The sequence below is a fragment of the Leuciscus leuciscus genome, assembly GCF_965113295.1.
Source record: "Leuciscus leuciscus genome assembly, chromosome: 8".
Taxonomy (NCBI): domain Eukaryota; kingdom Metazoa; phylum Chordata; class Actinopteri; order Cypriniformes; family Leuciscidae; genus Leuciscus; species Leuciscus leuciscus.
The window spans coordinates 8,897,402-9,171,381 of NC_138732.1; the positions used below are offsets into that span (position 1 = coordinate 8,897,402).

General features: G+C 37.2%; 12 protein-coding genes and 1 long non-coding RNA gene across 24 annotated transcripts; 6 read left to right on the top strand and 7 right to left on the bottom strand.

Annotated features, from left to right (window-relative positions):
• Positions 1–54,979: 54,979 nt before the first annotated feature.
• Positions 54,980–105,515, bottom strand: pcgf3 (polycomb group ring finger 3). The gene is made up of 10 exons (XM_082177610.1): positions 105,399–105,515; positions 82,351–82,450; positions 80,112–80,229; positions 77,546–77,642; positions 72,404–72,459; positions 71,657–71,767; positions 67,593–67,681; positions 63,419–63,556; positions 61,234–61,314; positions 54,980–60,756 (listed from the first exon to the last, which is right to left on the bottom strand). Exons 2-10 carry the CDS (start codon positions 82,363–82,365, stop codon positions 60,709–60,711), a joined length of 753 nt encoding a protein of 250 aa, XP_082033736.1. The 5' UTR covers positions 82,366–82,450; positions 105,399–105,515; the 3' UTR covers positions 54,980–60,708.
• A 1,105-nt stretch (positions 105,516–106,620) lies between these two features.
• On the top strand, positions 106,621–115,877 carry slc49a3 (solute carrier family 49 member 3). The gene is made up of 10 exons (XM_082177582.1): positions 106,621–107,036; positions 109,292–109,450; positions 110,629–110,845; positions 110,934–111,010; positions 111,099–111,236; positions 111,421–111,537; positions 113,073–113,225; positions 113,300–113,457; positions 113,711–113,823; positions 114,237–115,877. Exons 1-10 carry the CDS (start codon positions 106,875–106,877, stop codon positions 114,401–114,403), a joined length of 1,461 nt encoding a protein of 486 aa, XP_082033708.1. The 5' UTR covers positions 106,621–106,874; the 3' UTR covers positions 114,404–115,877.
• Positions 115,563–130,818, bottom strand: ncbp1 (nuclear cap binding protein subunit 1). Of its 2 annotated transcripts, none has more exons than XM_082177559.1 (23): positions 130,598–130,818; positions 129,560–129,651; positions 129,348–129,448; positions 129,085–129,241; positions 128,900–129,007; positions 128,704–128,825; positions 125,388–125,457; positions 124,045–124,260; positions 123,197–123,294; positions 123,007–123,070; positions 122,792–122,902; positions 122,564–122,628; positions 121,632–121,694; positions 121,435–121,509; positions 121,224–121,327; positions 120,875–120,997; positions 118,959–119,061; positions 118,677–118,770; positions 118,483–118,586; positions 118,291–118,408; positions 116,622–116,765; positions 116,230–116,343; positions 115,563–116,129 (listed from the first exon to the last, which is right to left on the bottom strand). In XM_082177559.1, exons 1-23 carry the CDS (start codon positions 130,629–130,631, stop codon positions 116,016–116,018), a joined length of 2,394 nt encoding a protein of 797 aa, XP_082033685.1. In that variant the 5' UTR covers positions 130,632–130,818; the 3' UTR covers positions 115,563–116,015. The 2 variants fall into 2 exon arrangements, with proteins under 2 accessions (XP_082033685.1, XP_082033684.1); XM_082177558.1 differs by having other exon boundaries at positions 116,622–116,768.
• A 752-nt stretch (positions 130,819–131,570) lies between these two features.
• On the top strand, positions 131,571–135,598 carry tstd2 (thiosulfate sulfurtransferase like domain containing 2). Of its 2 annotated transcripts, none has more exons than XM_082178118.1 (9): positions 131,571–131,937; positions 132,366–132,655; positions 132,739–132,847; positions 132,930–133,052; positions 133,409–133,514; positions 134,035–134,150; positions 134,222–134,380; positions 134,463–134,601; positions 135,065–135,598. In XM_082178118.1, exons 1-9 carry the CDS (start codon positions 131,824–131,826, stop codon positions 135,295–135,297), a joined length of 1,389 nt encoding a protein of 462 aa, XP_082034244.1. In that variant the 5' UTR covers positions 131,571–131,823; the 3' UTR covers positions 135,298–135,598. The 2 variants fall into 2 exon arrangements, with proteins under 2 accessions (XP_082034244.1, XP_082034245.1); XM_082178119.1 differs by having other exon boundaries at positions 131,805–131,937; positions 132,494–132,655.
• On the bottom strand, positions 134,618–135,058 carry LOC309504835. The gene is made up of 2 exons (XR_014208191.1): positions 134,824–135,058; positions 134,618–134,789 (listed from the first exon to the last, which is right to left on the bottom strand). It is a non-coding gene; the product is annotated as an uncharacterized lncRNA (long non-coding RNA).
• Positions 135,397–137,334, bottom strand: atp6v0e1 (ATPase H+ transporting V0 subunit e1). Of its 3 annotated transcripts, none has more exons than XM_082178123.1 (4): positions 137,106–137,334; positions 136,628–136,675; positions 136,044–136,165; positions 135,397–135,731 (listed from the first exon to the last, which is right to left on the bottom strand). In XM_082178123.1, the coding sequence occupies exons 1-3, from the start codon at positions 137,207–137,209 to the stop codon at positions 136,072–136,074; spliced, it is 246 nt and encodes an 81-aa protein (XP_082034249.1). In that variant the 5' UTR covers positions 137,210–137,334; the 3' UTR covers positions 135,397–135,731; positions 136,044–136,071. The 3 variants fall into 3 exon arrangements, with proteins under 3 accessions (XP_082034249.1, XP_082034250.1, XP_082034248.1); XM_082178124.1 differs by having other exon boundaries at positions 135,397–135,771; XM_082178122.1 differs by having other exon boundaries at positions 135,397–135,762; positions 137,106–137,333.
• Positions 137,335–138,196: 862 nt separating this feature from the next.
• On the bottom strand, positions 138,197–142,249 carry rpl26 (ribosomal protein L26). 2 transcript variants are annotated; one of them, XM_082178121.1, is made up of 4 exons: positions 142,120–142,249; positions 141,255–141,430; positions 140,994–141,134; positions 138,197–138,365 (listed from the first exon to the last, which is right to left on the bottom strand). In XM_082178121.1, exons 2-4 carry the CDS (start codon positions 141,420–141,422, stop codon positions 138,237–138,239), a joined length of 438 nt encoding a protein of 145 aa, XP_082034247.1. In that variant the 5' UTR covers positions 141,423–141,430; positions 142,120–142,249; the 3' UTR covers positions 138,197–138,236. The 2 variants fall into 2 exon arrangements, with proteins under 2 accessions (XP_082034247.1, XP_082034246.1); XM_082178120.1 differs by having other exon boundaries at positions 141,255–141,427; positions 142,120–142,226.
• Positions 142,250–144,684: 2,435 nt separating this feature from the next.
• Positions 144,685–147,409, top strand: LOC309504639 (interleukin-17B-like). 2 transcript variants are annotated; one of them, XM_082177826.1, is made up of 3 exons: positions 144,685–144,775; positions 144,875–145,194; positions 146,574–147,409. In XM_082177826.1, exons 1-3 carry the CDS (start codon positions 144,752–144,754, stop codon positions 146,824–146,826), a joined length of 597 nt encoding a protein of 198 aa, XP_082033952.1. In that variant the 5' UTR covers positions 144,685–144,751; the 3' UTR covers positions 146,827–147,409. The 2 variants fall into 2 exon arrangements, with proteins under 2 accessions (XP_082033952.1, XP_082033951.1); XM_082177825.1 differs by having other exon boundaries at positions 144,739–144,775; positions 144,860–145,194.
• Positions 147,410–149,722: 2,313 nt separating this feature from the next.
• Positions 149,723–210,554, top strand: ppp2r2ba (protein phosphatase 2, regulatory subunit B, beta a). Of its 3 annotated transcripts, XM_082177586.1 has the most exons (10): positions 149,723–149,767; positions 149,872–149,943; positions 198,990–199,087; positions 201,017–201,182; positions 201,636–201,748; positions 204,984–205,161; positions 205,373–205,537; positions 207,871–208,040; positions 208,611–208,702; positions 208,854–210,554. In XM_082177586.1, exons 1-10 carry the CDS (start codon positions 149,761–149,763, stop codon positions 209,131–209,133), a joined length of 1,341 nt encoding a protein of 446 aa, XP_082033712.1. In that variant the 5' UTR covers positions 149,723–149,760; the 3' UTR covers positions 209,134–210,554. The 3 variants fall into 3 exon arrangements, with proteins under 3 accessions (XP_082033712.1, XP_082033711.1, XP_082033713.1); XM_082177585.1 differs by lacking the exons at positions 149,723–149,767; positions 149,872–149,943 and adding an exon at positions 152,204–152,627; XM_082177587.1 differs by lacking the exons at positions 149,723–149,767; positions 149,872–149,943 and adding an exon at positions 183,209–183,867.
• Positions 210,555–212,146: 1,592 nt separating this feature from the next.
• On the top strand, positions 212,147–214,155 carry gpr151 (G protein-coupled receptor 151). Its single transcript, XM_082177599.1, has one exon. The coding sequence runs from the start codon at positions 212,394–212,396 to the stop codon at positions 213,660–213,662; it is 1,269 nt and encodes a 422-aa protein (XP_082033725.1). The 5' UTR covers positions 212,147–212,393; the 3' UTR covers positions 213,663–214,155.
• Positions 214,156–214,291: 136 nt separating this feature from the next.
• On the bottom strand, positions 214,292–237,018 carry tcerg1a (transcription elongation regulator 1a (CA150)). 3 transcript variants are annotated; one of them, XM_082177540.1, is made up of 21 exons: positions 236,952–237,018; positions 236,346–236,547; positions 236,066–236,221; positions 234,987–235,272; positions 229,607–229,843; positions 227,538–227,600; positions 226,734–226,931; positions 225,873–225,982; positions 225,706–225,794; positions 225,349–225,509; positions 224,920–224,998; positions 224,284–224,419; positions 221,244–221,333; positions 221,015–221,133; positions 220,015–220,165; positions 219,044–219,208; positions 218,587–218,769; positions 218,151–218,330; positions 217,967–218,050; positions 217,699–217,799; positions 214,292–215,377 (listed from the first exon to the last, which is right to left on the bottom strand). In XM_082177540.1, the coding sequence occupies exons 1-21, from the start codon at positions 236,996–236,998 to the stop codon at positions 215,176–215,178; spliced, it is 3,039 nt and encodes a 1,012-aa protein (XP_082033666.1). In that variant the 5' UTR covers positions 236,999–237,018; the 3' UTR covers positions 214,292–215,175. The 3 variants fall into 3 exon arrangements, with proteins under 3 accessions (XP_082033666.1, XP_082033667.1, XP_082033668.1); XM_082177541.1 differs by lacking the exon at positions 236,952–237,018 and adding an exon at positions 236,643–236,933; XM_082177542.1 differs by lacking the exon at positions 227,538–227,600.
• Positions 237,019–237,519: 501 nt separating this feature from the next.
• Positions 237,520–240,718, top strand: exosc3 (exosome component 3). The gene is made up of 4 exons (XM_082177444.1): positions 237,520–237,805; positions 238,221–238,370; positions 238,467–238,618; positions 239,230–240,718. The coding sequence occupies exons 1-4, from the start codon at positions 237,572–237,574 to the stop codon at positions 239,435–239,437; spliced, it is 744 nt and encodes a 247-aa protein (XP_082033570.1). The 5' UTR covers positions 237,520–237,571; the 3' UTR covers positions 239,438–240,718.
• A 9,222-nt stretch (positions 240,719–249,940) lies between these two features.
• Positions 249,941–271,311, bottom strand: b4galt1l (DP-Gal:betaGlcNAc beta 1,4- galactosyltransferase, polypeptide 1, like). 2 transcript variants are annotated; one of them, XM_082177600.1, is made up of 8 exons: positions 270,336–271,311; positions 268,110–268,345; positions 263,799–263,839; positions 263,591–263,678; positions 261,470–261,657; positions 254,431–254,553; positions 251,956–252,060; positions 249,941–251,770 (listed from the first exon to the last, which is right to left on the bottom strand). In XM_082177600.1, the coding sequence occupies exons 1-8, from the start codon at positions 270,622–270,624 to the stop codon at positions 251,641–251,643; spliced, it is 1,200 nt and encodes a 399-aa protein (XP_082033726.1). In that variant the 5' UTR covers positions 270,625–271,311; the 3' UTR covers positions 249,941–251,640. The 2 variants fall into 2 exon arrangements, with proteins under 2 accessions (XP_082033726.1, XP_082033727.1); XM_082177601.1 differs by lacking the exons at positions 263,591–263,678; positions 263,799–263,839 and having other exon boundaries at positions 270,336–271,307.
• Between the last annotated feature and the right edge of the window lie 2,669 nt (positions 271,312–273,980).

Below are 273,980 nucleotides of genomic sequence, written 5' to 3' on the forward strand. Positions count from 1 at the left end.
ATATTATCTGAACCACATAAATTATATAAAGTTGATTTGATAAAAGAAGAAAATCTTGTGATAAAGTAAATAATGTTTGTTTATAGTGAATATGTGAGCATGTTACAGGCACAGGGATTTCTAATACGAGGCTTATGGTTATGAACGCAGTTTAATCAAGAGACTTTGAGAGAGATGAAGGCAATCTTCCACATAGGGCTGAGAGATGTGGCTCATGCGAGTTTGAGACAACAGCGAGATAAATCGTAATGCACGGCTCTGGAAACTGTCGGCGTGGAGCTGAAGAATAACTGGATGGTAATAGGGGAGGAATTAATCTCTTTTACCTGCAATAGATTTTCCAAGAAACCAATTCAGCTCCACATTTGAGCCTGCCTTGTGGAAACAAGACCATAAGGCTGAAATGGAGTCAGTACAATGCAGCAAAATAGAGCAGAGAAAATCATTACTGAGGAACTGGCTGTTGGGGAAAAAAATACACTCAGCTACTAGATTGTTTACTCTTTAACTCCACTGTAGATCAAGTTTCCATTTCAGGAGGCATCTGTTGTTTTCTTCCATGCCAGTTGGGTCAAAAGCTAGCTGGCTGCAATAAACTGCTTTTAGCTTAGAGAGTGAGCCGCTCTGTTTTTAAAAGAGGGTAAAATACCAAGTTCAAATGGGACTCTGGGTTTTGACGGGTTCAGTTTTAGATAGCGTCCCCTGACAGTTGAGATCCGAGTGCTTTGATGTGCCAGAACTGTCAACTCTGACGCTCATCTAAAGACTTTTAACTGAAGTCCAACCAATTCAAGTCAGCCATCAAAGCCGCTGTCTGTTTGGGAGAAGCCCAAGAGTGCTAAAGAGTAGCCTTGGGAAGGACTAAATCAATGGCATAAAGCTGTGCTATAATCGTTAAGACACATCCTGAGAGTCTAAGCGAATAACTGGAATAAAATTCCATGACCTCTTGCATTAAAATTTTTAGTATGAGGTCATCCAAATATTTTGGTGCCAATTGAAGTAACCTTAACCTGACTTTACATTCATCACTTTAAAAATGTAATACTTGTTGGCAATGTTAAAATGCTTCCATTTGTCTGTATAAGGCTGAACTACGTGAAATCTGTTAAGAACATTTGTCATAATTTTCCTGACAATTAAGTATATTACTGTCATGTTATTGATTTATTTATAGTGAGTATAATTTAACTATACTATCACTCATAAAAATATTAGCTATGCAATCTCCCATAATGCAACACTGTGATCTGTAGAACCAACCAATCCCATCAATCCACCCATGTGTATCCAACTTAGTTTTGCAACACCGAAGTAAGTTATTTTCTGTTAATGTGAGAGACTTCCGGTGTGTTTATGATTATAATAAAAAATGTAAATAATATGATAACAAACACCAAAATATACATGTAAATGGTAAATATAAAATCAACCCAAATAGTATGGTAAATGATCCACCAGGTAAAACACAAAAATGAGTTTTATTCAGTAAATATGACTGAATTGAGTTAACAATCACAATTTATCAGTCACTCTACTGCTGACACATTTATTCAATTCAGTGCATGAGTACTGCAATTTATGAATATTATAAATGTGCTTTGTTCCTCTCATGTGTGTTGGACTCAAACAAGCGATTAAATGAACCAGCACAGGGGGTTGGTTTTTGATGAAAATGCACATTCTGCGGCAACTGCTAAACAGACTTCAAAAAGCACTTCACTGTGTTCTAACAGGGAAGAAATTACATTCAGAACACAATAATTAAGAGCAGCCAATAGCATTTATTATATTCTGTTCTCCCTTGATTCAAGTGCTGCAAGGCCAAGTCTTCAACTGTGATTCTATTTACAATGCACAAAATAAAAAATTATAATAAAAAAAGTGAAGGAAAAGGAGTGTAACAGGGCTGAAACCTCCCTCAGGTAAACAATGAGAATCTCCCCCATCACAGCTGCAGACGCACACCTGCGTGACGCCTTTCATTGGTTCCTTTCATTTGACAGTGACTCTGTGTGTGTGTGTCTGTGTGTGCGTGCGTGCGTGCGTGTTAAGAGAGAGAGTAGTAGGGTGAGAGAGTAGAAAATGGAGAAGAGTGAGAAAAAGAGGAATGCGGCTCTTGCTTCACTAGTTTCACAGAATGACTTGCACTAACCGTAATGTGTTCCTCACTGATATGTTCCCACTCAGGTTAGCAATAATTCACCCCCTCGTACTTAAACCTTCATTCAGAACCCCATTTTGTTGGATCACACATCATATCTGTAACCTCCTTGACTTCATACTTTTAGTAGTTGCTATGAAATGTTTTCTCTTTGAACAAATACGCAAATATATTTGCCGTACTGTCAGGCTGTGATGAATGGTGTTTATGAAATCAATAGGACCCCATTTACCTTCCTAAAGCACATTCCTGGCCTTAATGTGCACAATGTATTAATGCATGCTATTCCAACACTGTAAAAAAAAATTACATCCCCAAGTCAAAAATTTCTAGTGACTCATAACATCAAAATTTTTCAATTAGTCTGACGTATTATTTCTCATTGAGCCAATGTTAACAGACTATTGCAACAAGAATTGCACTTGGGCCAATTAAAAAATTTAGATGAGACCAGTCACTAGAAAATTTTTACTTGGAGAGGTTAGACATTTTTTACAGTGAAGGGGGAAAACTGAAAAACACTTATTGAAACATTTTAAATGACTGTTGTAAGTAATTCCTTTCTAATCTAGAATCTTGCCAAATCTTAAATGCCGGTAAATTCTACCCTTCAAAAAAATGTTTTTAATGAATTCAGTAAAGATGCATTAAACTGTGACAGTAAAATGTTTACAATATTAAGCAGAAAGGATGAAATCCATGCGCTCTATAACGACTGCATATGTATAGGATGCATAGATCTGTAAAAACTGAAGGAAAACATAGCACATGCAAAGCAGACATTTAACAATATTAACTGTTTTCAACATTGATAAGAAATGTTTCTTGAGCAGCAAATCAACATATTAGAATTATTTATAAAGGATCATGTGACACTGAAGACTGGAGTAATGATGCTGAAAATTCAGCTTTGATCACAAACACATTTTAAAATATATTAAAATAGAAAAGTTATTTAAAATGTAATAATGTTTCATTATATTACTGTTTTTACTGTATTTTTGGTCGACTTTTATCAAAAACTTAGAATAGTAGTGTAAATGTAATGAGGGTGCATATTTAAAGATTACATATGAAAGGTCTCTTGAGTTTTTTTAAGCTGTAAAAATAGAAGACGATGACATGGAATTCCCAATACATATACTCTAACCATGTGTTCAGGAACTGGACAAGGAGGGGGAAGTCAAAACTAATTAAACAAGAGCCCCTGGTGTCATAGCACAGAGGTCAGTGAGTCTGGATAGGTGGTTCTGCATGATCCAGTGGGACAGAACTCATCCAGATAACAGCTGCATCTGAAGAGGACACACACTCGTCTCCTATAGGGTTCGTGATGAGGAAATCAGCAGCTGCCAGTGATCAACATGATCAAAGTGGAGCATTCTGTAAATTATTCATGCGGCTTTGAGCTGCTGAGTGTGTGTTTTTAAAGTTAGATCCTGGCTGGACTGTTTTAAACAGTCTGTGAACTTCTGCTAGTATGTAAATGATGCATTTGCTTGTTATTAATAGTTTAATGATGCTAAAATCGTTCGATGTTTTGTGCTTTTCGGTTTTAAAAGGCGAGTCTCAAATTGTCCTGTATCTGAGCCTCTACTGTGAGTAAATAACCAAAGTCAAGCCTTTTCTTACAATGCCTGAAACTATAGTGACGGTGACTAAGGTAAATGTCAAAGATGCTGACATCCACAACACCGTAAATTCTTATCATAACTGACATGACATTATTTAATAAACGAGTCTAATCGAGGTGCAAGAAAATCCGTCAAATCTTAATTAACCATGTAGAGTGAAGTGTTTGAGTCGTGCCGAGAACACGAAACTGTGACTGGATCTAACACCTCTGGATGACATGATCGCTCTGTCCGGAGAGTTCCAGGATCCACACATGAAAAACACAAGCACGTGCGACAGACGTCGACGCTGTGGTTGCATTCACACAGCACAGGTTAACTGGACTCAACAATTCATTTATGCCAAAGCCTTCACATTTGTGTTGGAGGAAGATACAAACTTCAAATTTACTCAAATACAATTAAAACACTTGATTTTAAGTCATTTCACTCATGAAAGATGGCTGATGTGATTCTTGCTGTTGCATTCTGAATTATCTCTGCATTGAAGAGAGATGTTTGCATTTACAGGAAATGCCTCTAAATGAAATTCAAGGGAGAATATAAGAGCCGATAGGGAAAAAAAGTGCGTGCTAGTTCAAGAGATTGTCACGCTGAGAGCTTCAGCACAGAAAAGCCTGCTGAGATCCTCTGTGGTTCAGTGTTTGTATCTCTCTCCAGCTGACACCGCCCAACATTGTGTGGGTGGCAGCCTATCCCAGGATGCATTGCAGTAACAGGGTTTCACGCTCCAAGGTTTAACGCTGTTAAAAGTTTTACTTTTTAGAGTCATAGATAGTTTGCGTTTGTGATCCCTGTCATATGTTTATCTTTGTTTCATAACAACAGCAACTAGCAAGGAAAAAACCTAGCAGAGCTGCAATATAGAGAGTGACAGCGAGGATTCTTTGAAAAGCTGAAGTTTAAAGAGAAAGAAAACTGGCCCTCAAGTGTCAGAACTTGTTTCTACATATCAGTTTGCTTTAGCAAAATAAGACAAGGGCTTGCATTTTTTTCATGAGTCAAAGAAAAATCATCCAGGATTCATCCTTCATAAGAATGTAAATGGAATACTGAAAATCCTGATGAATCACACCTTTTTTCAAGATTTGCGCATTTCAATTAATAGTAAAATTCCATGAAATTTAATTGAATAATCCTTGCATATTAATCATATTATGAATTAAGAATTTTAAATGAGTAAAAAAAAAAACCTATAGAGATTAATAAAACATTTTGTATAAATCTTAAACTTACATATTTTCATTTTCTTTTCTTTTTTATGAATATGAACCACATAAACTAAATGTGACCCTGGATCACAAAACCAGTCATAAGTCGCACGGGTATATTTGTGGCAATAGCCAACAATACATTGTATGGGTCAAAATTATAGATTTTTCTTTTATGCCAAAAATCATTAGGATATTAAGTAAAGATCATGTTCCATGAAGATATTTTGTAAATTTCTTACTGTAAATATATAAAACATTTACTTTTGTGAGTGAATGCAGCACAATCACTAACATAAATGGACAACTTTAAAGGAGATTTTCTCAATGTTTCGATTTTTTCGCACCCTCAGATTCCAGATTGTTAAATAATTGTATCTCTGCCAAATATTGTCCTATCCTAACAAACCATACAGCAATGGAAAGCTTATTTATTCAGCTTTCATGTGATGTATAAATCTCAATATAAAATGTTTTACCCATGTGACTGGTTTTGTGGACCAGGATCACAAATGGTCCATTCCCTTGTTCCATTAAGATTTACACAAAATGTTTTATTAAGCTCTATTTTTTCACTATTTTTTTCACTCAAAATATGAATAATATGTAAGGATTATTCAGTTCAATTTGATGGAATTTTACTATTAATTGAAATGCGTAAATATTGAAAAGGCTTCCAATTTTTTGAGTGTAACAAAGAAAAATCACAAATGACATGTTTTTAATATCTCACTTATTTCGCCTAGACAGCAAGGAGATTTAATTGAGTCTTTTTCATGCATCACAACAAACAAAATCATCTTGAATTCAGTCTGTGTAAGTATGTAAATGCATTTAGTGAAAATCCTAAGAGATGAAATCTCTATAGTATTTTAATTGTTTCTCCAAAACAGCAATGAGATTAAACAGAGATCAAATGGAGTTTTTCGCTTACGCCTCATAATCCTAAGATGTTTCTCCTGAGAAAAAAGACCCAAGCAATTTTACATACTGTGTGTATGTTTTGTATGAAATATTCTCAGTGTCTGAAACTGTGTTCGATTGGCCAAGATACCATCTGCAATGAAAAGTCAGAGGTCTCAATGTTAATTCAAACATTTCTTATCAAAAGTTAACACAATCAAATGATCTGAGCTGCTATCCACGTTCATTTCATAGCTCTATGCTCTTACAATTATACAATTATATAATTTGATTATATTTTTAGAAGGAATTCTTAGAAAAACACCTGGCAAAGTTACGTAAATGAAATATCTGAGAACTTCTGAGATATGAAAGAGTCTAAGTTTCGCTGGGACAATGTGCTGGGTGCAGAACTTGCTCACTCGTTCATGTTGCTCTGGCCAAATATGTTCCTTTCTTGTGTCTGACAACATGGTAAATTGAAAGTGAAGGGACATTTAAAGTTGTAGTCACAGCCGTGAATCACGCAAGGCCAGTGTCCATGTGTGCTGCTGTTGACCTTTCACTGACTTCCCTGCTTTCACACGCACACAGACACAGATGCAAACATAAAGAGAAAAGCGTAGGGTTTCGCATGTTAAAACCGATCAGTTCAACAAGGCATATGTGATATATCAGACTGATCTAGATTAGCATTTCTTACACTCTCACTTTCCTGCAAAAGTAGATGGGAAATAGAGATTTCCACAATGGGATCAAACTATCTATAGCTGTCTAGATGTCTTTGCCAGAGGCGTCATGGAACTGCACTAAACCGTACACACACTGTGTGTGCAGCAAACACACTGTCCCTTATCAGTTTACACTAGCTGCCAGTGGAATACTAATGCACTCTTACTGCAGTCCTGCATGTGATGCATACAGAAACAGAGCTTTCATTCGCTTGCTGTACATCCAGGTCACAAAATCACAGAGAAAGAGAGAGAGATAGTTGAACGTAATGGAAGGAAAAGAGAGAATAAAAGTAGAATCTGCATTGAATGCATTTTAGTCATGTTATGTTTAAATAAGTTTCATGGGTAAGAAATATGTTAGGTAATGCAGGGTCCAAAAATGGGATGGCATAAACGCATGGAAAAAAATAAATATATGTGTGTGTGTGTGTGTGTGTGTGTGTGAGTGTGTGTGAGAGTGTGTGTGTGTGTGTGTGTGTGTGTGTGTGTGTGTGTGTGTGTGTGTGTGTGTGTGTGTGTGTGTGTGTGTGAGAGAGTGTGTGTGTGTGTGTGTGTGTGTGTGTGTGTGTGTGTGTGTGTGTGTGTGTGTGTGTGTGTGTGTGTGTGTGTGTGTGTGTGTGTGTGTGTGTGTGTGTGTGTGTGTGTGTGTGTGTGTGTGTGTGTGTGTGTGTGTGTGTGTATGTGTGTGTGTGGTTTTTCCCCTGTGTTTATGCTGTTTCCTGAGTATTTGATATTAAAGCCTGTGTTCTTGAAGTATTCCTCATCGTGATAGTTTCTATTTACGTGACATTTACAGTCGTGCTCAGAATTAATCATACCCCTGGTAAATATGATCAAAAATGGCTAAAAATAAATAAATCTGCATCGTTTATCCTTTTGATCTCTCATTAAAAAAATTGGCAAAAATCTAACCTTTCATTTAAGTAAAATAATTGAAAGTGGGGGGAAATCACATTATGAAATAAATGTTTTTCTCCAAAACACGTTGGCCACAATTATTGATAACCCTAGAATTTTTTATGAATAAAATATCTCTGAAGTATATTCCCATTAATATTTACCTTTTTTTAGCACACCAGGGTGACTAGGAACATGAAATTGTCCAGCTATGACTTCTTGTTTCACAGGAGTTTAACCCTCTGAGGTCGGCTATCGCGCCGGCGCGATAGGCTCGTTTTTCAGATCAGTGCAAAAGAGATTCAAAATACTCTGTTGATTTTGATCTTACATGCTTATGTTGTACATCAATAAAACAGTTAAATGTCTTCTTTTATTTGTGTACACTCATAATAAAAACAAAATGTTGTGTTTTTCGTAAAACAAAGAAAATAAACATGATGCGCGTTCTGCCGTCTCTCTCAATGTGAAACTCATTCTGAAACGCGACAGAAAATGACCTGTAACTCTCTCTCTCTCTCTCTCTCTCTCTATACATACACATTACATTTTAGTAGTCAGAATTTGAGGGAAATGTACTTAATTATAATGGTGCTAAAATAAACTTCATTTTCTAAAGCAAATATACTTTTATTTTGGGGTGGTATGACATGTTCTTGACAGATTTCTTTGACAGGTGCATCTCTTAAAGTTACTCTTTTATGTATAATTGTGTATTGAGCAGAACATCCCAAGACCTGTCAGCCCCAAAAGGCAAATAATTCATCATTAATCTTCCTTTAACACCTGTTGCATAAAATACAGCCCTCGAAATGAGTGACGCCTGTCTACAACAGCAAATACTTTCTAAAAATCCAGCCAGTCCAATCATCCAAATACCATCATTTGGCTTCCATGCCCTCAGTTTGACTCGCACTGACACTGCGTGGGCCAATAATGTTCTTATCATTTGCAGTCAGTATTGGACCATGGGCCTCATCCTCTGTCTGCAGCCTTTGAATAATAGACATCTGTCAGACATTTATCACACTCACAACCTTCAGAGCGTCTCCGCATCGACAGACTGACAGGTCTGACACCAGCCACGGATTCCACACATCACTGCGGTGCTTGAAAAAAACACTTTCCAACAGTTTACATACAAAAATAGGAACATGCATGCAGCGTCGCAACAGAATTATGTTGGTGGTATAGTGAAACGTGAGGCTCTGTTGGGTGTGCACCTCAGGGAGCGTGTGCCAGATGTTTACTGAGGGGACTGAACCAATTAGGGTGTCACACAAGATTGTTCATCTTGTCATGGTACTAAGATGGTCTTTTTCTTTTAGGTTTCTACCACCTGCTGTGATCATTAAGAGAAATAATACACCATGAATGCAATGCCAGTTGTTCCAGAGTGTTTCAAGGTTTTCTGATGTTTTAAAGCCATCCGAAGAAGCCATCCTTATTATATTTCTCATATATTTCTATAATTCTAATTCACTTTAATGCATTATTTAAGTATATATATAATAATATAATATATAAAGGCATATAGACGTCCCGCCGAAATGGGCGTGGTCTAGGCCTATAAATATCGCTCGCAGGCAGCTATTATCTGGTTTTTCATCATCGAAGCAACCAGAGCGTGTGCATGCACGGCAAGATACGCAGTACTCGTTCCCTCTTCTAGAGAGAACCGAGGTTACGTTAGTAACCGAGTACGTTCTCTTACGAGAGGTCTCTCGTACTGCGTAAGATATCTTACGCTAGGGGACCCAATGCAAAACGCCGTGCGTGCTGAGATCTGACACCAAAGACCCAAGGGCGAAAGCCCGGGGTACATATAGTGCACAATCACTCAGGGAACTCACAGCTTTGTAAATTGACCTGCTTGCATCTTGAAAGAGAATTTTAATCTTGAAAGAGCTCTTTCATCACTCATACATCATGTTAAACCCACATTAGCACAGCAGTGAAGTCACTGTGATTCTAGCAGAAATATAATATTCCAAGTATTATGTAAAACATTCATTCAAAATAATAAAAAAAATAGGTGTGTAACGATACCCTCATGTCGCGATTCGATACATATCACGACACTGAACTCACGATGCGATATTATTGCGATACTCCAAGGTAAAAGGTTAACAGAAAATGCTAAATTTGATATTACATTGTGTGTAAATGAATAGGCTTGGACTTGGTGCTGGTAACTCCATGCACAGGACATTAGTGACATCAAAAATACAAATATTCATGATTCTGAAGCTGAAAACGAATTCATGATTCTGAAGCAAATATGCTTGCACTCTTTCACTGACTAGATATATTTAAAATAAATGTATAGGCCACTTTTTACTGGTAACATAAGATATTTGGCATTATTAGGACCCACAAATATCCCCCCATTGCATTATTATACATTATATTCAACATTACTGTATATACATGTATAGTAGTTTAATGTAGTACTGACCCTAAAACTCTGTAAACTTAATTTTTTTCACACACAGTAATTTTCATTTTGGATGAACTACACAATACATACTGTCACTATCCAGGATACATGCTGTTGAATTTTTGTATTGCGATATATTGTGACACGCTATGTTGTTACACCCCTATTAAAAACTATTCAAAAATCACAAAGGTATCCCCTAAAACTGCATGAAATTTGTGAGGAAATAACATGACGCGTCTCAAAATGTAGTGAACTGACTCGATTCACTCAACACCTGATTCGCTATTGTCCACATAAACAGCATATAAACTCAAATGAAACACATACCCCCAGATTCACAGACAAGGCTTGAGCTAGTCCCAGACTAAAATGCATGTTTGAGCTGTTTTAACTGAAAATAATTTGCACGGGTATATCTTTAAGTATGTCAGTGCCATTGTTTGGTCTCATGATGCTCACCAGTCTTTTTTTTTTCTAAGGCACATTTATAAAAGCTACTTAAATGCCCTATTTGAACTAAGACCTAATACTGGCTTAATCTAAGCCCTGTCTGTGAAACCAGGCCTCAAAGTAACAAATTTGAGACACTCCTCGTCAGCAGTGACGTTGTTAACAGTCAATTACATGTGCTCACCTCAAATGAACTACACAAACGACACAATGTGGCTGAGTCAATACACATATACATATTTAATTATATATAACGATTTCGTAAAGATAATTAGTAGGCTACTCAAATTTGATGATTCCCTCAGTCGTGGCCTCCATCTTAGATTAGTTTTTCAAAGATTGCCTTTCTATTAAGGACATAGTGAATACAATGTTGCCTAATATTTTTAACATTATCAATTATCTTGATGAAAAACAGCATAATTTCATGTTCTTCATAGAGACTGACTTCAGAGTGGGAATGCATCTATGATACCCCCCAAAAAATATCTAGATAAACAACTCACTAGGTCTTGAGATGCATGAGTCCCTGTGCAATATTGACATTTGAAATGGATTGTGGGCTCATATCCGGACTTGCTCCATTCCGGCAGACACCAATGACATTTGGCCTGTCCTCCTCCTCCTCATGGGAATGGCCCTGTCAGCCATTTGCAGATCTGGAGAAGCATCCGTCTATGAAATAAATCTCTCTCCCCCTGAACGATATGAAGTTATCAGCTGATACATCTTTGTCTAAAAATATTAGACACCAGGCATGTCTACTGTTGTCTTTCTGTCACTGCTGGCAAAGAGTTGTGCATCCAGCATAATATCAGGTGTTGGATTTGATTTATATGCCTGACAATTTCCTGCATGATGTGTACTTGGACAGCAAGGTTATGACCATATGATCTATTCACAGCTAAGTCACATTTGTTTTGTTCTGCAGGTCAGTGGCATTGCATCCAACACAACCGAACACATATTGAGTTCATGTCAGTATAAGCAGATAAAGGGTCCAAGGCAGAATCATTACACTGATTGGTGCACATTATTAGAGGCAAACGCATCGATATAACTGAGAGTGCAAAGACACTCCTAATTAAAGGGATAGTTCACAATTTTTTTTTCATTTTCAGATAAACACAAAGATTTTTAGGAAAATATTTAAAATGGTCCATAAAATACAAGAGAATGTGTGCCGTTCGGTTGACGCTTGAAAAATAAAACACAGGTATCGTGACGGCAATCCATACAACCCCGGTGGATTAATCAATGTCTTCTGAAACGATATACTGTACACTGAAAAAAACAATAAGTAAAATTTACTTCATTTTTCTTTGGCAAGTTTTTGCACGAATATTTTTTGAGTACATTTCACAGGCATTTTTTAAAGTAAATTTCACATATGGAATTAAGTAAACTCTACTTAACTAAGTTAAGTGAAAATAACAAAGAAAATAAGTAATTTTAACTTGGCTAGTAAAAGGTTGAGTAATATCTATTTAGCTGAAGTTTCCTTTGCAATACATTTCACTCAAATGATATAACATTGAATTAAACCACACTTTTAAAGTATATGCTTTACTTAGAAATATCTAAGTCATTACTACAAGAGATATTGTGTGAGACACCATATCTACAGATCAGAGGTTGCTTTTCATGTGAACGCAGAGAACTCAGTACTTGGTAGACAATACACAATGACGGTAACATTTGATGGATCGTTTTGGTGTTTGAATGTGTCATTTTGAGTAGAAAATGAACTCCAAATGTCACAAAATGGCAAGTTACTATAATCCTAACAACAATAGCAATGTTAAAACAGTGTAAATACAGCGGGAAAACAGTGAAATATCAACCTCATTAATTATTCAAGGCCCAGTGCATTATAGTTTTACTTAATTTTATAACGTTGATATATACGCTTTCATTTCTACATGCTTGAATTGAGTACTAAAATAGAATTTACTTTTTTATTTTTTATTCTTGCCTGAACTAACTTTTTCAGGAAAATTACATTGTTTTTTTCTGTAGTATTTACTTCACTACAAAATCATTTTTATCAGTGTAGGTGTGTGTAAGAAAAACACTGCTTCCAGTCTACTGTCATACAAGCGTTTATGGCACTTCACACACCAGCTTCACAAAGCACTTACCTCATGCGTCACAACGTCCCTTTCATTAACGTTTCAATAACAGTCATTTTTCTGTGAACTATACCTTTAAGGCTTGAAGTAAAAAAACAAAATTGAGTGATCTTAAAAGGATTCTGCAAAAAAATCATTATTCTTAGCATGTAGATAGACAGAAAGAATGATTGATTGATTGGATGGATGGATGGATGGATGGATGGATGGATGGATGGATGGATGGATGGATGGATGGATGGATGGATGGATGGATGGATGGATGGATGGATGGATGGATGGATGGATGGATGGATGGATGGATGGATGGATGGATGGATGGATGGATGGATGGATGGATGGATGGATGGATGGATGGATGGATGGATGGATGGATGGATGGATGGATGGATGGATGGATGGATGGATGGATGGATGGATGGATGGATGGATGGATGGATGGATGGATGGATGGATGGATGGATGGATGGATGGATGGATGGATGGATGGATGGATGGATGGATGGATGGATGGATGGATGGATGGATGGATGGATGGATGGATGGATGGATGAGACAGTGTAGGAAATTGTTTGCCATGGGCAACTGTCATTTGTATACCTTACACAAACATATATGACTCTGTGATTGACCAATCAGAATCAAGTATTCCAGAGGACAGATAAATAAATTTTAATAGCTGCAGTCCCACAGTGTGAATTGTTTGTGCTGAAATTCAAGCTGAGCCAAAGTGAGACAAACAGCTTTGAGGGTGGATTTCTCACATTATCTCTCAAGTAAACAAATATCTGTCAAGGTTTCCCAGGGAAACTATTATTCTCCATTGTCCAACAATGCCAAAGACATCAAATCGCTGTCCTCAGGCTTACATCTATATAAGGAACTAAGGTATTGTGGCATCCAATTGAATTTCTTTTCCAGATTTCAAAAGGTTTGAGAGAACACAGGAAAGTACTAGCCTACTGAGTGTGATCACGCTCTATCACACTTCTGAAGACACATCAAACTCCAGACCGAACAGAACCTCTCATTTTGTAAACGCAAAAAAAAGCGTCCTTGTTTATGTGGGTAGACGAGGAAGCAGCAGAGTAAACACGTCGCAAATGGATGGTGATCACCGCTGGATGCTCGTGGTTGGTCGCTGATTGCTTTCCTTCTCACGCTCCTGAATCAAAATGTCAGCCAGCGTGAGCAGGAGCCCATGCTGTGTGTAATGATAATTAGGACAGCTCTGTTCTGTCTCTGTAACCAAACACCATGAACCAGAAGGCTTCTGCCATAAAGTTACACTGGAAAAAAAAATCTGGAACAAAACATCTAAACATGCTTAAAACAAGATTAATTCACTTGAGAATTATGGAAGATACTAAAACTTGTCTTGAAAGATTTTAATTTTTTTATTTAAATTTAATTCCTACTCCAGTGGGTTTTTTTTTCTTCTTCTTCTTCTTCTTGTTTTAAGCATAAACCAGTTAAATGCTAGATGTATGTTTAAAACAACAAAACCAACAGGGCCATTTCATTTAAGCGACTTTGCCTCAGATATTTCTCCTAAAATTCTTTAGGAAAAAATAAGCATTAAATAAATAAATGTTAACATATCAATCAAAACTTTGTGTTATGCCCACAAAGGCTGCATTTATTTGATCAGAAATGAAGTATCAGTCATTTTGTGAAATATAACTACAATTCAAAATAACTATTTTCTATTTTAATATATTTTAAAATGTAATATATATTCCTGTGATAGCAAAGCTGTTTTCCGCCCTTTATTGTCACATGATCGATTCTTCAGAAATCATTTCAATATGCTCAAGAAACATTTCGGTAACACTTTATTTTACAGTGTACTTGTTACATGTGTTACATGTACTTACCGTAGTAATAACAGTAAATTATGCATAATTACATGCAACTAACCCTCAGCCAAACCCTAATCCTTCCCTAACCCTATAGTAAGTACATGAAGTTGCTTAATATTACACTTTATTTTAAGGTGGCATTGTTACAGTGTAATTATATATGTAAGTACTGAGTAATATTAAGCAACTACATGTACTTACTATAGGGTTAGGGAAGGATTAGGATTTGGCTGAGGGTTAGTTGCATGTAATTATGCCTAATTTACTGTTAATACTACAGTAAGTACATGTTACATATGTAACAAGGACACTATAAAATAAAGTGTTACCAAATAAAGTCTAACCAACATTTCTTATGTTGAAAACAGTTGTGCAGCTAAATATATTTTCTGAAAATATTAAATGTTTTTTTTTTTTTTGCAATGCAAAAGTCTAAACTGACAATAAGCCATCGTACAGTACAATGCTCATATAATAAGTGTATATATAAAATGTATGATGACTTGGATCCAATTATTGGATCTGGTTTTGGAACAATTTGATTCAGAATAAACCTAATTACCATGCAGCATTCCAATGTCAAATATACTTATTGAATTAAAAAGGTCAGATTGGCCTGTAGTTGCCATTTCCCAAGCCTCACACACAGTCCAGAATCCCTGAACATCATGCAAACAAGCCTTTCCGATGTGCCTGAATCCTGGACGATAAACATAATATCGTATCAAGTGTGAGCGTGAAAGGTTTCCTCCAACAGCATCACTGCCGCTATTACAGCCCTGAATCCTGTGGGTGTGGGCCGAATGTTCTCGCACGGTGCAAACCAATTCCCTGCGTCCACAAGGTCACTGAACAAGACCAGCTGACATCTCTGTGTAGTCTTCCCAACAGGGGATCACACTTGGTCAGAGACATCATTTCATAGCGCAGCATGACTGACTTGGAAGAAACCTGCAAGGAATCCAAAGCAGCAGAAAAGCTGAAGTATGTCTGATGTGTACAATGGCGTCTTATCTACCACAGCCTCCGAGATGCTTTGAGCATCACGTGGCAAAGCAAAGCCGTCTACAGTTTATTCAGCCGTCCATCCATCTATCAGCCGGTCTGAGTTTAAAAAAAAACACCACCTCTAATCAGTTTTAAGATGTTATGCAAGACATAAAGCTTGCAGACTTTAAGTTTGTCTGCAGAAAGTGTTGGTTTACATGGTGAGTCACAAAACCATTTTCACAAGTACTCACTGAGCATATTCACAAATGTGATGCTGGGGAAATGAGAAAATTAGGCCTTACAAAGCGAATGTAATGACTTTGCTAGTGTCAATATAATCTGCAAGAACAACATCCATTGTGTTATGCAATTCATGTCAAATTCATCTTCGACGTTAGTTCGAGGAGGAGGGGAAAACAACTATTTAATTTACTTCAAAATGAGCAGAGATTAAAAGTAAGATGTTTATTCCATTTGTAACAGAGATCAAGAAGGGCGTCTATGGAGGCCATCAGTGTAGAGGTCACTATTAGCTTTTGTCTAGCATTTTCTTATACAAGAACTTCACAAACTATGTCGTTTATGTCACCTAAAAACGCTTAATTCTATAAGCATAGAAGAATGGTTCATAAAAAAATAAAATCATTTACTCACCCTCATGTCATTCCGACAGGACACCCATTTCCACCTCAGAGTAAAAAATATAAGGTAAATGTGAGCAAAAGTTTTAAATAAGAAATAGTCACATTGTGAGGAATATAGTCAATTATATTTTATTTTCTCTTTTTTGCCACAGAAACAGGCTTCTGTACAAAACTGATTTTCTTTTATGGATCACAATGTATTTTAAAAATAAAGTCCAAGATTATTTTCTTTTTTTATGTAAGACAAATGTACAGTGACTAGTGGCTGTCAATACAAATGCACCAAAATGTAAAATATTAAAAAAATATTTCTTCCATATTTTTAATATTAAAAGTCATAATTGTTGTAAAATCACTTTGAAGAAAGAAGCTTGTACAAGGACTTTTGGGGTCTGTTTTTGAGAAAAGTCTCTGGTCAAAGACAGTAAAATTGTGAAATATTATTACAATTTAAAATAGCTGTTTTATATTTAAATATATTAATGTAATTTATTCCTATGATGCAAAGCTGAATTTTCTGCATCATTACTCCAGTGTCACATGATCCTTCAGAAATCATTCTAATATAATCATTCTGATATCAATGTTGAAAACAGTTGTGCTGCTTAATAATATAGTTTGTGGAAACAAATATTTTTCATGATTTTTTGATGCATAGGAATAGGATGATTTTATGATACATTTTATGATTTATGTAAAACATAAATCACTTGTAACAATGTAAATGTCACCTTTGATCAATGTAATGCATCCTTGCTGAATAAAATAATTTATTTCAAAAGAAAAAATCTTACTGACCCCATGCTTTTGAACAGTAGTAGCCTATATAAAGAGCTGATATTTTGTCAAACAAAGGTCAATCTAAAAAGAAAAAATTTTCAGCCCATATTATCTAAAATGTATGGTTTGGTTTCAGCCAATAAATTCATTCTGGTGCATCACTAGCTGTCAAGCTCCAAAAAGAAACTCTGGAATATCACATTAAAACATGACATGTCACAACCAGGCTTGAGACATTGAGAATCAATGCCAATAATGTCATCAATGCAGAAAGAAAATACAGGTTTGTGACAACACCAATAATAGAATTTTCTCTTTTAGGTGAACTATCCTTTTTAAACTCAAGAAATTGCTCATTCTTTTGCTGCATGTTCTTTGCAATTTAATCCTTTGGTTGCTGCTGTACTTAACAGGACTCGGTGAGATGCTCCTCACTGTGCTCACACGATCATCCTCACAGTTCTCAATTCATTCCTTCAAATTAGTTCACAATTCAGACCTTCCAAGTTGTGCTCGCCATCTTTGGCCAGATAAAAGGCATCAGAGCCGTTAGAGAAGGAAGGAACATACTGATGAGTTACGATTGTATCCGTCTCCACTTGATACTGCTTGAGACAATCTACATAATGTTTTCGTGCAGCATTTTAAAATAGATTCTCCCAGGCAGAGAGAAAGAACCATTTCAGCGTGACGCAGCCATTCATTAAATTGACCTCTGTTTGAAGCCTTTCATGAAAATGGAAGTAGAATAGGCACACCTAACTTCAAATATATCAGGTCTGCGTGATAAAGACTTGGAAATGTATTCATAATCAAATCATTCACAGTAGGATGCACGTTAACTATAGACTCACTCCTTCCATTACTCCAGTTTCTCTCGTTTGGCATCTACAGTTTGTCATTCACCTGGTTCTGACCTGTTGGCAACTGATTTAAGATGCTGGGAATGATGTGAAGAGGGAAGAACTTCATAAACAAAAATGTCTTCCTTTCTGAATAATGATCAGCTCTGTGTTAACATGACACTAAACATCCTGGGGTGCGTTTCCCGAAAGCATCGTTAGCCAACTATGGTCGCAAGTTCCGTCGTTATCAGCATAGTTCAACGATTTGGTGTTTCCCGAAACCATCGTTCCAACGAACATTCGCAAACAGCATCGCAAACTTGTGTGGTTAAGCATAGTTTCTAGTTTGCATGAGATGTAGACTGAATAAATCCTTATCTTTAGCAAAATAAGCAAGCTGACATTCAGTACAACCCGTGGTATTTATTTAGAATACATACAAATGTAATTTACGTCTTTTAGTTTGTCAAGAGATTTAAAGCACCGTTTTTGAAGACTGCGCATGTGCGAACGTGCTCTACTATGTAAGAACGAGCCAAATATTGAGTCTGGTAATAAAGCAAAATAACAGAGAAAAATTAGAAATGGTCTTCAGATGCCATGTCTGTAACTTATATGACAAAATCTAGCGTTAATTCGATCTTAAACAGATTAATTAAAATAAGTTATTAGTCCACCACGTGCGAGACGTCATAAACCAACGTGGTTGAACGATACTTTGCGACATATGGTTTTGGGAAACAGTCGTGACTTATGGCGAGTGGATAATGCCTTTTCTAAGACTACCCTGAAGAAGGCGAAGGAGCAGTCTACCCTTCCGTCGCCGTCAGTCCGTGTCTATTTTTGAATGGGATTGATAGAGACGTCAGACGACAGACCGGCGGCGACGTCATGGCGGCGTCACGGTAGTAACGTATACCTTACGGCGACGTGGCGACGGCGTACGTGAGAAATGTATAAAAAATCATAACGTCTGAACCAGGCACGTCGCCTAATAAGACGCCTGATACACACGTCGTCCCTCAGTACGTCGCCTAATAAGACGCCTGATACACACGTCGTCCCAATATTATAATGTTATTTTTCCCATGTTGATAACGAAAAGTGAATATAGCATGAGTATTGGATTTGCAATAGGCTATATCGGGAGACATGATTTTTGTTTTGTTTTGCAGGAAGCCTTTCTTTAAAGTGAATTTTGTTTAATTATATTTTAATTTTAAGCAATTTGTCATCAACCAATTGCATGGATTTATTAAAAAAGAAGCGAATATTCCATAAACAGGCTCTAACTTGTTGGTCTTTCTACAGCAGTGTTTCAATAAATGGTCTATCTTTTCTAGACAGAAAAGTTACAAACAAAGTAATAAAAAATATTTTATGTGCAAAATCTATCCCTGCCTCCAATGGTCCCCCTTGTATGAAAATATTAATTGGAATAGAGCATGGAGTAACCCACATACATTTTTAATTACAAACAAAGTAAAAGAAATATCATTTAAAATTCTTTACCATTATAACCCCTGTAACAAGATTATCTCTAAATTTATACCGTAGACGAAAAATGCAGCTTTTGCTTTATGAAAACGGAAACGTTAGACCATTTAATTGCTCACATAGCTCTTCTCTGTGGAATGATATAGCCTACAATGTTTCATTAATGGACAACTTGGCTCAAACATAGTCATTTATCTAATTTTGATATCTTCTTTTACTTTTCTGACTCAAACTTCTCTGTACAATATATAGTCAACTTAATAATTTTGCTTGGAAAATTCTTTATTCATAAATCGAAGTTTATGAAAAACTACGGTGCGCATTGCTGCCACATAGGCTACATATTATTTTTTCCACTCAATTATGTCGAGATCTTTTGTCGTTTTAACGACATCTTTTTCTCGTAATAACAAGATCTTATGTCATTAAAACGTCATATTTTCTTGGACTTATAAGGACATGTGTAGTCATGTACAAAATATGTCTTTATCCACATAAAATTGATCATACGTTCAAAAAGCTGAAGAAATAGCAGCCCCCATCGGACATTCATGTTAAAAGATCACATTATGTACACACCTTATTAATAGCAGATGAACCCAGAATACGAACATTGTGTTTAATTGCATATTAGGCTAAACGTTTTCCTCCCATAGAAAACCATTATTATAAAGAAAAAGCTTAATGTCGCTTAATAGGCTACTTCAGTGATAAAGATCAAATGCTGTACACACCTTATTAATAAACCATAGGCCTACTATCCTACAGAAAAGCAGATGAGCCCAGAATATGAACGCAATGCATTTAATTATACGTTAAGCGTTTTCTGATAGAAACCCTTTATTATAAAGAAAATAAAGGTGGCTCTTAACGTGTCTTTCTATATGGGAGGATGGCATTGCGGTGCACAGCAAATCCTTTAAATGGTATTCAATGCAAAACAAAAATGAAAAATAAAAGTAGCCAATAAAATAAACAAATTATTGTGGCATTAATTAGCCCACAAACAATATTTATTTTAAAGACTAAACGAATTTGTTTAAAGAAAAACACCAGCGTTGGGCGTTTATCTGTATAGGCTAAGTGTTTCAGCCACCCTTTTCAAACTGGCGCAATAAAATGCAACAGAATTTGATTTGTTAAACATGAAGAGGACTTATCAGTCTGGCATGGCCATTCGCTCTAACGGTAACCTAGATAGGCTAAATGTTCGCTATTATTAAGCGCATATCCGAGTGTTTGTGCGGAGTGTGGAGCGCGCACTGCATGACACACATGGACGCGCCGGTGCCATCACTCGCATTTTCCTATCAACAGTGGAAACAACTTAAAATACTCCATCATTTCTGGTCATACAGAAAAGAATAATACATCAGTCACAACTACTTTTATTTGTGTAAACTCTCAACAACAAGAAAACGTTGTGCTTTTGTAAAATAAAAGAAAACGAACAGGGCGCGCTTTCATGATCTCTGTCAATTGGAGCGCGTCTCAAAAATGAACTGAAAAACAGTGTATAGACAAGCCTCACAGACATGAGAAATATAACTATCTATATAAAGTTTATAAATAAAAAAATGTCCACCAACGAAAAAAAATCCAATCGAAAGCAAATACGGTATAGGCTACCATCTGATTATGTGATCCTGTCCGTATGAAAGGCGCATCTCTAGAGGCTAAATTACAGCGAAGATGTAGATATGTTTGCAGGCAGCCTACACTGATTTAGAAAAGACTAATTCATTAATAAACAATTAAAATGCTTCATTATTTTTTTCATACACATTTATTATATCATTAGCCTACTTTTGCCGGTGCTTTGCGGCAAGTTTTATGCATGCGGAATAAAGGCTATAGCCATATATAGGCCTACACCCAGGGTTGAATATAAACGTGCGATTAGTCCTAATTGCTTAAATAAATGACTACTAGTCTAGAAAAAACCTTTAGTCTATGGCAACTATAGCCTACATTTAATATTTGACATTATTTAATTAGTAATTAGTATCCAGCTCTTTACATTAAATTAGTTGAGTTAGCATAAATAGTTAATGAACAAATAAAATAATAAAATAAAGTTTAAATTAAGATACTACCGGTTACCATATATTTCTATATAGCATTGCTTATTCCACCACACAAAGGACTGTTTATAAGGTGACAATCCGTTATACATGTGAAGATTGTATATGGCTGTATCTCGAAGATTTTTGTATTGTATCTTCTGTTATAAAGATGAAGATTGACATTTCGTTAATTAAACAAAATAACACAATGTTGTAAAAAATAAACAACTTAGGCTATGTTCTGTTAGATGTGTTTTTTTGTTTAATTATATTTCTAGGTAATGAAGATATAGCCTATTAACAAAAATAAATCTTAGGATATAATATATTATATAAAAAAAACCTTATAGGCCTATACGCCGGTTATATATATAAAATATATTTAAAAAAAGGGCCTCATTGATTCATTTTGCCTGATTGGGGGCTGCTACTATTGCTTAAGCTTTTTGAACGTATGTGTGATAAAGGCGCGATAGGCTGTCAATTTAATGTGGATAAAGGCATATTTTGTACATGACTACACATGTCCTTATAAAGGCAAAAAAAAAAAAAAAGATGTCGTTTTAACGACATCTCGTTATTACGAGAAAAATATGTCGTTTTAATATGCGTCATCGTAGTACTGCTCTTGATGTAAAGTGTAACAATTATCGTCAGCCCTCTTGCGCCCTCTGTTGGCATTTGTACATAATATACATATGTTCATTGTTTATATATGTCTTCATGTATTTTAATAGTGTTGTTAAATAAAATAAAATAATTAATTACTTTTAATAGCCTACTTTATTTGAACCAATTATATTCCCTCGTTTGTAATATGTATTTAAGTCATACTAAAGGCTATTGTTCACTTCATATCTATCTTTATGACCAAAAATAAAATAGTCGACACTGACAGCCTTTTGAACATTTGAACATGAACCTACATTGTTTTGCATTTTGTGACTAAAAGACTATTTCCCTGTCTTATATTTTTTCATTGTTGATTTATTGAAAATAATATTAAAATACTTTCTTGTCACCTTCTCCTGTAAAACAATATCGTGAATAGTTTCATATTGTGTATTTGCCCATTATGGTCAACTGTGTAAATTAAAATGATTACCACCTTCAAAAGTAAAAACTCAGAATGACACAATTACAATTAATGAATTTATCTGTTCAACTTTAAAGTTGTTGTTAATAATTGTGCAAAAAGTTGTGACTTTGATGGTGTATAATTTGCATAGTCCTCATATCCAGTAGAAAGTGAGTAAAAAAAAAAATATATATACTGTTCATAAACCATTCAGAGATGACATTAATGACATGCACAACTTTGTATACAATACAAAATTTGTATCAATGATATTTTCAATGTCATCAGAATACAAGAAAAGAATGATTGATTAGAAAGATAACAAAGGAAAGATAAGAAAAGCTAGGGAGAAAAATAGATATTATTTTATTGTGATGCGACGTCACAGGTTGGTGTCACGCGTCTGTGGTGCAACGTGCTGTGGTGCGACGTTGGAGTCACGCGTTGGTGTCAAGCGTCTGTGGTGCGGCGTACCCCTTCTGTCACGTAAAAGTACACGACTGTCGACTTCGGTAAGTTATCCGTGGCACTATCCACTCGCCATAGTGACTAACTAGTTGATTTCTCCAACGATGCATCGTACTATGGTAGTTAAGCAGCGAGCTATAGTTGTACGGGAAACGCACCCCTACTCTCTTTTGAGGGAAGCGATCAACACAGCTTCAGACCGCCATCTGGACCATTGGACACAGTTTGCACCCTTGTTAAATAATAAAGTTTCATGACAGCTGCAACTGAATCATAAAGTAAACTGCAGTTTCACAAGTCGCCCGCGTCTTGGAAAGAGAAGCAGAATAGGCTGTTTGAATGTATGTCAGTGTAATATAGTCTGTATTTTTAGCATGTTATTGGTTTCCCGCACCTGGTGTTCAGAAGTAGCGTGGCTACAAATAGTGAAGCTATTGAACTGGAAGAGAGTTGATTGCAATGCTATTTTTACACATAGATTTGCACTGACAATGTTTCAGCAGGTTGAGTGAGCGAGTTCTGTGCCTCGTATTGAACTATAGCGTTGTCTGATTCATGAATTAATCGGTTCTTTTTAATGAGTTTGTTAAAAATATCTGAATCTTTTAGAGCTGTTTTAGTGTCATTCAAAGAGTATCGACATACTTTAAAAGACAGAAAACAATAAAAGTAATTTTACTACAGTTAATATTTTTTTTAAAGGTTTCTTTACAATATTTTAGACTTCTTTGTACCCTTTCGGAGATGACATTGCGTACCTTACATTATCTGACTCACTTTCTTTCCTCTTTAACAGACACACACAACATTGTAAAGATGATTTTTTATTTATTTTTTTAAGTTGTAAATAAAACAGATTACTGGAGGATGTTTTACAAGAGAAAATGTCATGTTTAAATCAATGTTACTCGCCACTTCTTTGTAATTACAGCATTTTTATGAAATTTACAAGCAATATCTTAGAGAAAATTGTTTCAGTGTCAATCCTGCATCAAATAATTTTCAGTGTGCTGGCAATAAACCTATATAAGAACAAATTACAAGTTCTGTGTATAATATTTCATATGTACAAAATGCAGCATTGCTTACTTTTGGCATAAGCTTCTGTAAAAGTTGGTATCTTAGGGTTGGGTAAGTTTAGGCTAACTTAACCCTAGCTATATTTTTTGAGTAGTTTCCCCAACACAGTCTGTAATAACTTGAATAATAGAGTGTTTATGCTAACTCGGAGCATACGTCTCCCCATCTGTAACCCTCACACTGACATTCAATGGTGAGATTGAAGGTTAATTAATGTAAACCTCATGCAAAATAATGAGCATATGCAATAATCATCCCTTCTGTATTTAATAGGCTTGCTTTCTTGAATTCCCCGTGCATCGCACAAACAAATAACACTCTGCAACTAACCTCAAGAGGAAGTAAACACATTGAATACATTACCATTGTTCTCTTTTAATGGCAAATGAGACACTGCAGAAACATTTGCACACACACTTCAGAGAGAGTGCAGATGTGGGCCTCCCCACGGGCTGGGGTGTCAGGCCAAATTTAGAGCAATATGGCGCCTCTTATGTTGAGGAGCACCTGAGGTCTGTCCTCTGTCATTATAGTTGCTGGAAGGAAAGGCACTGCCGATGGAGTAGACATGTGGACACTTATACGTGGCCCCAAGGATTATTTGGACACTATTGAACAATAGTAATTTAAATTAATAATTAAGTGTAAAATATTTAGTTATTAAAAATTTTATAATTGCATTAAAGAAAATAAAGAAGCATAAAACTAATTGTTAGATATAAATATAAAAGAAGTTAGGTTTGAAGTGATAAAACTATATTTTTAGTCAAAAAGTGTTATATTTCTTTGAAATGAATGCCAGATGGTTTGACATTTTGTTAGTAAGGAATAATGTACATCTAGCCAGCTGTTATTGCAAAATAAACCCAGAGAGGGTGATCATGACCCCGACGTGGCCACTTGCCACATAAGTAAATAATTAGACGCAAAATATTTACGGAATACTGTACAAATATTTTCATGATTTATCATCACAACATTTTTTCTTTTGTCAAATCAACTTAGATAATTTATGTTGTTCAGATAATATATTATTTTGAGTTTCTGTTGATCAAACCAATCTCCTTCATTTTTTTTTTTTTTTAAAGGCAACCAGGTTACTTACTCCATAAAGCTATGCAGTGTTGTACAGACAGTCACTGGGCACCGTGAACAAACAGCAGCCACCTTTTACAGTTCCTCCTGAACCATAACAATGAGCTTATGCTGCATTCACACATGTCATAACCATAAACGTAACCAGACAGTGGCTGTGTTCGAAATCGCCCCTTATACCCCTATATATAGTGAATATACATTCACTATTCCCTGCATTAAAGGGTAACTCTCGCCAAATTGCAACCTAGGCTATTTTTGTTAATCTACCCGAGTCAAACATTCGTGTAATAGCATAATTAGAATGGAAACGGCACTTTTAAGATTGACGGTATTTTCGTTTTCGGTCAAAATGCCTTTTGAATGGGAGTGCATGGGGCACTACAATGATAGCATCAAAATCGCTATTTTTAAAACACTAAGAAGGCTCGACACAACATGAAACTGTGCTTGAAGTATCACCAGGGGCTCTACACATGAACTCGAGCATTGAGTGTACACAAAGTTTACTAAAAAGAAAGGTTTTGTACGAGTCAAGTCAAGTCAAGTCAAGTCAAGTTTATTTGTATAGCGCTTTTCACAATACAGATTGCATCAAAGCAGCTTCACAGTATTAAATTAAAATAATACAACAAAGTTTGTTTCAAGAGGAATTTATTGATTGATAAAATTAAATTAAATATCCCCAAAATATCCCCAACTGAGCAAGCCAAAGGCAACAGTGGCAAGGAACCGAAAAACTCCATCAAGTGACCTAATGGTGTCCTAAAACTCCATCAGGTGACCTAATGGAGAAAAAAAAAACTTGGGAGAACCCAGGCTCAGTCGGGGGCCAGTTCTCCTCTGGCATTTATGAGCTAGAGGCCGGATTGTAGTTTGAACTGTAGGATTATATGAATGCCTGGCTGAAGAGATGCGACTTTAATCTAGTTTTAAACTGGGAGAGCGAGTCTGAGCAACGAACAGTATCAGGAAGACTATTCCAGAGTTTTGGAGCCAAATGTGAAAATGCTCTCCCTCCTTTGGTGGTTCTGGATATCCTAGGTATGACCAAAAGCCTTGAATTTAGTGATCTTAAAGAGCGCGATGGATTATAGGGCGATAGAAGATCCGTTAAATAGACTGGAGCTAAGCCGTTTAGGGCTTTATAAGTCAGTAGCAATACCTTGTAATTAATACGGAACTTTATAGGTAACCAATGCAGTGATGATAAAATCGGTGTTATATGATCATATTTTCTTGATCTCGTAAGAACTCTAGCGGCGGCATTTTGGACTAACTGTAGCTTGTTTATTGAGGATGCAGGACAACCAGCTAATAAAGCATTACAGTAATCCAGTCTCGAGGTCATGAATGCATGAACTAACTTTTCTGCATCAGAAACTGATAGCATATTACGTAGCTTAGCAATGTTTCTAAGGTGGAAAAAGGCTGTTTTTGTAACATATGAAATATGATTTTCAAAAGACAGGTTGCAATCGAGTATAACACCCAGGTCTTTTACTGTAGAGGATAAAGTAACAGGACATCCTATGATGTTAAAGTTGTATTGTGCGAGGTTTTGTGGGCGGTTTTTTGAACCGATAAGTATTACCTCTGTCTTGTCTGGATTTAATAAAAGAAAATTACGCGTCATCCAATCTTTTATATCTTTAACACACTCTGTCAATTTGGAAAATGTAGCGTTTTCATCCGGCCGTGATGAAATATATATTTGAGTGTCATCAGCATAACAATGGAAACTAATTCCATGTTTCCTTATAATATTTCCAAGTGGCATCATATATATTGAAAATAACAGAGGGCCTAATACAGATCCCTGCGGCACTCCATAGTTTACTGGAGTTATGATCGATTTTTCTCCATTTAAACAGACAAAATGGTAGCGGTCAGATAGGTATGATTTGAACCAGCTTAGTGCTTGTCCTTGAACACCAGTATAATTTTGTAGTCGATCTAAGAGTATTGTGTGATCTATAGTATCGAACGCAGCACTAAGATCAAGTAAAACTAGTATTGAGATACAGCCTTGGTCAGAAGCTAAAAGTAAATCATTTGTGATTTTAACGAGCGCAGTTTCAGTGCTATGATGCGGTCTGAATCCAGACTGAAACTTTTCATAGATATCATTTTGTTGCAAGAAAGAGCCCAGTTGAGCGGACACCACTTTTTCTAATATTTTAGACATAAATGGAAGATTTGAAATGGGTCTATAATTTGCTAGATTATTATGATCTAATTGTGGTTTCTTAATGAGAGGTTTTATAACTGCCAGTTTAAATGGCACTTCTTTCAGTAGTTTAGTTGGTATAGGATCTAATAAACATGTTGTTGTTTTAGATGAAGTGATAAGTTTATTTAACTCTTTTTGTTCTATAGTTGTAAAGCACTGTAATTGTTCTTTCGGGGTGATAATTGAAGCTGAATTATAAGGCGCGATTGAAGATTGAACGTTTACAATTGTGGTTCTGATGCTTTCTATTTTCTCAGTGAAGAAGTTCATGAAATCATTACTACTGAACTGTAACGGGATATTTTGTTCGGGTGACGTCTGTTTATTTGTTAGTCTAGCCACGGTGTTAAATAGAAACCTTGGATTGTTTTGGTTGTTTTCTATTAGTTTGCGGAGGTGCTCAGCCCTGGCAGCTTTTAGGGCCTTTTTATAACGTGACATACTGTCTTTCCACGCGATTCTAAAGACCTCTAAATTAGTTTGTTTCCATTTACGCTCTAAAATACGGGTTTCTCTCTTTAAAACATGCGTAGTATTGTTATACCATGGTGCTTTATTTTTCTCTCTGACCTTTTTTAATTTAATAGGTGCAACCACATCCAATGTTCTAGAGAGAATGGTGCTCATAGTGCTAGTTAGTTCTTCTAGTTCATCTGTTTGTTTGGGTTCAGGCAGCAGCTGAGACAGATTACGACTCACTTTATCAGTTAGTGTTTCCGGTGGCTGGAATTTAGTCAGTCAAAAGTAGTCGATCTCCGAATGCAACGTAATGAACTGAGCTTTCCATCTTTACTCTCCTCATGTTAAGTTGCATTCGGAGATCGACTTCTTTTGACTAATATAGTTCACATGAAAGAGTGAATGAAAACGAGTGAGGGAATTTGGACACTGAGTGCGCCGGAAGGACTGCCACTTTTGCGTAGTTTGTGCTGTTTAAAAATCATTTGACACTTATCTACCTGGCAGCTCCTGTAGTAATGAAAACATTTATCTTGAATTCTGTGTACATTACAACCTTTAATTAAACAATTTAATAATCAATTAAAAGAGGAATTTATACCTGTATGATATTACGGTTTATTATATGTACATTATGGTTTAGAAAATGGATGAACGGATGATTCAGCGCCATCTTCTGGCAAGACACGGTAATTCATTCTGCGCGCGACTATCACAGTGCATTATGGGTATTCTCTAGCCGTTGAGTGTAAATCAATAGTACACTTACTATCGTGGTGCATTATGAGATGAAATGAGTGCACTCGATAACGTCAACTATAAGTTTCGGGCGCCACTACAAATGGCTGTCCCTTCAAATAGGGCCCTGTTTCAGTGTAAAGGGGACGATTTCGAACACAGACAATGACTGTGTGTGAGGTGTGTGCTTTTATGCCATTTATGCTGATTTCTGGTGCAGATTGTGAACGGGTGCAGACGGTTAGTATTCGGATGAGTGAGATTGCTGTGTGGCCGGGACATAGGAGCCTGGTGAAACCGTGACAATACTGAAGTTCTCTGGTTTAATTTTACTGTAAATAGTTGATGGCTGAGGCACAAGATGGCACCAGCTGCGTTTGAATGAAACATGAGAGAGAACACGTCCATCTGCGGTGTGATACGAGAGACATGAAAGATGTGCCCACCTAAAATACTTGGTTGAGCATCATTTATTCGGCATTGCTATGGACGACGATCATTACTGAAAAATTTACCTCGGAATGTCAAGACCGACCAATGTGTAATAATGCAAAGGAGCACATCCATTTTTAAGTGTGGCTTAAGTGTTTTAAGTGGTTAAGCATCCAAATACATTTTGGGGCCATTGCGTTCCATTAGCCACAATCTGAAAGCACTACAAAACCTTTCAGTGCAATGCTCCACGGCTACGCTGCATCCATGCCAATGCTTATAATCCAACGCAGAACTGAGAGCTGGCCATCTGGGTAGGATGTGCATCAGTAATTCAGATGGTGGGAGTTAGAATTAACATCAAAAAATCACAGATGCAATACAGTGAGCTGTGATAGTCTTGCAAAAATCTTGTTTAGAATATGAGATGCTGCTTCGTGCAGAGACAAACCTGCTGGATTCCTTTGCGACTTCATATGGAACATCTACAGGTCTGAAGCCTGCTGCACCACTGACCTCACATCACATTGAGTTCCTACTGTCAGGTATGGGTTCTCTTGTCCATTCGTCTGTAGTTAAGCAATGCTAACTTCTCATTAGAGGACAGTAAGCACACCTAACAGAACACAGACAGCATTATTTTAAGAGTGTTACAGATATAATTGCATATATACCAGGCACAGCTCTAGTGCGTGTGACATGTGCTAATGACTACTCAAGGAGGAACATCCAGGTGTATAACTGTAATTATGGTCTCTAATAATAAAACAAAAAGCATGCACCACAATTATCAAAGAACACTGTGTAGAACAACAGTATAGATGGGCAAAGGACGCCGGGTCACATACGTGAATTTGCACGTTTGGATGTGAAAGTTTGCTTCTAAAACTTTACTAGTAAATCTTGATGATGTTAATGATGTAGCTGAAATCTCATTTAGCAGACTTACTGAAAATGATCAACTACATTAAAATGTGTTTAAACTGTGGCTCATGGCTGATCATTAATCTTCATATTTATTGGACTGTATCTCCGAAGTACTCTGATAACTAGCAGTAATTCTTTATACTTGGAAATTTGTACAGAGGCAAGCTTGAAACAGTAAAAAAAAAAAAAAAAAACACCTCTCAGACACCTTAGCAACTGCATAGCAATGCTCTAGCAACCAACAATAAAATGAATATATGAAATAAAGAAATTTGTCTGGCTTATGATAAAAGAGTGGGAAAAAAAGAGCAACCACCCAAGACTATTTAGCAACTACATTGCAACATCCTAGCAACCATCCAGAACACTTTAGCACGGCCACTTAACAACCACCCAGAATACCCTAGCAACCACCTAACAACCTGTCTGAACACCCAAGCAACTGCATAGCAACACCATAGCAACAACAAAAACAGTGATAAAAGCAACAACATAGAACCCCTTTGCAACTACATACAACACCTTAGCAACCACCCAGAATACCCTAGCAACCACCTAACAACCTGCTAGCAATCAATCTGAACACCCCAGCAACTGAAAAGCAAAGCCCTAGCAACCACCCATTATTACTTTATTATTGTTATTATTTTTCAAATGTATTTCTATTACATTATTATCATACGATTCCAAATACAAAATCACTTTAGTATAAGAATTACTTATTTTATCCCATCAGCAAACAAATGATCAAATGATATGAAGATATACATATAGGCTATTGGTAGTAAAGTACATAATTGTATAATTTAGCTTTGAAACTCTAGCTACACTGTGGTTCCCAAGAGAGTTTGTTTGTGCCTTAAAGGAAGTTTATAAATAATTGTCTTTGTTTATCTGCACTACCCAGTGGCCTTTCTGCACAAAAGGCAATTTTGTGTACTGGACATTCCCTTACTTACCCTTTAACACTCCCTGAACATGGGGTGATATCAGTATTCAAGCTGCGCGCAGAACAGATTCCACTATATACAACGACTGGATTTTGCCAGTGTGGAAGTCTCGATGTGTGGCCTTCAAACAGCAGCAAGTGTGGTTTACTTGGGGGGGGATAAGCAGCCTTTATCCTTCAAAAAAACTAAAAAAGCAGCATGTAACCCCATGACAAAGACTGTAAACGAAAAGCAAAACACCCTAGCAATCAACCCTTGTTGTTTCTGCCTGGCCAACACTTGCCAAAAAACAAGATTATCATAAAACCGAATGATGCATCTTCTCAGGAGCAGGGATAATTTAGCAGGTGGGAGACAAACAAAAGGATACAGATTCTTTTATTTTAGTGAGACAAGCAATGTCAGCTCTTTCCACGAACAGAGAGCCGAGTTTAGTTACCACCTTGGATTTACAGGCGAATAAAAAATAATAATAAAAAAACTAGGGTAATACTGCACATTAAAATCTCTATAATACGTTGTAAGTTACCAAGACTCAATGAATGTTGCTGTTATATTGGAGGAACAACGGTGGGATAATTACATTTATTGTTTTTGCAAATGGACTAGTCTGCATTGCAACCTCTAAAATTGCACAGATTTTAATGAACAATTTAATCAGAATCGACATGAAATTGCTCAGAATCTTTCCACCGAGTTACTGTAATACATGAGCAGTGCTTTAACAGAGACATCAAACCTCACTGTGTGGGATCTAATGAGCACAGCTTGATTTGCTATTCCCACAGGAATCAAAACTATAACCTCAGAAAAGCAGATTATAAACTTTAAATTAAAGATAGATTGCTCGGTATTCATTAATTATTACATAATGATATAAAAAAAGCACCAAATGCATCTGTGATACAAATAAAGACAAGGACCTTAAATAGCTGTCCACAGTGCTCATATGGCAAGCAATTGAAATATAAAATATAAAAATGTTCATTTCCACAAAGTGATGTTTGTCAATGGAGACATGCAGTAAACCCAAACCGGTTCCTCTGGGATTCACTGATTCAGCTCAATTTGGCTCCTACAACAAAGTCTTTAATTAAATAATCACATTTTCTGAGTAGGAGCAACAGATATTGTAGGTGTTGCTTTAGTTTTTTTTTTCAGATTCATTTCTGTTTGTTTTTCCTGTGGACCTCAGATTAATAAAGCAACCGAAACGGGATTCTTAGTCCCAAAGCATTTGGATTCACCGAGCGCAAAGTAGAGCACAGTCCAATTCAGCAGCAGCTTTACATTGATGGTTTATATAAAAATACAATAAATACATACATACATAAATAATGCTCACCAAGGTTGCAATTAGTTGGTAAATAAGACAGTAAAACAATATTGCAAAATATTATTACTATTTAAAATATAAGTATTTTAAATTATATTTTCTATTGTAATATATTTTAAAATGTAATTTATTGTAAATATAAATTAATATATAAATATATAAATGTAACATGGTGTAACATGGTGGATATAATGAAAAACAAACAATTCCATTTTTAAATTCTACATGCATACACACTTAACAAGAAGTTCTGTTTCTGTGATATTTCTTGTTCATTATATCAGTAAGTCTTAGCGACCATCGCCATTTCTGTTCATTTCTATACTTTTTAAAAAGGTCAAAGGAATGAGGCATAAATGCTGTTTATAAGATCCATTAAAGATGTCATAAACTCTGATCTCCAACACGAACACATGCCATTAAACCAATCCTGATCATGTGGAAAAGAAATAGGAGAAAAAGAAAATGTGGATTCTTTTGAGTGGACTTCTGGGAAAGGATTTAAAGCTTTGCTTCAGGCTCACTCAGGCTGTACGGACAGCTGTGGGCTTTCAGGAGGGAAGCTGGTGGCTTTTGACTAAATTATGCAGATTTAAACTTCAGAATGCTTCAGGCTCAATAACATTACTGTGAGGCATCCAGGTGAGACAGGTGGGGGGGGTTCACACACATCAACGCCCTGATGAATAAAAAAATCCTGATGAACCCCATCTCTGCTTGTGAGTAACACAAATTCAGTTTCCTCTAATGCAACCACAACGACAAAGGGCTAATTTTCACTTTTGTTTCAGTTTGCATAAACAGACTTAATGGCAAGATATTGGTAGCCATTTAGTAACTGTAATGGCATCATGTGGAGTCAGTTATCTTCCATTAAAGGCTTGTAAACAAAAAGAATAAGGGCTCTGCCCACTTTAAAAGAGAAAAGTATTTGATTTCACACAGTGCACTTCACTGCATTCTTAGAAGATATAGAAATATAAAAATATTCATGTCTCCAGATCATACTTTGAGATTGTGCTACTTTGCAAAGCCACTTCAAATCATCATATCATTGTAAATAATTAACCTTAAAGGAACCGTATGTAAGATTGTGGCCAAAACTGGTACTGCAATCACTTTCAAATTACTGTAGAGCGGTGTATCCCCTCCCCCTCCCCCCCGACTCGAGGTTGCCAGATAGGCTGGCATTTTTTATCCGACACGTTTGTAGCTGCAGCTGTGGTAACTAGAGCAGATCTGGCAACCCGGATGCCGAAACACTACTGACTTCGTGATTGGTAGATAGGTGGAGGGTGGAGCATCAGGCCAAAACACAACATGACAACATCAACATCAGTTGAGGGCTGCAACTTCACTTTTAAATGACAATATCCTGGCCGGACTACTGTTGTCAGTGATATAAGTATTTGAAATGAACATGATTTCTTAATGTCTAGTGACATATCAGGGCCATTGTATGATTAATTGAAATACATTTCTTACATACAGTTCCTTTAATGCTGCTAAATGGAAACATGCTGATATTCTGTTGAAAAACCAACATTTATAAAATTACATTGAATTTACATATTTAAAATTGCATGCGCATTACATGCTAAACAGACTTAAGATCTGTTTCTGTGATCTACGAGGACTTCAGATGACGCAACTCTGAATCAACATGCATCAATGTTACATATATATCCTAATCATTTGTTAACAACATTTATTCGTTACTTCAATGAGCTCATTGTTTCTGACTTATATTAATACATTGTTTAAATTAATACATTGTTAGCTAACAGCGTGATTGATTGTATATCATAACTTGGACACACTCACATAACAGGTCACTCTAAATTGTAATGTAGATGCATGTATTTTCTGTAAAGCTGCTTTGAAACGATATGTATTGTGAAAAGCGCTAAACAAATAAATGTGAGATGAAATGCAATGATTTTTCTGATAAATTTTCTGGGTAGTAAGTTATGAGGACACCACACAGTTTCTGTTTTGAATTGAAGGAACTAAGTCAGAAGTATGAGCACTGCCTCTAAACCAGTCCTGATCCTCTGGTAAAAAAATAGGAGAAAAATAAAGGGTTTCAAACATCCGTTTTAAGATTCGAACAAAAAGAAGAATGATCTCTTTTATAAAAGTTAAAACTCATTGGATATTCACACATCAGCAGTGGGAGGTGGACAGGTGGTACAAATGTCACTCTCCAAAAATAATAAAAAAACTCCCCAATGCCAACTGTGCGGGACATAAAACTTGACAACAGCCTTATACTGTAGAATGTACTGTGAACAACACACATCCCGAGTGGGAACATGACAGAACTGACAGTGAATAATCACGACAGAAATAGCGCTGCCTTGGTTGGATTCGCCACAGGTCTTTTTATCAGCATCGTTGTGTATTAATAGGCTGAGAAACGGCCCCTGCTGTTACTAACGGGGAAACCAAAGAATGTACAAATCCATGACAACATGAAGATTGCTGAAGCCGTCCTACTAAGAGGACAAGTTCATTGTTGAGCTGTCTTAACTATTGCATCAAGTTCAACTCAAGAAAATGGGCTAGAAAATGGTTGTCCAACACATTACCTTCAAAGACCTTACAAACATTTCACATTTTGCACTGAAATTTAGGGGCTGGACACATTGGAAGCTAGTGCTTTAAGACTTGTATGCTACTTACTTTTGCCGGATGGGGGTAAAAGTACATTTTAAATGCATATATCGGAAACACAACAAGGTTTCATTTGTTAACATTAACTACATAGTAAACATCAACAATACTTATATAGGTAACATATTACAATAAGGTCCCATTCGATAAAATAAAGGGTTAGTTCACCCAAAAATGAAAATTCGGTCAGTAATTACTCACCCTCATGTTGTTCCAACCCCGTAAGACTTTCGTTCATCTTCGGAACACAAATTAAGATATTTTTTGATTAAATCTGAGAGCTGTCTCACTCCTCCATAGGCTTCTAAGACACTATAACTTGCTGGCCCAGAAAATGTATTAAAGACATCATTAATATAGTCCAAGTCACTCCAGTGGCTCAATCTGAAGTTTATAAAGCGATGAGAATACTTTTTGTGTGCAAAAAACAAACAAAAATAACGACTTTATTCCACTATTCATTTCCTTCTCTCTGGGCCTCGAGTTTTTTCACGTAGTGTAATAGCGTAGTGCTTCTGTGTTGTATGTCACACGCATGACACACATGACCAGCGTCGGCCAATAGTGAGCCTACGTGGTGACGTGCAACACAGACGCGCTGCGCTAAAACACTACGTGAACTCACTCGAGGCCCAGAGAGAAGGAAATTAATAGTGGAATAAAGTCGTTATTTTAGGGTTTTTTTGCACACAAAGAGTATTCTCGTCGCTTTATAAACTTCAGATTGAGCCACTGGAGTGACTTGGACTATATTAACGATGTCTTTAATGCATTTTCTGGGCCAGCAAGTTATAGTGTCTTAGAAGCCTATGGAGGAGTGAGACAGCTCTCAGATTTAACAAAAAATATCTTAATTTGTGTTCCGAAGATGAACGAAGGTCTTACGGGGTTGGAACAACATGAGGGGGAGTAATTACTGACCTAATTTTCATTTTTGGGTGAACTAACCCTTTAATGCATTAGCTAACATAGCAATGAGCAATATATTGCTCATATATGTTAGCTAATGCATCAACTTATGTTATCGAATGGGACATTATTGTGATATGTTACCCATATCTATCAAGTTGATTTTGGCAGCTTTTAAATGGTACACTGTATAGATTACTTTGAAAGTATGCACTAAAAGCCACAAAGAAAATGTTTTCGGTTGTTTTTATAGTTTTTCTTTCCTAGAAAGCAAATCCAAACTCTCTACATCAAAAATCATTATTACAGCCCTGGTGTGCGATGAGGCCGATCTCTGCTCCTGAAAACTGATACAGAAATCAATAAGATGTTTCTGTTGTGTAACCGCAGAGGTCAGTGGCTATTGCACAGGCTTCGTTAGCGGAACCAATCTCAGATAATATAAGCTTGATGTGAACAGCACTGGAAGAAAAACACTTGATGTTTACTGCAGGCTCCCTTAACTATGCAGTCCAGCCCGTCTGGAGGTCAGGAGGTCTGGTCTTGATTTGCAACCTTTATGGCTGTAAACCTGCAGCTCACTACCCATGATCCTCCCACCGTGGGGATTCATTAGTGGTCAGCGCGGATTAGAGGAGGTTTGTGGCTTCGTCAGCTGTGGTCGGAGAGATGGGCTTGATAAGGTTATTAGCTGAAGTCATGGTTCATTATGACTTGGGCTGTAACACCCACAGTCACGTAGGAAGCCCTGAGGAATATATGCAGAAATGATTAACCATTTCATTCAGCGTATTTCTAAAGCGTGCAATTTGTTTTTAAAGTTTCTTCATGCGAGATATTGAGCAAGACGTCTTAAGTAGTCGAGAACCCAATTCAAGCAAAATCTAATTTAATTATTTGTAATATCTGCCCTGAGCAAACTCTTTCCAGCATGTTTTAATGAAGTTCATCGACTGAGTTGGGTTGATTTGCATTTGATGTCCTATTTGTGTCGTTTGACACCTGTCGATGCCGCCTAATGAAGAACTGTTTACTGACAGATTTTCGAACTGCTAATGAGGGAAGCAACATTTGAGAAGGAAGCTGAAAAACGCTTTTTGTGGTTCATTTGAAGCTACTATGATAATTAAGATTGATTGATTAATGAGTATTTTAGCAGATGCGATTACAGCGCCTCGTTTTTTTCAGTGGGAGGTGAATTTCTATAACGCTTGAAATTCTCCAGCATTAAGAGGATATTTTTCTCGTATTTGTTAAGACTTACCACATCTCATTTTGTCTGCAATGTTCTCGCTCTGATCCAAACACCACCAGAGAATGAAGCCAAGCACAAACTGTTCTAAGAGAATACGCAATTGCATATTTGCATGTTCCTAAACATCTTTAAAAAATAACTCCAATGGAGGTTGTGAAAACAGATCAAATAATCTGCATGCATTTTGTATTCCGCCAGCAATGTTTTTCCGGTGAAAACACGGTTTGTGTTTTCAAGTTGTTGTAAGTCTCTATGTGCTCTTGTTCACTGATTTCTTGCGGCACTGTGTGCTTTTCGCAGGTGTGAATTTCGAATGAATATCTTTGCATATTTAAATGTGAATATTCAAATGTGACACATATTTACTGCTTTGAATATTTGGAACTCCTTGATAAGGATGATCTGGTGTACAAGACACCAACCATTTAAAGTGCATTTATGCCACAAAGAAGAAATATATTCACAAAATTAGTGTATGGAAACGATGGTCAGAATCCCTGTGCGATCAACCAAATTAAAGGGCTAACTAGCTTAGTAACTAGCATGCTTACAGTTAGTAGCTATAGCATGAACTCCCACCTATATTAATTTCACGCTTTATGCTTTTTACATTCACCATGTCTTTTCCGTAATGAGGTGAATGACAAATGTAGCATGTAAAACTATGTAATATGCAAAGCAAATAACGTTGCAAAACACAGAAAATTTCACATTCTGCTTAAAAAAAAAAAAAAAAAAAAAATAGCAGGCAGTATTCAGCGTGTACTTCACAGCATGCATTAGGCACATATCCTGAATACAGCTTTTGAGTAATGTTGCTTCATTTACAGTAGCTTCACGCAGTAAGATGTCATAGCACAGAAGTGCTAAATGTGTTAAATGAGGTAAAAATGTCATGACCAGCATGGCTGAACTAAATAATATTTGTTTATGCCATGACGGTTTGAGCTCAGATTAGTGTACCAGGGGGTTGACATCAGAAACCGAGAACGTCACCACAAATGTGTCACAAAACGCTTCCCTCGTTAACTCAATTTAATGAACTCATCTTCTGCGGTGTTCCATAACTGCTCTTTATTGTTGCTGTATCCGTATTGCTCATTGATTGCAAAGTCTAGATGTTATTAAAAAAAGACAATTATGGGAAAGAGCGATTATTAAAAAGATGATGAAACGGCAGCAATATTTCCCACATATTCTTTCATGCAGTACGGAATCATTTTAGAGGCTTTTATGTAATTATATTTAGAGTTCATTTTTACAAAAACTGTCAAGGAACGTCTATCTAATTGGACCCCAAAATTATAAATATCTTACAACATATTGTATTTTGAATAAAGAAAATTAAGCCATTTTGCAGTTTGAAATTTGCTCAATTGTCATACTGCAAAAATCCTAATGATTCTTTATACAAATATACTTTCCATTTTTGGAGGGTTTAAATAGGACATGGATTTCATTGTGAGATTCCTTGTATTGTATTGATGATCTTGTATTCCCATCCTAACTAGCCATTACCCCAACAGAATTCCCCTGATTCTGATGTGTGCACTGATGGTCCGACTCTTAACCGGTTTGTGATGCAAGTCAACACAAAGGGCTTAAGGTGGTCTGGTGTCTTTTGAAGTCGACCTCAGCGTGCGTCTCCACCCCTGCTCCTTCTCGTGCACGTGTCGCCTTTGATCCGCCTGACATCCATTGATGGAAATCCAAGGAGGTATTAGAGATGACACAGGAAACAGAATAGAGACAAACACATTAATACGTAATCGAGAAGAAAGCGCAGATGACGGGGCCATCTGGTCTGCGAGCAGCTGAGGGAGTGAGAGATGCTGAGAGAGAAGAAAGGAAAAGGTTCCTTCCCATCCTTGTGTCGTCAGCATTCCTTACGTCATGGATGTACAAACTGCCGCACGTATACCGACAAACATCATGACATGTTGTTATGTTTACCTGTGTGCTCATTTCAAATGGGTTTCGTGTATTATTTTAAGAAGCTGATATGCGTGATAGTAACCTGATGGTCCTGTTGCATGGGGAAACACCACTCACAATTTCTTCCGAAAGTGTAAAAATCTGGTTACCTCTTTGAACATCAATGATAATGGCATCCTCTTTAAAGAAACAATTTCATCGAATATAGGAGGCAGATTGTGAGAGGCTTCAGCAAAAGCTGCACTATAGTGAAAATAGGCTACACCTCCAAAGCTGTTCAATTTGAAAGGATCCTAAAAATAAATAGAACTCCAAGTACACTTGGAGATTGACACCAACACAGCTTAGGGGAGACAGAAGGGAAAGCAATAAAAAATAAATCAAATAAAAAGAAAAACCTAATATTGCCTTGTACTTGCTTGGCTGACACAAATGCCCCTTATTTCCCTGCAATAGCGACATGCAATAGTGATTCAAAGGTTGCGCTTTAAAAAAAAAAGAAAAAAAAGAAAAATTCAGCAGAATTAAAATGTTGCCTTAAACCAAAAAGTTGAACTTGCCACAGCACAAAAACTGCATTGCATAAAAATGTATCTAATTTCCCCCGCAAATTTATTAGTAATAACTCTCACAAAATCTCTAGGGATTTTATGTTTGTGCTGTGGAAAGAGGAGGTGGGAAGGAAAGGCAGATTGAGCTAAAGGTGTGTAGGTGGTTTCTGGAGGTGGAGTAATTCTGGGCTGTGGGATCTAAACATCCCACATGAAAATAAATTACAGAGCTTTAATTACAATGCTTCAATCCCAGATCAATTGGAGAGAGCTGCCAATAACTGGGCATGTGTTTCTCTGTTCTCCAGGCTTAGATCAGTTGGCGTGCGAGTGGGAATTCAGCTTCCCAAATACCGGGCCGTAGACCTTGTTTAGCTACAGGGATACACTATCAATTTAAAGTTACTAAAAAAACAACAACTCCCAAATTCGCAAGTATTTCATTAGAATAGCCATCTGTACAACAAACTTATATACACTTTGTATTGGTTTCCAGTGCCTGCAGCCTTGGACGTCTTGCATGTTCCTCCATCTCCGGAGTCATTAAACACATGGAATATGGCTCAGATGATTGGCTCAAAAAAGTATTCAGCAACCATTAGTATTAGTAGTTCCTAAACTGGCGTTCAATGGTTTGGGGTCTGCAAGATTAGTTTTGCTGAAAGAAATGAATACTTTTTATTCAGCAAATATGTATTGAATTGAGCAAAAGTGACAAACACATTTATAGTGTTACAAATTCTATCTCAAATACATTTCTATTTCAAGTAAATGCTGTTCAATTCGATTCATATTTATTTGTATAGCACATTTCAAAGCAGCTTTACAGAAAATGCATGCATCTACATTACAATTTAGAGTGATCTGTTATCAGAGGTGTCTGTGTCCAAGTTATGTATTTCAGAAATGTAAATATACAAATCACAGTAATGTATTAATTTAAGGCAGAAACAATGAGCTCATTGAAGCAATGTTGTTTTGAACTTTCTATTCATAAAAGAATCCAAGGTCAGACTTTAGTTCAGGGTCCAATTCTCACTATTAACTACGACTTTTGCCTCAAACTCAAAATTACTGCTTATTAATAGTAAGGTAGTTGTTAAGTTTAGGTATGGGTAGGATTAGGGATGTAGAATCTAGTCATGCAGAATAAGGCATTAATATGTGCTTTATAAGTACTAATAAACAGCCAATATCTTAGTATGCTAATAAGCAACCAGTTTATAGTGAGAATTGGACCCTAAACTAAAGTGTTACTGAATCCTGATAAAAAAGTATCATGGTTTCCACAAAAATCTTAAGCAGCAAAAACTGTATCTAATGATGATAAGATGATAATTATACAATGAGGATATGAAATGTTTCTTGAGCACCAAATCAGCATATTAGAACAATTTCTGAAGGATCATGTGACATACTGGAGTAATGATGCTGAAAATTCAGCTTTTCCATCTACAGGAATAGATTGCATTTTAAAATATATTAACAGAAAACAGTTATTTTTAATAGTAAAAAAAATTCACAATATTGCGTATTTTTAATGAAATAAATGCAGCCTTGGTGAGCATAAGAGACTTCTTTCAAAAACATTTAAAAATCGTAACGAGTCCAAACTTTTGATCGGTAGTGTATTATGTAGGAAACTTCAAAATATTTGAGCGATCATTGTTAGACTGCTGGACACTGAGCCACAAACGTAGCCATTTCCATTCCAACAGAGAGCCTTTCTAAATGATATCTCCTCAAGTCACAGATCTCACGGCCCCCTGAGAGAGATTCAAGCAATGTGGCCTATTGCTGCTAGTTTTAGGACCTATTTTCAAAGCCATTTATGTCCACATGGTGCCACTTCTGAATGAGAGGCTTCTCTAGCGGATACATACAGCCCTCAAGGCCATCGAAATTTTATTCAAAAAGCTATCTATATCTTTAGCAGACTACACACCAACAATTCATTTTAAGACTAAATGCAATGTACATACATGGCATCCATTACAAGCTTTTTACCATTTTAGTGTATCTTGAAACTCTCCTCACTTTAACAGCAATAAAAATCTCCAATCCGAAATATTACCCTGTACTTTCATACCATAAAGCTTTAGTTATTTGCTTCGAGGTCATAACAAACTGGGAAATGTTTTCTGTGATCTTGCAAAGCTGTTGATTATGGGAATGTTGGCAGAAATCAGTATTTCAAAAGCATACGCCTTTCTTTCTGGGGTCAGTCCAAGAGATGAAAGGCACGCGGCATCAGCATGCCGCTATAAAACCCCACAGCTTGTATACATAAAGTGCAGAAACTGGGCACGACCTCAAAGAACAGGTAAATGAGTCAGTGGAAAACTGAGAAGCAGAGAAGAAGGAAGTACGAAGGAGGTAGGAGCCCTTGTATTTGTGTGCAAGTGTTTACAAAAATTGGATGGAGAGAAAATTTCACAATGCAGATTCTCTGCAACACGCATTTTAAAACTGCAGACAAAACGGCTTGACTAAGAAACAGTAATAATAAAAAAAAGATCTTACATTTGATTGGTTATAGCTGGTCCAGTGCTGCTGTGAATGACGCAATCGCATTGTTATGGCAACGATGCAGTTATTGCTTCCCCTGACACATGATGTAAGAAGATTGCTATATAGAATACATCAACCATCAGGAAGATCTATAGAACTGACAATCTACACCCAATCACCTCTGACAGGTCCAAACATGCTAGATACACAGATGTTTTACAAAATGATACCGTATTTTTGTGGAAAATAAGTTGAACTATGTCACATTGGGGCAAAACTGCATTGTTAAGAAAAAAAAATTCATATTTTATCATTAAATTCTGAAATAATGTGAAATATCTGTAAACAAAAAGAAACATTTATAAACATTATAAATACTATAAACATTTAAATTCCCCACACAAATCCGTTAAATTCAATGGTATTCAAAACAGAATGGGAATGAAAAAATATAATAAGCATAAAACAAACAAAGCCTTTATTATAGTGGCATTTATTATAAACAACGTGTATTATAAATGTCAAGCCTAAATTCATTTATTTAAAGCGAACCTGCAACTACAAGCATGTGGGAAATGCAGTAAATAAACTTGGGCTCAAATACTGTACCTCTGACATTGAAATACCTTTCAATAATCCACAATAAAATAAACAATCAATCATTTTAAAAAGGGCTTTTAAATTTTTTCTGTATCTTAGGGCATGTTTAGAATACCAGCAAAAATCTGATTTTTTGCATATCCAGAAAGTTTATTTGAAAGTCTGGACAGCAAAAACAAACACAATGAAATCTGATTCAAAACACATATGGAGGTGATTTAAATTGTGATCACAATCAGATTTTAAAAGATGTGTCTGTACGCTCTCTGACTGCTTTTTGTGTCACTCTTGCCAAATGCGACACACATACACACACACAATGCGACACACACACACAAATACACAATGCGACACACAACGATATTGTCAAAAATGGCAGAAGTATTCATACGGTGTCCAAATGCTTGGTCCATATATTTTTGCATTTCCCTTTGCGACGGAGGAGTCCTGCACCGCAACTCGACAGGGCCCTTATATGGAGAGCGATATAATGCACCTCCATTTATCACAAACAAATCTTATTTGATTTCTTGCAACACACAAATCTTATTTGATCACTGTCAAATTAATAGTGCGGAGAATCTGTCTGTAAAGATCTGATTTGAGAAAAAAAATCCGATTGGCCTGCAGTCTGAACATAAAATAGCCTTAGAGCGCAAAACATTAAAGTGATTTAAATTTCAGCCTGTTGCTCACACAAGTCATGTGAAAAACATTTATAAAAATAAAAAAATTTTGTGAACTAAACCTTAAGTGCTATATATATATATATATATATGTCACTTAAAAGAAAGAAAAAAACTTGAACATGAAAAAACATGTGTGGAAAATGAATGGGAGAAAACAATGTTCAATATGACGATTATATAAAAGGAAGACCCGCCTTTCAGCTGAAATAGCCTTATGGCAAAGGCATTGTGCATTAGCTCAACCGACCTGAAAAATATAAGCTTGATTTGAGCTGGGATGAGGAAAATCTGTAGCAACTTTGTCAGATTTTATTAGTGATTTTTGGAAATTTCTGTGCTTCCCTATTCAAGTAGATATGAGCTGTAGTGGAATAGCTGGCTGGTGATATTACCATGATGGCTGCCAAGGGAACTGACTTGCTTCATTTCGTCTGAGTATGGAAGTAGTTCATCTTTGTGGATTAATCAAAATGTCCATGAAGTCTTTCCCAGAAAAATAACCTGATGGTAAATCAAGACCCAGCTGCAGCCTACCTCGATTTATTTTGCCGTAAAGCCTCTGTGCCTCAGCGCACGGCTTTAATAAACATGAACTCATGAAAGAGAACTGAGCACTTGGGCTCTTAATGAAATGTGTGCAAGTAACATCAAACAGAGGAGGAAAGCCCTTCCAATTCGAAGCGGGGGAGCAGACAACAGCCGCTGTGAGTTATTTTACTACGCTTCAGTGATGTGCGGGAACAATGGAAAGCAGTCAATGAAGACAAAGATTTTTCATCAAAATCAGAGTGCTGGACGGTCAGCGTATAGTTGATGTCATCTCAGCTGTGCTTGCAGGTTCCTCCTGTTCTCAATGCATTTTGCTCTGCTATAATTCACAGAAGTGGATTGAGAAAACACAAATCCTATAATGAGGTTAAAAACACTGTTTTAAAGCTGTGCATTTTAAACCCTTTTGGCTTTAATTAGTGGATTTGAGAATACTCTTAACCCTTAGGATTAAACTTTGGCACAAAACTTGTCACGCATCGTTTGTGCTACTGACATGAATTATACCTCAAACCATGCATTTTGTTTAGAAGAGCTGTGCTATTACTTTTCAAAGCAATCTCTGTGTGGCAATGATTAAACAGGCAAAAAAAAAAAAAACCTCTTAGACTTACATTGACGGGTGGATCTCAGCACTAGAATGTCAGGGATTTCACACTGGAACTAGCAACGCCCTATCAACCACTTACTAAAAAACACTAAGAGCACTTCAGCAACCACATAGCAACAGTCTGGCATCCACACAGAACATCCTAGCCTTGGAAAGCACAACCAGAAAAATAAATAAATGCAAAAATCATGTTGTCAGTCTCAAACACTGCATGCCATCCTAACTGAACAAAAATGCTCCTTAAGAGATGCAAGACTTAATGGAGGCCAGACTCTCTCGCTTCTAAAACCTTTTAAACGGTTGAAGATTTTGGAAGATAAATTTGCTGTTCTGTCAGTGTAAAGAGCACTGTGCATCCTCCATCTGTCAGTGATGCTGTACTCAGCATTCTATAATACACCACCCGAGTTTGGATATAAAAATGTGTGCGGTAAACATAATGAAATGTGCATACGCCGCTTAGAATGTCTGGAAGACAAATTTCTCAAAATATGCAGCACTCAGTCAAAGTTATACAGCTGGGGTGACATTACCCATAATGCAATGCATCAATTTGCATGCAGACCTCAGATTCTTCTTTTTGAAAGTAGTGATAATCTAGAGAACTGTAAGCGGTGAGACAACAATTATAACTTTAAAATTGACCAAACAGCAAATTGCACCACTATAACTTTGAATCATTTGTTTATATTGAATACTAAGTAGCATCCATTTTACAACAAGATGTCAGTATGCTAATGCAGCAAGCGTTTGTCTAATAAGCTTTGTTAAGCGGTCACACTGATTTATAATCTTCTCGAAACATCTGATATCATAATTACAGTTCCATGTTCCAGGCAGTTGAGTATGACATGTGCGAGGTGGGACGAGTCTGTGATCGCTCTGAGACCCTGGAGCAACTGTGCAACCTAATTATTCTAGGAAAGAGACGTTTCTGAAAGATCTCAGAGTTTCTGAAAGATCTCTCACGAGTGCCACTGTCTCTCTTTAAAGGATGTATCATGGAAAACAGGACTTTCCTTTCCTAAAAGATATTCAGCAAGGACGCATTCAATTAATCAAAATTGACAGAAAATGTATATATATAATATTACAAAAGACTACTTATGCACTATTCTATGCCGATTTGTAGTATATATAATGCGAGTAGTGTGTTCATACTGAATATTCCAAAAAGAAAAAGTGCACTTTAAATACCCGAATGATGCACTTAATTAACCGGAAAAAAAACAAAGTGTGGAATGTTGGACATTTCATGCACTCAATTGTAAATTTTTTATTTATTTCGTAGCGGAGGGGCTATCAGACTCTGGTGCTAAATGACAGAATAACCGTATAAAATTCATACACTACACGGTTGAGTACAAGTGTATAAGTGCATAGAATATAGTGTGTCATTGGAGGGTTTTTGGAAGCACGCTGCACTGCTAAGGCAAATACTACCCAAGTATTTGAAGATTAAACACACAAGCTCATTGGCTACTGATACAGCAGGAACCAATCAGCAGTGGCCTATATAGAGAATGATATGATTGCAAGCAGTTTGAGTTTAGGATCTATTAGCCTGAGCCATCTATATATATGTGTGTGTGTGTGTGTGTGTGTGTGTGTGTGTGTGTGTGTGTGTGTGTGTGTGTGTGTGTGTGTGTGTGTGTGTGTGTGTGTGTGTGTGTGTGTGTGTGTGTGTGTGTGTGTGTGTGTGTGTGTGTGTGTGTGTGTATACTGTGTATATACACACACATTTTAGCTTGTTAACCATCAGCACCGTTTTAATGATTGATTACTCCACCTGCATGTGTGACATCATTAACAGTCCTATAGGCTATTGTTTAACTAACGTGGTTCAAATGACAGAGGTGCGACCAGTTTCGGGAAACAGCCGTGACTAAAAATTACCACTATGATGGTGAGTTACGACATTGTAGGGGAAACACCCCCCTAAAATTGATCTATTTGCAGGGAAACACACACATAAAAAAAAAATGGCACAAAAAATAAATCAAGAACATTTTACATGGTCGATTACCTGTCAGTCAGATGGTCTCCTCCTGTCTAAGTGGACGGTTCTTGGCCAGAATAAGTTGCAATGTGCACCAGACTTATTGATGAGACTATAGAGAGAAAGTGGAAAATAGTCATGCAAAATTAAATGTTGACTTTTTGCAGCAAGAAACCTAGACTAACATTAGAAGTAGACTCCAGGAGAAGAAGAAAAAAATTAAATATTGCAAGAGACAGAGAGTTTTGCATATCCTAAAGAATATGTTTAATAGCGGCAAAGAAAAGAACAAATAACGGCAGGCACAAAGACTTCAGCGCAGACTGTTTCTAATCACTCAGGTCCAACCACTTGCATTATTATTAGAGTTTCCTGTGTTCATCACAGATAAGAGCTACATGTGTGAAGCTCAGAATGAGAGAGAGAAGATAACAGACAAAGAGAGACAGAGACAAGAGAAGGGCAACTGCGGAGTCAGCATAATGCATTCATGCCTGAGCGGGCGCTTTCAACCTGTCATAATAATTCACTCTCTCTACCGGGGCGTCCCAACGCCGGTGAACTGGATGAAGCGCCGGCGTCTCTCCAACATCTCCACCATCAATCAGAGGATGGCGAATGTGCTATAAATGGCAAGTGCTCTGCTGTTCCCTCCTGGAGATTGGAGGATGTCTGCTATGCTGTTCCTTCTATTTACGCCCTGGTTCCTCAACATGTTGTGAGAGCAGAGCTGCAGGATCACAGCAGAGAATCAAAGGGAAAATCCCACTAGGACGGACAGGGTTTGAGGGGGGATTATTGAAAAAGGAAAGTGAGTTAACCCTCTATTGCAACGTGTTGCGTTAGGTTAACAAATATATTTTGCCACATGATTCATATAAGATGACAACATTATGGTTGTTAATAGGATGGATGACTGTAAAAAAATATTAAAAAGCATTTTCTTGTTCACACTACATCTTCATTATAAAATCTTTTTTTCTCTGGGGAACTGCCCTCATACAAGACATTTTTATTGATTTTTCATGTGTCACAATTTTTTATTTGTTGCCTATAAGCATTGTGCAACAATGGAATAAATAGATATGCAACCACTGCAGTGAATATTACATCTATAAATATTAGCTATTATTATATTTACCTTTTAAACTATTTACCATTTGCGAAAAATAAAAAAATGTACATTTATTGTTAATCTCAGAGCCAATTCTATTAAATGCTATCACGTAGCCACTAGTGTAAAGTTGAATTGTCAAAATAATTTATTAGCATTGGTCTTTGCTGATTGTTATTTTATTTTTTTACATTTAAAGTATTCTGACTTCAGTACAATTGGCTCAAATTCATTACAAATCTTTAAATTAATAAATACCTGAAAAAAATCTTTAAACGTTGCTTTAATAATGCATACAAACAATAGAGCAGAGTTTCTCAACTTTGTCAGTGACCACCAGTGCTGATAAGTAACTGCATGTAATCTGGATTACGTAATCAGATTACTCAAATTATATACTTGCAATTAGATCAATTACATTTTAAAATACTAAAATTGTAAAAAAAAAAGATTAAAAAAAAAGATAAAGAAGTGATTACTTAATTTTCAAAATGTTATTAAAAAAACACAAAAAAACAGGAATCAACAGAAGATTAAATTGAACTAAACTTCACTATAATGTTAACCCACACGTTGACGAGAACCGAAAACTACAAACTGAAACACAGGAACTTAAATATCAGGAGCAAACAAAAGTATTGTGTTTTTATTTTGTAATAAAAAAAGAAAAGATTTCAATGTCATTATTGTGCAATGTTTTAAAGGTAAGAACAAGTCCAGTGTGCGTCTGTTTTTGGTTAGAAGCATCGCATCTACACTCTTATTCCAAACTTGGATCATTTTTTGGTCTCATTGCTAATTGTTACACTAAGTTCACCTTTGCATCTAGGTCACATTTTAGCACCAGACAATCTGCATATTTAAAATACGGGTCTATAATTTACAGCTATAAATATTCTGCTGAAATTTGTTAAAAATATAAAAGATACAGTACACAGAGAAATACAGATTTTTTTTTTCAGGTTGAGGATAGCAGGACTAAAAAAGCAGGAAGAGTGTGAAAAAAAAAGTTGAGGAAGAGTATGAATAATACCATGTGCATAGAATGTGGTGGCAAGATCTTTGCTGCACCAAATTTGCAGCAAAGAAGGTGTATTGAATGAATCCTCTCACTGCCACAGCTTTAGGGTTCACACTCAAAGGCAACAGGAAAGGAACCTATAAAGGAGACATATTTCTTGTCAAGGCTTCTTTCATAGAGAGGAGAGAAAGCCCATATTTTGAATCAGCACTCTATTGACTGTCATTTCGGAAGCATACAGAAGCAACAAAACAAGCTGAATGATATCATCTACAAAGGTCCTGGATTTATGTGAGAAATTCCACATCCAGCTGCAAATATATGAATGGATGCATGATGGATAAATACTGTCAGCACAGAGTCAGTTTCATCATGAAATCATTAAACCAGATTGTGATGTCGCAGTAGAAATGCTATTTGTCTTTGCTGCTGACTCTACCCGTGATTTACTCGAGAGAAAATAGGGCAGTTGGTTTTTAGAGCGATGATTTGATCAGAATCTTAGAAATGCCACAGGGTATAAAAAAAAAAACTATATTCTTTGTTGCTGTGGAAAATAGTGAAGCCTGGAAAATATCCTAAAGAAAGATCTGATGACCTGAATTTATAAATGGACATAATATGGTGCTTTGCAAGAGTTCCTGACATTGGCATTACATGAAATAAAGGTTCTGGTTGACAGAGAAATAGCCCGAAAACAGAGGTCTTCATCATCTCCGACAGAATTGAGGAAGGTGTTTTAGCAGAGGAACAGCTGCGGCAAATTGCTTTAAAACTAAAGGTGGGTCACCAGATGGGGTCACAAACGGAGAGATCAATAAAGAGTTGAGAAATCAATAGCAGCATACACAAGAACAGAGTGTTAGCGCTGATGTCTTCTCTAACCGAGGTCCCTCTTAAAAAGACTGGCCTGGAAAAGATTACAAACTTGAAAGTGAAAGGATTGGTATACTTCAGTATGAAACAGAATGAGTTCTGGGTCCCAAAAGGATTGATTCGTAAGAACAAAAGATTCAAGCCACTCTTGTCAGAGCTATTTGTCGATTGCAGTCAATGTTCAGTTGCGTCAATGATACAGAAATCAATATCATTGATTCTTAACCATGCCAATAAATTAAAGAGCTCCTTAAACATAATCAAAGACTTTTAAATGAAGCCTCAGGTCCTTTTTTCAAGGTTTTTATGGTAAATAGAAACATGCGTTTTCCAGAAAGTCGCCTCAAGGACAAACATTTCAGGATGACTAATGGCAGGCAGCTCTGATGTCAGCTGAGGTGGAGATCCCATCGGAAATCCATCCGCGGCGAGGAGACTGGTCAATGCTTGTCCGAGGCAGTCCTGAAAAAGTTTCCCGATGGGGCTTATCTATCCCGTGCCACGCGTGTCGCCGCATAAGGAGCTTTATAAAGCACAACAATGACTGCACACTTTATCAGCGGCCTTGGAAGTATTCTTCCCTTTTATTGTCTGAACATGCATTTTGGGAAAAAAATAGCACAGCTAAAAAGTATGCATTGTGAAAGATGACACAGAATCTGCAACAGTTATAAAAAAAAACACATATGATACAACATATGAGAAATATATTCCAAAATTATAATATGAAATTATTAAAATTATCTAATACAAATCTAAAGTAACTAAGAAAATAAATATAACACATAAATATAACATATTATAATATAATCATTTTCTAAACCGCTTCTACTAACATTACATTTCTTATATTACATTATTATAATATTATATTAATTTATAGATTTATAAGTTTTCTGTAATATAGGTACAAGTGGTTTGAAAGATTGATGATATATAATTAACATAATTCATCCATTTTCCAAACTGCTTCTAATATTATATTATATTATACATTACATTATATTATATATTACATTACATTATATTTTATGCATTTTCTATGTTCTATGAATTTTATAATATAACATTATGATATGTATGAGATATGCATGTATGAGATATGCATGTATGAGATATGCATGTATGAGATATGCATGAATGAGATATGCATGCATGAGATATGCATGCATGAGATATGCATGCATGAGATATGCATGTATGAGATATGCATGCATGAGATATGCATGCATGAGATATGCATGCATGAGATATGCATGTATGAGATATGCATGCATGAGATATGCATGCATGAGATATGCATGCATGAGATATGCATGTATGAGATATGCATGCATGAGATATGATGTATGAGATATGATGTATGAGATATGCATGTATGAGATATGCATGTATGAGATATGCATGTATGAGATATGATGTATGAGATATGCATGTATGAGATATGCATGCATGAGATATGCATGAATGAGATATGCATGCATGAGATATGCATGTATGAGATATGCATGTATGAGATATGCATGCATGAGATATGCATGCATGAGATATGCATGTATGAGATATGATGTATGAGATATGCATGAATGAGATATGCATGCATGAGATATGCATGAATGAGATATGCATGCATGAGATATGCATGTATGAGATATGCATGCATGAGATATGCATGTATGAGATATGATGTATGAGATATGCATGTATGAGATATGATGTATGAGATATGCATGTATGAGATATGCATGTATGAGATATGCATGTATGAGATATGCATGTATGAGATATGATGTATGAGATATGATGTATGAGATATGATGTATGAGATATGCATGTATGAGATATGCATGTATGAGATATGATGTATGAGATATGCATGTATGAGATATGCATGTATGAGATATGCATGTATGAGATATGCATGTATGAGATATGATGCATGAGATATGCATGTATGAGATATGCATGTATGAGATATGCATGTATGAGATATGATGCATGAGATATGCATGTATGAGATATGCATGTATGAGATATGCATGTGATATGTATGTAATATAATATAATTTCCAAACCACTTATTTAATAAATATCAACACGTCATGGTTAATTTACAGATAAAATGTGTTATAGCAAAAGGTTATTTGCGATGCACATGCAATTGATTTAAATTTTAATAAAATAAATACATAAAATATGAAATCTCTCTTGTTCTTATCGCTTGCATTCCAATGATTACACCTCCCATAATGCAGCGTGTAGTGTAGTGCAATGCATTGGTTAACACCTCAACTGTAAAAGCAGCACATTCCTTGACTTGTGGATCTCGCTTCAGGATTGTGGGAAATTAAAAATGTCCTCGGGAATTCTATAATTAAACACAAAGTAAATGCTATTTTTCTTCCCTGAACCTGTAAGATCAACAGAACTTATGCTGGAGTCTGGACACACATTTACAACATCTGCTAAAACACATTATGATAAGGTAGCACTACAGCAAGCATTAGTTGACTATAGCAAGCATCATTTCTGATGACACAGGTGCAATCTTAGGCCTAACGCCCAAGCAGAATGCATATTACTAGCAAGGAAGAGAAAATCTGACTGAACAAGTTGCTCATGGCAACCAGTTGAAGCAGAAGCCTAAAGAAACCTACTGAAGGGAAAAAACACATACTGAGCAAGAGATGCAACAGTCCATTGCTTTTAGTAAACACATCATGTTTATGCATAATATAGAATATACTGCACAATTACTCATGCAATCAACTGTTTAGCATCACAGCCAGGCTTATAATGGCTTATAAAAACTAAAAACAATGAAAAAAGTCACTTTAGCAAAGCAGAAGGATTTGTTTGAATTAAACAATAATGTGTATTACAAAAAGCTTGTGAAATTGAACACAAAATAAATGCTGTACTTCTGACCAATAAGAACTACCCATTCTATAATGATTGTGTCACTTTCTGTACTTACACACGATAAAAATGCAAAAGCAATGTTACCCTAGAGACTCCAAACAAGTTTCTCTTAGCTAATTGACAATCCAACCGAATTTAAAAAGGGTAATTTTACCCAAGCATTTTGGTTCACTTATTAGGCTATTTCTCATGGGCCTGATTACCCTTCGGCTTTGTCAAGGTTTTTTTTTTTTTTTTTTTTTTTGTAATTATGAGGAACTAAATTTCTCAACAAGGGGAACCCGAAGTGATTTACGCAGCCTTTAGCCATTTATTGCTACACCAGCCAAATTTCATTTGAGCACACAAAAGTCCATGCCAAGAATTATTAAACTAACTGAGACTCATTCTCACCCTAATTTGTTATTGAATATTCTATGCAAAAAGTTGAATTACTTCCAATTTCTCAGAACTCCAGCAAACAATGCACAGGCTTTAGCAGACCGATATATCATCATGCATACATAATCACTCTGACTTTAACAGGTGACTGGCTATCAAATTTCATTTCATAAATAACACATATTGAAGATTTAAAGTAGAAAGACTGAAATAGAATGTTCATCTAAAACACTACAATAATCATTGCTTTATTTACAACTTCAATTTTTTTTTACGCTGTACATCTTTCAAATGTACGTTTTCAAGTATAAATTAACATTAGTTGATATATTATGAACAAACATTAATAAACTATGAATATTTTTATAAATGAAACGTTGTAAAAATAGTTTATTATTTTTTTAGTTCATGATATGCATTAATAATATGAACTAACTGAAAGTGTTACCATGTCAACAACAATTTCAGCCATTTTCCATCGATTTCCTCTTTGAAGATATTTTAACAAGCTTTATCCCATTTCTTGAGCTTGCACCCTCAAACCAAAAAAGCCAAGCTCTGGCACTGTGATGACTGACAATTTAAAGTTAACATGACAACCTTCACAACCCATTTTACTTCTGTATCCTGATGCATTTCCAAGTGAAAATAAAAGAGATTACTGACATCCAAAGGAGCACGCCTAGAGAAAGCTACTATAATATAATGAAATTTGAGCAATTTACAGAACATGCTGACATTTTTTACTTTGGAATAATGTGGACTGACTAACAATAAGACCAGGAACATGTATCTTGTTGACTCTTTCTGAGTTTTGCGTAATATGTCACATTTTTTGCAATCACAGAAATCTAATGACAGATTTTGGTATTTAGGTATTAATGTACAGCAACTTGATGAAAGTGGGTCACTTTGCCTTGAATTCAAATAAAGCAAGATAAATGAGCAGCACCCTCCATTCCTGATACTTCATTAGATCGCGGCTTTTCAAACGGTCAGAAGTGAAATGAGAAGGAATGAGGACAGTCCAGGCTCATTACCTCCAAATCCTCGGTGCTCCTTTCTGTTCGTGCCGTGCATCTAAAGGCAGTGCGGTGGGTCTCGTTACAGTTTCTTTAACACGGCAAAGGGGCTTCGTTTCAACGAGTGTTCACTTGGAAATTTACAGGCAAAGAGAAAGGAAAAGACGTTATTTTTGGCACGCCTTTGGGATTTCTAAATGTTGTTTATACCCTTTGTTGCTTTCCTTCATTCATTCAGAACAGCTTTATATGCCTCAGAACCGAAGCCAAACCCACAGGATGTTGACCTGGAACCTGAATTCAAAATATGAAGGAATTTACTGGAATTTCAGAAGAGGAATTTCATTAGTTTTGTGACAAAACAAAAAGTTATATCATTCATTTGACTAATTATGCCAATCTTTTCCTTAATTTGTAGAGTATATATTTTTTTATCACAAGACTTCAGGATAAATTACAGCCTCCTATTAAATGACAGCTAATTTATTAGAAATAAGTATAAATATATATATACACACTCATGACATAAATCAATGCAAATTTCTGGCATTTCAAACATTAATCATTAATATACCATGTAATGTTTCTGGAAATATGTCATGTATGAATGGATTTTTTTTATTTTTTTTATTACACACCAAAAATTTAAACACACACTTAAAGGGATAGTTCAACCAAAAATACAAATTCTGTCATCATTTACTCACCCTCAAGTTGTTCCAAACCTGTATGAATTTCCTCTGCTGGACACAAAAGAAGATATTTTGAAGAATGTCGGAAACCAGACAGTTGATGGACCCTATTGACTCCCAAAAAAATACTATGGAAGTCAATGGAGCCCATTAACCATCATGGTGTCCGGCATTCTTCCCGAACTATCCCTTTAACAATAAATTCACAGCTGCAAGAAGTAGAATTAAAATACAAATTGCAATTCTGCATCCTGTCAACTCAATCTCAATTCAAATTCATGAATGTAACTGAAATTGAAAAGGTATTCTCAATTAAATTCTCCAAAGCTAACAACCCTGATATTCATAAGCATGAAAGAGATATAAGGGTAGACAAGTTCAAATGAATGAGAGAAACCGTAACACCCAGCTTTAAAATCTGTTATTTAAATTTAAAATTGGCAAACAGGTTCAGAGATGTCTGTCTTTTGCCATTTATACACAGTACAAAGGATGTTGACTTGCATGATACATGCCTGGGAATGTTAAGCTCCTTAAAGGGGACTTTGCATGTGATCAAATTCTAATTTAAAGTAGTCTGATCTTTGATGTTGGAAGCAGAAGACAGCAAAAGACACGCTTATTTTTAAGGCATTTATTCATGAAAACACACTTTCAAAATTTCAACAAAAGCTTCCATAAAATTGTAAGAAACTCCAGCCCAGTTTAAACAAAACTCCTTTGTGTGACTATGGAAACCATGTGCAATAAATAATCATTATGCCAGGAAAAAAAAAAATAAAGACAAGGGAAAAGACACCATTAAATGTCAATGTTTCACCACTAAAAGAAATTGTAATAGCTGTTACAAAAAGAAAAAGAAAACTGTGAGGAAAACAATGTGCGATGTATGGAACATTAGTGTGAATTGAGCCAAGCAGGCACCCGTAGAATCAGAGGGACGAGAACTGTATGGACTCTATCTGTGACCTGAGCACCTAACGAACAGATATAAATTGAATGAAGCTTCCAGAGCTGAAACCAAGAACCATCTGAGAGACATATATTGCACATTTTTTTCCTTGGAAACATAACGGTCGTTCCACACGACCCAATCCGAATGCTTTTTCCCCAGTCCGACCACGACCTTAAATTGAAATTACAGCTTGTTTTATACACAAAGCGCATACATGGATAAGACTATTATGCTGAATGACAGAGAAGGAAAAAGGGGTTATAATGCTTAAGTGATACTATGTTATCATGTTCGAGTCCTTATATCAAAGCATGTACAGATGAAGATACCGAACTCGACAAATCTTGATTTGCGGCAAATCTCGACACGTTTTATATTTCAGATCACTGCAGGACAAAACTCTTTACAGTATAAATAAATAACATTTAGCAGGGGGAAATAGTTCAGACAGAGGAGTGTGATAAATAGAAATGGCTCAGTTGAAGGTGCCACTGTGAAGGTTGGTTTCTTCAAATCTACAACAATCCAAATGCACAAACACACAGTGAAACCGGTTGCCCAACAGAACCCTAAGATGTTGCAATGCTTTTAACTGGCAGCACACACAACACACAGTGAAATATCTGGCATCCACTGGCCAATCGTTTCAGGCTCACAATCAATGCAACCCAAAACTGACCAATCAGAGTAGCCCCTTAATCAATCAAACCCTAGAAAAGCCGCCCGCTGAAAACCTATTAGGGCGGGATTGTGGTTTCTCTGTGTGTCGGCCTCATAGTCTGATTTTATAGACTTTCAGACATTAGCACAGAGTGCTCTTTAAACACACTGCTCTCGTGAGAATACAATCACGGCAGACGACTCAGAGGAAAGACAATCCTGACTCGAGAGAGAGAGTGACTGGACGGAAATGATATACAGAATGAGAAATAAACCCAAATGGTGCCCTTTAAGGGCCGCTGTAAGCTTTTCAAAAGACAATAAATAAGAAGTGCTTTCCAGCGCAGCTGAAATCTCGCATGTAGTACTTTTGATTGAAATGTTTTCTGTTGTTAAAATCTGAAAAGAGGTGAATCGTAAAAAAAAAAAAAAAAAAAAATGTACGGGTCAAATTTCACCCCAAAATCAAAAGTGAAAAAAAAAAATACAAAATTATATTTTACATACAGACAATTAACCCTATTCTCGGAGAACCATTATTATAACAATTAAGCCAAACTAGTGCCCAAATTAAAAGCACATTATCCTCCTATTGTCATTAAAGTAATGTGAAAAAATTATTACATCAATGCGAATTAAATGCGAATTATATATCTGTGTGTGTGTGTGTAGACTTCAAATGCAAAAAATCTCTAAGGCTGTCTGACATTTTTCTTTTAAATAAGCATTTTTATGTTTTTAATTGTACTCTTATCTGTGCCATTTTTGAAAATAAGGCATTTCAATAATTAAATAATAACCTTTGTCATTGCTATTAAAGTGAAATTACTGAACCTAAACGTAGCCTGATAAAAATGCTCATTTAAAAGAAAAATGTCAGATTGACTTATATAAATATATAATTTTTTCACATTACTGTAATGAGACAGACATTACGGTAATGAAAACAGGAGGAAAATATGCTTTACAGTAATTAAAAAAAGATCACAAAGGCCTTTATACAATCGCAAAATATAATTTCTTGGTTCTTTTTCTTCTTTTTTTTTGCATTTTGGGGTGAAATATATGACGCAAATACTATGTTACAGATAATATCCTGAGATTCACCCAAGGATCATCGTCTGACATCATTCCCACATCTCCAGATTTGTAGTTCAGTTCACGGAGCACCATTGTCACAGAGCCACACGCTGCCAAAAAGCCAGCAAACGGAAATGATAAGAAGACCGGCCTCCAGTCTTGGCAACTTCAGTCTGGACACAGTCCACAGCTTCTAACGCAGTAAAAGCAGGTCTCTAGTAAGCTTCTCACAGCCTGCCTGTCAAGTGAAGTAGCGCTGATGTCTCAATGCAAACCTGATAACATGGCCTTAGCATCGATCTATCCCAATACTGCGGAGTATAGCGGTTCCACACCTCTCATGCACAATAAAGCCCTGGGAGAGTGAAACTTTGTGGAGATTTAAACAATACTAGAGTGAAAAACCCTGTCTTCCAAGTTGCCTTTATCGCTTGTGTCAAAACATGAAGCAACCTCATAGAGATTTGTAATAAAGGTTTAACAATACAGACTAGCGCCAGAACAAGTTGCTATGTTCAGATCATGGGATGATCGAGCGAAGCTGTAGAAGTGATGTACGACAGGACTTTACTGTAAATGCCAGTGTTCTTTGAAACAAAAGATGACAAAGATGGTGTTAGTTTGCTATTTGAGACTGATTTCCTCTGACAGCAGTAAATGAAATTTCGTGAATACAACAAACAACTTCCCTCTAAAAACGGGCTGTAAAAACAAGTTTTACAAGACCCGAAAGCACCAACATGTCAAAAAAGAAAGAAAAGTACAGGTATTTTAAGACTCGCCCCTGGTCTGCACCATGTTTAGTTCGGTGTTATTTTTAAAAGGTACAAAACATTAGCACCATTTATTGGCTCAAATGGGAGAAACACCAGTGAACACCAGCCTTCACCATGGCAATGACCCCAAAAGAAAAGCCCTCCCAGCCTTAGACACACGCACCCAATGCTGGAGGAAAATGAAAATCAGAAACGCATTAAAAAATAACAGTAAAATGATGCATTTGTTGCTTTTTCACCAGTCTGTGAGGAATAAACCAGCAGTCTGTGTTTGGAACACTAGCCATTAAAATGTTTGCGTCAAATGGCTGATACATACAAGAACGCAATATTTAAATCATCATGACAGAATCCTCTTTATAAGAGCATATTGGTGATGCAAAAAAAAGTTTAAAAAAATGTGAAGCTGAAGACAATATGCATACTGAGATAATTCACATTACAAGACACTGCGAACAAAGACTCGCGGGCAGATGAACCATTGTTTCAATGCAAGACTTCAGTATTGAATATATAAAATATTAGTATTTGTGGAATTACTTAATGATGAGGTCCAGAAAGATTTGGTCAAGCTGGTTTGGCATTTACCCGTGTAAAAGTTGACCGCTGTAGTAGATGACGCACGTCTTTTTCGTTGATTCAAAGTAAAAACAGATTTTCGAAGTAAATGTTTGGATATAAAAAAGTCAATTTACTCTTTAAGAAATGTTTCAAATACATTTATGTTAGAAATCTGATAAGAGCCCTTTGATGTTTGATCAACTAGATGCACTTTGTTCGACCAACATCCACAATGGTACACAATTCGTCAAGGGCTTGCAACAAAAAAACAAAACAAAAAAACGATCGATTTTAACAATCAGACAATTTTCACTAACCGACAAATCATAAATATCGCTTAAACTCGGATTTCAATTTGCCATTTTCCTCTGTATTAAATCAGTTAAGGTCAAACGCTGTTCTTATTTTGCCATTTGTACAGCTTGCCATCCAGAATAGAGTGAAGTCAGGAGGGTATATGAAGCCTTTGGCACTAAGACAGCAATAAAACAAACAGCTGTACAATACATATGGACGGTTACTTGTGGGTTACATTCGTACTTCGGAGGATTGGAGAGGACTGAATGTTTCATCTTTTTAGTCTCAATCAAAAGGTGATGCATTGCATATATGACATTGACGCTGAGGGATTATATCACAGGACATACATGTACTATATGAGGGGCAGGTTGGCTATTTTTGAATTAAAGTTAAAGATATTAACATATTAAGGAGTCATCCTTACAAATCTTTAATGATTCTAGAGCTGCAAATTAGCATTTGGGAAGAAGATCAAATGATTAAAAACACCATTCCTGTCCTGAAATCGCTTTTAAATCACTGCTGCATTAAATTAGACATTTAAACGTCCTCCGAAATTTAAAGAGGACCAAAATATAAGCTTTTTGCATCACGAAAAGTCTGCACCGCTGAAAAGAGATGTACTGATGGTGAATCCATTGAAACCGGTCGAATTGCTTGGGTCATAATTTACCTCAAAATCAAGTGAAAAAATAAGGGGGGAAAAAAAACTAAATATATAGCTCTTGTTAAATAATCTTCATAATTATTATTGGAATTAATTTAGGAAATTATTAAAGAAAATATCGTGTTTTTATGACCATTAAAATGTTTTGCATCGTCACATTTTCTTCATAACAATTACACATGTTCTCTAAAACTACGCATTACTGTAATACCGTAATACAAAAAAAGTGATATATTATTTACATTTTATTTATACATCACAGATGTACAAATTTAAATGTAAATGAAAAAGAAAAAAAAAGGTGTATTACAGTAATGACTGAATTTGTGTGTGTGGGGGCGGGGGGTGGGGGGTGATTTGCATAATTGTCATGAAAATGAAGTCAAAATACAAAAGCAAAATCTTAATGGTCCCAAAACCAAGTTTCATTTTCTTTTTCCCCCATTTAATTTTGGGGTGAGAATATTTTGAGAGATTCACCCAATTCGGAATCTGGCTTGAATTCAGCTGAACATTTTAACGTCGTTTCCATGTTAGCCACATAAACGTAGGCCAAAATATAGCACTTTTGGAAAACCACTCTAAACAGTCTCTTATTTGTCTAGCCTTTAGTCTTTCACACATACCTTTCAATACATCTTTCATCCCTTCTCTCCATCAACAACTTTTATATACAATATTGGTAAATAGAACATAAATACTACACATAATTTTGCTTATTCACAATTCCACTCGTAGCGGCGCCGGAAAGTAAAGAAAGAAACCGCTCTGAGATAATACACTCATATAAACTGCTTTATATAAGTATAGAAAGGCTCTGCGCTCCCGAGAAGTGTTGGGTAAGACCTGAGAGAGAGCGGTCAGTTTGAAACGAACGCCTCCTCTCTTCTGGTTAGCAGTGTAAAAGTTGACACTTCCAAGGAGGACGGCAGACACCGAGCACCATCTTTTTGCCCATAATTGAGGTGGGAACAAAGTCCAATGGTACAAAAAATGTTAAACCTTTTCTTATGACCTTTTTTTTTGTCTTTTTTGTTTTGTTTTAATAGTGTAAACAGCGCACCAATAGGGTCTTGGTTCCACTTCTCTCATCTATACAAAAGTATAAATATATGCTTTCTCTCAATTTTTCACATATATAGGACATATAGCGGACAAACAGACAGAGAAAAGCGGTTGTTCCCGTAAGTCGCCAGTGTCGCAGTGGCTGTGCTGGTTTTGTTGTTTGCTGGCTCGTGTGTCTGTGTTGACGGGCGTTTGTTTGGTGTGGGCGTTGATGGTCTCTGCATATATAGCACGTAGCACAGTCCTCAGCCACTGGACCAAAACAACCAAGCGTTTTTGTCCAACTACAGCAGATCCATTTTGGGTCTGTAATGAAGGAGGAGGGGGGATTTCTGGAACGCACACAAAACACACATGCATTCGTGTGACTGAAAGTCATAGAGCCACTAGAACGGAAACAAAAGGCACAGAAAGTCAAGTGCTTCTATCGTTTTTGAAATGGCATTTCAGAGGAGGATTAGATATGCAATCTTTCAAAAAAATAAATAACTTGCTCTCTGCATCCAAATGTCAATTTCTGACTTGCTTTTGAACATTGTTTATGATGGATAAAAAAAAAACGAGACATATAATGATTGTAATAATACTATAAAAAAATGATATATATAAAATTACTTATGTATACTACTTATAATTATAATAAATATCAAATACTGGTCATGACGACACAAAAACAATTTCATATTTAATCTTCACATACTGTATATGATTATGAATTCATGCAAATTATCCATGCATGCATGCACGTGACATGCAAAGACGGCTAATCTAAAACAAGCATGCATGCACACAAATTTATCATTAATTACCTTAAATCTCCATCTTGTTACCACAACAAATTTCAAAGTATGATCCTTGCCCAAGATTTCTTCATTGCATAAGATGTCCAGCTAAAAATAAGCACACAAATGTAGCAAACAAAGTAAAAAAAATGTCACAGTATGTGGAAAAGTGTACACTTTCCATGATATCCATTACAGGACCATTACATATAATTACATATAATTACATTACATAAATATTTCAAAGTTCTACAAATGGATCAGGATGGTCAAATAATCTGCTGCCGGATGACTAGTTGGCCATTAGGGTTGGGAATAGAAAATCGATTCTAATTCTGGAATCAGATACTTGTTATAAAATTTAGATTCCGCTTATAAATATATTGGACTATATATATTGGATGATATCCGTGCATTCGCTCTTAAAGTGACAGCAGCCCAATAAATCTGCTGCAGTCTGGGTCATTAATGTTAATCAAAGAACAAAAGAAAAAGAAAAATCACTCACTTATCTTAATAACTATGTTATTTTACATTTGATTTCAATTTCTAAACTTTGTTCAGTTGTATTTATTTGTGCTATTCCTAATTTGCTTATTTGTTCTTATTGTATTGTTGACTGTATACTTGACTATTGACTGAATATACTATATATCTTTAATTACGTTTGAAATTTATATGAGTTAATCTCGTTTATTAGTTAGTTGTTCTCAGGCTGCTGATTTTTGTCCATGGTATTCAGCTGCAACAGAATGTTTTGCAAAAAGACAATAAATAAAACTAGGTATCGATAAGAATCTGAATCGATAAGCAGAATCAGAATCGCTAAAATTCAAACGATACCCAACACTAATGGCCATCCAGACCCATCCCTAGTATTTATCTTGATTATTTTTAAGCTTTAATATTTTTAGCAACTTAAAACATTTTAGCATGCTTACAAATTTAGTGTAAAAAGTAAAACGCTAAGTTTTGACTTTAAAATGATGCATTTCAGCAATAAAATTGTAATTGACCACCTTTTGGTAATTACTGTCGGACTCAAATGTTTCATGGCACGAGTGTCGTGGGTAATATGAAAGATAGTACAGCTACGTAGGACATCATTTGCCTGTTGCAACGCTCAAATATACAGTTTATCAGCCATTATACAAACATTTGACCACAGAATGTTGCAATCGACCAAACAGAATAACTATCCCAGAGAACCGCATAATCAATTGTGTACGAACGTCTCTTGGGACAGGTGGGATTTTATGGTGCTTTACAGAAGAGTGAGTGCTTTGTACTGTCAAAACATTCGTTCCACCTGTTATTCAAGCCGAAACAAAAGGACACAAAACCTGTAAGAGCAGCCATAACCGCCCAGAGGATTGTGTGTTCCACAGTTATAAGAGATGCCGCTCTCGCTGGAATAGCATGCAGTGAAACATCAGTGCCGGTGTCTGTGTGTTTTGGCTCGCTGTGAGTCGAACGAGAGCAGCACGACCACAGCAACACCTGCTGGAGGCCGTGAGCTCTTTGCACTATTCTCAGTTTAAAGTCGTCGTGAGTATCTGGGATCCGAACCAAAGATGTTCAGAGAGGTGGCGTGAAACAATGAAACTTTTGATGCTTATTAGAATTTAGTTCTTCAAAGGTTTTGCTTTCCTCTTGCACTTCAAAGTAGAGCTGTACACAAGCTGCTGCCATTTCAGAGTCATATTTTTTATCTGGCTCTGAGAAGTATTGTGCCACTGGCAGCTATAACTCTCGATACTCACGGAGAACAACAGGCATTTGGCAGTATTATTGCGGGAGAAAGTTTTTGACGGATGTGTGTGGTGGAAAAGCCCACACATTTCTCACACAAAGGAGGGAGAAAAAAAAAAAACGATGATTAAGTACCAATAATTAGTCAAGTTTTGTGTTAAATTGCACTATGAGATGTTGGCAGGCTGCGAGATACATGACAGAGAGCAAATGATATTACAGGCTATTATTTGTCTCTGAAAATATGAGGCACGTTGAAAGCTTTGTGGGAATCGTGACAGCGCGGAGGAGCTTTGAAATCCGCGTGATGACTCACGCATGAGCCATTGTCATTGGGAAACTGCGATGCCGGCCGGATTGGTGGCAAAGGTCTCTAACTAGTTAACTTCGGCCAAGGGAAAAGGCAGATAATGGGGTCCGTTTCGAGCCTATGGAGCTTCAGATATGGAGGATCACATACCTCATTGAAGGATGTCAGGTTGAGCTTCTTTGCGATGAACTTCTTGAGATGGAGAACGGTCGCCTGAGCCGAACAACGAATCCACTTCCGCTTGAGTCCTCTGAGCTTACTGCTGTTACACTCCAGACATATACTCACCTGAAGAGAAAAGACATTTAGACTTAGCACTGATAATCACATGGGAGATTTAGATAACTGCATTGTGTTAGAGACCAGAAAAACTAAACAAATAGCGAAGACAAGTAGCTTAACACATTTTGCAATGTTTGAATCCATTCAGTCTAGGCTACACGTCCTACATGTCAGATACCATGCAGGGCCTGACAAAATATTTGCATGTAAAAACATGATTTCAGGTACTAAACCTACTAAACTGGTGGAATGATCTTTCAATCTCCACTCGAGGCTCTCAAAATCTTGTCGTTGCTTTATTACACCTGTGCTGTGCCTATTTGCATAAAGTATGCTCAACATTATTGCAACGCCAATGATCGCTGTCGCTCATGTCACCTAAAACTCTCATTGAACATGATTTGTACACCCTGCATAACTGGAATACAGCTTTTGTATTATTTTTATCCAAAAATATAGAATATAGATTATATATATATATCCCCCTGACTTTTCCTAGCATATTTGTGACAACTTTGTGTCACTCTCAACATAATATGCAAGATGAGTCATTTTCAGTCTCTTGGTAAACAGCACCTGTCGCAACAACAAGACGACAATGTTTTTGTTCAGTGGTTTAATGCGAGGAATATTCTACACATGCATCCCTACATAGAGTTGATTTGAATCACTTTACATAACCATTTTAAAGTTTGGGGTAAATAATACTTTTAATTAATACTTTTATTCATTAAGGTCGCAATAATAAATTAAAAAACATAGCAACACACACAAATACTGACGCCACCAATACGATTCCAACAACAACAACAAAAAAGCAGATGCCAGCATGCCCTCCACCATCTTTCAAAACTGAGCCGAGGGTTGAGTCGCCAGTGGACTGCGGTCGCCTCGGGCAGAGTGAGGGCTTCAGAGAGTCAAGATGCATTAAGGATTTCATGCCTCTCTCTCTCTCTTCCCGTCCCCCTGTCCTTCTGCCGATAAGTGACTGAGCAGTGCAGAGTGGCACAGTGGCCCATTTGGACCAGGCCTCACCCAGAACAGACAGTAATGGAGAAGGATGAGGAGGGGCAGCTGCGCCTGGCGGCTAAACGCCAGTCCATTTCAAGGGCAAATGGTGCCGAGAGAGAAGGGCCACATTCTTTAAAAGAACAGCGGGCAGTAAATCGCAGACGTGCTCGGTTATAGGCAGGCGGTATGTGAGATGTAATCCAAACACGGGTGTACTAATAAACACAAGCTAGGAACTTCGCTATTAGCTGCATATGTGTGTGTGTGATTACTGGGTCATTACGGCACGGCCGGGGATGTTATGCTCACCGCAAACAGTCACACAAATGACTAATGGTGAACTCACTCAACCAATTAAACCACCGGATCCCAGAACAACCATAAGAGGGGCCTTTTATGTGCAGCAGCCGCCACCAAATAGCTTTCATTTCCTTGAGATGCCAAGAGATGTTGATTATTGTGATTTAAAATCTAATTCTACAAGGTTAGAGCTTCTGGTTTGTCTGGGGAATGTCTGCTGGCTTGTATCTATCACACACTCACTGTGTTGTTATTATAACCCCACATTCTGAGGTAATTTTAAAAAGGCTGTTTTCTACACTTTTGCCGCATTTTATTTTTTCACCCAGAAGTCTACTTATAATGCTAATCAAGGTGATTTCTTGCACCAAAATCAGCCAATTTAATTTCACATGACCATTTCCTTAGAACTAAACTGGCTCTTTGCAGTCTATTTTACTAGCAATTAGTGATCTCCGATATGTATATGAATCATTCTTAAGAATGGACTGAATAGGTCATAGTTGTTCTTCAGAGACTCACTAAACAGACTCTTTATGACAAGACAGACTCACAATGATCTTAATTAATGCGATGACCAAAAATAAGTACTTTTTCTGAACCAGTTCTTAACAAACTGCTCAAAAGACCCAATTCGCAGAAGTGACAACTTTCTTTTTTTTCATAATTGAAGACAATCCTGCCAGATAATTATGTTTCTAATGAATTAATTACACTTAAATAAAACAATAAAATTGTAAACCCTTCATCTAAGCCAGATGCAGGTTGAATTTTGAAGTCTGTCTATTAGCAGTGGAGTGAAATGTTCTGCAGGAATAGTAACGTAACTAAATAAATCTTTTTAGTGAATCGTTTGGTCTAGATGATTCTTTCATAAACTGGACTGAATTGGTCTTTGTGGTCTCAAGTAAACAATAGACTCACTAAACCAACTCTTTCAGCAAGTCTGACTCTCAGTGATCCAAATTAACAACACGCATAATGTGATCACAGTTATGTGAGGACCAAAATGAACCACTGAAAACCCATTTTTTGGAACGATGAGTCGGACTTGCCATCATTAAAGGCAATCCTATAAAGAACTGCAAACCAAAATTGTGTATGAAGCAAGATAAATATGCGTATAATAAAGCGGAGAAAAATAACAATTAAAATGGACCATTTTAATCTTTCATTTTTTTACCCAGAAATTCAGAAAGAAAAAATTTGCAGTAGAGTGAAATGTTCTGCACAAATGCTACTAAATATATCTAAACAAATCCCATTATTAATAAATCTCTTTAATTCCTTTGCATTTCACAGTTTATGTATTGGCTGGTTCTTTTTGGCTTCACTTCTCCTTGCAAGGTCACCCCGGACGGGTCTGACCAACAGAAGTGTTTCATAGCCATCCGAGCGTAACGGAACGAGTACTGCTGAAATTTTTATTTACATTTTACATTATATATGAGGGCAAAGTGCCTGTCTCAGCTTTACTACAGCAGACCGCATGTGCAGACAATCTCTCCTCGCACTTTTGCAAGACAACTGACTGATGACCACAGGACACAGTCTGAAATCTCCATCGATCTCTTCCTCCCACAAACAAAAACACAGGCACATTTATGCCATTTACACCCTAGCATACCTTGTTTTTCTTTGTGCTTTCTTCTCTATAAATCTCACTCACACATGCACACACTCTGCTAGAGGAATCTTATTTCACACTACGAGTTATTGCATTTTTAGACGGTATAAGCGGTATAAGCAGCATAAACATCAGACCGCCCAACACTCCGCTTGGTATCAGATCCTATATAAAGAAAATAATCTGTATTCCAAATGCAGTAGCAGTGTGTAGACATCAGCCGCACAACCTTCTGTTATTACATTATATCACAGTCTTTAATGAAACTACCAACCCTCTAAAACACTGAAACGGCTCTGCATAAGTATCTGAACATAGACTGGATATTTCAGATGGGAAGGGGCTGAGCATTTAGCATATTAACATTTACTTTTATAGTCCACTTTAGACATTCAACCAACTATAAGTAACTTTTGCAACTACGTGTCAACTACCAGTTATTAGAGTATTAGTAGACTGTCTGCTTAATATCTGCTAACACTATTTTGCTGACCCACAAAAGACATTCTAGTACTGACTGAAAGTAACTTTTTAAGTACGTCAACTAACCGTAACTATAACAGTCTACTAATGAGAGTTGGCATGTAGTTGAAAATTAATGAGTTAGTTGAGATGTGGAATGGAAAACTAGTACACTGTACTGAAGACAGCATCTTATTTTATTTTTGTAAATGCATTATGCAAAGAGAAACATTTTAAATACTATTATGCTGCACATGACCTCATTATGTGCATGTTTAGTTCAACAAGTTAATACAAAATAAATAATATAATATAAATGCAATGTCCCAAATCAGAAAAAGGATGTTAAAAGCTGATATAATTGGTTCATTCATCACTCTAAAAATGGAAACTGGTCACGTTGAGCACATTACATAATGGGATACGCTATTCTATGCTGGGTGCTCTATTGTAGACTGGGAAATATGTGTCATCCGTGTATTCAAAAGTACTGTACACGGCAGAAATAGACTAGTACAGTAGCATAATATTCTAAACATAGCCCTTTTCAGGGATTTGTTCATACTAACAAGGTCACACTAACATAGTGTGAAGCTCCCTTGTGGGAAATGAACAAGGTCAGATGGGTACGGGGAAACCTACCTGCTCATCACTGCGATGGTAGTCATTGTCCTCCTCTGCTTTCTCCTCTCCTGCTTCCTTATTGGCTGGATCCTCTGATTTCAGGTCACCTGGTGGAGTAAAATTGAACAAATTTAACACAAGACGGACCCTTGACAACCATAAAAAGATGACATTCTTTGTGCACATCCATCTCTCCACAATTTTGCTTTCAAAATACTGTAGAGCTGAAAGAACATACATTTCACTTAGCAAACAACAGCTTCAACTTTTAAAACGATCAATGTTTAATCATTATTTGTATTACGGTTCCGAGCATTTATAATTCATTGTTTCTCAGAGCTTGAATTATATCGAGTATTAGTTTGTGATTCTCGGAAGAGCTTCTTCATTACAATGAAGAAACATTCATCAAACGAGAAAAAGAAAAAACAATTATCTCAACCAGCTCCGCCACACATTCACAAGTCTACAAAACAAATCTGCACCTCATTAATGGAAACAGATTCATTTGTGATTCAACTTGCCCAAATAACACTTCACACACACCTCAGACAGCCAAACCGCTGTCCACTGATCAGGTCAGAAACTAGGGCTGCATCTCATTACAGATTTATACATGCCTAAAAATACCTTCCTTCATTAACAATGATGAGAGAGATCCAGTGTAACCAACACTACTGTTTAAGAGATTGGGGGTCAGCAAGATCGTTTTTGTTTTTAAGAAATTGATACTTTTTTTCAGCATGGAAGCATGAAATTGATCAAAAGTGACAGTAAAGACATAAAACAAATGCTGATCTTTCTATTCATCAAAGAATCTTGAAAAACATTATCATGTTTCCACCAACATATTAAGCAGCACAACTGTTTTCAACATTAATAATAAGAAGAAATGTTTCTTAGGCACCAGATCAGCATATTAGAATGATTTCTGAAGGATCATGTGACACTGAAGGCAATGATGCTGAAAATTCAGCTAGGAATAAATTACACTTTAATATTAAAACACTTATACTTCTGAATACTTTAGAACAGTAGTGTATATGAACAGCATCCGTGGCTGTCAATTCGTGAGCTTAGAATTATAAGGTTCTATCTCCACTTTTGGTCGAAATTGAGTTTTTGACATAATCTGATCCATTAGGTGTTTATTAATGCCTGTGTGGTGTTATTAAAAAAAAAATAATAATAATAATTGTTAGTAGTTATTAATAATTAATCAAATAAAAAGGTTCCATCCCACAAAAACATAAGCCGAGTTGGGATTATAAGGTTCTATCTCCAGTAGATTCAATATCCAATCAAAATCAAAAATCCAATCAAGCTGTGTGCTTGTATTATAAATATATAAATTGATTAAAATCAATGGTTATATACATTTATTCTTTGAAATGTGGGGTTTTATTTGTAAAAGTGGAGATAGAACCTTATAATTCCAAACAGAATCAGAGCTCTCAGAATTATAAGGTTCTATCTCCATTTGGGCCATCTTAAAAAATTCCATTTCCAAATGTGCCAGGATTTTGATATTCTATCCTCAAAGTACCTGTAGGGTGATGGTCTTGTTGAGCTATAATAGTAGATTATACTACATAACAGTTTTGCCAGCTGGGATGTAAAAACTTTGATGCTCAATATCTCAGAACTACCCTAAACGGAGATAGAACCTTATAATTCTAAGCTCACGAATTATCACAAAAATAAAACATCCTAAAGTCTTTAAAAATGAATTTAAAGGATTGCTGAGATTTAACAACATAAACATGAAGCTCATACTTGTGTGATCATTACTTGCAGTATCAAATTGTTGTTATTTGTCTTGTACATTTGCACCAAGTACCCATTTTTCATTTTAGACAAACTGAGAGTAAAAGATTTCTGTGATTGTAGACAGCAGGCCACAGGTGCCGTCAATATAGCTTAAGCTGTATTTAACACTGAATATTCTTCTTTTAAATCCTCAAAGCAACATTTTTGCTAAAGTCACCGAAACTGTCCAATGCAAGAGGGAATTAGATGCACATGACCAGTCTAGTCGAGCATGGTTGAGTCATTTCGACCGAACGACTGTCCACACACCCTCATGATTTTGTATGAGGGGCTGTTAAACATCACTATGACATTGTCATTGCATCACCAGGAATCTCAACTGCATTAATGGGAAAGAGATCTCCAGCATCTGGACGAAATGCAGTCTGGGTTCAGTCGTTCTTAAGCCTCGACTGTTACAGTGATGGCTTCTTCACAGGACACTCAGAATATCCTTTCCGATACTTAAAATGTTCCCTGGCTGGGAAAAAGTTCACGGAGGCTGAGCTAATCTGAGGCAAGCAGACTGTGACTTCCAGCGGAATAAGTTTTCGTTAGGGTGGTTAATAGACAGGGTGCCTCTGCAAAGCTGTCCGGGGATGAGGCGGACAAGCTAAGGTGGCAATTTGACCATGCTTTCCGGAAGGGTGACTTCTTTTTCAAGCTCAGCAACAGTCACAGGTTAATATCCACTGTTATGGGATTTGAGAAGGACCGTCAGGTACCCTACTGTGGCATGAGGAGGCTAATCATCCTTATAAAGGGTACATCTGTGACACTGAAAAAAGTATTTTTTGATGCTCATAAAAATCATAAATAAAGGCTGTCATGCTTATTTGTGGGCAGGTTATGTGGTAATGCGGTCAGTTACGTCATCGTTTTACCACGTGCCTCTCCTTTAGGTTCAGTTTGATGGTTTTGTGGTGCGCTTGAGGAGTTAAAATGAAGTACTGTTTAGAAAAACGGGTCTGCTAAACTAGCTGAGACAATGTGGAACAAGAGACCACTTGCATCTAAGCCTTATTTACTACAATGCATGAATCCAGCCATTACGGCTGCTGACTCAACATGCCTGAGGGCCAGTATTTGCACAGACTTTATCACTGCGCACAGACCTGAAAGATGAAAAGAACAAGATGCTGCCTGGGTTTAGATGATTGTGTTATATCAAACAAATGGTAAGGGCCTGTTTCCTACCAAATAAACTCAAATAATGTGCTTGTTTTGAGGCTAAGGAAGCTTCCAAACACTCTTCCTTTAATGCTGCTTTAGACCAATACAATAAAAGCAGAATACTTGGCAAATAAGAAATTATGTTTTGTGTTAAAAAAAAGGAAGCCTGTTTTATGACTCTTTTTTTTTTAGTTTTTTTGGTATTGTTACATTACAAATTAAAGCACATTTTCCCACCAATTTTCCATATTGTAATACAAAAAAAAATATTGACAGTAATGAATAAGTTATATAGAATATTGATATACTCTACGATTATCTTATGCTTATCAAGGCTGCATTTATCAGACAAAAAAACAAATGCAGTAACAGTAATATTGCAAAATATTATTACATTTTATTAATGTTTAAAATAACGTTTTGTATTTTAATATATTTTAAAATATAATTTATTCCTGTGCTGTCAAAGCTGAATTTTCAGCATCATTACTCCAGTCTTCAGTGTCACATGATCTTTCAGAAATCATTCTAATATGCTGATATTTTTCTGATTATTATCAATGTTGAAAACAGTTGTGCTGCTTCATATATTTGTGGAGATCATGATACATTTTTTTTCAGGATTCTCTGATAAAAGTTCAAAAGAACAGCTTTTATATGAAGTAGAAATCTTTTTTTAACATTATAAATGTCTTTACTGTCAATTTTGATGTGTTCTTGCTGAATATTCATCTTCTTAAAAAAATAAAAAAATAAATAAAAAAACCTTTGAATGGCAGTGTATCATTTACATTGACAAGCATATATCTGGGGTTTAACTGTCTATATATGTATGTTGAAAAAAAGATTGCATTTCAGAAATAAGAATAACCACTGAGGATTATTTAAAAAGAAAAAATCCAAATTAATACATCTGTAGGCATTACAGTAATGAAGAATCTGGGGGAAAATGTGCTTAACTACCATGTCATGCTGCAAAGATTCGTTACAGTCCTTCAGTATGATTCATTTTCTTTATACAAATTATGTTTTTTTTTTATGACATGAACATGTGAAAGGCACACTGTCCCACTTCCACTGTGATCCTAGATGGGACGTACCATTGCGCTGAGAGTCCAGGTGGGTTTTCAGGTTGCACAGTTCTCCTTTGATGTCTCCAGGCACTTCCATGCCTAACTTCTGATAGAATTCTCTCTGTTTCTTCATCTCCGCTGCACACAAGAAAGCAAATAGGATGAATTAAAGTCTGACTGTTAAATCTTACAACAGCATACATCATAAGCTGCTTCATAAAATATGCTTTGCATAAGAAAAAATTGATGTGATCAGAAGGTATTTTTGCTACCAGTTCGCATGGATCTTACGGATCTGTTCTAGACAGCATGAAACACGCTTAACTTCTATAGTGTCACGTATTTTTAAGAAAAACAGAAATGTGACCTTTGCTATACAGATACAAAATAACTTTTAGGGGTTAAAATTGCGTTTACATTTTACTAAAGATTATGCAATTTTTCTTTCCTCAGACTATTGCGTTGCGTTCTAATGAATTTTCAGCCTAAGTACATTTGATCAGAAGGTAAACTGGGTTTCATGTTGTCTTAAAGAGATAGTTCACCCCAAAATAAAAATTCTGTCATCATTACTATGGAAGTCAATGGGAACATTCTTCAAAATATCTTCTTTTGTGTTCAACAGAACAAAGAAACTAATACAGGTTTAGAACAACTTGAGGGTGAGTAAATGATGACAGAATTTTCATTTTTGGGTTGAACTATCCCTTTAAGGTGGGAAAGTATAAATTGTACCCTGATATCTATATTTCTAAAACAAAAAAGAACACAAACCTTCTTGCAGTCCTGGCACCAACTTATAGACAATATCTTGCATTGTTCGGTCATGGCTGAGGAAAAGGAGAAATGGTAATGAATATCATTTATTTAAACTGAAGGAAAAGTAAGAAATGCACAAAAAAGAACACCAATAACATTCCAATTAGCATTTGCATTTGGCAGGCATGTTTCCTCATAACTATGATCTTTAATTAGCATATAGTGTAGTTCTTCCTCGTGTCTCTATATTCTCCTGTGACTGGTGGGTCTCAGGGCTCGGAGGTAAACCTATTAAGCGTGTGTTGACATGTTCATCTCTGTGGCGCCTGTTGTACGGCAGTCCGCCTCCGAGAACATGTTTCCATGGTGCAAAACCCACGAGTGCCGGTTCCAAGAAGCCAACAGCCAAAACAAGCACACACTTCTGAGATTCACAGCTCTGGTTGTGTTGCTTATACTTTCTAGGACACTGTAAATTCACTCTGAAAAAAATCTAAAAAGATATCTTAAACTTTACAACCATTGCACTCCTTTTAAGTATAAATCGAGAAGGCTTTGAAGTGATTTAGAAAGAAATGTCATTACATAAAGTAATTTGTGTTCATTATGATATTTTCATATCAATTAAGCCCATTTAACCCAAATTCTCATTAAAGTAATTACTTTGAGTTTAAAGCAACACTAAGGAACTTTTCCTCTTCGGTCCCCCTACAGGTTGGAAGCAGAATTTCTCCATTACCGCTGTCGTAAATAATTTCGCTGACCGCAGTCTACCGTCGCACGCACGCTCGCTGTTTATCCAGCTTTGGAATCAACGATGTCCACAGACAAGGTAGAGTATGTTGCATGAGTTCATGAAAACATGATGTATTGCGACATCAGAAACGAAGAAAAACTAAATAATGACTATTGTAACGCTTGACGTAAAGCAAGTCAAATTTGTAGTTTTCTTATGTCTTAAGCGAATCCAGAAGTGCCTTTCACCCTGTTACGACTTGATGAACCACTGATACGATTTTGGAAACATTATTTTAAGGTAAAAAAATGTTACTTAGTGTTGCTTTAATAACATTATCTTTTATTTTATTTACAAGTCTGTAAGATTTTTTTATTGTTTTTGAAAGAAGTCTCTTTTGCTCACCAAAGCTGCATTTATTTGATGAAAAATACAGTAAAATTCGGAAATATTCTTTTTTGAAAATACATACAATCAAGTTTCTAAATACCCCACATCATTAGGCACATATCAAACCTCCAACAAATCATATTTCCCACCATAGTCATTTAACTAAAACCACAATTTGATTGTGTTAGTCCTTAAGATGTCAGAAGAAATGCAGTCATTTTTAATGACTTTAATGACAAGGTTGAGTGACGGGGTTGAAGACTGTAATAGTTTTAAAGGGAAACATTGCCTTAAATTTTATATTTTTAATTTATTCTCTCTCTCATATTGTGCCCTTCTTTCTGGGTCAACAAATCTGCATGCACAACAGTGTCTTTCTGCTGATGATGTGGCTGCCATTTCTGACATAGATAATTGTCCATGTTTAAAGGAGAACTTTTTGTAAATTTGGAGTGCTGTCAGTACAGAGAACAACGACAAAAATCGGTGTTGCCTACACCGTGTTATCCTCTTTTTAAAATTTGCACCCTGTTGACTTCAATGGGGCAAGTTTTAAACCTGCTTTTAGCCTCTTAACATCCTTGATGTGTCATTACAAGTGAATTTTCTTCCTGTTTTTTCTTCCTGTTTTCGGTCGAAGTCCACAGTAGTCGATTGTCGAGTTCACGCGCATAGGTTTAGTATCTATGATCTATGATGAACTTGACAATCGACTACTGTGGACTTCGACCGAAAACAGGAAGAAAATACAGGTATGTGCGCTGGCTGAATTAACTTCATTTTTATTCATATCTTTCACATCTACTGCAGTCAGATTCACCGCGTTCACTCTGAAGGAATCACTCACAATGGCTGGGCACTTGTAATGACACATCAAGGATGTTAAGAGGCTAAAAGCAGGTTTAAAACTTGCCCCATTGAAGTCAACAGGGTGCAAATTTTAAAAAGAGGATAACACGGTGTAGGCAACACCGATTTTTGTCGTTGTTCTCATACTGACAGCACTCCAAATTTACAAAAAAATTAGCTCAATGTTAAAATTGACCGGAGTTCTCCTTTAAGTGGACACATTCCATCAAATATTCTATTTATATTAAATTCTGAGTTGTCATGATTTTGGTATAGATTTACAGAAGATTTATCAATAGATTTCTATAGATTTATAGAAGTATAGATTTACTGAAACCATGGCTATTTTATATATTTTTTTATATAAAATTATTCATAAATGAAGTGAAAAAAAAAAAGGTTACAACCCCGAAACAATGAGAAATATACATATATGTGACAGGGTTGAGTGTGATGGGGTTGAGGTTTTTGTTCAAAATGGCCACTTGTCCTTATACTTATGGATACAAAATAAATCGTACTTTTATGCGATGGGGTTGAGTCGATAGTACCCTACCTGACCATAACATACCTCAAAAATATTAATAAAAAGTATGATAATATTTACCATCTGCACCACTGTTAAAGAGACCGTAATGATGTCAATACTGGAAAATGATGTAATTTGGCCAAATTTTCTTTATGCAATTTTTGGGGGGAGGGTTTCTTTATGCAAAGATTTTGGGGTTTCAGTTCAGTGAAAAAGGCCTTGTGGAAGTTCAGTTCCTCTTAATAGCACATAATGACTTCGATAAGTAGGAAACTGATCTTTAGATCTGCACTCGTGCTACACTGAGTACACAGGCCAGTTCTGTGTCAAGGTTCAGTTTGCTGTTAGCTGATCTGCTCCCTGTGGGCACGATGAGAGAGAAAGAGAAAGAAAGAGAAAGAAAGAAAGAGTTCAGGATAGTGAGGCAGCAGAGCACCTGTGTCCTTGGTGCACAGCCAGAGCCACCACCTGTTCCCAAATCCCAGCAGCCTGGCGGGGAAGCTAGAGGTCCAATTAGCCGCCAGCGAGCTTCCACAGAGGGGGCCGGAAGGCCTGGTGGTGAGGGGGTGACTGGCATTTAGCTAGCTGATCAACAAAAGCTCCGATTTGTGTGTGTGTGGGTGTATGTTTGCGCGAGTGCGAGAGAGACGAGGATCAATGAGCTGCCACTGTTAATACACACAAATCCAGTTTTCATTCACGATCAAACAGTGTGGCTCATAAATACCAGGGTGTTAAACTAAGGTCAGATTAATCATGCGGAGAGAGGGGAGAGCTGGTTTAATGGTGTAACTGACCCCGAACTCTTATATTGTCTCTTCCTTCTATTCCCCGCATGGCTTTCATCCACCAGCAAGGCTGGGGCGTCTCTTTTCCACCACATTCAGAAGGCAGCGAGGAAGCCCTGGGATCATGGTGAATATTTAATGTGTTTGGAAATTGTTTCTCATCAGCGCGCGACTGCAAGCAACTATGCAGCTAAATGACGAATTAAGAAAGAGCTGGCATCCGGCCCAGAGCACCAGCGAATCCATCAGACACAGAGGCACCGATGCTCAGGGGGCAGATGGACGACACACCCCAACAGTTTACACACATCTACACACCGAGCACATCTGTGTGTGTGTGTGTGTGTGTCTCAGCAGCAAGGCCTTTCCATATTGAAACAGGAAGTCTGAGTGGGAGATATGATTGCAAAAGGCTTGTTTGGTCAGTACACATGCATACAGACGACCTCAAAGCTAACAGACATGAGCTCAAAGTCACATATGATTCAAAAACTTGAACAAAATTTATATAAATTAAATTTTATGGAGAAAAACTATCCTAGTCCATCCAGTCAAAAATCAACTAGAAAAAAAATCTGATCACAAAGAAATAACTCTCCTCAACAAGCAGCTTTCAACGAACCATGAGCAAAAGTAAAACCATATCTATATATTTATGTTACCATACCATCTATGTTTAAAAGAACCTTATTATCAGCAAGGATGCATTAAAGATGTAGTCCGTAACTTGTGGCGCTCTAGCGTTTAATCAACAGAACTGCAAGCATCTTGCAGAAGAACATTGTAGCCGGAGCTACTTCTCTCTGTTTATGTCTATGAAGACCCAAACCAGTCTAAAATAGTCCCAATATAAACACTTATTATAGGTGTACCGTATTGATTCAGGATAAGACAAAAACACGGTTTTGAAAATGGATTCATGATGTACTCGCTTATTGTATAAATTCTGTAAATTTTGAACACAAAAAAAAGTTACAGACTGCAGCTTTAAATTGACTAAAAGTGACAGTAAATGTATTAAAAGTTATCAAATAAATACTGTTCTTGTGAGCTTTCTATTCATTAAAAAATCCAGAAAAAAAATTAGCATAGTTTCCACACAAAAATAATCAAGCAGCACACCTGTTTTTAATTTTGATAAGAAATGTTTCTTGAGCAGCAGATCAGCATATTAGAATGATTTCTGAAGGATCATGTGACACTGAAGACTGGAGTAATGATGCTGAAAATTCAGCTTTGCATCACAGAAATAATTTTTAAATATATTAAAATAGAAAACAATTACTTTAAATTGTAACAATATTATTGTTGTTACTGTATTTTAGCCTTGGTGAGCATAAGAGACTTAAAAATGCATACAATTATCTCCTTTTTATGCAGAGTTCCCTCAAGAGGTCACTTCCTTTTGAACCAGAAAAAAATGACCCAAAAAGGTCCAGAATTCTGCACTGCCGTGATAAACAAACACCCTGCAGTTGTAATCTTGACTTCCCATGTGCCAGCTCTACCCTGATTCACAGTCTGGATTTGTAGTAAACCTACTACCGGATGGTTTAGCTGTCTGTTCCAGAAGAGCGTAAAACTTTCAGGTCACATCGCCAGATGTTTTCTCTGGGATGTGTGCGCTGAAGAGGAACACTCCACCCTGGACATCAATAATTCAGCCTCCGACAGAGAGCTGGAGGGAGACACGCCGCCTTCAAATACCCATGTGGCTGTATGACACGCAGATAACACACGCATGCACACAACACCCAGCAGTCAAAGACAACGCTATTCACCGACGTGCCTTGATGGACCCCTACTGGCCTGCTCTGGGGTTTATATTGACTGAGACGTGTGTGTCTGCTGCGGTAAACTCTTACCCGATGTACTGCAGTGGATGGCTCTGGTGAATGACAATCCGACATGTGGGACAAGTGTTGTTCTCTTCTAGGTACTTCACCAAACAGCTCCTGCAGACTAAATATATATATAATATAAACAGTTAGTCGGTTCATTTTGTACATATCACATTATACATCATTATATTGATTTCCACAGACACGGGAATGTCACGCAGACTGAATTAAATAACATGAAGTAAAATGGCTCGGCACAAACCTAGAGGCAAAATATAAAACTGAAACGAACAGCATTTCTAGTTTTATGACTCAAACTACCAAATGCATAATTTTAAAGGCTCTTGATCAAATCTCCCATCACATGCTCAGAAACAAGCAATCTGTGGCACCATGACTCCCTCTAGTGTTCAATTCAATCACTGCTGTTTAAATGCTACAAAACTTGGCTGTAACCAGCTAGTGAGAGTTTGACATGCTAAACTTAATCTGAAAATAGAAATTCTGTCATCATGTACTTATCCTCGCAGTTTAAACCATATGAGTTTCACAAAAAGAGATTCTGAGTTAGGTGCTTTTTAATGCGGGCCACATGATTTGTTTACTGATAATCTTTGTCTGCATCCGAAATTGCATACTCTTTTGAGTAGGTACTTATATTTTTGAATAAGTAATTACTTCACGACCGCTAAAAAAGTATGTTATATATAGTATGAATGTAATCTGGACGTACTACTTTTGCTATGCTGTCATCGTGCCATTCACAAATCCTCTCCTGTGGCCTCATGGGAGAGTAAAGTGTCCATCATTTTCACACTTCAGAATCTCGCCAGAAGAAGAAGGTCATCCGTGTACTTTTTGCCTACTCTTTTATGAGTACTGTGAATTCGGACATAATTATTTTTTTAATATTCTGTTTTTCACCTAATATATAGTAGGGTAGTATGCGATTTCGGATGAAGTCTTCCTGTCCAGTTAGCTGTTAGTCACTGCATCACTGAGCCAGAGAGTTGAATCAGTCCTGATTCATTTGGACCGGTTTTGTGAACCAGATCATTCATCAGAAAAGATCTGACTCAAATAATGATTTGTATACAAATTAAACATCAGTAATTCTCACTTAAAAATGCCAAGGAGAGCTTTGATTATGCTGGGTACACACCAAAAGATTTTTTACATCTTATAAGATTTTCAAAATGTGACAGACCACAAACATGAGGACAAAGAGTCTCGACTGTGAACACAGGAAATCTCGCGAGACTTCAGAATAAGCATGGCGGATGATATGCAGGAAGAAATTGCGATTGTTTTTGGAATGATTTTCACAGAAAATTCACGTGAAAAAAACCATCGTAGATTGTACCCACCATTATATATAACCTTTTATACAGAAATATATTCATTCTTTATTGTCTTTATTTATTCTTTATTGGATTTATTGTCTCTTTAGAAAAAGTTATTTAATCCCTCTATAGAACCTCACTGAACCCTTAACACTCAGCTTCCTGCAAGTGTGTGTGTGTGTGAGAATGACCGTGATTGTGATTGTATAATGGTTTGTTTCACGTGATAATCTCCAGAATGTGCGCACGTTTGTCCTCGGAGTTCTCCCCACACATCAGGATTTCTGATCGTAAATAATAAACATGTTGAATATTTACGATTTGCGATCGAGGCGGCTCCGACGTTCTTCCGAGCAGGTTCGGACACTCTTAACACACCTCACAGCAAGGGAAAATCTGATAAAATAATCTGTTGAACCATCAAAATAATCGGGACATAGCTAGGATTGTTGGAAGGGAGGAAAAATCGGCCCAAAATCAGCCTTTTGGTGTGTACCCAGCATTAAACGTACATTTTGGTCTGTTCCCCTCTCAAAATGATCATATGGCTTAAGAAGACTTGGAATACAGTGCAATATAGTACAGTCATTTGGACCACTTTTATGCTACTTTTTATATTAGGGGGGGTTTTTTTGGTCCTTTTATTTTCTTTATATTGAATATTCAATGATATTCTTCAAAATTCACATGAAAATAAATGAGCACTTTAATATCTGTTAAAAATGTTGCTCTTAAAGGGATATTTCACCACTGGAAAGATGAATGTGCATTTAAAATGGGACATTTATGTAGCAGAAATGTGAAATTATTTTAGAAGTTGGTGCCTTCTAGACTGAGAAAAGCCAGAAAATTAATTTTTGGCTCATGTTTTGGCTCCCAGAATGCACTTGCTTCGCTGCCCTACTAGGCAACTAGATGACTCGAAACTGAAAAGACGGCGTTTTATCGTGAGATCCCCCTATGGGCGGGTTGAAAACATGCAGAACTAGCTCCTACTACTGGCTGTAGTCTCTCGCCTCTGGCCAAAAAGCCTCAGATGACGCAAAAATTACGATTTTTGCATCATCTGAGGTTTTTTTCCAGACACACAATACAGAAATCTCACGTCTCAGGGGGACATGAGTGAGGGAAGCACGGTCATTTGAAAATACTACCGGGTTTCTACTTATACAAAGCTTAATGCTAATCGGTGAAGTATCCTTTTAACTAAAATAAAGAGTAGATATTGGTGTGGAAATTACACTCACAGGTGTGTAAGCACTCAGTGACCGTGGTGGCGTCGATCAGGTACCCCTCACACAGACGACAGGTAATGTGGGCATTGATGTCCCACAGTTTAATCTTCCTGGTTAACATCTCGGGGTTCTGGATCAGAGAGAAATGGAGGACAAAGGGAGGTTAAAAACGTCACAAAACACAAAACCACAAGCTGTAGGATCAACATAATTTAACAAGTTTTTCATCAAAAGATCTGTATTAATTACTAATAAATATGGTCCAATGATTAGGGGTCAGGAGGGATATCTCATAGGTCACTAGGGTCAACCCTACACTCTTAAAAATAAAGCCTCCAATGTGGGTTTTGGGTTTTAGCTTTGCCATAGAAGAACCTTTCAGAAAACAATTCTTAAAAGAACCATACTTTCTTATTGTGAATAACATTTAAAAAATCCAAAAGATTCCACCTTTTGTGGAATGGAAAGGTCCCATGGATGTTAAAGGTTCCTCATGGAACCATCAATGCCAATAGAGAACCTTTATTTTTATGTGTGTATGAATGAATGAATGAATGAATGAATGAGGCATTAATATAGCACTTTCATATGTACTACTGTACACCCAAAGTGCTTTACAATCATATCAGGGGATCTCTCCTCAACCACCACCAGTGGTTTAATGTATATCCCAATTCATTAAACATTAGGTTGCCTCAATATTTTACATCAAAACAAATGTTAAAAACAAGTGTCATTTTCATGTTTTCAGAGAAAACTGTTTTTCGTTTGGCTAATTCCTAGTCGCCCGCCACTTTAAAGACAAATCATGTTGTTTGTTTTGGGACGTCCCATGTGAAGCAGCCAGACGACTCTATTGACCAGTGTTATCCACTGCAGCACAAACAGTGTCAGGACACATGCTGCTCATATTCAATACACATTAAAAAGATTATTCAACACACCAGCTGCCCACTGACAAGAAAATAATTAGATCTACGTTGCTTCAATATTTGTAATTCAGCTTTGAAGAACAATCTGTGTTGGAACACAGATAAAATAAAATAAAAAAGCAATTAGTACATCATAATCCACTTAAATTTAATGCTATGAATGATCAGAGATTGCCTGAAATTTCAAATGTAAGATATGAAGAAATGGCAAAGGAAGTACTTATTGCACAAACATCAACCCTAAAGAGTGATGATGAACCATGCACAACCATACAGGGAATTAAAAGCGGTATGTTGACTCTTTAGGCGGGTCTAAGCCTCACTGAACACATTTGCTGTTTGCCTTTTTTGCACTTTTTTTACAGTTTTAGAAATGCTGATAAGGAGCATTTCTAAAACTGTATATATTATATATTAATAATACATTTTTTATGTCTTTGAAATAATGTTCACTGAAACTCTGAATGCGTTCTGTACACTGGATCTGGTTGGAACTTAAGTAATTGCAGTGTAGAAAAGTGTGTAGAGATGAAAGAGAAGCACTACTAGCACTGCAATAAGGCCAAATGTGTTCAGTGAGGCATAACCACAGGTGTTTTATGTTATGGCACTTCCTCATAAAAGATGAATTCATAAATTCAGCCAGTAGCCATACTGCAATAACATAATCAGTGCAGTGTCAAATGAGGACAGAGAACTGCCACGGGCTGCAGTGAATATTACACTCTCACATTAGTGGGCTTCAATAAAAGTTGGAGCTTCAAAGCCATTCATTTATCCATGAGTCTAAATACATTATTCTGAGGGAGAAAAAAAAAATTGAAATCCAAAACTGAGCATTACACAAGGATCATTGGGCGTTGCTGTTTTGAAAACAGATCACACAAAAGTTTTTAGTAAATAAAATACTTTGCATAGACAAACTGTTACATGGTACGTCACATTTTTTATTTTTTTATTAAACAAGCACAAATGAGGTTTGTGAGCTCCAGCACAGGATTTATTTTATTAATTAGTAACGACTTCAATTTTCCGTCTGCTGAATTTCAGGCTTCACACAAACAATATTATCTTTGAATATAGCACACAGGTCATATGGATTACTTTCATGGGACCTTTTTGAAGCCTAGCAGTATGAATCACAATTTATCTTTCTGTTGCAGAAAACCAGAAGCTTGGACATTCTGCCAAACATCTCCTTTTATGAAAAAATAAGATATGAGATTGAAACAACAAAGGAAATGAGGGTGAACCAATTCAAATTGTTAAAATCAGATTAAACATTGTGCAGCAGAAAGGAAGTGATGCACTACACTCACCCCTATTGCCGCCATGTGTCTACTGCTGAGGGTCTGGCAGCCGGGCTTCTTCTGCGAGACACAGGGTGGTGTTAACTCTGCATCCTGTGCTCCACTTCAGCTGCAAAAAACACACAGGCATTCATTTATTTACACACATTTATACACAAAATGATTGCAAGGAAACAGACTATTTTCCCCCTTTGCCTTTCCAGAATGTTTTCAGTAAATAATATTTTCCGTTTTCAAGATTTCAAAATTGCAACTGGTATTGAGCTTTTTTTATTGGAGTTATTTACAGCTTTCTTATCAGCTCCAGAAAAAAAGGCAAACAGCTAATTTAAGACACACTATTTGTTGATTACAATCTTCAAACACCTTCAAACAATGTGCATAATTATATCACTGATAAATATGACTGATAAATTATATAGCGATAACCTGGAAAATTATATTATTATTATTACCACCACTATACAGTGCTATGCATAAGTTTAGACACCCATGCTAAAGTTGACTAAAAAGAGGAATAAAAAAAAATCATCTTTTGGAAATTGAACTTAATGCCTTAATTAAAAAAAATTGGAAAAATCCAACCTTTAAGGACACCAATTTTCTTTGTGAATGAATAATGTATCGTAAATAAATAAATGTTCTTCCTTAAAATACAGGGTGCATAAGTCTGGACACCCCTATGTTAAATTCCAATAGAGGCAGGCAGGTTTTTATTTTTAAAGGCCAGTTACTTCATGGATCCAGGATACTATGCATCCTGATAAAGTTCCCTTGGCCTTTGGAATTAAAATAGCCCCACATCATCACATAGCCTTCACCATACCTAGAGATTGGCATGGAGTACTTTCCATAAGATCATCTCTCAATGCAAATAAAACCAGCTATTAGGCTAACTGAAATAAAACCATGCCAATCTCTAGGTATGGTGAACCTCTCTAGGTCGGCAACCTTTTTGTCATAAAGTGCCATTTTTAAGTTTCCGAGTTCATCACTGTGCCACAACACACACATAGCCTATATATACACACACACACACACACTCATATAAATACACAAACATTTTACATTTTCATAATGGCTTACACAGAAATAGAACAGAAATTTAAATATTTCTCTTGAAATTTGTTTTAGATTTAGATAGACAATTTAATAGTATTTATAACTCCTAACTAGATATGCACCGATTACAATTTTCTAGGCCGATTCCGATTTCCGATTTTTCATTGAGTTTGACCTGCCGATACCGATTTTTTTAGCCGATTCCGATAAAAAATGTTCTAACCACTTTACAGCACACACAAATATTTATTTTCAATATATATATATTTTTTATTATAAAATACCATATCCTTTTACCCAAACTGAATAATAAAAACAAGTTTAAAGGGGTACATTTTATATAAATATTTTTGAGTCTTAATTTTCTTTTCTGACATAACCTAATCCAGTTGTTGTTTAAACACACTAGACATGCACATTCTGTGCATTTTGAGCACTTTTGTTTTTAATATTTATTTTGTCCATCAAAAGTGTGCTTTTACTTAAGCCCCTTTCACACAGCGCTTTGAACCCGGGAAATTGCCGGCAAATGACCAGAGTGCCTTCTGTACGATCGCAAACACGGGATTGATGCCGGGTTGGGGAACTACATTGCCGTGTTCAGTCCCGGAACGTGCGCTGTGTGAACAAAAGCCATAATAATGCCGTGTCGTAGTGATGACGCTGAAGCGCAGGATCGTCCGCGAGCTGTGAAACGGTACGTAATGCGCAAGTTTATGATTGAATCAGAGAAACAAATGCACAAGCGTGGTTTCTTGAGAGAGAGAGATTGCAGCTGATAAGCAAACTTAAGACGCTGCTGAGACATTTTAAGTTACATCGATGTCACGTGTCTTTACGGGATTTGTACGGCTTGTGTGTGAACCCTCTGATTCAGGAAAATCACTGGCAGTGTGAATGAACCAAAATCAAACGAACCCGGGTCAAATCTCGGGTCACTTTATCCGTGTATTTTCCGGAATCTCTGTGTGAAAGGGGCTTTAAATTGAGCGTGAGCAGCGCAGACAATAGACTCGGCGGTGAAACCCCCGCTTCACTCCTGTTTGGCGCTCACGCGCTGCTCCTGCTCCCGGTGTGAATGCACTCATTGATTAACATGCACGGCGAAAAAAATATGCGTGTAACGGCTGTATTTTACGAGGTTTCCTACCAGGGCCGGCCCTGACCAATTTGCTGCCCTAGGCAAGATTTTACCTGGCGCCCCATGCATCACAGCCCATTTCACCCCGTCATTGTGTTCATGATTTAGCATATATATATACACACACACACACACACACACACACACACACATTACAGCAGAACTGTTTCCAACACTCATAATAAATCATCATATTAGAATGATTTCTAAAGGATCATGTGATAGACCGGATGTCACATGTGACACTGAAGAATGGAGTAATGATGCTGAAAATTCAGCTTTGCATCACAGAAATAAATGATAATTTAAAGTATAATAAATTGAAAACAAATTATTTTAAATTGTAATAATATATCACAATATTAAAAAAAATTCTGTATTTTTGATCAAATAAATGCAGGCTTGATGAGCAGAAGAAACTTATTTCAAAAACATTAAAAATAGTAATGTTTCCAAACTTTTGGCCTGTACTGTATCCCCCAAAAACTGCACAACTGTAGAGTAAAACATTAATAAAAAAGTGATAATAAAAAATGCGTCTTAAAACTGACATGATCGTACAAAATCACAGTCTGGGGACTCAGAACTCAGAACAACTGCTAACATTAAGTTTAAGGTCAAAATAACTGCCATGAAATTATAGTATCTTACTCCTATGCAATAAATTGTTCATTCACTACATCTCTTTACCTCTGTCTTTATCCTCTTCTCTTCTTTTTGGCACTGTATCTATCGCAGACTATGCTCATTTATAATGTGTCATGTAAATTCGGCCTTCCGTCACAATCAGGAAACTTTCACCGTGTCTAGAACTGGCGCGAGCTGCCAGGCCCGTTTCTACCAGGTTTCTACGAGCTGTGTGTTAACAAGTCAGCAGTGCTGTCTAAATTGGATGCGGCGTCGGCAGTGTTGCCAGATTAGAAATGTCGAAGTATCGTACCAAAACCTCAAAATTATCGTTTTTTGAGAAAAATTATCGTACACGAACCAAACACATAAAATATAGCTATTTTCCAACAATTTTATTTTCCAAATAATTTTACAGCCAATTTAAACAAGCTGTGTAATACGCTCACACTAACTGGAGGAAGTCTGGCTACTTAACTTTTTTTTTGCCAAAGTGCAAAAGATATGCCGACAGTCCACATTTTGAACAAGACCATAATTAAACTATGAGACAGAGAGAAAAAAGTGCACAATTAACACTAGAAAGATTCAAATTCCGTCTCTAAGTCGCTGTCATCATCGGATGCCACATCCACTTGTGCTGTGTTGGCAGATGTTGTTGGTTGGGGAATCCTTTTACGGTACAGATTGGATGCCGTCATGGAACTGATCTAAACTGAACTGTCTTCTTCGGCAAAACTGTAGTGTAGTGTTGACGTGCGGTCGACACCGTGTGGTGTGTGTGTGTGTGTGTGTGTGTGTGTGTGCGTGCAGGCAGGCAAGCCTGCGAAATGATTCGGGGTCAGAGAGAGAAGCGGTAGGATGTGTGTTTGGACGAACGACTGAAAACTCTGAAATTATCGTACATTATGGGATTTTTTTCATTATTGATCGTACATCGTACAGAGGTCAAATTTATCGTACAAATACGATAATTATCGTACATCTGGCAACACTGGGCGTCGGGCAGCTACACAACAAATTACCAACAACTGATCGCGCGCGCGCTCTGTTTCTGACGCACTTCAAGCACTCGATGGGCGGGGGAAGATTGAAGAGCCGGAATTATTATTATTTTTTGCTTTATTTGGTAGTATTTCGAATTAACGGTTTTAAAATAGTAGCCTATTATAAAATAAAAAAAATGTAAAAAAAAAAATTCACTCGTTCACTCATTCTGGCGCCCCTATGGATGAGTGGCGCCCTTAGCATTTGCCTATACCGCGGGCCGGCCCTGTTTCCTACATGTGCGTTCCGTGTGCACGTGTGATGCTGATGTTGCGCGATGTTAATCATGGGGAGCCCGAGTGCATTTGACCGGCATAAAACTAGACTACTTTATTTGAATGAAATACATACACTTCTCTCGCATTTGCTTGTGTGCCAGCGATTAACCCTCCGCGTGCCAGTGTTGGCACGCGTGCCTTAGGTTGCCGACCCCTGCTCTAGACCAACCAGACATTGGTGGGCGGAGTTAGTGTAAATAGCCTCTGCCAACAAGGCGGGCTATTTGCACCTTTTGTAAATAGACACTCCGAATTGAAACAGTTTTACTTTTGTTGTGTGTGTGTGTGCGTGTGCGTGTGCGTGTGCGTGCGTGCGTGTGTGTGTGTGTGTGTGTGTGTGTGTGTGTGTGTGTGTGTGTGTGTGTGTGTGTGCGTGCGTGTGCGTGTGTGTGTGTGTGGTATGCATGTATAAATATGCAGGGAAACTGAAACACTGGCAAATATAGAGTTAGAGGTTTCACATCTATATATATATATATGTGGCCTGGTGGCCGATCTTCACTGATTTTACACTCCATCAGTAAGAGCAGACAATGAAGGCTGAATTAGCAGAGCAACAGCACACTGTACATAAAATACTGCAATCCACACAACATAATAGGAGACATATCAGAGTTCAAAAGAGGACAAATTGTTGGTGTGCGTCTCGCTGGCTCATCTGTGACCAGTTCAGCAAGTCCCTGTGGTGTATTGAGAGCTACGGCATCCAGAGTAATGTCGGCAAACCACCACGTAGGACGAACCACATCCAACAGGAGTGACTGGCGACGCAAGAGGAAGCTGTCTGAAAAAGATGTAACCCGGATTGTATCCAAAAAACATAAAACCACAGCTGCCCAACTCACTGCAGAATTAAATGCGCACCTCGACTTTCCTGTTTCCACCAAAACTGTTTGTCAGGAGCTCCACGGGGTCAATTTTCATGGTCGGGCTGCTATAGTCAAACCTTTGTCACTTGTGCCAATGCCAAATGTTGGTTACATTGGTGCCAGCAGTGCAAATCTTGGGCTATGGACAATGTGAAACATGTGTTGTTCTCTGATGAGTCCATCTTGACTGTCTTTCCCACATCCATGGGAGATGAGGTGAAATCTATCTATCAGTGATGGTCTGGGCTGCAATATCATGGCATTCCCTATTGTACCTGATGGGCGAGTCACTTCCATTTTACAACTGATTCATTTCAATCATTGTGTTTTAATTAGGATCATCAACTGCAAATAAATGATATGCCATGCATCACAAAGTCAGGCAAGCCTGTGAAATCCTGATTCTAACCTATTTAAATTTTCACAGATGACACTGCTGGTATGAGTATCTGACACAACAAGTAGTTGAGTTCTCGATATTGTCCCAGAAATTCCCTATCAGTGCGTCCTTAAAAGATCTGGATCTGTGATCTGGATTACAATTTGCTGTTACCTCTCTAGATGCCCACGCATACGTTTCGTGCTTGCCTACTTGAGTCCAGACAGAGAGACTCCCAGCAAGGGAGTTTCTGTCTGTTCACTAGCCTGTGAAATTACTTAAACCAGAAGACATGAATGTAGGTCATCTAAGGATATGAGTAAGTCTGTATCATCAGAATTACAGCAGATCCAACAGCTCAACATGCTAGAGTACAAGCTCCAAAAAACTTGGTTGGTTTGAAAGTCAACATGAAATCCAAGTAAATCCCAATTAGCCTACTTTCTTAATACATAATTTAATACTTAATAAAATTTACTGTGAATGATTCAATGCATGGTATTCAAAACAAAACAAACAATGTTTGTCTTCATAATCTTCACTCATTATGTAGAATAATAAAGTGCTCAGCCTCTGAAATGAGTAGGCTGCTTTCTTTTACAAAGGAGGAGAAGTTTCAACTAACAGCTGACAACGTTTTCAAGATTCAAGCAATTCCCGATGGATAAAATCAAGGCCTGGCCCACATTTCTTCAATGTATATCCCATTTCACTCAGAAATACATCACATAATGGAAGTAAAAAAAAATTGTGAATAACGTTTCATGTTGATCTGAGTAATTCTCTTTATAAACTTTCACAAAAATTTCATTTCACTCTAAAAAAATTCCAGTTTACAAACTAAACTTCCTGAACAAATCAACAACAATTCAATCTACCATTGCTGAGGGCGCCACTTAACTTTGTTGTGGTACTTTAGTGACATAAAAGAAAACAGATCTCTTTACTACACAGGAAACGGTGCCTATCTCAGCCTGCAGACTGGAGCCATGTGATTCTCAGTGGGTTTTAAAATAACATGACCAATATTTTGATTATTTCCACACAGAGCGTCCAAAATTTGAAGGATCAAATTGACATTGGTGCAAATTGAATCAGTTGTTAAGTTTGCGTTTGGAGCTTAATCATCATGCTAGGGGTTTGTACAGGAATTGAGGCATGACTGAACTATCACATCACCGCTGTACCACTTAGAGCAAAATCAAACTGAACATGCACACAACTGTACATTGTGCAAACACTTTGGATTTGAGACTTTGAACACAGATATAGCCTATGTTTTGATAGTACGCTCTATCATAGCATTTAATCAGCATTACTGTACACAGACAACAAAACCAAATATGTGCTGTTGTTATAAATGAGACATTCCAGAGAATTGGGACTGAGATACAAATATTTCACAGAAAAATGTCTAAGTTATTCAAAGCACTTTAAAGACACAAAACCGACCTTAAAACATGGACTCAGCCAAACAGCAATTGGTTTACAATCAGTGTGAATTTACACTATCAGTAGCCGCGTTTCCATTACCCTTAAAATTGCGCGAATTGTAAAAATACGCTCAATGGAAACGCGTCAATTTCGCAAAAACTCCCATTTATCGCAAAAAAGTTTTTACGCTCGCATGAGGGGGTTTTTCAGGCAATTCGAAAAAGAAATATTTCGCAAAACTGCAATGGAAACAGTTTTTGCGCATTTACAGTCACCTGACTTAGAAGGCGCGGTGTGTTTGGACAGAATACGAGACCGAGTTCTTTATTAAATTCATAAAAGACAAAAGAATGACAGAAATACTGGATTCTAAACCTCAAAGAAATGCCACAATCAAGACCTCGGAGCAGAAATGAGTGAGAAAACCCCCAAAAACACCTCATATGTGCCGCTCACAGTATAAGGGTCTTTCCTTGCCATTAATGCTTGGATAACACGCCTACGTTTCCTTCCATTAATAATAATAATAATAATGTCTAGTGCGGTACGTGGCTGTGATATAACGTTAGGTTATATAAACTTACCTACATCCATTGCCATGATTTATGGAATGACTTATCGCGAGAGGAAAAATTAGGTTTTAGTGGAATAACATCAGTTAATGGAAACGCCGTCATTTCGCAATCGTTTTTTGCCGATATGTACAAAAATAAAAAAAATACAAATCGCAAAAGTTTTGCGCAAATCTTTAATGGAAACGCGCCTTACACTAACATTAAGCAGTATAAATGCAACTACATAACTTATTAAATTAAAAAACAACAACAACAACTGTAGACTGTTAAATTAATTAGCCAGTATTTGGCCATTTTTTAAATTACTAGCGTTAGTCAATGGAAATTAAAAACTAACAAAAATATCCTTTTAACTTTAGGTAAAAAAATGGCAACTCGTGTACAGACGCTGCACAAGTCATCCACACAAAGACAAAACACCGCCAGGGCAACACACGACACTAAAATAATGCAATAAACATTAACTAAATAACAGAAAATGTCACACAAATCACTCTAATGTAATGTACATTACTGAAAACAAAATGTAGCCTATATAAAAATAAATCTTATGCAATGTGTGAGTGTCTTCTAGGAAAATCATTTCATTGTTCTTCACCAATAATTCATGTTTTTTTTTACTTAAAACAGTATTTACAGTAAAATTACTTATAAAGTAAAATTCAACTATTTACACGTTCACTATATATGGTATGGTAACTGGCAGTTGTATTTAGGCAATGTAGCATATTTAGTTTTTTTCCCCCTGTAAAAATTACAAACAAAATTATTTTCCTTTTTTTTTCTGATGAATACAAAAGTACAGACAAATTTCACACTTCTCTTTCCTGTACAAGAACATTGTGCAGGCTAAGTGGCTCTTTTTTTTTTTTTTTAGCTTGACAAACTTGGTCACTATAAGATATCATTGAGAAAAAGAAAAAAAGAAAAAAAAAAGTAGGCCTAGTGTTCTTTTTTTTTTTTTTTTTTTTTTTTTTTGCACAAAACTTGCTCCGCTTAACCTTTTAAAAAATAATAATATTCCTAATAGAGCTAAACTATTTCATATTAAAGCCAAATAAACCAGGCCTTTTAACCTCAGTTCAAGCTTTCCACGAGGGAAACCAAACATCCATGTTCGCCCAGTGGGATACGCTAACAGAAACTGCCTTGAGCGATGATCAAAACCCTAGCAAAGGGTCACAGCAAATGCCCTCACCAGACCCGGAAGAAAGGGCGTCTCATATGCCATAGGTGAATATGGTTTTCATAACAGGGTGTGTCAGACTTTTTCATAGAAAGTGTCTAGCATTAACACCTTTTGGCCAGTTTCTCACACATTTGATGTTACAAAGGATCCGCTGTTTTCCGTCAGCTCTATTGAAGTGCTCTGGTATATGGCCGGGCACACAGACGCTGCCAGCTGTATGAAGCGCTCTGTGAGGAGCTAATGAGGCGCCACAGTATGATAGACTTACTAAGCAGAGCAGTTTTGTCTCTGGAAAAATGGGTTTGTGTGTGACCCCAGCGCTTAAATGAACACGGACCGGCAATCAGACGAAAATAGTGGTTCACGCTTGTTACAAACAGTCTTTTATGGCCTGGTGCTAAAAAAAAAACACATCATCAATTGTGGAGTGTCGGGTCTGTTTGAGGAGCTGGGAGCGACTCTACGCCTACAGAGCTGGACTATAAGATCGCTGAACAATTGAGATTTACTGATGTCATTCAGCAACCTGATAATACCGCTTTTCAGAGTGCAAGAGCACCTGGCCTAATGAATTATTAAATGACAGATTCAATAAACCTTCACAAAAAAAAGTATAGTGGCGGGTACTGTGGAAAAGCAATGATATCAGATTGTAAATGATATGATAAGTGATTAAAAACATATATAGCCTACATTTGAATGGTAGTCCAAGGTACTTCCAAGAAAACCATGGTACCATGTCCAAAAAGTATGGTAATATAGGCTAGTACTTTTTTGTTATTAAAGGGATAGTTCACCCAAAAACTTTAATTAGCCCATGATTTACTCACTCTTACCCCTTTTCCACCAACAAGAACCGGGTGCTGGTTCAGAGCTAGAGCTATTGCCAGTTCGGAGTTGGTTCGACTGACGAGCTTACTAAGAACCGGTTTGCGTTTCCACCGGCCAGAGAGCCACAACAGAGCTATATCTTACGTCACTGCATACGTATCACGTTGCCCAGCAACGCTAGTACGGCAGCGCCAAACACAAACACACCAAACTTGTTCGAGATGCATCGGCTTCTCGCAGAACGATCAGCACATGAAATCAAAGCGATCAAAAAGCACAAGGAGTCGTATGATCTCCAAACACTCCCGCAGCTCTGATCGGTCCACGCTGCTCCGATGCATCTCGAACAAGGCATCAACAATAATAGACGTTGCGTTACTATGGATGCTCATGGGTTTGTGAAAATAAATCGGCATCCAAACACGGCGAATCCAACGCGTTCGTGCAGCTCGCCGTAACTTACATAGACGGATATTATAATCGAGCTGCTATTAGCTCGACTAGCTGCTATTTAAAAATGGCGGTCACAAGTTTCTCTTCAGTCTTGTTGGCCACGGTAACCCCGCCCCCAGCCTCTGATGCAAGCGGTTCTTTCTTGGCTCCGTTCTAGACCCTGCAATGATTTGGTGCTACTTAAGAACCAGTTTTACTGGTTCGGAGCTGGTGCTTTGGCGGTGGAAAAACAAAGAACCGATTTGAAACTAGGCTCTGGCTCCGAACCAGCACCAGTTCTGCCTTGGTGGAAAAGGGGTATCTTAAGCCATCCTAGGTGTATTTGCCTCTTCTTTCAGACGAATACAATCGGAGTTAGGCCTATATTAAAAAATATCCTGGCTCTTCCAAGCCTTATAATGCGAGTCAATGGGTATATTTTTTTGGAAGTCCATCAAAGTGCATCCATCCATGATAAAAGTGCTAAAAACAGCTCTTTGGGGTGGGGGGTGGGGGGTAATAAAGGCACTCTGAAGTGAAGCAATGCATTCGTGTAAGAAAAATATCCATATTTAAAACTTTATCAACTAAAATAACTAGCTTCCAGCAGACAGCCGTACCTAAATCGACCTACGCCAAAAGAGTAACACTTGACGATGTATGACGTAGGAGTAGCGTAAGCTTTGACACCTCAGTTCAAACAGGGCTAGGCAACTGCGTTCGCCATTACGTTGTGCGTAAAAAAAATATATACCCATTGACTCCCATTATGAGGCTTGGAAGAGCCAGGACATTTTTTTATATAAATCTGATTGTATTCGTCTGAAAGAAGTCTGTCATATACACCTAGGATGGCTTTAGGGTGAGTAAATCATGGGCTATCCCTTTAAAGCACAATCACAACAGTATTTTATGTAGTTCAAGTCCCTGATGTTAACTAGTACACATACCTTTTTTTTTTTTACATACTTACATTACAGCCACATTACAGAACAAATCACTCAAACATGTATGTATATGTACAGTGAGGAAAATAAGTATTTGAACACCCTGCTATTTTGCAAGTTCTCCCACTTGGAAATCATGGAGGGGTCTGAAATTGTCATCGTAGGTGCATGTCCACTGTGAGAGACATAATCTAAAAAGAAAAATCCAGAAAACACAATATATGATTTTTTAACTATTTATTTGTATGATACAGCTGCAGTATTTGAACACCTGTCTATCAGCTAGAATTCTGACCCTCAAAGACCTGTTAGTCTACCTTTAAAATGTCCACCTCCACTCCATTTATTATCCTAAATTAGATGCACCTGTTTGAGGTCGTTAGCTGCATAAAGACACCTGTCCACCCCATACAATCAGTAAGAATCCAACTACTAACATGGCCAAGACCAAAGAGCTGTCCAAAGACACTAGAGACAAAATTGTACACCTCCACAAGGCTGGAAAGGGCTACGGGGAAATTGCCAAGCAGCTTGGTGAAAAAAGGTCCACTGTTGGAGCAATCATTAGAAAATGGAAGAAGCTAAACATGACTGTCAATCTCCCTCGGACTGGGGCTCCATGCAAGATCTCACCTCGTGGGGTCTCAATGATTCTAAGAAAGGTGAGAAATCAGCCCAGAACTACACGGGAGGAGCTGGTCAATGACCTGAAAAGAGCTGGGACCACCGTTTCCAAGGTTACTGTTGGTAATACACTAAGACGTCATGGTTTGAAATCATGCATGGCACGGAAGGTTCCCTTGCTTAAACCAGCACATGTCAAGGCCTGTCTTAAGTTTGCCAATGACCATTTGGATGATCCAGAGGAGTCATGGGAGAAAGTCATGTGGTCAGATGAGACCAAAATAGAACTTTTTGGTCATAATTCCACTAAACGTGTTTGGAGGAAGAAGAATGATGAGTACCATCCCAAGAACACCATCCCTACTGTGAAGCATGGGGGTGGTAGCATCATGCTTTGGGGGTGTTTTTCTGCACTTGGGACAGGGCGACTGCACTGTATTAAGGAGAGGATGACCGGGGCCATGTATTGCAAGATTTTGGGGAACAACCTCCTTCCCTCAGTTAGAGCATTGAAGATGGGTCGAGGCTGGGTCTTCCAACATGACAATGACCCGAAGCACACAGCCAGGATAACCAAGGAGTGGCTCTGTAAGAAGCATATCAAGGTTCTGGCGTGGCCTAGCCAGTCTCCAGACCTAAACCCAATAGAGAATCTTTGGAGGGAGCTCAAACTCCGTGTTTCTCAGCGACAGCCCAGAAACCTGACTGATCTAGAGAAGATCTGTGTGGAGGAGTGGGCCAAAATCCCTCCTGCAGTGTGTGCAAACCTGGTGAAAAACTACAGGAAACGTTTGACCTCTGTAATTGCAAACAAAGGCTACTGTACCAAATATTAACATTGATCAGGTGTTCAAATACTTATTTGCAGCTGTATCATACAAATAAATAGTTTTTAAAAAATCATATATTGTGATTTCTGGATTTTTTTTTTTTTTGATTATGTCTCTCACAGTGGACATGCACCTACGATGACAATTTCAGACCCCTCCATGATTTCTAAGTGGGAGAACTTGCAAAATAGCAGGGTGTTCAAATACTTATTTTCCTCACTGTATATTAAAAACCCACAGCATTTTTAAGCAGCTGGGTGAAAGTCCAGCCAAAAATACTACCAAAAAAAAGTATTTTACAAAAACTGAACCTTGTTACTTCAATAACCAATAAGAAACAGCCCACGCCACCATTACTAGTTTAAATAGGCCTACTTGATAAGATTCAATGGTGTGAAAAGAAGGCTGCACCCTAACAGTCGACGACAAAAAGCTTATCCCAAACAAATTTGAATTAGTCAGTTAGAAAAAACCTACATAGGAATTGGAGAAGTCACGCAGTCCGACGGACACAGACAGATCGTTATCACGGCTAGTCCATGTCGGACAGGATATCCAAGAGTTCAACTTTCATTCAACGACATCAAACATGGCTTATCATTTGAAACATGCAAGTTGTAGCTGAACGTTAACCACTTTACATGGCCGCTTGCTCAAACGTTTATGTTAACCTCGATAAATGTGTGCTATAGTTAGGTGCATAATATAGGCCTACTGTATATTCCCTGGACTGCCCGCTGATCCAGGTGAGTGTGTGCACTAACTTGGATGGGTTAACTGCAGAGGACAAATTCAGAGTATGGGTTGCCATACTTGGCCTTCATGTAACTTCAGGTATGTTCAAGTGTTCATGTGGAGTATGGAAGATAAATTAGTACAGCGTTTACTGCATGACGTTTAACTTAGCGTGCATTTCTCTCTTGGCACATCCACTATGCTGAGATTTGAGTCAGCATCCTTCATCTTTACCATCGAAATTGACTGAGAAAACAGTAGTTCATCAATAAATTATAAAAATGTCCAGTCAGTTACAGCAAGCTTTAAGCAAGCATGCATGCGCTTATTTATTTGTTATCATTATTATGGTTTAATATTTCTCTGTAATGTAGAACAATGTTCAGCCCTGAAACTCAAACCATTTTCTGATGGTTTTCTTCCTTGGCAGACACTTTCTTACTAAAGTTCATCTACTACAGAAGAGTGACCTTTGCAATACTGACCCATATCACCCCCACCTAAAAATTAATCAGTTAATCAGACGAGAACGTATGACTTTATTAATAAAATCCCATATCTCTGAAATTCCAGTAGTTAACCTCATTAAAAAAACATCTAAATCACACTTGATCTGGGTTCATCGGCTTATTGCATGGAATCTTTTAACAAGGCATGCATTGTTGAGCTCTCTAAAAACCCTCGCCAGTTTTACAGGCTATAGGAGGACATTTTACATTGACTTGGAACTTGTTTATGTTCCAGAATGTGCAATCACACAAAGAGATTGTGTGTTTGAAGGTTGTCTAGTTGAGATAATATACGCAAGAAGCACCCAAGTAGCATGCATGCTGACTCTTGTGTAATTCAGAGACTGTATCCTGAAAGACTGACAACATCAGATCATATGAGGAACTTTGAGCCAATACTGATTCACTTCCCCATACAATACTTATAAGGATGAGCATTTGTAAACTCAGTGGTTGCCATTTAGGGTTCACTGTTGTTCAAAAAAAGTACTATGGAAGTAACGTGACATCTACAGTCATGGTCAGAATTATTGGCACCCTTGGTAAATATGAACAAAGAAGCCTATGAAAATAAATCTGCATTGTTAATCCCTTTGAACTTTTTTTTTTTTTTTTTTACTCTATACTTTCATTAAATTAAAATAAATGAAGGGGGGTATTTATGAAATAAATGTTTTTCTCCAATACACGTTGGCCACAATTGTTGGCACCCTTTTATTTTAAAACTTTTTGCAATCTCCTTTTGCCAAGATAATCCTATAATGCCTGGTGAGTTTGGAGAACACCTGACAAGAGATCAGAGACCTTTCCTCCATACAGAATCTCTCCGGATCCTTCAGATTCCCAGATCCATGTTGGTGCTTCTTCTCTTCAGTTCACCCCACTAATTTTATAGGCTTCAGGTCAGGGAACTGGGATGACCATGGCAGAAGCTTCATTTTGTGCTCAGTGACCCATTTTTATGTTGATTTTGATGTTTGTTTTGGATCGTTGTCCTGATGGAAGATCCAAACACGGCCCATTTTAAGATTTCTAGCAGAGGCCATCAGGTTTTGATTATTTTACCTGTTGGTATTTGATAGAATCCAAGATGCCATGTATCTGAACAAGATGTCCAGAACCTCCAGTAGAAAAAAATAGCATCCAGCAGTATATTTAAAAGTGGGCATGGGGTCCTTTTTATTCCTGTTTGCCCCAAACCCATCTGGTGGGTTTGCTGCCAAAAAACTCTTTTTTAGTTTAATCTGACAATAGAACCCAGTTCCATTTGAAGTACCAGTAGTGTCTGGCAACTGGAGTTTGCTTTTGGAAGAGAGCAGAGGATTTTATTCTTGAAACCCTCCCAAAGAAAATGTGGTGATGTAGGTGCTGTTTGATATTTTTGTTTTGAGGCTTTCTGACCCCAAGGCTCAACTAATTTCTGCAATTCTCCAGCTGTGATCCTTGGAGAGTCTTTGGCCACTCGAACTGTCCTCCTCGCTTTGCATTAAAACATTATAGACACAAGCCCTCTTCCAGGCAAATTTGTGACATCTTTAGTTGATTGGAATTGATTGGAAATGATTGCCTTGATGGTGGAAATGGGAATTTTCAATGCTTTAGCTGTTTTCTTACAGCTGCTTTCTATTTTGTAAAGCCCAACAATCTTTTGCTGCACATCATAACTATATTCTTTGGTTTTACTCATTCTGATGGATGATTAAGGGAATTTGACCTTTGTGTTTCCTCATATTTATACTCCTGTGAAACAAGAAGTCATGGCTGGACAATTCCATATTCTTAGTCACCTTGCTAAAAATGTAAATATGAATGGGAACATACTTCAGAGATATTTGACTCATAAGAATTTCAAGGGGTGCCGATAATTGTGGCCAACATGTTTTGGAGAAAAGCATTTATTTCATAATGTGATTTTCCCCCCACTTTCAATTGTTTTACTTCAATGAAAGACATTGATTAGACATTGAAAGACATTCGATTTTTTTATTTTTTTTTATGAACAAAACATCAAAAGGATAAACAATGCTGATATATTTTCACAGCCATCTTTGATCATATTTTATTGACATAAAAGCTGTCCCTACATCTTACATTTCAGTCCGTTCCTCACACAAAGATACCATATGGCTTCAGAAGATTTAGCACATATTTATGATGCTTTAATAGTGATTTTATGTCATTTTTGGAACTTGACAGCATCCATCCACTTGCAGCAGCAAATTCGGCCTATGCTCTCCTGTTGTGTTCCACAGAAAAAAAGAAAATGATGTGTTCGGAGCAATGCTAGGGGGTAAGTGAGTAAATTATGACAATTTTCATTTTTGGGTTAACTAAAAAAAGGAAAAAAAAAAGTTTTATTTTTAAAATTATGTGAATAAAATGTGTTAAAACTCCAACTCTCTCAAAGCTGCATACAGGAAACACCCCAAGATCTCACTTGACCCACATTTAGGGAAGTAGGACTAAAAGTGTATCAGCACAATTCATCCAATATGACCCTGAAAGCTTATGAAAAAGGAGTAAATACCACAGTACCAAAACAAAGGATCTTAAGACAACCAAATAAGCTTTAACTGACAGTTATCATCTAAAATTTACATAAAACATCCACAAAACCTGAAATAGTGATGGATACAACCGTAAAAAATAGTGACACTGGCCAGGGCTGCGTTTCCCAAAAGCATCGTAAGGCTAAGTAGATCATAGAACCATTGCCACCAATGGTCTCTACGATCAAGTTAGCATTGGTAGAGAATCATGTCAGTTTCAAAATCTTTTGAATGTCAAATTAAAATAACGTACCACACTAAACCCTAACATAAACCAACCGATAAGGTCAAGGATAAGGTTAGGCTAGATAAAAACCCAATCAACCATGCCATTAGCTTGCATAAGTCTTTTAGCTCTTTTATTGTGACTCGTGTTTCATGGGACACGTACCCGAACAAATGCAACACTGTACCAGGTAGGGATGGGACGATTACCGGTTTCACTATAAACCACGATAAAATGTACTGACGGTTAGTATTATCGTTTAAAATTTAATAATCATTAAAACCGTGTTTGATTATCGCGATTTTAATAACTCACTGTAAATCCTGTCCATCCAGCAACAGTCTGATGCAGGCACAGCGCGAAATGTTGTTGTTGTTGTTGTTGTTGTTGTTGTTGTTGTTGTTTCATTCGAGAAGGAATGGCGGAAGGCAGTGACCGTGCTCGGGAGATCTTTCAGCCTTTTAAGAGGACCAAATCTGAGGTGTGGTCACATTTTGCCATTTACAAAAGTTCTGAGTGAAACTTAATCGAGGATGGTCACTACAACAGGGGGGAAACACTTCAAACCTGCCGAGTCGTCTTGTGTGACCATCACCCACTGTTTATAGCGAACGCAAGGCCTCAACTTCACCTTACTTTGACCTCAACACCAAAACTACGTCTGGGAAATAATTGGGCCCAAAATGTTGTTTTGAGTTGAAATATTTTATCTCACTCACTTGAAATAAACGTGAAGCTTCCGCGAAGAAAAGTTTGCAGCACGTGGCCTTGAGCCAAAGACGAACGAACAAGTTCAAACAAGACTATTAAGAGTGACATTTAAGGGATAATAATGTATATCATTGTACACTTATTACACCAAATTTTTTTTTTTTTACCACAAAATTTACCACATATTGAATTGAGATTGTTTTAAATCTTACCTGTTTATAAATCCATTTTGTACAGCGTACAAAACAATCAGCGTATAAGTTGTATTTGAATGATACGAGAGAGCGCGTGCGCGTCCGTTGCGATACATGGATGTGCGCTGAGTGTGTTATGCGTTGCTATTGACGACGGTCATTATAAGGAAGGAAATGCCACAGAATATAAAATTGCTTAAAGTGCATAGAGCTGCTTGTTTTATTTGTTGTTGGTTGATTTTCATATATTGAACTGTTTTTAACTCGTTTTAACAAAACCGTGATAATATTGATAATCACGATAATTTTGGTCACTATAATCGTGATATAAAATTTTCATACCGTCCCATCCCTAGTACCAGGTGAGATACCAAGCAAGTTTACAGAACTTTACAGTACAGAAAAGCTGTACAGAGCTGGTTATGTGGCGCAAACATACCTTCTAATGTTCATTCATGTTTATTTAACTAATAGTAAAGAGGAAGAGATGATTGGTTCATGTGCGATCCGTGTTGCCGCTTCGATACAGCGTTCTGTCACACCACATTAAAGAACACCAAAGGGAATTTACTGTTTGAATTTCATAATAAAATTGACAGAATTTGAAAGCTGAGACTTTGTTTCACATCAACAGTGGCAGGGAACTTAGTTCAAGTTCACTTGTGCATTCGCGTAATTTTTCTGCAGATAATTTGTAATATTATGTTTATTTTGTATCTGATTAATCTCATATAGGATGCATTTCTTAATTAAATTAGTTAAATAACGCGCTAGCAAAGTGCTCCAGTTTACTGGTGTTCATTCAGCGCGCAGCTCAAACAGCGATACACGACTAATAATAACTATGATTGGGACTGTCATATTACATAACATGAGAACACTATTTCATTTAATCGTTGTGAATTCATTGGGTTTAGTTGTCGTTTTCAGCACGTTGTTCCAGGAAGAGCGTGCACATACTGACAAGCACGCATCAGGGGGCTCATTTCTAAAACTGTCGTAGGATCCTTACTAAAAGTGTACGTGCAGCCGAAAGCCAAAAATATTCAGACTTATAAAACCGTTCGTACGCCAGAACCTGCGCCAAATTCACTTTATAAATCCCAGTCAGCGGAAGATTGGGCGCACATGCGTCTCCACCTCGAAATAACCATATATGGAGCTAGTTTTACTATGCAGATCCTGATCTGCATATCATTTGCATATGATTATTCATCCACGTGATAACGTTTAACGGTACAAGACACATTACATTAATAAAAATCATGTAGTTGCCTATCCTTGCCTTGTTTTTGAATACATAAATCAAATAGTGTAAAATACATTTCAGAGAAAGTTTTTCTCAATCTTTTCCACTGGCCGAATTGTATTTTTTATTGATTTATATTTTTAATGGAAACAGATAGGCCTTGGGCATTATTTGCACCTTGCACACTAAACTATTTTCCCAGACAATCTGGTATTATTTATCATGATAAGCAATTATCTCTGTGGTTAAAACATTAAAACACAGCACCCACAGGAAAAGTGTTCAAAAACATCGCATCCACAACAAATATTTCTATTGATTGAATATAAAAAATGTTGTAACTTCTCAGTAATGATTTCATGTTTAAGTGTTTAACTCCATTAATTTGAATGGCACATTTAATCTAAATGTTTAGGCCTATATCAGAAGTAAAACATAGTTTAAATCATTATTTTATTTATTTAAACTGTTATTTGCATCAGTTTCACTAAACGGCCCAACGCGCTCGCTGGCGCGGACATTTAAGAAGGGATGGATATTTGCTTCAAGTGATAGGCTTGGTGAGTGAAATTATATTTGTATTATCTTTCTGTATATGTTTAATTTTCTTTAGATTTTCTGTCTAAAAGTGACCAAAAAGACATTTAACTCCAGCTCACCATCGGTGTCGCCAAACTGCTCCATCTCCAAAACGTTCGTACGCATGGGTCAGAGTTTGCGTGCAGATGCGCAAATTTTCCCATAAAGTTTTTTTTATAAATCACAACTTATGCGTCGCAAGTGGCGTACGCCTCTTTCAGGGCCTGTTTTGTGCGTACGCACCGGTTATAAAGGAGGCCCCTGAAGCGGTGTTGGTGACACGTTGTATTAGTAGTTATATTTGATTATTAAACAAGTCGTTTAATTAAATGATCAATCACATCGAAATATTTTACAATCCTACTAGCCCTTTATTTAGATTAAAGGGGTGGTTGATTATGATTTCACTTTTTTAACTTCAGTTAGTGTGTAATGTTGCTGTTTGAGCATAAACAACATCTGCAAAGTAACGACACTCAAAGTTCAAAGCAAAGGGAGATATTTATGTAGCTACACATAAGCTACATAAATTCATCAACTAACCATACAGAAATGTCCTGTTGCATTCTACATGTTGTCACTTCTTCTTGAGTCTCTCCATCTTTGTCCGACTCCAGTTTGAACATAAAAGGCTAAAAGTTTGAGGAATTTTCAATAAATGTCTGTGTGAGGAGGTAATTGAAGCTCCGCCCCCTGTGCTGGGAGCAGCAACTCATTTGGATTTAAAGGGACAGACACAAAAACGGTGCGTTTTTGCTCACCCTCAAAAAGTGACAATTTTAACATGCTATATGAAAATATCTGTGGGGTATTTTGAGCTAAAACTTCAAATACACACTCTGGGGACATCAAATACTTATTTCACATCTTGTGAAAAGGGCATTATTACACCCCTTTAAAAAGCCTTGGCATTCATTTGGGGAGGAACATAGCGTTTTGATCAGCATTTGCAGACCCTGTCATGCTGTTGGCCATATGCCACTGCAGCAAACGCATATCGCAGTATTAAGGCTAACGATTAATCGATTAACTGATCCTTATTTTTATTTAAACGACGATAGATCATGGGAATTTGTGAAAATGTACATCCCTATTAATTACTCACCCTCATACCGTTTCAAAGCAGTAAGACTTTCGTTCATCTATGGAACACAAATTAAGATCTTTTTGATGAAATCTGAGAGCTTTCTGTCCCTCCATTGACAGCTACTCAACTACCTCTTTGACGCTTCAAAAAGTTCATAAAGAGATCGTAAAACTAATCCATATGAATTGAGCAGTTTAGTCCAAAATGATCTGAAGAGACACGATCGCTTTATATGATGAACAGATTGAATTCACATCTAAACATTCATCGACTCACACATCAGTTGTGGTAAACCGAAGCTCAAGCATGTTTGCTTGATGCGTGAGAACCAATGAGGTTCATTCTCGTGTTACGCAGCACGTTTGAGCTTCTGCAAGAACCAATGAGGTTCATTCTCGTGTTACGCAGCACGTTTGAGCTTCTGCAAGAACCAATGAGGTTCATTCTCGTGTTACGCAGCACATTTGAGCTTCTGCAAGAACCAATGAGGTTCATTCTCGTGTTACGCAGCACGTTTGAGCTTCTGCAAGAACCAATGAGGTTCATTCTCATGTTTCGCAGCACGTTTGAGCTTCCACAAGAGGTTTGTTCTTGCATGTCAAGCAGGTTCGGTTGAGCTTCTGTTTATGTTTGCTAATCAATGTTTATATGTGAATAAAAGCCTAAATTAAATCTGTTTATCATATAAAGCGATCGTGTCTCTTCAGAAAATTGTGGACTAAGCCGCTCAATTCATATGGATTCGTTTTATAATCTCTTTATGAACTTTTTGAAGCATCAAAGTGTCAGTTTCATACCTGTCTTATGGAGGGACAAGAAAGCTCTCAGATTTCATTAAAAAGATCTTCATTTGTGTTCCGAAGATGAACAAAAGTCTTACAGGTTTGGAACTGTACAAGGGTGAGTAATTAATGACAGAAACATTTATTTTTGGGTGAACTAGCCTAACCCTTTAAGGAGTATGAAGCTGAACAGATGATTAAAGCAAATCTGAAGTTTGACAGATTTTAACAGTTTATGAAGTGAGAGCTGAATCAAGATCAAAGAAACCCAAAGTGAAATCACGCTCGAGTCAGTCACACACACAACCTGATTTAAGGCCTTCAATCCACTGAATCAAATCTACATAACTGTCACTGTAAACCAACACCTCACCCCATTCAAAATCAGTGTCAAATTTCAATGGCTCACTTTCTAAATTACGTTTGTTTAACGTGACATAACTTTACATCAGTGTGAATAACAGCCTACAGCCCTACACTGCTTAATGCCAGACCGCAGGATTGACCGGTTTTAGAACTTGCTTTTCTGGGTATACACTAAAAACATGGACAAACTGACAGGCATTTTTTTCACTGAAAACCATTCAACTGTTATTGGCACATAAACGAGGACTGCGCAATAGCCACAGGCCACATGTTTAAGCCAGTCCTACGAAAAAAAAAACATTTATTAAGTGCTTTAAACAACACGTGTCTCGTGATAAACTTCATCAGGCTATCACATACTTTTAACAAAAGAATCAGACAATTATAGGCATGACATTGACTAAGCGATTAATCATGCATTAGTAAAACGTCATCTGAATGTTTGACTCACTTTAGATCAGTGCGTGAATCTCACAAAACCAGTCATATTCTATCATATTTCAACCAAAAGTAGAAATGTTGTTTTTATAGCACTTTTCCTGTTAGCATGATTTTCATGAGCTTAACTGTCATTACAGCAATTCATTATTTTCTCCCCGTTTCAATGGTGACTCAAAAAACTGTTATACGATAATTAGATTTAGGAGGAAAATGAGGTTACTTATTGAAAATAATGTGACAACATTTAAAATCTTAATGGTCCTCACTGTCGACTTAAATATCTTTACGAAGATGTTATTTAACACTTTTTTGCTTTTCAGTTTGTGCTGAAATGCAGCCTCTTGACAGGTTTCATGAGATTCACTATATTAGAAAAGGCCGTATTATAAAAGGCCTCAAGGTTAACAGGATGACATGAAGGTGGTGTCATTAGATCAAATACACCAGAACACATTTTATATTTTAAGGAATATTAACACTCTAAACCAACACACTACATCTGGACAGAAGACAAAACATGCTACATTGGTCAACATGGTTATTAGATGCCAGAACACAGAATGGCGTTGAAATGTGGATCAATGTGGATGCCAACCAATGTCCAGACATGACAACTCCATATGTCCCTCATGTAAGAGTGGGGATCCCAGCGGGTATAAGGAGGACAGGTCGCCCCCACAACTTTGGAACAACAGAAAATTGTCTGTACTCCAATTTATACTGTAACTGTAACAACAATATCCTGTTTGTCGTCCCCCCAGCTATAATGTAGGGCATTCACAAAAGTGAATATATCAAAACATGAAGTATGACTTGTTGGTTGTTCCTGCTCCAGGAGTCTGGGGTGCAGGTTTGCACATGCTTCCCCAAAACCCTCTGGGCTTTAACTTTTTCTCTGGCCCAGATTTCATTTTAGCTTGCATGCAAACCTGTCAAAGCATCACAACCCCAACTTTCAACACACAGATAGGTAGATGATGATTATGATGATGGTCAATAAGCTCTCAAGAACATTCCAGGCAGGAGGAAGAGGAGAACTGACCAACACAAGAACTATAATCAGACACAGGAGTGAATGCTTATGAAACTCCAGCTACACTAAATTACACTTTTTTCCTTTCTTACAAAGATGACCCCGGTTAGGAGCTGCAGGGCCCGGTGTCGCCATACACACACACACACATTTACACACGCATACACACACATACAACACGACCGCACAGATAACAGCACGTATAGCCATGCAGAGCTGCCATCAAGCGGAAAAAAACACAGCGAGAATAAATGAAAACTCCACGTTTGTCGTCCGAAAGAAAGCTCGTGCAATGATCAGCGGGAATCGGTTCAAGTTTAAAGGAACAAACCTGTTTATGGCCAGAGCGGTCCGCTGGATATTGGGTTGAATCCGAGTTAAATCCACTATCAGTAAAACAAAGAGGCGAAAATGTCCGGCCACTGCCGAAACAGGCCGAAGCAGCGCACCGAAGAGTACTGCGCATGCGCTGACTTTAAGAACGGGAGGAGGGGTGGTTGAGAGACTAAAACCATTGGATTATACTTTCATTAATGTGTTTCATTCATTTGAAAAGTTACATGGATCTTAGTAAATTACATTGAGTGGTTATGCTTAAATTACGACTTTTAACATAAATTACATAATATAATAATATTATTATTAATTTAATTTAAATTAAATGAGTTGTTACTACAAATTAGTTAAGTCACTACAAATAATAGACTACAATAAAAAGCACATTCCAAGAGTATGGTACTCTTTTGTCTCTCACGACTTTGAAAAAAAAGAAGAAAAAAAAAGATTTTGAGACACAACCCCCTCAATAAATAAATAGCACATCAAATAGGCTTAAAAGATTTGGGCTTATCTCACGGTCCAAGGGAATAACTGTTTCCAACATTTAGTAAAATCATATACCGCAATGTCATTATAATGGTCTGTTCAATGTATATTGATTCTAGTAAAAACGTCTAATTACTAACTAATTATAATTACCAATAGGCCTAACAATATTTATCCCATTACAAAACATTCCTTAAATTTGCGACAAACTGGAAGGTCATTTAGATGCTTTAAATTATTTTCTCCATTCCATTTTCTCAATTAAAATAGTAAGAAAGAAAAAAACGAACAAACATTTTCCCTTTAATTTATTGCAAATATTAAGTTAATATTAAATAAACAAGTTTATCCATAACAAACCATGGTTACATTGTGGTTACTGTGGTTTAACTATAGCAACCATGTTTTTGTTTTTGTTTTGTTTTTGTAAAACCATTGTTAATTTTCTTAAGGGTTCCGTTTAAGAATAGGCCCACTAAACAAACACCTGGATCAATAAATCTTTGCATGATATGACACTGATGTAGCCTAAATGAATGTAGTGTTGGCGTATTTCTTACAATCAGATTGTTTTGGAAAAACATTTAAAAAAGCTTTCTTTTCCTGATGCTGTCCAAACTCCAGACAGATAATGGAGTTTCAGGAAAGAATCCGACCGGCGCTATGACAGTGAGTCACGGGTTGAAGGGAGTGGTGATGTGATTGTGGATTGGATGTTGTAATGTTGAAGCCGCCTAACAACTCTGAACTCTCATTCACCGGCTTATATGCGAAACCAAAACCATAACAATGTCTGAAGTAGACCTGCTCTTGAATTTAAAGAGTGCACTGCCTGGAAACGCTTGGAAATGAGATTGGTTAAGTTATTGATTTGTGTAGATTATCGACAGAATTGTTTTTGGACCCAAATGGACCCAGTTTGAAATTTGAAGAGTTTTGCAACTCACTTAATGTGATCTGGTTGAGGTTCGGGTTTGCCATCATGGATGACGGAAGCGCGGAGACTGAAGCGCTCATCGGGAGCTCGAGTGAAGATGTTCGGTCTCACCTGGACGGAAGAAGCGCTCCTGCCGAGTTCAAAGTTTACAAAAGGAGATGGTTCCTCTTATTTGTTCTCTGCCTGCTTAATTGTTCTAACGCAGTGGTAGGTAGGCCTATGTTATATAACCATTCATTTACAAAGTTAATGTCAAAACTGAAGTTTTAGTTAACCAAAGTGGTGCTAACTAAATATTTCCACACACGAAATGTTCTTAATGTTTCTGGTCCGTATACGATTCATGGGTGCACGTTGTTCCAAAAACTTTGTTTGTGGTCGTAATCTTTCATCAAAATGTTCTGCAAGTAGAAATATGCCAAAAGAATTGAATTGATTTCTGAAGATGGAATTGCTAAATCTGAATTACTCCGCCTCTACAACTTTCGTTTTTACTGACGTCACGAAACCCCTCATCCAGGGTTTGGGTTTCCCAATTGATTTACTTTAAACACTCAATGAAATTAACATTTAGGTTTTGTGGCCATTAGTTTATGTCTACACTAGCTTTAACCTAGTGTACTCATATTTAACAAAACTCAATTTATCTTTTTCTTCCTGTAAAATGACTAAAAACATTGATGACTCATCTTGAATTCCATACTTTTTTGTCCAATAAATGTTAATGTCCCTCCCCCTGATAACCACCAGCCTCTGACTTGCAATAGCAAGTAGCAAATCATGTTTCACAGCAGTGATGTAAACTAAACCATTGGCATTTTCTGTTAGGCTCTTATATGCAAAAACTGAGTCAGTTAATATGCATATCATATAAATTCAATTAATACATCTATTGATTTATTATACCTGTTGCCGCTCAACTCGCCCCATGTATCCAGTGTTGAAACGATTTAGGAAATGTTCACACACTCCACTAGGGGCTTCAGTCTACAGGGTCATAACAGGGTCTTCCTAATAGCCCAGCTGTAGTAGGACATGGATACGTCCCCCTGAGGCTATTATCTCTGGAGAGGGCGTGTGCCAGAAAGGGGCTTGTCAATCTTAATCACGCACCCGTGGCTCCAGTGGGACTTGTCATTTGCACGGACACCATTGTATATGTGTTAAAAGGCCAAGAGATCCAAAGCTGTTCGTCTGAAATACGAGAAATGTACATCGTGTCTTGGCACACTGTGTTAAAGCTTAGCAGATGGTGTAATTCTGGGTTTATTTAAAGATTACAATCTTGAGGAAATCTGATAACAGCCTAAAACCTGTGGATGTGGTTCAGAAGTGTAGTCCCGTGCATGTGTTAAGAAGGAATTTTAAAGTACAATCAGCAATGGCAGTTCATATTAGGAAAGCATCTTGTGTTACACAAAGGATTTCTACACTGACTGTGAAAAAAGCATCTATGCATTTGAATTAATGCGAAACAGCATCCCAGTAAGTTGTGCAGTGGTGCATGAAACGACTGTATTGTGTTTTGGGATCAGCTGACTGCCATCTGTCACGCTGCTGCATACATAGTATTCTTCATAGCAAACAAATAAAGGATTTTGTGTGCAACAGTGTAAATGAACAATCAAAAACACTGCAAATGGTCTCTGCACTGCAAATAGTGCTTTTCAAGGGTGTAAAGTACTTAAAGTCAACATGAAACGGAAGTTGCTATAGTCTTTTCTTCGCTATTCTGACTTCTATCTGAGTCAAGCGGCTTCTCGAACAAGAAAAATTGTAGGGCGGGACTTGATTTTGTCCATTTGGGAATTGATTGGATGTTTGTGGTTTGCTATTGCTATGATGTCGTGTGAGTGACAGGTTGTCCCGCCCTCACGCAAGTAAACACGTCATCAGAGAAGAGAAGAGATGTCGATGCAAGAGGGAGGGGGAGTTATTTTGATTAAAGATTACAAGGCACATGAAAAAAAATAATAATTGATGTGCACGGATAAATCATATATAATAAATACTGCAATATTCCATAAAAACAAGAACCGTCCATTTTCATTTCTTCATTACAACTCTAGTAGCATTAAAAGTGGATACTCGTGTTACTAAATTACATTCCTAAGGGCAGTCTACTTTTTTTATCCTTCAAATCCCATATTCTGAACTGAAGTGTAATTTCTCAGTATGATTTGAACCCCTGCTGCTCATTCACACTGTGTTTGTCATGTTTAGCTCATGTGAGGGCCCCTTCTGACCTGTGGTTTCTGGGTTTTTGCAGCTTCAGCAGTTAAATGTTGAACTGAGACTTTGTGTCATATGAGCAAGCTGTTCCAGTCTCATGCGTTTGATCAATTCGTGTCAAGACAGCAACAGAAATAAAGCATTGTCTTATATGTTGTATTGTTGTGAACTATGCATCTGTATAACTCGATGTGCAGCTAAACCTTTTGTTTTTATTGTGTTCCCCACAGTCGTGGCTGACCTTTGCACCCGTGGCCGACCAGACAGCACAGTATCTGCAAATCTCTCTCAACCTTGTCAACTGGCTGTCGCTAGTCTATGTAGTGGTTGCCATTTTTTTCAGTTTCATCACAACATGGGTACTGGACACACTGGGGCTGCGCTTCTCGGTATACAGAGCCATATTACTCTCTACCATAAGACAATAAAGAGAATATAGTTAAAGGGATAGTTCACCAAAAAATGAAAATTCTTTCATCATTTACTCACCCTCACGTTGTTCCAAACCTGCATGAATTTCTTTCTTCTGCTAAACACAAAATAATATATTTTGAAAAATGTCAGAAACCAGTTGAAGAGTTGATGGGGTTTTGGAACAACTTGAGGGTGAGTGAATGATGACAACATTTTAATTTTTTGGGTGAATATCCCTTTAAGTTTTGTTTACCATCTGTTATAGAACAAAAAGGACTAGTTTTTGCCATGCCATCATTAAAGTTATTGTTCCTACTGTGAAAGCCATAGTAAAGCAATAATGCATGTCTTTTTTTTTTTTTTGCAGTGTTGACTAATATCACAGTTAATTGTAAATATAATTGAAGTATCTGTGGTATTTTGTTTAGGCCACCATTGTAGTGTGACCCCATGCCATATTTAAAAAATGAAGGTTAAAGTGAAGGTCATATAGTTTGTAATAACTGATCATATAGTTTTCAGTGAAATTACAGTGAATTTGTCCAAAATCTTTCAGTTTTTTTAAACACATTCCTTTAAACTTACCGACGAAAACTATTGGTCCAGTCTGCGACCCACTTCCGACTTTTAAAAAATTCTCAAAAGTTAGTGTACTTGTCATTTTGTCAAGTTATGCAAAACTTCATTATGTAAAATAAAATATTTTAATAAAATATTATTTAATTGTGTTAACAAAAGATTCATCCATTTTAAACTATTTATTTATTTTAAACATTTATTATTATCAATTATTATAACATTTAAAACATAATTTCCACTAAAGTTATTAAACACAATACATAATTTGGGATGTGGTGGGAAAGAAACTGGTGAAAATGTTCATGACATATTAGAAAAATGACAGATTCTTCCTGTGGTGGAAAGTGAAAGTCACACAGAACACGTTTTCCATTCCACTGCACTTTTGTTTTTCAATGTAAACGAACTAGACTGACGTCTTTAACCATTGTGCTCACGTCTCGCGTCTTTTGCAGCGCCTCGCGCATGACACGGACGTATAAAAAACGTGTCTAGACTGACCTCGCATTTTTAACAGCAAAAGCGTGTCCTGTGTGAACAGGCCCTTATACTTTCTACCTATCTTCTGAAACAGCTAATCATGGGCTCCTGGCTCAACATGTTGGGCAGTGTCCTGCGTCTCGTCGGCGTGCTGAAATGCATCCCAGAGCGGGCCGTGTTCCCTATGGTCATGGGCGGCCAGACGCTGTGTGCCTTCGCCCAGCCGTTGATCATCTTTGCCCCCACCAAGCTGGCAGCTCTCTGGTTCCCTGATCACCAGAGGGCCACAGCTAACATGATGGCTTCTATGGGTAACCTATTCACCACACAGCTCATGTTTTACATGGTATTCATTTCTATGTATGTAGAATGCTAATATTCTTCTCTTTTGTTCTCCAGCAAATACTGTTGGGCTGCTCTTTGCGAATATCTTCTCTCCCATGATAATTAGTTACACCAATAATCTTGTTATGCTGGTAAGATCGCATAAGTCAGAACTTGGTCATAAATGAATTTCAATTCTTGTATGATCTCTAACAGTCCCGTCGTCTGTCTGGGTTGTAGCTCTTTATATATGCCATACCTGCCACCGTAGCCTGTTTCCTAGCAACAGTGGGGATCCGTGAACGCGTTCCCCCAACACCCCCCTCGGCCAGCGTGGTGACCTCCAGCTCTGAACCTTTTCTACAGGGGGTGAAACTGGTACTACACACACTTCTGAACAAACTGACATGGCATACAGATCTCACAACAACTCTTTACTGCTTGATTAATTAGCATTTTTCCAAAATGTATGAAACAGCCTCTGATTAAATGTGGCATTTAGTTTCCTTACATTTTGTACTGCTGTCTGAGATTCACTGTATTCTGTCACTTTTATTTCCAGCTACTGACGAACAAAGCATATATGGTCCTGCTGGTGTGTTTTGGTTCAGGAATAGGAATATTCACTTGCTTTTCCACCTTTCTGGAGCAGATACTTTGTGTTAAGGGCTACTCAAATGTAAGAACCCAACACGGCATTATTGCCAACACAAAAACCCACACGTTTACCTCAAACTCTAAAGCCAGCCTGTTCCATAATACTCTGAATGACTAAAATCAAATGTGTAAAAACATAAAAAAAACATAGGGTGCATGTCAGTCAGGGCACTGATCAGAGAGTTGGCCATTTTAGGAGCTGTCTCAATCGCGAAATCCTGAAAACATTCGCTCCCTGAAAAATCCCACAATGCACCGCAAAAACCAGGGAGCATTGACGCTCACTGTGTTCCCTTACAGGAAATGACGTCTCATCACTGGAGCTCAAAACATAAATCGCACCAGCCTAGTCAGTAAATATAATGACATGCCATAGAAGATTAAAAAAGACAAACCGTTTTATATGTCATCATAAACACGCATCGCTAGACAGGTAGTGAACACATCTAGTTAACATTTATAATTCATATTCGGCTTAAAGGGTTAGTTCACCCAAAAATGAAAATTCTGTCAGTAATTACTCACCCTCATGTTGTTCCAACCCCGTAAGACGTTCGTTCATCTTCGGAACACAAATTAAGATATTTTTGATGAAATCTGAGAGCTGGCTCACTGCTCCATAGGCTGCTAGGTGGCCCAAACTTGCTGGCCCAGAAAAGTGATTAAAGAGATCGTTAATATAGTCCAAGTGACTACAGTGGTTCAATCTTTAGTATATCAAGCGACGAGAATACTTTTTGTGCGCAAAAACAAACAAAAATAACGACTTTATTCCACTATTCATTTCCTTCTCTCTGGGCCTCTAGTTGGTTCGCGTAGTGTTTTTGCGCAGCGCCTCTGTGTTACACGTCACCACGTAGGCTCACTATTGGCCGACGCTTGTCATGTGTGTCATGCGTGATGACGTATAACACAGACGTGCAGCGCAAAAACACTACGAGGCCCAGAGAGAAGGAAATGAATAGTGGAATAAAGTCGTTATTTTGGTTTGTTTTTGCGTACAAAAAGTATTCTCGTCGCTTGATATACTAAAGATTGAACCACTGTAGTCACTTGGACTATAATAACGATCTCTTTAATAACTTTTCTGGGCCAGCAAGTTTGGGCCACCTAGCAGCCTATGGAGAGTGATCCAGCTCTCAGATTTCATCAAAAATATCTTAATTTGTGTTCCGAAGATGAACGAACGTCTTACGCGGTTGGAACAACATGAGGGTGAGTAATTACTGACAGAATTTTCATTTTTGGGTGAACTAACCCTTTAAATGTTGTAAGGATATGTAACAGATCAATGTGTTTACACAGCATAACAAATAAAATCAAAATTGCTGTACATAGTCAAATTGAGTAATCACTGTCCCAATGTGTAGTCTGGTGCCCAGATTCTTGTACACACGATATAATGATTCATGAGCTGATTGAGACGCACCCCTCATAATAAACATATACACAGCATAGATAGATGGATGGATGGATGGATGGATGGATTGATTAGTATTAGTAGTGTTAGCTTTGTCGAGTCAAATTAACTTTGTCTCTGCATTTTTAATGTGACAGGACTTTGCAGGACTGTGCGGTGCAGTTTCCATTGTTTTCGGTGTTCTGGGCGCCTTTCTCCTGGGCCTGTACGTGGACAAGACCAAGCATTTTACAGAAGTCACTAAAATAAACATGTGTTTGACATCTCTGGGCTGCTCTGTTTTTGCTGTGGTGAGTATAGCGAATGATCCCAGTGTTTTTAATGAGTGCTTGGCCTGAGATGTTGTCGTCCTGCTGTCCATCAGGTTTCCCAGTTAAGTGAGCAGAAGTTGATCATTGGTGCAGTATGTGCGTGGTTCGGTTTGTTCGGGTACTCTGTATATCCCATCGCCATGGAGCTCGGAGTTGAATGCTCATACCCTGTGGGTGAAGCCACATCCTCTGGATTGATCTTCGTATCTGGGTAACTTTTGTTTTGTTTTTTAAACCAATGCTGTGGCTAAACCCCTTCTCTTTAGCTCTTTATTATAGACTAAACCAATGCTGTGGCTAAACCTCTTCTTTTTAGCTCTTTATTATAGAGTAAACCAATGCTGTGACTAAACCTCTTCTCTTTACCTCTTTATTATAGACTAAACCAATGCTGTGGCTAAACCTCTTCTCTTTAGCTCTTTATTATTTACTAAACTGATGTGTTCAATGTGATGTTTGATCAGACAAATTCAGGCCGCCCTCTATATGCTGCTGCTTCAAGCTCTGGCCAAACCAATAGCAGATTCTTCATTATCCGTATGTGCAACTGGAGCGGATGCCAATTTGAGCTGGACAGGTGAGTGATGCACTTATTTGAAATGATAACACACTGTTTACTGAAAGATAGCATGCCGTGCTCAGTGTTCACTGTGAAGTATGCTGAAAAAGCATGGCAGTATTCCAATGGCGATTAGTTTCCTCCCTGTACCAAGTCATGACTCCCACAATCCTTTGCAACTCTAGTGTTGTTGGTTAGTGCACTATTTTCACTTCATCTTTCCAGATAAACCAAATGCACTGTGTGGGTACTAGGGAAAACATTTAAAATGGGAACATGTCCAAATTAATCCAGCCTTCCGGCTTTTCCTGGTCGCTTGATGCCTTGATGAGTTAATGATAGAGTTGGGCTGAGCTCCAGGCATTCATTTGTTTTTCTCTCTCTCTCTCTTTCTCCTATTTGCACACTCTCACACAAACACACATTGATAGTGCCAGTGCTGGTGATGGCAGGCCTGTGTGCTCTGGGCACCTGCTGCTTTGTTGTCTTTTTCCACACGGATTACCGGAGACTCCGCGCGGAAGCCACAGCCTCACCAAAGACAGTGACAGACCAGTCAACAGGAGGAGACACCTGGGCAAACAGCACTGATGCATAAAGAGACAGGCAGAGAAACCACAGATGAGTGTTTACGCACACTTTAAAAAGACTTTTACCTCGTTAACATTGAAAATATGTGTTTGTTTTACTCAAGAAGTGGTACCATCTTAATTTTACATAAAAACTTATACGCACAAAAACATTTCTGTTTCCATTAAAGAAACGGAATAGATAAAAGGTACGAACTTTAAACCAAGACCAAATCTTTTATGCAATTTTAATCTCTATGTATAAATGTTTTTATTGCATTAAAGGGTACAGAAAGATTTCTAACTGTTACACTTAAAGGCATTATTATTTTTACAATATAGCTATTTTATAAGGCAAGTTAGCAACTAAGGCTATTGGTTATTTTATGAGATTAGATGTGTATTTGAGTGCAATAAAATGTCCATAGGACTTATTTTTCTACCTTAAGAGCAGAAATAAAAGATTGCTGGGTACGAGTAACCATTCTGCGTATCGCTATGCTATCATTTAAACTATGGTATTGTTGCACATATTACAGATTTATGCAATACTCAATTTGTGTGGTCAAAAAGTTTTGTATGACTGCTAAACTGGATATTCACTGCAAGTTTTGTTTCTCAAATAACTCTATGGTGTTTCTCTTCTCACTCAAGTGAAGTAATATCCTTTTTAATCAATATTTCATGGTAAATTTGTTCATTTAGCAATTAGCCATGTAACAAGCGTGGTAATGTACAATAAGCTAAGGTGCCAAGGACCCATTCAAAGCACATACTGTGCATGATCTCTTACCAAATGTCTACCTATTTCTGCTAACTTGACCAAAGCATTTGATATTTTTTTGTTTATGTAATAAAATAAATTTTATACAATCCAGAATACTGTTTTTGGAAGAAAAAAAAGGCATTGTGCACTCAATGCACACCTCGCTCTGTCTATTATATTTTATCTTAATCGTATGAAGAGTTCACAAAACAATTGTTAATCATACCCAAAGAAAGCAAACGTCCATCCACAATGATGTTAAAAGTTTCATTTTCTGATTACAGTTAAGAACAATCAAACATCATTGATTTGCTTTTGTAAAATCCCAGTCACTATTTTCTAATCCACAATCTGATATGGTGAGATGCATGCAAGAACAAAAGACATAAGCAGTTCTGTTTTTTTGTTTGTATTTTTGTAAAAAAAAGAAAGAAAAGAAAAGAGGAAGACATTTCATCATCCAGGATATGGCGTTACATTGGCAAAAGACCTCAATCTTCTTTACAAAGGCAAACCTTCGATAATGCAGAATCACTTGTAACCCAACTCGACTTCCATTTTTCAATCAAAATGACATAAAACACATAAAAAAACAGCCGAGTAGTTTCATACCATGGTTGCTTGAGTAAAACAAAACTCGGTTTTCTAAACGCTGGGCTTTTTAAAAAGATCGACACTTACCACAGAGCAAATGACAATGGATTAAAAAAAAAAGAAACGACAAAAAAAAAAAAAAACACTACAGAAACATCAAGGGCCCCAAAATAAGTATGATATTTCCCAATATCACTACTAAAGCAAGCCATCTCCAATTATTCCAATGGATGTCACTAAACAGGCAGGTGTGACAGTCTGAAGTGATGCATTGTGGGATCTCAGAGCTGAAGAGCACAGAACTGCTGGTAAACAGCCAGGATGTGATGGTCGAGCTCAGCGGTGAACAGCAGGTTCTCCAGGGTGCCCATATACTGCTGGATGATCACATGATGCTGTGGGTGACAATGAAGATTGAAGGCAATTAATAAGGGCTGTTATATAAAAAATATAAAAAAATATATATAGATAAGCAAACAAATGGATCAGGACTACCATGAGAAAGATCTGCTGCAGTCTCTCGATGCAGTTCTTGTACCAGGTGGTGTTGATGTCTACGCCGCTCGTTTCACAGCGTACCAGGTGCTCTGTCAGTAACATAATGAAGCGCTGAAAGAGAGAGAGAGAGAGAGATAAAAACAGTTCTTTTGTCATCTCTTAGCTCCAGGCACATATCATAATGAACCACAAAAGGCAAACTAAGAGAGAAAGACATGAAAAGAATGTAACATGTATTCTCTCCTGACAAAAAAAAAAGAATAAGGTGTAAAAGGAGTTATTGTCATTACCAGGGATGCATCTTTTGCAGCTTTATCATTTTTTGAGAATGTAAAAAATTGTGTACCAACAAAAAAAGGTAAAACGGATGTGCATTGTCATGGGCGCACCTGGAAAATGACGAGGAAAAGGTTCTTCTGTTCGCTCTGGGCCGACTCGACTTTCTCCTGCAGCTTCTCGATCTGTTCCTCCAACTGACCCTCCTCATCCTCACTGTTCTGTTTCTCCATGTCCTCTTCATCGCCGCTATCCCGCTGCTACAGAAAACAAAAACCTCCTCAGATCTCAGGAACACACTTGGCTCCAGCGCTCTCTCAGTAGTTAGTGAACATCATTCAGTTCCAGGCTTCACGTTAGTGGAACAAAGCAGAGCTTTTTAAAGGACCCACACACACTCATATTGACTTGTTACAACCAAATATTCTAAACTGTTTGTTTGTTTATAGTTTAACGCCATGCCAGCTATCCTGGCTATATTCATGATGAGAAAGAGATTTTAAAAAAATCTTTATCTTTTGTAGATAAAACTTCTAAAACTAGATCTGGTCGGTCTTCATTAAAAATCTATTCATGAGAGTCAACTGAAAAAAAAATTCTAACAGAGTTCAATCTATCACAGTCCCATCAAACTATGCTTCAGTGATAATGGATTCTGGCACGAGGGACATAAAGGAGGATCACCCATTAACAGAAACAAATGAGTTAGTCTGGAGTGCCCTATTCCACAGCGTCTGTAGGTAATATGATCCCAGCGATTTTAAAAATGATTTTACACCAACCACAGGATTGATTTTGTAAAGTTTTTTTGTTATACACTGATCCCATTCAGCTGGCCATTTCTTGCAGAGATAAGTATCTTCTAAAATAAATGAACAAAAATATTTGAGAAATAATGGTGCAGAATCATTTTGTAAACATTTCCCTTAAAGGTACATTTATTATGCTGTTTCCCTCAAATTATTTATGAAGATATACTTCAATACAGTGTATACTTCAAAGACTTGAAGTACACTTCCTCTCCTCGATAAGCAAATAAATACAATAAAAATGAATATATTGGAGCAAAGAAAAAGAGATTTTGTAGTATTTTACTTTTAAAAATTTACATTTAAGAAATGTAGTAATGTAATTTCCAAAGGACTAACTTTGCTCTCTCAAATTATATACATACTTAGCTTTATTTATTTTTAAAATAATAAATAGAAATAAAATAACATACAGAAAAAAAACAAATGTATATAACACACACACAAATGAAAAAATATGTAAAATAAAAACAAAAGCACTGCCAACCAAAACCAAATTTTGAAATTGCATAGTGTGAGATTTGAAACCCATTTACTATCTATTAGAAATTTTAGTTAGTCTGACTGGAAGTAGTTTTGGGATAGTAGTGTCTGGGACTCTCGGTAGCATGTATAAAACAATAAAATAGACATATGTTGTCTCAGGGCCGTAAAGGATGCAGCACTGTGGCTTAACATTGTGACTAACATGACCAGAAGCCAAATTTCTAGTTGTCTGTCTTGTGTATTCTCATTTCTCACTAACAGTTACGCGCAGTTATTGTTGAATGAGAAAGTCTGTTGGCCTTAGGCCGACGGTATTAATACAGCAACCAATGTAGACATTTCGGATATTAACTGCCCTGCCCAAACAAATGATGCAACTTAAACCCTTAAAAAAAGTAACAGTGAGGACAGTCAGTCCTAAAGACCGGAATTACGAAGCCCATGTGCACACGTGACTTGGCAGTCAAAAGATGTGTTTTTCTTCTACCTTTTTGTTCTGTTGCTTCTCCAGCTTTTCTTTTGCCTCATCCAGCTCTTTCTGGATCTTCTGCACGTGCTTGTTCATCTTCCGGATGGTTGAATGAAGAATCTCCCACACATAAAACCTGCATAGGCCCAATGAAGGTAAATCAATTCCAGCTGCACATGTAAGTGTGTCTGAGTGTGCTCTGAGGTATACCTGGTGAAATCATGAGCCATTTCAGGAGAGAACACCCAGTTGGCCACGGCCGCACAGTCCACGATCTGGGTCCGAATAAACTTGTCCACCAACACTGAGATCATCTGAAAGAGTACATTCACGACATGAGCTTCCACATATGCCACGAATGACATGCAATAAGACAATAAAATATGAAGTCTGGATGATCCTACCAGTGGGTGGTTCTTCCAGAACTCGTACAGAACCCGGAGGATGTGCAGTTTCCCCTCATCACAATCTGTGAGGGCCTTCAGAACCTCATGAAACCTGTGAGAGGAAAGACATTTGCCCATCTTCATTTACGAGAAGAAAACACCTGAGCATTTTACAAGCTTTGATACATTCTCAATGATCTGTGCTTTTAGCAATTACAGGCGCCTTTTGTGAGCAGAAGGAGAGGGAACGCGGAGCCAGCCGCTGGCAGGCCTGTGTGGGGTTTGGCAGGAGTTACTCACTTGGCCAGGGCACTGAAGGAGTGACTGAAGGACTTTGCAGCCAAATGGAGCAGCGTCTGCAGGAACACTTCAATCTTTAGAGGGTTGAAGCCATCGCCCTCATCTGGACAGAGAGGAGAAGTGTGGTTAGATACAGAACACCACACATTTACATTTATTCACATAGGAGATACTTTTATTCAAAGAGACATTCAAAGGAGGAACATCAAGCAATTGTTCACAAAAGCCAGCAATACTCATAGCACACATTGCCAAGTTCGAAGTATAATGACATAATTCTTTCCTTTTATGACTAAAAGCACTTTCTAATAACCTAATAAAGTCTGAATGCTTTTTGAATCAATCTCTTATGCTCTCCAAAGCTGCATTTTTTTTATATATATATAAAATTGGTGCACAAGAAACATTTCTTATCATCAATGTTGATACTTAAGGATTCTTTGATGAATAGAAAGTTTAAAAGGAACAGCATTTGCTTGAAATTCCTAGTGCTTGGTGCACACTTCAAATACACTGTTTACAGGGCCAGACAGTCCAAATTATATTTATAGACCCATTTTATATATGACATTGTAGACATTGTAAATCAACTTGAGTGGTCTCAGTTATGGAACTACTAAAATAAATGTCATGCATTTTATTTGTACAATAAGCAGAATAATTGCATCAACAACAACAAAAAAGTAGAGATATGGTAAGAAAGCATGAAGCTCGCGGTGTCAGAATGCCAGTCCGTCAGTCGAGTCCAAATCAAGACGCAACGCGTTATGGCAAAAACACCTCAAATAGTCTGACGGCAGTCAAAAATTAAGTAAATAAATTACTTTCAAGTGATTCGTTACAAAAGTGTGCATCAGATATGCTGAACAAAAGCTCAAACGTGCGTGTGTGACATGCTAGAACAGACCACATTGGTTCTCGCACATCACACACGGGCTGTGTCCGAAATCGCCCCCTATACCCTTAAACTAGGCACTATTTGAGGGAACAGCCATTTATAGTGGTGTCTGAAACCATAGTGGACGTTATAGAGTGCACTCATTTAATCCCACAATGCAAAGCAAAAACGAGTGTACAACTGTTTTACGCTCGATGGCAAGAGAATACCCTAAATCAGGGTTTCTCAAACTCAGTCCTGGAGGGCCACTGTCCTGCACAGTTTAGCTCCAACCCTGATCAAACACACCTAGCTGTGAGTTTCTAGTGATCCTGAAGACATTGATTAGCTTGCTCAGGTGTGTTTGATCAGGGTTGGAGCTAAACTGTGCAGGACAGTGGCCCTCCAGGACCGAGTTTGAGAAACCCTGCGCCTAAATGCACTGTGAGGGTCGTGCCGAATTAATTCCTGAGTCTGACCAGAAGATGGCGCCCGCAACTGAATCATTCATCCATCTATTTTTCAAAACGCAGGTCCAATGTGTTCAAAAGCCCTTCCGGTGTACTCAGGGTCCGAATTCACTCACTTGTTTACATCAACTCCTTCAAGTGGACTATATTTGTGAAATAATGTAGGGAATAGTAAATGAGGGTATGGGGACGATTTCAAACACAGCAATGCACATTTCAGCTTCTTTTCCTTTTAATGGTCGTTGGCAAACCCACTTGAAGGTGCACACCGCCATCTACTGCACAACACCTGAGTGACAGCTGACAAAATAATGGATCGGGCTCAGGACAGTTGATACCGATCCTTGAGATTGGCTCGGGACATCCTTAATTTATTTAAAAGGAAATCTTACTGACCCCTCATCTGCCACAATAATGCATTATGTAAATACATCATAAATATATTGTTAATTAAGCACATCACATAAATAATTATATAACCTTTTAAAAATCAACTGATAGCCCTAATCTAATGATGTAAGAGTATGATTGGCAAAGTGACTTATGCACTAAACCAAAGAAAGACCCACCATCATCATCATCCTGGTTGGGATTAGGGACGTCTTTTAGAACAATAAGAATCTCCTCATTAGACGCCCGGTTTTTGATAGCGTTACCCACTGTAGTTGTCACAGCAAATCCTGGTAATGAGGCTATAAAAAATAAAATAAAATAAGAGTCACATTACACAGCAATATCACAACTGTACTATAATATTACATAATATAGCTGTTAAAATCATTGTAAAACTTGCTGGTTGTCACTGGTTGAGAATGTAAAATGAAAAAGATTGAAGATTTTGTTTCAGTGCAAACATGCACACACATAAATACAAATGTATGCATTAAATCACAGATGTGTTCATGCATCTGAACATACAGCTGTTCTCCTCTCCATATTTATAGAAGCACACAGGGTCAGCAGGGATCAGGACAGAGAAACTTGCAGGAACAATGTCCACTATCCTCTGATGGTATGACAACCTGCAGGTTTATAAACCAAGGCTCATTGTTAATAAACAGCACAACATGTAGCCGCTATTATAAAAAGCTGCAATGCAACTGAATAAAAATGTGTGTGTGAAATTTACCTCATACTCTTTTCCAAAACCTCTTTAACAAATTTGGGTTTGGGCTTTTCAAGGTCTTGAGTCAAGCAGTCAGCCCTGAAGAGATCATAGTTCAATGTTTCAATACAGTGTCTTATACACTGAGACAATGCACAGCTTGAACAAATATAAGAGAATCAGATCAATGTGATTCCCAGAAGTAAACAGCTCATCCTCACCAGTCATCCCAGCTCCATCTGAACTGGAAGTTACTTAAATGATGCGAGAACCAGTTGATGAGTCTGAAAAGCAGAATACGTTTCTCAAGTCAATCTGAGGGTGCTTTCACGCTGGCAGTTTAGTTTGAAACGGGGTACGGTTCACATGAAAAATTGATAATGTAAAAGCTGTTATGCGGACCTGGGAGCGCATCGAGGTACCGAAAAAGAGACTAGCTATAAGAGGTGGTCTGAGTTCGGTTGCAACGGAACTGTGACACGATTCATGTAAATGTGAAACAAACTGGGAGTGGACTCAAGTGCACACTTGTTCAGGAAGTAACGTAACCTGCGCGTGCCAGTATGTAAGGGATGACAGATCATTTACCTTGGATACAAGCAAGAATGAGCTACAGTGTAATTGTGCAGAATGAGTCCAATCCGAGGAGCAAATGAATGGTTCGCAATAAGCGGTCTCCTCAAAAGAGTCAGTTTGCAAGCAGCAGAAAGCCGCCTTCATGCAACACACATAGAGAAGATGCAAGAGTCGTTCACTCTGCTGTGCATATGACTAATTAAATTTTTTTTAAATGCAATACATTGACCCACGTTCTGTTTTCTATCATGCACATTTGTGATGACGCAAGAATTCGAAAGAATCAAGCGAGTGTGAAACCAGACCAACACTGCGGGGGACGCCAGAAACAACTCGGATAGCAGCAAACGTTCCCGTGTGATAGCCCCCTGAATGTTGCTAAAATTAATTTTTACTGTTATACATTTTTTTTTATGAGGATTATTTACATTCAAACGCTGTCATCATAATTTTACACTTAGGAAATTCAGCTGGATAACTTTACTTGCCTAGATTTATTGAGATATATTATTTAAACCAATGTAGTCAACAAATGTGAGCGGTTTAGCCATCTATTCAACCTCATTTTCGGACCCACCGGTCTATACAGGTTGTGTTCATTGTGTCCAGCCTCATGTACATCATTTCTGTGGCTTGAGCGAGCTGAATAACGGCAGGTTAAAGAAAACTACAAGAGCAGTGGACACTCATCCCGTGTTTACACAAGTCTAAACATGGGTCCTCCTGTCAGAGCTGAGGCGCAATATGTAAGAGGAATCAATTAATAGCACAAATTCACATGACTTTCAGTCAGTATGAAGGATACGACTTGTGGTAAAGAGCCCGGTTGTAGTTTGCAGAGCTCAATGAGTAACGCAGTGTACATGACATCAATGTGAGGAGGAGTAGGCAGCTGGAATAACTCGCCAAATATCACCTACAGAGAGATACAGATACAGCATTACACCAGAACAACAAATCCAAGACAAATATTTTGCCACATTATCAAATAAAAATGATCAGCATCACATTGCTTTTTACCTCCACAATATGGTAGTTAAGGGGTATCTTGTTTTTTCCAGGGTAGCTGAGCAATTGGGCAGCACTGTGAAAGAAAAAGAAAGAGAAAGAGAGAGAACAGTTGAAGGCCAAGTATGTAGACTAGGTTTCAAAGAAACAAAATCAATCAGCCCAGTATCTCTGATGCTATCAGCAAATGCAGATGACTGACCAGGTCTTCCTCTCCCTCCAGTGAGACTTGATGATGCAGTGCAGGTTCTCCTCAATCACAAAGCGCTCGACTGAATGACTTCCTGGCATCACTGGCCCCTGACAACAGATAGACAGACATTATAACACTTACACATACAACTAAACACAACAGCATCAACAAGAACATGAACGAAGTATAAACTTAAAATAATAATAACATAACTGTTTATACATTACCGTTAAACAGTTTGGGGTCAGTAAGATTTATATTTTAAAGAAATGACTTTTATTCAGCAAGGGCAATTAAATTAATCAGCAAAACATTTATAATGTTACAAAGGATTTCTATTTCAAATCAGTGTTGTTCTTTTGAACTTTTGATTCATCAAAGAACTAAACAAAAAACAATGTCTCATGGTTTCCACAAAAATAATAAGCAGGACAACTGTTTTCAACAGTAATAGCAACAAATGTTTCTTGTGCACCAAATTAGCATATTAGAATGATTTCTGAAAGATCATGTGACACTGCTGAAAATTCTGCGTAGCCATTACATTTTAAATATATTCCAATAGAAAAGAGGTTATTTAAAACATTAATATTTCAAATAATATTATATAGAAATATTACTGTTTTTTTACTATATTTTTCAAAAACGTTTTACATCTCAATTCCTAGAAACCCAAAATAATATTAACTAATAACATCATAGCCTAACAATCCCTATAACTTTCTCCTGAATCTTTTGTTTCACTTGGTAATGCATCAATATTATGGAAGTTAAATGAGCAGTTTCATGTTTTTAAGGTAAAAGGCCCTTTTTCCTTTGATGTTCAATTATAACTGAATGTAAAATCATTACTGTACCTCTGGGGCATCAGTGTAGTCAAACATGCGGAAGACAACGTGAGGCATGGGGTAGACAGCGTCGTCGGAGTGGGCTGGAGGTGTGAAAGGGGGCAGGTTGTGCTGCAGGGCTTCACACAGCACACTGTCGAATGCAATATAAGGCCGCAGAATGTGACGCTCCTGCCAGCGGTCCTTCTTCAGCTTCTGCACCTGGGCCCAGAGACAGTCCAAATACTACAGAGAGAGACACAAAGGACAGATAGAGCATCGGTTCTCAATTTGTGAGTTGCAGGTCAACTGCATATTAACTGTTAAAAGGGAAGAGAAAGCACTTTCCAAAACTTTTGTTTGGTGATGTTTTTATCAAGCTTTTTTGTCAAAGCTTTTAATCAAATTCTACGGTGCAAATTCATCTGTCACTTTGTAGAAGCTAGTCAAATTAGACAGAAGCCAACATCAACTTGGTTGCAGGATGTCCCGAACAAAACAAAATACAAATCAGACTACATTAAATACTGGTTATTAGTTTCTATTGTGTTGTGCCGTCACTTTCTGTCCAATGTCCTAAAGTAAAACCAGTTAAGAACAACTGTGACTGGCATTTTGTTAGTGCTTATAGTTAAAGTGGGGGGCCAGGGCTGCGTTCCAGTCCACTTTTAGACACGGCACACACTTGTGAACTTCCCCTCGGGGAATCCCTGCCGCCATTTTGAAGTGCATTCCACTTCATGAAGTGGATGAGGGAAGTTTACAAGGACCAACCCTCGTTCCCTCGATTTTGACCAAGGGAACAAGTCTACTTCATATGTACACTTCAGGCAGCTCCACATACCACAATGCAACACGATTGTGACGTCAACACATATTGAGTTTAATTTACCCCACCACAAACTCTTACCCTGAAAATCCAGAGTTCTCACGAGAGCACAAATTAAATTTGCGAGTCACTCTGGCGTTCATTAAATATGCCTTTGTATCCGAGCTGCACCAATCACATCGGGTTATCTGATATAGGCGGGCCCTGGATTTCCAAGCTAACAAACTCTATGATATATTTATTTTTATTTAGTTTTTAATTAAACAACTCAAACAGACCTAAATACATGTAGAACGCTGCATTAAACAATTTCATAAGGGAAAAAAATATATAATAAAATCAACCCCATAGTGGATTCCAAGTGATCAAGGGCTTAGCACGTTCCAATTCATGCTATTGCAAAGGTTCCGACAGTCCGACATTGCAACGCAAGCAATGATGTACATCCGAGTGAACGAGACGGAGGGAAGTGTTCGTGAGTGAAGGGCATGACAATTTTGGACTGGAACGCAGCCCTGGATGAAGCCTGTGGTCTGACTCTCACCTCTTCCTGTGGGTGGGGCTTTTCTGCGGTCCACACCTGCAGCATGGGAACATGAATCTTCTGACGCCGCCTGTAGCAAAACCCAGATCATGACATTTAAAAGCAGACTCCTTTGTACTCTACCAGGATAACCACATTTTAGCTGTCAAACCTCATAATAATTGACAAAAATTTTTTTTATCATTTTAAACAAACAAACAAAAAAAAGGTTACGGACTGCAGCTTTAAGCTACAAGTTAGTAGTTTTAAAAAGAACAGGATTTTTTTTAAGAAGTAAAACTATAAAACATCCCCATTCAGGTCATGGTTCATGTGTCTTTTTGTTGAGAAATGATTACAGATGATTTTTTTTAGAGAAAACATAAGAATAACTTATATTCTAATTAACATTTTAATACTTACTGGGCTGAAGCAACTTAGGTTTGCTTGATTATCCATACAGAATTATTAGAAAAATCATGTTAAAACATGGCTATCAAATATGAAACATCAGGCTGTTTAGGAACATTTCTTTGTAACAATCTCTCAATTATCATTACATTTGCTTTGCATTATTGTTTTGCTCCCACAATAAAACCTACAGAGCTTTGATCATAAAACTATTTAAATATCATATTACAGTTTTTTTCGATTGCTAAACGACAGTGGGCACAACTGGAGTCACATGTGCAAAACTCTAACTACAGTTCATGTGGACCAAACTCTAGTTCGTTTTTCATTGCTTGAACACAGTTTTCAAAACTCTACACACTTATCCCATGACTTTAACCACAACCTGCACAACACTGTGGATTTACAGCACTTTGTTCAAATGCTAACACACTGCTGTCAAAACTGTGAACCACACATTCAAAACAGAATAGATTTCAGCCTTGTGCCTTTCAAACACTGATGAGTGCAATCTCAGCTGAAAGGCTAAGCAGGGGTCTCGTTTTAGACTTGTTAGTGAACACACACACATTTTAGTACTTTTAGTTTCTACCTTTTTTTTTCTCATTACTGTAATTCCGTAAATTACTACAGACTATTGAAGCAAACTGCTAATTTTAATTTACCTTAAAGAATTATGTTCTAAAAATGTAAATAAATCATGTGAAAGAATGTCACTCTTTTCTTTGAAGAAAATATTACTTTGTATGAAGTCACTGAAATTGTTCAAACTGTAAAGATGAAAAGTTAGTATTTTCTGTATTGGTGTTTGATGCTAGTGTTTTTCCTCTCAGTGTGTTCTGAGTGACAGTGTGTGTTATCCCAGTGAGGGTTGTGTGTAGTGTTTTTCCTCTCAGTGTGTTCTGAGTGACAGTGTGTGTTATCTCAGTGAGGGTTGTGTATAGTGTTTGGCTGCACTGAGCCTGTTTTGAGCCATGTGTTAAGAGTTGTGTTGCTCTGAATGAGTTTTGCAGGTGATGTGAACTGTTTAGCTCAGGTGACTGTGGGTAGTGCAGACTGTAGTTAGAGTTTTGCACATGTAGCTCCAGTTGTGCTCATTGCCGTTTAGCAATCGGAAAAAACTGTAATATGACACATTGTGACTACTGATATTTATATGCATTTTATGCAAGTAGTCTGCTATACCGTTATGAATATCCTATAGTTTTGCATTAAAAGCTAATCAGAAGTTTTCTTCCGACTATGAGCAACATATATATATATATATATATATTAATTATTATTTATTTATTTATAATATAATATAATATAATATAATATAATATAATATAATATAATATATATATATATATTAGGGGTGACCCCGAATAGTCGAAGATTCGATGCTTCGATAGGAGGAGCCTGATTCGACTACCGATCTCACGGTCGAATCTTCGCAGAGGTGTTATGAAACGAGGATCATGCCACTTTGGCTATATGAGGGCGCTCAATGTCTGATTTCACATAGAACTAGCTTTTATGTAAATACGTTAACATTCAGCCTATTATGATAATGCTGTAGGCCTATATAAAAATGTGCAAAGAAAGAAGCTTTTAATAAATATTTTTTAACGTGCGTGAATAAATCCAAACACCCCGTGACAGATTTAAGTTTCACTTTCAATCCGTGACCGACAGAGGAGCGTCTTCGCGGCAAGGATTTAAATCTTTAACAATGTCTGGGATAAGAAAATCTAAAGTGTGGATGTACACGATTAGAAAGGATATTCTCCAAGGCTGGATTTAGCATCAGGAAAACCATGATCGCACTTCTGCCGGCCAACGTTAACATGTTTCACGCATAGACTGGGTTTCACGTTAGAATGTATTTTATCCGCGCGGCGCGCGCACAATTTGAAAAGACTCCAACGGACAGACAGAGTGAAAGACTGGATTTGTTCTCTCGATCAGGTATCAGGTACAAGTGATTTCAAAACTTTTCAGCCGGTTCTAATTTTATTTTTGGATGCTGTGAACATTTTTAGCTAAAAAGACTGCCTCTCCAGTTTAGCATTTATTGTTGTTTCTGCAGTTAAAAAGACAAAGTTGAAAATTCTGGCTACTATCGTTATTTTAATAATTTCTTTATTTTAATTTTATTTATTAATCTGTCAGGGTTATCTAATCTAACTATTTGTGGCTTGTGTTTTGTATATGTTCCCCTGCACTTTAGGCATTTTGCACACATTTGCTCCTCATCCTGTGACTTGATTCTGATTTATTTCGTTTTGTATTTTTATTTATTAGAAAGGTATATTCTGTTCTAATTTAATTTAGTAAATTAATTGTTTATTTTTTCGGTGCATCGATGTTGTGCTGTAGGCTGGCCTGCTTTAATTTAGCCGATTTAATTTGATTTGCATGTGAAATGCAAATCTGCAGTGTGGCCTTTCTGGAGTTATTTATGTTATTTCTTAGTTTTATTGATCAAAAATGTTTTTATACATTTTCTTCTATATCTTTGTGTGATTTTCTGTACATCACGGCTTTGAAACGTTAAAGCCCCGCCCCCAGCCCCACCCCCATACACATGATTCGACTATTAGTCGACTATAGGCAAGACATGACGATTCTGATTCGACTATGAAAATCCATAGTCGGGGACAGCCCTAATATATATATATATATATATATATACACACATATATATATTTTTTTAATATTAAATTTTTAATAAACTTCTATAACAAATAATAAAAAATAAAAAAAATTCATATGTCAGGCTTTACATGGTTAATATCATAGCCTTACATCAAATCCTGAAGTTCTACATTATTTCTCCATGAATATTACATCTCATGCCAACGATGCCATCTTTTCATGCATTTCCGTATACCGTTAATACATGTCAAATGGGAGAAATGATACAGCTGAAAGAGAAACCTACTTTAAATATCCCTCGATTTGGTTAAACAAGCGATCCATTTCCACATCCTTCTTCTCATACAGCTCCTTGCCAACCCAAGGCAGACTGGACAGCACAACATACACATACCAGTCAGATCGCACCTGTAAGGACACATCTGTTAGCCTCACGATTATCTATGAACATGATCTGCAAGGCAGCCGGAGGTCACGTTTACCTGTGGTATGTCTTCTTCCTGTGTGACACTGACAAAGTTCTCAAACATTGCAACCATGGAGGGAGCCGCGATGACGTGACAGTTCACCAGATCACTGAGAAAGCGCACCTGCAGAGCACATGGGAAATTAAACACCATCAAAAGTTGTGATTTTTGTATTATTATAAATGCTAAACACCACATACCAAGTAAAGAGCCTCAGTGTAAAGGTTTGCTTTTAGTGTCTCCTTGAGCTGTCGGATCATGGCCTCCACAAACTCTCCTCCAAAGTTGTAATTGCGAGCATTGAGAAGTCCAACCAGAGTCGTGTAAACCGTCAACTTCTCCGGCAAAAGCCTTGCACTATGCAAAACAAACAAAATGTGTTATACAACATCCACTGCATAGTGAGATTCACTTTTCAGGCAAAATGAAACTAAACTGCATATTTAAAGAGTATCTCGCTTACACAGCACATAAGATGCGCAGGATTTTGCTTTTATAATTAGGGAGATCCGCCTCCAGGACACCAGCAAGACCCTCCAAATTGCTTTCTAAGGAGGACGTACTCTGGAAACATACACACAATTTTTTATATTAATCAGTTGTCTTTTGTAAATTGTAATTAATGTAATTTAAACAGCACTTCTGCATAATAAACAAGGAGTTGTGAGTTGATACCTTCTCTCCCACACGACATATCAGCGACTCCAGGCGGTCTTCAATCTCAATGGGTTCAGACGTCCTCCTCCGTTTGTGAGGCTGGGAGCCGGCTGGAATGAAAAAGTTAAGAACATGAACATATTTTAGGTATTTATAAAAGTGACTATATTATCCTCCAACAAGGATTTAGGTAGATTTTGTAATTAAGTTAGAACTAACATTTATTTTCAATCAACAAAGGGAACACTGTTAACAGCCAAATATAGATAATCTAAAAAGAGCCACCTATTGTCCGATTGATTATTATTGGTCGGTTGATATTTCGGTCAATAAATGACTGGAAAAGTTGTGATAGTCTTTTCTTCCCTATTATGACGTATATATGTGATTTGCTATTGCTGTGATGTCATGTGAGTGACAGGTTGTCCCGCCCTCACACCAGTAATCGCATCATCAGAGAAGAGCAGTTATTTTGAATAAAGACTATGAGGGCACATGAATTATGATAATAATAAGTAAATTGTTTACATTTTGTAGTAAAGGTTTAGGGATGCCTTATTGCAATGAGGTTGTAGGTTAACATCTAAACATTTAATGCTTAATAAAAGTAATATAAAGTGCAATGACATGGTATTGAGAAGCATAAAGTATTATTATATACAAAAAAAAGTAACGTTACTGGAATAATGGAATTTCAAATAGAATTTGAATACAGAACCAATCCTAATAGATCCAATCCTACTATTGTCATTATGTTTTAAAGTAGATTTGCATATTATTATAATCAAGTTCAAAGAGCTTTGTTTATCTGAAAGCTTCCTATCTGCTTAAAAAGTAAGATGTAATTGGTTACTTTGGGCTTTTTTTAAATGCAAATGTACTTAATGCAAATAAACAGACTACAGAAGCCAAACACTGTACCCTTCGGCTGCCATATTATAGTGAGCAAGTATTATATTCGCATTCATAACAGTAAACAAACAAAAAACACAATATAAAAATTGCATAAACACACACATCTCTGTCAACGTGCATGCTAACACGCTAACCACTCACCATCACCCTCATCGCTGTGCCTTCGCCTGGACATTTCTCAAGTTTTAATATTTAGACTGTTGAAAGAGTATGAAAGAAACACAAAGAATACACTTTTTCAAAATGTTATATATCCACTGAATTGCGTTCAGTAAAGCCTGTAGCTTTGAATGATATCAGCCGTTAGCCACACTAGGAAAATAAAAGCGGTTTGATTTAAGGAAAACACATCCGGCCTAGCAGCTGCGTCACCGGAAACACGTGTATTGTTGCGACTCGTGATAAGAAGTCCGATTCATTTCCGCGAGTCGGTTCTTTCGAGCAGTTTGTTTTCATAGACTGTAAAAAAAATTGTTCGTTTCCAAACAATTCGAGAAAAACAATCTAGCTATTCCTTTACGCCATGATGTAAAGATCCCTTAACTTATTTTATAGGATTTCCTCCCCTGAACCTTTTGTTTGTTGTTTGTTTGTTTGTTTGTTTGTTGTTGTTGTTGTTGTTGTTTTTCGTTCATTTATTTATTTTTCTCTTTCATACTAAACTGGGCTGTTCTGTTGAGCTGCTTTACAGCAGAATTTGAACTGGTCTTATACGGTATCTTATATCTGATGAACTTTGCATCAATGATCCTTATTTTCCTCTTTATTAAGCTGCTTTGAAACAATCTGTATTATATGAAATGATATAAAAAAATAAAAGTGACGACTTTAGTTGATTCAGTTGGTTGTAGCTATATTTATCTGATAAAGACTAATTTAGAACCTAAATAGATAATTTGCATTCACAATAAAAAATATTATTATTATTATTTTAATTTTTAATCTATTATTATTTTTACATATTTTTTAAATAAGAGGAAAATCAATTAGAATTTGGGGGTTGATAAAGCTGGCATATAATCAAGAGATAAACATGAACAACTAAACAAAATAAATGATTCCATTAAAAGATCCGACTCAAAAGAACGATTCGTTCAAGAATCGGACACCGGTTGTTGGGACTCATTTTCTCCTCGCAGACGTGAATGCACGTTTAGTTTTCTTGTGTGTTCAGTTTTATTAACCTGTCAGTAGTATTTAAGCAATCGGTCCAGGGCTAACGACATAAATAGCACGAAAAGAGGTTGAAAATACTTTATATGAGACATTTTAGCATGACGTTTTGTTTTAAAAAATAACAGGACAGTAACTGTTAATGGTTGATTTTCTCTTATAAACAATCATTGGACGACAATATCACAATTATAATGGCAAATGTGCTTGTTGATTTGGATGTTGAGAGTCTTGCTCCAGAAGTCCACAAAGAAAACAAACCTGACTTTTCATCAACAAGGAAACTGTACTCTTATGTCAAGAAAAGGGTGAGTGTAGTGATTATTTTAAGTTATACTTATTAATATTATGACGATTGCCGTGTTTAAAGGGATAGTTCACCCAAAAATGAAAATTCTGTCATCATTTACTCACCCTCTTTACCTCTTTACTCACCCAGCTTTATCACCCTCAAGTTGTTCCAAACCTGTATGAATTTCTCTCTTCTTTTCAACACAAAAGAAGATATTTTTAAACATGTCGGCAATCAAACAGTTGATGGACCCCGTCGACTTCCATAGTATTTCTTTCATCAACTGTTTAATTATCCATGTTCTTCAAAATGTCTTCATTTGTGTTCAAAAGAATAAAGAAATTCATACAGGTTTGAAACAACTTAAGGGTGAGTAAACGATGACAGAATTTTTGAAAGAACTATCCCTTTAATATCGGTCCTTTTTTCCTCCGTTGTGTTTAGATGTTTGCAGCATTTGTGGCTTCCAAGAAATTTCCTCCAACCTGTGAAAACACCTCACCAACTCTTTGGCTCTGTTGTGGACAGTCATTCAAAGAGCCATCATCAATCCACAAACATGTTTCCAACAGCCATGCCAGTGAGATTCACCAGCTGACCACTGAGACGCTGGACGTGATGCTTCGGCAGGCTCACAGCGAGGACTCGATGGAAGAGCCCATTAATGATGAATCAACAGATATCTCATCCTGGATCCCTGATACAAGCCATGTTCAAGAGGATGACCTTATCAAGTAGGTGCATTGCATAATTCTGATATATTCTGCTCTGCTTATGTGAAGATTGATGGTTTTAATAGAGTTCATCTGTTCTATAGGGGTCCAGGTGAAGTTCTGCTGTATTACTGCTACTGCCGTTTAAATGATCCTCAGATGATTTGTCAGTGGCAGAAAGAGCTGTGTTCAAAATTTCACATGACAGGCAAGGTATATAACCTCGAGTCACTAATAAAATCCATACAAGACCTTTATTGCAATATGTGTTTCTCACATATGTGTCCTTCCACAGGTACGAGTAGCTACAGAGGGTATCAATGGTACAGTTGGTGGAACCAAAACCGCCACTAATCTTTACGTCAAGGCAATGCTGTCACATCCATCTTTCAAAATAATGCAAGTACATGATTTCAAGGTAAAGCAATACTAATGCTACTGTCCAGAATAACACTGATAAGGTGCACAAAAGAGACAAACTGAATTTAAACATTGCTCATAACCTGAGATCTGAGATTGTGGGGCTTCCACTATAAGATAATGTGGTTTAGAATAATGTGTCTTGCACAAGAGGTTATAAGTTCAAACCAGCGCAACTGGCAATTCCTTTTTAATTTTGTATCTGTTTTTCACTAGATATATAATGGTGACATTTTTGTTTGCTCTTTATTTCATTCAATAGAAGATATAGAGCATAATATACTTAGTTGAACAAACTTTAAATTTTATTAGGACCTCTAGTAAGTATGCACATCATTGACTTTTTTCCGGCAGAAAAGTGAAGGAGGTGCAGAGTGTTTTTCTGATCTGAAGGTTGGTGTTTACAAAGAAATTGTCCCTATGGGTGTAGATCCCGATATCATCTCCTACAGATTGGCTGGTAAGACTTACAACTGGCTTGATACAGTACATAGAACAGTTGTGTATTCAATGTGTCTTTCTTTAAAATATGCATAAATCTGTTATTCTGTTGTATTTATTCTGCCATTCATATGTTTGGAGTCCGTAAGATTTGTTTTTTAAAAGAAATGAATACTTTTATTCAGCGAGAATGCACGAAATTGATCAAAAGTGACCGTTGAGACATTTATAATGTTACAAAAGATTTCTATTTTAAGGAAATGCTGTTTTGAACACTGTCTATTCATCAAAAATGATCAAAGTCTCTACAAAAATATTAAAAAGCGAATCAAATCAGCATATTATAATGATTTCCGAAAGATCATGTGACTGAAGACTGGAGTGATGATGCTGAAAATTCAGCTTTGCATCACAGGAATAAATTACATTTTAACAGTTATTTTAAATTGTAATGCTATTTTACAGTATTACTGTTTTTACTGTATTACTAATCAAATAAATGCAGCTTTGTATTTATGCAAATGTTGTACTTCACAAAGGAATACACTTGGAACCAGAGGAATTTCACAAAGAAGTGAAGGCGTTTGTGGAGAATCAGTCCTCCATTAGTGATACAATCCTGCTGGACTGCAGAAACTTCTACGAGAGCAAAATTGTAAGTAGTTTAAAAGTCAATAATGTCAGCACTTTATGCACGTTACAGTTAATAGTTCAGTCTGTTCTCAGGGTCAGTTCGATATGTGTTTGGCCCCCGACATCCGGAAATTCAGCTACTTCCCAGACTACGTGGAAAAGAATTTGGATCTTTTTCGGGACAAAAAGGTCCTGATGTACTGTACAGGGGGCATCCGCTGTGAACGGGGCTCGGCCTATCTCAGATCAAAAGTGAGTCCGAATAGGGAGGAAAAAAGACTAAACATGCACATCCCTGTGATGGCATCCTCAATCATGCATGTTTTTTCTTCAGAACATATGCAAGGAGGTTTACCAGCTGAAGGGAGGCATTCACAAATACCTTGAGCAGTTCCCCGACGGCTTCTACCGCGGTAAACTCTTTGTGTTTGATGAACGTTATGCCATCGCATTCAATGAGGACATCATCTCAGGTGTGTACTTTTAAAAAAAAAGCATTGTATATCAAAAAATGCTGACGTGACCTCATATTCCTCCACTTTTCTTTAAAATAAAAAATTTGTCAAATTCTCTTGCCAAGGGGTCCTGCACAATATAAGCCCCAAAAATATGCATACTTTGAAAATCCATCAGTGTGTCTGTATTTTTGGGAGACTCAGTTCTAATATTTCTTAGATATTAGTGCAAATCGGGACACAGACAACACATTCATGACAGAGAGAATCAGACTTACAAACATGTAACTGTCCAAACGGATACGCTCCATCCTCTTTACTAACCTCACTTTAAAAAAACTGGCACTCTCAGTAAAAACTATATTTCTCCCTCGCTGTTTGATTGAAGAACATCAAAATAATCACAAATTCACAAGGTTTTCTTGTTGAAAATGGTTGTATATCGAGTGACAAACATAACATTCACTTCTCCTTTCCCCAGAGTGCCGATATTGCAGTTGCCCGTGGGATCAGTATCAGCTGTGCTCCACAGACTTCTGCTGTCAGCTGGTGCTGTCGTGTGCCACCTGTAGAGAGAGAGGGCTGACGGCCTGCTGTCCTGTATGCCAAGCCAAAGAGCAAAACCACAGTGACGTCTCCTCTGATGGGCTTCCTCGTCGAGAGGAGTGCGAATGCACAATGTCACGACCCAGAATCCCCAAAGATACATTATGACAAATCTCAGATGGCCTGTAACTGTGTGATTTTTTTTTTAAGGAATCTAATCATGCTTTTTTTAATAACTTGCTTTTAAAACTGGACGCAATGCAAATCTTCAATTTTTCTACATTCTTAATTTTATTTGACATACAAAAATCATACATATATAAATGGGACGGGTTAATTTGTCCAACAATAATCAGGTCATTCAACTCAAACTATACACAGACAGTTGATGTATATGTACACAAAAGACAAAAAACTAAAATATTTAATTGCATATTATTTCCTTGAACATGAGATCAGATAAATAAAATTAAAAAAACACCACAAACAGTCATATGGTAGTCATTCTTTGAGTAAGAGAACAGCATGTAAAGCTTCAAATCACAAGGAGTTTTCTTGATGGTGAGATGTCTCCGTTTTGGCAATGTACAAGTTTCCGGCATCTGCAAATGGTTAAACGGCAAAATATTTAACCTGTCCTAACTGAAAGAAAACAAGTTGATTAAAAGATTGAATTCCACATCTGGAGATAACGGCATAATGAGAGATTTATAAGCGGTAGTATAAGCATTTTTGACCAGGAACATGACAAGTATGACAAGGGAGTTTACAGAAATTACCAAAAAATAAACAAGTTTAGCATTTTTGGTGATAAAGAAAATCCTCTCTGGGGCAAAATGACTGGAACTGGAAGTGAGGGTTTATTCATTTACAAAATAAAAGATGTAAGTGCATTTTCAGGATGATCTGCTAACCTGCTTTTTGTAGAAGAACCATTGGACCCTACCCCCAGTGGTAGTAGAGGTACCAGATGGTATCGTTGCTCAGTACTGGTCCAAACAACGGATTCAGCTGTGATAGAATAGCAATCAGCCAGCTGAAATTAAACCAAAAGTACAAAGTGAACAATATGGAAAATACTGCCAAGAGAGACTGAATTTAGGAACAAATGTGGCAGCAAAAAAAGCAGTATGCACTGCCCCCTAGTGGCTGTTAGATAACAAACACTATCATATTTCTTCAAAATAATAAATAATTCACATCAAACATGCACAGTGCAGAGTTTATAAGCTTATTTAATACATCATACATTTGTAAAATACTATTTACACTTTATTTGTAAGTTTATTATATTATACTGGAGGAAACTGCACATTGGCCTGGATGTGTTGTATTTCTTTTCTAATCAATACTGGCATTGCCCGAAGGCTGTAATTGACTTTCCACTGAAACAGAACAGAAAAATCTTTATTTTATTACATTAAACAACAGCTACTATTCTCAAGTCTCTTTAGACATGTACGTTATAACAAAGACAATTTAAAGGTAATGTACTTACAAAAGGTAGCAACAGACTGCAGTTAGTACCAGCATCGTCACAATGACTCTAAAGAGCAAAATACAGATATAAACACTTGTTAAAAATACTGTGAATAAACTTAAATGTGTAAAATAGGTATCTTTTGAATCAGCCTCGTCACTTGGCACGGTCACATGATCCAGTCATACATATCTTAATGTGAAAAAAAAACTGAATTTGAATTGAATGTTCATTATTTGTACTAATACATTATTTGAATTGAATGTATTTCCTATTGCCATGCTAGTCAAATCACAAACTTTATTTTATTCTGACGCTCACTTGGTTTTCGTAAAGTAAAAACGAATAATGATCAACTGTATTGTTTACGAACATTTGTTTTTAGTTTGCCAGGTTTGTGACATTTCAAATATATCGCTAAATAGTTAGAGGTTAATACAGATGATGTACGTTAGTACAGAAAACTTTCGTTTAAGGTAATGCTAATGTTGCTCACCCTCGATTCGGTCCTTTAGGAATAAACCAGGGAATAACTCCACCAATAAGACCCCAAAACACAGTCATAACTGACATTGATATCGCAAACGATGTAGCCGCCATTATATCTATTTGTAGGTCGAGTTTATAGACTTATTTTCTATAAAATAAACTTCGTAGACTCCACAGCGCTCGCGCACTCCACTGCTGTGTGGACGTCGATGGTCATGTGACTCGTCGGGCCCTGAAGAGAACAGGCGTGTGACTGATGATGTCTCACCTCTTCCTCTGCACTCGATCACACTAAATATATACATCCTTCTTTTGATACTAGATGTTTTGGTGATACACAATGTGCGTTTTGTAGGATATGTGCACTGCATATATTTAATTAACTCTAGTCACGCCACACGAAACCTTTAACCGGTGTGAATTATTTAAAATGTCATCCTCTGACTTGTTGCATTGTTAAAACCAATTAGTGCAGCTCTGTGAAACAGGCTTATTATACTTAACCAATACTTTAAAAACATTTCGTTAACTTTACTTGAAATAAAATAAACGTTAACTGAAATAAAATATATAACTCATATATCACTCCTTTTCATATAGTTTTACTTGCACTAAAATAATTCAAACTGAACTTAATACAAACAAAATAGCTCAAATGTTAGTGGACAAATTAAAACAAAATTGATTTCTACCCAAATAGTTACTATAAAGACTTCCAAGACAATTCAATGCCTGGAAATTAACATTTTAAAATTCCCATATATTTCCAGGTTTTAAACAGCAATGGGAACCCCATTTATTACATATTATACACCTTCTGCTGGCCATGACAAAAAGACAGTGACAAAACCCATCAGTTAAACAAGTGGTCAAACAGGAAGTAGAAGTAGTTCCCTGTGTCTTGCCTATCTGTGAAGCAGTTCCCTACTTTAGTCTAATTTTTGTTAAGAAACCAGCTATTGCTCAAACTGTGATTTTCTGTTATGTTATTTTAAAAGAAAACACCAGGTCGAGCTTAAATCCAAATTATTTCACTTCAAGTTCAATTTATCCCAAAGCCAACACTCTTTTAATATAAAAGACAAAAGCACAGAAATGCCAGGTTTTACAGTCTTTTATTGTTAGCAAAAAAATCATTTCACTCCTGCATTTTCTCGATGGTTTCCTCCTTGTATTTGCCCTTCTCCTTAATGTCCTGTCGGGACTTGGCCTTGCGCTCAAGAATCTTCTTGCGATCCTTGTCAAGCTTTAGCCTGGTGATCACCACCTGAAGAACAAAAAGATTGATTCATTTTGTGAACATTTCCATCAACATAAAACAGCACGAAATATCCCAAAGTTTATGCAATTGATCATAAATTAATGCATACGTTAGTTTTGACCAAAAAAACCCCCCAGCATTTAATTGTTCTTCTTGAGGATAACTGTTGCATTTCCTTTTTGATAATGCAGTTAATACAGGAGACAATTTGCTATCTGAGAGAAAGGATTTATATCTATGGATTAAGGTAATTCAGTGATGACAAGATGGGCTTTTATTAAAACTTGACAGTCTATGCTGTAGAATAGGTTTATTTTATTTTATTTGGTAATACTTGACTATAGACAACAGAAAAAGTGATGTGGCATATTTTTCCAAAAAGGTAGGAAAAATGCAACAGCCATAATGCACTGGACATTATACGACTATCTATGAGTGAGCAGGGATAGAAAAATGCAAAAAGCCCTGGAGCCATCAAAATAACCTTTGATAAGAATAAAATGTGGAATTAAACAGAAAGAGTACACAATGTTTATTACATATATTACTTGCATTGTAACAATACAAAGCTGGTTGAAAATCAGCAGTAACCCTTTAGGTAACTAGTTCTACTACTACAAGTAAATGAAATGTGATCCTGTAAGCTTTTGCATTGGCAGATTGGTGACAACTCAAGCAGAACAATCAGATGTTTCATTTCTCATAAACAAGTAATGACCCCCTGATGACATGCATAATTTGGACATTGAAATATCTAATAGAGCACTGGTTAAAACATCAGTCAGTAGCTCTATGAAATAGTCTGTAGGTGCGTTTCCATTACAGATTTGCACAAAACTTGTGCGATTTTTTCTAAAATGGACAAATTATTGCGAAATGACGGCGTTTCCATTAATCGAGGTTATGCAACTAAAGCGTAATTTTTTCCTCTCGCGATAAGTCATTCCTAAAATCATGGTGGCAGATGTTGGTAGGTTTACGTATATCCCAGCCACTGCACTGGCCATTATTATTTATCGAAGGAGACGTATGTATGTTATCCGAGCATTAATGGTAAGGAAAGACACTTATACTTGGGAGTGGCTGGTGTTTCTCCCTCATTTCTGCTTAGAGGTCTTGATTGTGGCATTTCTTTGAGGTTTAGAATCCAGTATTCCTGTAATTCTTTTGTCTTTTATAAATTTAATAAAGAACTCGGTCTCGTATTCTGTCCAAACATAACTTGTCATCTACGTCAGGTGACCTGTAAATGCGCAAAAACTGATTCCATTGCAGTTTAGAGAAATCTTTCTTATCCCAATTGCCTGAAAATCCACCTCATGCGAGCATAAAAACTTTTTTGCGATAAATGGGAGTTTTTGCGAAATTGACGTTTCCATTGGGCGTATTTTCAAGACGCCATTTGTGCAATTTGAAGGGTAATGGAAACGCAGCTAGTGTCTGTTCATTAATACTGGAAAGATGTCAGAAATGTGTAGTCAATTTATGAGTGACAATTGTTACTCAAATTCACCAGAACACAGCTTGTTTTGATGCAATAAAACTAGTTCCAGACTTCATCTGTGATTGGGTTAAATTGCTGAATACACATTTTAGCATGCTGTTTATGTAATGCAGATTAATAATCTGTAAGTTTACTGCAATTTTTTTTGTTTTATCACTAACCACATGTATCAAATGCAGTTATTATTGATGATATATATACATAAATATTTTAGATTCAATATTTTTATAGATTAGTGGCATTGGCTGATAACCAGATTGCCCAATTGCATAAAGGGGGTCAAATTTACATTTGCTTGATGAAATTCAGTCATTTCAATTGAAATCATATATTGCTCATTTTCAAGTTGGTCACGTCAATTCGCCGCGTTGTCCAATAGAAAGCTGTTTGGTTTGAAAGTGACTTGTGTATGAGCAGCGGTTCATGCATCACAACACTGACAATAGAGCATTTTGGCAAAATTTTGCCAGACTATTGTTTGACACTCGCTTGCCTAATGCCTGCTACAGAATGTGCGATTTCACCAATCCTATAAGATCATTACAAATCACACTGTACGGCATGAATAAATTCGGCCAATAAATAATAAACTTGGGTACCACATGTATGTAGACTTTACGAATATGAAACCCTTTGAATCGTAGGATACGACGTAAGTTAGTATAGAAGAATAAGATATCACCAGCATGCTCTAGTGGAAAACAAATAGAGCAAGATGAATTAAACAAACTTTTTGAATTAAATTGCACTTTAGAAATTGTACTTTTTATGTGTGCTAAAAAAAAAACAAAAAAAAAACAGGTGACTATGGACACGGTCGTGGCTATGGAAAAGAGGCCAACTTGGCATGCCAATTTTGGAGCTTGAGGTGAGTTAAGTTTTAACGCCATGTCGCACTGATCAATACGACATTTAAAGTTGTATTTTTATTGGCTAATCAGTAGACGTAGGTCGTAGCAGCAAACACACTGAGATCATCATGCTAAATTTATGACAAAAAAAATGAAACCTTATTATGAAACCAAATTTCATTTAGAATATATCTGCCATCCTGCCCTTTGGATATAGGACAACCACTAGCATGACACTTGTGTCTTGCATGTAAACAATTCTCTGGATATAATACACACCTTGCTGGGGTGGATGCCAACATGGACTGTGGTGCCGTTGGCCTTCTCACGCTGCACACGCTCGATGTAAATGACGTACTTCTTTCTGTAGACCTGGACAACTTTGCCAATCTGCTGGCCTTTGTAGTGTCCCCGGACAACCTGGTGATGAGGGGAAATAAAGCAAGGGACGTTACGGTAACATACTTAGAAACAAAATGACATTTCAATACGTGAGACTGCATTTATATATCAGGCAGAAAAACCGAATAACGTCCTCACCTGGACCTCGTCGTCCTTGCGGATGGGCATGGATCTTACGTTGTACTTCTGGCGAAGCTCTTTGGACAGAGGAGAGGACATGATCTTCCTGCGGATGTGAGAGGGGGCATTGAAGTGCCTCTTGCGGTTCTTGCGCCGGGAGGATGTCACAAATTTATTGAGCTTCATGATGGCTGGTAATGGAAGAAGACAATTAAAATTAAACTTCAATTATAAATAGCATCTGCTAAATGAATAAATGTAAACTTATACATACAATTTATGTGATAAATAAGCCACATTCAAGACAGATTTTAAGATAAACAGCATTTGTTTCAAGAATGAAACTGACTGTATAGCATTACTATCACGATTTGGGTTTGTTTAATTCAGCTTAGCACATCTCTCAATGAACAAATCAGACATTCTAACACAAAACACTGCACTCGAAGCTTGTGAATTCATGTCTTGATAACACACGGTGTATTTTCAACAGCTCGTGCTATTGCTATACTGTTATTTCAACTTGACATGACACCAAGCATACACACATCCCTAAATTTCATATTTATATTGTGCTTCGAGTTTTTAAACGCGACACGATTAAAACAGCCTATAACACGCATAAAAGGAAAGCATAGCCGTGTGTTTTGGGCAAAGTTAAGGTAACGTTATTCACACGGGATAACAGTGCTCCTAGAGTAGCAACTGGCTGAACTTTAGAGGCTAAATCATCCATAATGTTGTACTGCGAGTGTAAAATATCACGGATAACTTCAACATACTGATATTGTGTAGCGATAATGTGTGTTTTAAACTTTGAGGACATAAAATCCACGAGGATGGCAAAGGATGTTTGAGAAATGCTTTAGCAATCTTGGCTTACCCTGCCGACTTGTCTCTATGGCCGCCGGAAAAGAGACTCTAGAACTACTTCCGCCAGAATTAGTTGTAGCGCAAACCTCGCGAGATCATCATGGATAGAATGGGATTTCAAAGTAACTACCTGGTTTTTTTTATTTTTTTATGGCAGGGTCACAAACAACACAGACAAATGAATATCCATTAACTAGGCTAGGCCTTCATTAGAAAGAAAAAAACATCAGAGATAAAAGTATACAATATGATGACAGCGCTTTACAGATAAAAGTGGACGCGTTCGCGTTTATCTCTTGGGTGTTGACTCGATTTTTACGGAATAAATCTGATTTACAAATTTAATAAAAAATAAATATATAAAATTAAAACTCTTAAAATTGATGCAGTTTAAATTAACAGTCAGTTACTAGTACTTTTAATTAAATATTTTCAAAGATATTTTGCCAAACAAAAGTGCAAATTCTTAGAGCTCAGATCATCATGGTCATATAAAAGTATGATTGTCCTCCTGAAAAGTCCAGTTTAAGCTGGTAGCTGTGTTTTGGAACATGGTAGCTGGTTTATTTCGTTCAAGCTGGATATTAGCTGGTCCAAGGTTGTCATAAGCTGCATGACCAACCAAAGTGTCTCAAAACCAGCTTGATGTTGCTGATTCAAGACGCTCTACTAGCTAGAAACCAGCTACCATATTCCACAAACACAACTTAAACTGGACTTTCCAGCAGTTAATTACCAATCTTGTATAAGATGCTGTGCCAGGCACCAAGTTATTGCTCTTAAACATAAACATTTGCCCCTTGTCATTTTTATAAGTGTCTTAGCAAAGTAACACATTTTTACAGACTCGTTCCAAATCCATTCTGATATCTTAAAATCTTTGAATTCCCATATTCACAGAACCAAGATAAAAATCTGCAAACAGCAAACATATCAATATTTCTATGTTATATAATTATATTTATCATAGATAAACAGCCAGCGTTCAAATGTAAAACATCACAATTTCTTGTAGTGAAATTGTGTCACAGGTGCTTTAACTTAAACAAAAAAAATCCATGCCAGGGACTTCTTTTGTCAAAAGGTTATACAGAAGAAGAAAAGAAGGCAAATCTGAGTCACTTCATTTTCTTAGAATAATATAATCGTCAGTGAATTTGAAAAACAGTTTTTATTCAACACAATATTAAGCACTTGTTTTGATTTTTATCCAACAAACCTTTAAAAATAGCAAAACATAGTTTGCCACAAGTGTTCTCTTTGAAACTCCAGGTCTAACACTGCCCTGACATGTCATAAGAGCAGGTGTTCTTTTACACCACTCAATAGAACCCATTGTGAAAATGAATATAGCATTGAATGAGCCAGATCAGGGGAAAACATGGATTGACCAAATCTGTGTCTGCAGACAGTTTCTTTAGGCACTGGTTTGGTTCCCAGAATGAGTCTAAGGCTCATAAAGCTCTGTCTGGTCGTTTGTTTTCTCTGGGCTTTAGGATTTAAGAATAAAAAGGGTCTTTGAGTGCACACGATTGAATAGACACACGTGAAAACAACAAAGGTACAAAGGTTACAGTGTTCTGTAAAATTGGCCAAAATTCTATTGAAAACTCATGCACCTGTAAATTTGTAATAATACACTCTTTTAATTGATTAACTAATGATAGGATCTATCTATCTATCTATCTATCTATCTATCTATCTATCTATCTATCTTTCTATAGTTGTATCATCTGTCAATCATTCTATCTATAATTGTATCTAGCTATCGTTTTATCTATCTATCTATCTATCTATCTATCTATCTATCTATCTATCCGTCTGTCTATCTGTCTACTATCTATCTATCTATCTATCTATCTATCTATCTATCTATCTATCTATCTATCTTTCTATCTATCTATCTATCTATCCATCTATCTATCATTCTATCTATCATCTATCTGTCTATCTATCTATCATCTGTCTATCTATATCATCTATCTGTCTATCTATCTATCTGTCTATCTATCCATCTATCTGTCTGTCTGTCTGTCTATCTATCTATCATCTATCTATCTATCTTTCCATCTATCTATCTATCATCTATCTATCTATCTATCTATCTATCTATCTTTCCATCTATCTATCTATCATCTATCTATCTATCTATCTTTCCATCTATCTATCTATCTATCTATCATCTATCTATCTATCTATCTTTATATCTATCTATCTATCATCTATCTGTCTATCTATCTATCTTTCTATCTATCTATCTATCTATCTATCTATCATCTATCTATCTATCATTCTATCTATCATCTATCTGTCTATCTATCTATCTATCTATCTATCTATCTATCTATCATCTATCTTTCCATCTATCTATCTATCTATCTATCTATCTATCTATCTATCTATCTATCTATCTATCTATCTATCTATCTATCTATCTATCTGATGTTTTGGAGAGGGTAACATATAATAGTATCTTTGCGTGGCCCCACCTTGAACTGTTGGCTTCAGGTGTGTCCCTGTAGGCTACTGTGTCAGTGTGAGGCGTGATACTTCAGTATGAGTAATTCCTTGCTCATTTCATTCAATACATGCTCACGGCAAGGACACAAATGTGACAACTTATTGCGCTCTTTTAGAAAACAATGTGGAAAAACATATGGAATAAGGTGAGTCTCAAAAAAGTTATTTCTTTACTTAAAAATATTTCTTTACTTTAATAAAGCATTATCAGAATTAAATTAAACCCTCAGCACTCCATATTGCAGGTGTTCATGGTCCTGATGGTGTGGAATCTGTTTGTGCCCATTGACACAAAGGACACCAGTAGAGAAGGAAAGTCTCGGAGACGAAAACTGGAATCACATCCTCGCCGGAAAGGGTCATCTGTCAGAATTTCCCCAGATCCAATGATGACAGGTCCAGAATCAGGCGTGATGCCTGGTGCTGTTGAAACGGACTTTGATAAGAGTATCGAGGACATGGTGTCCCAGGTCAGAAACAATCCCAACTTAACCATAAGCAAATGTGTGGTGGATCGCAAACTGTGGATGTCCAATAGTCGCAGCCTCTCTCCCTGGTCCTACAGGTAGGTGAAGTCAAGGTCATTGTTATTATTATTATTATTTATCATTATTATTTAACTTTTATGTTCTGATTGAAGATTGAGAGACCTCAAAGCCCTGTTTAAAAAAAAAAAAAACTTGTAACATTAAAGTATCATGTTAATATGTTTTTGAGTTATTCAAAAATACAGTAAACTGCAATTATTAGCAGTCATTACTACAGTCTTCTGTGTTTCAGGACTCTTTGATGAATAGAAAGTTCAAAATAACAGCATTTATTTGAAATACAACTGTAACATAACTGTAACTTGTAACATATAAAACATCTTAAATGTCAGTTTCAATCAATTTAATGCTGAATAAAATTAGTTATTATTTTCTTTCAAATGCTGACCGCTGCTTTTGCCATCATATTTTTTTAAATATATATTAAAATAGAAAACAGTCATTTTTAAATTGTAATATTTCTCAATATTAGCATACTGTTTTTACTGTATTTTTGATCAAATTAATGTAGCCTTTGGTGGGCCTAAGAAACTTCTATCAAAAACATTCAATTCGTCCTCTCCTCGCATCCTGTTACAAATCCTTCCCCCCAGGTCAAAATGACCCGAAGCCCTTAAATTATAATTTTTATATATATATATTTTTTTTTATTTTTTTATTTTTTTTTTGTCCAGAAAGCTTATATCATTTCATTTCTATAATATTTTTGTCTACTTTTTAATGGATTTTTAAAAGTTTTTTTTAATTATAATTTTTTTTTTTTTTTTTTTTTTTGCTTTATAAAGCAAAATTCGGGTGTCTCTGTCGACTTTTGGGAAAATAATAATATAACATAGGCTATTTCATAACTCTAGCCACTAGATGGCCTTATAGCTCTATATGAAGCAAATGAGTTGTTCCACTGAATCCTAAAGTCAGGCGAGTTTAGCCTATCTCTTCAATATGCATTCAGATACACATGTAGACGTTGCAAAATAATTTTTGGCAAAGTTTTCGCCTTTTTTAGTTAAAATTTTGAGCATTGTTTAGGTTTTTCTATGTAGCCTACTATATACTGAAGCATTCCGCGCATTCTTAAGGGGGTCAAATTGACACGCGAAGGAAGGATTTGTTACTGTTTTTATTACAACCGCATAACCTTCCGTGTGTGTGTGTGTGTGTGTGTGTGTGTGTGTGTGTGTGTGTGTGTGTGTGTGTGTGTGTGTGTGTGGCCTATTCGTGGTTCAAATGCGACAAAAGGTGAACCACTCCGGTGCACACTCAATTCAAATCGGTTCAAAATGACCCCATACTTCTGAAGAGTAGCCTAGCGTATAAGTCTAACTTTTAGGCCTACATTAAAAAATATTTTAGAAAACTTTTTCCAGAAAATATTGACCAGATGTACTTTGGCTAGAATCAATCACGACGAGACCCGTAAACCCGTGGACATCCCTGAGGCCATGTGTTCGTGTGTGGGATGCATCAATCCTTTCACCATGCAGGAGGACCGCACCATGACCAGCGCTCTCATCTACACCAAGATCCCCGTGCGCAGACTCCTCTGCCACCGGCCAACGAGGAAGCCGACGAAGAAGAAGACATGCGTTCCCCGTTACAGAACGGTGGTGGAGAGCATCGCCGTGGGGTGCACGTGCATCGTGGGCTAGCTGAGTGCATTGGACCAATACATTTCAACCTGTTTTATAGCCTACTGCAAATTAATCCGGATCCAATTGTGCGTACATGATTTTCTATGTAACAAATAGGGAAGAATACATTTAGTGAGCTCAATAAAACGCAACGGTGTGCAAAAACGGTAGCTTTTCTATTTTGAAAAGGTGATTTTTATTTAAGATTTTGAACATTTAATGTCATTACTTGCATTGTGACATCTCAAGCTAAGTTAAACATTACAATTGTATAGCTATTTGGGCATAAAGATATGCTTTTAATGGGCTATATGAATAAAATTGACAGTTTGGAGAGTAATTTAGCTGATTGCAAATTTTATGGAACCGTAAAGTGTGTCTTTCTGAAATAAAGAGAATTTAATGCTGATATTTCTACAAATAGACCATTTTCAATAATAGGCCTATGTGGTTTACATAGGTTACAAATTCATGGTGTCATTGTTGTTTGTGTACGGTCGCCCCCTACTGTCCAAAATAAGAGGAGACACTTGTATGATGTTATAATGATGCTTTTGTTTTGTTTTGCTTTAATTGGGGGGGATTATGATAACCAGAGAAAACAAATAAATATATATGCAGAAAACTATTATTTCCGACCTTTATTTGAAATTAATAACCGTCTGTATGACTTGTCAGTAGCCTAAATGGCTACTGGTATAGGCTAACAACGCCTACTAGTTCCTGCACCAGTGTTTTGAAAACATTATCCATATAAAGCCATGATTTACAGACAAAGCATTATGAAATACTAATTTACTTACAGTTTGTGATGCAGCTGCTGTCAGATGACGAGGCCTATTGTGCGATGTTGGCAAACTATTCATCGATGTCATGATTTTGCCCATGTGATGCCACAGATCCCGCAATATCAAAACAACAATGTTGTTGTTGTTGTTTTCCCTTACGAAAAAGAAGTATACTTCAATTTCATTTTATGAAGTAGCCTATACTTAAGTAATGTTCAAGTATATTTTTAAGTATACTTTATGTAGTAAGTATACTAATATCAATGTGTACTTGTAGTAAACCTGTAAGTGTACTATTTCATTACTGCTTGGGACTAAATTGGCCCACTTTTAGTATATAAAAGTATACGTTTAAGTGTATTATAAGTGTAACAGTAGTAAAAGTATACTTAGTAGTTTACTATTTTTAATACAATTAGTAGCCTACATTTTTTAGTTTATGAAAGTGCACACTGAAGTGTATACTCTCAGTAAACCAGTTTAGTAGTTTATACTGCAAGTACTTGTAAGTTTTCTTTAAGTGAACATAACATTATACTTATGATTTACTATTATTTTTGCACTTGCAGTATACTACTATATTCAAATGTAGATTTTTTTTATACTTGAAAAATCCCTTTAACTGTAGCCTACTTTAATATTAAAAACATTGTATTAGCTTCATGCATCCTTCTTTATCAACACTTGAATTTCGGTAAGTTTCATAAAGAAAGGCAACATTTTAAACAAAAAAGTTGAGAAAATCACATTTTTGTCAAAGACTTGATCAGATTCAGAACGATGATCAAAACACAGATGGAGTAGATCGAGTCCAACACCCCCAAAGCTTCACAGTCGCTTTCTCTTCATTGGTTCGACATTTCATTTGGTAACATTAAGCAGTTTTGATTTACACGCTGTTTAATGTTTGATGATCACGTTATTTTACATTTGAGTGAGCAATCTTCTATCACTTGTTTCAGCTTCTTCTTCTCCTGTGATTTGATCCGGAGATTCTGTAGAAGATGTGTCTCTCTACCGTATAACAGTGAAAACATGGATAGCTGGAAAATTCAGTCAATGGTGCGGAAGAGTAAAGTAGAATTAGAGTAAATACACTACCAGTGGACTAGCCTACACTAAAATTCAGATACGCAGAATTAGAAACATATCTGTTTTATATCAATATTCTAATCAATATTTTAAAACAATGTAAGTTTCATAAGACTGTATAGGAAACACTATGTAAAAAAAGTATATTTAATAGGCTACTCGATCAAAAGAGTTAACACAATACAAGCCAAGTATACTTTGAATACTTAATTATACTTTTAAGTACATCTCGATCAAAAGATTGAGTACAAGTACAGGCCAAATATACTTGGACTTTTCTCTCAGTATAAGTCAAGTACACTTAAGTGTAATTTTAAGTATATTTCTGAGAAGTACATAAAGTATATTTCTGAGAAGTATATAAAATGTAGACTGAAAGTATTCTGTCTTATTTTTTGTTGAAAAGAAGTATAGGCTTCTAATAGAAGTATATAGGCCTATGTCAAAAGATCAAGACAAATGTGATTTCTCATGTCATGACCACTTTAATAAAAATGGCATATTATGAAGATGGGGGAAGATGCCCCCCTTATGTGCATTTACTTTTAAACTGTAACATATTTAGATATTGCATGTGCAGGACGATGATGCATCAGTTTTTTTTTATATTTTTTTTATATATATATATATAAAAAAATCCAAAAAATCCCTAATTTAGTTGTTATAGCACAAAATGTTAAATTATTCAAAGGAGGCAATTAATGACTCCCACCCTAAGGGCAAGGTAGTTATATTTCTGATAATTAGCAACATTTCTTTTGCCATTTTTTAAACATTTATACAATCATTTCATGATTCAGATGATTGCAAGAGAAGTTCTTGCCAATATAATGAGGAAAGTACAAAAATGTAAGCTAATTAAAAAGACAAATGTGTCTTAAAAACGATGCAAAGTGATACTTTAGGCAACTAATTGGAATGTTCTTACAAACAACATCACACACACTGAAGCCTAGCATTCCGGTTTCTGGTCTCAAGTGCGCCATCAGCAGGACGCGAATCAAACATCTCCATCATATCAGTGATCAGCGAGAACAGTTATAAAAGGAAACATACAGGAGGAGGACGCATCATGCCCGGTATGTGTTTGGCTGATAAGATGACGGATGATCTTCAGATGAAAAACATTACTTTAAGTCTGACTAATAGCCTACTGTTGTTTGATTTGATTACTTGCGCGAAGGACGAGGTCCAGGTGAACGAACCTGGTGTTTGGTCCAAGTGAAGGGTCCGTCGGAGGTGACCGCAGCAGAAGGTATGACAAACATCTGGATGGATGGATGGATGGATAGATAGATAGATAGATAGATAGATAGATAGATAGATAGATAGATAGATAGATAGATAGATAGATAGATAGATAGATAGATATAGATAGATAGGTTGTGTTTTGTGAGGGGAAAATTAAGTTATATTTTAATATGAACTTTTTCTAAAATAAATGACTTTTATATTGTCACTACTAAAGGTTAATTATTAAAATAATAAATACTCGTATTTAAAACGTATCCCCCCCCCCCCCCCCCCCCCTCCACTAGTGTACAGTTAGATACATAAATGAAGAGAAACATTTAGAATTTTAATTTTTCACAAAACTTCATGTAGATTTTGTCTGTATTTCTTACTGTTATGAACGTGGGCTTTATGCAGATGCCCCGATTATGGCCTCCTGGACTATTGAAAACCTGCTCTAAGAGACTGAATTTGTATTCATGCCTAGGCTACTGGTATTTCATTTTTTTTTTTTTACAAATTGTTCAGAGATAACTTTAAGAGAATTTTAAGACTTTTCCGTCTCTAAACAACCTGTTGAGTTCATTTGATCCTACATTTGTAATATATTTATCAAGAAGAGCGTGAGGTGCACAACAGTATGCTGGTGAAGCAGAAATAGTCTACTCGACAAGATATCACCACGCACTGATGATATGAAATATTGATCTGAGCCAGAATATAAAGCAAATTAGGCCTAATCAATCAAACAGCTATACACTAATAAACAGTTAACCGAGCGGCAAGCAGAATAATTCACCGAAATGTTGCATATCAGAATCTCAAGTGAACTGCATATTGCAGCTGGGAAGTCCTTTGTATAGCTTTGCACTATACCAACACATATCTGTAGGCGACCTCTATTTCAGCTTTTCAGATTCAGTATACCCAGGACTGTCAATCTATATTTAGAAGCTCTTGTGGCTCAGTCATAAATATTCATTGAGGTATATTAGTGCTGTCTTTAAAAAAGATGTCAGCGTGAGTTCCCAACAGTGAGTCAGGCAGCCTGTGTCATAGAGAGTAGGAGGAGAGAGAGAGAGAGAGAGAGAGAGAGAGAGAGAGAGAGAGAGAGAGAGAGAGAGAGAGAGAGAGAGAGAGAGAGATAACTCTTTGATATTTTGATATGCTGATACCCGGGGGACCGGCACAGATGGCACCTGTTCTCAGAGGCTCTGGCCACTCTCGCTGACTACTCAGTGTGTGATTTCCGTCACAAAATATCATACATGAGTCTTCACATTTGCATTGGGGGGGGAGATCCGGGTGGCATTTGTCTAAATAAATAAATAAACAAACAAACAATTAGCTACATGTTAGTTCATCATCAGAAGAATTATGACATATGTTTCTGTTTAAGGTGGTAATTTGAGATGGTTGGTGTTTCACAAGAGATGGTTAGTTATTGAGCAGGATTATGTTACTCAGAAGAATAAGTGTGACACCGCTGTGCATATATTAAACAGAACAGACACAAATAGGATGCAATCTACTCTGCATAAACAATGGCAATTTGTCATTTAAAATGCAGTGTAATGTTGATTGTAATTCTGGTCTACTGCATTGTAGGCATTGGTCAGGCCTGGCTCAAGGAGTATCAATTATCTAATTATTTACAGTGAATATGCACTGTATATAGTTACCAACACATTTTATTTTACAACTTACCTACTTTTGCAGTCAAATATTGTTAAAACTTTTGAAGTTGCACACTGTAAATATAGGGCCCAATGTACTGTGTAAAGGAATTTTCCGTTGTCTTTTTTCCCCCTCTTTATTTTGAAACGCGATGCATTGTGTTGTGTTTTGGGGTTAAACTTACCGGATTTTCCTTTTTTCAGATTTTTTTTTTACTGTATCACTGTAAGTATAATGTAGAAATAACATTTTAATTTACAGACTGAAAAACAGTAAATTCCCAGATTATTTTATTTAAACTCCTATCTTGTCAGGATGTTTTACGTCACATTTTTTAAAATGTTTTTCGGCATTATGATAGTGTTACTCTGATGGCGTTTTGTGTTTATATACGTTATCTTTATGTTTTTTTTTAGCCAAAAACTATAAACATTTGATTGTTAAACAGAACATGAATTTAAATTGACCGAAATTGACAGACATGTCAATAAGGATGTCATGGCGGTATACATGGCGGCCAACCATGAGATGGCGCTGTTGGACAGCTTTAAATTGAACAGCAAAAAGTTTACGGTCACTCTCTCAAGCATGAGGGTGATTTCATGTCATGCTTTGAGCGCATCTAAATAAAGCCTGATGATCAGTCGGGCTGTGCGCAGTATATCCCTGCTCATAGGGTAATGTAGCGTAACTGCCCCTCCCAACCGAAGCTCAGGAAAACATCTCAACCCTCCGTCCTTCTGGGAGGAAAACATGATGAACTGTGAGGATGCACACAGCACGTCTTCTTGACACACGCGTGAGAAGTGTTTAGGATGCTGCCGTGACTCCACACGCATCCAGGGAGCATCAGCATATAGCCTATCATCCCTCCTCCGGTCCGGTTCTGCTGTCATCGCAGCGCGGATGGTGGGAAAGGACCCTCCCAAAGGAAAACGGACGAAAGAAAGATGAAATGTTTCTCCCGGTACCTGCCTTACATCTTCCGACCCCCGAGCACCCTGCTCTCCTCGAGCTGTCACACGGAAGGTAAGACTGGAGCTGGAGAGTGGTTTTGCTGGGTCACCGCGTGCTGAAGGGATGCTGCGTAATGACAACTTTATGTTTGGAAGTGCAAGGGATGTTCATGATAAGCAATGCTTATCTTACAACTGACTGTGGGAGTATGTTGTCAAGGATGAGTGGAAAATGTTGAATTTTATGTTAGTTGTATTAATGCATTAATAATATATATTTAATAATAAAATTAGGCAACACTTTAGTTTAGGGTCCAATTCTCACTATTAACCAGTTGCTTATTAGCATGCCTTTATTTCTAGGATATTGGCTGTTTATTAGTACTTAAAAAGCACATATTAATGCCTTATTCTGCATGAGCATATTCTACATCCCGTAGTCCTATACCCAATACCTAAATGTAACTACCTTACTAACTATTAATAAGCTGTAATTAGCAAAAATAATAGTTAATAGTGAGAATTGTACCCTCTAAAGTGTTACCTAAAATTATTATAAATATTATTTTCAATTAATAATAATGATGATAATAATATAGTGTGTTAATTTATTCTTTTTGTTTTTCCTTCTGGTTTAAAGTCGATTTGGATAGGCTATATAAATTCACTTCTTTGAGTGACTGAGATGGAAGTGTTTATTCCCTAGAAAGTTATAGGATGTTCAGATGGAGATTAAAGATGATCGTATATGATTGTAATTGCTAGATCTGTATGAATGAGATGAGACTTTATTTCATAAGCCCCCAGTACCTGAGCGAACAAATGACCTTTCAAATATGAATCCATGCTGTTCTTCTGACCTGGAGATAACAGTTTTGTACAGTCATAAAAGCCGCTTTAATATTGTCTGGTTGTGTCAAACAGGCAAATGTGGTCAAATACGTAAGCCATATTATTTGGTCTAAGAAACATCCTTGTGAGTATGTGTGAATTTTATGTGCCCTACATCTTCTTTACAACACTGTCGAACAGCAGAGCTTGTCGACCATAAAACTCTGATTTATGTTTGCCCTCTGTTGCTGTTTACCATTTAACAGGAAAATGTGACCCTCTTTATATTCACAAAAAGAACACTGGCTATTTATACACTGTATTATCTCTATAGATACATGTTTGTGTTTTTATTGATCTGCGCTGTGTAAGAATGAAAACAGACTCAAACGCGGTGCCTGAGGCGGCACTTCCTCAGCCTGATATTGTAAATCAGTGTTAGATTCTTTCTTTGGACACTGTGGTCAGATTTAGTGCAACAGAAGGCCAGAAAACTGATGCTGTTATTAAAATGATCACCTGCATTGCCCTTATCTGAGGAGCAACCTGGTTTCCTGTGAGCAAACAGCTATGTGGTAACTTCCCATCCTGAATATAAAAGTTAAACTGGTCCATGATGTCAGAACTGTGGTAAACGTCAGGCAGTGCATGTGTGGTCATTAAAGACATAAAGAGTCATTGTGCAGGTTTGAATCCGGCCTGCGTCATGTCATGACCATATTCCCCTTACTTTCCTGTTTGTTCTTCATTTGTGATACAATAAAAGGCAAAAAGCCAAAACCTGGACTATAGCAAAAGTTCATTTGTCAAGGCACCTGGTGTGTCAAAGTGCGCCTCTAACGTTAGCATGTTCCTTGTAGTAGACGAAGCGTAAAACTAAGGGGTCAAGGTTTGTCATGGTGCCGTTAGTCCTGATAGATGCCATAATTACACACTCCGGACACTTCATTGTACTGTTAATGTCTTCTACAATGTATTAATTAAATTAAAATGACAATATTACTTGTGTTATTTATATTATATTGGTATTATTACATTACTAATGAGGTAACTAACGGATAGCTTTCTCCATCTATTATTTTATTTTACAGTAAACAAGTCACTTTAAGTCTTTACAGTGTCAAGAGTCTTTACAGTGATTGTGCTAGATTTAGCTATCATATGCCTCTGTTTAGAGCTGTGATAGTCACAAATATATCGGGCAGTTTTAATGATACATTAATTATTCATCGCTGGCTTACTTTATTGCCAGGCGTGCCGGCGGTGAGTCTGTTTTAGAGAAGCCTGCCTTATGCTCCTGGTTATTTCGAAACAGTTGTAACCTCTATAATCCAGCATTTCAAAGCACCAAACGGGGTCATGTTGGCTTCCCGATCCTAAATGACAAAATAATACAGCTGACACACTGTTTGAAAGAAGCTGTATGCTGACCGGCATTAAAAGCTCAGCTGTAGCCACCAGCAAGTGTGCAGAAAAACTGATGAGTAAAAGAGCGAGAGAGCTTGTGTTTGTGTAACAGAGGTCAGCGGCGATGACTCCGATGACATGAGCCTGAAACGGGTGCTATGGATCTTTTAAAAAAAGCTTCATCATCAGGCTAATGAAGTGCACTTTGGGAAGGTTGGGAGCCGAACCGATCCGATGAGGACGGTCGGAACGGCGTAGTCTGTCAATGCCCAGAGGTCCGGCTGAGCTTTCAGCGTTCAATATCCGGTCGTTCATTAGTGAAATGACCCGGAGGCCCCGAAGTGAATTTTCTCCGTGATCCATCCACAGATGCGAACTTGTTTTGAGGTTGCTTGTTTTTGTGTTTGTCGGATGAATGGCTAATGTAATATCAGGGTGTTGGCCTAGAGGCCGGGCAGCAGATCGTTTATTTCAGCATGAAATGTGGATTGAACCAGAACTGCTGTTATAGCAAACGGTCAGAAACCTGGGTGTGTGGCGACTGATAAATTGTTTTTTCCGAACCCCTGTTGACTTGAGGAGGAAGTCAGCATGTTTAGTCGGTGCTTGCTTTCTGATGGGTTATTCATGAGTTTGTGTGTGTGTTTATGTGTGTGTGGTGGATGATCAATAAATTTTTGGATGGATTATCTTTTAAACACTGGTGAATTCCACTTCTTTTGCTTGTGTCAGGGAAAAACAAGCAGCGGCTTGTTCTATGCACACATATGAGAAGCCTCACTGTTGATGGGAATTATACAACATGAGAGCATGTGTGTGTGCGGCCCGTTCTATAAAGTAGATATCGTGATATAAGAGGAAGACTTATGAGAGGTTAAGTGGGGGAGGAGAGACATCAGACTGTAGACACATTACACAGAGAACAGGTCGATCTTTCGAAGTGCTCACATAACCTCTTAACTAAACAGATTGTAAGAGAGGCTGTGTGTGTGTGTAATTTCATTGCTCAGAGGATGCTCTTTCATCGCTGAAGTTATGTTTCATTTATGTATCAACTTTGTCTCTGATGTTTCTTCTTAAAATTTCTTAGGAGAAATTTAAAAAGGCATAAATGAGACATTAAGTAGCATTAAAATGAATTACGATAGCATTAGCACTTTAGAATTTGTATTTGTGCATATTGAGACTTTTGATTGCACACTTTAGTATCTTGGCAAATATCAAAACTCAAATGCCATGGTCACACTAAACTTTGAGCACACAAAATGTATACGGACATTGAAACAGTCGCAATATGATGTCAATGTCTTTTTAAAAAACATTATTCAACATATAATACATCTAAAATTATGCAATCTACTCCACTCATGCCATGATGTAGGCCTACCAATCTTCTATTGGTCACTTCACGAGACACAAATTTGCAGAGTTCACCAAATTTGAATTTTGGGACGCATGAGGGGAAATTTGCTAGAGCTCGTATTCTGCACTTATGTTACCTTTCAATTGAAAAAATAATGATTGTTTTTTCGAACAGTTTCTCAAACAACCTTCTGTGATTGGCCAGCCAAACGGGCAGTCCCGCCCTCGATCTACAACCATTGGTTAAGGTTGGGCAGGTTGTGGTGCTCAAATAAACAAAGCAATGTTTTAATAGCTCAACAGTGTTCACATTTTTAAAGGAATCAATCTACAAGTGGCTTACTTTCACATATTGTAATCCATTTTTAGTTTTTAGTAGTATATCCAAATGCAAATAAAAATGGGAGAAAGTATTTAAATACAAAAAAATTACACATTTCAGCCAGTATAATTTTAGCATTTTTATATAGCCTATTATAGTATTTATTCATATTTTAAATATACTGTATATATATATATATATATATGTATATTCAGTTTATATTAAGTTTACTATTATAGTATTTATTAATATTTTAAATTATATATATATATATATATATATGTGTGTGTGTGTGTGTGTGTGTGTATTCAGTTTTCAGTCAGTTTATGTTTTAGTAATTTTCTTATGTGCTTTTGTCATTTTCTTAAGTTTTTTAAAAAATATTTCTATTTTAACTTTATTTATTTTTTATTCAACTTCAACTTATTTTATTTTGTTTAATTGCTTTTTTCTCCCCAAAAAGTGTTTAGACACTTAAGTCACATGTCAAAATGAATGAATTACTTGCATTATCTAGCAAAATATCAAACAAAGTCACATTTATTATAAAGAAAAAGCACACTTATCAAATAAAATATTTCCCACAAAGTATTTCAATAGGTTTCAAATGTTAAAACTATATTTTTCTAAATAAATAGTTCCAGTCCTTGATTATGGTTGGTTGAGCAAAACCATTGTAAATTACTATACAAACATACACCATAATACCTGTGTGACCGCATTACATCAGTATTCCTGCGCCACACACACTACTGTGTGTTGCTTGGCAAACGTTCCGCTTCTGAAACATTTTTAAGTGTGGTCTACATGTTCAAATATGTTCTGGGTCCACTGTAAACTACAATCTCTCACAGTAGGCCGTGGTTCATCAGCTCAAGCATTGAAATTCTCCAAGCCAGGTGTTTGTGCATTCACACACATACTCACACAAACACACACTTTGTCTTTGTCCAAATCCTGCATCAGTTTCCTTTCTAAAGAGGTGGATGCATTAGTCTTCCGTCCACTCTTTCAGCGAGAGAGACGAGAAACCACAGCAGCACAAATCCTGCTTTGTGTTCTCCAGACTGAGGGCAGGTCAGCTGATTCAGATCTGTGAAGAGACTCCAGGAAGAAAGAACGAGAGGGAGGAGAGAGAGACAGAGACTCCTAAATCCATGTTACCTACATTTATGCTCGTCTCGCAGACGTTTTGGGGGCTGAAGCTTTGCAGTGTTCTCAGATAAGGAGCTCTATTGTCTTGGCTATATTCTGCTCATACAGGAAACACTGAGCTGGAGGGAAGCACAGCTTTAAAAATAAACCTACTGGATCAATTACTTTTTTCTTTTTTTTTCTGGCACATGACTAAGCAGGGAGAGACAGACATGGGCCAAATTAATCAGCACTGCTTCTATATAAATGCGTGATTTTGATTTCTGCAATGATGTGTTGTTGTTACTTCACACATGCATATTTTGTTCTTTCTTTCAAAGGAAAGCAATGGCACAGACGGCCAGTTTTAATTATTGATGTAATATACTGTAGGTGAGGATACATGCAAGTTGTCACTGCATAATGCTGTGTGTGTTCATGCGTGCGCACTTGAATAAGTAGGCCAGGAAAATCCATTAATATGCTATGCAAAAAACATGCATCCTCACTTCCTTCCCTCCCTCCCCCTGTAAAATTATTTATACCCAGGATGGCCGAACCGGAGTAGGCTTTTCTTCACGTTTAATGAAAGTTCTCGGAGAGGCGCCAGGCCCGTTGCAGCTGATGAATCACGAGCGCCGTGCAGTTCGGAGAAAACATCGATACCAAACTCCCACACTATATAAAGTGACAGACTCTAAGGTCATCTCGCTGCACACAGAACAAATGCTGGAAAACTGTCAAACACGCACTTCAAAAGGGGCCATATTTATCACTGAAGTCAACTAATACTGTTAGACGACCTTGAAATTAAGTTTTCCACTCTGTCTCTGAACCTTACAATTAAAAAAAATTTGTTGCACAATTCTATATGCAAATGAGCTGTGGAGTATTACATTTTGATTAGTCAGTTGGACTATTATGCAGGCAAATATTTTTGTTCAAATGACCGTTTTAACTGTATAATTGACTGTTTGTCTTGGGCAACTGGATGTATTAATTATTTTAAATAATTTCTTTATATACAGTAAATATATTTTTATTATATAAATATTTGTATATACAGCACCGTTCAAAAGTTTGGGGTCAGTAAGATTTTTAAAATATTTTTGAAAGAAGTCTCTTATGCTCACCAAGGCTGAATTTATTTGATCAAAAATACAGTAAAAACGGTAATATTGTGAAATATTATTCATAATTATTTGTAAATGATGCTTTTCTATATGAAAATATTGTAGAATATAATTTGTTCCTGTGATGCAAAGCTAAATTTTCAGCATCATTACTCCAGTCTTCAGTGTCACATGATCCTTCAGAAATTATTCTAATATGCTGATGTGCTGCTAAAGATATATTTCTTATTATTATCAATTGTTGGGCTGCTTAATATTTTTGATTTTATTTAGATTTCTTTGAAAATTCTTTTGTAACATTATATAAATGTTTTTACTGTAACTTCTTAATACAAAAATAGTCATTTCTAAGGGTTAATGCAACTGACCCCAAAATTTTCAATGGTACTGTAAATAAATTATAAATATTTATGCAAATCATTTAAACCTCAAATCAAGAAAATCGATATTTAATGTCCATTTACAAAATTTTTGCTCTACTATTTGCCCCTTATTCACCCTGTTGATGTTTATCGATACGTTATCCTGTATCAAATTGGCTAACATCTTTTGCATATGGCGGTAGTATGTTAATGTGCACGTGATGACATCACTACCATGATGATTTCTGAATGAACCGATTTTTGGAGCTTAGTTTCCAAATGTGCACTGAGGAGGAGCTTTACGTTACAAAAGAGCATGTCTTTAGTACATCAAACTGGTTTAAAAGCTGTTTTACATTAAATGTCTGCAGTGTCTGATCAACATGGTTAGTATCAAAACTATGGACTACGTTTAAAGCTCAAGCTTGTTCAAACCAGGAGAAAGGTGATATTTATTAGACCGTTGCATCTTTGAAACATTGTGTATTAGGAGAGCTGATCAGACACTATTTCACGTCCAATTCATTTGACTAATTGAGCGATGTGACGCAAAAATCCCCTTAACCTCCATCGGATCTTTTTATATAACAAATTTTATGCTAATGACCTTTGGACTGGAGGACTCAGAATAGATCTAACAGGTCCTTGATGAGGACCCTCCTCCTCTCTCTGTTAGTGGTGTGTGAGTCATCATAGCTAACACACAGCAGCAAACTCACACAGCCATGCAGAAACACATGATTGACAGGCTCTTGGGGACGTCTTAAGAGGAGGTTTGCTTTCACTTTTGGCTTTCTCTTGTCGAATAGGAAAACAAGACAAATCTCTTAACAGTAAATCATTCACATGGCATGAAAAACAAGATTTCTAGGCATACTGTGAAGTTCACAAAGCTCCCTCTATAGTGCATCCAGAACAGTTAAAAAGTTGCCAAAATGGGTCATTAGGTAATCATCACAGTGATGATGTCACAACAATAAGGACATTAGCATACGACAACCCACGTTTCACATCAAAAGTATGCAGGAGTTTGCCGGTCATAACAGTTTGTTTCCATAAAGAAGTCTTAAAGATACAGTAGCAAAAACAGGGTGTAATTCAAATTTTCAGAGAAAAAATGTAAAATGCTCAAGAAAAACTAAATTTCAAGCATATTATATATTGAAAAAAATCATATCATATATAACATTTCTACCACATATACTCAACCATTCAAAGGTTTTGGATCTTTTTAAAGATATGTATACTTTTATTCAGCAAGGATGCATTAAATTGGAAGTTACAGTAAATACATTTATAAAGTTTTCCATTTCAATTTCATATAAAGATTTCCACTTAAAATAAATGCTGTTTTCAGGATTAAAGAATCCTTATTTTTTTTTATCAAATCAGCACATTAGAATGATTTCTGAAAGATTATGTGACACTGAAGACTGGGGTAATGATGCAGAAAATTCAGCTTTGCCTCACAGGAATAAATTACATTTCAAAATATATCCAAATAGAAAAGAGTTATTTTAAATTCTAATAATATTTCACAATATTAAAAATCGTTCTCACCCCATACTTTTGAAGGATAGTGTATATTTCTAATCATATATTGCATCAAATTATAGTGCATATGAAATAATGTCACATCACATCACATATAGTAGCATATCATTAGAGCATATCATATAGGCCTACCTTATTTCATAACATTGTAATACATCGTATATCATCACGAATGGCAAAAATAAGGTTGTTTTGCTGGAAGTAACAGTCATACACGTGACCACACAACTGCTGATTTCTAACCCATTTCTTAGCTCACATCATTTCCACTGGGTCAGGCAGTGCTGTATGTCTATTAATTGATTTCAATGCGTGTCAAGACAGATATCCGTGTTCACGAATGTTTGTGTACTGAGGTGACTTCTTTCCTTCGGAGATAAAGAAAGCCAATGTTTGTGTTTTCATAGGGAAATTTGGTTTTGGGAAGTGTTTTACATGCAAGGTCCAGGAGCAGTGTTGCGTCTGGTAATCCCCCCTTTTACTCACCACTCTGCGTGATTTCCCTCCGGCTAGTGGGATTAGGGATTGAGGATTGTCCTCGCATGATTGAATGGAATCTTTGGGATCAGGAAAAAATAAATGCACATCTGGGTCATGCACTTCCAGGTCAAAGAGCCTAAAACATTTACAGACATAAACAGAGATATGATGAATCAAGGTCTTATGCAATCTAGTGCTAATATGATGTTCATCTCAGCAAACATTGCTTTGTCTCCTTCAGGATGCTTGTCAGGTTCATATTTTCGTGTGGTTATGTTGTAGAGAGACAGGGTGAAAAGAAAAAGGCAAAGGAAGCTTGGTAGAGCTTCAAAAAGAGGACTAGACTGGTGGGACTATACTTTTTTTTTATAAAGAAAATGTGGTTTTAAAAGGGAAGAGGGCATGAAAGTGAAAAAGAATACATTATTCTCTAAACTCTACACTGTCTAAACATTTGGGATTTCCTTCCTCCTCAAGACTTTTTAAAAGTATTTTACAAAATGTCTCAAATGAAAAAAAAGTCTAGTAATATTTTATTGGCCGGTCCAGTGACAGTCACTAGATTTCATCAACACTTGCAAAGACACGTTTATCTTTTGTGCACATGTCAGTATAAAACGCAAGTTTACTTCCACAAGTGACATGTTTTAGAACGTTTTATGCAGAAAGAGAATATATCGGGAATTGATCTGATTGTGAAAATACCAGAATGAAGCCAGACCTGAATGCGAGTTTGCAGAGGATGAGAATGTTGTCCCAGAAATCAGGTCATGTTTATTTGAGCCTTCACCTGCTGGGAACTGAGATAGAGACTGGGACGTCTCGAGTCTCGAGTACATGACATTTCCAACTGATAACGTTTCATTACTCTGTCGATTCACATTTTTAGATTGCTCTCTTGAAAGATTGATTCTGATTGGCCAGTCACGGCATTCAGTGTTCGGATATTTGGCTTTTCCATCTAACTAAAACAGATGCTGAGTGAAAATGACCTCGGTGGACTTCAGTTTTAATATTACTGTAATACTGTTGCAGCTGTGTGCATAGTCTTTCATCAAAAAAAGATGAAGATGACCATTTTTAATTTTAGAATAATGAGTAGTAATGAACAGTTCACAGTAAAACCAGGCACGTATTAAAGTCGTCATGAAACGGAAGTTGCGATGGTCATTTCTCCCCTATTGTGAATGGTATCTTCAAGTGAAACGTAGTCTGGGAAAACCCAGACAACTTCCGGCAAATTTAGATTTGCTCTGCAAGTAGTCTGGCAAAGAGCTCATTCAAGTCCATTTCTAATCCCTCGAAATCACGGCACCAATCAGAAACATTGAGGCGGGCTTTACACGATGACGATCGCTCTGATTGGTTTTAGGTCTATCCAATTGCGCCCAGAGGCATTTGAGCGACATCTGTTGGTGAAGCGCAGCAACTTTTAAATGCATTATTATATTAAAATTGCAAACACATGAGGACAGTCTCCATGAAAGACTCACTGGCAGATGAACGTGCTTCTACATTTCTCTCCGAAACGGTAGGAAATTAAATGAGATTTAATAGAGGATTTTAACTGTGACAAGATGATTGACAGGGCAGTCTAAGTGACAGGATGCACGCGACAGATCCGTCCGATAAAGATGATGAAGTAGTATGTCCCAAAGCTTGCCTACTTTTTTGCTACACATTCAAAAGTAAATGCCTTTTCTTCACAAAAAGAGTACATACTTTTATGGCGTAGTGTAACTTAGGCGAATTGGGACGCAGCATATGGCTTTACACGATGACGATCGCTCTGATTGGTTTTAGGTATATCCAATTGTGCCCAGAGGCATTTGAGCGACGTCCGTTGGTGACGCCCCTTTGGAAATGAGTTATTAATGAAGCTTTGCCAGACCATAACTCAGTTACTACTGAGAATGGTCTGGTTTTAACCAGGCTAAGTGAAACGGCTTCACAATCAATAAAAATTGTAGGGCGTGACTTGATTTTGTCCATGGGGAATTGATTGGATGGTTGTGTTTTGCTATTGCTGTGATGTCGTGTGAGTGACAGGTTGTTCCGCCCTCATCACGTCATCAGAGAAGAGAATAGATGTCGCTGCAAGAGAGAAGTTTTAAATAAAGAAAATCAAAAAATTTGCACGGATAAATCGTTTATAATAAACACAGCAATATTCCATAAAAAAACAAGAATTGTCCATTTTGATTTCATGGTGACTTTAAGAAAGTAACCAGTGTCAATATTAATTTCATCTTGACTTTAAGAGACGAGGCTGTTTCTCTGTGTCATAGCACAGGTTGTCATAGAGACACCGTGATTCTGCTGGTATGATCAAAGCAGAACAAAATGCCCTCGCCCCATTAGTGCTTATTTACACAGCTAATGAGCACTTTTCCTCTTTTCACCTCAATAACACCATATCTGCTCCAGTCTGGGCTTTTGTTCTCAGATTAATACACCCGATATATCTATATGGACCACTTCTCGTGTCATGAACTCTGTGAGAGGGCTCTAATTTTAAGGTAATTACCTCTCTCGCATTTGGTTTCAGTTCAAGCAGGTCCAGTCCTGCTGTTCTGGTTTAGAAAAAAAAAAAAGTATTTTTAGATGAGAGTTCTCTCTTTCAGCTCTCCATCAAAGGCTCAATATCAAACCTCTCAAGGCTGGAGGAGGTTGGTTTTGAAATGCGTGTAGTTCTTAGTTTTATAGCTGATGTATGGAAAAGAGTTATCCGAATAGCAAATGTCTTAAATATAAATACAGCTTCATTAAAGTTATACTTCAAAGCTTTCATTCAAAGACTTTCAAGCACATTCACAAAGAGGAATTAAAGTACTTTGTGTAAGGAACAGAAGTCTGGAATCAATACATGCGGCGGCTCTATAAAGAACATCACAACTACCTGATTTGTTCTCTTAAAGGAGTCACATAATGAGAAGTCATTTGAGGTCAGTGCACTATGAAAACAAACTGTAACTTCAACAATTCCTCCACAGTCCAAAAAGACCATCTGTTGCAAATAAGCCTCGTTCTTGACTTTTGCAACTTTATGACAATATTGAATTCATTAACAAGTGACCACATGTCAATGACACCTGTTTGCTCGGGCGTCACGGGTTTGAAAACATGCTGGAACAGAAGAAGCCACATTTATGTTATGCTTCTAGCAACAAAATGAAGGCGGTTCTAGAACTGGCAAACATTTCGCATTCAATGCAAGTCAATAAAAACAGCAGCAAACAGGCTTACAAGATGAATTTTTCTGCTGGGGTACAAATGAATGTCTTAGCAAAACAAAAATCTAAGTAATAGCAAGTAGCTATGCTTAAAAAAAAAAGTTGATGCCTTAAATTTTTAAGTACAATCAACTTGGATTGTTTAAGTAATTTCAACTTAAATTACATTGAATTAAACTGACTTTTTTTAAAAATGAGTTGAATCTTGTATAACTTCTAAGTTATAAGTTTGCTTGTAAAATTTGCTTAACTTATTTTAATGAGTTAAAGCATAATGTAAAAACATATGTTGTCAACTTATTGGTCATACTTTTTTTTTTTTTTTTTTACAGAGCATGGATATAAAGATGTTTTCGTACTCTGCTTATGACTATTTGTGTACATGTTAGCCAATGTAATGCAGGCTTTGTAATGACAAATATTGTACCAAACAGCAAACCCATAGCCCGAGCAATGCACTGTTACTTATTTCATGCAAAGAGGATGTTTGCATATAATTAAATGCACAGCAGCCAAAAAAAACAAAAAAAAAACTAAAATGATAAGTGCATAGACAAAAATGGCCCATTTTAGCCCATGATCCTTTTAAAGCTAAGGATCCTTTTTTTGGTAAGGAAACATAAAACCCTGCAACATTGATATCTTGCACATTCACAGAAAATAACTCACTTCCGCGTTGAAAAATAAGGTGGATATTTGAAATATATTCTTCACTTACAGCAATAAGCAACCATCTGTGTTGGACTCGCACACTGGTCCACCACATGCCAAATGGGTTTTATCAGCAAAACAAAAGGGATTCATTGTCATCTCTGACGTTTCTGGGTATCTCCAGTACAGACCGAGTTTTTTTATGTTGCTCTGATGCAGTTTAGAGTGGAACAGTTGGAGCCTCAGGACAGCAAACAGTCCTACAGCAGAGCATTGATCCACTTCTGTTTGCTCTCAAAAGCTCACGCTCCAGGCACTCAGGGGTAGACTGGGGACACGGGGTTGTCATATTGTTAAATATGACATAAAACAGGTACATTTTAGTTCAGAATGCTTGTGTGCATGTATATGTGAGAGTGTGTGTCTCAAAGAGAGATAAATCGTTGGTTTGTTTGGGCTTGGGTTTTATTGGACAGTGAAAGTCTGCTTTGTTTTGCAAGAACAACATTTGAACAAGCATGAATGAGGGGTTATGGTCTCTTTGACATCTAAATTGCTCTTCCTAGACAGCAATCAAATAGATGATTTCTCCTGAGAACAAGACCTCTCACATGTCTTCTTGAGCTTCAAAAGAGATCCCAACAATGTTTTGAACTGTGCTTGGAATTACCAGAATAACTTAAAACCTCAATATGAACTTACACATTTATCATCCAAATCTGAGCTATGGTATTCACATACATTTTATAGCTCTGTACTCTTATTTCATTTGTCATGTCATTTGTCTATTTGTATGTCATTTGTATCAAATTTTATTTCTCATTACAGTTTTTATGAGAAACATTATCCTCTGGGTCACTGTGTGTGTGTGTGTGTGTGTGTGTGTGTGTGTGTGTGTGTGTGTGTGTGTGTGTGTGTGTGTGTGTGTGTGTGTGTGTGTGTGTGTGTGTGTGTGTGTGTGTGTGTGTGTGTGTGTGTGTGTTGATTGGCGCTGAAAATGTGTTTTGTATACTCACATGAAGGCTGGTGGATTGACCTTTGACTCAAACTGCAGAGAGTAACAGCGGGTCATGAAGATGGAGTAAATATAGCAGCACACTTTGAACTCTTCATATGTGTGCTCTTAAAATCGAGTGATGTGGAGTGTTATTTTTGTGTTATAGCGCTCTCTGCTGCTCAGTTTGGAGAATTACTTAGAACTTTATTGAGTGTGGATTTTTTGCAATACCATTTTTTCTTTTTTTACATACCATGGTAGCACTATATGATTCTTTGAAGTGCATATGCTATCAGCATGATTGCGAGTGTATGATATTGCTTTTATGCAGCAGTTAAAATTAGCTTAAATTTTAGACACAATATTGCCAGTTTAGTCTATTTAGTTCCAAATGAACCAAAGCAGGATCAAACACTGTTTCTCCATGCAGTAGTGGTTTTTGTTCCTGAATTAATCAGTTTAAAAAAAGAATTTTTATGCAGTAACTCACTAATAAAGACAGTCAGTTGTTTGTATCAGTATATAAATAACTTACCAAGCTGAATATTGTATAAAAAATCAGTACCATGGTATTGCAATTAGTAGGGGTGTAACGATGCCCTCATGTTATTTTAGATGAATATGCTTACACTCTGTCACTGACTAGATATATTTAAAATAATGTAGGCCACTTTTTACTGGAAACAGATATTTGGCAATTGGCATTATCAGGACCCACAAATATCCCCCCACTGCATTATTATACATTACATTTTAACATTATATAGGGTTCCACTTTATTTTGATAGTCCACTTTAGGCATTCTACTAACTATAAGTAACTTTGCAACTAACTGTCATTAGAGTATTAGTAGACTGTATAGACTGTCAGTAGACTGTTAGGTGTTAGGGTTTTGTTAGTAGAATAATTTGACTTGTAGTTGCATAGGTAGCCTACTTATTGGGCCCTATCTTGCACCCAGCGCAATTGACTTTGTACACTGACGCATGTATCATTCCTATTTTGCACTTGACGCACAGCGGACTTTTCCCTCCACAGACGCACGTCGGTAAATTAGGGAATTAACTTGCGTTCCCGGGGGCGGTTCAGCGAAAAGAGGAGGCGTGTTCCGGCGCAAACGTTCCCTGGTGCTATTTTGCAGTTTCAGAAAACAATTCCGCCACCGACCAGGAAAAACCTAGTCTAAAGTCAGTGGTTATTCAGATGCTATTTTAAGGGCGCATGCTTGGCCATAATGTAGCGTGTGCACAACGCACATACACTTTGCTTCTATCATCTACATAGACGCAGGCAGCAGTTCCCATTTTGGCAAACCATACATAATTACAAGGAAAAATATTACCACACAAAGGAAATCATTGTGGTGTCCACGAAGATGTGAAAAATAGGCATAAATCTAGCTTACACATTTCCCCAAATTATTATACGCCTGTTTAACCTAAGCTTATTTGTGTGGGTTTCTCCATCCCCATACAATGTCACTTCTGTCTTTTACGGCCCTGACGAGAACGTCGGTCTCCTCGGCTGTGAACCGCTCCTGGCGTGCGCCTGTCAAATCCGCCGTTATAATAGCAAACCGCCATGGAACAAGCGCGCCTGCTTTAAAAGGGAATGTGAGATGACGCTCTGATTGGTTTATTTCACCTTACGCCCAAACCACACCTTTGAGTAAGTAGCTACTTGTTCAGACCAACCCATTTTAGATTTGCGTCGGGCACAAGAGTAATTTATCCCGCCGGTATAATAGCAACAGCGCCCGAGATCCGCCCACAAAGTTGCGTTTCACGTTTGATACTTGCGTTTCAGATCGTTAAAATAGGGCCCATAGTCAGTTGAATGTCTGTTGGGGAGCATCAAAATAAACTGTTAGCAAATATTAAGCAGACAGTCTACTAATACTCTAATGACAGTTAATTGACATGTAGTTGCAAAGTTAGCCTACTTATAGTTAGTAGAATGTCTAAAGTGGACTATCGAAATAAAGTGTTACCTTATATAGCCTAGTAGTTTAATGTAATACTGACACTAAAACTCTGTAAACTAACAGAAATTTTTATTTTGGGTGAAATACACACAATGCAGATTGCTATACATTTTGTAGCATTTCGTATTGCGATATATTATGAAATATATCCATTGCCATTGGTGCCATGGTTCACAGTATTGTTGTATGAAGTTTAAACCAGCAGATGGTGCTGTGACATATCATTTTGTTCCAGGGTGATAATGCTCTGAAATGAACTAAATCATCAAATGTTCAAATGTAGTGTCCCATCAACTAATAAGCACCACTAATAAATAAAGTGAAGACAATTAAGTAGAATGAAGGGGGGAGGGGGGGAAAAATAAAATGGGAAAAAAAAATAATACAATGAGAATGAATTTAAATGCAAAATATTTAAAGTAGGCTCAAGTCTCTCTCACACTCGGGGTCTGTCTCACTATAAATGACTGGATTGTGCCGCTGACTGCCACATGGCCATCACCATATGTTACCAGCCCATCCCATCAGCCAGACTCGCTGTAGCGTGCAAAGCCTGCTTTCCCTGGAGCACCTGTATCCTCCTCATGCTCTACTGTCACACACAGCTCAGCTCAATGTCTCTCACACACAACTGATAAATTACACACAGTCTGTGTGTGATCACAACCATGCAGCATACACTGAGCAGATCATTGGGTCATTGCATTGATGTGACCTTCACAGTAATCAATAACGGCTTGGTTGAATTACTTGAAAGGTGCTCTATAAAGGAACAATTATTATTATTATTATTTAACTATTTACTTTTGAATTGAATTGAATTGAAAAAGTTTATTTGAACAATAAGACAAATTAAAAAACAACAATCAAACAATACAATCGATATTTACCACAAAAAAAGAAGAAAATTAAAAAAGAAGAAAAAAAAAGAGAAAATACATCCTTGTTCAAAAAGGAGTGGGAAGAAGCTAACGCTTATTCAATCCCACCCCCTTGCCACACACAATTAACTACCTTGTATGATATTACAATATCTATGGATTAATAATTAATAGTAGTAATTAATATAACAATAACAGTTACACCATTAATAGACTATCAATTTAATAATAATGTATTTAATAATAATGATATTAATAAACATCAATATAAAAAAAAAATTCAATAACTAATCATTATCACTAACATTACCCCAATAACTATAATTAGTATAATAACAATGATGACAACAATAATCAGTGAAAATCACAACCCCTCATTTTTGTATCTTTCAAAGACCATATTCTTATATGATGATTTAAAAGAATGTATATTAGGAGATTGCCTGTGTTCGTCCTTCATCCCATTCCACAGTTTTACCCCACATACAGACACACAAAAACTCTTCCTGGTGGTTCTGACCAGATGCATTTTTAATTTTGTGTCCCCCCGTAAATTATAACCCCCGTCTCTCTGGCTGAAAAGATTTTGGATATTGAGTGGTAGTAAATTCTTGCTAACTTTAAACATGATCAGTGCTGTATAATATTGAGCCAGGTCCTGAAGTTTAAGTAATTTTGATTGTAAAAACAGAAAATTTGTACGATCCAAATACCCAGCTTTGTGTATGACACGGACTGCCCTTTTTTGCAATACTGACAGTGAGTATAGTGAATTTTTATAATTGTTTCCCCAGATCTCTATACAATAAATGAAGTATGGAAGAACTAATGAGCAATACAAAATATGAAGTGAATTGTAATCTAAAAATTGCTTTATTTTATTTATAATTCCAACGTTCTTGGCGACTTTGTTTTGTATATGTCTGATATGGGGCTTCCAACTGAGTTTATTGTCTATTATCACACCCAATACCTTAATTTCCTTTACATTTTCAATTATTATATTATCAATTTTAATATATTCATTATCATTATTTCTATAATTACCAAATGTTATTACCTTAGTTTTCTCTATATTCAGTGATAATTTGTTACTACTATAATTTGTTACTAATTACTTTACTATACTCATTTCCAGAATAAAGTATATTAGTATCATCAGCAAATAATATTAACTTTAGCAGTTTAGAAACTAGAAATATATCATTTATATAAATGTTAAATAATTTTGGACCCAAAATCGACCCCTGGGGGACTTACTTATTATGTGACGCTTATTTATTACAGGGGAGGTAGTTGTCATACTTTATACTCCAGTAAATATTCACCTGGCTACAAATATATAGACTATATATAATATTAGTTGAAGTATTAACTAACATGAACTAACAGTGAGCAATACATTGTTACAGTATTTATTAATCTTTGTTATAGTTAGTTAATATAATTACAGCTGTTCATTGTTTGGTCATGTTAGTTCACAGTGCATTAACTATTGTTAAATAAAAACATTCATTTATTCTTTTGTGACAACATACCATTGAGTTCCTGCCATTAAATAAATACATATTTCATTACCTATCAGCAAACTTTGTGAATGTAAATATTAAAAAAATATTAAACCATTGTTTTTTATATTGACATTCATAAAATATATCAAATCATTTACATTCTATATATATATATATATATAAAAAAACAAAAAAAACATTTAAAACCATGAGCTAACCTACCCTAACCTATGGAAGCTGTTTCTACCACAGAATTTTTTTTTTTAAAGATAATTACGACTTTTTATCTCACAATTGCGAGTTTACATCTCACAATTCTGACTTTATTTCTCAGAATTGTGAGATATAAAGTCGCAATTGCGTGTTATAAAGTCAGAATTGTGAGATATAAAGTCGCAATTGTGTGTTATAAAGTAAGAATTGTGAGATATACATTTGCAATTGCGATAAACTTTTACATTTGCAATAAACTCGCAATTCTGACTTTTTTCTTGCAATTACGAATTTATATCTCGCAATTCTGACTCTATAACACGCATTGCGACTTGATATCATGCAATTCTGACTTTATATCTCCCAATTGCATGTTATAAGGTCAGAATTGCGAGATTTAAACACACAATTCTGAGATAAAAAGTCAGAGTGAGATAAAAAGTCGCAATTACCTTTTTTTTTTTTTATTCTGTGGCAGAAACAAGCTTCCATATACTAGCCTGACTGACATACTGTTACATTTAGGTTAAAATCTACCTTCCTTATATAGTTAACTATTGCTTGAATGCTTTAATTATTTATTTTACTGTAACTAATTTCATTCATCAAAATGTTGTCATAAAAATAGATTTTTTTTTTGTTATACCACAACTCCATGTGATTTACTTCAGTCAGTGTTCTCTATTATAATGGTTCTGTCATCACGCTATCAGACGGTAACCCTAGATCTGTGCCAGAGAGCAGGAACAGTGAGGAAGACTATGGTCCTAAAGCGCCCCTGGGCACAGAAGCGTGAAAGGGGGGAAGGGGGCGTGAATACGAGAGAGTGAGCGATTTGAAGACCGAAAGAGAGAGGGAGAGGATGGAGTGATTGAAGAAGACAGGCAGAGAAGGAGTGGGAAACAGAGCGGGTGGCCCGTGTGGGGTTCTCGGTGGACAGCTTGGCATCCCCGCGGGGGAAGACTGCTGTAGCCTGCCTGTGATCAGTCCTGGCAGCTGCTCGGCCAAATGGGATTGTCCTGCAGATTAAGGGTCTGTGTTGGGGCAGAGGAGAGGGGAGGGGTCCGGAAGAGAGGGGAGGGGCTCCGGGCTGCGCAGGGCTGTGTAAAAACCCGCCGGTAACTCTAGTGGGGCTTGTTAGGGCTCTGGCAGAGCACAGTTGTTGAGACAGACTCAAGAGATCTAAACCCCTGTTCTCTCCCAGTCTCTATTAAAATATTCATCATTGGAGTAGAGTTATTCCAGTCATGCCAGACGGAAAACCCTGGAGACAGACTGCCAACATGAAGAGCTATGCTTTTTATACCATAATTGGCTGACCGAAAAATAGATCTGGTTGGTACAGAGCAGAGACGCCGGGTGATGGTGCAGCCATTGTAGATAATTACTACAGCCCACAATTAAATGATTACACATAATTACTATAATGGTGCAAATTTGAACATCATTCAGACATGGAAAAAAAGTGTTCTGACCTACAAGCCTAGTTTAATCTATTATCTTACCGTAAGGCAATTTTTTGCTATTATTATTTTATTTTATTTTTTCCAGTGGCACAGGTTTTTAATGGTCACTGCGGGGCAATTATAAGTCTAGATGACAATGTAAGAGACAGTTGTTTCCAGGTCTGTCTTAAATTGTCCTGAAATAAGCCACAAGGATGCTTGCATCTCCCTGCAGCTTAAATAAAGAATTCTGTGCATGACAATATTCTCCGCTAATCCTTAATGTGATTAGCAAAATCATATTAAAATACTATTACTCTACATTTACTGTAGTAAATCAGTTCCTCACCTATAAAACAGGTCATTTCAGCGCTCATTCTTGCTTGGATGATTAACCTTCATGTTAGGCATGCTTGAACTGCATTAGAGCAGCTATGGCTTAAATTATGACGTTTAGGTTTTATAATGATCCAATTACACTGACAGCTGTTGTGCTGCATAGCAATGTTTTGTTCCATAAGCAGTTTCCTAGCAACCGGTATGATGGTAAAGGATTGAACAGCTATGGTTATCTTCCTTTCAATCGCAACAACTGGGAATGGATGTGAAACGCTGTGTTTTCTTTCTTATTATTCTGGGATTCACAGTAATACACTCCCTTGGAAACGAGTGAAAGTGTGTGTGTGTGTGTGTGTGTGTGTGTGTGTGTGTGTGTGTGTGTGTGTGTGTGTGTGTGTGTGTGTGTGTGTGTGTGTGTGTGTGTGTGTGTGTGTGTGTGTGTGTGTGTGTGTGTGTGTGTGTGTGTGTGTGTTTGTGTGTGTGTTACTGGGGCACAAACAGAATATTTGCACAGGTCTTTTGAGATTAGCACACACTTGTTTCTATTTGCTCTCTTCCTTTCCTTTCCTTTCCTTTCCTTTCCTTTCCTTTCCTTTCCTTTCCTTTTCCTTTTCTCCTTTCCTTTCCTTTCCTTTCCTTTCCTTTCCTTTCCCTTCCCTTCCCTTCCCTTCCCTTCCCTTCCCTTCCCTTCCCTTCCTTTCCTTTCCTTATTTCTAATTATATATAATATGTATATATTAAAATTATATTCATTTATGTAAATATTAAGCAGCACAACAGCAGCAGCAAATCAGCATCTTAGAATGATTTCTGAAGGATCATGTGAGTGAAGAGTAATGATGCTGAAAATTTAATATAATTCATAAAATTACTGTTTTACTGTACTTTTGATCAAATAAATTCTGCCTTGGTGAGCATAAGAGGCTTCTTTCCAAAATATTAAATAAAATCTTACTGACCCAAATTTTTTAACAGCAGTGTATTTAAATGAACTTGAATGTTGCCGATGTTTTCTGATATTCAGAACAACAGCACAATTGTGAGTGTATGTTATTTCTTTTAAACTTACATTTTAGACACAGTATTGCCGGTCTTTAGTCTTTTTAGTTCCAAATAAACCAAATTAGGATGAAACAATGTATCTCCGAGCAACACGTAGTTGTAATGAGTAAATAACGATTCAATAACTCATAAAGACTTGGGCTTTGTCCGAAATCACCCCCTATAACACGGCCCTATTTGAAGGGACAGCCATTTGTAGTGGAGTCCGAAACCATAGTGGACGTTATCGAGTGCACTCATTCAATCCCATAATGCACAGCAATAACAAGTTTACAACTGATGCACTTTCAACGGCTACAGAATACCCATAATGCACTGTGAGGGTCGTGCTGAATGAATTCCTGCGTCTGACCAGAAGATGCATCTGAATCATCCATCCATTCATTTTCCAAACCGATGGTCCAATATGGGTACAGGGTAATATCATACAGGTATAAATTCCTTTTTAATTGATTATGAAATTGTTTAATTAAAGATTGTACATAGTTTCCATTACAGAGTTCAAGATTATGGAATATTCCCCACGCTTATGGAACCCTCTTCCAATGCACATTAAATCTTCCCCATCCCTGGATGCCTTTTAGTCTAGTTTGAAGTCGTATCTATTTGTATGGCTTTTAGAACTGATTCTGAGTGAACAGGTTTTAATTTTGTGTGTGTGACTGTATTGCTTTTGTTGTATTATCTATTGGTCAACGGCCGTTGCTTTAAATGTGCTATAGAAATAAAATGTGTATTGTATTGTGTTGTATAAATGATTTCATTACTGAAGCTGCCATTTTGCTGAGTGTCAAATGATTATTAAACAGCAAGCACAAACTATGCAAAATCGGCAGCCTTTCCTGCACACTCAGTGTCCAAATACACTCACTCGTTTTCATTCACTCCTTCAAGTGGACTGTCTTAGTGAAGTAATGTAGGGAATAGTAAATGAGGGTATAGGGCGCGATTTCGAACACAGCTATGCACAGCTAACTGCATACTGGCGTACTACTCTTACTATTTTTAACATCTTTCTATGGCAGGAATAGTAAGAGCCTTCCCTGAGGACGGTACTCCTCTCATAGTTCTTGGAGACTTCAACATCCACCTAGAAAAACCTCAGGCTGCTGATTTCCACACTCTGCTTGCCTCATTCGACCTCAAACAAGTATCTACTGCAGCTATACTCACAAATCAGGTAATAAATTGGACCTTATTTACACGAGCTACTGCTCCACTGACCATACGCTGGTCACTCCGCTGCACACCTCAGATCACTTCCTCTTCACTCTCAACCCCAACCTGCCTCAGAACACAACACACACTTCTCCACAGGTCACCTTTCGGCGAAACCTACGCTCACTCTCACCCTCTCGCCTATCCTCTTTGGTCTCATCCACACTTCCTCCACCTGATCAGCTCTCAACACTAGATACTAACAGTGCAACTGATACTCTTTTCTCCACTTTAACATCCTGCTTGGACAACTTCTGCCCCCTTTCCTCCAGGCCAGCCCGTGCCACCCCCTCTGCCCCCTGGTTATCTGATGTTCTCCGTGAACATTGTTCTAAACTCAGGGGTGCAGAGAGGAAGTGGCGTAAATCGAAAGATCCTACTGACCTTGGTCTTTATCAATCCCTCCTCTCTTCCTTCTCTGCTAATATCTCTACTGCTAAAATGACTTACTATCACAACAAAATAAAAAATTCTTCTGACTCTCGCATGCTTTTCAAAACCTTCTCCTCTCTTCTCAACCCCCTCCTCATCCTCCTTCATCAACTCCTAACAGCTGACGATTTTGCCACATTCTTCATAAATAAAACAACCACCATCAGCGGCCAATTTACCAATCCACAAACTGACACACACATCTTACCAGCTAACACACACATTCTACCCTCCCCTCTGCTTTCAGAGGCATAAGTCTCCAAACTCCTCCTTTCCAATCGCCCTACCACCTGTCCGCTTGATCCTTCCCTGATCCTACTTCAAGCCATTTCATCCTCAGTTGTACCCGCACTCACACACATCATAAACACCTCTCTTCACACTGGTACCTTTCCCACATCATTTAAGCAGGCTCGGGTAACCCCACTGTTTAAGAAACCCACTCTAAATCCAGCACATCTGGATAATTACAGACCGGTTCCTCTTCTTCCATTCGTCGCGAAAACACTTGAACGAGTTGTTTTCAACCAGATCTCTTCCTTCCTTACACAGAACAACCTCTTGGACAACAATCAGTCTGGTTTCAAAAGTGGACACTCAACTGAGACTCCCCTGCTCTCAGTAATTGAAGCTCTGAGACTGGCAAGAGCAGCTTCAAATCCTCAGTTCTCATCCTGCTGGATCTGTCTGCTGCCTTTGACACAGTTAACCACCAGATCCTCCTGTCAATCCTAAAGATGAAGGGCATCTCGGGAACCGCACTCCAATGGTTCAAGTCTTACCTCTCAGGTAGGTCCTTTAGGGTGTCGTGGGGGGTGTGTGGTGTCTAAGACCCAACATCTAGCTACTGGAGTGCCTCAGGGCTCAGTGCTTGGACCACTTCTCTTCTCCATATACATGACATCACTAGGATCTGTGATTCAGAAACATGGTTTTTCCTATCACTGCTACGCTGATGACACACAGCTCTACCTCTCATTCCAGCCTGACGATCCGACGGTAGCTGATCGTATCTCAGCCTGCCTGACAGACATTTCTGGCTGGATGAAGGACCACCACCTTCAACTAAACCTTGCGAAGACAGAGCTACTTGTGGTCCCAGCCAACCCAACATTTCATCACAACTTCACCATTCAGCTTGGTTCGTCATCTATAACTCCATCAAGGCCAGCCAGGAACCTTGGAGTTGTAATTGATGATCAATTGAACTTTACAGACCACATTGCAGGAACTGCCCGGTCATGTAGATTTGCCTTGTACAACATTAGGAGGATCAGGTCCTTCCTATCAGAGCATGCTACACAACTCCTTGTCCAAGCGCTTGTTCTATCCAGACTGGACTATTGTAATGCTCTCCTGGCTGGTCTTCCAGCTTGCACTGTCAAACCTCTGCAACTGATCCAGAATGCTGCAGCTAGAGTGGTCTTTAACGAGCCGAAGAGAGCACACGTCACTCCTCTCCTCACAAAACTGCACTGGTTGCCAGTTGCCGCTCGCATCAAATTCAAGTCACTGACGTTTGCCACTTTGCCTACAGAACAACCACTGGCTCTACTCCCTTTTACTTAAACTCATTACTTCAGACTTATGTGCCATCCAGAAACTTGCGTTCTGCAAGCGAACGACGTCTTGTGGTGCCATCTCAAAGAGGCACAAAATCTCTTTCTCTGACCTTTACCATGACTGTTCCCTGCTGGTGGAATGATCTGCCTAACTCAACCAGAGCTGCTGAGTCCGTAGCCACTTTCAAGAAATGGCTGAAGACGCATCTTTTTCGATAGTACTTGATCCATTAATAATAACACTTTCTCTTCTATTATATTATTAAAAAATAAATAAAAAATTAACATGTACTGCGTTAGATTAAACTGAGAAGGGTCATAGCACTTGCATATTGTTGTCCTACTGTTAGTTCTAACTGCTTCTGTTGTTCTCATTTGTAAGTCGCTTTGGATAAATGACGTCCAGCTTTAGGTGTGGTTGGATATTCTAGCTCCACCCATTAGGCCCAAATTACCTTCGCCCCTCCTCGCTGGATGTCTATCAGGGACGAGCTAGGTGTAAGCTCCACCCATTTGCTCTGCAGTGAGCAACCTCTCACTAAAGCTGCATGCACACTCGTATGCAGTATATATAAAATTTAAATATTATATTCAATTATATGCCATTGCAACCACCCACAACACCCTACCATCATGTGTAAACACCACTCTTCATAAAATGTCTCTATTATCTAATTAATCAAGCCATTATATTAATTACTTGTGTATATGTATGTAAATATTGTTGTGTAGTTGACCTGTCTGTCCTATAAATAATCTACCCAGCATGCAAGTGTTTGTGTCAGTGTGTTATACGAATGATGGAGTGAGTTACTCAGTCTTTTAATTGGAATGACTTCACATGTAAACTGGCCTGACAAAGGCACTTGCCTCTGGGCTGGTTTTAAAACGTTCAGCCCAAACTATGCATCCATCTGGTTGTCTCTCCCAACCCCCATCTTTTTCTCTCGCTCCGTCTCTTTCACTCTCTTTTCATTCTCTTCCCATGATGATCTTATTTTCTTTGTTTATAACATTTGTCACCTCTGTCTACATTGATAAATGTCACAGTTGGATTATACTTTATATACTGTATGTTCATAGAGCGAAGAAGCACATATTAGATATAAAGGTCTTGTTGAGTCAGATGCTCTGAAATGGATTTTAGTCAGTATTGGTTAGTCCTTACACGCACCTTCAACAGATGGATCCATTAACTTAAATACCCAATTTGGGTATTATTTATACACTATTTTATGATTTTTTGATGTTGTATAGAGTGAGTAGTGTTCACACTGATAATTCCAAAAAGAAAAAATGCACTTCAAATACCCAGATGATGCACTTATTTAGTAAAAAATAAAATTTCTGTCATTAATTACTCACCCTCATGTCGTTCAAAACCCGTAAGACTTTCGTTCATCTTCGGATCACAAATGAAGATATTTTTTGATGAAATCCGAGAGCTTTCTGACCCCTCCACAGACAGCAATGCAACGACTACTTTCAAGGCCCGGAAAGGTAGTAAAGAAAGACATTGTTAAAATAGTCCATGTGACTACAGTTCAACCTTAAAGGGATAGTTCGGCCAAAAATGATATTAAACCCATGATTTACTCACCCTCAAGCCGTTCGAGATGTATATGTCAATCATTTTTCAGACGAACACATTTTCAGTTATTTTAGAAAATGTCTTAGATCTTTCAGTGGTTATAATGTCAAGTTATGGGGTCCACCTCCTTCAAGTCCCAAAAATGTGCATGCATCCTTCACAAAAGTAATCCATCCGTAGGAACCGCTACACTACGTCCTTCGTCATACGCCGGCATCCATCTCCCGTGAGCGCGCGTCGACCGTTGCCGGAAGCCAGTTATTTTCATTTATAAAGTTTTAAATATGTATATTTTTACGACAAAACCGCACGGATTACCCTCAGAAGTCCTTCGTTGAACGAAGTTCGTTGATCCGAAGATGAACGAAAGATCGAACTATCCCTTTAATGTTATGAAGCGAGTTCAAGCGACGAGAATCATTTTTGTGCGCAAAAAAACAAACAAAAATAACGACTTTAGTCAGCAATCTCTTCTCTTCCTCGTCATTCTTCTACGCTGTTGACGTGGTGTAAACAGCGCAGCACTTTCAGGTTCTACGTCAGAATGAAAGTTAGGAAAGGTAGAATAAATGTAGAATAGGTAGAATAAAGTTAGAAAATTAACCACCCCTTTAAATTCGATTATGCTGTTCGCAGTGCTTCGTGGGATTGTAGTTATTTCTCTCACTGAAGCCGTTAAGTACACAGTCTTGTGCCTTTGTATTTCTGTCTAATTTTCAAAAAATGTTTTGCTTCAAATCAAAGTTTGTAATGTTATGTTTCACCTCGTTGTTTGTCAAACACTTTAATGAAGAATTTTTTTAAATCCCTATCAGAGAAATGAATGTAAAAAATACCTCAGCTGAATAAGTGGGCGGGCACTGTTGCACTCTATTAGACTCTGATGTTGAATGACAAAATAACCTTATAAAAATCATACACTAGACAATAGAGTACACAATCTGTAGTGTATAGTGTGTCATGTGGGACACAACTCAAGTGTTTTATATCCATTTTGTTTTTGGGGGGTGAAAAAGCCACTAATCACAGCCCACAAATAATCTATTTCTGCAGGATGCATGATTGAGGATTAAGGATCAATAGTGATGTATTGATTAACCATTGTGAAATTACCACCATGACTGTTCTCTGTTACAGCTTCAGTGATTGGTCTGGCTTTCAAGGCTTTCAAGCGCCTGCGTCCTAAGGCCGCTGCACATCAGTGCGAGCAATTGGCCATGAAGATATCACAGCATTGTAATTATCTTCATGTTTTGTGTTGTAGCCTTGATGCACACCATTGGATGGGCTAAGCTGCAAGAGAAAGCCCCAGGCCTTGAGTGTTTTAAATAGCATCATATATCTCTGTGAGACCAAAGGTTTTCCAGGAACACAGAAATCCCATTTGTGAGAGTATATGTTGATCGTTTCATATTTGATACTGCTGTTTTAGTTGTAATATGCGATTCAGGAAGCAAAAACTTAAACCGTCATTGTTCACAGAGTATAAACGCAGGGTGGAAGAGAGTCTCAGGTGGCCTTGAAGAGACATGCACAGGCAGTCCAATACTAGAGCTTTTCTTAAAGGAATATTCACCCAAAAAATTACAATTTAGCTATCATGTACTCACCTTCGTGTTGTTTCAAAAGTAAAATTTTTTGGGGGGGAATTAATTTTTACATAGTTCATAGACCACATCTGTCAGACTCCAAAAAGGACAAACATTCAGTAAAATTGTTTAGAAAAAAAGAAGAAGACAGTTGTCTATACAAATTGTGCAATACTTTGCAAGTCTTCTGAAATTGTATAATAGTTTTGTGCGATGAATAATTTATTGCTGACTGAAAAACTTTACATATAAATTAGGCTACTAATATAACTGAAATTTTAAATCAAGTATGCTGTTTGAATAAAGTGAACTTAAATTTTAATGTGTTCCCTTCATAAATCTATTGTATGTTTTCAAAATAATAGGAATATAGCGCATGGGTCATAAAGACTACATTTATTTTGTCCCTTTTAGAGCTTGACAGACATGCTATGAATTGCCATTGTATAAAAAAGCTTTGTGATTCTCCTTTTGTGTTCCACTGAAAAAAATAACAACAGCAGGTTTGTAACGAAGGCAATGAGTAAATAACACGATTTCATTTTTGGGCGTACTATTTCTTTAAGCCAACGCTACAGAGGAATGGAAAGTCAGAACGGCAGGACTTTAATTAAAGCACCACCATTGATCTCAAAGCAGACTGCTGATGCTGTTGGCAATGCACAGCTCTCACTCTAATTATACTGTGTAAAACAGTCTGCCCCACTCGACTGTCTCCCTCTTTTTTTATTAATGCATCTCCGTCTTTCCCTCCATATCTCTCGCCCCCTCTCTCCCTCTGACTGACAGATAGCTGCTCTCCCTGTTGATCTTTAAAAGATGCCAACTGGAATTTGTCATCGTCCTGGTCCTCCCTCTCCCCTGACAGAAAATCATTGATTTTTGTCGCCCTGTTGGAATAATGATAAGGATTGTTGTCAGGCGAGGGAAACGGCATGTAGGTTTTGGGCTTGGACGCTTCAGATGCATTCAGTGGGGTGGAAAGGTTTGAAAATCACATGAAAACAGGTGCAATGCAATATGCCTGATTACAGCTCACCCAGAGATGCTGCACACATGCATTCTAATGGAAACTAATGGGTGATTAAGTGGAAAATGGCATGTGATGATGGACTATATGAAATTGTCTGAAAGGGCCGATACAGATTGTATCGGTAAATTGGCTTTTGGAATTAAATGTCTGGTGCATTTAGGATCCTTTGCATATTTATTATGCCTGTGTTTTGGTTTTGAATTTCAAAGCAGATTTGTTTTGGACACTGGCATCAGGTAGATTACGGTGGAAAATATGCTTAAAGACAGAATGAGAGTAGCAGGGGAAAGTCCCTGCAGAGATTCATATTAAAATCAGCATGTAAATCAAATCTATCCAAAATGAACGCGCCAGCGGCTAGGCTCTAATCGAATTAATCTTCGTCTGGTCTGCACACTTAAGGCGAATGAGACCCTAAAGGGATCTAAATAGAATCCAGTGTGACAGATTTGCGAATCCTCTGTTCACGTATCACTTATCCAAATCAAGTGGATTGTTTTCACATTTGAAAACGAACTAGATTTGCATTTCCTCAAGGAAATATCAGTGGTTCAAGGATAGTGTGCAAAAGAATAGTGTTGAAAGTAACGGCAGAAAGGATGAAAGCAAGGGAGAGGGAGATTTAATAGTAAAATGCCGTCAATATGCCTCGTTTTTTTTCTTTTTTTTATCAACATCAAGATTTAAGTTTAAATGCAAAGTGCATATAGGCCTAATTTAGACCCTGTAACCTTTACTTTTACTGTCCTTTTTATGTTTTCTTAAAACATAGTTTAATTTTAAATTGTCCTGCTGGTTGACAAATAATTTACTAAACGACAAATATTCAATGTAGTTTCTTGATTAAATGAGATGCCTATGAATTGTGAAAGAATCAGCTAAATACTGTTTAGAATAGTTTTAGATGGAAATGAATGTAGCATGTACTACCACATAAAATATACACCAGAATGCTTTTTTTTATTATTCAAAGACTTTCATGGCGGTCAACGTTTGAGGAATTTTTGTTGTTTTTTTTATAAAAATGTATAGTAATTTTGGAGACAAAAAAAAATGCTTCCTGTTAATCTTGCGCTGCTAAAAAAAAAAAAAAAAACTTTCTTTTTTTTTTGCTGCTAGCTTCATTAGCTAACAGTAGGCTAATGTTTTCTTTCCATCAAAATCCTTTGTAATTTAATTTGACTTTTAAAGCAACACCAAAGCACTTTTCCTCTTCGGTCCCCCTACAGGTTGGAAGCGGAATTGTCCATTACCGCTGTCGTAAATAATTTAGCCTATCGCAGCCTACCGTCTTTGTTTATCCAGCACCGGCTTTGGAAATAACGATGTCCACAGACAAGGTAAAGAATGTTGCATGATTTTATGAAAGTATTGCGACATCAGAAACAAAGAAAAACCAAATAATGACATTGCTTGTAATTTTTTCTTTTCTTTATTTTTTTTCTATTGTAGGCTACCGCTTGCCATAAAGCAAGTCAAATTTGTAGTTTCTTATGTCTTATTCGAACTACAGATCCGCTACCCGATCTGGCAAACTTGCATAGTGCATAGACAGTATGGCATAGTGCGGTATATCCGATAGAGGGTTGCAAAGCGAATGCAGAAGTATCGTTCACCCTGTTACAAGTTAATGAACCACTGAAACGATATTGGAAAAATTAAGGTATGAAATAATCTTTGGTGTTGCTTTAAATAAACCTTAATGCTTTTAAAGTTTTTTTTTTGTGATATATTTGTTACATAAAACCTAAAATAAAGTGATAAATATTGACAGGACTTTTACGTTTGTGTACCGCCCGATACTGATCCTACGAAAAGCGCTTAACTGTTGAGATGGCTATCAGGCGCATGCTCTTGTTCACGAGCGCCAATTCAGAGGGTTTGTGAAATATATTTATATATACTGGGTTGTTTCAACCAGGTTTCAACCTATGTTTGGGTCAAACATGGGCAAACCCAACATTTACAATGTAATAAAAAAATTAAACCAACGGTTTGTCCATATTTGATCCAACCCAGCATCTTTTGAAGTGAACTTGTGATTTAACTGTTGAAACGTCCATATAAGTATGTTAAAAAATAATAAATACTTTAAAATCACCCAACCTTGTTTTGATTCTATCTCACTCGTCCTCAAAATTCTCGCTTTGCCATCAACTGCGAACGGCATCTAGGTTCAAGCTGAATTAACTGAATAAAGGGAATGGGGGTTTTCATTCATGGTATAGTCTATTTTGGTTTCAGGGGCTGTAAAAGTGCAACCAATTACGTATAAAGCAAATTGCGTAAAATCACTGGCAATTATCGTGTTTACGTCATTTGCTCGCTGTGGTGGTCAGGGAACATTTGAATTGGCACCTGCGGTGATTTCAGCACTGGACAGCGCACGTGTGACTGGGAGGAGCCCGCGCTCAGGCAGAACTTCTAGAACGACAGAAGAACCACATGAACCCACGAAACAGACTGTATGTCCTCAGCAGCAGAGAGAGAGAGAGAGAGAGAGAGAGAGGTAGACGGATCGAGCGCTTGACGCATAACCCGGCCTCCTCTGCTCAGAAGGTGGAAATCCTGCCCTAGTTTACCACATTCAGAGCACCTCGTTTACCAGGGTACCAGGGTTCTTTACACCTTTACGCATTCGTTCTCCAATAATCTCCTTTCAAGATAGGAGATCTTCTAAACGGATTCGCCAGCACACCTGTTTAAGCAGTGCTTCACATGCGTTAAGTATGTATTGCTGAGGGATTTTTTTACCAAACGAGCTCCAGCTGTATCACCCCGGGCATCAGATCATCCGTCACGTTCATGAGAGGGGCGACAGACAGCGCGATGGACCCGCAAACCGCCTGCTGATGTTCAGGGTCCACGATGGATTCCTGCGTGTCTACTTCAGCATTCCCATATAACGGAATCATAAATGGAGGAGGAGAGTGACAGCCGCAAAATTAACAACAGCTTCCTTCGGGACCACAACTATGCAACCGAAGGTATTTGGAAAATCGAATTGAATTCGATTCTCACTTATATTAATGACGGTGACGGTGGGGGCGGGGGGCTTCTCTTCAAGACTCTCCTGTATATGAATGTGTTGCTTGAACATTGGGCGTTAGTGCTTTTTGGTGCATTGATGATTCTCAGACTTTGTGATCTGAAAGTCTTACATTCACACAGTGTGCAGGACCCCAGATGCTTCTCCTGTTTTTATGGGCTTAGGAGGACTATATATAGACCTTGCATTAGTCTGAGCTCTGGTTTTAGGTGTTACTATGGGGCAGTGGCCATTGAGATGTGACGTGTACAATGAGTCAGGTATGACTGGCATAACAGAACACCGCAGACATTTTTGGAGTGATTATTAAAATAATCAAAACAGTACATTTGGCAATATCATCATTTGAAATTGCTTTTAAGCAAGTAAATAAAATCCTGTATTCTTTATCCTTATCTTGGTGCTCTGTTTCAGCCAATCCACAGAGAACTGCAACAAGAAATAGGTATAATAATCAGTTATTTTCCCATCTAATAATGTAAACCTGTATTAGAAATGCAGTGATACAGAGATGTTGTGGTTTGGAGAGTGAGCGTGTGTCTGAGAAGAGCTTCATAAGATATAATATAATCTACATTAAGAATATTGGAAGTTATGCATACTTTAGTAGTAGTTTCACATGTGTAATGAATGGGAGTTTGTAAACCCAATGACTCCATCTTCAGTCTGTTTTACAGCCACATGTTTAAAATGCAGGTGCAAGATAAAGCCTGGCACGTTTAATGCAAACATTTGAGGTGAACAATCTCCTGTCATGTTTGGAGCGTAGATGTATAGCAGGAAAGCTAGCTCTGGGCGTGGTGGCGGTGGTGGGCATCTTCCTGGGCAGTGATTAATGGCTGTGGGAGGTTTTGCAAAACAGACTTAATGAGCAGAATCAATCTGTATAGCTGTTGGACTCGAATGCCCCTGGTTTCCTTGGTTTATGACCTGTCTTGTGCCCACCCCGGCTTTCTGTAAATCACACAGTAGCAGTGGAGCGTTTGCTCAGACGCACACACCCTTACATACCACAGTGTCTTTCACCGGCAAATGTGGCCCTCGCTGTCTCGCTGCTATGGTGCATGTACAGTCTCGAAGGAGTGTGGCTGACTGCATTCTGTTTGGTACCTGAGATCATAAGCAGTTTATGCTAATCACTGGCAGTTCGGAATTTATCCCACGCAATATGTATAAATTATGTTTAAAAAGACCATCTCAAAGCATACATTTTGGACCCTACCAGTTCTCTTTGCAGTATATGTGGCTTCACCCATCATTCCCAGCTGTTTTCTGTGCTATTCTCAGATATTTTGCTGCTTTTTGGGGAGAGCTAAAATTTGATATCTGTCCTAATTACACAGACTCACAGCTGGTGCTTTAGTGTTGCATGACTATGGTACAAGCTAGGATGTAACCAAGTATTCAAGATTCAAGGTTCTTACAATTGAATTGATTGACCATTATTCTAAATAAATGTGGATGCACATCCCTTACAATGACTGTGCTTACATGCACAAGAATATTCATTTGGTCATTTGGTCATATTCCAATGATGTGAGTGTCATTTGAACATATTACCTAAATATGTCCAAACAAAGGTGATTCTGGGTGATTTCAGATTCAGACAGAAAAGGCTAACTATTCTTGGAGCAAGAATTTTAAGAACATCTTGGCCTACATTTAGCAAATTACCATGCTTGTGTTTTTACTCTTAACATAAATGAGAGATTATTATTAGTTAAGGTGAGTAACTGACCAAAATTACAAGAATGCATGAAAGAACATCTCCAGTATTTTCATACTGGCCGATTACATGTACAAAATTCCAGTAGCTGAATATATAAAGGCTCTTTAATGGGATCAATGGTTCCGTGAAGAACCTTTAACATCCATGGAACCCTTCCACAAAAGGTTTTTATAGTGGAAAAAGGGTTCTTTATATTATTAAATTATTATTATTATGGTTCTTAAGAACAGTTCACTAAAAGGTTCTTTGGGGAAACCAGAATGATTACTCAATGGCATTGCTGCGAAAACTGCCTTTTGGAACCTTTGTTTTTAAGAGTGTACAGAAAAAGGGAATTACTAGACTGTGGCTCTCAATCGTAAAATGATGTGCATGTAAAAATGGCCATTGTCTGTGGTTTTTACAGTCCTGGGTTTAAGTATTCCTCGTCACAGCTCTTGCACAAAGGTAGACTATGGTTTTAACATGGCATTCCCAAAATCCTACATAAATGTGTTTGCATTTAGCTGTTACAATCTAGGTTGCACTCGTTCACCCCGCCCCCTCACCACTATGTGCATACCCATACTGCCTTGCTCACGTGATGCAGTAGATGATGGTGGTATTTCCCCACTGCAGACTTCCTCAGAGGCGTAATTGAGGTTCAGGGTTACTCTCGCTCAGTGTTTCTCTCCCGCAGGCTGTGGAGGCTGTGATAGACAGAGTTCAATAAAGCAGCACTATAACCCCTGTGTGCTTCTGTCAATAGACACATATAGAAAATGGGCATCTGAGTTCGGAGTGGTTGGAATTCTCCATTGGGATCACTTACATCAGAGAGTAATGTGTGTTGATGCACATTCCGAGCACGGTTTGATTTTGATTATCGAGTGCACTCTTTTCTGAAACAACCAGTGCTATCTGCCCTATGACCCAGCAACGTGACCTACTAAAGGACCTCTTCTCTTCCCCAATTTGTCTAATTCACTGAAGTGCCATGGCTGTTGTAATTGGATTTCGCAGGGGTAACTTTGTAGTCCCAGTAGTGGTTTGTTGGGTCCCAAACCTAATAAAGCCCTGACAGATAGGTGATAGAGGGGTGTTTCAGGAACACCCAATATTGGCATCCCCTTTCTTACGCTAAAGAGAAATATCAAATTATGCCATGGGGGTTCATAAAGACCTTTTAGGTGTGGACTTAATATTTCACATATGCAATGAAAACTCATGCATAGCTGACCTGGATATTAGTTTTTTTAATAGCTCCTTTTTTATTGCATCTTTCCAACGGGAGTCGTGTTTGCTCACACTTGGGGAACATTCAAGGTGCAGCGGCGTAATTCTCCCGCATTTCATTTGCACAGGGAATCCCAGCGTTTCCTGCAATGAAACACAAGCAGAGCCTATGCAGCGATAAACATAATCTCTACTGGAATAAACCGCACTGAAATAAATGAAATTTAGTTTCATTAGCATAACACAGATGCTTTCGGCATGACAGCACTAATGGCTGGAGGATGGATGCGACCATGCTGAGAAAGAGAAAGAGATTCAGTTTGTCTTTTAGGTTGCATGGGTGTAATTGACCAGAACGATCCCCCCTACTTGCTTACACATCGGTCCATTCCACCACCCACGCTACACAACACACTAATGAATGAGAAAACGCCCTGAAACACTGACAAGATCATCAATCGCTGCAAGCTAGCAAAGTAGCTGAGCTTCGAAAACTCATAGGGAGAGAGAAAGATAAAAATATTGCCTGGCAGGGAAAAAGCTTTGCGGTACTCCAATCTGCACTGCAGGGCCCGAAGCCAGCAGAACTTAGCCTGGATAGACAGTATTGGCCTCACGGTTCTGCGCAGACAGCTGGCCCAGGCTCAGTTGCATTACTGCTTATGTGGGCACTAGTGCACTAAAAGGAGGAGATTGCAGCATTAAGATGTGAGGTCACCTCATTCTAGGCCAATTTTATCTCCGTTTAATATAGTCTAACCTCACCACAGTCTTACCTCATTCTTACCTCACCGCAAGAATACCTCACTACATTGTAATACAAGATTACCTCAACTAGGGATGTTGATGGGTACATAAATAACAGGTACATTACTCTCAACAGACACATGAAGTCACACACTAATTGTCTTGATAAATATTGTTTTGGACTTAATATTTTATCTTGATAAATTATTGTTTTGGTAACTGTAGTGGCGATTCCCAACCAGGAGTACCTGTACTCCAGTAGCAGGGTTTGGCCAGAGGCAAAATTGTACGGGGGGTGGGGGGGGGGGTGGAATCAACCTGTGGGGAAAAAAATCAACCTGCAGCAACAACAACAACTTAAAGTAGTAGCTAATTCCTGCGGGAAGACTGTGGACTTGGCAACACTGTCCATATGGTCCCAGAGGTTACCTGGATAAACCTATTAAAAAAAATATATAAAAATGATTCACTAATAATCAGATACAATTGCATGGACCCAGAAATGTCACACCTTAAAGGTACACTGTGTAGTTTTTTAAGTATTTTATTAGCTAAAATCAATGCCTTTATTCATAAATATGTCCTCATTGGTGTAAAATTACCTCTGCCAATGATCTGACTTATCCTCGTAAGCGAAGAATTTCTTATCTTTATTTACATTGGACGGGTAAGTCCAAGGAGGCTTCCATGTCGTTCTGCCATTTTGAAAAACTATAATACCAGAGAGGGACAAAAAGCACTAGCCTACCTCAACGCGTTTCCACAACGCGTTTTCGTTCAGAGCCAGCGTCACGTGACTGAAACCAGCGGAAACGGACAAGGAGATCAGTGAGAGGCGCTTGTCACTGCCCCGACAAATGTGAAAGGCTGCACTGTACTTCATAATGCAGGATCATACTTATGCCGAGCCACAGGAGAAGGAATCCTCGCCGCCAAAAAAGCGAAATAACGAACCTCATCACTCGAAAGAAAACTCGATGAAGTGCTATTGGAAGACATGTTGTCATAGCTTCTTGGTACATAACGGCTACCGTAGTTGCAACACGCATTTGAAAAAGCGAGGCGCTAGAGAGCACTATTCGTTTGAATGCAAAATACAATTTCATCGCTAGATGGGAGAAATTCCTACACAGTGTACCTTTAAATAAAACACAATTCAAACGATACTTATAGATTTATGGGTGCAGATAAGACGGTTGGGAAACACTGCACTTTAAAGAAGATGAATTTAGGCCCTGTCTACACTTGGTATTAAGATGTGTTTTCGTCGATCTGATCACTAGTCGACAACGTTAATACCGGTGTAAAGGCATCTAAAACGTTTTGAGCTTGTCCACTTTTGGAAAACGCATTTGACCGGATTGCTTTCGTAGTGTAAATGCTTGTGTGGTCGAATGGGTTCAAACAGCCACAAATGACCGCCTACTCTCTGTCTACTGACCTAATGCATAAACATCATGTGAAGCATGCTAGCCAGATGAGATGTAAACTTTGTCATCTGAAGACCCAAGTATGGTTTGAAGACAAAAATGTACCAAGCACAATGTTCTCTCACCATTCCTAATTTCTACACGCACTCACAGCGTTCCTCGTCGTCTTGTGGCTATCCGAGCAGAAACGAAAGCTGATGCTCTACGTGTGTTTTTTATTTTTGTCTCCAGCCGCGTTCATATGAAGATAGATTTACCCACCCATAGACCCTCCACTGGAAGAAATTTAGGATAGAAGTGGTTGAAAGTGGACAAAAGAGACGGATCAAAACACCAGGTGTAAACAGGAATGTGTCTCCCTCTTCAACTTCTGATCCGATCGACCAAAATGCATCTTAATACCAGTGTTTAAATGTCTGTAAATTTGTTTCCTTTAAAGTACCACAGCTGAAAATATAAAAGCTAAAAAAAAATAAAAAAAATCTAGATAAACTCACTAGTCAGCCTCACTAATCCTGATCCCACTCACAACATTGGTGGTTTGGACAGTATATGTTTGCAATGCCTCACATCAAGGGAATAAAATGGTCTCACACACACACACACACACACACACACACACACACACACACACACACACACACACACACACACACACACAAAACCATAGTCATAACTATAAACCTTACATTCTTCCTTGAGGGCATCTAATTCCATTTCATTTTCTATGAGTTATCAAATGTTTGTCTCTACATTTTACCACGTGTTAAGTTTCCCTCAAACGGTTCATAGACCTCTCTGCTGTCACCATGTAATGGCCTAGTTTAAAATATCTGTGCAGTTCATCAGTAGGGAGGACGCAGCACAGAGCGGCCCAGCGGGGGTGACCCTGCCACTCTAACCCCTGCAACACAATTTACACCCCCATGCTCTCACATTAGGAATAATGACATGCACTACCCCACACTATTATTCAAGACACAGAGAGAGTGACAGACAGGCAGACAGACTGCATCAGTTGTGGTCGCCAACACAAACGGCCCCAGGCTACACTTTAAGACTTTAATCATAAAGAGAAATATTTCTCCAGCCCAAAAGGACCCCCATTTATAATTTAGAGGGAAACAGTGAGGCACTAATGTTGTTCCCCGGCGTCAGGCTGAGTGCATGAGGAGGACAAGCAGCGAGGGGCCGGTCGCATTAAACATTCAACTGCTGTCAAACTCGGATTGAGGGTTTTATTGAGGGATGTAGTCAATGAAACATGAGGAGAAAGTTAAACTCATCAACTAAAGAATGACTTAAGAATCATCTGTAAGTTGACAGCCTTAGAAAAGTTACAATAGCAATTATAACAAAAATATAAGCTAGAGACTACAACTCGTGTTGTATTACATTGTTGTTGCATGTTGCCGAGCTAATAGCGCTGTATTTTATTGTGCATAAAGGTAGATAGTGCACAAAACTATAGAGTAAAATAATCATTTTATATTTAGAATTATCTGATTTTGTTTCAGTATTTTAAGGTATGATATAGAAGCATAAATATAGTCTGCATTTCTCCCGCTTTCTCCACCATTGGGTGACTATATGCAAAGTTCATTGCAGTGCATAGCAAACAAAACATAAAAAGCTAAACCTATATACCGTACCATTTAAAAATTTGGGATGAGTACGATTTTATTTATTTTTTTGAAAGAAATTAATACTTTTATTCAACAAATCACATTAAATTGATCAAAAGTGACAGTAAAGACAATGTTTCAAAATACTTTTGTTTCAAATAAATGCTGTCCTTTTTAACTTTCCATTCCTCAAAGAATCCTGAAAAAGTGTATCAGGGTTTCCACACACACACACAAAAAAAAAACTTTTTAATATTGATACTGATAATAATAAGAAATGTTTTTTCTGCACCAAACCAGCATATTATATTTATTTCTGAAGGAAAATGTGACAGTGAAGACTAGAGTACTGATCACAGGAATAAATTACATTATAAAATGTATTCAAATCTATTTAAAAAATATATAATAATATTTCACATTATTACTGTTTTTACTATATTTTTAATCAAATAAATGCAGCCTTGGTGAGCATAAGAGACTGTCCGCTCACTAGGTTTTGGGCCAGAGCTAATTTATCCTTTTAAATTTTACTATCCCAATGTACTCCTTTTTAGTATCCTGGTAATAAGGAAAGAAGCACTAAATGTAAATGAGGTACAATAAACACACACGCAGTCTGTCTCTTTTCTTATGGTCTCCGTGGTGTCCTATAGCTTCAGTTCTCCACATCTGTAGTTAAATTATGTATCTGTTAATGACGTGTGAAATTCAAACCAGTTTCCTCCGCTTGAAGTTCAACCCCCTACATGCGGCCTTTCTCTCCGACACACTCACAACACATATTCACCCACCCCTCCCATTCCCTGGAGGCCTACGCCACCTCTCTCCCATTTCCACAGGGCATTTTTCCAAGAAATAAGGTTAATTAGCTTTTTTTTTTTTTTGTGGGCGCAGTCTCTCTGCTGTGGTTGGATGCAGGCAGTGCTATGACTGTGTGTATCAGAGAGTCATTGACATTGTTGTCGATCAGCAGGTGGTCAAGCTTATTATAACCCGCTCAAATCACACCCATGTCTGGTGAAATTGGTCCAGACCTGCATCATTTAGCAGCGGGCCAAATGCAAGTCTTTATTCCACTGGCTTTGAAACCGCCAGACATTGACTTAAAGCAAGTCGATGCAATCCAGGCACGCTAACAAAACAGCAGGCACAGTGTACTGCCTGTTTTATTTTGTTTGCTATTCTGGCTGTAAAGTATAGATTCATCAATCAATATGAATTGATTTTCATGTTGAACAATCAAAAGAAAAAGAAGGTACATCAAAAACTGCCTGTGTTTAGTCTCTGCTATTAATTGAATCTAAGTGATTATGACTGTACGGTATACGATTGCTTTTTTACAACAGAACCCTGTTGGGAACATTCTACGCATCTTTGGCCAGGAGTCAAATCTATAGTCTAAATAACAAGGCAACAGTGCATGGACAAGGGAATATGGGGAATTTTCTAGACACAGATCCATGAACATTTAATTATAAAGGCAGATCTGGGCACACTTGACTAGTCTTGCATACCGAACTTTAATTTGCCTGGGAAGTTCAGTGTGCATGTTGAACAATAGAAATAGTACATGCAAAAATGAAAATTCTGTAATTTTTTAACATGCCCTCAATGATTATCAATTTTGTAGGACTTTCCTCCATACATAAAACCAAAAACATGAATGAAAATCAATGATTAGGCTACATGAATTCATAATAATATTATTTAATTTATAAAACTATATACTTAATTTTTTATATACACTACCTTTTAAAAGTTTGGGTTCATTTTTTAAAATAAATGAATACTTAAGATTTATTAATTTCTTGGTGAGCATGAGAGACTTCAGCATGAAAACATGAAAAAACATGAAACATGAACAAATCTTACCGACCCCAAACTTTTGAACGGTAGTGTAGATTTTATTTATACTTCTAGTACTATAACAAAAAATTTAAAACATCTTTTTAAATATTAAGAGTTCTGAATCCATAAATTACCTTTTGTGTGAGAAACCATATGTATATATATATATATATATGGCAAAACCTGGTGTATTCTGGTGTCTACCCAGTTATATATATATTTATGTATGCGTGTGAATTTTTTATTTATTTATATTGACATGAAATGTGGGTCTGTCTACTAGTGGAATACTTTTATTCCAGTTGAGTCTGATGCCATCAGTCCCCATTTGCTTTCATTTAATTGAAATGTCTTTCTTCTTATGCCATGTTCATATTGCTCTTTTGTAGGTTATTAAATGAAGACAGAATTTTCATTTTTGGCTGTACGAGCCGTTTAATCTATCTCATACAATCTTGTTGCGCACCTAACCAATCTATCATTCTGAATAGATGTTAAACACTTCTGATAGGTTAAGGCAGCTGTAATCTTCTCTTTCGGGCTGATCCGTTGAGACGCTGAACTCAGCGAAAGGGCTTTAATCTCGCAGACAATGCCGAACGTACAACTGTGCATTACAGCACAGTGCTCTATCAGGTCCTGTGATAATTGCAGATTCCACGCAGACATGCCTCCACACAGGCTTTACACAAAATCATTTCATTTTGGCTTAACTTCAAAACAAGCATTGATTTTGTCTTTTGGAAATGACTGGATGTTCTGTAGCCGGAGACGGGCTCGCTAGACTCAGACTGACCTACTTTTCCATGAACCAGCCTCTCTCTTATGTTGCAGACAGCTGTGCCATGCTGAAACCTCAATGAGATCTAGACTGTTTGTGAGGGCTGGCGGTAGAAGCTGTACTTTAAAACACATTCCACTTGCTGTTTTTCCTACAGATCTTTGTTGACCCACTGTCCTCTTTCACTGCATAGTGGCATTTATCGTCTTGATATGGTGCATCAACTTGATCTCGCTCTCATTTTGCCTGTGCGAAGGCAAGGAAAATCAATTTGTAGATCGATATAAGCTAAGTGTGACTATATTAGACTTTGTTCTGTGGATGTTCTTGGCATGCTTTAAACAGCAGGACATTATAACCCGGCTGTGTTTGGAATGGAAGCTGCAATATACTGCATACAGCTTTCTTTTTTTTATTGAAAATAGTATGTGAAACAGAATGCATGTATAATTTCAGACAGTAGCATTTTTAATTCAGCGAGTGACATCTTGGCTTATTAACATGATTATTTTGCATTTGTAATCCAATTTTCATTTAATTTCATATAATCCAATATGATTTGTGGCATTTTAATCAATCAGTCAAAACAGTGTTAAAAAAATAAAATAATCGTGGTTAATAAAAAAAAAAAGTAAATGTACATACTGTGCACATTATATGCTACATACTGCTTAAATACTATGCTAATATGCCATTGTGAACATTATATTTTTGATATTTCCCATGATGCCTTTGTGATGGGGAAGCCATGATCATATATGTTCCAGAGCTGTCGGGGCTGCTGGGATTAGACAGGTTGGCACGGTAACCCACTTTATGGTGTGTGAGTAATGAGAGCGGCTGCAAATTACAGCACGAGAGAGATCTGTTCTTTCCCAGAAGCACTTTGGGTATATGAGACCCTGACCTTTGACCCTGCTGTTGCAGACATGGGTGCCCGCAGGATTTATGAACTGCACTCAGTAATCCACTGCCCACTTTATTTGTCATAGGCAGCTTATATAAAGACATTCAAAATAGTCAAATAAAATAAAAAACCCTAAAGGACAGAAACAAGAAATAATTTTTTTTAAATATATATATAGAAAAATAATTTAGAATTTTATAGAAATTGTATATATATATATATATTAAAATTCACTTTAAATCAGCATAAATTAAAAGCTATAAAACAAGTACTTCTATTAGTTTACAATTAGTTCTTTTTTATATTATGGTAATGAGAGTTTGTCATGAAAATAATATCACAATGCAAAAAAATACCTAAATGACCCTAAAATAGGTTTACTTTTCAAGAAAAATATAACTTATTTTGTGTTAAATGTACATTAGTTAGAGTAAATATTTTCATTTATCCACATCCCTAGTGTTCTTCAGAGCCACTGAATCAAGTTAAACAGGGGATATCAAATAGTGAAATACTCTTTATCTGGATATTTCTTGTCAAACAGTTTCACGCAAGGGAATGCTGGACCACAGGGCCTTGAAATTGCTTTCATGAAATCACTCTCTCTTTCTAAGTCAACACATGCTTTGATAACATAGGACAACCCCCCATCCCCCCCCCCCCCCCCCCCATCTCTCTCTCTCTCTCTCTCTCTCTGTCTGTTGTGTTCCTCTATTTGCCTTTCCTTCTCTGCTGTCTCATTTATCCTTGAGAGTAAGATGAGAAATAAGCATGTCTGTAATTGAGCAAACTCATTAAAACATTGTCATCAGTTTTCTCCCTGTCTCAGACTGCAGTGTGCTAATGTGTTTATAATGAGAAAGGCCTGTGTTATTGCCAGGCAGAGAGTGTACGGTCAGGTGCTCCTCAACGATTGATCAAATGTTGCTGTATCCCAGAGCTACTTCTGTATCATTACCTTATGCAACATCCAACTCTTTTCAGGGCGCTTTGTTGAGTCTTTTTTACAGCCGCTCACTGTTGAGAAACAAAGAACAGCAAGATAATTAGTAAATGAATACAATTTATTCTGACTGTAATGACTTCGACTCGCCCTCCCTCAAGAAGCAGGGGGTTTCATAGTCTCTTTCTGTGCAAACAAAGATAAGAAATGCAGCATCCAGATCAATGGGCTTTAGACGTTGAATATCTGCTTTATTTTCGCCAGGGAATGACATATCCTTATGCCGACTATTAGACTATTATTAATGCAGCATTCATTTAGTAACGTGCCTGAGAAATAACATATCTCACCATGTCCGAATCCTCCCAGTCGGAGTCCTTCATCATCGTCATTTAGGACAGCAAGATTTTCCTGACGCCCTTCCCATATGACGGCACTGTAAAGCGTACTGAAACTGAAGAGAAAACATATTCAAGCAATTATAGATTAACAAATCAACATTACACTGTCCAATACATTTTATAATAATAATCTATCCGTCCGTCCATCCATCCGTCCGTCCATCCATCCATCCATCCATCCATCCATCCATCTATCTATCCATCTATCTATCCATCTATCTATCCATCTATCTATCCATCCATCCATCCATCCATCCATCCATCCATCCATCCATCTATCTATCCATCCATCCATCCATCCATCCATCCATCCATCTATCTATCCATCTATCTATCCATCTATCTATCCATCTATCTATCCATCCATCCATCCATCCATCCATCCATCCATCCATCCATCCATCCATCCATCCATCCATCCATCCATCCATCCATCCATCCATCCATCCATCCATCCATCCATCCATCCATCCATCCATCCATCCATCCATCCATCCATCCATCCATCCATCCATCCATCCATCCATCCATCTATCCATCCATCCATCCATCCATCCATCCATCCATCCATCTATCTATCCATCCATCCATCCATCCATCCATCCATCTATCTATCCATCTATCTATCCACCTATCTATCCACATATCTATCCATCCATCTATCGATCTATCCATCTATATATCCACCTATCCATCCATCTATCCATCCATCCATCTATCCATCCATCTATCCATCCATCTATCCATCTATCTATCCTTCTATCCATCTATCCATCCATCTATCCATCTATCTATCCACCTATCTATCCATCTATCTATCCATCCATCCATCCATCCATCCATCCATCTATCCATCTATCTATCCACCTATCTATCCATCTATCTATCCATCTATATAGAAGACTTTAGGTATATCAATTTAATATACCAAAAGTACAATTGCAGGGTATTTATATTAAGTAGGCTACATAAATATGTACATGTATTTGTAGTATACTTAGACATTTTAAAATACATTTTGGTATATTTATTTTTCACTTGGGTATCCATCCATATAATACAATATAATGAAAAGAAAATAGACTAAATAAACCACAATGAGCATGGAAATATAGAAAGAATGTGCCATTGTGAATAAATCACAGTGTTCTGCAGCTATTTGTGCAATACTTCAGGACGGTTTCAGCAGTATTTCAACATTCAGCAGCCATGTTCAAAAATAGACTTAATTTTCTCAGTCTCTCCCCCACTGTGCCATTGACCGGCATCAGACGCTGTAAGCCACGCATTCGGGCTGTTTAACACACACAGCAAAGTCTTCCAGTCAAATGTAGCACAACAGTAATGGAAGGGGTCTCCATGGCAACCACTTCCTCCCGTTTTCAATTCAGCAAGCGATAAATTCATTGAGGGTGTGTGGGTTCTCAAAAAAATAAAAAAATAATAATAATAATTTGAAGCACGCTTTCCTACTTGTTACATCTCGACCCCTTCGTCTTTCATTATTAACGGATGCCACTGAAGACGCAACATCTACGAAAGCAATGTCTGTTTGCAGAACGATACAGAATAATCAAGCCATGTAATCTACTGTTTTGAGCTCATCACCCTTCAAACAAATGCATCTTTTAGAGGAAGATAAAAGAAGATTTCTGAAAGGTAGGAAACCCTCCTACAGATGTGAATAGTAACCTAAGATTCAGAGGTTCAGAAACATTTGGTTGAAAACAATCCATCACAAAATCGCTCATTTTGAATTGTATGCCTAGAAAAGATGACAGACTTGCTTATCTTTCTCTGTGTACCAGCATTAAAATCAATCTTTCTAGAAACTGATTTATTAGATGTCTCGAGTTAATCCTGTCGTATGTAAATTATGAGGCAGTTTCTGTCCTCGGCGGTGAATCCCGTGGATTTAGTGTTGAACGTGAAGGATGTTGTGTATTTCTGTGTCAGATGATAATGAATGGAAGGAAGGGTAGTCGGAGGAGGGGAGCGTAGGCTCTCTGTGGGGTGGAGATTTCTGAGATCTCGGAGCTCTTCATGCTGTGGGAACGACAGCTCTTGCTCTCTTTATCTGTTTAAGTGCATGGATTTTTTTTTCAGCCCTTTGGTCTGATGCAGGGATTCCATAAGTATTTAATCTTCTGCTAAACATGATTTTTGGGGATTATTTTATGTATTTGTAAGCACAAAAAATTCAGTACTTTTCCTAAGTCTCTTTTAACCTTTTTCCTCACAAATGTGTGCCACTAGAACACAACGCATTTCTTCAAGTCGGTATCGACAGCTTAAAATTGTTAAGAGAGGCAGGCATTTAACATATGCAGATTTAACACATGTGGATTTAACATATGCGAATTTAGATGGAGGACTAATAGCTGTTTTTTGTATTTTGCAACCAATGCATTTTATGATTGCTAACCACTGTACCTTTTAATTCTGCTGTGATTAATAAAATCGACAGAGCTCATCATTTATTGGATTCTGATATGCAGAACACAATAGCCATGATATCTGAATATTTCATATATATTCCTAATACCATCTTTTTATAAGAATAGTGTAGACCTAAGAATAACTCTACTATGAATTGATATTTTTCTGGCAACCTGCATTATTTTAATGGAATAGTTCACCAAAAAAATTACGTATTTATGATGTTAGAAATCGATAATCTTTTCCTTCATTGCAGTTCTCAAATGTCATTGACGTTCAAGTCCAGATAAGTCATTTTTAGTTGTACAGCACTTTTTACAATCCATGTTTACATTCATATGGCGTGTCAAGCACTGTAAAAAAAAAATACATCCCCAAGTCAAAAATTTCAAGTGACCGATAACATCTACATTTTTCAATTAGTCTGACGTATTATTTCTCATTGAGCCAATGTTAACAGACTATTTCAACAAGAATTTCACTTGGGCCAATTGAAAAATTTAGATGTTATCGGTCACTTGAAATATTTGATTTGGGAGGGTTCGACATTTTTTGCACACTTGCATATTACGCGTGTTGTTCAAAGACTTATAATTTCCAGCCACTGGAGTGTGGGCTTTGTGCATATTAACTTATTATTACTCAGCTCTCTTACTTGATTCTGATTCATCAATTGCAGCATTCTGTGGTTAAATATGTTTTAGAAAACTAATCTGTATAATTAACCAATTTCCTAGATGTTTTATATGACTCCATGGTCTCTTTCTTCTTGCATAATAAAATAGTTTACTCTCAAATCAATATTGCATGTAGCTGTGTAAATAAGTTTAACGTATAGAGCCAGTCATTAATCACCAAATAAACCCCTTAAGTGACATACAAGATCAATCATTGTGGTTAATTTTATGATAATGACCAGCTCACTGTACATTATCCATTATAAAGAGTGGTAAGTCTTGTATACATAAAGGCTCTCTTGTGTTGTGTTGCAGCTGACATCATCTCTACTGTGGAGTTCAACTCTACTGGAGAGCTCTTGGCCACGGGAGACAAGGGAGGAAGAGTTGTGGTTTTCCAAAGGGAGCAAGAGGTAAGACGAAACCATGAAATCTTTCACATCATCCATCCATTCATTCCTGTTTAAAAAAAGGATTGCACTCAGCAGGTCAATCTAATCTGTACTTCTCTTACTGTGTGAGCAAAAACCACAGGGTCGCACCCTGTAACACAACTTCCTGTGGCTTTGAACAAGGTTTCAATAGACACACAATGGTAACACAGGTGAGGTCTCGATAAACCTCGGGTGCACATGCTCAGACGTGAAGCTTTCGTCACCTGTTTATTCATTAAACAGCAAATAGTTTTGGGGAAGCTTCTTTAGAATTAGAGGGTAGATACACTACAAGCTACTAACTATAAGGAACTAAGTACACTGAAGCAACTTAAAGGGATAGTTCACCCAAAAATGATCAAAAATTTCATCAAACATGTACGGTTGTCGTTCCAAACCTGTATGACTTTCTTATGTGGAACAAAAAAGATGATATTGAGAAATATCTCAGTGTTTTTTTGTTTTTTTTCACATATTGGAAGTCTTAACCAAACCTGTTTGGAAACAAGAGAACTGTATATTTTTATATAAATAATGATACAATTATATTTAATTTAATCAGAGTTGTATTTTTAGGACAAAAACAATTAGAATTTTTTTGAAAAACCTTAATTAGGATGACAGCATCAAACTTGAACAGATATTTACTACTATATACACAACTAGAAAAAAATACAAAAATAAATCACACATAATTCAGTTAAAAAACATACAGCAGTAGGCTATATAACAGATTAATTTAACTAAGCTTCAATACAGGTAAATAGATACACTTATATCTATGCTGTATGTGCATATTTTTCTATTACTAAAAATCTGCATTAAATTCATCCTAAACTAGTATGGGAGGTTATTGATTTAGCTATTTGATTCACATTTTAAAAACAACTTCAATGACAAGTTCATTGTAAATATTTAGCTCTAAAAGGCCTAAAATGCCAAATCAGTGAAACTTCTATTTATTCATTCAAATAAACTGTCCAAATGAACCAGATTCACTGAGAGGGTTAGTCGTTTAGGTTACGTAAAGCTGTGTGCATAATACAATGAGACATTAAAAGAGCAAATGAATGTTTGGTCGAGGTACACTGATACTCATTGGAAAAAGTAGCTTGTTATTGGAAAACAGTCACTACTAAACTACTGTCACAACTATTAGGTACTCCTCAACACTGAAGGAGGGCTTTTCTTTTCAGTTCAGTTCATTCTGCCTGTAGAATAGATGGCATGCTATCAGCAAATCCAGACACATATGAACATGCCCAAAACGCTAGTACACACACACACACACACACACACACACACACACACACACACACACACACACACACACACACACACACACACACACACACACACACACACACACACACACACACACACACACACACACACACACACAGATTGTTATAACCCCCTCTAGAGAGGGACTGTTCTCTGTTTACTTTAATTTAACTGCATGAGTGGTTTTCACAATTATTGATTTTGATGGTTCCCATTGTGAAAACTTCCTTATTTCCATGCTGTCATTGATTGCGAATGCATTAAATGTAATAGTCCAACTGTGACCAGGAAACCTGCAATTAACCGTTAACAGAATCAGCAGCACATTATGTGATATTCACAGGCGGAAAGCCCTGTAGATTTCCATTAATCTCAATGCTCATTATTAACAAAGTTCCAAATCCTCTGTCTCTTCCAAGTTCATTTATTATATAATTTCAGCTAATTAGTTTATGTTTTCTGTTAAGAATTTAGTCATTCTGCAGAGTGCTGCAGATCTCCTCCCATATTTAATGCCTACATTACCATAACAAAACAAATGATAGTAATGAGCTATGTTGGTCTTTGCAACTGAACGAACCACCTCGTCCTAGATAGATGAAATCTCTCTCTTCTCACCCACAGAGCAAGAACCAGCCTCACAGACGTGGGGAGTATAATGTTTACAGCACGTTTCAGAGTCACGAGCCGGAGTTTGACTACCTGAAGAGTTTAGAGATCGAGGAGAAGATCAATAAGATACGCTGGCTGCCTCAGCAGAACGCTGCCTACTTCCTGCTCTCCACCAATGGTGAGTGACGTTTGAGATCTTTACAGGGATAGTTCCCCCAAAATAAGCGTTCTGCTATCGTTTACTCATCCTCACATTGTTCCAAACCTGTATGACTGACTTTCTTGTGTGGAACACAAAAGAAGATATTTGACAGCCAGTGAAGTCTAAACAACAATATTTAATTTTAATAACTGCTGCCATTTTAACAAAAGATTGTTGGAACAGTCAGGAACAGTAAAGTCTTCCAATGACATCAGACATCTCCCCATGTTCAGATGGTATGGCTACGGTTTATATACTCAGTTGGTGCTGGATATTTTCCAGCCATGTGCCAGATTGTGTCCCACAGACTGTTAAATTTCTCACTGCCCACCTTTTTATTTTCTTCTCTCTCTTAATCTCTCCTCCTTTTATCATGTCTCGCTCCCTCCAAATGGTATATTGAAGCTGTGTGTAACTGTTTATTTTCAGATAAAACTGTGAAACTGTGGAAGATCAGCGAGAGGGATAAGAGACCGGAGGGATATAACCTAAAGGATGAAGATGGAAGAATCCGAGACCCGTCCACCATCACCTCATTACGGGTCAGCATGCTTGTATTAACACCACCTGCAAAACGTGGATACTCAAAATGTGTTATATTTGTTCATTAGATATGTCAGAACACCTTAGGATGATTCTGACAAAAATAAAGAAGAAGAAAATAAAGAAAATATATTTTACATAAAAAATATGAAGCCTATTTAAGTAACATTATTTTCATATAATTCATAATTTATTTAAATTTCATCCATTACAGTAATGAGAATGTCCTTAATTGTCATGAAAATACAGAAAATATTAATTTATTAATAATTCGTTACATTTATATAGTGCTTTTCTGGGTACTCAAAGCGCTTTACATGGAAGGGGGAATCTCCTCAACCACCACCAATGGTCTTTAAAATAGGCTTCATTTTCTTTAAGCATGATATAATATCTTATTTATTTCTTTTGATTTTAAAATTTAACATGACTCGGACATGTTCTTCAAAGGTTTCTTAAGATGCACTCCTACAGTCCGTGTCTAAGTATTTCAGCAGTTTAGCTGACAGTAATGTATGATGAAATCTATAGTTAGCTCTTGTAGAATCTGTTTTTTAGCTGGAATGGCACATAGCTGAACAGTTACATTTCATCTTCCACCGAATCCTGTACCAAGAAGTCAGAGGTTTATTATAAATCTTCTGGTGCATGTTCTCATTAACGCTTTGAGGAGTCGCTGCTGTTCGCTCAAATTCTCACATGAAGCTGACAAACGATGAGCTGTCAGCGACCAAAAGCCATTCATTCATAATCAAACAGCAAGGACAAAGAGAGATGATAATGTGCAGTGAAGGGGCTCACAATCATTCCTCCCTCTGCTCTCCTTCTCACTCGTTCTCCACTCATCCCTCCAAATTGAATACAGATACAAAGAGGGCGCGACTCCGAGTAGCCATTAATGTTTGGTGCGGTGTCTGTTTTCTGCTCCATGGCCTAATGGATTAAAGCACTCCACTCCTCCACCATTGTCTGTCCGGGCAGAAGATTAGCCTGACACCGGGGTGATGGCATGGAGCGGGCGGCAATCCCATTTGGACCGTGAAATGTATGTGCGGTGGAGATGCGGAGACGGATTTATCATGGAGCTCCGGTAGTGAGGGAGGAGGGGAAGGATGAGACACACATGTCATGTGTTCTGGCAGTCACCATTGCCAGCGCTGTGATCTTACTCCTGTCTCAGTATGCGATTTTACCCCTAAGGTTCGCAATGGACTGGTTTCTACAATCCATGAGGTGACGTGATACAAGGTGTGACTGCCGTGCCATTTAAAGCCAGCGGTTACCTGACCTTTTATAACAATACAGCAAATCAAAATGGATTCTTGTGCTATTTGACCTACTAATGCTGTCTGTGCCATAAAAACGGAAAGCTAGGTGTTGGCCAATCCCCCCACCCCCCCACCCTGCCTGTCTTAGCGGTAGATAATAAACATGTTTTATTATCTTTACCATGGTCTTTCACTCTCTCCTTTTCTCCTGCGTGATCCATTTGCTCTTTGAACTTCTGGCTCTCTCAGGAGACATTAGATACAGAGGGATCTCCTTAGATTCCCAGTTATTTTATACATAAAGAAAAGGACAAATTCCTGTAGCGCAAGACTTATGACTAATGGCATGTTTCCAACTTATTCTGGCTAAAAATCACCCACTATCATCTAACTGGCAGTTAATGTTGTTTTAAAGCGGTGGTTCTCAACCATTTAGCAAACTTCCATGGCTTAAAATAATTGTAACTCTAATATTATATTTAAACAATCTAATCTAATTATATCGCTTAAACAAACATACAATTAAGATGAAAATGTATATTTCTTTTTTCCGCTCGATAACTACTGAAGAACATACGGTTCTTGAAGCGTTGTTATCTGGCATAATGGTTCTGCTCATCTGATTTAAGTGCCTCCTCTTTCAAAGAGTTGATGATAACCTGGCAAATCCATTGACTAGTGGACAAATCCAAGATATTGAACCCTTACTCATGAAAATATGCATCAGATGGTCAGCGAATAAACCGTGGGTGGTCCATGGATGTGCCGTGTTATGCTGAGACTGATAATAATAAAAGAATGACACATAAATCTGTCAGCGTGTCAAACAAACAGCGCATGAAATGCTAATTTATGCACTTAGGCGTGCACAGCTAAATCAAACCATCCTGATATACACGTTCCTCTCTAAAAGCTATACCACATAATCATTTAGCTCTGCATTTGAATGCAACATTATAATGGTGGTCCAAAAAACTGAAGGGTAATTTCAGAGCTAAGGACTGATTTGAATGCGTCTCACTCAAGGCAGAGGTGATGTGGTAATGAGTGACTCTCTTTTGGGATGACATATGCTGCCTCTAAACATCAGCGTCAGTTAAACAGCCCACATCTGCATACTGCAATTAGGACCTGCAGTGTGGAGAGCTGGTGCTGTTCTGGGCACCGGCTAACAGCAGGAAGTGCAATACAGCGGACTCTTATAAATGTGTCCCGCCGGATGGTTCCAGCTCACAAATGCCAAACGCACATTGAGCACCATCATAATGGTCATTAGCCCCACTTAGATGCGAGAGCAAAATAGAACTCTAAAAAAGGTTAATCATGCATTTTTAATTAGTTCTACCAATTATTAAAACCCCCATGAAATGTTTTGATGAGTTAAGGTTCCATTCCTCTGTTAATGTATGTAGTCAATAGCCTTTAGTTTGCATTTCAGACCCGAATATCATACTTGACGGCTTGTACTATGGATGAAAGCAATGACACTTTTTAGTCACTTTCTTTTCAACTGATGTTTGGGAAGGGAAGTAAATGGTAGCCAAATTAATTTATTATGTAAAGGAAGTAGGACATTCTCTTTCCAGAGAGAACAAATATTTGTATAGAGCAAGATGTGTCAATGTGTTTGGTGCATATGAAGTTAATTTGGTTAACTTTTTGGAGTGTGCTAGCATATGACCTCAAAGCTAATGCAAATATCCATAAAGCTTGGGTTCATTGGGTCTTTTAAACTAGAATATTAAAATAAGCTAAACTGTCTCCCTGTTCTGACCTGCTGTTCAATTCAGCGTTCTTTAAATAGACTTGTGGTTTATTATTTATGTCCCAGTTCTTGCTGATGAAATACAAGAAGATAAACCAACTAGTGGTCACATGACCAACAATCTTTGAAAAAAGGATGACTTGTTGTCATGAATTGTTACAGCAGATTCTGACATTTTTTTCTGTCTTTTCATTTCTTCAGGTGCCAGTACTGCAGCCCATGGACCTCATGGTTGAGGCCATGCCCCGGAGAGTGTTTTCCAATGCGCACACGTACCACATCAACTCCATCTCTGTCAACAGTGACTACGAGACCTTCATGTCCACCGATGACTTGAGGATCAACCTGTGGAACCTGGAGATCACAAACAGAAGCTTCAGTATCCTTTGTATGTCATTAAAGTTGACAGAAACATGTTTTTGAAAAAGAAGGTTTACCTTCAGGACTAGGCCCAGCACAATTGTAAACCGCTTAGTTGTCAACCTAAATTGGTCTTTTCCCCCATTTGCCGGTTTCCCACATGACTATTATTTATGATTTATTGTGCTGCTACTACTAGACCTGCAAGTTTTCCTGAGCTGCTTTTTCAGACATTGTAGACATTAAGCCAGCAAACATGGAGGAGTTGACGGAGGTGATAACGGCAGCAGAGTTTCACCCACACCAGTGCAACACCTTCGTCTACAGTAGCAGTAAAGGCTCCATACGTCTGTGTGACATGAGGGCAGCAGCGCTCTGTGACAACCACTCGAAATGTGAGTCAGTGCAACCCTAAAGGGGAAAAAAGACATTAATGAGACAAGTGTTGAAATAACTATCATTCAAAAGTTTGGGGTCGGAAAGATTTATTTTTTAAAAGAAATTAATAATTTTATTCTGCAAGGATGCATTAAAAGTGACAACAACAACATTTACAGTGGGGGGGGGGGGGATATTAAGCAGCACAACTGTTTCCAATATTGATAAGAAATGTTTCTTGAGCACCAATTAGCATTTTGTAATGATTTCTGAAGGATCATGTGACACTACCTATGTTTCCATCCAAAGTTGCGAATTTAACTTATGCGCCAAATTTTGCGAATAAAGCAGCGTTTCCATCCCATGTGTTCCTTGGCGCAAAATATCAGTAATAAAATGGAAGTTAAATTACATTATAAAATATATTCAAATAGAACGTTTTTATTCTATTGTAATAACATTTCACAATATTACTGTGTTTATGATCAAATAAATGCAGCCTTGGTGGGCATAAGATACTTAAAAAAAGAGATTTTAAAAATCTTACCAACCCCAAACTTTTGAACGATAGTGTACACTTATAAAAATGAATGTGAATAGCTTAGATCAGGTCATTTGCATTATGGAATTTGATGAGAAATGTTTGAGTTTATATTGAAATCTCAGACTTTGTAGACAATTGAGATTGCTGATTGCTGAAAGGGCTGATTGCTTAGAAAAGCGGTAGCACACATCTAATCACCATACTGTAGGATTTATAGTACCATTCACGTCTCTTACACAAATGGTGCGGAATGAGTTATGCACCGACATTTAATACTTAGGATGAGGGATTTGAACAAATCTCCAATTGGTAGGTAACAGCAAACACCAATACTAAAGCTTCTCTGAGGTCCTTAACATGTTGCAGACATTTTTGTCCCAGTTTAAATGAGTGCTTACTTTATTCTACCAACATTTATTATAATATTACATATTTATGGGGCAGTACAGCTCTAGAAACACTGTTGTCTCTAGAGAGCACAGCCAGTACATACGCCATGACAGGGATTAGCCTCTCTTCCACCTAGGGCGAGGGCGTTGGAGGTGAGGATTATGCAAATTTTTAATATGATTGCGTCTCCTTGAGCTTAACTGGCTAATTTCATTTGGGGATTGGACACAATGCAGACTGATGAACCTATACTGATGGTATACAGTGGCATCCCCTTTGGCTGCACATGGCTGGATTGATAACCACAAATTGACAGATTTCCATTTCTTAAGTCATAGATGCTCGGGTCTCCAGTTTTAAGGTGGGAAACATCCATGTGCATTTGATGATCAGATTGAATGCATTGACATTTAAGCTTGGCATAAAAATCAATGAAATCGGAGTTTTCTCACCGCTCTAAGAATTCGGTCATTTCCTTGGTTTTATCGACGTGCTTACTGGTCCATGCGTTCGCATCCTGTTGAATAGACATTTAGATACTGCTGCTGAATTTTAAAAGGCCAGATTTGCTGGAGGGGGTAACAACTGTGAGGGCTTGAGTTTTAGCTGCCTTGGTTTGTATCTCCAGAACCACGCTGACCTAAATTATACACACATCTGTCAATGTTTTCCCTGGTACATGACCTCACAGCAGGCAGATCTGCCAGTTTGCCTCAGGAAAGACCTCCTCAATGTCTTCTCTATCGCATAGTGTGTGCTGCTCCTTCCATCCACACTAATAAATCTTCCAGACATCCCAGAGAATATTCTTAAAAATCAATCTGCGGTGGCAGGCGGGGGATGCTAACCAAGCCCAGCAGGGCTCCGAGTCTGGGCGGAGGGTCGTATCCCCTCATATCACTCCCCAGAGGACTCATTAGCCCCCTCTGAATGACACCCAGCAAGACTGCAGGTGGACAGGCTCACAATGTGACAAGGCACACTCATGACAAACACCTGCAGTCCACCAGTGCCCAAATATCCCCGCAAGCATTGATCTGTTTCCTCCCCCTCCGCCCATGTTTTTTCATCCGCTGTGTAGATGCCTGCCGACACATCACAGGATAATCCACAACTAAGTCAACAAAACAGTGAGGGGATAATCGATAGTGGATGATAAATATCTGTTTCTCTTCTCTGACAGGTGTATTATTTCCCAGGCGAGCCGGCAGATTTATGATGTGTTATGCAGCAATTGGTGAAACTCATTCAGAAAAACTTTCCTTGGCCAGTCGCTTGTTATTAAAGCCAACATGAAACAGCACTCGCAATCTATTTTACTTCTTTAATGTGACATATTTCTGAGCGAGATGGGATATTCAGTGTGGACAGGATATCCTCGCTTTAAAGTGTTTCTTTATTTTATTTCTCATCTAGTTTTTGAGGAGCCAGAAGACCCAAGCAATCGTTCCTTTTTCTCTGAAATCATCTCCTCCATCTCGGACGTTAAATTTAGCCACAGTGGGCGGTACCTGATGACACGTGACTACCTGACAGTAAAGGTCTGGGATCTGAACATGGAGAGCAAACCACTGGAAACCTATCAGGTAAGGCACTTCATTTCATTGCATTTAACAAAGTATTGACTAATGCCCAATTTTAAGGGCCCCATGAAGTCAAACTTGGCTTTTCTGGCTTTTAATCCATGTCTGGTAGCTTTGAGGTCATCTATATGCTTGCATGCTCCTAAAAGAAGACAAATCAAATCTTTTAGTATACATAAACATTTAAAATTTACAGTCAGGAAAACAGACCAAAAGTGATGCCTCATCTTTCACTACACAAATGTTGCCTAATAAAATGCCCTCTAGAATGAGAAGGTCATCTCCCCCAAATTATAAAATCCACCTACCTCCATTCAGCAATAGCAAGTAGCAAATCACGCTTCATCTTTGGTTTCTCTAAATGTACTACTTTGGTGGCTTAATTTACTTAATGTATCGGCCAGTTAGGCACAAAGGACGACATCTTCCACCAATGGACTGGAATATAAGACAACAATATCATGGGGTCTTTAAAAATCACACATTGTCTAAAAAGAGAAGAATTTTTTTATAACCAGTGTTTACTAAATTAAGTCAGACTTGCACAAAAATGGTCATCGTTTCCTCCACCAGGTTCATGATTACCTAAGAAGTAAGCTCTGCTCGCTGTACGAGAATGACTGCATCTTCGACAAATTTGAATGTGTTTGGAATGGATCCGACAGGTCAGTGTTTTACACAGCTGTATTAAATATTCACTTTGCTACACATGCTGGTCTTATTGTGAATGGAAAATCAGTGCAGAGCTACAGTATTCAAAAGATAAAATACACTGTCTCTAATTAAAATAAATTTGTCATTTTGTTCTATTTCCAGCGTGATAATGACTGGTTCCTACAACAACTTCTTCCGAATGTTCGACCGAAATACGAAGCGTGATGTGACACTGGAGGCGTCCCGAGAGAACAGCAAGCCTCGGGCAATCCTGAAACCTCGTAAGGTGTGTGTGGGCGGAAAGCGCCGCAAAGATGAAATCAGTGTGGACAGCCTGGACTTCAGCAAGAAAATTCTCCACACCGCCTGGCATCCTTATGAGAACATCATCGCTGTGGCAGCCACCAATAACCTTTACATATTCCAGGATAAGGTCAACTAGCACAACTGTACCACCTCCACATGTTCCTGGACAGAGAGAGAAAGAGGGAAAAAGCTGTAGCCCTTGCAGGATATTGCAGGGTGTGTTTTGTGATGAGAAACATGAAGTTACCTATGTATGATGTGGGGAGAAGTATGAACAGATGACGCTGGATAAGAAGGCCATGTTGTGCAAGGATGCGGCCAGACTTTCGAACAAGAAGCATCCTGCCCTGCACAATCATTCTTCCGCTATTAAGTATCTGCATTTCCTCTTCCACAAACTCTTTGTTTATTTATCGTATTTATTCATTTCTCTGCTGGAAGGAAATACCTGACATGTCCTAAATCTGGACAAATGTGCATTTTCATTGCAAATGCTATGAAGAATCTTTAATAAGGCAAAAACAAACCGTGAATAAGACGGGCCTCCGCTGACATCAGAATCAAAGGGGTGCCTTTACTTACAAAAAACAATGGATTTTCGTTTCCCTTAAAACACAATGCCCTCCAACTTCCTCCGAAGTGTCTGACTGGTCCGTAACAGACTAAGAATGTGACACTGCGCTGATTGTAGTGTTGAGACAAACAATCTGTGGATGGAATCACAGCATTTAGTGTCCTGATTGGCCCTCTTGAATGGAGCTCTGAATTAAAAGTCAATCCCATTGGTTATGTTTTGTCATGCCATGTTGTCCTCTTATTTTGATGTAACCATTAATAAGCTGTGGTGCCTTCTTTTCGTATGTGGGTACTGGGGCGGCAGACGGGTGGCGGGTGGGAGGGTTTTCGGAAGGGTGGTATTTGGGTTGTGAAGTGTGAATGTTTTTACAAGAAATGTGAAGAATAGCTTTGTGTAAGAAGGGGAAAGAATTGCAGCGACATGATTTTACAGTACACAGAATTGAAGTACTTGAATTCTGCATTATAGTCTCCACTTTATCTCAGTATGCTCATAACTTTACAGTATACCCTGTTTTTTTTTATTCTTCAGTGCCGTGCTGGGTGAAAAGTATTACCGTATTGCATGCAACATGTCATCTATAATGAGCCAATGAAGAAAATATATGTTCCGCACCATCAAATGAACCTGTAACAATCAGATGTCCTTTTTTTTTTTTTACATGGTTTCCGCTGCATCTGTCTGAGACTGTTAAAACATCATCATTCAATTACGTCACTTTGGCCTGAGGATGACAGGAATGCCGGTATCATGATGTAGCCTATACATGACGTGAAGGTTAAATGATATCAGGGAATTTTATTATGTACAAATAAACCAGTAATGTTCTCTTCTGAAGAATAAAACTTCAGTTGTAAACTTCTTAATGAAACAAAGTTTTATAGCTCAGAATGTATCTACATCCAATTATTTGCCATGCAGTCTTTATGCTTAATGGAATTCGTTGAAATAAAAAGAAACGAAAAGGAAGTTGAAATAAAGCTGTTTCCTGCTCTGCTTTTCACCACACGTGCATTAAACAATGGCGCCCTCATGTGACAGTTTAAGAGACACACATGTTCCCTATCAATCAAATTCAAAGAATTAATAATTGTGCAATCATGTGACAGTTTAAGAGACACACATGTTCCCTATCAATCAAATTCACAGAATTAATAATTGTGCAATGTACTCACCCACGTTGTTCCAAACCCATGACTTTCTTTCCTCTGCAGAGCACAAAACTAATTTTGGTTACACTTTATTTTAGGTGTTTTTGTTACGGTTTAATTAGCCTATATATCTAAGCACTGAGTAATTTTAATTAACATGTTACTATAGGGTTAGGGTAAGACTAGGGTTTGGATGAGGGTTAGTTGCATGCAATTATGCAAAATTTAGGCCTACTGTTATTACTATGGTAAGTATACATGTAACATATGTAACAAGGACACTGTAAAATAAAGTGTTACTGAATATATTTGGCAACATATTAGGGACGGACAACTAGGCTACTTTCACTGCAATCCTACACAAATTTAAGACACAAAAAAATCTGAAAGCTTATGTCAGAGGAAGATTCCACATTCATTTATGATTTTACAGTTGCAATTAGTAAAATAATAATAATAATAAATTAAATAATTGATGTAGGCATAAATATAGTATTTTGAGTTAATATGCAAGGTTGTTGGATTCATAGAATACTAATAACACTTCATAATAACTTTCATTGATAATAACACTAACAAATATTAATTATTATATAATTCTTAATTGATTCTTAGTTATGCATACAAATGATTACACATTTAATAAAAAGGCTTTAAGGGAGGCTAGCTAATCCCAATTTTTGGTTGAGTCAAAAGTCAAATTACACTAAATGACGGTCATAAATTATAATAATTCTATGAATTCTGTCCTCCAAATTAAAATTTCAGTATCAGATTTTTCCTATAGCTGCTGGATAAAAAGTGGACACAATAAGACCACATTTACACATGAGTAAATTAAATATGAGTAAATTAAATGTATACATTTACATACGCTCATAGTGTGACAACATGCCCACTTAATGGGACACAAATCCTAACCCTATGGTTTTCCATATGTCGTTGTTCAATATTTTTTGTGGCACTTAAATATTGGCCCATGTGTTTATTACATATAGCCTACAATTCAAATTTAAACATCTAGCTATCGTAAAAATAAAAATTCACTTACTTAAAAAACTGAAAAGTATTCCCGTCCTCTTAACTGGAAATTAATGTAGGCTACTACTACTAGACAACTATAAATATGGCAAACATTATAAAAGGTGTTAATAACGTATTATAAAGTGTTACCAAAGCAATATGTCAAAGTAGATTAAAATAGGCTACATTATAGCCTATCAGTTTGTCTTTGCTGAGGTAAAATCTCATCAAAATTCATTCATATTGCTACTCCATATTTCCATTTGCAATCATCAAGCCTTTGTCTCCAGCAGGAAATAAAAAATCCATAATTTCCAGTGACAATAGAAGCAATAAGTTTGACTCCGTGTGTAGCCGTCAGTGCTTATTACCCGAAATCATTTTAATTGGCCTCGGGAGGATCGCAACAGGCGAAATGAAACGCTGTCAGCCAGCTGGGGACGGCACCTGTCAATCAAAACGTCCGTTATAAAGTCGCTCCTCTTTCGCGCCGTCTAGTCAAAGGCGGGAAAACAGCGCAAGGACCCGTTCCATAAGCGCGCGGAGTTTATTCCCGTATAGACGCAGTTTTGAGAGAGCATATCTCTCTCTTCTCTGCACATACTGTCAACTCTGTCTTTCGTTTACCAATCAATCACAGTGAAAATGGATAAATTACCTGCTATGAACATCAGCACCGTCAACAGTTCTTTGGATAGACGCTCATTTCTGGAGAGAAGTGGTTATCAGCACCTGGATCACGGAGATCTGAAGGTTTTGATTCCAGTGGTGCTAGGAATCATCTGCGTCCTGGGTTTCACCGGGAATGTAACTGCTATAGGAGTCCTGATTACCAACGCGCGTAAAGGTAAGCTGTCCTTGATCAACGCGCTCATCCTCAACCTCATGCTGGCTGATGGTCTGGTCTTGGCATTTGCTGTTCCCTTCAAAGCCACTGCTTATTCCCGTGCCAGCTGGACCCTGGGATTGTTTGTCTGTAAGACCTGTGACTGGTTCTTGCACTCCTGCATGGCTGCAAAGAGCTTCACCGTGGCCATCATGGCCAAAGCTTGCTACAGGTATGTCAGTAACCCCACCAAGCAAGTGACCATCCGTCTGAAGACTATCCTGGTTGTCCTCCTCTTCACTTGGCTCTTGGCTTGCGTGGTCCCAATTCCCCAGTGGCTTTTTTCCACCCTGCAAAGAGAAGGAAACGTAATGATTTGTGTTCAAGCAGTGCCCATCGAAGCCCATGATTTTATGTCCGTGTATGCCAAGGTGTACCCTCTTCTGACCTACTGCACACCTTTGAGTTTTGCTCTACTTTATTTCTGGAAGGCGTATGGACGATGCCAGCGCAGGTCCAGCAAGACCCAGAACCTGCGGACACAGATCAGATCCCGCAAACTCACCCTGATGCTGTTCAGTCTGACAGTGGCCATGGCCACCATGTGGCTCCCACAATGGGTTTCCTGGGTTTGGATGCGGCACGCGCTGGAGACCGAAGGTGCCTTCCCTCCGGTGCTCTTCACTCTCTCCGCACAGCTCCTCATGTTCTCCATCTCTTTAGTCAACCCTGTCATCGTTCTCGCCCTCTCAGAGGAATTCAGGGAGGGCTACATAGGCTTGTGGCGTAGGCTCACCCTCCGCAAGCAACCGGCAAAACACAAGCCAGGACCACACACCCCGACCGCCCCGAAGTCGCCAACCCCAAGACCAGAAAGATCAGCCCACCTCCCTCCACACCAGCCAGGGCAAACAGAGGAGCAAAAGCCTGAGAAGCAACCGGACCAGTGTGAAGGACTGCAGGAGAGCCCGACCAACAAGGATGGAATTGTACTGCCAGATGTAGAGCAGTTTTGGCAGGAGAGGGAAACCGGCTCCCAGTCACAGGAAAATGATCCTATACCCTGGGAGAACCAGGATCCCAAGTAAGGAAAACAGTAAGACAGTCTGAATCTACCCGCCTCTTTTTCATTTTGTCAACATAAAAGAAAAAACACATACAACACATCAGACCTCACCTCATAAATTATGAATGTATTTGATTTTGTGTGTTTAACTCTTCTTAAAAAGAGAAAAATGGAGAAAACTGGTTTGGTATAATTTATTAGGAGTACATGGAAATTATTATGTATTATTTGTATTGTATTATGTTGTTAAAAATGATGTATTATATAATAAAATAGGTAGATATAACTAAAGAAACCAGTGTGTTGTGACGTCTTGTGCGCAGAAGTCCACCAAGACAATAACAATGCTGAAAAGCTGTGCATAACTCTCTCCTGCCTATGGTATTAATAAAAAAAATAGATGTTGAAATCTTACTTTTATTGCTACTTGCCCCTTTTTGTTTATCGTGACAATATTCACACAATAAGATGGCAATAAAATGTCTACAGAATGAATATGCTATAAAAGAAAGTATTTAGGAAATGCATGTGTGTAAAATAAATTGTAATATATTACCTACTGAGTTGTGTTGTTTTTGTGGTCTGCTATGAGCCGTTCTATACATATTTGTGCAAACGGATGCAAAATGTAAAATCCAGTCAACATAAGTTAAAAAAATGGGTTGCTTTTATTCAACTTCAGCTGTACATAAAGCAAGTCCGAAAAACAATATCCTTTTAAGAAACATCTGAACAATTAAATTAAACCGTATAAGACCAGTTGACATGGCCAACTGCCAGTGCTCATACGGTCAGTCATAACACATTGTAAACAAACTAATGAATACATATTACTCATACATATTCATCATCTAGAAACATCTTTCATGTTAACCCAACAGTCAGTTAAAATGACATACACAGAGAGGCTTTCATAATTCTTGAATATCCCTGTGGGTGACGAAAGTCACCAAAAAATGTTCACAAAACTGGGAGGTTCTCCCAATTTCAACAAATCACAGTTTCTAAACAGTTTGGAGCAGAAGTGTGACATGTGAAACTGAATTGATGTTCGTGATTTGAGACCGTGGCTGGAGGAAAAAAAGGGGTCGACAGGCACCAGGTGGCGATACCTCCAGAAGACGTTCAGGACAGTTACCCAAACACGAGACAGATTCTCTACAATCACCATTTAGCATCTAATGCGGATTTCACCCTTTAGACTGGACGGATAAAGTGTTTGTGTAAGACAGGATAAGGACATGAAAATACTGTGGCTCGTTAGGGAGATGACCTGGAAATGCATCATAAAAATAAAAACTTCCAGTTGGTCCAAATACTTATTCGGTGTCTTATACTCAGATGATTTGATTGGTCTTTATCCCATGATGTTCTTTATGGCATGAGGGGGCAAGTCACAAGTGGGTATGTACCATTCACTTTCAAAGGTTTGACAAGTAGAACCTTTGGACTGGAGTGATTTATCTTTATGTTTCTGAGAGTCTATAATGTGAATGGTGGTAGTGTGGGAAAATATCTGGGAGATGTGTGTGAGATCATTTAGTGGAGCGTCGAGCAGGTTCAAAGGCAGTGGGAGGAGGAGGTGGTCCCCTGCGGTCTAGCTCCTCCACATATCCCATGAGGAGTTTGTGCCTCTCTTCTGACATACAGTCCAGAACCAGGTACCTTTTATCCTTTTCCAAGATCTTCTCAATGTCCGACAAGTGCTGCTCTGACTCCTGCATCAACTTGTGTGATCTGAAGACACAAAATTTAAATTTTGTCAAAACTCAAATCATTCAACCTGTTGAGGAGATTGTGCTATTACTTTTGGAACCAGACTTGCGGTTTAATCTGTGAAATTCACATAGACAAACTGAAGACAAAACCACAAACACAAGGTGGGAACATATGCAGGTGGGCTCTTTTGGCCTGGGCTAATAAATAAACACCAGAGAGCCACTCAGAAAACCCAAGCAACTGCATAGATCCCTGCTAAAATACTTCCACAACACCTTAACTGTAAGTGGCACATCTTAGAGCAGGCAACTTCTTTAAAATTTTGACCACTTTCTTCGGAAAATGAAAAAAATTGGTTCTATTAATTCAATTACAATAGTAATGTCATTATAGTAAGATGAAATACAGTTGCAAAACAAAATTATTCAACCACCCGGCGGAGACTGTAACAATTTACAAATGTAGGCTTTTCTAAAGATACAGAGTTTTCTAAAAACTGTATTTATAACAGTTTAGTGGTAAATTACAGCTGTCATAATTATTCAACCCCTATTCAGCTCTGCTGTTTTTAATAGAATGAGGCATTTATATAAAGCTTTCCTATGTACTACTGGACACCCAAAGCGCTTTACAATCATATCAGGGGATCTCTCCTCAACCAACACCAGTGTGTAGCATCCACTTGGATGATGCGACGGCAGCCACAGTACAACGGCGACAGTGCGCTCACCAGCTATAGGTGGAGAGAGGAGAGAGAGTGATAGAGCCAATTCAATGTAAGGGGATTATTAGGAGGCCATGATTGTTAAGGGCCAAAGGGTGGAATGTGGCAGGACACCGGGGTTACACCCCTACTCTTTTACGAGAAATGCCATGGGATTTTTAATGACCACAGAGAGTCAGGACCTCGGTTTTACGTCTCATCCGAAGGACGGTGCTCTTTGGCAGTATAGTGTCCCCATCACTACACTGGGGCGTTAGGACCCACACAGACCACAGGGTGAGAACCCCCTGCTGGCCTCACTAACACCTCTTCCAGTAGCAACCTGGTTTTCTCAGGAGGTCTCCCATCCAGGTACTAACCAGACTCAGCCCTGCTTAGCTTCAGTGGGAAACCAGTCTTGGGTTACAGGGTGATATGGCTGCTGGCTAAGTCACTTAAGTCACTTATTTCTATGGTATGGTACAAAATTGTTAAAACACAATTAAGCCTTAAAAATAAAAAATAAAAATAAAAATAAAAAACTGAATTAGCTTGTGCTGTTACACATACATACATTTAGTCCATGAATGTGCTTAAGCTGAGTAGCAAATATGGCCAAGTCAAAAGAGCTCTCACAAAAGCTATAGATAACGAATTGTTTTATTACATTAGAAAGTTTATGGCTATAAGAAGATTTCCGAAACACTAAAAGTTTCTAGAGACACAGCTGGCAGCCTTATTCATAAGTTTAAAATTTGTTGTACCAGAAAACCATTTAGGGTTTTGAAGAAAAAGCACAATATCATTAAGGGGAATAAAATGTTTGACCAGAGCAACTGAGAAAAACCCACAATTTACTGCCAAAAACTTGCAAAATAGCCAGATGAAAGGAGAGAAAAAAAACATTTCAATGCAGAGCATAAGAACAACACTAGACAAGCATGTCCTTCATGTTGGGACATCTTACCGAATGCCACTCTTGACCAAGAAGAACAAAAATGCAAACCTGAATATGCTAAAATTAATTTGGATAGATCTGTGGAGTTCTGGAAGAATTTTAAATGGAGTGATGTGACCAAAATGGACATTTTTGGACTGGATCTGCAGTGTGTCTAGTGTAAAAAAGGCAAAGCTTATGAGCAGAAGAACACCATCTCCATGGTCAAACATTGAGGCACTCCAGTCTTGTTATGAATGTATGTATGGTCTTCAGATTTAAATCTGATTCAAAATATTTGGTAGAATTTAAAGAAACCAGTGGTAACGTGAAAATCAAAGATTATATCAGTGATCTGGAAGCTTTTTCCAAGCAAGGAATGGGCCAAGATTGTGGTAAAGAGGTGACGGAAGCTTCTAAGCACTTACAGGGAGCATTTATTGAAGGATATAAAGAATTTAAAAAAAATTGCACAAAGTGTGACTTTTCGGGGCTGAGTAATTTTGAACACGAATGTTTAGAGCCAATTTGAAAATGTCTTGAATAATTAATGTACTATGATATATAAAGTAGGACAGTTTGTTTTTACATTTACTGGTTTCTCTTATTTCAAATAATTGGATTTATACAGGATATAATTATTGAATGATTCCTGAAAATTATCCAGATTTTCATAATCATATATTTGAAGCTTCTTACTTGTAGGTGATGAACTTGGTCTCTTTCAGGAGAGTTCTGAAGTCTGCTTTGGCCGTGATGTACTTGTCTTTGATGTAATCACCAAACTCTCTCTGTCTTTTCTATGGTGAAAAGCAGGTACATAAACTTAATATAAAGACATACTATAAAGACATAACTATATAGACTTACTATAAAGATACAACTATAGACTTACTATAAAGACAACTTTTTGACTAAAAGGAGTACAACTCATTCAAAAAGTTCAAGAGGCAAAGACAGGCCTTACTCTGTCACTGCTTGAAAACTTGATGCATCTCGGATCTTCTTTAATGAGTTTCTTCACTTCCTTCCATGACGTCATCAAAGTGATCTGATGTAGAGGAAGGAATATGAGTCAGTTGAATAAGCTGAATACAACAGATTAACTGACAACAAAACGAGTTAGACAAGTGTCCCATGTCACTGTGTACCGAGGTTGTTTCGTCCAGAAGTTGGCGAAAATGCTCCTTTTTCTTCTTTGAAAGGGCCTCAATGTGTTCGTTGAAGAGCCTCTCTTTCTCATCCCTCTCCAGCAATGAGGATGACTCCCAGCGATGATCCTTCCTCAGGCTACGGCGCGTGTCTGACCAGGCGGCATCAGGCGTCTTTACCTGTCACATACAGAAAACCATTTTCAAAGACAATTTTACAATATTAGATTTAAGATTGAGGTTATAGATAAATAATGGTGATGCGTTTTAACCATTCTATCACATTACATACAAATATACAAAAATTTTTCATAAATTGGAAAATTAAACATTTTCACTAGTGGTTGAATAGTTATAACAAGCATATTTCCATTGTATATGGGTATGAGATATTCAATCTGGCATCATGACATGAAGCCAAACTTTCTATAATTACCATATCAGACATGAGAGCTTTAAAATGCTGGACGGCCTCCTCCCTTTTGTGCTGCTCTCTCTCCCGGTCAATCTCTTTGGTTTGCTCCGAGCGGAATCTCTGCACCATCCGCTCTCTTTCCCTCAGACTGGCCTCTATCCGGGCCTGTTTCTCTAGCTCTTTCTCTTTCTCAGAGTTTGGATTCTGGAGGAGAATCAAAATCAAGGATCAGGACAAATTCCCCACAGAAGGAATAACATTCATCACCAAACAAAGTAAATGCTTATAAATAAAGTGTTGTGAAGTGAAATGAAGAGTACGGAGTTGTCAATACATGTGTTTGTACATGCGTCTTTTAACCATTCTGTAAAAGTATCTATATCCCTATGTTTTCATGCCTTTCTAAATTGTTGTCTAAAAATAGCACAGGTCTGGGTTGGCACCAAAACATGGTGTAAAGTGAATCAGCTTCTCTAACCTTGGCAAGACGCTCCACATAGTTCTTGAAGAGTTCCTCTCGAGCTGCAGAGGTTTCCACAGCCTTATAGCGAGGGTCAGTCTCCATCTTTTCCTTCACTTTGCTCCAGCGCTGCTGACCATCCACATGGTAATCTGACAGGAGCTCAAAAAAGTCTTGCTTGACCTTAAAGAAAACAATAGCAACATAAATGTAGTGGGACATGTCCCCAACACATAAGAGTGCACATAATTTGGCCTGTGTAGATCTAGGCTGGTAGGCAAAATTATGCTGGTTCAAATCCCACATGGGACAACAACTTCTCACCACAATTGCACCACTGAGCTGGGAAAGTCTGCTTAACGATCACTTGTATAACTTGAGTAATATATTGTTGGAGACTGGGACAGTTTCATTACTTGTGAACTATACCTTTCCAAGGCCAGTGGTTAATGAGTCACTACTGTCAAACTGATCATTGTTAATACGGTTTAATAATCACGGAATTAGATGGGCATCCTCTGGTGAACCCCACCTGGTGAACACTCCCTCCTAACCTATGGCCCCCCTACACAGGTGACATTTCACTGGCATTAATGTTTGATGGCTGACCTTTAGCTGCCAAAGCCAATCAGCCCAGACTTTCTGCACTTAATCCTAGCCACAAAGACAGCGCATATGTAGACCAAACGCCAGGGCAGATTACAGCTCATAAACAACTTACAGACTCTCAGAGTCTCTTAGTCTCAGCATACGAGTGTATTTGTCTGTGAACATGTAGTGTATTACGTGACAATGAATGTGAGGTAACCAAGAGATGCTTTGGTAGGTTGTCCTGATTTTTCTTGGTCTACCCATTGAGCACTTGTTTCTATTGTATTAAATGTCAGTTAAATAACAAGGGCCACTTCTGAATGTTTAATAAGACTGACATCTCAACTCATCTTTTGGTCAAATAAGGCAACAGTTGTGTATTAACTTTAGTTCCTCACCTTCTCCCCACGGTTCTTTGAGTTCTCTTTCTCCTTCTTTCTGAAGGCTGTCATAAATTCTATGAAAATGGCTTCTCTGTCTTTCATCTTTTCAACAGCCTTAAAGCGTGAATCCCTGGCATGTTTGGCAGCGAACTCACTGAAAGTTGTTCTGTGAAGAGAAAAAAGTAGTTAAGTTATGCATTTAGCATTTGTACATTCATTGCCATGCAAGAGGAGGATGTGAAAAGAGCTATAAAAATAATGACTTAACTTTTTGATTAACTTCTGAACGTTGTGGTAACTGAGCCCTTATCAGATTAACATTAAATTAAAATTGCCAATCAATTATTATTTAAACCAAATTCATTACATTACCGTTCAAAGATTTGCGGTCAGCAAGGATGCATTAAACTTATCAAAAGTGACAGTAAAGCTTTTTGAACATTCTATAAATTGATCAGTTTTTGTAAGTTATAAGTTTTCTGCATTATTTTCGACCTGTTTTCAACATTGACAATAATGAGAAATGTTTCCTAAGCACCAAATCACCATATTAGAATGATATCTATAGAAACTTTAAATTAAAATAGTATTTAATATTACTGTTTTTACTGTATTTTTGATCAAATAAATGTAGCCATGTTGAGCATAAGAGATTTCTTTCAAAAACATTTTAAAATTCTTACCGACCCAAACTTTTGAACAGTAATGTACATGGATATGCCATTAATTAACCTGAGTTATTAGTCGACGAGTCAATATTTGTTGCTATTAATTCAGCATTAATTCATTAAAAAATATTATAATATTATAGCAGACAAAAACATTAAATAGCCAAACAACTTGCACTGCACATTTTCAAGATGCCACACAAAGCCAAACATTTAAAAAATATACTGTTTAATAACCTTCCTGGTTCCAATTTCAAGGTGTTTATCAGAAATAAACCAACACAAAAGTACACAACGATATTACCAACATTGACAAATTAGGTTTATCCTGATGTTGAACTGTTTACCTGACACCAAGTTTAGCCTCCTCCATCATTTTCCTGAAGTCATCTTTGACCTGCATGATTTTATTCTTTTTCTCTTTCCTCTCCTCCTCAGCACGTGTCTTCACATACTGATCGAACACCTGTTGATGGGACAGTGGCATGAGATGAGTGGGCTAATATACAATACATTTATATGAACCTGTTTTCACATTGTGGACATGGTATCAGCTAAATACAGTGGAACGTGTACCTGTTTCCTCTCTTTGGGATTGAGCAGCAGATAACGTGGATCAAATACAATCTTATGAAGCTCCTTATCCCAGGTAGAGAATGCAGAGACCTGAGAAAAGATGAGAAAAGTGTTGAGAGATTCATTTCAACCCCCCCTTCCTCTTAATTAGGGTCATTAACAAGAAGAGAGCGTTCAGTAGGTGAGCCCCTCTGAGCGCGTCCCCCTCCTGCAGAGCTGGAGTCAGGGTGTGTGAGCCCACTGCTTTTCATCCTCCATTCCACCATCCCTAATGAATGACACAAACCCGACAGGTGGTCCTCAGCTTCCTTCTCTCAGCCTCCAACCCTTTCTTTTCCCACCATGCTAATTGGCGCAATGAGAGAGGTGTAATTAGATGGGGGGTGAACGGGCACGGGCAGCTCGTCTATTGGAGTGATGTTGACTATATGCTGCTGTACGGCACCTCTCAGACACGTGGGGGTCCGAGGATGAGGAGCAGAAGAGGGGGAAGGGGTCTTACCTTGATGATGAGACCCTTTGACTGCAAATGTGCCTTTCATCTTTGGCATAGGCTGGTGATGCAAAGGGCAGATAGCTCTCTACAACAGACTTGAAGGGATCTCCATTACATAAACGACATATGCGTTTATCCATATTTCATAGTTGAAACATCAAATCTGTTGCCAAGAGGCGGGAGATGTGAGACTCCACTGATCAGTTCTTCTCTGATCACTAGTAAATGTCAGGTAAGTATTTTAATGAGGACCGAAGCTTAAACAAATGATGGGTTTGACCTTTCAGACCAGAAAATAAATATATAAACTACACTGCGTGAATCACCCCCAGCAAAATCTCTCCACCATTTTGTTATGAAATATCTCAGGCATTAAACAGTTTGTTGATTTGTAAGTATATCAGTATTAACTGGATTTAAAAGTGGGTTTAGAAAAAAGCCCTAGAGTATTTGAGGAGTAAACACAGTTCTGCTCTGTAAGTATTGTTAAGAGCAGAACGATCTCACATGATTCAAGTTATACTTATGAAAAAAGACATACACTCTCTCAAAAGTTTGGGGTTGGTAAGATTTCTTTTTATGTTTTTTGAAAGTAGTCTCTTATGCTCTCTTAAGGCTGCATTTATAAAAAATAAAAAAAAGAATATTGAGAATTTGATAATACAATTTATATTTCAATTGTAGTTTTTTCATGTGATGGCAAAGCTGAATATTTAGCATCATTACTCAAGTCTTCAGTGTCACATGATCCTTCAGAATTATTTCTAATATGCTGATTTGGTGCTCAAGAAACATTCCTTTCCAGCACCAATGTTGAAAACAGTTATTATGCTGCTTAATATCTTAGTGGAAACTGTGACACTTTTCTCAAGATTTTTTGATAGAATGGAAAGTTCAAAGAACAGCATTTATTTGTAGCATTATTGTAGCATCACTTTTGTTTAATGCATGTCATGTTCAATTATTAATAAATAAAAAAGATCTTACCACAAATCTTTAAACTTTGTGTGTGTGTGTGTGTGTGTGTGTGTGTGTGTGTGTGTGTGTGTGTGTGTGTGTGTGTGTGTGTGTGTGTGTGTGTGTGTGTGTGTGTGTGTGTTTATTAGGGCTGTCAATAGATCAAAAAAATGAATCGCGATTAATTGCATAATTTTGTGCGATTAATCACACATTTATCATGAAAGTAAGAATACACCATTTATCTTGTTTAACACGTTCGTCGTTTGCTATATCCATCAAATAAACCATCAGATTGTAAAGGGTGATTCTCACAACACTATTTTCTGCAAGGTTTTTTCCAAGGTAAATTTAGGTGTCTTTACATAAAAAGACACTTGGAGACTCCAAAAGCACACCAAATAACCAAATGATATGAAGAGTCCATATAATTCAAAAATGAATGCACACCAAAGCACATTACAGAAAAAACTACTTTTCAGAATTCACAGTGTACAATGTGTACAACGCAACTGCAAAGAGATTGTTTACATATTAGACAAGTCAAGTTGCGATACGGAACAGGACCAGATGGGACGTTAAGGATTTTAAAAAGAATCGCACGCATTAACACGTTAAAGGAGAAGTTCACTTTTGAAAAAACTTTTGCTGATAATTTACTCACCCCCATGTCATCCAAGATGTCCATGTCTTTCTTTCTTCAGTCGAAAAGAAATTAAGGTTTTTGATGAAAACATTCCAGGATTTTTCCACATATTATGGATTCCATTGGGACCCAAACGGTTCAAGGTCCAAATGACAGTTTCATTGTCATTTGGCTTCAAAGGGCTTTAAACGATACCAGACGATGAATAAGGGTCTTATCTAGCGAAACGATCGGTCATTTCAAAAATAAAATAAAAAGTTGACGTTTTATAAGCACAAATGTTCGCCTTGCTCTGTTCTGTGATGCGCGTTCGTGACGTCACGTAATACGCAATTACGTTGAAAAGGTCAAGTTTGATGTGTTTACAAATGTGCGGAAGGAGGACCATATAAACATTTTCAAATGTATTTGTGTCAGTTTATCGTTTAAAATGCCCATTTCGTGTGCGCATCCTGAGTGTTTTAATATTAAAAAGCCAAAAAGAACATTTTCTTCAATTTTTCAAGCGTGACCTTTTCAACGTAATTGCGTATTACGTGACGTCACGAACGCGCATCACAGAACAGAGCAAGCCGAACATTTGTGCTTATAAAACGTCAACTTTTTATTTTATTTTTGAAATGACCGATCGTTTCGCTAGATAAGACCCTTATTCATCGTCTGGTATCGTTTAAAGCCCTTTGAAGCGGCAATGAAACTGTCATTTGGACCTTGAACCGTTTGGGTCCCAATGGAATCCATAATATGTGAAAAAATCCTGGAATGTTTTCATCAAAAACCTTAATTTCTTTTCGACTGAAGAAAGAAAGACATGGACATCTTGGATGACATGGGGGTGAGTAAATTATCAGCAAAAGTTTTTTTAAAAGTGAACTTCTCCTTTAACAGCCCTAATATATATTCCTTAATGTGCTCGCATAGTTAAAATGTGTATGCCTTACCCCTCGCTCGAGCAGCATGTCTTTAAACTGACTCATCCGAGCTTCCTGAGGTACCACGGCTCTCTCGCGCGCTGCCTTCAGCTCAGCCTCCATGGCTGCCTCCTTTTCTGAGTCCACCTCTTTCTTCTCCTCTATCCTAAGACACAAAACAACTAATCAGCCAGAAGACATGTCTGAGCATAAACAGGCATATTCACATCAAGCCAGAATTTTCAGCATTAAAAATATGCATAAGATGTCAAAACTTATTTTTGACACAGACTCCATAACATCATAATAATCGGCTGTCTTTATTAGTTAGAGACTAGACTTTTTTTTTAGATTGTTCAGATGCCGAACAATTTATTCTGGTATACAAAATGTTTTCAGAGAATTATGAAATTCTAATTTGACAGGTTTGATGTGGATTTTTATCTTTTTTATATATATTTTACTTTCATTTCATTTGTATCTGACTTGGTGTCCATTGCCTTTAGTGCTGGGAGACATAAGTATTTTTAATGCAATTTCCTCTAACGTGGAACATAAAAAATAAACAAAAAGTCAAAACCATCCCTGTTTACTTTCTTGAATCAAATTCCTTGTCTCATTGTGCGTGGTTTTATAAAGCAGAGAAAATACAGAAAAAATTCTCACTTTCGTTTCTTGGCCTTACTGGGTTCATCATCAGGTATATCATCTGCAATAGCGAACTCCTGTTCCTCTTTAACCAACACTGTGTCACAGGAAACAAAAACATGCAACAGAAGGTTTAGACCTATTAAAAAGCTGTTGAATGAGTCAGACATGGATAGAGAGCGCTTCATGCTCACAGCTGACTAAGACAGGAATGGACAGGAACTGCTGTGGTGTACCAAAGACACAGATTTAGAAAAAAACTCACTGGTGCAAAATATTAAATTATCAAATTTGTTCTTATTGACTTTAGATATGGTTTAGATACAGTGTTATTTTTATTCTCTCTAGATGTTTGCCAATAAATACATGAATAATCTGTCATGAAAAAATGCAAACACTTGATGGGAGAGATATGTACACATGCATTTCTAGGGAGATGACCTTTACCCATTTTGTGGCTGTTGTCCAGGCCTCTTTTGTGCGGAGGCTCCTGAATCGCTTTATCTACATCAACCCTCCCCACCAGCTCCTCTGGTCGCTCCCACATGGACAGACGTGTGGTGGGGTTATAAAAGAACACCCGCTCGTCGCCCGTCCACACCACACACCTGACACATAAGCATAGGGTTCAGGTCAATCCAATTCAAAGAGCTAGCATTCAAAAGCTCCAACTATATCATTTGGCATTTAATTGCTTGTGAACTCATTTTGAGGGTGATTTACAAATAATAAAACTTTTGCATATTTAATGTAGTTGAATCAAGTAAATCTGTTTTGATTAAACAGGCACGAGAGATTGCCTACCATGGTGTGCCAGGAATGGGTGTGGTTGCAACAGGCTTTGCTTTTTTTGCTGCCTTCTGTTCCTCTGTCATCTCTTCATCTTTCAGCTCCTTTGAGTAATGCACAGATGATGTCAGAAACTCTTTGGGTATTTAGAAACAATTTAGAAAACTAGGTTTGTTACCAACCTCTTTCTGCTCTTTTGGTGGGTGGATTTTTGGGCTTCCATCTTCCATGTCCATGATTTCAGCATCAATCATGTCAACAACTGCATCCTTGATCTTCTCACTCTCTTTTTCTGTATGGAAACATGGAGATGAGCAACTGTCAAATCTCATAAAAGACTAGTTTCAGAGGGCTGTATTCAAGAAAACAGACTAATATGTTAAAATGATATTTGCTGGCTAAGACATTTCAGCACTGAGGTTTCTAAAAACAACAATTTTGAAAAATAAAATGTCATTGGCATTTAATATTTTATTATAATTTTTTCAAGTCACAACATGGGTGATTGCCTCATGTTTTTGGCTGCACTTACACTTGCACAAAAGCTACTATTTTTTACTTGCACCTGACACCGATTGGATATTGTTGCACACATGCAAACACAGAATGTGTGGACTGCAAATAAATTGAATCTTACCATGCCTTACATCACTTCAGAATTTCTAGATCTAACAGCCCATAAACAAAAGAACTACTGTTATTTTGATCCATTCAGTTAAATTTTCCACACATTTTTGACAGCTTTAACATGTCCAGGCTGGCAAGTGATAAAGGTTCAAGTGGGATAATTACAAATGGGGCTTTAAAGTGTAAAAAAGAAAGAAAAAAAAGATTTTTTATATACGGATATTCAATACCCGAGGGTCAACTGTGTCACTACAAGCTATCACCAATGGAATCATTCTAGTTTGGGTGGGGATTAATGTAAACGCCAATACAAGTCGTGTCTTAAGTGAATGTAAACAGATAAAAAAATAAAATAAAAAAGATCTGATCTGTGTTAAACTTGAAGTGTAAATGCAGCCTTTGTCCCGGTCTCTAACCTGTCTCTTTGAGCTCTTCTGGTTTGTCCCAGGTGGTCTCCTGTGTGTGTTTATTGTAGTAATATGACTTTCCCTCTTGGGTTTTGAACTCAGACCACTCGGATGTGCTCAGAGCTCCAGGCAGTCCTGAGGGCCCGGCCATCGCCATTTGAGGGGGCATCATGGGTACTAAAGGTGGTGCCATGCCATGGAGCATACCTTGAAATAACATATACACAAAATCAGAATCAGTTCAAGACATGTAGCTCTTCTCTGTTACAATCAGAATGACAGATTTTTTTTTTTACATTGTTGTATTAACAACATGGTTAAAACAACAAGTTAAAAAAGGGGTAATGTCAGAAATTGAAAAAAAAAAAATTTATTTAGCCATTGTATAATCTGTGTTGGATGATTTAATTACTGCACAAAATATAACAAAAAATCTAAACACTAAATTAAATGAGAATGAGGCATGCAAAGACAATACCAACACAATATCACATTAAAACCATTAAAGAAAAAGGGACAAGGTAGGAACACATTTACAACAAATCAAAACACTGTTATCTGAATTTCTATAGCAATTTATTATCTACGTTACTGCCTTGAACTCAACTGTAACTTAAAAGTTTTCAAAGGGACAAAAACTGATTTACTCCAACTATGTAACATGTTAAGTCAAAAACAAGTCATAAAAGTGGCATGATGTTGTTAAAATAATGTCTCAAGAAACAAATGGCCTCTAATTGGAAATTATTACATTGAAAGAAAGCATAGAGATGCACAACAGTTACTAACATGCCATAACGGGGAGGGAATTACCGTTTTTGGTAGGAGAGATAGTCTTTACATAGGGACAGCTGACTATCTGCATCATTGCTACACCTGAAAGAGCGTATAAGCAAGCACAGAGTGTTGGAAAAAACACAAACATACGTCATCTACTGCTTTCAGGTGTCAGGAGAGTAAATGCTAGATAATTTATGATGAAAATACTACAGTATTATCTTACATTGCTAACTGATCTATATATTATTCAATTGAATTTAGGCAATAACGCCAGCCTATGTTGCTTGGCAAACAACTGCACATGAAAATGGCAAATTACAGCCATCTATAGAAGACTGAACATTTCTGCAACACTACGACATTAATGCAGTAGTTAAGACTGCATTTATCACTTATTGTTATATATTTATTACAATAGAGCTTGCTTTGAATCATCTTCTACATAATACGATTTCATTAATGATGTTAGTTAACTCATCCAATAAGCAGACATGGGCATCTTTTCGACTCTACAGGTTCCTGTCAAACTACAGACATGCTCTGGATAGTAAGAAAAAGACAGAAAGACAAGGAACTGAGGAGAGAAAGGCAGTTGCATTCAGAGTACACTAAAGCTAAAGAATTCTTAAAGGAACACTCCGACTTTTTGGGACTTTAGCTTATTCACAGTATCCCCCAGAGTTAGATAAGTCCATACCTTTTTCATTTCTGTGCGTTCTGTAAGTGTTATTTGACGCATAAATAGGAAAATGTTTGCATTATTTTGTCACTTATTGGGATTAGTATGCTACCTTATCCATTTACATCCAGTCTTTGTGCTAAGCTAGGCTAGCGGTGGGTGCGTCAAATAACACTTACAGAACGCACAGAAATGAAAAAGGTATGTATGGACTTATCTAACTCTGGGGGATACTGTGAATAAGCTAAAGTCCCAAAAACTTGGAGTGTTCCTTTAAAGGGATAGTTCACCCTAAAACGAAAATTAAGTCATCATCTACTCACCCTGGCGTGGGTCTAAAGTTGTTTGCCCTTCTTTCTTTTATGGACCACAAAAAGAGATTTTTGCACTTTTCTATATAATGGCAGTGAATAGCAAGCAGCATCAAGGTTTTTTTTTATTTTATTTTTTTTATGATTCCATGCGATACGTGCCGTCTATCTTAAGTGTTCTGAGGGTCTGTCGTGTTTTACTTAGTCTTGATTTCTCACAACTTGATTTCTTTTTCAGGGCGAGACTGAGTGAACTGTCGTGTAGCCGTGCAGAGAAGACCAAAGTCTAGAATTTTGTTTAATAATACATTCAATTTCTGTTTGTTTTTCACCAAACCCTATCATAAACCCTCCAGAACACAGAATACAGCACATGTCACATGGGATCATTCTGAGATACTTTTTCATATTTTTAAAAAGCTCGATGCTGGTCGCGATTCACTGCCACTGCGCAAGCGCAAGCAAACATTTATTTATTTTTTTATTCTCCTTTTGTGGTCCATAAAAGAAAGAAGGGTATGCACTACAGCATTAGAACAACACCCGGGTGAGTAAATGATGACTAAGGGGCCGTTTACACAACATAGTTTTTAAATAAAAATGAAAAACTTTATGCGTTTTTGGCCATTCATTTGCACAACAACAGCGTTTTGGGGGTCTGAACTTTTGACTTTTGAAAACGGGTTTCAAAGTGCAACATTTTTGAAAATTATACCGTTATTGTCTCTGTGTAAACTACAAAAACACGAATTTGTGAAAACGATGACATTATGTGCATGCATATTCCGCATTAAGTTGAGGAGATTCCCCCCTTCTATGTAAAGCACTTTGAGGTCTCAGAAAAAGCGCTATATAAATGTAACAAATTATTATAGGCGCATCGTTTTTTTTACAAAGTGACATCGCCAACTACTGGCCTGGCAGCATAATGCAGCGTTTTTAATCGTTTTCACAGATCCGTGTGAACTGTCGTCTGTGCGCAAAAAAAGGCAAAGGAAAAACGTTTTAATTTTTAGTATTGTTGTCATGTAAACGTATTAACTTTCATTTTAGGGAGAACTATTCCTTTAGCAGAATACAATTGATTCAACAAGTTCAAAGGTCAGACCTACCAGGCAGTGGAATGGGCATGGCAGGCAGGGGTACTCTGAAGGGTGGCACCATGACAGGAGGGAACCCTGGCATTGGAGCAGTGGGCTGTGGCACAGTATGAGACAATGCCACCGGCATAGGTGGCGGTCCTGCAGTCATGGAGACCGTAACCGTTGGCGGATTGACAGCTGCTATTGAGGTTGCCATAGGACTGGGGGTTGTGGTTACAACTGACGGCATCTCCACTACGTCAGGGGCTACAATTCAAACAGTTGAGAATACAGAATGGTAACACTTGTGATTTACTTTTGATAACAAAGCAAAATTAATAAACAATTGCTGAGCTGATTAAATAATTTTTCTGCAAAACCCAACAGAGATCAATGAAATAAAATATGTCTCTGAACAGATGACAGAAAAGATTATAAATATTCATAATTAACCCAAAGTTTATTACGAAATAAGGAAGAAGTAATAGTTTGAATAAAAATACCCATATTAGGAATAGAGTACTTCTGGAGTCAAATATACCATCCTCAGGTTCCTTTTATATATAGTTGAGAAAAAAACAAACATTATAAGAAGCCAAAACTGATGTAAAAGGTACCCAATCTGAATAATAAATATACAACTATATTACTTTTTGAATTCCAAAAAAAAGCTGTATTACTGTAATAGCTAACATTACTTTGCAACATATTGTATTGTTACCACAACTGATGTCTTTTCTGTCTATTTTTTTCTTTTCTTATAATATTTATTACTACTATTATGGATGTAATTTCTGTTTCTTCATTTTTTTCAGCCAATATATTCAATTGTTAATTGACAACCCTTAACATACGTAACCTAACCCTAACATACGTACTATTAAAGACTTCAGGTACCAATCCAAATGTAAGGCAATGTTCAAATGATTACTGTATTACAAACCTACTTAAACAAACACAGGAATTGACAGGAATAAATTACATTAAAAAAAACATTTAAATAGAAAACGGTTATTTTGAATTGGAATATTTTCCGCCAATAATAATGTATTTTTGATCAAATAAAGGCAGCCTTGCTGGGAAAAAAACAACAACAACCTCAAAGTACAGTTCACTTTTTTGTGTTTACTAACCCTAACCAGACACAATGCAATAAGATTTCAGCAGCAAACAACATGACAACAGGAAGAAAAAAGCTCATCAAAAGTAGTGCATAATCAAGTTCATAAATATTTTGAATCTAATTATATGATGTGCCAATTAATTAATCGCACATGATTGTGCACATCAAAATTGTAAAGTCATTATTGTTTTAAATGAGAAAAGCTTCAAACAGACACATTTATGCCAGCAGCCATGTCACCCTGTAGCCCAAGACTGGTTGCCCACTGAAGCTAAGCAGGGCTGAGTCTGGTTAGTACCTGGATGGGAGACCTCCTGGGAAAAACCAGGTTGCTGCTGGAAGAGGTGTTAGTGAAGCCAGCAGGGGGTGCTCACCCTGTGGTCTGTGTGGGTCCTAACGCCCCAGTGTAGTGATGGGGACACTATACTGTCAAAGAGCACCGTCCTTCGGATGAGACGTAAAACCAAGGTCCTGACTCTCTGTGGTCATTAAAAATCCCATGGCACTTCTTGTAAAAGAGTAGGGGTGTAACCCCGGTGTCCTGGCCACATTCCACCCATTGGCCCTTAAAGGTAGGGTAGGTAATCCTGTTCAGAAACACTTTTTTTTATACTGGGTGAAATGGTCCTTCCATCCTGATAGTAGTCAATACATTATGTGTTTAGAAAAAGGAATGAAAAAAATCAGACCTCTGTAGCAGCTGCAGGACAGTAAAAACTCTGACCAATCACTGCCATTCGGTGCGAATGTAAAGAACCAATCAGATGCCTTCATGTCTCGTGCCCGCCCCGAGCCCCACTGCGCGCGCTGCCCGGCGTGCACTCATCACATGTCACCGTTCCCGGAAATATTCAGCTCAAAGCACCTGCATATGCAGTCAGCGAAGGCAAACAAGGCAAAAACTACTTCCTCGGACCCTGCCCGCGCTCTTGAACGACCTCCTCTGCTTCGCCCTCAACCCCGGACCTGTCCTCGAGCCGACGATGCGGTACTTGTCTCCGGACTCGGAGTGTACGTTAGTCTTCATTAGAGTCAACAATGTTTTCATCATGGAAACTCTTACATGCAAAACACCGTATATGTTATGAATCTTACACGAAATTCATCTTCATCACAGTGTAACTGATGGTAATGGAAAAACGTGTATCAATGCAACCTGTTTTTAGTTTTGCCTTATAAATATAGCTCGTTACCGAATGAAACTTTACCATTATCGATATGCTAGCTTGATAGTGAGTACTAAAAGAAATCTTATTTGTTTATATTCATAGTGATAAAGTTAGGTATTTTATTACATGTGATTCTGACATGATGTCACTGTATGTACTGCGCTCCTTCCTCTCCACTCGTCTCAGGTAATAAATGCGTCTTGTTCCAGCCTGAGCGTTTGGCGTGACGCGTTCATGTGTTTTGGGGGCGTGGCTTTGGAAGGAGCTCAGAAGGGAGGGGGTGGAGTGAATGGAAATAATGAGCTGTGTTTATTGCAGATTAAAAGGTCTACAGTCACTCGATTTTTATATTTTCTTTTTCAGAGTACTTACATTTTAATTATGTATTGGTATATAAAGACAGTTTAAACAAATTTGGAATGTTTTTTTTTTTAGAAAAATGATTACCTACCCTACCTTTAACAATCATGGCCTCCTAATAATCCCCTTACATTGAATTGGCTCTATCACTCTCTCTCCTCTCTCCACCTATAGCTGGTGAGCGCACTGGCGCCGTTGTACTGTGGCAACCGTCGCATCATCCAAGTGGATGCTACACACTGGTGGTGGTTGAGGAGAGATCCCCTGATATGATTGTAAAGCGCTTTGGGTGTCCAGTAGTACATATGAAAGCGCTATATAAATGCCTCATTCATTCATTCATTCATTCCAAATATTTTAATTAATTCAACAGAATTTATTACACAAACTTTTTTTTTTTTTTTTTTTAAGCTGCAACTAAATTGCCATTTAGACATTTACAGAACAAAACAGTCTGGTTACCAACATTCTTCAAAATATCTTTTTATGTTCTGCAAAAAAGTCAGACATGTTTGAAACTACATGAGGGTGAGAAAATGTAAACAAACAGAATGACTATCCCCAAAATATGTTTTTTTTTGTTTTTTTGTTTTTTTTATGAAATTATAGTCTAAATAAGAAACTAAAACTGACAGTAGGTGGCAGTAAATGTCTAAATGAATAAATTGAGTCATTCATTCATGTGAACATCCCAAACACCCTAATTGGGCTCAGGTACAGGACAAAAATGTATTAGTTTGGAGCTGCTATTTTTTTTAGTGTGCGGACTTCACACTTCTTGGCTCTTGGCTTCCAGATTGGCTCAAAACACGAATTCATTCAGAAATGTAACACTTTCTCGTTGGCAAAATTTAGCAGAAACAGACAATATAGTGTCTAAAATAAAACACAATATTAACTTCTTATTTATTGAAATGTTGCATTAAATCAATATCACACTGGCACTCGTGCTACTTGGGACAAAATAAGCAATGTGCAAAACTGTGCTTATTTCTCGTGTGCTATTGCTTAACTATATCATGTGATATAAATAAATATGAGACGATAAAGATATAATTATCTTGAATTTTAGAGGCATTCTAACTGCATTCTATAGGCTCCATCACACAGTGAGTTGTTGCCCTGCTCCGTTCACCAATCAACTGTATGAAATGTTGGATGAACTATGTAGATCTTGGGCGGGTGCAGTAAATCATTTTAACACGAATATTTTTTCATAACTAACTAATTAAATTAACGTTTTAAATCAACAGCCCTAGATAGGACACGGTGAGTGTCGAACACGAACACAGGCGCTTGACATGCACTGTAGAAAGTTTTATCCTTATCCAATGTTTGTGTGATTTTTCTACACAAGTTATATAAGCTATTAGTGTTGTCACGATACCAAAATTATTGTTTCGATACCGATACCAAATCAAGTATTGCGATTTCGATACTTTTTCGATACTTTTCCTGAAAAGGGAGAAACACTCTCAAATATCATTGCTGTGCTTTATTTTAAAACCGGGACAACATTCTAATCATATAACACACTAATAAATGAACATATGAACAGCAGATATATTAAACATTTGAACAAAATATGAAATATAAAAATATAAAAAATAAATTAGAGCAATGACATTCAAGGTAAAAATTTTTATAAATTTAGCAGCATTATCTCATTTATCATAAGAAACATAAGAGCTTTATCTTGATTCTGAACTTTGAATAAAAATATGAACAACGATTATATTAAACAATGTTTAATATTGGTAACATATGATAAGCCTCATTGGTGATATATTTGACATGTGGGGAGAGAGTTGTGGAAGGCCTATACTTCATGTTAAACATAAATATATAGCAATAGCAGCAAAGACAACGTCGGCAGTGTTGACGGCAAAATAGGCTACAGAATACATTTATATTGTATTTATGTCAAAACTTTCAAACATCAAAATGTCATTTATTAATATGTATTCGTGTCAAAATGACATAGAAACATCTTTTCCTATTCTATTTTGCCTGGAAACGCTTCCAACACGCTTGCGTGTCGCGTGAAAAATAGGCGTCGGTTCTATTTCTAGCATGCACACGTTTTCCGCGCGTCTCGAGCTGCGCCCAGACTCGTGTGTCACGCAGGCAGTTAACATGGGAGCCGAAATAAAAACGGACACGACACGCAGTCAGTGTGTCGCCGGCATTACAAATCTGGAAGGCGGTCTTTCTTAGAAGTATCGATACTAATAAATTAAGGAATCGTGACGTTTTTCATTTCCGATTTACTTTTGAAGTATCGGTTCACCGTGCAACAGAGAAAGGTAGGCAACGTACTTCCATATGTCACTCCTCGCGTCATCTATTTCTACGAGTCGTGGACCACTTGTGCTCGCACATGCAGCCATCTCGCTGTAGTGTTTTGTCACATGACACTGACAGCGGCAGGTTCTTTGCTGCGTGCGTCAGGAAAAAAACACAGACGTCCATATGGGAGGCGTTTTTTTTTTTGTTTTGTTTTTAAAGTATCGATACTGATAAATTTAGGTATCGTGACGTTTTTAATTTCCGAGTATCGCGATACTTTTGAAGTATCGGTACACCGTGCAACACTATAAGCTATAAGTTATAAGTTATAAAATAAAATCTTTATACCCGTTTAGACGTGTTGCCGTCATCAGAAGATTGCGTTATGTGCATTTTAAGCATAGACTAGCTTACTTGTAAAAACCAAAGTACATTTTGGGCTTTAGAAGTTCACGGGAATGACATTTACCTGATACAGGTGTTGGGAGGAGAGGTGAAGCTGCTGTAATAATGCTGGGAGAGGAGATGGTCATGGATGTGGAGAGGCTCTGGGAGGTGTGTGTGGCTGTAGTGCTGTTGACTGCAGCTGGGATGCTGATAGATGGACCGGGCCCGGTGGAACCTCCACTGGCTGCTGCCACTGCCGCCGCTGCCTGGCTCAGCATCATTGGACCCAACTCAGCCTGCTGGATCACCTTCACGCCTTCAGGTTTTGTCCAGGACGACTCCCTTGTACGTGCATTGTAATAATACACCTGAATAGAGAAGCAAACAGAAGAGGACTATAGATCAAACTGTGTGTGTGCACTGTAAAGAAAGAAACAAAGTATTTTGTTATAGCATCAACTGCATCAAGTAAAGAGACTAACAATGCAACAGTGCATTACGCTTGTGCTTTAGCTGGGAAAATACTCAATACATCATGAACTCCAAAAATCCATTATGCAATTTCCAACTGATTATGCATTCATTTCGTATGCAAAATACAATAATTAAAATGTTCTCAGTTGTAAAAATCAACAATTTCCTCTCCAGTTACATCAAATCCTTTGGCATATTTATATAAAGATATTACTTAAAATATATAATATACACTTACTGTTCAAAAGTTGTTGTTTTTTATTCAACAAGTAAAGGGATTTATAATGTAACAAAATTCTATTTTAAACTTTCTATTCATTTTGAGCTGTTTCAACATTGATCATACTTATAAATAATAGTAATTATAGTGAAATTTCAGCTTTGACATCAAATAAATAAAATTACATTTTGGAATACATTCAAATAGAAAATTTTTATTTTAAAACCTTGGTGAGCAAATAACATTAAACATAAAATATGCCCTCTTTCAAAAACATTTAAAAATCCTTCTGACCCCAGCCCTCTAAAAGGTAGTGTTTAAGAAATAACTATAATCCAAATCTAATGTTGGCTTGTCAGAACAAATATTTGCAATCCTCTCATCTCAAGACTTTTAGAACAAGAAATAGCTAGATTACAACACAAGCCTTTGGGAATCAACAAATTGTTTTGAATGTAAATCTATACCTTTCCTTCTGGACTCTTATTCTCCACCCAGATCTCTTCTGTAGAGGGCATGGAAGGAGCAGGAGCAGGAGAGGCTGTAGGTGGTATTCCTGGAGGGAAGATCATGCCAGGTGGAGGTGGCATGGATCCTCCGGGCGGAGGCATAAACGGGGGTCTCTTAAAATAAAAGTCATAGATGTCAGTGGAACCTTCCAAACACCCAACCTTCTCTTTCTATTCCGATTAACACAAAGTTAAGGAATTTCACAATAAACGGTATCTGATATACTACTATTCATACCTGTAAAGGTGGGGCACCCATTGGAGGGGGCACACTGGGGTCAAAGGGGATCCGTCCGAAGGGCGGTCGGGCAGCGGGTGGAGGACCCCTCATCATAGCAAAGGGAGGCACAGGGGTGCTCAGTAAAGGCTGCCTGCGGGTGGAGGTGCTGGCAGGAGGAGGTGCAGTGGCAGGGAAACGCAGTGCTGTCTGCTGGGCCATACTGGTGGAGCGAAAATAAACTTTAACAATAATATATGTACAGTACACAACGACTAACGTTACTGCAGACAGAAGAGTTAACTCATTCTTACGAACCATACTCCCGTTTAAACCTTCCTGAGTTGACATAACAGACTTCATATGATGTGCATTTGTATCTTAAACCACGTTCTATAACCTGAAGTGCAATGAAAAAATCAATAAATAACGGTATAAGAACATTCAGTCGTGTGTTGTTACGCTGCTTTCATTGTCCACGAACCAACAGGCCAAACGAGGCTTTAAAAAGATTCAAATTAGCCAACTGGGAAACACTACCCAGTTGACTATTAAGGAAAAAACAAGACTAAGTATAACTGGTCGTTCGTGTTAACCGGTGTATGAAATATAATGCAAAATCCGCACCTGTTAGCGGCCAGGCCAATGCCTTCTGCCTCTGTGTGATCCGCCATGACGGGAATAGTAAAACAAATTAAAAGTCCCCTTGACGCATTTCCGTTGGAGTCTCGTGCACGGCCGCCAAATTGTTTTCAAACTCCAAACTCCAAGTCACGAAAGCTGATACCTTTACATTTCAAATCATTTTGAATAATTAATATAGTTTTAATTGAATTGTTTGTAAATATATTTTCCCCAAACTGGTTTCATCAGGACACTGTTTTTATTTAGATTTGCTGAGAGACGAGGTAACTGTAAGTTGCTCATAACATTTTGTAGGAAAGTGTAGTAAAAACAGGTGATATGACGGACTACGTCAGAATTATAAAACGTATAATTTCCTATTTGATTTCATCAGTAAAATCCAGATTTTTTGTATATTCATCCTACTAATATTTTTTTAGAGAATTTTATATGACTTTTTGTTTTATTCATTCATTCATTCTGGTTTGATGGATTAATTAACCGTTAACTGTTATAAAATAACTTTTTTTATTTCATTTATAAACTTTTATTTTGGAAATAACAAGAGTCCTTCTCGATGCCGGAAGTACACAAACTCAGGGCGCTCACGTTGCTTTTCTGCAATGGACACCGTACATGCTCGTTTCAAAGAGAAAATAGGTGAAGTACTTTTACCCGGAGATGTGTTTTCATTCAGACTGCCTGAGGATGGAGAAGGTGATGCTAATATCAAAACCGAAAAGATAATATGCGGTCCAGGGCTCCGGAGAAACGGAGAGGAAGTTCAAGTGTGTAAAAGTGGAATTTTGCGGCATAAACAGCCAAATCTGTACTGGATAGACTCTCAGCAGAGACGGGTGAGGAACTGGACTCACACACCAGTAACCTTTTGTGCACTTATTATTTTAAGTTGGCTAAGGTTTGTTCTGCTTTAGGACAGTACTGGAAATTTAGACATTTTGTCATTTCTCTCTATTTTTTCAACAAATGCCCAATGATCATGCATTACATTACGTGTGTGTGTGTGTGTGTGTGTGTGTGTGTGTGTGTGTGTGTGTGTGTGTGTGTGTGTGTGTGTGTGAGTGTGTGTGTGTGTGTGTGTATATGAATGAGTGAGAGAGAGAGAGAGAGAGAGAGAGAGACAAAAATAAATAAATCTGGCCCAAATTAAGCTGTCACACAGTAGGAGCTAACTAGATTTGAACCAACTAATGTAGTATTAGTCATCTGTCATCAGGTTTGTACATCCTCAAGCTTGATCCTTTCTTCCAGTATGTACCAGCCAAGGGTGAAAGTGTGATTGGTATTGTGATTGCAAAGTCTGGAGATATCTTTAAAGTGGATGTGGGAGGAAGTGAGCAAGCATCTCTCTCGTACCTTGCATTCGAGGGAGCTACCAAGAGGAACAGGCCTAATGTGCAGGTACTTGCTTATATGAACACTCTTACACCCCACTCAAATGAATAATTCACATTGCATTATGATTGTACACACTGATAATGTGACTTTGTTCTGCAGGTTGGAGATCTGGTGTACAGCCAGTTCACAATTGCAAACAAGGATATGGAACCCGAGCTGGTGTGTATAGACAGCTGTGGCAGGGCCAACGGGATGGGGGTGTTTGGAGCTGATGGGCTGCTCTTTAAAGTATCTCTGGGACTAGTGCGCAGGTTTGTGATTTGTCCGTGTAATACAGCTTTATGATCTATACACTTCCAAGCTTAGCTTACTTAAAGTCAGAATTTGCAATAGTTCTTTCCTATTGTGATGTATATCGGAGTGAAACGGCTTCTCAAACAGGAAAAAATTTATTTGATTTAGTCCATTGGGGATTGGTTGGATGGTTATGGTTTGCTATTGCTAGTATAATCACATGTGAGTGGCCCTCACGCCAGTAAACACGTCATCAGAGAAGAGAAGAGATGTCGCTGCAAGAAAGAAGGGAAGACATTTTATTAAAGATTATGAGGGCGCATGAATCCATTTAATAAATATAATAATTAACACTGTTATTATTTCATACCGTTTAATGTACAACACCGAGGTGCAAATTGTATCTGCCCCTATTTAAATAGCATATAACTTCTATTTACACTTACTGCAAAGAAAATACTGGTATTTTACTCGGTGTAAATATAATCTATTGCTAAGAAAATTTTCACTTGGTGTTAAGAATCTAGTTGCTATTTACACTTAGTTTAAATAGCATTATCGTGATTGTGCAAATAGCCGCTGCCTTAAAAAATGACATGCACTGACATTTTTTTTTTCTTCCCATCAGACTTCTGGCTCCTCAGAGTGAAATAGTGAAGGACCTGGAGAAGATTTTCCCCTTTGAGCTGGTTGTTGGAATGAATGGCAGAGTGTGGGTGAAAGCAAAGACAGTTCAGCAGACGCTGATAGTGGCCAATCTTCTGGAGACATGCGAGAACATGACCTCTCAACAGAGACAGACACTGTTCAGGAGAGTGGCAGAGGGCTCCCTCTAGAGGACATATGAAAGATCACTTTTCCCAGAATACACCTGGTGCCACACATGCTCAAAGGGTTAGTTCACCCAAACATTTAAATTCTGTCATCCTGAATGAGTTTCTTTCTTCCTTTGAACACAAAAGAAGATATTTTGAAGAATATTGGTAACCAGGCAGTTGATGGTAGCCATTGACTTCCACAGTAGGAAAAAATAAAATAAAAATGGAAGTCAATGGCTACCGTCAACTCAGTGGTTACCAACATTCTTCAAAATATCTTCTTTTGAATTCAACAGAAGAAAGAAAGTCATACAGATTTAGAAAAACATTAGGGTGAGTAAATGATGACAGAATTTACATTTTGGGGTGAACTATCCCTTTGTTATTGTAACTATGTTATTCCCTTAACTAAGACGAGTTGATGCATACCTCTCTCATCTCAGTGCGTGCGCTCAATCGCTCTGACGCGCGGCGACACTTTGATAGCACTTTAGCTTAGCCCAGTATATTCAATGGTATCTAACAGCAATGAATTTAGAAGTGACCAAACACATCAACGTTTTCCCTATTTATAAACAGTTACACGAGTAGTTATACGACCAAGTATGGTGACACAAAATACGACCAAGTAGGGTGACGCCTGATCCTCTTCCTCTCACTTCTGTAAATAGTGGGAAGAGGATCAGGCGTGACTTTTTACTGCGCCGAGTCGAACTACTCCCAAAAGTGCTATTCCGCCATATATTATAGTTATCCTTTTTAACCCGCTTAGAAAAGCGCCACGTTTTATTTTGTGTCACCATACTTGGTCGTATAACTACTCGTGTAACTGTTTTTAAATAGGGAAAACGTTGATGTGTTTGGTCACTTCTAAATTCATTGCTGTCAGAATATACTGGGCTAAGCTAGGTGCTATCAAAGTGTCGCCGCGCGTCAGAGCGATTGAGTGCACGCACTGAGATGAGAGAGGTATGTATCAACTCGTCTTAGTTAAGGGAATAACATAGTTTAATATGAAAAAATGGTGGAGTATCCCTTTAAAGTGCCCGTCATCAGTTTTCAGATGAACAATGGGTAAAGCCTCTGTAAATGTTCAAAATAATAGAGCCCATAATGGAAATCTCTCCCTCTGTATGTCCAGTTTTGAAGACCAAACAAGTGACTTTGGATATTGGTGTGTTCACCCTGTCTGTCCACCATAGAGGAGAAGTCATCATTTCTCTCAAAACAAATATTTTTGCCTTTATTTCTGAAAACAATTTTTGTATAGGTTAAAATGAATAAAATCTTGGTGAAGCAGTTAATGAAACCTGTGTTTTTTTGTAGCGAGTTAAAAAGTCTTCATGATTGCTGTCTGTTTTCTTCATGTCCAGAAGGGGGCACTTGTTCTACAATTTCTTTAGCTGGCTTGCGTTTTTAAAAGTTGCTGATTTACTGGTAGTTGCAGGAAATTATATGATGTTTGTACAAGGGGAACACCATGACTGTAACCAACGTCACTTTATATCCAGTTACCCCTTGATCCCTTTATTCACAGGCGTGTTGAACATTAACAATTACTATATACAGCAAGGCTATTGTCTCAGTGATATTTCAGTGATAAATTTGAAGGCTAGGTCTTCCTTAAGTTGTGTTTATTGCGTCAGCATTTACAACACAATTGTATAAAAGACTCAAGTCCCCAAATCCTTGTACCGCACATGTCCTCTGCAACCAACTGTTTTCAAATGGTTTTTTGAAAACGCTTTCACTTTTTATTTGATCAGAAATAATGAATGTTAAAGCCGAACTTTCAGCATCATTTCTCCAGTCTTCAGTGTTACACGATCCTTCAGAAATCATTCCAATATGCTGATTTGGTGCTTTTGTGGAAACCAATACCCTTTTTTCGGGGTAAATAGAACATTTAGCATTCATATGAAATAAAAAAAAAATTAAATGTAGAAGTATTTACTGTCACTTAGTTTAATGTATCCTTGCTGAATAGAAGTATTAATTTCTTCTCTCACATTTTATCTGCAGCTTTTGTGTCACTTTCAGTAACATTTTAACTAAAAATTCTGATTAATTCCTGACCCTGATTGCACATTATTAAACTTATAACACGACTTTTTGCCAAATATATAAATAAAGGGACATTAAATATTAACATCGAATGATTTTTTTTTAATTAAACGGCCAATGGTCAGTAGTTTATACAAATATATTTGACTGCAGGATGCCACAATCCACCAGTGGTATTCCAGAGAGTGTAAAAAATGCTTATTTAGACAAGCATTAATGGTTTGATTAGGAGGGAAGAACATAATTGATGGGGCAACACAGCCAAATGCTTATTGAATCTGGCCATGTAAACTTTGAGATCCCATGAGCTCTGAGTTTCAGGTCTCGTAAATGAATCTGTAATGTGCTGATCAACATGGAAAGATGTGTCTGGGCACGTTTTCCTCATTGGTTGAGTGATTTATGCAGACGAGCTTCCAAGGCATTACCAGGGGCATGGAAGATTTTAGTCACTGCAAGAACAATGTATTTGAGCTTTGATTCTACTAGAACACAAATCTGACTCGCATTAGATGTGCAAAGACTGTAGGCTATAGCTTTTCTGGTTTGTAAAATAACTTTGACCTGATCTGCAGAAATATTTGATGCATGACGCATTTTCATGTCTTTACCGAACAAGGAAAAAGTATGCGATTAATGTCTGAAAGCTTTCTGTTCATTAGCCCACAGCAGGAGAAATATGTTTTTTGTATTGTTTAAGCCAGGGGTGGAACAATACCTGACTTCAACCCTGAATAAACATACCTGAACCAGATAATCAAGTTTATCAGACTTAATTGAAAACTACATTTGGTGCAGTTGGAAGTATTCTCTGAAGTGGCCCTTTGTCAACTGTTGCTATTTGAAAAGCAGATCTAATTTCGACAGGTATATGTGGATGTTTAAATCCAAGGTGTGTGTGTGTTCTATTCTGCAGGCATTTTACATACAGGATCTGCAATCCTTCCCACACTGTAAAGCATTTGTGGGTCCAAAATGAACCTGTTTAGACGAGCACTTCTTGAATTCCTCTCACTTCATGAATCAAAACACTGAGTGTGACAGGTGGGCTTTCTTCACTTTCAAATGTAAAGAAAGGCTATGACATGCAAAAGGTCTTGCTTTCATACAAATTCACTTGACAGTCAAATGAAAGCTGAAATAGAGATTTGCATAATAGGAAAAATTGACGAATTTAAAGGGATTTGTTCACCCAAAAATGTCAATTCTGTCTAGCCTGCCTTATTCCAAACTGTATTTTTTTCCTTTTCTGTATAAAGCAAGACAAGTTCAAATGTATTGACCACTAGGCTACTTTCTTGTCTACTAAAGTGTCAAATAATGGGGGTAAACTGAAATAAAATAACATATAATAATACACATATTCTGATATTTTAAATACCTTAAAAAACGTGTTTCCCTCAATCAAAGGACGTAACCTTTTTAATAAACAGCCAAAGTAGCAATTCTATTCTTTTGATGTAAATTTAGTAAAATACAATGAAAAACAAATCTAGCCGTTTTTTGCAACGTTTTATTTTATAATTAAAAGAATAATGGTTTTTATTCATAAGCACCGATACAAAAGCTTCACACAAAGACATCTGTAAACATTTTTTTGAGTGACAATAAAAAACAAATCTTTGAAATCGATTGAGTTTTGAATCAATTCACTGAAATGGACTTCGGATTGACGCAAAATGTTACAAAAATAAAATATTTTTGTTACTTAAATGTAAAAATTGCTTATATTAATGTCCTCATATATTCGAGCACATGGAAGAAACAATAAGTATAATGACACAGTCTTTAGGGAACTGAATAACCAAATAAAAATCATTGCAATATTGTAATTATAATATAATTGTAATCCTATAGTCACCAAAGGCATCATGATAAGGCATATTGTATTGTGAATACTTTGAAAAGAGAGTCATGTGTCTTTAGATTTTGACTTTCTTCTAAATAACTTTTGTTGTCCACGAAAAATAAAACTGCATTCGAGTTTCAAGCGAGGGATTTTTTTATTTTTTATTTTTGGTGCACTATCGTTTTAAAATGATTTTCTACTCTCATCTCGGATCATTGAATATCACATATTAATCCAGGGAAATAGTCAGATGTGCAGGACGCTTCAGGCTAGGTGAGAGAGTGCAAACATTTCTCTCTTTCTCCATCTGCCACTGTCTTTTGCGTCTGCATATTCCATGAATGTGCATTTAACGCTTCTCCAGGGGCCTGAGCCCACGAGCAGCTCTGAATCATGGGCCGTGCGCTCAGTGCCAAAAAAAATAATCCCTGCCGAGGAAAGAGTATTAGCCAAACACTCTCTCGCGAGCAGAGAAAACGCTGCTAAACCTTAAATAACAAACACAAGCTTGACTCTGACGACCCTGTTGTCTGAGTGGACACAATGGCTCTGGTGGCTTTCTATGCACATATTCGGAATATTGACCTTTAGCATGTCACAATCACATTTCTTTATCATTAGCTTGATGTTAGTCATGATTTAATGACAGGAAACCTCCCTGTTCCCTTAAAAGTGTGCTATAAGATTGCACAATATAAGCTGTAAGAGCCTGAATAAGGCTGTTAACCGGCTGAATATTCTCCCTTCGCTGTGAAAAGCTTTCGTCATGCTCTCGCTGGACATTTGCCTGTGCAGAGCTGCAGCTGTCCAGCCTCAGTTGTGGTCATATGCTTCCCAGAATCCTCTTCCTCATCTCTCTCAAAGCTCTTCGTTACCTCCTCCACCTCCTCACCTCCCTGCTTGCCAGAATCTTCCACATTCATCTGAATACTTACCCTAAAGTGCAAACAGATGTCCCTCAACAAATTGGATGCATCTCTGCTTCTCATTAGCTCTTACAAGGTTGGCTGGATCAAAGTCGGTTTGGCCTCTGTATTTACTGTACATAAACACATAGCAAATCTGAACATGGAAACTAATGTGGATTGGATTGGTTGAGCACAAACCCTGAAATTTTCATACTCACTTTTACATACACAGCCCTTGGTTATTTTGCCCTGAGAGTATGATTTAGTTAGATAAATCGATGATACTAATGTATATGAAAACATCATAATTTCTCTCTCTACCTCCCTAACAACTCCAGATGTCACAAAACAGCAAGTGACTAAACATAGCAACAAAAACAGCAATAAAACAACATACATACAACAAGAAAACAGTGTAAAATGCAACCTTATTAAACCGTGTTCATTAACTATTATTAAATATTTATGCCCCATGGCATGATGGGAACACTAGTATCAGAAAGTAGAGTAGGTTTTATACTTCATTTTATAACTTTGAAACTTACTCAAAGAATAATTGTAAACATAAACAATTCCAAGTAAAATATACTTATAAGTTCAAGCTTTGGTTTCTACAAGCTTGAATTAAGGAGCCTACTAATACAGAATTTACTTTTTTATATTCTTGCCGGAACTAACTTATTTAATGTAGAAATTCAAATTATTATTATTATTTTTTTGTAGCATTTACTTCAGCACAGAATAATTTTTAGGCAGCGGCTATTGCAGTAAGGGCAAATACCAAAAGATGCTATATGTACTGTACACTAAGTAAGGGATATTGTGTAGCAAGGCGGTTGTTATAGCGAATAACAACCCCGACAGGGTGAACAGCCTGAAAGGGTTGTTATTCACTATAACAACCGCCTCGCAATACATTATCCTGCTTATTACATGGCTACCTACAAAATAAATCAATAATTTGACACAAAATATTGATTTTAAAAGGATTTTATTGATTTAAAAACGATTGTATTGCTTCCGCTAAAGAAAATTGTCCGTTCCGCGTCCATAGCAACGCTCTGTTTTTCATGGCAACGGTGTGTTATACTTCGCAGCGGTCTGTCATCAAGAAATAACAGACCGCATTCTACATTGGAATTCAACCATGCCATGTAATAAGTGCAAATTATACTATACTATAAGTTTAAATAGCAATAGATTCTATTTACACTAAGTGAAATTAGAAGTATTTCCTTTGCAATAGGGCAGGCTAAGTGTAAATAGTAGTTAGATGTGATGATTTTGGCAGATCCTATTTGCACCTCAGTGTTGTTGTTGTGACGTTACATTAAAACGGTAATCAAATACATTATGAACATTAGTATGAATGCTGTTTAAAAATAGTGCAATTTGAATACTTTCTATGTAGGCCTACCTTGTTCTAATAAAATAAAATAAAAGAATATTTAAATGAAATAAAACCCAGCATTAAGGTTTGCTAAATACAAAAAAATAAGTGCAATAGCCTATTATTGATTTGAAAAAACGATTATTAAACAGCATAACTGTCGAGAATTTTAGCTATTAGCCAGAAAGTATATTATTGGATTGGTGTATTATATTGGTAGCCTATAACAAAAATACTAGAGTAAAAAAGTTTTACTATAGATTAAAGCCACTTTTTTAGCGTTTGTGTGGAAGATGACATAAATCTCACATGATTCCTTGCTCAACAGAAAAGAATGCCATGGTTGACGATGGTAAATAATTATTTAGCAGTTTTCGTGGATAAATTATTATATTTATTACAATTATTTAATTTGAATATTTTCTTCCTAAACGCCTCTCCAAACTGATATGCGATGGGAAAAGGAAGAAGAATGAGTTCGGAAAAAGGTGGATTCGAACTCCAGTCAGTATGGCATCAAAAGGTAATGCCACCCCCCACCACTGCTTGTATCAGATTGGTTTCATCTGTCATTTTTAAACTGACAATGGTGGCGGAGTTAGTGTAAATAACCTCTGCCAACACTGCGCTGGCATTTCATTTTGTTTTATTCGACTGTGTTGCTTTTGGAATTGTCTGTGTGTTTTATACGAATTATATTATTTTGGTTCTTAAAGCTGTCCTTGAGTTTGGGAAGCGTGTTATACATAAAACATTGTTACTGGTCTGGTTTGTTGGACTCAGTGTTGACAGAGGTGACACAGTATGTTGATTTTTCCTTCCTGGTGCTCTGCTAGGTATTTGTGGCTAAAACTTCCCTGTTGAATTTCTGTTCCCTGAACCGGGACTTCGCCTGCTTGGAATTCAGACAGGACATATGGGTCTCAGAGGCCTCCGTATTTTAGGCCATGTCAGCCAGGTGGGTCGGTTTCCTGCAGCAGGCGCTCAAGGTCACCTCAATCCCACACAGGAAAAAGAAATGCCTACTCATAGTCTGTTTATATCAGCATTAATATAGCCGAGTTCATTATAAATCTCAGGAACGTTAACACGTTGCCAGCTAACTAATGCCATGCAACCTTAATTTTCAGGACTGCTGTTTTAGGTGTGGAAAACTCGACTGGTGTCTAATGCCAGAGCAATTCAAATTCATAGTCTGAAGAAATTGAAACAATTCTCAGACATTTAATAAAGGCAGCAATGCATTATGTAAAGTATCACGCTTAAGTTCTCAAGGCAGCTGTGTTTTACACTGAGGAGGAGTGACTGCAACAAAACAGCTCTTGTGGAGGAAAAGGTCCTTTTTCTTTTTGGACCAGACCAAAATACAAATCGAGTTAAAGCTTGGCAATTCTGTGAATGTATGTTAGAGACATTTGATAAAACACTACAGAAGTGTCCTGCCTTAAAGTTTACATGTGTTTATCACTTATTACAAAAAAGGACTTTGACTAAATATTTAGGGTTTCAAGTAGCCTATACGACATCACATTTCCCAGAGATTATTCTGAAAAACACAGACTTAAACTTAGTAGCCATCTAACTACAAATCTTCAACTAAATGAATCTTCACAGCAATAAATTCAGGCATTTAGAGTAATAAGCAGCAGACACCATAAATTATACTCTCCCTCCAAATCAACACAGCTGTGTATAAAAATGCAGAAGCAAAGACGTGTGCTTGAAGATGAATCTCGAGTAAACTGGTTTTAGACAGGTTTCTAGCCTTGACCGGATAAAGATCTAATTCAAACCTAAGTAAACTAGGGCGCGGTAACATGACAACAATGTATTAAACGGAAACGTTTTTCCACGTATCGACAACAATGTCAAAATGATCCACGTTCACATGGATCCACGAAAATTGCTAAATAATTATTTACCATCGTCAACCATGGCGTTCTTTTCTGTTGAGCAAGGAATCATGTGAGATTTATGTCATCTTCCACACAAAGGCTAAAAAAGTGGCTTTAATCTAGTAAAAACATTTTTACTATAGAATTTTTGTTATATAAAGGCTACCAATAAAATACATCAATCCAATAATATACTTTCTGTCTGATAGCCAAAATGATAGACAGTTATGTTGTTTAATAATCATTTTTCAAATCAATAATATTGCACTTATTTTTTAGTACTTTCATTTTTATTTCATTTCAATATTCTTTTATTTTATTTTATTAGAACAAGGTACATAGAAAGTATTCAAATTGCACTATTTTTAAACAGCATTCATAGTAATGTTCATATGTATTTGATTTACAGTAGAAAAGATGGCTTCTTTAAACTATTTTTAAATAATAAATAACTTTCAAAACCTGCATGAGGAAGTGTATACTATAAATAAGTTTCCCTGAAATGATTTGCTTTCTGTATAAGCAATCAGACTCACAGATCACAAAAAAAAAAAGAAGAAAAACAAGACACACACACACACACACACACACACACACACACACACACACACACACACACACACACACACACACACACACACACACACACACACACACACACACACACACACACACACAACAAAAAATGATTAAAAACGCTCTATTATGCTGCCAGGCCAGTAGTTGGCGATGTCTCTTTGTAAAAAAAAAAAAAACACACCGAACGCATAATACGCATGACGTCACCGTTTTCACAAAGATCACAAATTGTCAAAAATACACAAATTTCACAAAAACTTAAGTTTCTAAGGACAAACTGCTCCATCATAGTTTTACTGTGTGCTCACTGCTCACACTACACATTTATATGACTCAATTTTTGAAAGGTCAACAATGTCATCCCCACACACCTGTTTGAACCGGTTTGAACTCTTTATGTATGCATCATTATCATAAAACGGCCTGTTTGTTAATATTACAAAGTAAAACATTAGTGAGCTATAATAGCGAGTTGCCATGTGACTTTAAAATGTCATAACACAATTTATTTTTGTACGTTTTTGCAATTAGATGGGAAGGATTTATATTATTATGTATTATATTACTTATTATAATGATTATGTTTCAAAGAGAAAAGACGACTCGACGCTGGCGATATGTTATGCCCTAAATTAATACATGATTAACTAACTGTATTTTTCTATGTACATTTCTGAAATGCACTTTCTGTAAAGCTGCTTTGAAACAATATGTATTGTGAAAAGTGCTATACAAATAAATTTGAATTGAATTGAATGTTCATAATAATTAAGCATACAAAATACTACCATGATGTAAAAATTGCAATTTTTCGTATTTATTTATCAGCATAAACGTAATTAGACTTTTGTGCTTTTTTGTGAATTTTGAAATGTGCTTAATTGTCATTATCATTGTCATTTTTATATTAAAATTCTTTTGATTTTAGGGTGAAATATGAGCCACATATGTTCTCAACAGGTCACCAGAAGGCCACACTGAGGTTGTTAAAAACATGGACCATTAATCTTGTCTTGCTGGTTTCTGTTCACTGAAGTGACCTTAGAGTCTCTGGCCTGTTTGTCCACCAGGAAACAGGTTTCTCTCTCAGGGCGAGGACTGACTTTGTACAAACGGTGTTCTAATTCCCTCTTGAGTCCTCAAGAATCCCCCAGGTAATTTGTCTTGGATAGTTAAGACACACAACCTGCCAGAGCAGTTGGGGATTTCATGTGGAATTGTACGTTGCACACCTGTGATCATCTTTTAGCTAGAACAACCTAGAATTAAACATCCTAATGGCAAGGGGTGGCTTTTAACTTCAGATTCACTGTTAGAGTAGTTAAAATAGACTATGCTATGTGCAAAAACGTATGTATAGTGCGTAGTGTTGCATCATGCAAGCAGAAGCAGAAGCCCATGGATATGCTTTGCCTAATAAAAACTGAACATTAACTATTCTCATTGGCATTGACTCATGTTCTCATCCACCCCACCCTGAGAAAAGCAAAGCATGACCTATTGTTTGAGGACTTCCTGATGACAGTTAAAAATAATACATGGCAATCTAATGCGTCATCTGATTCAGAGAGGAAAATTATGAAAATGTTTATTTTAAAGATATATTTATCCATCCATTCATCACTTTTATGTTACTAACAAGAGGAATAAAACATTAGATCGGAGGCCAGATCACAAAGGTGGTTAGGCAAGAGTTAACCGTTTTGTGTGCATGGAAAGTTGTAATTGCCTATCGGCTCTCTTCTACTGAAAAGGCTATGTTGACTTCCTCTTGCCGAACGAGTCGCGTCACTGTCTTTTATTTGACTTCACACCACAGTAAAGTCACAAGCAGAGTTAAATCAAACACCATTTAATTATTTAATTTCCATAATTCCAAAATTAAGTTAATTGTTCACTGCATTACACTTAAGTAAGAGGAACATATATAGGCATACAACATGGAAAACAGAAAATTTGTGTTGGAAAAACAGAAGAAAAAAAAAGTCAAACAATACATTTAAAAAAGAAAAAGAAAACTTAGTTAATTATGTGCTGGCCCTTAAACAAAGACCATTGTCTAAACAGATTCAAACCTCACTTTAACTGACCAAAGCAGGGAAAAAAGCCAAAGATTTTTGTGCCAAAGCATTTGGTTTGAGAGACAGCATTAGCCGCTAATCCCTCCTGCTTGCAAGTGCTGTGCCGAGTGGAGAGGTAGTTTTCTTTCCTGGTGCAAAGGAGTTTTTATAAGGCATGGGAGAGTTTTTAAGCTGGAAAGAAAAACTATAGGTCTTTCGGGGAGCTCGGCATGGAGGAAAATCTTTTGGCTGTGCAACTTACACATTCTGTACATTTTGTATGGGCCGTTAGTCGCCATCTTGAAAAGCACTTGAGAAAACAGCCGACATACATTCATTTGCTCCTTCTGCATTTCATCCCCTGGCAAGAGTTGAAAGGCATTTTTGGTTTCCACAATGACAGGTTTTAAAACAAAAACGCCATTTTCTTTGATTTAAAGAAGAATTTAAGAGCAGACCAGCACATATAAGAGAGAGAAAAATAATAATAATAATACAAGTATCAACAGGTCAGTTCAGCAAAGGTCTCAATGGCTTCATGTTTTCATTACAGTAGAGAGCTTGAATATTCTTGTGCCCTTAATAACCAGCATAGATCTGAGAAAATCACAATGCAATAAAAAGGACTAAAAACAACGAAACGGAACAAAACAAAACTGAAAGGTTGACCTGATAGTGCTGGATTTGATTTGATAGAATTGCAACCAAAAATCCAAATACAGCAAAGATAATGCACCAAACAGAAGGGAGGAAATCTAATCTCTTTTAAGATGCAAGGCTGCCACTTTGGTGCTCCAGCAAACATGATAATGGTCCAACAATTCGGGCCAATACATTCAGACATCTCATCCCTAACAAAGAGAGAAGTCATTTTAAAGGCTCTGTAAAATACAAATAAAGATGCAATTCGTAATAAAAGTAAACAAAATATGTGACGGTTTGCTGGTATATATGATTATAAAATATCCACAGCCCTTGATTGGTTATCCCAGATTTTTTTTGCATTGCTTAGCTTGCTGACTATCCTTTAAATATTCACTTTCAAAACACGCAAACTAAATAATCCCATACACAGCAACTCACATTCGTTGTCCTACCTCAAGGACATTTTCAATTCAGATCAATTTAATATGCTGCTTCCATCAAATGGCTCAAAATATAGTCTTTTTCCTCAGCAGAAGTATCTGAGACAGAACAAGGATGGCCCGTCGCCTCTCGAGGGCAACATCAAACCCTTGTGTGTCTCCTTTAGCAGCCGAACAGTTCTGATACACTGGGCAAAAGGAGTCCGGACCCCCCTGTGTTCACCATCGCATGTGCAAAGATGGCAAAACAGAAAATTCTTACACGTCTTTTTAAAAATATATAATCCACTTTGAAAATTGTCCAGTTGATTTGATATAAATCAAGGCACATTTGGTTTTGACAGCCAGCGCTGCGGTTTCACTCAGTTTTGAGTTGGTCTCTACGCCGGAGTTATGGTTTTCCCACATCCACTGTGATTTTGGTGTATAGCTGGTCTTTCTCAATCTGAACAACTGTGTATGTTAGTGAATTGATCCCGTCTATAGCCATAGTTTCCCTTGTGTGAGCTATTCGGTCAAACCTGTAACAGGAAATGACATGATTAACATTCCACAGTGCAGGAGGGCATTAAGTAGTTGTTTAAGTGGCCTCTATTTAACCATTTAACAAAGCAGTCACTCAACTGACAATGTATTGTTGCAATGCATTTCAAAGCGCTTAAGGTTTTACAGAACGTTGTCAGAAAGCTGTAATATGTTTAGGTACCTCTGTGGATTGGGGTCGTTTTGTTTGTCTCGCTCATGACGAATCATTCTACATCTCCCAATGAGTGCATCGGGCCTTGATATAGTCATCCCTCTGGAGGTAACCCTGTGAAAACATGCAGTGCTTTTTTAATTAATTTAATTAAACACTCTTGAATGCATGTGTACAGAATAAACATCCATAATTATCTAGTTCATGTTATAACAGTTCAGAGAGATTAGCCACTTTTCCACTGTCGGGCCAAACCGTTCTCGTTGCTTAAAGGGATAGTTCACCCAAAATTGAAAATGTAGTCATCATTTAGTCACCCTCAAGTTTTTCCAAACCTGTGTGAATTTTTTTCATCTGTTGAACACAAAAGAAAATATTTTAAAGAATATCAGAAACCAAACAGGTAATGAAACCCATTGACTTCCATATTTTTTTTTATTTTTTTTTATATACTATGGAAGGCAAAGAGGTCCATCAACTGTTCGGTTTCTGGAATTCTTCAAAATATCTTCATTGTATGGACAAAAACACAAGCATTTTTTTGTTTTGGGTGGACTATCACTAACCATGGCAAACAGTTTCAAAGATACTGATATTTATTTACTCATTCATGTAGATACGAGCTGAACTTGCTTCCTCAACAAACCACACAACTTATGTCTGTAGCACAAACAGTGGGAAAAAACAAACATTAAGTACCATATTTCAATATTTGTTTAAAGTTTACTTTTTTAAGGTGAGAGATTAGTTCAGACTGGACTATCACTTAGTACTTTGCATTTGCATAAAAGCTGTTTCCTGCTCTGCAAGTATTTTGTTGAACATTTCCTGAACATTCAAGGCTGTAGCTGAGCAGCTGACAAATGCAGGTGGTCATGAGGGGGAAGTTCATCTAATCCAGTGTAACTCTCCACTATCCTTTGAATAACAGCGTCGAAAGGCCCTCAAAAATGATAAGATAGCTGTGGGAAAGTATTCTTGTGACGTGCAAATATAAGACATTAAACAGGTTTTGTCTTCCGTCTGCACCCTGATAAGCCGATGATAAGGGAGTTTATCTGCCCCTTCCTGCTTGTGGCATAACTATTAGAACCAGGAAAAGAACCACATTTCAGTTACACTAGTATTTAAATGTTTGGCGTCGGTAATAAGATAAAAAAAAAAAAATGGGTAACACTTTATTTTACTTTTATTTACTTGTTACATGTATTTACCATAGTAGTGACAGTAAATTATGCATAATTACATGCAACTAACCCTCAAACAAACCCTAATCTTAACCCTAACCCTATAGTAAGTACATATTGTAAATCAATATTACTCCATCCTTAAATATAGAAGGACACCTTAAAAAATAAAGTGTAACCTATTAAAAAAAGTAGTCTCTTTGGCTCACAAAAGGCTGCATTTGTTTAAAAATACATTTATATTTTAGCTTTCCATTTTAATATATTTTAAAATGTAATTTATTCTTGTGATGGCAAAGCTGAATTTTCAGCATCATTACTCCAGTCATAAGTGTCACATGATCCTCAAGAAATATTTCTTAATATTTCATCAATGTTCAAAACAGGTGTTCTGCTTAATATTTTTTGTGGCAACCATTATAAATATTTTCCAGGATTCTTTATAGAAAGTTGAAAAAGGGCAGCATTTATTTGAAATATATATATTTTTTTTTTTTTCAACAATGTGAAAGTCTTTACGGTCACTTTAAATCAATTGAATGCATCACTGCTGAAAAAAAGTATTGATTTCTATAAAAACCAAACCAAACCCCAAACGTTTGAATTGTAGTATGTGCTCTGTATCACATGCTTGAGCTTTTTGATTGTGCAATGCCATGCTTACAGCACAGCCACAGGATGTGTGAGGCTCAGAATGGAACATTCAGCTGAACGTACGCTTCCGTTTTTTGCTGGATCAGAGGTTTCCTTGGTTAAATCGCACTAGAAGGCAGACATGAGCTCGGCTCTAGGACAAAAACATTAAAGTGTGTTTTTTAATAGAAAGGGGCGTTCACACTAAACTTCACACTCCATTCACTTTCATCCATACGCATTTGAACGTGGGTGTACGCCAACGCAAGCAAAGACGTTTCACATTTTAAATTTTTTTGATTAACAATGATGTTTGATGTTGCTTACATCCAAACAAGTGAAAAGATCACTTAAATTTTGGTCTGTTCATTGCGTAAAACTATCGTATGACTTCCAAATACAAGTCAAATGACCTACTTTTATGGGGCTTTTACAGTGCTTGTATGTTTTTTTGTTTGTTTTTTTGTGTGACAGGCCATGGTCACCATAAACTGTTGTTGTATGGTATAAAGACAACATACTTGGCTACACATCACATCACTTAAATCTGTGAAGATTCTCTAAAAACTCAGCAAATGGGTTTGGAACAGGATGAGATGTGAGTAAAAAAAAAGACAGAACTGTCATAATTGGGTGAAATAGTCCTTTAGAAGGGTTCTCAAACCTGTTAAATATGTCGTCGTCCTCCCCTCCCCAGCCCCAGTAGTTGTTTGGGAAGCCGTTGATCTTCAGAAACTGTTCTTTGCTCAGTGATGACACGCCACCAAAGTACTGCGTGTATGGCAACCTGTTGGAGACGGACAGAGAGAGAGAGAGATAGAAACTATGAGGAACATTTGCGTGTTGTGTGGCAGTTGTGTGGCAGGTGCAGAAGAAGTGCAGCACGCAGCTTGGTGTTTCTCTGAAGGGAAATGACAGTGCAGTAATGAGAACTGGCAGGGGGCCGAACTTGAGCCCGAAAGCAACTGCTGCCTCAGTGTTTTGCTGTAAGCCAGTTGCTCTTGTAAATTATCAGGAGGTGTCACTCCTGATAACCCCCACGCGGGATGGTCGACATAGTGATGATAACCATAGCAATAGTTTTGCGTCAAGAAACATGGACTGCAGTTTACACGGATGGTGTGAGATACTTTTGACCAAACTAAAGGCACCAGAGATGTATTATCTATTATTATATCTGAATAGAGCTCTGGAAATTACACTTTTGAAATTCCCTGATATTTCAAGAAATAAAATGTAATTATTCATCAATTTTTATTTATTTTTTTATCAAAAGAGTAGTTGACATTATATTTTCGGTTTAAGCAGTATCTTGTGTTACATACATAATACAACAAAATGTATCTAATATTTTAACTTTTAAAAAGGGACTTGTTGCAAAAGTCCAAAAAGAGGCTAAAAGGCTAAGAGTGTAAAAAACTAATTTTAATACATTATATTTTAATCAGGATTTATTTTGTATTATTTTATAGAGATCGCACTCAAAAAGAGACATTTCTATTCAAATAAATACTTTAAATCTGAGCATAAGTAGAATAATTATATTGACTACTGAAATGTTGACTTTAAGGACTGAAATTTCCTAATACTTCAGTGAGAGAATATATAATCTTAACATTGAAATAAAAACAATTTACAAGTAACAACAGCTAATCTACATATTCATCCATTTTGGTGTTGCCGTTAACCTAGAAACAAACAATTTTTGAGTCTGACTTGTCTCTGAATTTGAATGAAATTGTTATCCTATAATTACGTGACATGGACACAGCAGTAGATCACCCACACCTTCGACCACACACACACCCACACTGCTTTCCAAAAATTTTAGCAAACCTGATTGTCACCACAAGACAACCACTTGAAGCTTCAACTGAGAATAGCTGAGAATAGAGATTAGTTTCGTACATCTACGAAACTAATAACACCAGAATGGATTCATGTACAGCTTTGCTGGTAATACCTACTGTAAATCACTATATCAAATCACATATTCTTTTGCAAAATACTAAAGAAGAGCATCAGCAAACACTGGCTATGATAAAATGGAATATCAAACAGAAATATGTGCAATATAAGCAGCTTTAAAGGAATTTTCAAATAAGAACATTACTTTATTAATCTTGTGACTTTCAAACCCGCATGAAAAAAGAATCATAAAAGTAGCCTGCATGATTTGCGAGCTATATAACAATCTATGCATAATCTATTTCTTAGATTTCGATCTAAAGTCGAAATTCACTGGAATAAAACAACAACAACAACAACTGATGTGCCCAAGCTATTAGCTATTGACTTGGAATACAGCACTAGAGATGCATGATAAATCGCCCACCATATCGGTATCGGCCAATTTATGTTCATTTTTAACGTTATCGCTATTGGCCCGACAAGAAATATATATTACAGCCTATAAATAATGGATTATTTCAGCTGAGACAATTCAGATATGCTCTGTTCGTTGTGAAGGTTTTGAATTGCTTGAATCACTTCAAAAAGGAAAATACAGTTAAGTGCAACATGTGCTGTCTGTCATATAAGCTACATCAAATTATAATGAGAACACTGTGTGCTTGGGACATGGATTTAATGGTGAGACTTGTTTTTGTAATAAGGCTCTCAAAAATTATATACAAATTTGGATTGAGATTTATCGGCCAATATATTGGTTATCGGCTTTCAAATATAAAGAATTATCGGTATATGTATCGGCTAGGGGTGTAACGGTACATGTATTCGTATTGAACCGAAACGGTACGGGCGTCACGGTTCGGTGCATAAATTTACACAGAGAATACACTGTATAAAAATAAATAAAACTCGCGTGCAAATTAATTAATGTAATGCAGAACTACTGTTAGATACGCTGTCTTTAGGGACACCTAATCTGTAGCCCCGCCTTAGCTCTGAAGCAGGCTGCGATGTAAAGATTGCAATGCTGGAATATGTTGTGTGTGTGTGTGTGTGTGTGTGTGTGAGTGAGTGTGTGTGTGTGAGAGAGAGAGAGAGAGAGAGAGAGAGAGGGGGGGGGGGGGCGCGGGCGCGATCGAAAAGTCGCAACGTGTTTACTTATATTTGTGTGTGTGAGGCGCAGGCGCGATCGAACAGTGGAAACATAAAAACATATTCCGTAATTTTGTTTATACAGGACATCATTCAAACTGCAAAGTTTTTAAGTTACTGTTAATTAAAATTTTAAGGAAAACAAATATATTAATCTGAAATGTAGCAAATTCATTTTCAATTCATTCAGGTACAATTACCAAACATATCTCAAGGTCTTTTTGTAATTTTATTAATTTAATTAATAAACTAATTATATAAAACCATTGTCAGTGCACTACAAATAAACTGGTTCTATGCCTTTACTTTATTAATAAAACTTATTTAAAAAATACAAGGCTTAAGACATTTATTTTCCTTTGGTGGTAGAGCCTGAGACATGCACAAGCCTTCTGCATTTTTGTTTTGCTTTTCCCTCCATTGTACCGAACTCGTACCGAACCGTGATGTCTGAACCGAGGTATGAACCGAACCGTGACTTCTGTGTACCGTTCCACCCCTAGTAAACCTCAATTTTCATATCGGTGCATCCCTATACAGCGCAAGCCAGTTTATGAAACTTTGTTTTTGCATTGTTTTGTTTTTTGGAATCGACATTCACTGTCCCCAGCTGCATCGAAATGGGTCTAGAAATAAGGACGAGTAAATGATGACAGAACTTTATTTTTGGTCAACTATCCCTTTAGAAACGGCAAAATTACAACCAGGTAAAATGAACATGTATTCAAAGTAAAACACACATGATGCATAGAGAGGGGGGGGGGGGGGGGGGGGGGGGGGGGGGGGAGTGCATTTAAATACATTCAAAGTTAAACAAGACAATTATGGAGGAAAGTATGCAAAAACATACATTTTTTTGGGCCAAATGTCGATCCAATATCATAAATGGCCTTCATTATGATTTGGTTGCTGTTTTGCATACAAGATTGGCTCTACATAAAGGTGTCTCTGTTTGAAATAAATGAGTAAACACTATCCTACACCAGGTCCTGGCCCACTCTTGTCTGACGTTCTTCCGCACGATAACTCCTGAAAATTACAAATTACATCCAGATGCTTTTGAAGTTCTGTGTGAGAAGAAAGCTGCCCTGCTTCTGCGGCCCATGCTAACAGTGGTGAACGCTGTAAAGGCCTTATAAAGGACTGGCATCGGTTACAAAAGAGCTACCCAATTGTTTCAGTGTGTGAAAGTTTAAAACCTAACCTTTATCATATACTTCCTCATTACGGACAAAAGGACACACGTGAACGCACACACGCCTTCACATACATCATACTCATATTACACAAAGCTTGTGCTGGAGGTCACTGGTACAAGCTGCTCCAATGAGCTACAGTTTCACTTTATACTGCTCCCAATGGGCTCTAATCTGAATCATGTGTGACGTCGCTAGAAATGTCCAAACCAAACGCTGCTACTTTATCATTTATCTGACGGTTTTATCTAAAGTGACTCATTTATTACAGGTCAAATCCTGCTAGAATAAATGGGGGTTAAAGGATATTCTGGATTAAATATGACCAGGTTAAATCAACAGCATCTGTTGCCTGCTGTGGACTACCAACGAAAATAAAGTTGACTAGTCCCTCAGTAAATATATAAAATAAAATAAAAAAACATTTACAGTAATTTAACCCAGAATATAATTTTAAGGTCACAGTGGTGATAGACCGAAATTATAATACAAAATATAAAAATATATGATGATAAAAAATTGATTGTTTTGACTACTGAACATCTACATTTAAGACTACAGATATCTTGGACTTACAAAAAGTACAAAAAGATGCTGTTTGATATATTCCATGGTAATGAATGATTACTATAATCATATACAATGGTATTTAGAAGATCTTATATCAGTTGAGTTGTTTCATATCACTGTGACTGTCTATCCACAACTGTTCAAATGTTTGGGATCAGTAAGACTTTTTAAAATGTTTCTGAAGTCTCTTATGTTCACCAAGGCTGCATTATTTGACCAAAAATATAGTAAAGATAAATATTAATATTGTAAAATGGTATTACTATTAAAAATAATTGTTTTCTAGTCGAATATATTTTAAAATGTAATTTATTTCTATGATCAAAGCTGAAGCCAGTCTTCAGCGTCACATGATCCTTCAGAAATCATTCTAATATGCCGATTTGCTGCTCAAAAAAACTTTTCTCATTATTATCAATGATGAAAAGAGTTTTCTGCTATTTTTGTGGAAACTGTGATATAGATTTTTTCCAGAATTCTTTGATGAGTAGAACGTTCAAAAGAACAGCATTTATTTGAAATAGTTCATAAAATGTAAAACATATCGTCACATTATAAATGTTTTTACTGTCACTTTAATCACTGTCAATTTAATGCATCCTTGCAGAATATAAGAAATCATTTCTTTCCAAAATAGTAATTTAACCAGTTTAAACTAAATTAAATATATTAAAAAAAAATATTATATATAAAAATTACCACGTCTTATTATTTTTTATATTAAAAACTAGTATATTAAAAACGAAAAAAATTGTAGTATTTAAACAAATCTAACCAGATTATTTTCTTTATATTTGAAACTTGCTGAATGCAAACCAAAAGATATATGATTATTTTGACAATTGGTGAAGCTTGGCATCGGTTTTGTTTTCACTAGTTATGTCGCAAGCGGAAATGTGTATGAGGAAATGCGACGCTATAGCAGATATTTTTTTTACCTGAGGGAGGGGTTCTAGCAGACCAATCACAGCGCTTGCGGTCCGCGTAGAATTGACGCGTTGTTACATTTTTGGAGAGATGCACGTCAGGCTACGCCATGGGCTACACATGCTACACACAGCCTATGGCGTAGGTTCCATGCAGAGATATAATATAAATCAGCCTTAAGTGCGCTTTGAGACCTGTAGACCCTTTGCTTTGTTCCAAAACAGGGACTTAATTTGTTACAACGTAGCATTTTCTTCTTGGTTCGGTTCACTTTCACAAGGCAACATTTCAAAGAATACCAAAAAAATGTATGCAAGTCACATGCGAGTAAAACTGTCCTCTTATTGGTCAGAGTTTCCTCTACGTCATCCATCAAGATGGATTGACAAGTTCGCTCCGTGATTCATTTTAAGAAGGCAATAATCACGAGAAGTGCCAGTAAAACAAAGGTCCAGTCATCATTCAAGATAGCACAAGCTAGATCAGGGAGAGACATTCCCGCTCACGACCTTTAATTCATTGAAAGTTGGGATGTGCTGCAGTAAACTTTACAGAGTGCTTGACTCTTGCATTATCAATAGGGGTGCACCGAAATTTCGGCCGACGAAAATGGCATTATCGGTTTCGGGCCGAAATAAAAAAAACAGCCAAAAACGTAAACCGAAAATGAATGTCACCCGCCCCTCCCATCCGTGCGCAAGCGCTTAGGTTTCACTCACGGTCGAGCTGTTATCACGCGACTGCCTATCAAAGATTAAGCATGTCAGAGGGCTGTCACTTATTGCACAATCGATCGGACCAACCAACAAGTTTCGAAAACGAAAATAGGGAATTGATTTTAACAGCCTTATCTCGGAGCGCGTCCAGCTCGTCACGATACGCCCGCAGCGAACGCGCGTCACACAGCAACTGCACAAACACATAGCCTATTTCTGCATAATATAGTGCATAATATGTAGCCTTCAGTAATGTTTTTCACTGATGTTATGGCAGTCCACATTGCTGACTTGTGCGCGTCTCAAGCACCCTCTTTACGTTCGTCCTAATGCCTGTTTAGTTGTCCGTGGATTTGCCTATATTTGGCGTTGAATGAACGATTCAATGAACACTTATGTCTCAAAAATCGAACAGGATTTTTTCACAAAAGTGACAGCCCTATACGAGAGGACACCAAAGTTGCAATATGTAACATTTGTTCTGCAAAAATCTCCTAAATTGTGGATTTTTTTTGCACAACTTTTTAAAAACTATATTATTTGATGGAACATAAAACTTGAAGAATAATATTATTTGGTATTATTATTTATATTTATAATTAAAAATATTTTATGTTTTGTTATGTAACTGTTAATAAAAGTTTGATTATTATATTGTGATTTTTCATTTCAGATCCATTTTCAAGCAATTTAAATATATCGTTTTTAAAAGAAGCCATTTTCGGCTTCAGTTTCGGTTTTCGGCCAAGTGCAGCCTAAATTTTCAGTTTCGGTTTCGGCCCAGAATTTTCATTTCGGTGCATCACTAATTATCAATACAATATCTTGACCAAAAATTAATACACACTCTCGCTGATCAATGTTTAAATGTGAATAAAAGCCTAAATTATATCTGTTCATCATATAAAGTGATCGAGTCTCTTCAGAAAATTTGGACTAAACTGCTCAGTTTTTACAAACTTCTTTCTCATTTTGACCAGTTTGGGACATATCCTGCTCTGCATTTTGCGCTCAACATGTAAATACTGTCCCAGTCCCTGCCATGCAAATATGTACACCAAAGCCGACATGATACTGCAATGTAATTCAAAGAATACCTTGGTACTATGCCCTAAAAACCATGTTACTTTTAAATTAGCATGTGCATTTGTAATCCAAATAACATTCTGGGGGCTGAAAATAAACCATTAAGCCATGGCATAAGACAACAGTCAACAAAAAACAGAAATACCTGAAGCCAAACTTGTCCATAGACACAGACAGATGCCTGGGTTGATTATAGCACTTGTAGAAGTTGCGGTCATCCATTGGAATGAGGTCAACGTCGCTGAAGACAAAACAATCATAGTCATACTCCTTCAGAGCCTCCGCATATCCAATGTTGAGGAGCTTGGCGCGATTGAACGTCTCCTCGCCCGCCTGATGATACAAGGATACAAAGAGAGGATGAGGCCAAGCTGCAAAATTCATATTTAAAGTAGGGATGCACCGATACCAGTATCGGGCCCGATACTGATCTCATGTACTCGTACTCATAAAAATGCTCCAATACCATTGGTGATCGTTCACTCAGCACGTGTTATTTGGATTCAAACTAAATCGTATATCTAAGTAAATCATGAACTGTTACCTGATTTATGTAAAATGGGTGGTTCCCTACATTATTACAGGACGTTTGCAGGTCAAGAAAAACAACGTCTTGATAGACAGCCATGAATACTGACTTGAATTGTCTTTCACGTCTTGAGCGTGTACGGACGAATTCAGACAAGTTTATGTAAAAACGGCCGTCTTGGCGAGTATCCCAGGAAACAAAGTCGGTTTTATCTCATGTGAACGTAGACAGTATATTCAAATGAGGTCCATGCGTTCGGTCTTAAAGGAGCAGAAGTTTAATAAACCTGCTGCTGTGTTTTAATGTTAATCAAACAATGGACAAATAAATTACTCACTGCTCTTGACTAAATAGGCTACCCTTTTCAACTTTACAAAAAGATCCATCTATATTTAATTTTTACAGTAAAGAATATGCAATGTTTTTTCACATTTGATTACTTTCACATTTCTGTACCTGTTAGATCTACACGAAAAACTCTAAACACACTTGTTTATTTCATATGTAGCCTTTCTTTGTTCTAGTGTATTTACTTGTGCTATTTGTGCTATACATGTGTAATTTGATTATTTGTTCTTATTTTATTACTGACTGCTTATTTGTATTTTGTAAATTCACATTAATTAGGCTGGTAGTTTTTGTAGTATGATATCAAAATTGGAATAAAGAATAAAGAAAGGAAATATATATTTGATGAACAAATTAAGCCAACTAATATGATTTATATTCTTTTGGTTTATCTTCTAAACATTTAAAAATTAGAAATGCAGTGAAAATACAGGTATCGGTTTTCGGTATCGGTATCGACGAGTACCAAAAATGGGAGTATCGGACTCGAAAAAGTGGTATTCGTGCATCCCTAATTTAATGCAAATGAAATCACATTTGAGAGAGTGGTGGAAGAAACGTCATACAATGTTTATAAAGCACTCTTTGCTAAAGCAGGTGTGTCTGTTTAAACTGATAAAATCAGTACTTATTTGCTTGGTATGGTTAAGGTGGCAGGAGACATAAATTAAACTACTGGCAAACACAAGCTTTTCAAGCGTACATTTCTTTCTCTAAGTTAACTTTCCAGTGGTGCAATGTCGTTGTTGTTTTTTGTTATTTGATCTGTACTTGTCTGACTAAGCCGATATTTCTGGGAAAATTATTTATAGTATACTTATGCAGGTTTTGAAAGTTATTCATTATTTAAAAGTAGTTTTAAAAAAAATCTCTCTTTTCTACAGTAAATTAAGTACATGCTGTTTTAAAATAAAGTGCAACATTAATGATTTAAAATTCCATTATTAAACAACATAACATAAGTACTGTAAAACCATGTAAATTTACAGTAAAATAGTGGCAGCTGGGTTGCCAGCCACTTACTGTATTCTTTACAGGACTACAACTGTAAGCATTTAAAGTATAGTACTGTTATTACCAAATACAGTATCCTGCTGTAATATGTATTTTACAGTATTACATTGTCTACAGCAATTAATTGCATTTATACAGGAGAATACTGTAATTCATGGTTTACAAACTGTACTTGTATTACATTTGTCATTCAATAAATAAAAATGTCATACTTTTGTTATGTTATTTGTTGTGGGAAAGGAAATGGAAAACAGCATACTCTGAGTTTTAAAACCTTTATTTTTTTTAAGGGAAAAGTGCCTTTTATGAACACATAAGCTGAAATGTCAATATTTAAAAACATTTAAAGTGCAGTTAGTTATCAATGAACAATACTGCTCTTTTTTGCACAATGTTGCCAGTCTTGGCAGTCACTGTCCCATTCTTGGTTCTTGACCCATGTTCAGGGTTGATGTCAAAGTGCCTAAAAGGCAAAAAAACAAAGAAAAATTGAAAAAACATATACATACATACACACATATATATATATATATATACACATAGATCTGGTGACGTTAATTGTGAAATTAAGCACACCACTTACGTTAACACTGGATCAGATGATTCAGCATCAGATGATTCAGCCTGAAATGACAAAAAAAGGCATGTTGTAAGAATAATGCATGTTAATTTTTGCCGTTAAAAATCAATGTTATTCCATGAAAGCGTTGAGAACAGAGTAAACCGTATGCCCAGGACTAAACAAAAGTGCAAATAAAATGCGTAAAATAAAATAAAAATACGTTCCAAGGTCAAACCAATCATGAAAAAGTAGACACGAGGTCGAAAAGCTCCAGAAAAGATTGACTTACCATATACACAGATGAACAACTGTTTATCCTTCTTCTCACGCTCCACTTTCCACTTATCCTCGACACAGGCACAAATGTTTTGATTATGCTGGCGCAAAATTAGTGATGAGAAGTCGACTCCAAAAAAGTTGATTCCTCGATTCTTAATAGCCCTAGTGTCGGAGTCAGGGCCGGTTTTAGACATTTAGGCCCTAGGCAAAATTTATGTTGGATGCCCCTAGTGCCACACCCCTCCTAATAAACAGCAGCACTTCAAACATACATTTCTATGCTTTTAGTTTATACAACATGTTATTCAAATTTAGAATAGTAGACATAAAACACTTATCGCATTAGGAGAAAAGTTAAAATGTATTTTCTTGTCCTAGAAACTTAAAATAAAGAAAATCAATCCCATAAATCAATGCCTAGTATTAGTATGATACCGTATTACGAATTAAACTGGCTGAAAACAGAAAACTGCTGTATATTTACAGATATTTAGTCAAAGATACAGTATGATACTGTTTTAAGAAAATACATTATAATACTGTTAGAAGCTACCAGTAAATTTACAGTAAAGTTTTACAGTAATATTGGTATGTTATATTGCTATATAACAAAATAAAACGATTAGTTCTACTGGGTAAAACGTTTTATTAGATTAAAACTACTTTTTTAGCCTTTGTGTGGAAGATTACATGAATTTCACATAATTCCTATTCCCATGTAGGCTAATCATAGTTATTGTCACCACAATAAAACTAATGTGGTATTTGCCACTGCTGCGATTTAAAATAAATAAATAAAATAAAATAAACAAAAAGACAAAGATTTTGAAAACTTCTAAGAACTGTGGTTGTAGAAGATTATATTAATTATAAATATAAATTTTTACAAACTATGGTTACCATGATACATTTTTGTAAAGAACATCCTGAAGGTGACTTTTCACTGGCTTTGGGCCTTCTCCTCATGATTAATGGATGCGATCCCTGTCTAGAGTCCACCTTTTCTTCATCTGAAGAGCATCAAGGCAGCACTTGAGCTCGTGGAATGAAATTTAATGACGGTGGAGCCTCAGGGGTGCAGAGCTATCTGTTAACCTCCTGTGCACCCAACAGAGAGTAGCCATCTTCTCTTTTATAACACACAGGAAACTCAAACGAGCTGCCCTGAACGAACTGAGGTGTGCTTGTTCTAGTGGAGCAGAAGACATCCATGATTGATTTAGAAGATGTGGCCTGTGCATTCAGAGCGAGACTCCGCTTTAAAGAACCAGATTGTCCTATTCTACGGCCATCTTTTCAGTCAACATAATGTAGTGTTCTCATATGTCAACACCCAGATCTGATTGTCCGCTCGTAATGCGTCACTGGAGGATTCATTCACATTTTAGGGATTTCCCCCCCCCAAAAAAAAAAATAGTAGACTTAAAAAAGAAGGATTAAGACTCTTGAGGAACCAGAACACAAAGAACTGAAAGTGAAGAAGAGTTTCATTGTTCATATAGAATAGATGGATAGGAGAGACAGGACAAACAGGACAGGTCAGCAGGGCCTGCTTTACAGCAAAGAAAATAAACACAGGCTAAACAATTAAAAGAAAAATTCCGTACTTAATTACTCGTTCTTTTTCATTCAATAATTTGGTTTTATGTTCCGACAGAAAAACTAGCTAATTTTTGGATGAATATTACTTTTCATCAGTAAATAAACGGATGAAGAAGAAAACAAATAAAAAGCCAAATTTTAAAAAGTCACCAGTCTTCCAAAAGAATGAGATAATGTGATCAAATTACTCTTTCGCAATACAAAACATAGCTATTTTTGGCACAGAACTGGCATCCACGGCAAATGAGGAAATTAAAAGAGTGAAAACAAAGATGAAATGAAAACGACAAAGAGAAAACAGATAATCAAGAATCCAACATTACCATTCGTCAGACGCAGCCAGTGAAGCGTAGTGTGTTTGGCCAGAGAAAGAGCAAGCAGACGTCTCACCTTTTCCCCGAGTGCAAGGGCCTCTGACGTGCATAAAAGGGTTTTGGTTTGAAGAGGAACAAGGGAAGGAATGTAGTATAGAAGGGTGAAAAAGAAATGCAAGGTGCAGAGAAAAGAAAAGGGGTGGCAAACAGAGCAAGAGAATAATTAGAAAGAACAATCACATAACACTTGAGAAAACACTCAGAGAAGACCGCAGACAGGTCCAAGACCTTCTTGGCGAGCACATTAGGATGCTTTTAGTGAAACCCGCACAGAAGACACACATTACTCTTTTCATTTACTTGGAACATTCCCATGGAACAAAGCTGGCTGTTTGAAATGGATTCAATGAAGACATCTGTTCTCTGTGAGTCCCAAATAAAGGAGACAAGAACCGAAGCACTCGGTCTCACCTCGTTCCAGTCTGTAATGTCATGGGCATTTACTGAGATGATGACAAAAGGCAGTTCAACTTCTTTTTTTTTTTTTAAAGGACGCTCAACCTCAAACAGCAGCGGTCTCTACCACAGTTGGGGGAACTACTGTGTAAAATTTACCTTGGTTTAGCTGTGCTTTCTAAAGAATTCCCGAACTCAAGGACGCAACCAGATATTTAAGATTATGGTGATCAAATGTAAATGATTGAGTCCATAAAAAATAAAATAAAAAAACACCATCCAATAAATATTCACTAATCTGAATATTGGGAGCTTCTGTTCTACTCTTTCACATAAAGTTTGGCACTGTGTATTGCAAAAATGGCTTCCGATGTTGATGTTCCTCATTTTTAAGTTGCTTTGGATAAAATCCTCTGCTAAAATACTAAATGTAAGTGTACATGGCATGCCTCCCTCAATGTAAGGATATCAAAAGTAGGGCTGCCCCCTAAAAGTCGACCAAACGTTAGTCGACGAGAAGAGGCTTGGTCGACCACATTTTTTATTACTCAGTTTCTCATAAAAAAAAGAGGAATTGGCAAAGTCAAACAATCTGCAACAAAGATCATTAACACGGCTGGTCCATGTGGTAATTATGTCAGGCAGAGAATCGCCTATCATTCATCAACCTCAAACATGGTTTTGCTAAAAATTTACATTGAAATATCTAATTTACAAAATGTAAAGAAAATAACAGAATGTCTTTTTGTTTTTACAAACAAGTGTTCAGCTGGATATTAGTTTTTTTTTTGCTGTGGTCAAGACTTGCCTATGCAAAAATGTCAAATCTACAAAATCAACACACAAAAGCGCACAGCGGGGTCTTGCTGTTAAAATCGTTTTTACAACATAATACTCTGAGCTACATTTCTCGAACTGGCCAATGAGAGACAAATGAGGACTTTGAGAAAAGAGCTCACTTAGCAAAACACATGCCAAACTTCATGCCCCGGCACGCCTGTGTAACAAAGAGTTTACATTCCAGAATTTACAAAAGGGAGTAGACAATGTAATTTAAAGGAGTGAGTGATGTTAAACAGAGCTTTATGAGGAACTCATCATTACTGGTAACAAACGGAGCAAAGTGTTGGCGTGTTCAACAGCAGGTCTTATGGTTCAAGATGTGGTTTACTTTCAAAGTGACAAGAGGATTTAAATAAAGTCAAGCGGCTGTTGATGTTTGCCTTGCTTTATCTAAGCCATCATTTCCAATCAAATGACATTTACAAACAAAGCTCTTGAATGTTATGCATCTTCTTTAAAAAGCAATGGGTGTAGCCACATCACACACTTGCATCCGATCAGACGTAAAAACCTACACTAGTATGTTTTAAAAGAAAATACTATTTTAGTTGTTCTTCTTCAAAATCTTACATTTATTCAATGTATTACTTGCCGTTTCTTCGTCAGTATTTGTGAAATGTGCAGGCAATTTCTAAGTGAAAGTTTCAAAGGAAATCCTACAGCAGTCTTTTTTTTTTTTTCTCAGTTTATTTCTACAAACGAGCACCGGTATTTAACCTCTGACTCAATGATAACATCAGACTGTACCACAGGCCTTTGAACCCTTGTGTGCTTGCAGATAAAGCATTTGTAGGAGCTAACAGGTCAAAGATTTTATTGCACTGGTTGAAAGACAAACCTGATTGATGACGTAGACGCCGTAGTCCAGTTGCTGACGCTGTAGGATGGGGTGCAGATAATACAGCCAGTACTTCAGGTGCTCGTCGCGGTTCCTGAAAGGGATGATCATTGCCACCTTCTGCTGGGCGATGCAGTCTGTGGGTTTAAACCGCCCGCCGGGCTGCAACACAGAGTTCTCTGACCTAATGAGGTCTAGGGTGACCGGGTCAGAGAACTCAACCCGGAGTGGACCCACTAGAAGAACCGAGACACAAATTACATGCTTTATTATGGAGACTAAATAAATTTCATTTTCTTAAAGGGAGAGTTTACCAAAAAATTTAAATTCTGTCATCATTTATTCACCCTCAAGTTGTTCCAAACCTTGTTCTGTTGAACATAAAAGAAGATATTTTGAAGAATGTTGGTAACCAGACAGTTGATGGTAGCCATTGACTTCCATTGTATTTTTTTCCCTACGATGATTGGCTATCGTGAACTGTCTTGTTACCAACATTCTTCAAATTCAAAATATCTTCTTTTGTGTTCAACAGAAGAAATAATCAACATGGAACAACATGAGGGTGAGTAAATAATGACAGAATTTTCATTTTTGAGTGAACTATCCCTTTAACAACAATATTGGGACTGGATGACTTCAACCATTACAAACCAACCAAGCACTATTGTGTCTTAAAGTAAACCATGTCACCTTAGAGAACTCCCTCTTACTCATTGCACTATGGTGGTATCACATTACATTATCATACTACTGTTGCTACAAGCAGCAGCAGTGTCAATGTTGTCTGACAAAAGAGAAAGATAGCCAGCCAGGACAAAATAACAGACACAATGCTTTTCGGCCAATTTTTCCATTACGACACTGGGCCTCATGGAAGCCGATTCATCAGCATCAGTAGATAATGTGAAAACTACCAAGTGACACTTATGCAAGAGACAAGAAATTGCTGTATTGTCAATAAACACAGAGGGGTAAATGTTAACATCCAGAGACTCAACAGCTGTAAAAACATGCTTTTGTTTTTGGAATCTGGATTGAGGGAAGACAAAGTGACAGGTCACATCATTTATAACAAACAAGTTTCTCAGAAATACTAAAATGTGTTGATTAATAATAGACAAGCACAATTGTATGTGGATTCTGGTTAAAGAGAGAGAGAGAGAGAGAGAGAGAGAGAGAGAGAGAGAGAGAGAGAGAGAGAGAGAGAAAATAACTATTTTATAAAAATAAAAAATCTAAACCAGCCAAAAGCACAGAATGAGAAACCTGTCCAGAACATGCCTTGTGTATTTAAACCCAAAATACAATGAAAATTAAGCCTGCTTTACACATGTATTGGTCATGAAAACAGCCTCATGATACAAAAACAATGAATGTTCCTTTAAATAGGCTTAATTTTCAAATGTCTTGAAGACTCACCCAACTAAACTAAACAAAACAAAAAAACAATAGAAGACTGTTTAACACCAGCTATATTAATTCATGCTAACATCAACTAGTATTACATCTATTTTTAACTTATCAATAATTAAATGTGCATTAAAATAGTTAGAAATGGCATTAAACTTTCTGTATACAAAAGTTTGGAATCATTAAGATTTTTTTTTATGTTTGAAAGAAGGCCCTTATGCTTGAGGATTAATTGACGAATAGAAAGTTCAATAGAACAGCGTTTATTTTCATTAGTAACATAATATACGTTCATATATAATGATAATTTCATTTTGTAACATTATGAATAGACATTTTTGTTCATTTTATAGCATCCTTGTGAATAAAACTATCTTTGTTTTGTTTTGTTTTAGTTTTTTAATCTGACATTTTGAATGCTAGTGTATAACTTTCAAATGTAGTGGAATCATGGTTTCCAGAAAAATATTAAGCAACAAAAACTGATTCAAAATTGATGAGAAATATTTTTTAAGCAGTGAATCAGCATATAAGAATGAGTTCTGAAGGATCATGTGACACTGAAGACTGGAGTAATGATACTGAAAATCATTGTCATCAGTTTTTATTGAGGATATATATCCTAAATAAACAATAGCATATAATATATTCCAATATATATATATATAAATATTTTGGAATATATTATATGATATTGTTTATTTAGGATATATATCCTCAATAAAAACTGATGACAATGATCACATATGTGTGTGTGTGTGTGTGTGTGTATTTTTATATTTTTATATATAGATCTTTGAAACAGCAACTCACCCAAGCGAGGTGGATTATCAGGGCATGTTTCCAGCTTTCTCTCAGTTTCTGTGATATTAGTAACAGAAGGCAGAGGCACACTGTTCGGTCTGATCTCCTCGGTAGTGACTTTCTGTTCGGTCAGTTTCCTGTGGAACTGTGGGGTTTGCTGATTTTGTACGAAGGCTTGACTTGAATCTGAATTTCTCATATAATATATGAGAGTAACAGAGATGTGAAGGAAACACAGCACAACCACCAAAGAGCAAGTCCTTTGCAAAAGACTGAAATTCACAACTGCATCCGGCATTGTAGAAATCCTGGATATGCTTTTGAATATATATTTTAAAAAGAAAAGGAGAAAAAAAAAAGCTATTTACAATCTAACGCACTTCCTATATATTTCCCACTTCCTGGGATTTTTGAGGAACATATCATTATATATACTAAGTTCCAAGTTAAACCCCCTATCACATACTGTTTTAATTATTAAAAAATAAAATACAATGTAGTATAATACTTATTTATACAAACGTCTCCACCCAATCTTAAATAATTCAACAGCTTAGCTCAGTTCTCAGCTACTAACACGCGACCCACTACATTTGGCTTATTTCCTTGAATTAAAACGTCACGTCAAATGACAAGTAAAACTACTACAAAACCGAAACTTGAACTTCAGTCCCGATCATGGTTGACGTTTAAACGTGTATGAACGCAAAAAAATAAAATAATAATAAGTCCGTTATAAAGTGTATAGGAGTCACTCGACTTGACGGTCACGAAGACAGAAGTAACGTTACAACTCCAGATAAAAGTTAAACGTCAGCCGACGGCATCTTCTTAAAAAACCCACAAAATCTCCAGATCCACAATGTTTTACATGGTAAATCTCCGTGCCAGAGCAATCCGCGGTAATGATATCGCAAGGGAGATGGCGAAAAGTTTCCGGACAGATTCCAAGTCAGTCCGTGAAGTAACGCGTCGCGTAGAGCTTTTAGATCGGTTGATATGCGCTCATCTCAGTTTGATCTGTAGAGACTCTGCTGGCGGATTTGTCGTTGATTATGACTTGTAGATCAGCGAAAGAGCTAGTTGCGTCATCAAATGAAGCCAGCTACAGCGGGAAAAACTTCAGCTTCAAAATAAAAGCATGCCCTGAGCGATTCAATTTTAAGCGTCACTAATGTTAATACAGTAATTCAATAATTGATTAAACATTATGTATAATATGAGACAGAGCAATGTTCATGATGGATTAGGTATAGACCCTTTACAATTTTACATAAACAATACCAAATTTGGTAGCCTAGTTGTATTTGTATCAGCACTTATTTGCATGCTTTAGGGCAGTGTTTCCCAACCCTGCTCCTGGAGGCACACCAACAGTACACATTTTGGATGTCTCCCTTATCTGACCCATATATTTTTGGTCTTGGAGTCTAGTAACGAGCTGATGAGTTGATTCAGGTGTGATTGATTAGGAAGAGTTGGAAAATGTGTAGTGTTGGTGTGCCTCCAGGAAGAGGGTTGGGAAACACTGCTTTAGGGTACTGGCATCATCTATTTACACCAACCATGAAAAAATAAAATAAAATGTTCACAACCTCTTCAAACTCAAAAGCACACAAATATTACCAGTGGGAATAAATTGGTACTAAAACAAATTAATGGTGATGACCAATATGATTGGTCACTCGTGTGTGAGATACTTTCTTTCTTTCTTTCTTTCTTTCTTTCTTTCTTTCTTTCTTTCTTTCTTTCTTTCTTTCTTTCTTTCTTTCTTTCTTTCTTTCTTTCTTTCTTTCTTTCTTTCTTTCTTTCTTTCTTTCAGAATGGTAAGCGCTTCTTACATAGATGTTCAGCGCGGCCTTGTGGTCTAAAAGGAATATAACACCTTATGTGAAATACAACGGCATGAGCAAAGCTTTCTTACAATTTTCCCCGATTGCTATGAGTAACACACTATAACGGATTCATTTGTCACAATTTCCAAACTATTCATAAATTTTTATCAAAACATATAATATATATAGGCCTATCATATTTCTCAAAACGTTTCACACATTTCACCTGTTTTTACTCACATTCCAATTTTCTTTATTATTTCTGCAAAAATTCTACACAAAAATGCCTTCATTTTTTTACATTAGACACATCATGCAAAACTATAACAGCTCTTGTGTTTCATTTAGAAAACACTGCCATTTAAATGCCACAAAAACCACTTGTACATTAATTTATCACTTAGAAATCAAAACTCATTGTTTTGAGAAAGAAATAATTTATTTTTAGCCTCTTGCATTTGCTTATAGTTTAAATATACCAATTGAATCAATTACAAATAAAAACACATTCTTCACCCTTGCATTTCTGTTTATTTTACTGAATATACAAGTCATCTTTATTTCTATAGAGCTAGGCTATATACAATTCAGATTGTTTCAAAGCGACTTCACAAAACAGTAACAAATTCAAATTCTCCTGAAAAGCAGCTCTACAAGCCAATAGTGTCATTATTCAGCTCAAGTCAGTTGAGTGTTGATTCAGTTCAGTTCAATAACTGTAAAGTTTATCAATTGTTCATACTTTGTGTATTTGTGCACATACGTGTGACAAACTCCACGTGCACTTCACTGCACACTGAATAAGCAAAAGACACAATATAGTGTTTTACATTGTTCACATCTGTGTGTTTTTGACGTGTATATGGCTAATGATTAGATGGTTTGTGTGTAGAATTACTGTTCAAAAACACAATTTTTTAGAAGAGTTAAAATACTTTTGAATGAAGTGTTTGCTTTTGCAAGAGATGTGGGATATTTTGAATGTTGTGTGCATGTTTTGTGTTTCGAGAAATGTAGCCACATAGTTTTAGAAATTGTGTTAAGCAATCTCAGGATAATAACTACTTACACATACAGTATAATTACAGTACACAGTAACAGTACTTTAGATGAGGCAAATTTTAGATATAGCACATGTACTCCCTCAAACTCATGATTGTCAAATTTATTTGTAGCCAATTATTATAATTTTTTTTACATACTGTATATTTTGCAGAACTGAGTAACGACTGCCTAAGGGAGGTATAGAGCAAGTCTTTAGTCAGAAGACCAAGAAACCTTTATACATTGTATACTGTAATGAAATCTGGCCGAAGGTGCAGTGGATGCTGAATTTATTCATTGATTTATTTTTACTGTATTTACAGTATATTGTGTTGCATACCAAGTTCATATTCAGTTCTTTGGTATTTTAACTTTTCTTTTCTAGTGCTTTTCAATGAAAAGTAATTTTACCTAAAGCTCTTTGTTGTATTTTACTGTGGCATATGCACTCTTTCATTATGGCAATAGACACTTAGCTGCAAAATCATTCCTGAATCCCAATTTTTTAGGTTTTTGAGGTTTTTGTTGCATGCAAAGCTTTGATATCTGGAAAGTCTGTGTATTTGTTAGGCTTTGTGAGTCATCTGAGGCCAAAGTTTGATTCCGACTAAATATTTTGCATTTTGACTAAAATATTGGATTTTGAGGTGACACTTTTTTAGGTTTGTTACTGTGTGGTTCGGAGATTGTGTTTGAAAACTGTAATGATGTTTCAGATGGTAAATCGGCTAACCTTGATTTTCATCTTTAAAAATACCTTTCAGATCCTCATGAT

Coding starts and splice junctions, on each gene's coding strand:
- tcerg1a (XM_082177540.1), bottom strand. CDS start 236,998: ATGGCGGATCACACAGAGGCAGAAGGCATTGGCCTGGCCGCTAACAG. Junction 217,800..217,966: donor AGTTTTCAAGCAGTGACAGA/GTAAGGCCTGTC, acceptor TTTTCACCATAG/AAAAGACAGAGAGAGTTTGG. Junction 215,378..217,698: donor ACCAAGTTCATCACCTACAA/GTAAGAAGCTTC, acceptor TTGTGTCTTCAG/ATCACACAAGTTGATGCAGG.
- pcgf3 (XM_082177610.1), bottom strand. Junction 71,768..72,403: donor GGTGCCAGGACTGCAAGAAG/GTTTGTGTTCTT, acceptor TCTTGTGTGCAG/CGGAGATGAAGAAACAGAGA. Junction 61,315..63,418: donor ACCTGACATCCTTCAATGAG/GTATGTGATCCT, acceptor GCTTATTTTTAG/CTGGACATCTTATGCAATGA.
- ncbp1 (XM_082177558.1), bottom strand. CDS start 130,631: ATGTCCAGGCGAAGGCACAGCGATGAGGGTGATG. Junction 129,008..129,084: donor ACACTGAGGCTCTTTACTTG/GTATGTGGTGTT, acceptor TGTGCTCTGCAG/GTGCGCTTTCTCAGTGATCT. Junction 123,295..124,044: donor ACTACACTGATGCCCCAGAG/GTACAGTAATGA, acceptor ATCTGTTGTCAG/GGGCCAGTGATGCCAGGAAG.
- b4galt1l (XM_082177600.1), bottom strand. CDS start 270,624: ATGCCGGATGCAGTTGTGAATTTCAGTCTTTTGCAAAGGACTTGCTCT. Junction 254,554..261,469: donor ATGGACAAGTTTGGCTTCAG/GTATTTCTGTTT, acceptor CGTCTCCAACAG/GTTGCCATACACGCAGTACT. Junction 251,771..251,955: donor AACGACCCCAATCCACAGAG/GTACCTAAACAT, acceptor TTCCTGTTACAG/GTTTGACCGAATAGCTCACA.
- LOC309504639 (XM_082177825.1), top strand. CDS start 144,752: ATGTGGAAAAACATATGGAATAAG. Junction 144,776..144,859: donor GGAAAAACATATGGAATAAG/GTGAGTCTCAAA, acceptor TTAAACCCTCAG/CACTCCATATTGCAGGTGTT. Junction 145,195..146,573: donor CTCTCTCCCTGGTCCTACAG/GTAGGTGAAGTC, acceptor TACTTTGGCTAG/AATCAATCACGACGAGACCC.
- gpr151 (XM_082177599.1), top strand. CDS start 212,394: ATGGATAAATTACCTGCTATGAACATCAGCACCGTCAACAGTTCTTTG.
- tstd2 (XM_082178118.1), top strand. CDS start 131,824: ATGGCAAATGTGCTTGTTGATTTGGATGTTGAGAGTCTTGCTCCAGAA. Junction 132,656..132,738: donor CAAGAGGATGACCTTATCAA/GTAGGTGCATTG, acceptor TCTGTTCTATAG/GGGTCCAGGTGAAGTTCTGC. Junction 134,602..135,064: donor CAATGAGGACATCATCTCAG/GTGTGTACTTTT, acceptor TCCTTTCCCCAG/AGTGCCGATATTGCAGTTGC.
- exosc3 (XM_082177444.1), top strand. CDS start 237,572: ATGGACACCGTACATGCTCGTTTCAAAGAGAAAATAGGTGAAGTACTT. Junction 238,371..238,466: donor GGAACAGGCCTAATGTGCAG/GTACTTGCTTAT, acceptor TTTGTTCTGCAG/GTTGGAGATCTGGTGTACAG. Junction 238,619..239,229: donor TCTCTGGGACTAGTGCGCAG/GTTTGTGATTTG, acceptor TCTTCCCATCAG/ACTTCTGGCTCCTCAGAGTG.
- rpl26 (XM_082178121.1), bottom strand. CDS start 141,422: ATGAAGCTCAATAAATTTGTGACATCCTCCCGGCGCAAGAACCGCAAG. Junction 141,135..141,254: donor GCAAGGACGACGAGGTCCAG/GTGAGGACGTTA, acceptor CCTCATCACCAG/GTTGTCCGGGGACACTACAA. Junction 138,366..140,993: donor TTGGCATCCACCCCAGCAAG/GTGTGTATTATA, acceptor TTTGTTCTTCAG/GTGGTGATCACCAGGCTAAA.
- ppp2r2ba (XM_082177586.1), top strand. Junction 149,944..198,989: donor GGAGGTGACCGCAGCAGAAG/GTATGACAAACA, acceptor GTTGTGTTGCAG/CTGACATCATCTCTACTGTG. Junction 199,088..201,016: donor TTTTCCAAAGGGAGCAAGAG/GTAAGACGAAAC, acceptor TCTCACCCACAG/AGCAAGAACCAGCCTCACAG.
- slc49a3 (XM_082177582.1), top strand. CDS start 106,875: ATGGATGACGGAAGCGCGGAGACTGAAGCGCTCATCGGGAGCTCGAGT. Junction 110,846..110,933: donor TAACATGATGGCTTCTATGG/GTAACCTATTCA, acceptor TTTGTTCTCCAG/CAAATACTGTTGGGCTGCTC. Junction 113,226..113,299: donor GCTGCTCTGTTTTTGCTGTG/GTGAGTATAGCG, acceptor GCTGTCCATCAG/GTTTCCCAGTTAAGTGAGCA.
- atp6v0e1 (XM_082178123.1), bottom strand. CDS start 137,209: ATGGCGGCTACATCGTTTGCGATATCAATGTCAGTTATGACTGTGTTT. Junction 136,676..137,105: donor CCTAAAGGACCGAATCGAGG/GTGAGCAACATT, acceptor TTTGCTCTTTAG/AGTCATTGTGACGATGCTGG. Junction 136,166..136,627: donor GCAGTCTGTTGCTACCTTTT/GTAAGTACATTA, acceptor GTTTAATTTCAG/CTGGCTGATTGCTATTCTAT.